The sequence below is a fragment of the Ixodes scapularis genome, unplaced genomic scaffold (assembly GCF_016920785.2).
Source record: "Ixodes scapularis isolate PalLabHiFi unplaced genomic scaffold, ASM1692078v2 PGA_scaffold2__306_contigs__length_199485367, whole genome shotgun sequence".
In the NCBI taxonomy this organism is placed as follows: Eukaryota; Metazoa; Arthropoda; class Arachnida; order Ixodida; family Ixodidae; genus Ixodes; species Ixodes scapularis.
The window spans coordinates 137,890,430-138,178,787 of record NW_024609857.1 but is presented as its reverse complement, the minus strand read 5'-3'; the positions used below and the strand labels follow the sequence as shown (position 1 = coordinate 138,178,787).

The window sequence follows — 288,358 nt, the reverse complement described above, 5'->3', positions numbered from 1 at the left end:
TTCACAACCATATCCGGCAAACGCAAGGTAAAGCGATCTACGATGAAAAACAGTGCATGCAACGCGGGAGCATTGTCTTTCATTTTGACTTTGCTGAAAACTGGACCATCGTGCTTCCTGACGAAGTGCAAGCATATCACTGGAAAAAAAAAACAAGTTTCGATATGTACATGTGTAGTGACGACAAGAAAATCTACAAACAGCTTTGCCATCATCAGTGAGGACCTGTGTCACGACGCCGCTCACGCTTGCTTGGCTCTAGAAAAAAGTGAAGGAGTGGGTTGAAGACAACGTTGCGGTATACTCGTACGTGACGTACGTAAGTGACGGCGCCGCCAGTCATTTCAAGAATCGCTACCAGCTTCACCAATTTGCAAAGGACGATTGCCCACAAGCCCAGTGGTTATTTTCTGCATCTGGACATGGGAAAAATGCATGTGACGGAGTTGGCGGACTCGTAAAGCACCAGGCCACGCTGAACAACCTGAGAGAACGTTCAGTAAGCGCAATTCAGACGGCCAGGACAATGGTGAGCGTTCTATCAAAGAAACTGAAATGCGTGCATCTTGTATATCTGGACGAAAATGAGGTTGTTCGGTATCGCGAACAAAAAAAAGAAGAGTGGCTGACGGTGCGCGCCTTCCCTGGCATTCAGTCTTGGCACGCGTGGCGGCTCAGCAAGTCATCAACAGAAGGGACCTGTGACGTATATGTAGCACGGACAGTCGGATCTGCTTGGAAGCAACTTTATTAAATGGGTACAGCGAGGAAAACCTTAGCGTAAAGTGCCGAATTTGATTTCCCAAGGACTGCTCATTTTGAATGCAGGGACATCTTATTTATCACATTTTTCTTCACGGGGTATTTAACCTACTGTTTTTGTTGGTGGTTACTAATAATTTTTATCTGATCACTATAAAAAAATCCCAAAATGTTATCCTCGAGCAGGATAAAATATATCGGCTTGCCACGATTCATTCATACACCAAGAGCATCGAAGCTGCTCCAGTTAGGCACTATGGCATCCGTCACCTGAAATTGTTTGTAATCGTAAATACACAGCCAACCTAAATATCTTACTATTATATCTTTGTTTTTGTGTGTGGAAGTAAAGTTATTTATATTACTCTAGATGTAAAATATACCGGAAGGTACAACTTCACACTGCATCATCTTTTCTGAAATCATTAGTCTCTAATATGATACCACTTTGTACGCTTATGTAAAATGCTGTATATAGTTTCTCCTCCCTTTTACTGTGTGACCGATCGCTCTTTTTATCAATGACCTCATCTGAATAAATGTATATAAAAGATTTGTGCAAGTTTCATGAAACTGGAACTCAGAGTCACTTCTTGTATAGGACACTGCTAAGTGTAGGCTTTGAAAAAGGACCCTACTTTGGGGAGTTGTTTCTTCTTTCACAGTGCAATGATGCAACATGTTTTTAATAGAAATGAATGCCGAAATAGAGTATAACAGGGTACCCAAATTTTAAAAAAAATCGAAGGTGGTGTTTTTTTTATTCGCATTGGAATGTTTCTTTGTTTGATTTTTTTCCCATGTTTGCCTAAATATATTGTAACTATTGTGTCACTCAGATACCTTATTTATTTTTTCAATAATAGCCATATATTAGTAAAATAATGTCTGCAAGTTATGTAATAATGATTAAATTATTTCATGAGATACAGATTTCCAAAGTTTGCCATTTGTCGTTCGAGCAGGCATGTTTGGCAATTTTTAGAAAACTAAATAAATTTTTAATAAATATTATTACTTTATATTACAAGCAAGTTGTACCCATAGTTTGTTTGTAAAAAGTTTTAAAATTCTCCTAATTTTATTGTTTTAATTATTCACTTTCAAACTTGCCCCCTCCATCAGTGCGCGTTATTGCAACTGTCCACCTCTCCCTGCCGTACGATTTTTCTTGTCTCCAAATTTTTTTTCTGGTCAAAACTAAGTGTGGATTCGTTTGTACCAGACACTAGACAATGTCATATAAAAACATCAGTTGATTTAAAAATGTCGACCAGCCACCCTTTGGTCGATCTTATCTGAAATCACCCATTTACGTCTTTGTTTTTTTTTCAGTATGTTTATGAGTGTGTGTTTGCTGAGCAATGTACCAGGCTTGTGTGGCCTTGTCAGGTAAATTCTTGTGCTAATCTTTCATCACCCATTCATGTCTCAGGGGTTGAAAATAAATATGGTATTAGTATTAGTATTTATACTGGCTTGAGAAAGCTGTGACCCGATTTTTTCCATGACATGCACAACTGAAAGTTCCAAACAAAACAATTATCTATCATGGTCAAAGAAAGTGGCTATGTTGCTAATAAGATCAATGTCTCTTGGAGTCATTGAACGCATATGCACAGACCACCCGCCGGTAAACTTACATTAAAAAAGATCAATATATAAATCTGCCCAGAGTGTCAACGATAAATAAAAGGAAATAGTGATCAAAAGACTTCTTCAGGAACGAAGAACAACCCGCAGAGACACATACTGAATGACTGAAAAATTCGTTAGCATGAATAAAAGGATCCAGAGCACCTGCGGTGTTCTTATCGGTGAATAGCTTGCTTCCCGGACGACTACAAAATGGAATCGCTCACGGAACAAAAGCTTTTTCACTTGCACTTGCTTCACCCTCGACCGTAAATCCCGAACATCAAATGTTAAGAAACTCGAAGGGCTCATGGTGGTTCAGATTGTCGCTGGGCACCTTCAGCAACCCACTGTGCTTAACGTACGGCACCAGACGGACTCCGGAAGGTTTCCTTTTGCCACCTCCAACGCCTGCCGCGCGAGTCTTGGCTGCAGATGCAGTAGCGGACACGTACGGCAAGTCGGAACTTGGCGATGCCGGGAGCTCGGTGAGGGTTCTGCTCGACGAAAAAGTGGTGATGGGTTGTGGTTCAGATGGTGCTGTAGTGGGTGTAGGCTAAGCATCTGTCTTCAAGATGTAAGAGGAGGAAAGCTTCGGCCGTGACTCAAACTGAGGTGAAACTAGGACCTCCGGAATCGACTGCTCTTAGAAAGTTGCATGAGCCGAGCCCTTTACGGACACTGGGTGGTCGGCTTCGTCAGGTGGACGTAAAGCGGTGTTTAGAAATGGCTGCTGAGAAGGATCAGGAGAGCACAATTCATCCGTAGCGTCGGCTATCTCGCTGACGTGAATGAAAGGGTCTGCGGCTGCTCCGTCGCCGTTTGTTTCTGTTCTCTGGAGCTATTTGTCAGCGTATGTGACAATGCAGTCTACCGCAGGGTGTCCGAAACGTTAGCAATCACCACACTGAGGCGCGCGGCACTGCCGATGGACGTGCCCACTCTATTGAAGCACAGACACAGTAGAGGGCGTACCGGCATTAAAACCGGGCTCTGGCTCCCAAACACATTTAGCGAGTGGGGCGTGGTACAAAGAGCGGGTTGGTGAAACTACTAAATAAAAAATAACAAAGGAAAGAAAGGGGGACTTTTTCCTTAGTGTTTTGATTCTTGCTTTGATTTTTGCAAGGCGTCACTTGGATCACCGAAATGCGGTCATGGATTCTCAAGACAACCTACCGATTGAGTGTGTCTATCTGTTCCAGACCCGGGCACCTCCACCTCTTCCGGGCCACGGACTTCACGGTTCCGAAGGCTGAGACCCTAAACTAATCGGCGATTTTCAAATTGTTGCTGTATAGCCGCCGCAGATTAATTTCGATGTCCTTCGTGTCGGGATTGTTAACGCTGCACTTTTGCTTTTCGACCAGCAGCTTGCATTTTAACACGAGCTCTTTTTTTGGCGAGAGCGGTGGCAAAATATGTCATCCATTCTTGGTTCATTCGGTATTGGCGTAAGCCTAGTAGGTCCTTCAAATCGATTACTTCCTATTTAGTGTCTCGGAAGTCGGCATCACGATAGGGATGAGTGCCCAGGTCGTCGTGTAAGAAAACGGAGTTCAGAACAATGTTACCTTAGAAAAGACGAGGCATGCTCATGCGGTAATCGTGTGAACCGTCGGTAGACTCTGACATAGGTGCTCGGCCAGTGGCCGATACGCCGTTTTCACCGGGAAACATGTTCGACGTGGCAATTTCGAAGGGCGTGGTTTTTCGAATTCCTCAACTATCGACAGTACTTTCATTTCTCCCTACCTTCAATAACGCTCCTGCGCGTCGTCAGCCTCCAGGTGGACTAAAGGCAACGAGCTGGTGCTCAAGGTGGGCGTTCAAAAGAAATGTTTTGACGTCCTCACCTTGTCAGTGGCTATACAAGTGAAAACTGAGTGAGAGGAGGTGATGAAAGCGCGCGGGAAAGCAAAGCCTTTGTCACTACTACTGTTCAAAAGCAAACTTTGAAGGCCGGACGCCAGCTTTCAGCGTCTAAACGATCAGAAGGAACAAGGGTAGATAGCTTTTCGTTTATCAACTAACCATTTCACCAAAAACTGGGTGTTCCTAAATACTTCACTAGGGGAATACAGGCCACTCCCGCGAACACAATGGGTTCTGCTCGAGCGGGATCTGACGCTTTGATAGCTAAGTAACACAACGTTGTGTTCTTTTGTTGATGTTTCTTTTTCTTATCTTTTCATTAGGCTGGTAACTAGCGCCATCTCTCGGTTTGGCTGCTTCGCTACCGGCAGCGTATTTGGTGTACGTGCAGTTTGGGCGCGTCGTTCTGATCTTTTCTAATCGTAAAGTATGTTAGCGGGCTTTCAAATTGAAGTCACGCCGATTTGAAGCTCCCCGACTCGTTGAGTATTTCGATGGTGCTTGTCAGTGTAATTAGTCGCAAATCACTTATTACAGCCGTGCAGATTTAATGGGGAAGGAAGCTGGAGACGCCAGAGGCGCGTTTAGCAGGCAAGTAAACAGTACATCAGTTGGTCATGTTTCAGTAGCGAGAGGACATAAATATGGCAGATGCAAGCGTCTTTATTTTTGTGGGCTTAATATTTAGTTAGCGTGGCAGATACGTTTCGCTGAAAAGAAGGTTTTTAGTTTTACGATCGGAAGAGGAATGTATTGTGGTCGATATCGTAGGATGAAGGTTTAGCTTCGCAATTTTCTTCCGTTTTATTTTCGCGTAGTAAAAATTGTCGATTACATTGTCGGCTGTACTTATTAAGAAACACGTAAGACAACAGGAAGCTCATTAATAACAGCGAAGCCTAATATTTTGTGAATAGTCAACAAGCTGGTAAATATGCGATGTTGATTCTTAAACTAGTTTAGTTGAAGTTGTTTTTTTTTTTTTTTCAAATTTCCACGATGACTAAGTTTGAGGGATCTTTCATAAATGCAGTTAGGTACATATTTCTCAAAAATAAATACATTGTTTTATGAAGTAAAGGTGGAGACTAGCTCACTATTCGCAAAACACCAACCATTGTTTCCTGGACGTGGTTGCCGTTCGCGTCCGTGTTCCCCGATTTAGCCAGTTCCGGGTCGCCGATTGCCCAGGCAAGGACGGGTCAACGTTTCTCGGAGAGGCAATGAGAAATATGATAGGAACGAAGGAGCGGTAAGACGTCGGTTGCCAAGGTAGCTAGCTCACGAAGAGAGGTTTCGGCGCTGCCATCGCGCTGTCTAAAGCAAATGGACCGAATGTCCTGCATTTTACCTCTACCGCGTGTCACTAGCTGTGTGCAGTGCAAGCTAAGGCAACGCCAGGCGAAGAAAGAAAGGACGAGCACTAGGAACGCAGAACGGGAGAGGAGGGTAATGAAAGGGGAGGAGAGAAAGGGAGAGCACTAGGACCGTTAGAGAGGAGAGGAGGTTTCTTTCTTGCTTTCCATCCTGCCTTGCTCTTTACTTTCTCCCTTCACCTGGCGTTGGCTTCACCTGTACTGCACGCAACTAGTGACTCGGAGTATAGTATGGTATTTGGTGTTCTGGTCCCCGCGCGCTCTCGTCTCTCCCACCCCCCCCCCCCCCCTCCTCTCAGTTTCTACCCGTATATGAGTTGTTGGCTGCAGTCGGCTGCCCGCTTTAGCCGGCCCATGTGTGCAAAACCCTCAGACCTGACGAACTTGCGCGCCTCATGATTAGGCTTGGGAACGTCCGCAGAGAGTCCGAAGAACGCGAATTTCAGTGCCCGCTGAGGTAACAATTCCTAGAAGACGAACCGTTTCGTCTTTACCACTTAACCGTCATTAGTAGTGGATCCATGCAGCGCCGCATATAGGTGTCGTCCGCATCGCCGCCAGCGCCTGCTTTGCGGCGTCTCAGAGCAAGCACGACGCTATACTTCGTGTCACTAGCTGTGTGGAGTGCAAGCTAAGGCAACGCCAGGTGAAGAGAGAAAGTACGAGCACAGGAACGCGGGACGGGAGAGGAGAGCAATGAAAGGCGAGGGGAGAAAGGGAAAGCACTAGGAACGTTAGAGAGGAGAGGTTTCTTTTTTGCTCTTCATACTTCCTTGCTCTTTACTTTCTCCCCTGGCCTGGCGTTGTCTTCACCAGTACTGCACGCAACTATACTTGTTTTTACCTCAAGAACCGTAGTAAAAAAAGACCGGCTCCTCGCGCAGCATTACTAATTTTCCCCTTTATATGGAGAATTAAGATATGCGTATGTGCATTTTAGATTAGATATATGTTATCTCATCAAGACGGACACGTTTGAAACGCCAAAAGTATCGCTTCTTTTACTGACAACCTAATATTGTAAGAACTACTTCGCGCGGAGTATGAAGAATGCGCGAAACTTCCTTTTTTCTTGAGGTGAAAAAAACAGTGAGTGCGCAGGCGAGCTGATGGAGGTCGATCATGATGTAGAATTTCCGAGACTGTGGTAAAAGCTGGGAAACTTGGTCGACCAAGTTTCCCAGCTTTTACCGCAGTCTCGGGCATTCTACATCATGAGTACAGTGACACGGAGTACAGTACACGGCAACGCCAAGGCGCTGCCGGTCTTGCTGCGGCCCTCGTCGAAGTTCAGCGTGTTTGTCACTTCTGGTGGGTCGGGAATCACTAACGACGGTGTCATGCGCTGGCCTTGTCTTCAACGTGGCACTGGCTGAGAGGGTTCGTCGGAGACGAAGTACGGACGAGGCACGGGTGCGGAATGGAAAGGAAGCGGAAAACACCATGAAAACCTTGAGGATGGAGCTCATGAGGCTGCTCAGTAACGACCGCGACGCAACGATAATAGCGAATTACGCAATGCCCGAGCTGCTGTGGCTGTAGCACACGTTACAAAAGTTGGTTTAGGAGGAAGCAAGCTAAAAAAACAGTTCTTAATTTTTATTGGTTGATCCAGATAATATTTTTAAACTTTCGCATCCTATCCCCACCCTTCGTGGCACAGGTGTTCCTGCTTTCTACAATGCGTATTTTATTTACGAGGGCCAAGAACCGGAGTTTCATTTGTTCGATCGAACCCGGGACATTGGTTTCTGCCTTGTTTGCTTGGCTGGTGTACAATTTATTCAGACAAAAAGAGACGAACTTGCTTTTTTTCCGCCCCATTGTATTTTAGAAATGCCCCGAGTAACATATATATTTTCGCCAAAATAAAAACAACACCGACCCTTTCAGACGGCATGAGTCGAAATATAATCAGATATGTTATAAAGGCAACCTGATATGTATTAAGGATTGTTCACACCGCTACGGTTTCTTCCGTTAAGTTACGTTACGTATAAGTCACCGAAACAGTCATGTCTCGAATGTCGCGTTTCACGCTTTCTCCTTGAACTGGGAGCCTCGTTTAATATGAAGCACAGAGGCCCCGGTGACTTCAAACTTAATATTTTGTAACGTAACTGAACGTAAGAAAATGGTACAGTGGGAACGGGCCTTTAGTGTGCTGATACGCTAATTTATTGAAGTAATACTCCGCAATTTAGGGCAACATCTGATAAATAAAAATTCTCCTCATCTTAAGAAAAAATGCTTTTAATCTATGTATCACACATATGTTTTTCCTAAAGATCGGATATCGCCAACACGATATATTTCGAATACGCAGTTCATTTTGCGACGACATAAAGACAATGAAATACGTATAAGGTTTTCAAATTGACTTTGACGGGCTTTGAAAAAAAAATCTGAAATGTTGTTCTGAAAGTTCATTCTCTTGAAAATGTCACTCAATCACCTGCCATTGTGTTACGAGTTTCGAGAACTGAAATGCATCATAACACGTTTGAAAAGGCCAAGGCCTCTCATAGCTCCATCTCGGAATACGTTTTTATCAGGCACGTAGCCAGGATTTTGGTTCGAGGGGGGCCCGCCCATGACAAAATGCTGTATGAGGGGGAAGGGGGAGAGGAGGTCCCAGCAAAATGAAAGATTTCGAGGAGGGGGGGGGGGGGGGGGCGGGCCCCATGGGCCTGTCCCTGGCTACGTGCCTGGTTTTTATCCAGATATATAATGGAATGATTGTCAAGAAGGTCCTCTATATAAACCACAATTCATCCTTGATCTCACAGTTTCGTTTTTGAAATAACAGGAAACCACTGTACTGAAGTAGGCTCGCATCACATCACGTCACGAATTTGGTGCGTAATAGTTTGTAGCGCACCGGCAAATGGTGCATACGTTTCATGGGGTCATGTGCGAAAGTCGCCTTCCCGAATAACTTTTTTCCCCATATTTTGAAATCACGATTAACCTCTTCACGCCAGGTTAGAGTTGTAACATATAGGTGGCTAGGTGTTATGACTATAAGGCTCAAAGTTGTTAATTAAATACTATCGAAGATGCGATTCCCGTAATGAAGAAGGAGGCCGTTTGCACACAAAAGAAAAGGCTCTCAACTAACACAATTACGAAAGAAACGGCCATTCGAAAAGGTACAGAAACTAGGCGTTGGAACATTTTTAATGAATAATAATAATTATAATATTACATATTTCATTAATAAAATAATTAAAAACAATTTATTGACTCATAAGAGCCGCGGCTTTGCAGGAAGGCGAAATTCTGTACCATGGGGTCCAGCGGTGCCTCGTCTAGTGATTGTAAATTTCTGATAACATATATTACAAGACAAGTACTACCTGTTCTGATTGTCGCGGAAACCGCTAACAGAGTTTCGGAAGTTCGTTGACGGGTTAGGCGAGTCAGTCAGCGAATTGAGGTGCCCTCGCAGAGAGAGCTAGATGTAGCTCTACACAATTACGGAGGTAATGCTAAAATAAACTTGAGAGCTCGCTTAGACACATATCACTTCGTTGATTTGGTGGGCGCTCTGGGTGCTGGCGACGGCAGAATAGTCTTAAGGTATGGCTGCGTGGCCTACCGTGGTGGCGTGTTCGGGAACACGGTGCCACCGTGTCTTGAGAGGTGCACCGGCAAAATGCACACCAGCCTTCAGCGGAGGTGCGAGACTTTGATGGAGCCGGCGGCAAATGCCAGGTGGAAGTCTCGAAGAGCTTGGGTCTGTCACCTGGCGTTTGTTCGTTTCCATACTACTGCCTCCGGCTTGGTCCCGTGTTGCCAACTGCTTGAAAAATATCGGCCACGTCTCTAGGAATTCGATCCTGGGTCCACTGCGTTTGAAGCGGGAGCGTTAGCACAGAGCTACGCCATTTTTCTACAGCGATATCTGTATAAGCTCTTCCCAACACTTGAAATGACGTCCGCTGTTGATGTTTCCACGTCAGATCGTAGAACGACTGTCGGGGTCGTATCTTTGATATTTCTGTAAGAAATGTACGCAAAAGCCATGATCTTGGGAGGAAAATTCAGCCATCTGTGAACGCCGTAGTATGTTTTCCGAGAGACATAAAAATGAGAAGCTCGAGGCGTAGTCGTTGCCGAGATTTCACTATGGTAATTTGCAGAGCCACCAATGTCACACTAAAACAGGCATGTAGGTATTTTTTCAGTGTTTTTATGGACAATTTACAACGCGCACACCAAATTAAAAACAAAAAACAAAAAAAAACACCTTAATATATTTCTATGCGAAACAAATTACGGAACACCTAAAACAAATATGTCTTAGAGACACATTTCTAAATGATTTATCAACAAACAGCTCTATGCAAAACGTCCCAAAATATATCAAGATGTACACCTTGAAGCGTAGCTTACGAAAATATATAAAATTTAATCTTAGCCATCATTGTAGATATTTTATTAATGCCGAAACGTTATTTCTCTTAAAGTATCAAAGTTAAACGTCAATAATAAAAAAGACAATCTTTATTCTCTATAAACTCTCTTTTTAACACTTTGCCGTAACGTTAAATAACTTGTGATGGTAAAATATTATGTAGCATGCAGGGTGTCGAACCGGAACCGAACCGAACCGAAAACCGGAACCGAACCGGTATTTTTTCCGGAACTGAACCCGAACCCGAACCGTTATATTGTTATCGCGATGAACCCGAACCGGAACTGAACCGGGAAAAAAATAACGGTTACCGGCTCATGTCAAAACGGTTCGGCCACGCGCTGTTGACAATGAATGTGCTATCAATGCCATTTTTTTTTAAGTGCCGTCAACTGACACACACCTCGCTTACATATTTTTCTTCTCCACTCAGTCTTAGGAATATAAACGCTGCATCCATGAATCTTGACAAACGCTGCATCCATGAATCTTGACATAGGAACCAGTATTGCGCCGGTCGCGGCTTGCACGGAAGAAAGAGAATTGGAAGGCTGTGCAAAAAAAAACAACAAAAAATCGCGTCACGGGATTTCATTTTCCTACAATCTCGTAAATCCTAAATGCTGCTATGTACTCATTTCATAACACGTTTCTAGACTGCGCGAGTTCTTGAAGCTTGCTTCCATCGGAATGAGAAAAGAAAAGGCTGTGGAGTTTGATAATAATGCATCCGGTTTCGTATAGGCACTTAGAAGCTAACATATTTGTGAGACAGCGAACTCTTCTATTTTAATATTTATCCTATTACGTCCTTCTGGCGTTGCGTTCGGTGAAGTGTTTTTCATATTCCGTATCTTGTTTAATGAAAACTTATTTAAGCGTCTAATTTGAGTTACCGAAGGCTAGTTCAAATAAAGAAAGCTGTATTTTCTCCCCACTGTTCCTTCAATTGCTTACACGCCGAGGTGGCGGGATAGTTAGCGAGTTCTACTTGTAAGTGGGTTTGTAAGGAGGTCGCGGATTTTACAGCTACTGCGCCGGACCCAATTAGGTGAAGTCCGAATGCGTAAACGTCGGTGAGGTAACCTTTGAGTGCACATAAAGAAACCATTCCTGGTAGAAATCCCTGAGCCTTACACTACGATATATCCCGTTCCGTATGTGCTGATTTCAGATGTTTTATTTGTAATTTAATTTGATGTTGCATTTTGTCATTTATAACTTCCGAACCGGTTCGCGAACCGGTTCAGCGCCCCGAACCGGTTCGCGAACCGGTTCGCGGATCGAATTAATCGAACCGGAACTGAACCGGAACAAAATAAATTTACCTGAACCCGAACCGTAACCGAACCCGTATTTTTTTCGGTTCGACACACTGGTAGCATGTGACCTCCAGGTGACAAATGTGACAACAAACCTTCACTCAAATTGAGCTAGCTTGTCTTTGCTACAGGGGCTTTGCCGCACGGCGTCTGCTTCAAAGAGATATTTCCTAGAACCGGAAAGGCCTGTACAATCCGTTAATCCCGAAGGACTATGAGGAATAAAAAAAAAAAAGAAAAAAACGGACAGCACAATACAAAATATGAAGAACAGCCGAATATATTTGACCGCATCAAAAAAAAAAAAAAAAGGAGAAACAAAAAAAAAAGAAAAAAAAAACGACCAAGCGACCAAGCGACCAAGCCATGACGGCGCGAAGATTTGGCCAGAGGTGGCTTGACAGGCTAAATGCACAAAACACTAGACACTCTTCGGACGATGAGCATCCGCCGCGAAGCACCCGCAAAGATAATCTCCATGAAGACTACGAGAACCAGCCAACTTATTTCAGGGTGTGCGATTATGATGTTTCCTAACCAGATCGTTTGCGTGCGTTCATTTTCACAAAGTCATACTGACCCAATCTTTGTTTTATCTTTGTGTCCTTGCGTTGCCTTCTAAAGTCCCAGCCACTCCTCTTATTTCCAAATCAGTGCCGGCGGGCGTCATTGATGCCGGTAGTTGCAAACGGTATGAATGCCATATTGCCTTGAAACTAACGCGCTCACACAAGGAAGGTCAGTCACCGCGTAAACAAAGTGACGGAAGTCTTCTTTTTGATGTTCTCTCCAAATGTTAATTTGAGAGTTTCTGAATGGTTATTTTTAGGCTCCAAATGTTTGGTTAGCGTGGTTGAACCAAAACATCTAAAAACGTTCTTGTGGTTACCAGCATCTCACTGTACTCCTTTTGCGTTACGCTACACGCCGATACTTTGAAGTGGTAAGCCGATGTATTTTTTTTTTGCGCCTCAAAATGTTGAAGACCAAGATAGGAACCCCCCCCCCCCCCCCCCCCTCATACTACGACCTTCGTTTTGTTACGTGGTGACTGACCTTCCTTTTGTGCGCGCTTGAGTTTCAAGGCAATATGTCGTTCACACTGTTCTCAACTGCCGGCAGCGGTGACGTCTAGCGCCACTCCTTAGGAAATAAGAGGAGGAGGTGGTCCTTTAGAAGGCAACACAAAGAAACAGAAAGATAAAACAATGCTTGGGACAGTATGACTCTGACAAAAGTGAACGCAGGGAAACGAGCTGGTCAGGAAACATCACAATCTAACACCCTGAGATTAGAAAGTTGGTCCGTTTCTTGTAGTCTTGGCGGGGATTGTCTTCGCGGGTGCTTTGCGGCGGATGCTTGTTTTCGGAAGGGTGTCTAGGGTTGTTGTGATTTAGCTTGTCGAGCCACATCTCGTCCAATCTTCGCGACGTCATGTTCTGCATTCTTGATTTGTTTTTGCTTGGTTTTGGTGTGGTCGAATAAACTCAGCTGTTCTTTAGATTTTGTGTTGTGTTGTCCGTTTTTCTTTTTTAATTCCTTCTAGTCCTATGGTTTTAAAGTGTGACGACTTTCTACGCTCTGCAATAGTGCGGCACCGTCGTAGAGTGCGCCGATTCTAGGGAATATCTCTGTGGAGCCGACGTCATGCGGCAAAGCACCTACAACGAAGAAAAGCTAGCACAATTTGAGTGAAACTTTGTCGTCGCTTTTCTCATGTGGTAGTCAATATAGGTCGTATGTTACTCAATATTATGACAAGTTAGTTCAAGTAACTGCAAGGAGTTAAGGCGAGCGCAAAGGAAATGATATAGGATTTGTTTTAATATAAACATGCGACTTTGCTACTTTTAGAGAAATGACTTTTGCTTCTGCGTTAATTACAAACCTGAAATGATGGTTAAGCAAATATTTGCTCTATATTCGTAAGGTAAGTTTCAGGACGCACGTCAAGATATGTTTTGTGACATTCTGCATTATTATATTAGTAGGGAAATAATTTGTAAAAATGTCAATAAAATGTATTTTTTCATGTGTTTTGAATTTTTTTATAGAAACATACCATTATAACTTTTAATATTTGACGTGCTTGTTCTCAATTGTCTCAAATATAAATAATAAATAAAAACCCCACGTGCTTGCCTTGGTGGGACAGCGCAAATTAACATGGTAAAATCTAGGCGATCTCCATGCCTCGAGCTTCTCAATTTTATATCTCTAGAAACATTATACCTACGGCGTTAACATATAGCTGAATGTTCCTACTAAGAACATGGCTTTGCCATATATCTCTCTCTCTTGCATAAATATCAAAAATATGACCCGGACAGGTCATTGTAGAATCTGACGGGGAAGCACCCAGTTCTCGTTGTCAATGTTATACTAGAAAAAAAAGAGAGAGGAAGAGAGATTCAGAGAGATAGAGAAACAAATATACTTTATTCGCATAATTTGGATCGGAATGGTGTCTGTATTTAGTTGACGGTGTGTTTGGGGAAGAGTATGGAAGCCTCCTGCATTGGTCCCGTCGACGGTTGTATCCGTTCAAAATGGAAGATGCCGTGAATGTGCTCGGCCAGGCGTGGCAGCAACCTGGCTTGGAATTCCGGATGTGAACCAGTCCAGCTCCGCCAGGCGTGGGAAATGAGAAAGGGAAGGAGGGTGGGGAGGCAAATATAAAGTGATTCGATGGCTCAAGACCACGTCCAAGTATCTTCATAATCGGGGCACCCTTTGCGAAATGGAAGGGAATATTTGGGCGTTTATGTACGTCGTGTTGAAACATGTCACACGGTAAGTAGTGCGTTTGAGCTTGGCAGAAGCAAGCGGCGTCACGTTCTGAGAGTATGTAGGATAATCAAAGAAGCTGGCCGCGGTCTATGTTTACAGCTGGCAGTCTTGCCCTTTGCATCCTACTTGGAGTTATAGATCTTGGTCCATGTTGGAGGGTTACCGGCGGGGGTGTATCGCTAGCGAGAGCATGCTCTCGTACATTGCTGTCCATACGCTGACGGCCCGGTATCCACCCCAGGAGGACGCGAAGATGGAGGTGATTTTGCACATGTGAGTTGAGGGGTCTTTGAAGGTAGTCGGGAATCGGTTTTCGCGAAGGCGTGTAGGGCGCTTTATGTTTCTATGACGGAGCACGACGTGACTTCGTGATCCGAGTGATGCAACTGTGATATGATTCGTGTGCCTGGTGTCAGTGTAGTACGTGTCGTGCGATGGCTCCCGTAAGTGGTTGACCCGAGCCGGACGCCTTTCTTCGTTGATTGTTTGGTTTATCTATTTGGGGATCGGTTGTACTGCGATGCGGGCTGTGGTGTCCCAGGTAAAAGGACTCAAGGGGATAAAGGTAAGGTTCTCTTTGGAATAACCGAGACTTGCTATATTGATACTGTCTTGGTGTGGAATGATGAGGCCATGGTTTTGGGCATCGTGATGGTCTGCCCTTTTCACCTTTGTGTATTATGGAGAGCAACTTCCTCGATCCCAGTGTTTCGTAAGTAGTTGGGCATCCAGTCTTTGGTTCGTAGACTTTTGCTTAGTGCTGTTTCAATTTTTATAATTTGTGTTTTGGAGAGATTAGGTATGGATATGCAGATATGATGCGGGTGCATACAGTTTCTTCGAAGTGTTTCCGCAACTCATGTTCCTTCATGCCTTGTTTCTGGCGAGCGACTGAAGGGCATGTTTTGAATTTATTAATCTGTTTGGCTAGATGAGTAGAGTACTGAGCACTGCGGCCGTCCTGTTACCGAATAAATCCCAATATACGGATGTGTGGCTTGCGGGGGATGGGAATACCCCGTTGACCTGGACAGAGATGAGACCTTAGTAATCGTTGGTGGTCTTGTGAAAGTGGTTGAAGACGACTGTGAACTCCGATTTTCCCGGGGTGCTCTGTGGGCCGGTAGACCTCGCGTTTTCTTGTATGATGTCCAGCCCTCTCAGAAGAATTCTTCCTACACGCCTTGGCTGCTTGTGCTCAATAGCGTGATGTCTTCCGCGTAAATTGCAAGGCAGGGTTGTGGAACTTGTGCTAGCTTATGGTGGAGACTGTTCATTACGAAGTTGAAGAGTGTGGATGAAAGAATAGAGCCCTGTGGCAAAGGGGTGAGGCTTAAACGGTTGGCCGTCGTGATCGATGAAGCGAATTGCTCCACGTTAGAGATAGTTGTGGATATAGCGGAACATGTGGAAGCCATGTTGTATTTCATGAGGCTTTGTAGGAATTGCCTCGTTAGTGACATTGCCAAATGCTTATTTTATATCTACTACCACTATCGTTCGGAGTTGTGCAGTGCTGGGGGTATCGTAGGCCTACTGTCTAATACGTCTTCCGACGGCCTGTGTCCTCACGTTCTTGGGGAAGCCGACAAGGGTGGGGACGAAATGAGGGATATTTGTTGAGGTGGCATTCCAGGGGTTGAGGACCAACTTGTTCAGCAGTTGGCCGTCGCACGATGTCAAAAATAGGTCTGAGGTTGGCGTGTGTTTTGGGATCTTTCCCAAGTCTAAGAGGGAGCACCAGATTAGCTTCTTTTCATGTCGATGTCATTTCTTCTGTAGCCCTTACCTGGCTAATATATTCGAACAATTCGTCTTGTTTGTTTTTAGGCAACTTGCGAAGCATGCAGTTTGATATTTTGTTCGGTTCCGGTTCTGTGTTCCGCTTAAGGTGCATAATGCCCTCTGCAGTCGCGGTGGTTTCCGTTGGCACAAGAAGCGGATCGCTGTTCTGAAATTATAGGTCTTGCGTGAAGTAAAATAAGTGCCGACTATGGAATCGAACGAATTGTATAGCGTTGTTCTAAACTAAAGTTGACCGCTACACAGGAAGTCTCCGCGAGTCTGGTTGTGTTTAATGCGATATGCTTCTGCTAGGAAGCCCCATCGTGGCGCAAAAGTTTTGTCGCGCGCTTGTAATGCCCCATAGACACTGAACGAGAGGAAGAAATGAGAGCGTTCCTGGGCACCAGAACGCCGAGTTGTGGTGCAATAAACAGTTGGTATATGGAATGCCAGCTACATTCGTCCCCACTAACTGTTCGAACGCGCTCGAATGCCGAACGCTTTTGTCCGACGCTTTCGTTTCGCTTTCGAACGGTTAGTAGAGACAAAGGCAGCTAGCTTTGCATCTACCCAATAGTCGTTCCAAATAAACTTGGTATTTTGACGTCGCCACATACTCTCATCTCCTCCTCTTCCTTCGTTTCTAAATATAGAAAAATTAATCAATACGGAGGCTCGCTCGAAAAGTGGTCGGAAATGTCCGCGCCTCAATGCTGCATCTCCAATAGCAGTGGATTTCACCTTGGAAAATTCCCAGGCGCAGTGTCGTTGTTCACTCATCCCAGATGTGTTTTTTGTGGCAACTGGAGCTAAGTCAACGGGCTCGTGCCGCACGACGATGCCGGGTGCGCAAGAAGAGAATGCCCGTGACTCGGAATTATCTAGAGACAAATTTGCAGCCCCCCTCGCCGCCATCTCCGAGGCACATATGCGGAATTGCGTGCGAAGTAATCCGACGCAGGAAACCTGGGCGCGCTACTGGGGCCATTTCAATCATACAATACGAAGCTTTGTTGGGAATAAGTACACAATGGGTAAAGCAGTGGATGAAAGGACCCAACGGCGCCTCCGTGGCTGATACGATAGCATGTTCGCCGCATCATTGGTGCAAACACAAAGAAAGAAACCAGTTTTTATAATAAAACAAAATCATTATGGAGCCGACGGCAGCTCTGTGGCTGAAGCGATAGCTTGTTTGACGTGTCATTGCTTTACGCTTGCAAAAAAAAAAAAAAAAAAATGGAACGAAAGAAAATAAGAACAAGAGAAAAACCGAGCCCACGGCACTTCCGTGACTGATACGACAGCTGCTCGCCGCGTCATTGGTGTACGCCTCAAGAGACGTCACTTCCGTGACCATGTTTTCATCATATTGGATCTCTACTATCCAGCCCTTTGGAGCACAAAGAAAGACATATGCTGCAACCGTTGATAACGAAGGCGGCTATAATGAAATAGCGGCTAACGCGAAGCAATTACTATTTCTCATTCCCGTTTAGACTTATGCATGCATTTGTGTCTGCTTTTAGCAAATGAAATTGAGCGACTCCCGCGGATATAGCGAAGAGAAAGTTTGTGATAATTCAAAGAATAATAAAACTCGGAAAATGTTTCAAGACGCAGACCGCCGTTCTTTTCTGCCGCGGCCGAGCAGCCACCCAGAACGGTGCGCTGACGTGCGGCGAAAGCATTCGTCGGCAGCCTCTGCGTGGTTGTCTGCTCCCCGCTCCTCGTCTGGGAAGAGGCGTTTATTACACGGGATCGTGATAACGCAATAACATGTCAACAAGTCCTGACTCATGCCGGTTCTATCGCCTTCATATGAATTTCATCGTAATTGCTGACACTGTTGTACTGCAGGCCGTGAAGCAGCTGAAATTATCCTGTAGTTCATAAAATAAGCACAATAATTTAGAAGTACTAATAAACTTTATAGACAACTCCTCTACTATCCCGTGCTACATAGTCTCGAAGTTACACGGGTTCCTCAAAATTTTGTGTGATTGGAATATCCTAATATAAATCCACAAGACTGGTGAGCTCCATCTAATCAGTAATTACCACCCTATTTCTCTCACTTGTGCTCCGTCTAAACCTTTATATGGTGTACTATAATCACGAAAAATGAACTTCTTAGGCTCAGAGAACCTTCTAATTGAATATTGAAACGGATTTTCTCAGTTATACCAGTTTGAAACACTGTCAGCCTTATGCATTTCGGAGGCTTATTGAAGTCTAGATTGCAATGCTTAAACTTACCATATTTTCAATGACACGCCTAAGTTATTCGACCAGGTTCCTTGTCAATTAGTTTGAACAAACCGTAGCAAAATACCATATGATTCAGCACCTTCTTGACAGCTGGATCTCTGAATTCTCCGTTAATCGCACCACATTTCTATCATAATCTGAAGTATCAGACATGCACTGTAAGGTCTGGCGTCCCGCGGGGAAGGATCAATGATCCCATTTTATTGATTATCTGCGTAAATTACCCGTCAACATTCTCCCTCACTGCTCGTGTTTTTTGACGATCGTGGAATTTTAAGACCTATCATTTATACAATGACGAACAATCCTTGTAGGTCGATCACACATTAATAACACAGTGGCGCTAAAATGGCAAGAAGTGGAGCAATTTTGTTTGTTTTACATAAAATATGTCTTAACAGCGAAAAGGTGCAGTCTAAGCAGATAGACTTCTGAGATGTTGGTGTACATTTGTAGTACAAGAAAATAGAACGCGCATTTTACTAATAAAAGGCATAGTAATATTTTAATCTACTAAAAAATATTGAGCGTATTACTAGTAGCAAAGATGCCCTGAAAGTTTCCAGATGTGTTGGCATTTTCTGTCCAGATTTGGTAGCGGTGCAATTAATATTATTGTCCCGGAATTCGTAACTATAGTAATAATAAAAAGGGGATTACATATAATTTGAAGTAAACATTTTTTTAATCAGTCGGTTAACATATTAGTGGTACTTATATGCCTTAAAAAGTTGGAGCTGTGTCTAGCAGATTACTTATTAAAAACACCCCTACAGCATATCAAGACTAGAGTCAAATACAAATACACACATGGATACACGTCCACACGCACGCACACTGGATGCACATGCACACAACAACGTTCAGAACAAATGCGTCTTCAGGTGTTTTCACACGAGCATCATAATTCAGAACTCGAACTAGTGTCTTACGGCAACCCTGTTTGTCAACAAAAAAAATGTAACAGCAAAGAAATTGATCCGAGAAAAATTAATTTTCTGACTAATCGACATTCCCTCGAAGAAAACGTATGTCAGGCACGGCAAATATTCGAGGCAGTTGACTTTTGAACCATTATTAAATCATTAGATCTTTCGATCTATATCTTATATCATAATTCGCAGGATCTCTTGATTCGCTGGACAACTTTTCTCGGCTGTCACGTGACTGCTCGCTCTTTTAACTGGTGGCTCTTCTTATCGGCAATATCTGTGCTGGGTTAGCAGCATTTGTGGTGTTGATGATACTGTGGCTTTAACTCACTTTCTCTCTCTCCCTCTTTCTCTTTTTCTTGCTTGTATTTATCGCAGCCTTTTTTATTTTTTGATAGCTTAATCTGTGAACGAACAAAAAAATGTTATGCCATCTCGTCTAAGCAATAAAATGTGCGAGGATATTCGCTTCAGTCTCTTATTTATTACAATCATGCCCCTCCATGTGGCTATGTTTTGGTTTCAACAGGGACGAATTGTAACGAGAAGCACTATCTCATTTTACTTGAATATTATCGTAATCGTAATGCTACACGAAATCAAATTTAGATTTAGTATAGCAGTACATGAAACGGCCAATGTAAAAATAATATTAGATCGGGTTCGTATTATTTTCTGCTGCAATACTAACGCATGACTTAAAAGGAAGCTGCATCACTTTTCAAGAAATCTGTGTTAGGAGCGGACGTCTAGGTGTTTTTGTCCCGCGTATTCAGTTATCGCACCTACCTTGGGCAGAAGTAAACGTAAACCAGATTTATTTTGGAAAAAATATGTACTGCATTTGTCGCCGGGTAGGCGGATATTCTCTCGGACGCCTGTTATTTGACCAGAACGTCGTGACGTCATCGTCGGCATCCCCAAGCCAGCTTAGTGACGAGCAAGGGCTATCTGATCCCGCTGATGACGTCGCTTTTGTTATTTCGTCTCTCCGCTCTCGCGCTTCGCGACCATAGGTCTGCCCAATACCAACTAGAGTAAAGAAAGCCTCCGAACGCTCCACTCTTCCTTCATGAAACGTGATCAGAGTCGGGTCGCGCTAACTTGTATATTGGGCCCGAGCCCGATCTTGCAACGCGCTGATTGGGCACGAGCGCTAGACGAACACGGACACAGCACTCGGGCCCAATCTCAGGCTTCGATCGATCTGATTTTGATGACGGTGCGATCAAGGTGCTGAGGCTTCTGTCGAGGTAGTGTTCGTCTACATCGAAGTTTTACATGAGTGCTATGTTGCTCTTATTAATATGATCGAAAGAAAACTTAAGAGAGTTAATAGTTAAAGTGCCTACGATACAATTTTACTGTTTGTTCAAACTCAAGGACCTCTTGAGCTCCCCCTTAACTTCCTGGTTGTAGAATTCTGTTAGACTAGATAGCTTTATGTGACCTCAACGAAATAGTAATTTGAAGAATTAACCTGTAATTTGAAATATTACCATATAATATAAAGCAATGACAAAGACAACCAGGTTATAGAGCAAGGCATATCATTTTCCTACAATTTATTAAACTATTTCGTGAACTTTCATTTCTAAGTGTTAGGTCAAGATTCTAAAACGCAACCAGAGACATTACGGTAAATTTAGGCCAATATGATAGTCTTCTTCTTTTTTTTTCAAATTTTGGGAATGTTTTGCCTTGAACGTTCTTTTTAAACATAACTTATTGTTTTCTCCTAAACAGGAAAAAACCATGTTGCATCCTTGGGCTCAAATTATTTACACCTTGTTGATATCACATGATGGCTTTGGCGATGAAGCTTCACAGGAGAAGTCCGAAGTTCATAAACGCCACCTTGTGTTTGGAATTTTCTGACATGGCGATCGGGCGCCCCTCATGACTTATCATAATGACACGAATTGAAACAGCGACATCTGGAAGCTTTGATTTGGGAAACTTACGCAACGGGGTATACAAACTATGCTATAACTCGGGAAATATCTCAAAGGCCGATACAGTGAGCGCCTGAAGGATGACCCAAAGGCGACATACGTTCGAAGTATCCCCAAAACCACGGTAAGCCGGTTTGTATTAGTATTTCACACAGCGTTTTAATCACTCTAAACGACAATATCTAAGCCGTTATTTAATACATATAAGTATTTCATATAATAAATAATAATGAACTGTATCGAAGAAAATGTTGACATCTAAGAATTCCAAAAACCGCAAAAGGAGTCACTGAAAACCTTGAAATAATATACACCGGGCAAGAATAGCTTTTTCATACACTACATATAATTTACATATAATATATACAATTGCCATGTATTTTCACAAATACATACAATATAAAAATGTACTCTTTGACGGAAAATTTTTTTTAGCGCATAACCATGCCCACTGCATCATCTTGCATTCACCCAGAAAGTTGCGCACCTGTCAGTGTTACATACCACTTCATTTTAATTTTCGTGCATTCTTTACTGGGCCCATGTAATCTGACAGATATGGCAAACGCGTCCATAAATTGAAGTACAAATTGGTTTAAAGAAGGCTCCAATTTCTGCCACCATGACATATCAACAGCGTCGCGAGCGCGACTCTCACTGACAGCTATTTTGATAAGGATATGCCAGGATGACGACCTTTTGACTAGAATTGACCGCGTAGTCAAAGCTTTTTTAGGATTGAAGAATGGACGTTATAAACAATTTAGAACTACAGGAAAGAAAGGTAACATTACATGCAAGGTACTAGAAACCGCGCCACCCGCAAAACGGCAATTGCTCCCGCTAGGCAATTGCTTCCGCGCGATGACGGCGCAGCAGAGGTTGGTTGCGCACTATCTCTCCACGGGGCGCTGTGCCGCCGGGGCCGAGATGCCCTCCGATAGTAAACCGAAACTTAAAAGCCCGGCGAATTTGTGCGGTTTTTCAGAAAGCCGTTAAATGGTGCGCGTGCCTTCTATCGTCCTGCAATTTGTTGATTTAGTGTTTTTTGATGATGGTGAGCAATTTTCTAGTTGAAACCATGCCCTTAAACACACCATTCAAAAAGTTAATTACGAAAAAATAATTAGCATATTAATTATCCCAGTCTTTGATAATTTTCCTAAATGGGCCCCTGGCCCAGGACCAAAACGACACAAGCCTTCTTTTTATGCGATGAGTAGTTTTCGCAGGAGCGGTTTGGTCTGAGTTCTCTGAAACACCCTCTATATAAAGTAGGTGATTATTGAATTTATTGTATTAAGGTTAGGGAAATGGAAAAGAAAAGAGAGCTGGCAAAAAATTGGGCCAGGAGCGGGGATTCAACCCGCAACTTTCGCCTGTCCGGGGCGAAAGCCATACTTTTGATTTTCCGGTCCATGCTTTTGATTTTGGGATTATGACTGTTTTTAGTGCAGCCAGCGTCCCTAAATTGCAAGGTGTAATTGTTTCTTTTTATTGTGCGTAGTTTTAAGGATATCGACACCTCAAAGTTTCGTTTGGGGAGCAGCCACCAAACCGAAACTAGCTTCTCGAGGCCCCGGCAACGCTGGAAATCAGCCGCTATGTGAACTTGACGTCAGAATCGTTCTCGTTCAACGAGTAGGCAGGCCGAGCGGCACCTACCTTTGTTGCGCTAGCCGTGTAAGGATAGAAGGTAAGTTGATTTTGTTTTAAATCTGTATACGTGGTTGTTATCCAGCATATGTAGCAAGAGTTAGTTCATATACCCAAAAGCTAGCGACTGGAAAGCGAGTGAACTCGTTCGGTGCCGTACTCGGCGGATATCGCTTGTTGTGCGGTCTTCCGTACTCGTCGCCAGGCCTAAATTGTCATCGGGGCTCCGTGGATGGAGCGGCGTTGCTCTACGCCGCGCTGCCAGTGACGCACAGTACTGAGGGCCCTCTCGCTTTCGCGCTGCGGGTCAGTCCCAGACACGAAGCTTCGAGGCTCTCGGGAGCGTGCCGCGGTGATCGAACACACGTGTGATGGGCTTTACACGTCTGTTTTTTTGTTCATTTTTCCTCGGGTGCGTAAAAGCCGAAATCCAAAGTTCACTCGTCGAAACGCGTCCACCCACACCTTCTCCTATTTTCGGTCCGTTGGAAACTTGTGAAAAAGCAGCTCCATGTGGCGCAGTGGGTTGTTTGAGCAGCCCACAGCGCTACAAGTTGCACTCGGCATTTTTCGAGGAACAGCTGGAAAGTCTTGGGCGCACCGAGTTGCTCGCTCGCAAAAACGAGTCTTGGAGTCCTCACATGCAAATAAACAGAAGGCTATATCGAAGCTACACGGGCTACAGATAAAAGCAACGGCTAAACACTTCAATCCCAAGCCGAAGTAGCAGGGGTAGCGGCTCAAAGAAGCGCACTCCGCGCAACACCCGGACCGGAGGAAAAAAAGAGAACGATATTGACCTCACGGCCCAGTGCTGCATTAGCGGTCGGCAACCCGCTGGCGCCCGCTAAGAAGCAGCGGCTCGCGGCGGGTCGCATTTTTATTATCGGCATTAGTTGAGAATGCGACGTCCCAAGGACGTAATATTTTGGCTGGGGTCATATTTTGTGTCACTACAGCGATACCAGTAATTTATTTTATTTTGGGTTTTGACCGGAGTTGCCATTTAACCGATTAGACCATCCCGGCCACTGGTTTCGGCGGGCTAAATTTTTGACCAGCTCGAGTACTACATATAACATACTGTATTTATGAATATATTGATAACGAAGCCAACGTTTTCATATGGTAAATCATCATACTTCTCTGTAAAGGCTACTAGGTTAAATTGCATATTTTTGTGATTGTGGCTTGTATTGCGGGTATGAATTATCAAAATTTGTGTCAGTGATGATAAAATTAAGAAATCTTAATAGCTAGTTTTTTAATCACTAGTTCACTCCTCGCATATGCTTTAATTTAAAACCCGAGAATAGCTAAGGTAATCCAAATATAGCAAACTACCATGGCAGGTACAAAGTATAGCATTTTTAATTACCAAGTTTAATGTAAAAATAGTCTAAAATGAATGGAATCTGTCTAGCTAGGATAACAAATTCATTTAAAATGACACTAAGTGTGGGAAAGCATATGGTGCTATCAAACTCATGGCATTTGACAATCGACAAGACGTCCAAGCTAACCGCTGATCCTTTTGGACCAAGTGCACCGAAGAAGAGAGGGAGGATTTCGTTGCTTTTTTTTATTATTTATTTACAAAACAATTCATGGTATATTTTCTTGGGACGTTTGCACATGTCGTTAGGTCAATTTCAGCCGTTCCAGTTCGAAGGAATGCCCACCCGCTTACTGTGTTCGCTACAGCTAGTTTCGTTGGCTTAGGAAAACCGTTGAAACACCAAGGCTCAAACTCATACAAGCTGCAGCGCTACGTTGAGAAAATAAAAGTGGTCTTTGCATTAAGATATGGCTGTACACCAGCCATGACCACAAGCAGTACCGCCGTTAGACTTGCGCGAGAGAATCAGTGGACTCCCGCTAGCAGGCTCCCGTTTCCGCCGCGGAAGGGCGAGCAACGTTCTGAAGACGCGAATTGGTGAGCCGCAAGCGACGATAGGCTGTTCTTTTGACGCTTGACTGTGGTCGACTGCGATTTTACGATACTATGTGCCCAAGCTTGGAGTAAACGCTTTTCGCAACCGTCTACATCCTCCTGCCCCAAATCAGCATCTTGAGCTCACGCCGAAATGTGTGCATCGACTTTAAAACTCAGTTTTGTTATTTTGTGTTTGTTTCTTCACTGATAATTGTAAAAAAAAATGTAAACATCGTAAAATGAAAAAAAAAAAAAAAATTACGCTTTCACTGCGGATCGAACCCGGTACCACCGCGCGTGAAGCGGGCGGCTTACCACTGAGCTACTGGGGGAACTCTGTCTTCAGTAATAATGCTGCCGGTAAACTGTAAGTTGAAAAGTTTGCTGCCGATTTTCCTCCAGCAAAAGCACTACCGGGTCCAAGTCGGGAAGCACCACGCATTGGCGACATTCGCACCTAGTAAAGAAATCATACGCGTGCACATTCAACTCGAAGTACACACTTCGTGCTTGACATTTGCGCGAGCGATATCTTCAGCCACGAGAAGGGAGCGACGGCTCGGCGACGTCTTCGTGCAAATCGGCTTGGTGGTCGGGCGTGTTGTACGGAATGAATACCAATTTTTTGGGCCAGTCCCAAATTTCTCTTTTAAAGGCAGACAGAATTCGCCGGTACCGCGAGCGACAGTTCTCAAGCAGAGGTCCCACGCCCATCGTCCGCTGCCATCGCCGTCCCCGTGAGTCCCAGGATACAACGACGCACGCACATAATGCTTCCGGTTCTCCGTGGAACTTTTTTTTTCAATCAACATATTTGCAGTTTCTTAGAAGGCACAAAAAATGCGTTTCATGTTTTTTTTTCTACTTTCAATATTGAGTGTGTGCCTTCAGTGACAAAGACTTTAATCAAAATTGGTGGTCGCGTCGAAACCTTAGAAAACGGTCCGTGACCACGAAAAAGAGAGTGAGCGAGACTCGAACCGGCTAGTTCTTGATCGGCGGTTTTCGAACGGAAAGAAACCGAATTTCGAGCCGCAAATTGTCTTCTGGGTAGTTGGGCTCTCATATGTCATGTACAACTAAAAACCTCGGCGAGCATACAATACCCTGTCAGTGCGCCTTTCAAGACGGGAAGATTATTTTGCAATGCCGCCGAGCACCGGTGCCGCATGTCGTGGCAGTTCGAAGATGCGCGCTTGTCTCGTCGATGTGTGGATAACAAACTCTCATCATTCACGAAACGTCTCTATCAAACTACCCCTCACCAGCGAATTTAGGTCGGCTCACCAAGAATGAAAAGGTGAAAGAGAAACTACTCATTCCATGAACCAGAATGGCGACCATACGGGGAGCTTGGCGCTACTTTCCCAGGATCCAGTGACATTACCCTGGCGGGCGCTGGCATCAACACCGCGGCAGCAACCTCTCCACTTCAATGCGTTCATAATACTGTTATTTCGATAGTTAAGGCACAAACATTGGATGAATTACGAAGCATCGTTTAAGCAACAAGCGTATTGGAAGTCCTAAATTCAGCATTACGCGGCGTACCCGGAAAACAACTTAAAAATCAAGCATATTTTTCCCTTACAGAAGCACGGGAAACCAAGCACGCGACAGGCTACTCCTAGCCGCATATCGCAAAGTCATCTACTGACGCCGCTTGCAGCCAAAGCTCGGAGAGGACTTTATATGGCTTGTTCAATCGCGCGGCGCTCACACCTATATATCTCTTACACTGTGGCCCGGACTCATGAACATGGAGGCAATGAAGCGCATGCCCTCATAATAAAGGTGGCTCAGTCAAAAACGGTCAAACGCCATCCAAGGTGATGCTCACGCTTTCGTCAGCCTTGTATCGTGTGACTTATGCTGGTCGTGATGTGTGCATGTATGTACTGTAGAACTGCCTCCACCAAACAGGGATCATAAACCCCTATACTTTCGAGGCATTTATTGCCAACCGAAGTAGTCAACCCTTCTCAGAAATAAAACTAAGAGTCCTTTCTTGGATCAAAATATACTCATACTATTCGTAGTTCGAGCAAGGGGGTTAAATTTACCTATACAGACAATAAGTAGCGCCACCGCTTTACGTCATTTCGTAAATAAGACGGCGCTGCCATGTACCCGTCCACCTTCTGAAGCGACTGACTTTCGTCAAAATACCTGCCCGTTCTTCTCAGGTAGTTGATGTATCCGACATCACGCTTCGCGGCGAAGTCTCCCCAGCGCACACCGTCGTCCCTCTGAGCGGATATCAGTTTGACCTGGATTCCGGCCGCATCGAAGCACCATGAGCAATGCCATCCCGCGTACGCCCGAGTTGTCCCCGAGATTGTCCAGGGGATCCAGATTGTCCCCGTGTCACCGGTATAGTCGCGTTTATATTTCGAAACCTCTTATCTCTTACAAGGAGGGAGTCGTTGTGGAGCACTTCTCGAAGGTATCCCACGGTGCAGATACCGCCCACATTCACCGGTTGCTGCTTCTCCCAGAAGAATCCGTAGAGGAACCATCGAAGGTCAAAAGAGATGGGCTCTCCGAATCCATCGTGGTACTTGAGGAACAGCATCACCTCTCTGCTCGGAATCTCGTCCGCGTCTAAGATCATGAACAGGTCGTCGTCGCTCAGCTTTGGAAACTTGTGGCGACCTTTCTTCCAAATGAAGCTGCGGAGGTAGTTCTCTTGGGCGAAAGGATCTTCGTTGGCGACGAAACTGGTGCTCACCTCCTCCAGCCTGATGATCTTGTGCCGGTGGCGAGACAGAAAGCCGGTGGAGAGGTTCGACTTGAGGTGAAGTGGCTTGGGATCGCCGAAGTATGTGTAGTTGGCCTTGCACACCAAGAAGTACTCCACGGCATCGTGAAGTACGTTCACTCGAATTTCTAGCAGGTCCACTTCGTGGTTGAAGACGAGGGAGTTGATGATCGTTCGAGGTCTGGAACGACGTTTGATGTATCCTTTACGGTACCAGGTTTGGAAACCATAACTGTCCCATACGGCCTGTGGCACGGAACAACTTTCCCCGGTCCACCCTTTCAAGCAAACGCAAGATTCCTTGCTCGCCAAAAGGTCTGTTCCATACGGAAAGCACGCACTGACGAGTTTGTCTTTTCTCGATATAGATGGTGATGACTTACTCGGAATCGAACTTTTGTTGCACCTTCTTCCAGGTGTGACATGTACTCTATGCTGAGGACTTCTTCCAAGTTTTATACTTAAGAACACATGGTAACATAAAAAAGGCACCACTATAACAAGAATGGCAGTACACACGCGATATGCTTTAGAACCGATACGTGGAAACATCGCTTCCATACAACTGTCTGAACAGCCGCCGCAGAGAAACACCTGTGTCTTGAAAGTGAAGGCATATTGCAAAATTCGGTCTCTTGTCCCTAACTAACAATGACTCTTCGGCCTCTGATTGTAAATCCCACTTTAGAATTTCCGCCTTCGCAAGTCTCTTCTTTCTCTCTCTATCTTTATAAGAAAGTGTCTAAAGGTCCTAACATGTTCTCTCCAATCTGACAGGTTTTTTCCTTTTTTTCATATAAACTATTTTATTTTGTGGCTCTGACTAAAGGGGTTAAAAAGGGTTTCTACATTATTGTGTGCCCGGTGCTCATTGTAAGTAATTTGTAACGGCAATCCATTACATTTGAGGCTCGGTAATTCGTAATTGTAATCGATTGAATTTTATAAGTAACGGGCACTGGTCTGGCCTGCTTTCAGGAACGCGACGGTAATTGTTTTTATTTCTTCAGAACGCGCGCATTGAGAAAAACACTACCGCGACAGCGTGTGGTCTCTTTCTGTGCATGCGCTTACTCTATATTGTCACGGATGACAAGTGACGAGGCGGCGAATGACTGAGTAATCTGAACGTTTAATAGGGTGAACTTGTGCCCAAAAATAAAAGGAAAAGGAAAGATAACAACCGAGCGTCGCGGGCGTGGAAGGCGGCGAAGCAGCAAGATCGAGCGCTGAGGCGAAACTCACTTCGACAAGGTCGCGGGCGGCCTCTTATCTACTGTGCGTCACTATCTCGAAGATTCGGCGAAAGCGGCTCGAGCGGGTCGGTGTCGAGCTCTGAGGATGACGCTGTCTCGTATTGCGACGAAGGGGAGTCTTCAGAGATTGCGGCGACTGCGGTTGTGTCTTGGAGCTCCTCGATGTGTCCCACGGTGGCACCTTTTGTAAGGTGCTGAGGCTCTAGTCGGAAGTTCGTTACAAGGACAGCAGTGCGTCCACCTTGGAGCTGCGTCACACCTCTGGCGACACCGATCCCTCTGCCTAGGAGCAGTTGAACATCACCCTCCAGCAGGGCGTCTCCGCAGATTGCCGTTTCGGTTACGACGGGCACCAGCACCACGGCCGTGCCAGCACACTCGAGCGCGGTGGCAAGTTGACGTGCTCGGACAGTACACGCACAGCGGCTGAGGCGGCCGACGTTGTTTCCTGGTCCCCGGACGTCATCACAGGTTTCCGCAGCGTCAGCTGGTTGGTTTCCAGGTCGCAACCAACCAGCTGACGCTTGTTGGTTGCGACCTGGAACCAACCAGTTCTGCAAGGCTGTTCGTCCCTCGAACAGTCTTGCAGAACGACGAACTTCACAGGGCAGGTTTCACCGTGGATCTCAACGCGAGCGGTGCACCTGCCAACAGGTGTGATGAGATGTCCGCCGGCGGTTCGTATCTGCGGCCCGTCCCACGACGTCATAACTTTCCGAAGGCGACGAGAGAGTCTCCCACTCAAACCGGAGTAGTCTGCTCCGGTGACGACGAGCGCCGTCGCGTCGTGGCCGTCGATGATAACGTTGAGGTTATTCGACATTGTTGCAGATACGTCGTTTCCGGGCGTGGTGGCGTTAGAGTGGGAGAGCTCCGACGATCTTAAACGGTCTTGGCATCGTTCGTCTTCGGCAACACCACCTCCCGGCATTGCCGTGCCTAGTTTCCCCGGCGAGGAGCAGGGGGCGACAGGCTTTCACGTCGGGGTCGGTGCATCGGCGAAGCTGGACGTCGTGGTGATGGCGAACGGTATCCTCGAGATGGAGCGGCCGCTGGAGACGGTGCACGTTGCAGGTATTCTTCGATGTCTCGATGTCGTTCTCCGCTCCTTGGGCGTGGTGCGTCCGGTGCGAACCTGCGAAGCCCGATTTGCCGGTAGGGGCATCGCCGGTACACATGGTCAGCTTCACCACAGTGGTAACACAGCGGTCGCCTGTCGGCCGTGCGCCACACGTCGGTCTTCCTTGCTACAGTTGGTTCTGGGCATACGTGCGTCCAATCTTCATGGTGTTGGGGATACTGCGGCGCTGAACGTTCACGTCGGGGGTGCGCCGTGTACGGACGCGGGGCTGGCGGTGCTCGTCGGACCATTTCGGCGTAGCTCACGGCTGGCTCCTACTGTGCTGCTGCGGTGACGGCAACCTTGGGATGGAAGGCTCGGTGAACTTCCTTTCGGACGACGTCGGCGAGTGAGAGTGAGGCTGGGCGATCTGCAGCAGGTAGGATCTTCCGGAGCTCTTCCCGGACGATATCCCGGACGATCTCCCGAAGGCTGTTGACACCGGTGGTGCTCAGGTCCAGACGGGTAGCTGCGACGGTTGGAGGAGTAGGCACGCCGGCGAGTCAGTGGTAGTGGCTTGCACGGGCCGTCAGTGCGCGCTCGATGTTCGTGGCTTCACTGACAAAGGCATCGACGGTCGTCGGGGAATGACGAACCGTGCCTCCGAAAATTTCTGCCTTGACGCCTCGCATGAGGATCCGAAGTTTCTTTTCCTCAGCCGCCTCCGGGTCGGCTCGGGCACTTAGACGCAGGACGTACTCAACAAAGCTGGTCAAGCATTTGTTGGGGCCCTGCACTCTTGTTTGAGGCAGGTCCTCTGCTCGCTGGCGACGATGGTGGTTAATGAATATTCGCTTAAGTTCAGCGACGCAGGACTCCCATGTGGGGAGGGAGGCTTCGTGGTTTTCAAACCAGTCCCTCGCAGTGCCTTCAAGCGAGAAGTAAAGGTTGTGGAGGCACTGCTCAGTCGTCCATCCGTTGTGGCGGGCTACACGTTCTTAGTGTCGCAGCCAGTCTTCGATGTCCTCGTGGAAATCCCCGTGGAAAGGCGTCGGAGTCCGGGGTGCGACGGGCAGGACGACGACGCGCGGGGTAGTCATGGTCGGGATCTTCTTCTTCCGGTTCTCGTGCAAGAGACCCAATTCGGGAGACTAACCTTTTGTACGACGGCTTCTTCGGGCTTCGGCTTCTTCGGCGAAGGGTAGCCTTCCGGGGCTGAGCACGTCGCTTGGCCGGGATGTCTTCGGAGGGGTACGTTTAACGGGCATAGAATGCAACACCCCGCACCTCCACCAGAATGGCACGGATGACAAGTGACGAGGTGGCGAATGACTGAGTAAACTGAACGTTTAATGGGGTGAACTTGTGCCCAAAAATAAAAGGAAAAGGAAAGATAATAACAGAGCGTTGCGGGCATCGAAGGTGGCGAAGCAGCAAGATCGAACGCTGAGGCGAAACTGACTCGACAAGGTCGCGGGCGGCCTCTTATCTAGAGTGCGTCACTATCTCGAAGATTCCGCGAAAGCGGCTCGAGCATTGCGCGCGCTGGGCGAAAATGAACAAGCACTTTCTAGAAAACAAAAGCAGGAATAAATGATAGAAGTTACGTCTGGAACAAGAATAAACGAGAACTTTCTAGAGGTCCGTGTCCGAGCGTTGCTTTCTCAGCCCTGCGCGCGGCAATATGTGATGCGCGGAGCCGCTTTTAGTTGGCAGCACCGATTGCTCGATACTGGCATATATACCGTCACATTGAAGACGGCAGTGCTTCAATACTCAGTTTAAATTGATTTAAATTTAAGTTTACAATATGCAAGATATGGATATTTTAATGTTTATTTGCCACAATTCCTCATTTAAAAAATATGCATTTCTACGTATATATAAATAGGAAACTTTTTGAGTAAATCAGACAACGTCGAGAAAACCTGTCAATTGGAATGCCAAGAGAAGTGCCTTGTTTTTTAAATATACTTTCATATAGTCTGAGAGTGGCAATAATCATTCTAACCAAAGCACGACGGCCGTTTCCACGTAATTAAAAGTGCCATGTGCCACTTCTACCTTTAGCGCGAAATTCATTTTCTGATCATTCAAGTCAGCATTTTTCTTGCACTCCTCCAGAAGTCGTCATGAATTTATAACTTTCGTGTTGCATAACTCATAAATGTTTCTTCCGCTCGGTATACTGTAAATTCCAGTTCGTTACATAAAACTGCGATATTCTTCCTATTCTTCAGGGACATTGCTACACCCCTTGAGGAACGATATCAGCCTGCAGGAAACCAAACCAATTGAACGCTACTGCCATCACAGGGTTTAAAAATGCAACTCGTGAAACCAAGTTCCTCTTTTTTTCTTGTCACGACTTGAATATCATGGCAACTCTGATGGTTCTCAAAGAAATGTTTACAGAAAAGCCTTTTTATGGCTTGATGGTGCTTTTCGAGGTGACAAAACAAATTCAGAGCCACCAGATTAGAGTCTGTACAGAAATAGGACTGCAGAGCCAGTTGTGTTTCCATTAAACGGCTGCGCATTGCCATGCAGGGTTACAGAATTTATCAGAGTGATTCGAGCAAAATACCCTACACCATTTACGGCAGAAGATTGCAGACTACCAAAGAACTATACTGTTTTGTAGTCGCGCGTTTGGATCAGCAAATGGAACTGGAAATATGGGATTTGTGAGAAATGATAGAAGTACACATCGCGCTTGTGGTTCTTCCATGTCTTTTTGTTGGAGTTGCCTTTTGTTTAGTATGGTTAAAACATATCTGCCAAGAAGAGTACAAAAATGACAAGAAAATTGTATGTTCAAAAATGAATCCAGCACAATATTTTAGAAAACAAACACGTGGCGTTTTATTCTACAACAAGCACAAATAAGCCTCAACAAAAATACCTGTAACGTACATGCAGTACCGCATTTTGAAAATAGCATGAAACGATATTTTAATTTTCAGATTTGATTCGATTTTCGGTTGGCTTTCAGGACATGTGCTCAAGCCCCAATCGGAATAAATTGTTGAATAGCAAAATAGCGATACGCCGTTAAGATGCGTATAAGTCCCGTTAAGACGCGTTGTTGTTCATTTGAAGGACGTTACTAATAAGGTCAAAAAGGCGTGACCTCCGTCGCGGCTGCGGCACCTATGTCCTTGGTGCGACTAGGTGGATCTGCTGCTTTCGCAGCTGAGATAGAATGCCCAGGAAGCGCAAGCTTCAGCCTGGGCGTAGAGGACTGCAGTGGCTTCCCGTGGTCTGAAAAAGACACCTGGGTCGCCACCGATACCTTAGACGGTGCCGGTCCTCTGCTGGACACCGCCTCGTCAAAAGAGAGGCGGCGCTTTGCATCCTGGTAGGAAATGTTTTCTTTCACCTTGAGAGCAAGTATTTCTTCTTCCTTTTTAAAGTGGTTACCAGATCGAGAGTAGGCAGGATGGTCGGCGTTGCAGTTTGCACATTTATAGTCGAGGTTGCAGTCGTCAGCAGTATGGTTAGTGCCGCTGCACCTGGCACAGGTTTCACGACCACGGCAAGCTCGTGAACAGTGACCGTACCGCTGGCAGCGAAAGCAGCGAAGCTGGGTCGGGACATATGGCCGCACTTTGCAGTTAATAGACAGCTTTAGTGGACCGTACGCTATAGTTTTGCGTACGCGAGGAGATTGCGAGTCGTGAGTGCGCATGCGCAGAACGCAATAGAAGGGCTAGCGTATTGCGTACACACGCAACGCTGGGAATTTTGCGTTGCTGACTAGCGGGCCTTGCGGGACGCTCTCGAGAGATCTCGGACCCCTACGAGAGCGGCAGTTTCAAGATGGCGCTTGCCTCGACTGGCGCAGCAAAGGCGACGTGGTGTTTTCGAAGTTCTGTGTTACGTGAAATTGCGTGGTTTTCAGCTCGGCGATTCTTTCTGGGACCTACCGCGGTCGAATCAGATCGCCCTGCAGCTGAAGGAGTGCACAGTGGAAATGTTCGCCGCTCGCAGTGTGCGTCGACGCTGCGATCTGCTCAACGCTAAGCCTATTCCCACAGTTCGTCGCCGACGGACGAACGACTCTAAAATAAATCGCCGAAGTTCTCGCTATGCACTGGACATCAGGGTAATGAATTTCATTCCGGGATAGCATTGATAAAAGCTGCCGTTTCCACGGGACGACTGACGGAGGCTCCGTGATCGAATTTGGCTACGCACTCGTAGCCTCTGTACCCCGCAGCAAAGCGCGCTTGACGAGGCAGCTGTGGCTTGGTTTAATCTGAAATAAAATGATTGGACACTTTTTCGTTTTCAATATTTCTTTCCAGAAGCACGATTGCGCTATAAGCACGCGGAATTCTACGGCTCTAGCAAATTTAACCATGATCATGCGCGGTGTTCACTCGAAAACGTAACGCACATCTACATTCGGTCCGAGCAGGTCATTTTTAGCGTACGCTATACTATAGCGTATTGCGTACGTAAGATCCAGCAACGCTATACTAAAACTGTCTAATAACATTTCTTGTGGGAAAAATACTTAGCGTAAACGCTTCGAAAGCAACGCAGTATTTCAAAACACAAGTAATTTTGACCTCTTCCCGCTTGTAAAACCAGTCTTCTTATAAATATAATTATAAATGCGCTATTCTAGACAAAACAAAATGCAGAAAAAAATGGGGCTGAGTGGATGACTGATTTCTAAAGATTAATTTCAATTCGGTCATCTGTTTCGCTGGTTATGACCTTCACGATATTTAGAAAAACCACTGTGGTGATAATGAGCTAAATTATCTGACACAATATTATCTTGAAATGACTGTTTGTAACTACTGTAGGTTATTAGGAACTAGCATGTGGTTAGTTGGGTGTTAATTATATTTTCTTGAAATATCTATTAACTGCTTCATTTAGTACGTGAAGGCGAGTAATATTTGATATTTTTATCCTATGCTCTTCTAGGGGTTTCTACCTCTATGGTGGTTTGGGCAAACCAAGCGACTAAAGTAAAGTTGCAAATGTTTTAGCGCATCGCATTTTATTCGCAAAAAACGCAGAAACACCTTTATCTACCGTGGCATCCCGTGATGTCAAATTGGTGAGTTCTAGAGATGGGTGGTCACATCTCAAAGATGACCTATATGGTAGGTTAGAGCCGTCAAAATGTATTTTAAAAGTAAAATAAAATATTCCATACCACCAACCGCTATTCATTTTTTTTTAAAGTAGCATTGTTTATAATCGCCCCGTCAAAAAGAAATATAAAATTTCAAAAGTGCGTAGTCCAGTCGCAAAGAACGAGCGGCTCATTGCAGAGGGTACGAGAAGATAACGAAAGACGATAAACGATGGATAGCGCTAGAATATGGGATCGTTTCGTTTTTCTGCTAGGCCACGCATAGGCTCACCCGCTTAAACACAACGACACCCTGCTTCCTACTTAACTAACTCCGGTAGCCAACCGCGGAGAAAGTCAAGCAATCATGCTTGCCAGCGAGCCGACAACGGCCGTGCGGCTTCCGAGAGGACGTCATGAACCCAACCCGCAGCCGATTGGAAAGTCGCGTCACCCCTACCACTGGCAGCTAAGGCGTCATGGAGATAACACCTGTAACTTGTTTTTGTAATTTCATTTTGCGTATAACTCCCAAACTACTGTGAACTTTATTGAATGAAAAAATCATTGTTACTACTTACTTGAACCTAGTAGCACAAAGTGAATTTCTGGGCTCCTTTGAAGGAGAAATGCGTTAAAAAATATTTGAAAAATATATGTTATTCTAGTTGTGATCTCGACTGTTTTTATGAAAACAGAAGGTGAGCAGTTTAAGGGAGGACTATTTCAGAGTTGCATGGGTAAAATTAGCCACACTCCCGAACAGTAATTTTATAAATTTTGACAGTATCACTAGTACCTAGAAAAATTGATTTCACTTGATTTGGTTACGTACAAAAATTACAACTAAAATTTAAAAAATAAAAATTTTTCTTAAAGAAATTTTTATAGAATTACTTCAGTTAGGAGCTTGCCAAATTAACACACGCTGAAGACACATTCCTGTAGTAACTCATTGTTGCAGTAGAATCTTAAAAGCTGTGTGTAACAATGGGCACAAGGCATGTGGTGATTATTATTTATCCCAATTGAAGAAACGGTTACTACACATTACCCGCACTAGTGTTGCCTTCAGAGCATTAGATGCTGAGGCAGATTGCAGAGAGCGCTTTTAGACGATGGAAAAAATCAACACAAAATACTTCATCCCTCCGCCGATTGGGTGCTGCATGAGCCACCATATTCGCATAAGAACCGAGTCACCGTGTTTGCAATTCGAAAGAAGTGAAGTACGCTCATGTACCGCTTTGATCAGAGCTCTAGGTACTTGTGCACCCGTTCGCATATAGCTTTGAGCATGGCCAGAAATTTGTGACAGGAACTTCTAGTTCACATCTCTGGCCCTACCATGCGTATTTATTGTTAACTTTTATGCCGTGTGCAAGTTGCCACCAAAGCGGAATGTGTGCGGAATAAAAAAAAGAAAGAAACAGAAGGGTGATATAATGAGTTTCTGGTGATTACAACATAGGGATAACATTAGTATTCTCCCTTACCATTTTATGGCGATACTGCGATCAAAAAAAAAAAAAAAAAAAACATTGGAACTTCTAAAGTATTTCTCAGAAATCATCGCACGCATTTCTACAGTACGATATTCTACAGTACGATATTCTAAGGTACCTTCAGATATAACAGTGTTGCCAGTGAGTATGATCATAAAATATATGCTATTATTAGTGGGTGGTTCTGTTCAAGACGTATCCAAGGATGGATTGTCAGCTCATGTATTCCAATCACATACTTGTTTACAAATTGATTTATATAAACTTTCCGCCTGGTGCAATGTTGTCGCTAATAAAAAGAGCAGATTAATTCAGAGCGAAAAATAAACGATTAATAAGATGAACTTGCACCTACAAACTGGAAGATGCCATGAGTCTTGCGTTGACGACGGAATGTGACTGACCCGTGGCGACGCGTTACCGCTACTTTCATACACATGACACGTTCAGGAATGTTCCAAACAGGAAAACTAAATGACAGCCGTAAATGGGGAGAGATTTCTTAGAACAAGATTAAAAAATAGCGCACAAAAAGATGAGAACAGGGACAGGAACTGAACACAGAAGACAAACAAGGGCTATTCTTTTTACCATATTGTAACGGACAAGGAAAAGGAAGAAAAGGAGGAGAGGGAGACGAGGTCGTGTGGAGGACAGGGGACTGAATCCTGGGTTGCCCGTTTAGCCCATGAACTGAGACTCCCGCAACATTTGGTGGCAGCGGTGGGATTACGAAATGGCAACCCAATCGGAGGCAAGTGGCGTCATCTCAACTTCCGCGGCGATGCAAATCACGGAGCGGTTAGCTAATCTGCTCGCCGAAAGGAGTGCTACGGACATTGTGAACCCGCTTGGAACCCTCGACGATTGCTTCGCAACCCGTCTGTCTCTGCTGGAATCTGCGGTCGAACGTCAGGTTGCCGATGTAGGGCAACGCCTCAATGATGGCCTTTCGTCCGTGGAATCTCAAATTCGACTGCCTGTGCAGCACGGACCGCCACTCAAGCTGCCGACATTCGATGGGCAGTCGTCATGGCAAGCCTTCATCATCTAATTCGAAACGGTTGCAGACTTTTACGGGTTCGACTCAACGTCCAGAGGTCGTGCAATGGTGGCCCAGTTAAGGGGGAACGCTGCTGAATGTTTGGAGAGCATGTCCGCCACAAGTCGTTCCTCATATCAACTACTCATAGAAGCTCTAAAGTCCCGCTTTGGTGATGAACATCTCCAGCAATTTCACCTGACTGCTTTAAAGCACCACCGCCAAGGCACGGACACACTCCAGGAGCTAGCTGACGTAATCCAGAGGATGGCAAGAAGAGCGCTCGTCGGATGTACGGAAGTCGACGTGGAGCAGATAGCAACCACTGCTTTCATCGACGCAATCGAAGACACCGACATCCAGCTTCTTGTGCGACTCGCCCACCCAAACACGACTCGTGCAGCACTGGCTCGCGCACTCGAAGTTCAAGCAGCCAACAAAGCAATGGACATGGTGTCAACATCTGGAATCCAGCTTTCGCGGGTAGCTCACCGACCTTCTCTGGTACGTTCAAGTAAACGTCGTTGCTTCACGTGCGGTGACATTGGGCACTTAGCTCGATCCTGCCCAAATCACTTGGCCCCGTGCAAAATGCAACCTATACCAACGCCAAACGTTTCAAGTGACAGTGAGCCTGGCAAGGTTGAGTCTCATGTAGTGCATCATGTTCCTCTGGTGACAACGCCACTGCGCACCTCAACAACGCCATGTCTTTCAGTTCATGTTCATGAGTCGGGACAACATGTGACTGCTATCGTGGACACCGGAGCTGCAGTAAGTCTAATCGATTATGCATTACTGCAATCAGCAAAGTGTACCACGCCCAAAACATTTCCTGGTACCGTCTGTCTTATATCAGCCGACGGTTCTACAATCGAACAAGAAGGACAGATCCCGTTGACTCTAGAAACCTTAGGAACAACAGTCAACCTCCCCTTTGTAATTGTGCGCAAGTTACAATGGTCAATGATACTCGGCCGTGACTGGTGTTCAAACGTCCAACTCTCCCTATCGTTTCGAGGAGGTGAACATTGTTTGTCAGCCGTACCAACTTTCAGCACTGGCGATCAGTCCAGTCGTTCTGCGACAGAGTTGCCCCAAGGAGATAGCGGGGGAAGCAAAGAAGCAATTTCCTGGAATTTTAAGAGCTTATTCGATGGATTTATCCTAGCGTGATCCAGCTTGAAAAACCTGACGAAGACCGCTGCAGCCCAAGTGTGTTCTACCGTCCCAACTGCTGCGAAATTTGTGTCTACACTAATGGCACCGATGGTCAATCGAAAACCACAGAAGGTCTTCCGTATGGTCACAGCATGGGACATTGTTGTACCTAAATTATCTGCAGTTTGGGCTACAGAAATAATTCCAGGTTTAATGACGCCAAGAGATATCCTAGTTGAATCACTGCTACAATCTCGTCCTGGGATGGAGTTTGCTATACCTCGCTGCCTTGTTTCCTGCGAGAAGGGGAGTTTGATGCTTCCAGTTTTAAACCTGACGAATGGTGACCTGCTCCTGAAATCCGGTGAAGACTTCGGACCTGTGACATTTCCCCTGTCACATGCCACTGTCGCAACAATTAGTGCGGCACCAACAATGTCTGTCCCGCAAGATTGCCTTGAAAAAGCTAGTGACCTTCCGTGGTTGGAATTTAATTTCGGCCACAACGTAACAGAACAACAAAAGGCACAGATACAAGAACTGCTCTTGGACTTTCGGGAGTGCATTGCTATGACACCAGAAGAGCTAGGGCGCACACCACTTGTGCGCCACACCATCAATACTGGTGATCACGCTCCAGTACATCACAATCCAAGACGTGTTTCGATGAGAGAACGGGAGGAGATAAACCACCAGGTAGACGACATGCTTCAAAGGGACATTATAACTAGCTCCAACAGTCCTTGGTCGTCACCAGTTGTCCTGGTTAGAAAAAAGACGGTTCTACAAGATTCTGCGTGGACTACCGGGAACTTAACAGCATAACAAAACCAGACGTGTATCCTTTGCCACGACTTGATGATGCCCTTGATCGCCTTCATGGTGCCAGCTACTTTACTACTCTGGATCTCATGTCCGGATATTGGCAAGTGGAGCTGGAGCCGAAAGATTCCGAAAAAACTGCCTTTGTGACTCCTGACGGATTGTTCCAGTTTAACCGTCTTCCATTCGGACTCTGCAATGCACCTGCGACCTTCCAACGCCTCATGGATAGGGTGCTTGGACACCTGAAGTGGACGATGGCGTTAGTTTATCTTGATGATGCCATCGTATACGCTGACACTTTTGAAGAACACCCGCACCGTCTGCGTCTAGTGCTGAATGCCCTCACCAATGCGCATCTCCGTCTGAAACCATCGAAATGCTTCTTCGGATGCAACACAGTCATTTACTTAGGGCATGTTGTCAACAAAGAGGGTATTCGCCCGGATGCAACCTTGCTGGCAGCGCTAGCCAATAGTTCTGAGCCCACTACCACAAAGCAGTTGAAAAGCGTTTTAGGCTTTGCGTCCTATTTTCGTCGATTTGTAAGAAACTTCTCTCTAAGAGCTGCTCCACTGACTGAGCTTCTAAAAAAAGACACCAAGTGGCGTTGGTCCGCAAAAGAACAAGCTTCTTTTGCTGATATCAAAAGAGCACTTCTTGAACCACCAACCCATACTCATTTTTCAGAAGAAGCACCGACGTTCATTCACACTGATGCCAGTGGCGAAGGGCTTGGCGCTGTTCTTCTCCAGAGAGACAATGCAGGAGTAGAACATCCCGTGATATACGTAAGCCGCAAACTCAGCGAACCAGAGAGTCGATGTCATTCTTCAGAACTCGAGTGCCTCGCTGTTGTTTGGGCAGGGGAAAAGTTCCGTCCATACATCTACGGAAAGCATTTTACAGTCGTGACAGATAACTCTGCTCTCCGTTGGCTTCAGTCAAAAAACGATCTAACTCCGAAATTGACTCGGTGGGCAATGAAGCTGCAAGAGTTAAACTTCTCGATCGTTCATAGAAGTGGGAAACAGCACCAAGACGCCGACTTCCTCTCATGGCACCCCATCGAAGACGCCAGAGTTGCTCCTGTACTCGCACTCCTAGATTTGCAGTCAGCGCAAGCAGAAGAATGTGACACATTCAACATAATCCAGTTGCTTTCTGACGAAGTGAACGGGAGACCGCGACTTTCAGAACGTCCCTTACGGCGTCTACGAGCGTACTACCAGCTTCGGGACGGTCGGCTGTGTCATCGAGCACATCCCTCAGGAGCGTGGCTCCCCGTAGTTCCCCCCAAAATGCGTCGGAACGTTCTTGAGATGTGCCACGATGCTCCAACTGCGAGCCACCTCGGGCAACACCGGACGCTCGACAAAGTCGCCAAGAGATTTTGGTGGCCGCACCTCAGGACGGATGTCCGACAGTACGTCGCGTCTTGCGCAACATGTCAACTGCGGAAAACACCACCGCACCCGGCGAAGACCGAACTACAGCAAATACCACCTCCAGGCAGCCCGTTTGAGGTAGTTGGAATCGATCACCTGGGGCCGTTTCCAAAATCTGATGATGGAAACAAGTACGTCATTGTCGCAACAGACTACCTGACGAAGTGGGTCGAAGTGGAGGCGGTCCCCGATACTTCAGCTGTGCATCTCGTCGCCTTCGTCAACAAACACCTTGTATTCAGGCATGGCACACCCCGCCGGATAATATCTGACAGGGGAACGTCATTTATGTCCCGTACTTTCAGTTGTGCTTTGCGAGATTACGGAATTGAACATGCGGCCGCTTCACCCTACCATCCTCAAACGAATGGCCTAGTAGAGCGCACCAACCGCAGCATTGGAGATATATTAGCTGCGTTCGTCAATAAATCTCACAAGAACTGGGACACATTCATTGGTACAGCGGCGTTCGCTTTGAACACTTCACAACAGGAAGTGACCGCCAAATCTCCATTTGAGCTTGTTTACGGAAGACTCCCGACGCTTCCGCAGGAATCATCGATGGGCGCTGCATGAACCCGTCGGGCGCGAGAGTATGAAGAGAACTTCGCTGAACGACTAAGTAAAGCCAGAAAACTGGCTCGGCTGGCTAGTCTAAATAAGCAATCAAAGTTGGCCGAACGTCACAACAGAGAAACCTCATTGCCGTCGTTTTCACCAGGTGATGTGGTGCTTCTTCGAAGGAACCTAAGATGTCCACAGCACTCGGAAAAGCTTTTGCCCAGGTACTGTGGACCTTTCAAGATTAGCAGGCAACTTGGACCCGTAACATACCGTCTCGAACACCTTGACAGCCTGCCTCAGCGTGGGCGACGCCGCACTTTGACAACCCATTCAAGCCATCTGAAACTTTATGTCACACGTGGTGACTATCTTAGCATCGTCCGGGACGGACTTCCGAACGGGGAGGGGCGAATGTAACGGACAAGGAAAAGGAAGAAAAGGAGGAGAGGAAGACGAGGTCGTGTGGAGGACAGGGGACTGAATTATGGGTTGCCCGTTTAGCCCATGAACTGAGACTCCCGCAACAATATTCAAATAGTAACAACTCGCCCAGCCTATCGCCTCACTACGGTTAGTTTCCTAGACGAGTACAGAAATAATAAAACAAGGATCTGCAACGAGCGGGATTTGAACTGGCCCTTTGCTTTGCACTACAGCCACATACGTTGCCAACTCTGCCACGCACGCGGCTTTTTTTCGGATTTGGACGATAACACGAGTAAGTGACACACAATAGCGAGGGAACACTAAAAGACACCAGCCATCTTGGCTAATGCCAAACATCCTACAAATCTTTGAGGGTAGACAACAACTCAAAAAGTGGCAGCCACCCAGTTCTAGGCTGCTGCTCTTTATAGAATTCCTGCATATATGTGCTCAACAATATACGTACGCACGGGCACACATCTATATCCGCGTGGCGCACAGCCATGCAGCACACCATCTGCTGTGCAGGATCATGTCGTCAAGAACGTTATTTTTTCCTTGTACCGCCGAAAAACGTGCGCCATAGGGCGTTAATGGGAAGTATTTTTTGAGCGTCACTTGCAGGACGTTTCATAAGAAGACCGCCTCCGAACATTCTAGGAAAGCCTAGTCAAACTTTTCCTGCCTTCTGCAGAGCATGCAGTTGTCAGACCATGCTACTGGGATACCTTTTTCAACTAACCAGGCTCCAACTAAAACTGTGTAAACATGCAACTTAAACAAAACAAAAAAATATTTGCTTGACTCGCTTTAAGATATTTCGCCCTGGGCCTGCACTGTACAGTGAATTACACGGAGGAATTGGAAAAAAACCAAGTAAATGAAATCCTTCTTTTTTCTGCTTGCTCGACACACAAGGCAAGTATTTCTGTGAGAAACGCGTGACTAAAATCCACTAAGGAGAAACAACATCTTTTATATATTCACGTACACAGGCACCTACGTCCTCGCTCGCCGAAACAATAAAAACCAAACATGCACCTCGCAATCTCATTTAAATCATTGTTTTGTAAAACTTTGCCTGAGACACTTGAGACTGCTTACATGTGGGAATGCGAAAGCATTATACTCCCTTTCGTGAAATGTTTTTGATTGATATTTTTACATGCATTAAAGTTCTTCCTGCTGATTCGGTTTGTGTGTTTGCGATTACGTTGGCCACAGACCGGAAACATTCGCACTGTGTTGCTGCAGAACGATTAATTTTATTTCAAGCTATGCGATTATCTATGCCTAATGGTAGGTATGTCGTTGTTATGTCATTTTCTGTTGCGACAGTATTTTCGTCATCAGAGGAATATACGTCTGGCCTGTAATCTTCGCGTCGTAACGGCTGCGGTAGTGTTGGCGGTAGTGGGATAAAGCCCATGGAGAGGACGATTGCCTTGTGGTCGGTGAAGTACGTTGAAAACATTCAAGTCTTTCACACCGTTTTTTGTAGTAATGTAGACAGTTGGGCGAGTTGGTATAGAGTGAGCATTTTTTCACATACTACAGCGCACAATTGCAAACAACACTCACTCACTACACACGAAAAATAAAGTAAAATTTAAACAAACCGCGCTGACATTTTTTTGCAATTGTGCGCTGTAGTGTGTGTAAAATTGAGCAACCAACTGGCCCAAGCTGCTACGTAAACCATAGTGAACATAGTTACAGTTGCCTACAGGGAGAGAGAAGCGGAACCCGCTGACGACGCGCACTCAAAACTTATGTATTGACGATAGAAGAAAAGAATGAAGAATAGAACGCAAAATCAGCTCGATCGTTGACATAGGTACGAGGGACCACAGGCTCAAGGGCCCGCAAGTTTGAGGGGGACTAGTAAAGTTACCCACACGAAAAATAATTTAAAAAGCCATTTCCTCTTTTGGTAATGAGAGGCGGAAAGCATCGGTCGTCCATGCTTAGGATAATGAAAGCTTCAAAAATCTCTCTGGTGTGTCTTCCCCAGTACTTGCGTATCATCTTGGTTTTTGCTAAGGATGGCATACAAATACAGGGTTTTCAATGTTGGAATAGATGGCCCCCCACTGTTGTATTTAGGAAGAGATTGTGCTCTCGTAGGCCGGTCGTTTACACACCGTCCGGTCTGCCGAAGATAGCTTCTACCACAAGAAAAGGGGATACTATGTAATACACTCAGGAAGAGGGACACATAAGGGTGGGTGTGATTACTGTAGGAAAGATTTTTTTTATATTGTTTAACTTAGCATGGACCTTTTGACAAATTTGATTCATATTATGGGGGTCTGCCGTCACTAAAGGAACGCCGCACCGTCTAGCGACCTTTTTAAAATGGTGAGAAGTTCTCTGCATATACGGGACGACAACATTTCTTTTCCAACAGTGGGCTCAGGTTTCTGAGCTCCTTTCACTCTCTTGACCATTGTTCCCACCACCTCAGTCAGCACCTGCATTGGAAAACCCGAGGATGCCAGTCTCTCAACTCGAGCTTCGAAAGTACAGTTGAGGGTATGAAAAGAAGGCTTATTTAAGGAACATTTATGAAATGTCAAAATTTAACTAGAGCCATAAAAGCTCTCTCAGTTATTATTCACAACTTTGGCTTCCTTCTTACTTCCAAACTAGATAAATTCTATGTCTTATTTTTTTTAATAAATTGTTATACACCTGTGGTTCACTTTGTAGCTTTTTGTTAAGAGAAACATATTAATAAAAAAATCATTCAACCAAAAAAATTTACGAGGTTCGGTAAATAAAGTAGCCGTGTAATATCTGCCCAAAATATTTCTCTGACAGTTCCACTATTTCTCAAGAAATAGTACTTTGCATGCACAAAGACAATGATTTTGAAAAAAAAACGCAATTGGAAGTTTGGCTACTCATCCACAGTTCTAAAACGCGCTTGGTGCATAGTCGGCAGCGTCATTCCCTTTGCACTGCCTTGTGAAGCCTCTCCTGGGACTCGCCTACGATTTCCTTCCTTTCTTGCTCTCCGCAAAGGCCAGAAGGTTTGCTTTTGTGATTCGGATGTTTTTCATCCAATTCAGGGACGCTTGACGAAACACGGCTTGTCTTACACCAAGGGCATCGAGCACTTTTTTTTTCCTTGCTTCTTTGCCATTGTCGCAGAACGCAACTGCGTCGTAGACCGCTCCAACAAATGTGTTTTTTGCACACCTACACCAGATCAAGTTGTTTAGCGACTCAGCATTTTGGGTGCGTCCATGATATATCCATGAAACGCCAAAATAGATAAAATACTTTGTTTTGTCAATGTTACACACACGGAAAAAGAAGTTGTGTTGCTTTTTTACGTTTTGAGAGCGAAAAGAGCGATTCAAACTATGTCTGCGTAAAGTCACGAGATTTTGAAGGGCAGATAGGTGTATTAGGCAACATTTTTAAATGACCTCTAGCACTCATTTTACAATGCTCTTTGGAAGACAGGTTCTACAAGAACCCTGATATATTTCTAGATAAAATTTAACAAAAAAAAGTTTTAATCAATTATGCCCTGTCTACACGCAACCGACGCTGCGAGCTAATGGACCCATCCAGCAGCTTTAAAAGTGCAAATCACTGGATCTTTTTTTTTACGATTTCCTTGGCGATGGTAGAACACGTAAAGAAACATGACGAGCGACAGGATGGTGTTCCTTGGCGTTGCCTGATTGGTTCCACCAGCTCGAGGGGTCAGCTTCGTCTCGACGTAAAGGTGAAACGAAATAAAGGCGATAGTGCTGCGTTCGTGGTTTGGAGATGCGTGTATGCGACACTACTAAGGCGGAGGAATGTTTAATAATATTTGAGCACAATAAAAAGTATGTTCAAACTGACCGACTTCTTAGTTTTGTGATTTTTACTGTTTTTGTGCAGGGCATGACGGACCAAATGGCGCGCAATATAAAGACGCTAGCAGCAAGTTTTTTTAATAATATGGTCGAACGCGGTGTGTTAGAAGATGTACTTTGCGCGTCAAGTGGACAAAGTGTACAGTGCACGCATTTTCAAGGTACAAGCCACGCGGTCCTGGATAGAGCGTACGTTTCTCTGAACCTTGTAAGAGGGTTCAAGCAGTATGAAATTAATCACGTGCCCTTTAGGTGATCATACTCTTGTATCATTTACGCTTTATTTTTTTAAAGGAACGCCGAAGATCTTTCTTTGGGATTGAGGGAAGTTTAAAGCATAGCTTCTAAATGAATAACATTTTGAAAACAGAGATCGCCGACATCCTGAATATTTGGCAACGGCTAATAGGGAAGAGTGCGGAATTAAATGGATATTGTTTAAACAGGAAACTAGGACGATAGCTCTTCAACGCTGCAGTTTTTTAAGGTACAAAAAAAAAAGAAGAAGAGAACGGGTTAAACGTACTACTTCGAAAGCTGATGAATTAGGAAAGCACTTCTCCCGGTTAGTTTTCTGACGAAAGATTCAGTGTAAACAAACGCCTTGAGGTTCTTGATACTGGAAGTAGTTGTCGCTCAAAAGACACCCACGATGAGGGTGATTGGGGCACAGAAGAATACGCGTAACTAAGAAAGAAGTCAGCGAGATCGTGTATCAGGGCGGACTATCGCGCGATAAAGGAATTATAGAACACTCTTTTGTACAATAGAATAAAAAAAACATTTCAGTTACGAAGCGCCCAAAAAAGGTAGCTTCCACACATTTATTTGCCTTTATTGCCGAGATTTGTAGAGGATTTAAAAGAAAAGTTAAAAGAGCCCATCACGTTATTTAAATTTGAAAAGGCGATTCTCAATATCAAGCCTGTCAAAAATATAGGAATAGTTGGTTTCGGCGTTCAGTTTTACAAAGCGTTTAAGGATTAGTTTGCTCCTTTCTTTACGCTGCGTATTTATTGATAATGAAGACTAAAAGGTTTACCCCCGTTCTTTTTGTACTCGATTTTATATCCAAAAAACAAAAACTTCTCAAAACTTTTTTGTTGGTGTCGTACCGTCCGATCACAACAACTTAACGTAGACTTAAGATATTGATGAAGGTTTTAACAGAAAGATTGCAGAGTGTTATACACGTTATCGTCGGCCCACATCAGACGTGTGAAATGAAAAGGAGGAGCATAGTACCCCATGTGCATGTCGTCCGGAGCATTCTGGTGTATTGTGACTCTTGTGCGAAGAGTTGCCATGTTACAGGCCGACGTAGAAAAGAACGATCAACCGCGAGTCACACGAAATTCTTCTTATTTTATAATATAACAGGTTAACCGGGAGTCTGTCTTGTTTGATGTTGCAAGCATGAAGTACCAAAACTGCGCCACTAGTCTTGTTGTAAACGAATGTGTAAACGAGCGTATTCGCCTTTTCTCTTCAGTGCTGTTTTTGTACACCAACAGGACTTTGCCGACGTATCTACAGTTTTGCAACATTTGTAGAATCAAACACTTAGAGAAGTGTTTAGGTACGTCGACGACATTTTCCTGGTGTACAAAATAAAACAGTCATTGATGACTTTGTCTGTAAGACAACGGACATTTTCCAGAAGTATTGTTTAGGACGTATCTTTACCTATGAAACGCCGATGGAAGGAATTTTGCTATTTCTAGACCTTTCGCTTTCCCTGCTACCAAATCACCTGTGCTGGATTTTTTCACCTCGTTCCAAAAAAGGCATCCTAAACTACACGTCCTCTCACTCCAAAGTCGATAAAAAGGGGTATAGCTATGTCATGCCCCACATGCCCCTTAATCAAAATTAAAAAAAAAATCATAAATATTTTTTACTAATTGTCATAATATTTAATATTTTTGAATGAAACTTTGTAAGCAGCAAGGGGAAACACCACAGATAAAAACTTAAAAGCCTGAAGCCACTCGCATAAAATGAAGCTGAGATGGTGTAAAAACAATTTGAGTCATATCTCAACCTACCATCCGCCCTAAAGCTCAACGAAGCATAAAAAGCTATTGTTTATGCGGCATTTCCATCGCACCCGAATGTATTGGAATATCAAATAAAATTTATTACATTTATATCATGTTCTTAGGGTGTTATTTTAGGATTTCGCATCGTTTTGTATATTCTGTTAGGGCTTAAAAATTGGAGTATAATTACGTAAGTTATACGACAAGGGGGACACTATATACCGGACTAATCGTCACAATGTAAAAGGTTTTTGAAAATTTTTAATCAGTATAAATGAGCAGAATGTTCAAATTCCCGTCAACGAGAACCACTACATCAGTAAGTTTTAGAAAGAGTCCCAGCAGATTAGACAAGTACTGGAAACTGAATCCATTTTGACAAAACGGGTCTCAAAGCTGGGATAGTTCGGCAGTTTTTGCGCATTCGTTAATCTTTTGAAATTTGGGCATCTGCGCCTCGCCAGGAAGTTTTTTGAGGAGAACCCAGTTCCCAGCTAAAGGCATAATATAACCTTTAGAGCCCTCGGCTCTATACTGGTTCTATGGGCAATACTCCAAAGGAAATTCTGTTTGAGAAAACCGGTCTCAAGGTTTATCTGATTTTAGGTGTTCGTTCATAAGTTGAAATTCGGGCACCCGGCCTCGCCGGGGAACTTTTTAAGGGCAGTCCAGTTCCCAGCTATAGACAGAATAAAGAAAAAAGGGAGAGAAGTTGAGTCCCTCCTGGTGTTATCGCAAATACTCGAAAACAAATCCTTTTTGAGTAAACCGGTCTCATATTGGGGGCGGTTTAGTAGGTTTTACGCCTTTGTTCATCTTTTGAAATTTGGGCACCCGCCTTGCCAGGAAAAGTTGGAGGACCACCTAGTTTTACACTTAAAGCGGAATATAACTTGTTGAAACATCGAGCCCTTCCTGGGACTGCTGCCAATACTTCAAAATAAGTCCTTCTTTGAAAAAACTTGCCTCAAAGTGGGGCTGGTTCGGGCGTTTCTACGCATTCCTTCATCTTTTGAATTTTGGGTATTTGCGCTTGGCCAGAGACCTTCTTGAGCACAACCAAAATCCCAGCTAAAGTCAGAATTTAAAATTTAAAGCACTCAAGCCCATTTCGGTACTATGGCAAGTACTCCAAAAGATATTTTTTATATAACGGTTTCCAAAGTGAGATGACTCGGCTAATTTTAATTTTAGGCATTCGTTAATCATTTGAAATTCGGGCACCGGCGCCTAGCCAGGGAACGTTTTGATAACTACCCAGTTCACAACTAAAGATAGTATATAAAATTTAGAGCTCTCGAGCACATCGTGGTATTATAACGAGTACTCTAAAAGGATTGGTTTTTGAGAAAGCCGGTTTCGAATTGTGGATGTTTCGGTTGTTTATAGGTATTCGTTCCTTATTTAAAGTTCTGGCATCCGCCCTCGCCAGGGAACTTTTTGTGGACAACCATATCCCAGCTAAAGGCAAAAGAAAAATTTGGGAGTCCTCGAATTCATCCTGCTATTATGGCCAGTATTCGAAAACGAGTCCTCTTTGAGAAATCCGGTCTTAACGTGTTGATGTTTAGGCAGTTTTTACGCCTTCGTTCGTCTTTTAAAACTTGGGTCCCTGCGCTCAGCCAGGGAACTTCGTGTATACTCGGTCGATAAATCTTATAATGTATCCGTTGTTTTGAAGATCGGCCTTGATCTTTCACACCTCCTTTCGGAGAGATTCCTCCGTAAAGCCTACAGACATGGTTCGTGCCAAAACCGAAGATCTTTCTACGCTACGTTGGCGACTGGTTCTACGTCGTTAAGACGACTGAAATCGACCGTCTTTACCAAAGCCTAAATTCGGTCGAACCCGCAATCCAGTTCATGGTTGAGCGAGACAAAGATGGCGCTCTCCCGTTTTTGGATGTCAGTGTGTAGACAAATTTAAACAAGCGTACTTTCTCAATGTACACGAAGCCTACGCGCACCGGCAGGTACCTCAACCTCAAATCTTACCATCGTACAACACACAAGGCATCAGTGGTCAAGAAAAGTAAACGTCAACAGATGATCGGGCACTCTCCCAAGCGTATATGTCTCAGGACTTCGTCGCTTCACGGAAAAGCACGGGCGCAACCTTCCGAACCGGGTTCCAGATTTGGATGTTCTTGATGGAGATGAAGACGAAGATCATTAGGATGATATAGATGAAGACGACAAAGAAGATTCGCCCAACTCATAGTCACCCGTGATTAAGGAATAGGGCAGGTCCCGAAACGTAGGATATTTGGTTTTTTGTTCAAGCTCGATTAAATATTCAATTTTTCAGTCAGCCTATTTATTTCCTAACCAGACATATCTCTGTCGAACATATTTACATTCAAGCACTAGGAACGTGAGAGAAGACAAGTTTCTCTTCTTGCCGCCAACCCTCCTAGTGCTTGCCCTTCCTCCTTTCGCATGGCGTTGCTGTCACTTTTACCGCACGATACTAGTGTTGATGCTCTGGTCCCCGCGCGCCCTCGTATCTTTCTCGACCCTTAGTTGCTACGCGTATATGAGTTGTTGGCTGTAGTCGGCACCCCGTTTTTGCCGGCGCACGGGCACACGACCATCCGATCTGACGAACTTGCACGCCGTATGGTTAGACTCGGGAAAGTGCGCAGTGAGTCCGAAGAGCGCCAATTTCAGTGCGGGCTGAGGTAATACCTTCTATAAGAGAAGCCCTTTCGTCTTTATCCCCCAACCGTCATCACTAGTGGATCCATGCAGCGCCGCCTACAGCTGTCGTCAGCATCACCGCCAGCGCCAACTTCGCGGTGTCTCGGAGCGAGCACGACGCCAGCACACGGCAACGCCAAGCCGCTGCCGGACTTGCGGCGACACTCGTAGAGTTTTAGCGGTCTTGCCGCTTCGGGTAGGTCGGGGATTCACTAATGATGGCGTCATACGCAGGCCTTGCCTCCAGGGCGGTATTGGCTGGGAGGTTCGTCGGAGGCTAAATGTGGGCAAGACACGGGTGCGAAATCGATAGAAAGCGAAAAACACCATGAAAACCTTAAGGATCGAGCTCATGAGGCTGCTTAGTAACGACAACGACGCGGCAATAATAGCGAATTACGCAATCTGCAAGCTGCTGTGGCTATGACAGACGTTACAAAAGTAGGTTCAGGAGAAAGTCGGCTCAAAAAAACAGAATTCGTTTTTCTTTTATGTCTTGATCCAGATAATGTTTTTGAACTTTCGCATCCTATCGGCATCCCCAGTTGCACAGGTGTTTCAGCTTTCTCCGATTCGTAGTTTATTTACGCGGGACAAAACCTGAGTTTCATTTGTTTGATCGAAAACGGTACATCAGTTTCCGCCTCGGCCTCTTTGCTGGTACACAATTTAAGAACAACAAAATGCAACGGAACTTGTTTTTCGCGCAACCATTGCATGTCAGTACGCAAATGTATCGAAGCAATAGTCCGCAGTTTAGGGCAGCATCTGATAAACAAAAATATTCGTTATCTTAAAACGAAAGCTTTTAATTTTTTTATTACTCGTATGTTTTTGCCGAAGAGAGGATATCGCCAACGCAACAAATTTCGAATACGCAGCTTATTTTGCGACGACATGAAGACAACGAAAGTGCGTATAAGAGTTTCAAGTTGACTTTGACGGGCTCTGAAGAAAAAAATTCTGAATTGTTGTTTTCAAAGTTCACTCCCCAGTGAGTGTCACTGAAACACCAGCGGTTTCCTTGTCTCGAATGACGAGGTGGCGAAACAAAGAATAAGAGAGGAAACTGAAAGGTTTAACGGGGCAAACTTGTGCCCACAAAAAAAAAAAAGGAAACAGAAAAAAAAAAACAGAGCGTCGCGGGCGTCGAAGTCGGCGTAAAAACAGGATCGAACACTGGGGCAGCACTGAGTGTGGCTTCCCTTGGTAAAAATTCCTTCAAAATCAGTATACTAGAAGTGCACTGAAGTATACTTCCTGTAAAAATAATGCTGGACTGAAAATATACTCGTCTGTACAAAACTAGTCTATGTAGTAGAATTGTAGTGCCCGCGGTGAAAAGTAGTTCAAAAACAGTATTCAGGGTGTGCACTCAAGTATACTAAAGATCTACATTCAGTACTTGCAGTCGGCGTACTCAAATGGTAGTAACGGGTATATATATATATATATATATATATATAGTGCGATATTTGACATCAACACACTAATAACGCGATAGGTAGGCCGATGCCACTTCACAGAATATTTGAGGGCCTCGGCGGACATTGGATGAGTAGATAAACGTCACATTACGTTGTCTGATAAGCTTTTTTAACTAGGGATACATTTTGCATTTATCGCAAACACTTTATTATCTTATTTGAATCTCGGTAGAATTTTAACGTCAGCGTTGTTGGACACTTGTATGTATGAAATGCAGTCGTCAGCATACAACCTTATACTCGATGAAAGTCCATGCGTGATATCATTAATAAATACTAACAAAAAGTAGAGGGCCTAGAACATAGCCGTATGGAACACTTGAAGTTACTTCTACATACGATGAAGGAGCTCCATTTATGATGACACGCTGTTTCCTAGCGTCGAGATAAGTGGCTATTCACTGCAAAATATTTGCATCGATTTTTAGACTACGTAGTGTATGCAGTGAAGGAGAGTGATTAACTACATAAAAAGCTTTCCTGAAATCCAGAAAAAACACAATCAGTTTGGCAACGTTTATCAAATGCACACGCAAGGCCATAATAAAATTCAAGCAGTTGCGTGTTACATAATAGCCCTGCGCGGATGCCGTGCTGAGCTAAGGATCAAAAGTGATTGCTATTTAAATGACTTATAAGGTTAGAATAAACTATGTATTTCTTTTTTTTTTTTCATCATTGACTCGTTAAGGAAATAGGCCTGTAGTTGTCGACACTATTGTTGCCGTTCTTATGTTTTGGAATTACATTTCTCAATTTCAAATCATCAGGCACACGCCCACTTTCTAGCGAAATCGTAAATATCAATACGTAGGCCGCTATAATATCAGTACAAGATTTCTTTACAATATTTACAATTCCCTCCTGTCCAGGTGCTTTTTAAAATTTTGTATTGTCTAGCATTTTTTTTTTATGCCGTTACGATCCAAGTTAAGAAGATTCATTTTACTGACAACTTTATTAAAAGTCGGAGGTAGGGATGTAGGCGCAAATTTTTAAAACAGACATAAAGTATCTATTAACGTTATCGTCTGTTACGAGATTATCATCAACCAGACGGGCAAGGACGCCAGCCAGATGTTTACGTTGTGATTTTACATACTTCCAGAGCTCCTTGGGACAGTACTAAGGTTTATTATCAAGTTAAAAAAAAGTATTCAAATTCTGCATTTTTTATTTTTGTTCTACATATGTTTGACAGTATGTAAGCTGGTTTAGGATCAGTGAATTGTGATTGTTATTATATCGTGCCAAAACACGTTTATTCTTATTTATTGACCGCCTAATTTCCGAATTTATCCAAGGCTTATCTTGCTTACGCTTCGGTCTGAATATATTCGTTAGAACATAAATATCTACCGGTTCCTGTATTTTTTTTAAAAATGATATTCAACAAGGTATTCACATCAATAGACACACTATGCACTTCGAAATCAGACAAAAGTCAATTATATCAAAACTCATGCTAGCGTAATCCTCTTTCTTGAACATGTATGTCGTTTTCGGTGGGCTTCCGTATCTGGGCACTTCCGAACATTTCAGGGACGCTACAACGGCCTTATGGTCGCTTATTCCTCCAACAATTCAGAGATACGTTATCGATGGGATTTTATTACAAAGAAAGATATCCAAAACATTCGAAGGACAGTCGCCAACTCTTGTGGGTTCAAGGGGCCCTGCAATGACTTTTTTTACTGGGTTTTAATTTGCACCGAACCTGAGCGCACTAAACGTAGTAGCTTAGTGAAGCTTTGTTTTCTCGAATTTCGCTTTATTTTGAAAGTTATAGGAAAATTAAAATAACAAAAACAAGCAAAAAATAACCTCCTTCATGACGTCCGTGGTTGCTTGAATGGTCGAGAACTAGAGGAGGGGTAGTGAGCTCAGCGAGTGCTCACGGCTGCCGCACTCCGTGCCGACGGCACGAGAGGGCGCCACTAAAGCATGTTCTGGATAGGCTGTATGAAGCGGGCAGCCAGGGCAGCTCGCATTGCATTTGCGGCGCAGTGAAACACTAATACGGCATGACACTTCATTGGCCACAAACAACAGCAAACACGGGGGAAAGATCAGTTCAGAACGGAAGCCACTTGGCGCTGCCATGCCGCGAAACGGCTAAACAGCAAGCCGAACCTGCGCTGAAAACCTTCGGAACGCTCGGAACCGGTTGGATCCCCGAGTTCGTAAACGACCGCAGCGCCGCCGCGTACATAAGGGACCTTTCACACGCTTGCCGCTTGTCGGTGCCTGATCCCACTATTCCTTTCTAGTATGCGCTGCCTTTTTTACCGCTTGGTTTGGGTATGTCGACGGGTCATTTCTGTTTTCCGGACTTTATAAACTGCATTTGTTCCTTTCTTATCCCGAAAAACTGAACACAAACTGCTTTCATGAGTAGTTCAAATGGTTCGCGCCACTTATATTTTGTATCTCGATTAAAAGGAGGTTTTAGGGGCTCTGATCAGTAGTAAGCTTAGGACCAAACACCTCACATTTTGCGCGCTTTTGGTATCATGGGTCGCCCCCGTATGTGGAAGAGGTTTCCGCGTCGTCCGGTTAAAATATGACGCACTGCTATTCAGGTACTCTCTCCATGCCCACCGGCTTGCCCGAACCCCAAGAGACGTGGAAACCGCAGAAAGGTAGACCCTTAAATATGATTGCAGGGCCCCTTTAAGTAACAAACAATCAAAAACACTTGAACGAGTAACGCCAACTCTTGTGGGTTCAGTAACAAACTGATACAAAAATAAGTCATTGATATTCTTCAAAACTGCGGCATAGAGCGACGACAGTTTATTAATCACGGGACGGTGATCTCTCCAAGAAACATCTTGTAGATTAAAATCGCCACCCAGAAAAACATAACACGCCGCAAACAACAGAAAGTGCATTAAGCACTGAGATAAGGGGTTGAGCAGTGCACGAGGGGGCCTGTAAAATGAACCAACAGTTAAGTATTCACAACAGGAAAGGAAAATTTTATATTACACCATTTCACAAGACACGCTGGTAATATCTACAGGAATGCTCTGCAGGCTCTGATAAACAAGCGAAAATACACCACCCCCGTGATAATGTCTATCGTTAGGGTAGACATTCAAGTTCAGAGGGAGACGGTTGTAAGAACATATGGGTCAAGCCCCAAATCAGTTGCAATAACAACGTCCGGATTGGTGACTGAGGTAAGACTAGTTAGGTCATCAGATTTCTATCGAACGCTAAGGGAGTTTATAACAAAATAAAATGTAATGTTATTGACTGACCCTAACAATGTCACAGAAACAGTTTGCAATTGCTATTGATTACATTCGACGACGGTTTGGGAATCCATATCATAGATGCATGAGTTTCGCCCAATCGAAAGTTTATTAAATCTGAGCTTGAACAGCAGGTTTTTGTTTAGAAAAAATCAAATAGCTTCCTAAGCTCGATGCGGACATCAGGCGAGGGGTTTTCACTACGACTATACAATGTGTTTTTAAACTTCGGACTCCGAAGCAAAAGCTCTTGCTTCGTCTTGAAAGACAAACATTCCACAATTATTGGTCTGTTACGTTGATCACTGAAAGCGACCAGCCTATGAACACGCTCAATAGCGGAAGGTTTGAGAGCACAATCGAGGCTATCACGGTACAGTTTTATAACTTTGTTCAGAAGCAGACCATGATTCATTTTCGAAATCTAGGATATTATAAAACATTAGGTTTGACCGTGGAGACCGATTTTCGATGCTATCTTGCAGTAAGGCAAGGTGCACTTGCTGCGATAATTTTTCTTTTTGGCGACGTTAACAGCACGTAGGTCCTCCCTTAGCGTTTTGATTACTGTTAAGTCGGTTTCCACAGCCCGTAATTTAAACGATAAGAATTCTATTTTCTGACCCATTGTCTGCTGGTTGGCTTTTACAATCTTAACTCCTGTAAGAATAGTAACTGTCCATGCTGAATTTTTGGCGGAACCGATACCGGTGCCATTTTTTGCAATTTTCTTTTGAAGCTTGGAACTGCCTAGGTTACTTTCGACATCTCCCGAAGCAAGGAACAGCAGTTTGATAATAGACAGCGTTAAAACACCACTCATTGCTCCATCGAATATGCAAGTACACAAGCGCTTTACACAGTTGGGGCATGGCACCGACAATGGACACAATGAACACTCACGGCGATTCGACTCCCGCTGGAACGTCCAGTGCAGTAGTAGCGACCACAGCCCCGATTAAGAACTCTTGTTCCCAATCGCCGAGTCGATATTTCGCAAACATTGGATAACATTGTCTCTTAAATAGTTAGACTAAGCAGTCCCAACCCTTTCAAGTCGACCGGGGCCATTATCCGCGACATCTTACACACCTTACCGTTGGGTCAGCAGTACGAAACTTTCCGTACCGAACTCATAAGGTGAAGAAACGAGTTTAAACCCCGACGTCTCCAGCAGCTGTTGACAGCTGTTGAACTGGGTGACAGGAAACCCACCAGGGTTGGGCAGAAATGCAATATAAAGTATATGAAAATACAAATACTGGGGGGTGTTTGGAACAAACAGGTAAAATATTTATATTGAAATCGATTTATAAAAATGTATCGCTATACGTATAAAATACATTTGAGAAATAAATAAAAAAGGTATTTCGAAATACAAATACAGGAATACATTTTGGCGGGGGTGAAATACAGAAACTTAAATACATTATCATATAAAATTTATTTTGGATGTTTTGGTGCACCTCTTAGAGCATACCAAGAGCAAAACGAAGCATGCTCTAGTATAAAAGATTGTGTTTTTAAACGAGCAAGCGAGTTCTCATTGCATGTTTCAGCATCAATTAATCTGAAATCATATTTACCGCAGAATTAACATCTTGTATTTGGGGAAGTAGTAAGGGAATCAAGCGATTTTTTCTTCGTGGCTCGAGCATGGTTTCATTTCGGAATCTTTTATCTTTCTGAGACAAAATTCCAGGTACATATAAATTAGTTTTGTGTCCTCCCAAATAACCTCAAGAAGTTACTATGATTATGCCCACACTGGACTCCTCTTTCAGCAGTGAAATTATAACGTCAACGTGGAATGAAGTTCAAGAAAGCCGTATCTTTTTATTTGTTGGTTCGGCGCGCCGACAGAGCCTTCAGCTTTAGAAATTGAATAAAATCGATCGCCAAAATTGTGGCGAAACATCTGCTAATGTTTGCACAATAAAGAAGGGCGTCATGTGTGAACAGACACAAGATGTCCTGACGAAACTTGGTCTTGACCCTTTTTGTGGAGGTCAGCATTTATTCTAAAATTGTAACAAAGTGCATCGGCCGTAATTGTATAGCGATACCAGGGATATATCAGAAAATGTGTTTGGATACAGAAATACAAAATACAGTAAAAAAATTGGATTACGATACAGAAATTTAAATACATAATGTATTTCCAAAATGGTTCGCGTCACAGACCAGATGATGAACGTACGTGCACTCGCCTGGTGTTTCATCTCTCCACCACGAAATGGCGAGCCCGGCATTCCATGTTTTAATCCCTAACTAGGACACACAGCTTCAGAGCATAGATTTTATGGGACCCTAAACATGCATGGAAAAAGAACTCGACGACCTCAGTCACGAATTTCGGAACATCCGGCAACACCCCACTAGATCTAAAGACAAACAACACTCTCTAAACTAAAATCAAGCGTCTGGTCAGTGTCGACCAGCAGTACGACTACCCAAACAGCACTTCCAGCAACGGACAGGAGTGCGGGTACCATCTCTGATATTTTAAACAGCGCTCGAGCCCGCCGACCACCATGTTTCTATTCGGGAAACGACGTGGGCACTAATGGAAGGCGGCAAACGTTGGGAGACCCCACATTATTCAGCAGCATTTTTTACTTTACCAACCACTCAACAAACATTTGTGACCTTGTTGACACTGAAGCAGAGGTTAGCATAGTTTCACCTACGCCACAAGATCGTCGGTATCGCCAAGAGGCTCCAACCCCGGAAGTGGCCAGTGAATCTGCAATGAAGGCGTACGCACTAAAGTCGATAACTTTAGACATCGGACTCTAGCGAAAGGTTTACTGAATCTCTAATTTTGCTGAAGTTCGGCGTGCCAACATTAGATTTAAACTCACTCTTAATTTGCGTCGATACCGGCGCAGTAATGCCGAGACGGAACTTTAGGTCCAAGTGCTGATATCAATGACACCATCAGTGAATTGTTTTTCCCCACGTGCGCAGATCGACTCTCAGTGAAAACGCATCACAGACAACTTTTTCTTCATGTTTAGGCCGAACAACGTTCAAGAGCCAATTCAGCACACAATTGCCCACCACATTAAAACCACAGGCGCTCTAATTTTTCTATGACCGCGATGCCTTCCACTCCAACGACTTCGAATCGCCAAACTCAAGTTTGAGCATATGTTAGAGCCTGGGTACGCTCGCCCATCTTCAAGATCATGGTCCTCAGCACTTCACATGAAGCTGAAGAAAGCGGGAGTCTGGCGAGCATGTTGACATTATCGAGCTCTCAACCACGCTACGACGACTGGTCGCTACCCCGTACCTGATATCAAGACTTTGGTGGACTACCACTAGGTGCGACGATGTTGAGCAAAGTCGACATATTTAAAAGATTGCATCAGAATCCGGTCGAACCGGAAGACGTGCCTAAAACGGCAGTCACAATCCCGGTCGGACTGTATGAATTCCTGCGGATGCCCTTCAGTGTCCGTAATGCATCCCAAACTTTTCAAAACTTGGTAGACCAAGTCCTTCGTATGCAGTCTTTCCGATTTGCATGCCCCGACGACATCCTGGTCTTCAGCTCCATACCCGAAGAACATCCTACTCACATTGGGAAGCTGTTCACGCGACTGACGGTTGATGGCCTCGTGGCAAATGCAACAAAGTGCGAGTTCGGGGTCCAGGAACTAGATTTCCTTAAGCATGACGTTTATTCTCAAGGAATATAAACACTACCCGGCAAAGTGGCCGTTATTTGTACTTTTCCGCGCCCACCAACTGCTACAAAACTTTGAAACTGCTTGGGCTGGTAAACTTTTATCATAGTTTCATTCCCCGCTGCGCCCATATTTCTCAACCGTTGTACGACTTACTCCAACACCCACAATCAAAGAAAACACCACACAAAAATGGACGCCGCAAACCGGTGACACGTTTACAGCTGTCTAGGAAGCCATTACAAGTGTCACCATGCTGATGCATCCTAGTAAAGACGCTTCCACCTCTCTTATTGTAGGCGCCTCAGACACAGCTGTTAGGGTCGTCCAACAACGACTTGTCGACAACACTTGAATTCCTATCGCCTTCATTTTGAAGCACCTAAGCACCAAGAAAGGGCGGATCATCAATTTTGATGGAACACTTCTCCCTGTTTATTTCGCTATACGACACTCTAGACACTTCATTTAAGCCTGAGAGTCTCGTGTGCTTACCGACCGTACACCGCTTACATATTCCCGCATGTTAAACAGTACAGCATATACGCCTCGATAAGTCCAGAAACGGCTCCACATATCCGAATTAATTTCTATCATTCGCTTTGTCAAAGGCTATGAAAACGCTGCTGCAGATGCGCTCTCCTGCTTAGGTGTCGACTCCTGTGTCTTCGACTGTTCGGCGTTATCCTGTGGGGAGCTAGTAGCAGCTGTGCGATATTATACTGAACAACACCTGCGAGCATTATATAAACCTTTACTTTTAGAAATATACAAATAGTCGACTCTCCTGCTACTGTGGTCTGTAATCTCTTTACACCTTACAAAAAAAAAAAAAAAACATTTGGCGGCTGCATGAAAGTAAACGGGTTCATATCGGCAACAGTTTAGCCGTACTTGTCACCCGTTTGTCAAAGGGGTCGCCCGTGTGGCTCAAGGGGTCACCCATATAAGCCATAACTGACCCATTTGTGCAAACAGGTCACTCGTTTGGGCAAATTGGTCGCTCGTTGGGGTAAACGGGTTACTCCTATGGGCAAACTTGTCGCATGTTTGTTCTAAAGGGTGACCGTGTTGCACGAACGGCTGACCGGTGACCGGCAGACTGCACAGGTTTAATCAAACGGTTCTCCGGAGCCCGCTCGATACTAAACGTAAAGGGCAGCGGCAAGCCGAGAGAACAAGATAATCAGTATTCTACCTGCAGTTCTCACATCATTTTATACATCTAATGGAAGGCGACTGCCGGTAGGATTGCGGGGAAATTATTCTCACGGCTGCCGGGAGAATAGACGCTGCCCAATTCCACAGATATTCCGGAAAAGTACCCGTAAAAGAACTGTCAACCGTTGTCAACAGGTAGGCTGCACTACACTTACCATAATAATAGTGGACTTGAAAGATGTAATCCGAGATATGTGTAGACACGGGCACTACAGGACAACTACACAAACACAAAAACGAGAAGGAAGGGCTCCGTCAAGATTAAACACGATGGGGCGCACAAGCTGTCATTTGCAGAACCGAACGAAACCACAAGAAATTATTTGACTTCTTTGAAAAGTCACTTGTTGCCGATAGGCGCGTAGGACCTTTCGAACACTGAAAGCTTTTTTACACTTCGAATACGTTGTCAAGAGACATTGTAATAATACCGCAGGATAAGGCGGCAGATCGGAGGACGAACGAAGTTTGAACAGCAACGGACACAAGCAGAGAAAGAAACAAGCGACTGCCAGCATGGACGCTTTCGGATGTTAGAGTCCATGCTTATCAGCGTGTAGCGTTAGCAGGCGCTACAGTCGCGCGAGGCGAGTGCCCTCTTCCCCCTCGGGTCACGTTACAGAAGTGACCAGAGTGCAGGGAGTTGACGCGGCCAAGGCGTGGGACACCGGGCAACCAGGCGCATCCTCTCCTCGGGCATTCTAGTCCCAAACACATGACACTCGTGTTTGGAGTCGCCGTGGCTCAGAGGCGCAGATAGGACTGAGCTCTCCTGTACATCTTAAACATAGAACCTTGTGTGTTAATGCTGTTGTGTTTGCAACTCAGTGCATCTTAATTTTAAACTTTCAAGCACTCCCAACCTTTTTTTTTGTGCATTTATTTTGTCTATAGAGTGTCTTAATATTCTGATAAATATTTCTTTCACGCAACAAATGAGGTCACTTAAATTCCGTGAAGTATAAAATATGTGCGCAAATTAAATGACATTATTCTTGAAACAATTCGTCAACGATGAGCCCACAAATGCAAGAGATGACATGCGGATAATATGCGAACTAGTTCCGTTTGGTATATAACAGCTGCTTCGTTGAACGGGTGAGAAGAAAATGATGAAGTTCACAAAAATGAGGTTACATCATTCCAGTGTTTTTAAATTCACAGCCCAGTACGAGGTGCTCGCAGCCTCCGAAAGCAGGCGAATCGCGCGCATTTACGCAAGCACGGATGATGGAAATCAGGGTGTCGAACCGAAATGTTTATTGGTTCGGTTCCGGTTCGGGTTCACGGCTTTCGGTTCGGTTCCGGTTCAGTTCCGGGGAGCCAGAAATAACGAACCGGTTTGAACCGCTAAATTGAGAACATATTTTCCGCGTTCTTTTGGCTATATACACTCTTTCCGTTGTGAAACGATTAACTATATAGTTTCTTCGATCGTCCGTGCAATTTACTTTTGTTCTTAGGTACCAAAAATATTAAATTCAGTTATTTAATTTTGACGCAAGAGTAGAAGAAAATCTACATTAACATACATAAAGTCGTGTTCATACGACTCAATATCTATTTGTTTACGAGTAAAATATATTTTGCCTGAATCAAAATGCTTAAGTACAAGAGTAAAGAGTTGAGCTTGTTGGTACATACCTGTAAATAGATCAGCTTCTAATTTAGAACTATACTGTATTTTCTTGTCCTTTCTTCGTGTTAAAGTAAAATTCTAAAGTTCAAGCTGATCTATTTACACGGTATAAAATGTTGTCGCGAAGTGGGGTAGGTCATCTAAAATACCCGTGATTGGTACGACTTTGTGTGTCAGTATTAAAAGTGAAATCGTGTCATTGAACTAAGGTATTAATTACATCACATAAAAATATGAAATGAACATGCACCTCGTGGCCATATATCATGAAATAAGGTTTACGAAATACACTTCACAATATATATATATATATGATGACGACCGAACTGAGCTAACAGCAATGAAATTTTCGAAATGTAACAAAGTTTTAGGATAACTCCTTTCAGTCTATCTTTTATAGAAACACCGAGCGGCAATCCAAATGCCTGTTCTTCTAACCAAACATTGTTTACTCTCAGAACCGCACGCATGCGACTAATCATGGAGCAAGCAGTAATTGCAATTCTTCACTCTATTATATACGCACCTTCGCACTCAGATCGAATCTGGCCCAAAATAGCGCTTGCCCAAGTGAACATTTTCTTACACAGAATAAGCTGGCATAGCCTGGCTGTTTAGGTTTGTTGTTGACAAGATGCCGGACAATTTAATTGGCAAATGAGCATCACCCTTGCTAATTGATGATTTTAACACGATAGCGTTAACGAGCTCATGTCGCAGATAACCGATGTCGGTGGCGTGACTGGAAAATCCTGATGGGTCGATAGGTTCATGACGTCAGAGCTACATACCCTAGCGCAAGAATTTGAAACAACCCACAATGCTTACGTGAAACGTGATATCACGCGTGGAATGAGGGTGATTAAAACATGATATGTAATGCAAAATAAAGGTCACCGTATGTTTCAAATGATTTCACTTTTGAAAGTAATTCTTTTGCCTTAAAGAAAAAATTAAATATTTTAGGCAGGATGCGAACCCACAACCCTTTAGTTGCAAGTCAGACGCTTTTCACTAGACCACGCGAGGCACGCTTGCGCGGCAAATGAGAATGCGATGCAAACGAGGCCCGTTGACGCGATCGCGTTCCACTTTTAAAGGCGAAGCTTAAGCGTCCTTCAAAATTCTTTTTTGTTTAGCAAAACGAAGTAGTATTTCACGTTCTACTCGACAAGGCAGCAACTTAATTGGACACTTTCTGACGGTTTGCGTGCGTAATCATCATAGTTCCACCGCACGCCCCTGTTTACTTTCTTTTCGTCCAGCCGCACAGACACATAAAACTAATGTTCACCAGATAAAAAAGGCAATAACAGACTTCTATATGTTTGAGAAGTTATATGTGTGAGGAACACATAGATATTTAAATTAGCTTCAAAATCAGATATATATGTAAGGCCGCCCCATATCACTTACAACGTGCCTGTCGAGGATAAAAACGCCGGAAAAGATTGGCAGAACCGCTTTCAATAAATTGGCGGGCATTGTAATTAAATATATTTTATATTGATAAAAAAGTTTACTTTATAAAGTTCACATTACCGCTTGAGACCGACGCGGAAGGACGATACTCGAAACTACGCGAGCTGTGGAGTCTACGTGAAAGTATTTTTCTGTTTGCTGATTGGCAGTGTGAAACATCGGGTTGCAGGGTACGCTAAAAAGGACTCTATGCTCACATGATGAATTGGAAGTCAGATACACGAAATGTTCAAAAAGAGAGAAATAATTAATGTTATGTTTTCCAAATAATCCCTTCCAGAACGCCTTACTGCAAAAAGAGATGCGTAAAGATGCACGCAATGATATTCATGATTTTACATAAATAGCGCGAAGGACAGACAAAGATTCTTGAAATCTTAGTATATTACATTTCATCAGCTTGCATGAGCTCGAAACTTCCGAAATACTGCCTCGGGAGGCAAATGTTATATTCTGTTTTACCTGCACTTTTTTGGGCCATCACTTTACAGCACTATGCTAGAATAGTCAAGCGTTCTAACATTTCTCTAGGCTGCCATATCTCATCACGAGACTGCTATAAATACTTCACAAATTTACAATTAGGACATCTATGGCTAGTGTTGCGAACATCATATTTCACCAGAAAGCTGAACTATTTAGCATGGTATGCACGTGATGTTATCACGCTATAGGCTGGTGGTCATTCTGATTCCTTCTTGCTGAGAAAGTCGAATTCGACGGTGCAAAAGGCACGCTGCAGGAGGTGCGAGCTCAGTGAAAGCAAAGTATTTGAAAGGCTAGTATTATTATTCTTAGTGCATCGTCGTGAGGAACGGCGCCAGCGTCTGGCACGACAAAAACGTGCTTTTTGGCAAGAGCGCTTTTCCAATCAAAGTAGTTTCCAGGGTCACGCTTTTTGGTCTGCGCCAAAGATGCAGGGAAGAGGAACCTTTACAACACAGTATGTTTCTAAAACTCCCCCCTCCCCCCCCCCCCCTGGCCCCACACACAGACGCACTTCTTTATACAGTGGTGCTGTTAAGGGCTAGTCATGCGTTACCGCCATCTATAAATGGCGATGGCAACCAGACAGCCGGCTTGCCAGTTGTTTGGTTGCCACCGTCGCTCATAAATGGCGGCAACTCCTCCAGCCTTTTCAGTCTGGCTTGCCGACTTGCGGCCGGCGATTACTTCATTCCGACCATAGTACAACATTTCTGGCCTTCCTTCTTCACCAGAGTGGAAAGGCTGAAAGTATTCCTGAGGAAGTGCCTCCTTCGTTTGTGTCTGTCAATTCGACAATTTTATTTGACACTTGTTAACCGCAACCTTTCTTTGCTTTTATTTTGCACCCCGTGAAGTTTAAAGGGGTCATGAAACGATATCGGGTTGGACTGTGCATGACGTTTCGGAGGAATACTGGTCCCCTGGTCCAAGTGTACTCGCACAGGGCGCCACTGATTCAGAAGCTTCTTTTTCGCGGTGAAATTGCGAGGATTGAACGAGACTATTTCTTTTAGTCTTGCCTTCTCAAAGATTGATGTCGTAATTGTGGGATCAAAACAACCCGCCTGTCGACAGTCGAGCGCGACTCATGGATTGGGCAGGAGAACTGTGTGAGCACCGTACATCGGCTCGTAACAATCAATGCCTCGGCGGACACTTGGGTAGTGGCTCGTGTCCAACCACTGTGGTGATGAGAATAGTCGAACTCTAACAATGCCTGGAGCTCCAGCACGCGTTTTCTTCCTTTAAAACTCCAGCGCGGGGGTATGATTAACGTTGGCGGCATAAGATAGGCACCATGCAGGCCACGTGGCCGCTTCTGGCTCCGAGTTGAGGGGATGAACGATGCTCATATCTCTCTAATTTTTTCGGCGACTACCATTGCCTAGAAAAATGAGCAAAGCCAAGTTCAATCAATTATTAACGTTAGGGACTGATCCTGAGTAGTATTTAGTAATGTATAGAAATATGTTATAGCTCATTTAAACAAAATACAGAGGGGTCGAAGCTTGGGCAATAACTTGAGAACGACGCTCGTGTGAGACTCACAGCGACTGCAACGTTCGGCTGTTCCTCTCACGTCACTAAAATATCTTCTTTTTTTAGGTATTCCTTCCGTACACACGTGTAGTAGTTCTACAGGGTGTCACAAAAGAAAAGTTACACGGTCTTTTTTACCGCAAAAATAAACTATGCATCGCCGAACGCTCATTCTCCGCCCAAAGGTAGCGCTAGAGGTCACAACCAGATACCAAAGTTTCAGCCCGACCCGATAACTTAATCAAAAGTTATAAGTGATTTTCTGAAAATTTCAATGAGAAAATGGAGCCCGTTTTTGCCTGGTTTCGGTTTCTGGTGCCATAAAGCCCTATGTATTCGAAAGCTCCGTCGGCCACCATTTTCCCATTGAAATTTTCAGAAAATCACCTATAACTTTTGATTAAGTTATCGGATCGGGCTGAAACTTTGGTATCTGGCTGTGACCTCTAGCACAACCTTTGGGCGGAGAATGAGCGTTCGGCGATGCCTAGTTTATTTTTGCGGTAAAAAAGACCGTGTAAATTTTCTTTTGTGACACCCTGTATGTAACGTCATATTAATAGGTCGCATTTAGTCATTTCAAAACTTCGATTCTCAGGGACATCTTTTGGATATACTTCAGCAACAACGAAAAAATGTTTCAATGCCTCAATAATGTAAAATTGGTCTTGCAACATTTTTTTTTGTACTTTCAATAAATAGTGTTAAGAAATAACCCGTGACGTTGATAGGTTGCCGAAACATCCATTAGCTTTCCCCTAATATCAGATGCAGAACAAATAAAGGACAGAGACAGCTGTCGATATCTCCTCAACTCGCAATTTGAACAAGCGGCCACGTGATCTGACCCTAATTAGATACCGCCAGTGTTCATCACAGTCACGCCCTAGGCTGCAAGGGTTTGCAAAGCAAAAGCTTGGGCTGAGCTTCAGATATTGTTAGTGTTGGGCTATTGATTATCATATCTAATTGACATGAGCCGCTACCTGATTGTTTGGCCATGCTGATTGTCATGAACCCGAGCACTCGACTAGGGGTTTATGAAAATCGCTTACGTCACGGTGTCACGTGACTCTCGGTGCGAAATCGTGATGTCATGTTACGTCATGCTGTCAACAAGGTTAATACATCTATTGACTTCTTCAAAATAAATCGATTTAACGCAGTGAGTTACGTGACGTCACGAGGCCACGTGACATTACTTGACAACATGTATTGACACCATGACGTCACGAGGCCACGTGACATTACTTGACAACATGTATTGACACCATGACGTCACGTGACAACTTGACACATGGTTAATCATAGTGCCAACAAAGGTGCCATGAAAACCCACAATTTATCATACGTTGCAATTATGTATATGACGATTCGATCAACAGATAGAAACACAGCCGCCAATTGTTTATTCCCATATGTTCATTTTGTGATACTAGCAAAGAAGAAAAAAAATATTACCTTGAACCGTTTTGAACCGGTTACCGTTATATTTTTTTTCGGTTCAGTTCCGGTTCAGTTCCAAGATGGCGGCGAAGATTTCGGTTCGGTTCAGTCCCGGTTCGGCTAAAAATAACGATTCTGTTCCGGTTTTCGGTTCGGTTCGGTTCCGGTTCGACACCCTGATGGAAATAGCTCCGGCCGGAAGCTTGGCTTGTGCCCGTGCGAGGAAAGCACGCGGCGCGAGCCCGTTGTTTGACTCATAGAGTTATTATAATGTACGCTAGAGGTTCAACTGGCGCTAGTGTCTATGCGACTTCCGGGAGGAAAATTGAAGCAGACAGCAACCAGTATGCTTTTGTGGTGCTCCTGTGCATTCCTATGGGAAAACGCGTATGCATTTTGTATCTTCGACGGAAAATAACACGAATAACTTTTGTTATTTCGGTTGTACCCGATAGTACGTACTTTTATTGATATTGTGAAAGATTAATTGATTTAGTTACAGCATTTTTCGTTATTTCTGAACGATCTTAAACTTCGCTATATTTCAGGCTCAAACCTCTGTTCCACAGCCGGTGTATAAAAACGAGCGACGATTCTAAGCAAAATAGCAGTCGAATGGAATTTAGAGTGCGTTTAAGGTTCGCTAGCATTTCGGTGGCGCTTCTATATTGCTAATATGTCCGTTCTGTCACTATATGAAGACTCCGTCGTGCATCTTTACAATCTGTTAAAACAAATTAAGTATGTGGGCTACGAGAGGTGTGTCTTTTCATTATTTCCTATGTCGGGCAGTTTTAATCGGGCACCTGTTCTCTGGCTTCTCCCCATTTGCAAAAATTTGGAGCCTGCGGGTGATGATTTGAACCGAGAACAAGCATCTTCGCTCATATTCATGAGCAGAAAAAAGAAATCAGTACTTATTTATTGCAAATCTGACTATATCACGTGACTTTTAATTTATTTTGATCGTCTGCGTGCACAAAAAGTTACTCATCCAGTTTTACTGCGTAGTCCTTGCCGTCTCTCTTGGTTTTCCACATGTCTTTCGTTCGTTTGGCAAGTATGTCCCTCACGCTCAAAAGCGCCGACGCAGTGTTCGCGCTAACAGTGTCCGACAGTGCACATAAATACACGTACAAAGCGGTTTTAGGACCGTTTTTCATGCCACGAATTTCAAATGAAAACGCTGTAACTGTCCAACTATTTCGTCTGCGTGACTCCGAAAAGTTCCAAGCTACCTAGTACGTACGAAATATTTGTGATATTTGCTCTTATAGTCAGGCGCAGCGAGAAAATGCACTCATTTTTTCCCATAAAAAATGCATTACCGGAAGTCAATTGCGGACTGGTTGCTGTCTGCTTCAATTCGCAGCAGCCCACTAGCGCCAGTTGAACCTCTAGCGTGCTTAATAACTCTATGGTTTAAATGCTGCAACGCCGCACGTGCTCTCGCAATGCTCGATGTTCTTTCAGCCACGTGTTCGCGCGCTGCCATTGCTGCGTCTTGACTTTAGGTGAAACGGAGTCTAGAAGTATAATCTTTCACGTGGTCGCGTCTTCTGCGATAGAGGTTTCAGCTAAACAAGTAAATTGAGGCAACAGAAGACGCCAAACCTTTAAAAGTTCTGTCAAAAATATCGGCTCGCGAAGGCCATGCAGCGAGCGTTTACGTAACAAAAATATTTCGCTCATTGCAGTTGCAGTATGAGCGTACATCGGCGCAAGTGAAGTATAAATATAATTGCATCCACTGCGCGGCCGATTTGATACTGATGATCCGGCGCTCCCGGCCGTTCGGAAGCATAGGCTGCCACGGCTGAAACCGAATATAAAAACACTGGAATGATGTGAGTTCGTTTTTGTGAACTTCATCATTTTCTTCTCACCCGTTCAACGAGGCAGCTGTTATATACCAAACGGAACTAGTTCGCCTATTATCCACATGTCATATCTTGCATTTGTGGGCTCATCGTTGACGAATTGTTTCAAGAATAATGTCAATTAATTTGCGCACATATTTTATACTTCACGGAATTTAAGTGACCTCATTTGTTGCGTGAAAGAATTATTTATCAGAATATTAAGACACTCTATAGACAAAATAAATGCACAAAAAAAAGGTTGGGAGTGCTTGAAAGTTTAAAATTAAGATGCACTGAGTTGCAAACACAGCAGCATTAACACACAAGGTTCTATGTTTATTATTTACAGGAAAGCTCAGTCCTATCTGCGCCTCTGAGCCACGGCGACTCCAAACACGAGCGTCATGTGTTTGGGACTAGAATGCCCGAGGAGAGGATGCGCCTGGTTTCCCGGGGTCCCACGCCTTGGCTGCGTCAACTCCCTGCACTCTATTCACTTCTGTAACGTGACCCGAGGGGGAAGAGGGCACCTGACTCGCGCGTGTAGCGCCTGCTAACGCTACACGCTGATAAGCATGGACTCTGACATCCGAAAGCGCGCGTGCTGGCAGTCGCTTGTTTCTTTCTCTGCTTGTGTCCGTTGCTGTTCAAACTTCGTTCGTCCTCCGATCTGCCGCCTTATCCTGCGGTATTATTACAATGTCTCTTGACAACGTATTCGAAGTGTAAAAAAGCTTTCAGTGTTCGAAAGGTCCTACGCGCCTGTCGGCAACAAGTGACTTTTCAAAGAAGTCAAATAATCTCTTGTGGTTTCGTTCGGTTCGGCAAATGACAGCTTGTGCGCCCCATCGTGTTTAATCTTGACGGAGCCCTTCCTTCTCGTTTTTGTGTTTGTGTAGTTGTCCTGTAGTGTCCGTGTCTGCACATATCTCGCATTACATCTTTCAAGCCCACTATTATTATGATAAGTGCAGTGCATCCAACCTGTTGGCAACGGTTGACCGTTCTTTTACGGTTACTCTTCCGGAATATCTGTAGAATTAGGCACTGTCTATTCTCCCAGCAGCCGTGAGAATAATGTCCCCGCAATCCTACCGGCAGTCACCTTACATTAAATGTGTAAAATGATGTGAGAACTGCAGGTAGAATACTGATTATCTTGTTTTCTCGGCATTTCATAGAAACACGTTTCAAGAACAGTTTTTCGTGGATACGCGTTTGGTTCAGATGTTTCATCGATATTAACATATCACCGACACTAGTTAAACGAATTAGAGGCTTTAGGGACATTTTGTCGCGCTTGCATCACTGGCCGGCGGACCCGTTCACTCAGTTTCACGGCGACAGTCTGCGACGGCTCATTTTTAAAACATGTTATCCTACCTGACCCACCCGCATATGCCATTTGCGACGAGAGTCTGGGGTGACTTATTACAAAAAAAGTAAATCACAGCTGTCTATAAAATAAGGTTTCAATGAAACAGCGTGTCAATGAAACGATCTGTCGAAGTAACATCGTTCGGTGAACTGATTGCCACCGCCAATCAGAGGCGCCCTCCGGTAGAATTTCGGGGAAGTTATTTTCCTAGCTGCCGGGAGCATAAACACTAGAGCCTATATTTACTTTCTTTGGAATCTTCTCAGTTATATAAAAGCTTAGTAGTGACTCTTCACATTTCACAGATCACTTGCACGTCTGTACTTGTCTACAGAATAGGTTGTATGTAATAAGCTTCTAGGGGAACTGAAAACAATCTTTTGTGTTCGTTTTCCTGCCCATTTGCAAGCACATGTGCGAGTACATATTAGAGCGCAGCTCATAGGCGCCCGTTCCCGGCATGAGCGGCGTCGCCGTCGCCGTCGGCGTCGGCGCATCTGCGCGGTGCATTATGGGTACATTTTCCCGCTAAACTTCGGGGAAAATATTCCCGGCTAAATTTAGCGGAACAAATTTCCCCGCTAAATTTAGCGAAAAAAATGTCCCGTTAAATTCAGCAAAAAAACATTACCCGCTAAATTTAGTGGAATAATCGCCCGCTAAATTTATCGAAAAAATTCCCCGCTAAATTTAGCGGAAAAATTTCTCAAACGGGTGGAGAAGTTTTTCACCCGTTTGATCCAAACTGTTTGCCCAGTTTGCCTCCCGTTCGAATTTCGAATGTTTTTTTTTTTTTTTTTTTTTTTTTCAGTAGGGCAGGCCGTTTTCGCCCCTTCGTTCCTCTATCTTTCTGTCGAAAGTCTACTGAAAGCGTTCATTCAATGGCTCATCCGGAATTTCGAGCAACCCAACGGCTTTTTGGATTCCGGTTCTTCTGGCCAGAAATAAACATTGATGTGGAGGAGTGTAAACGAAGATACATCTGCTTTCAGAGGAACAAAATTCACAGTCGCACCTTTAGCTCCTCCGATCCACTGGATCCTCACATTCACTTCGACATTGTCGGCCCGCTACCTCAACCTTATGAGTTCCGATACCTGCTCACTTCTCTAGACAGGTTTGCATGGTGGCCCGAGGTAAACCCCATTAGGGACATAACGGCACAAACGGCGGCTCACACGCTGCTCGGGATGTGGATAAGTCGCTTTGGATTGCCTCACACTTTCATCACAGACAGCGGGCGACAATTCGAATACCTATTATTTCGTCATCTGTTTTAATTTCTTGGCGCTTACCGCATGCATACTACCACGTAGCTCTCGATGTCCCATGGAATGGTAGCACGATTTCACCGGTAGATGAAATGTCCATCAAAACGTAGGACCAAACAGCCCCATGGATGGTGAAGTTGCCTTTGGTAATGGTCGGCAATCAAACAACCTACAAGAACGACTCGAAATGCAGCACAGCTGAACTGATATATGGAACATCCCTTCGCATACCAGAATATTTTTAATAAGCCAACACAACCTTCCAGTCGCCAACGTTGAAGACTACGTCCACCGATCTGGACTTCCGGTGCAAGAACTACATCCCGTTGCCTCAAAAGTGCCTTCCACGCGAAGTACGTTTGTCAGTCCAAATTTGAGTACGCGCACACACGTTTTCTGCGACAACGATGGTGCCGAAACACCGCTACAACCGATGGATTATTTTCCATTGTACGTCGGGACACCAAGACGCTTACTTTGCTTGTCAATAACAGCGAACGAATCGTAACCATCGATCTCGTCAAGCCCGCTCACTTGAAACCAGACACAGTACTACCTCTTTCTCTTTCACCGGATCGTCTTCAATGCCTAAGATCCTACTCGGGCTAAGCACGCTTTTTTTTCCTTGCCTTCTTTCTGCCTAGAAGAAAAAGGCTTACTCACTGCTTTCCCTCTTTAGGGGTGTGGGGTATTGTAGCAATCAATTGCGGCGGCTGAAAAGAGATAAAGAAGGCAACGTGCAGGGACTTAGAGGTTCGGCACGGGTCTGAAGACTGCCCACTGCCGCAACCGCTCACTGCAAACAGCTTGGAGGCCGTGGAGCGAAAGGTTGCGCTGCAGAACCCAAGGATCCTGGGTTCCATCGTCACCCCTGCCCGTTTCGATCTGGATGAGCATCGCATCGGTGTGCGGTCGTGTATCACTACTGCGTGGTGCACATTAAAGGCACCCTGCTTGGGGTAGTTCTGCACTGGCTAAAATTCCTCATCTATACAGCTCAGAGACAGGTCGCCCGTTGAGGCAGACTAACTTCAGGCTGTATAAACATACTCACACAAATTTACTTTACTTACCGACTGTAAATAGTCAAAAATGCTTTTGTAGCCTTACTCTACAATATTCAGAATTTGATTAAAACTTGTTGTTGGCCTAGTTGGTTCATGATGCAGTATAGAGGTTTTTTTTTTGCGCGACACAGGGGACAATTACAAGCGAGTAGACACGGACAGTCCGTGTCTACTCGCTTGTAATTGTCCCCTGTGTCGCGAAAAAAAAACCTCTATACTGCATTAAGAATTTGGTTTATTATATAAAGCAACTATGTTGTCAGAAATCCTTGAAACATGTGCTGGCCTGCACTTCGACTTTGATACACTTCACGTCGTCGTTGTTGTATGTGATTCGGCTTCACAGTTTTTCCAACTTCTCAAATATTGCGGAACCGAGCTCCACGAGAATGGGTTCGCGCGCTCGGACACTTGAGTTTAGATCAAATCTATGCACGGTCACTCTTCGCTCACGAAATCCAACAGAAAGTTGACCCTGAAGATAAAAGTTTTCGTCGATCGCCACCAACTTAACGAATGGACCCGCGAGGCTATTGTCTCGACTGCGAGTAAGGCAAAACCGGTTGTGAAACATTATTACGGGCTTCTGTCATCGCGTTATGGCACTGAGACGACAGAAAAGTCTTTGTGATAAGATGTTGAGAAGACACAATGCTTAGAAGAAATCATTTACTTTTTTATCAGGCAATTTCTAACCTCACGTGAAGCCCATATGCATTTGTTTATAACACCGCCCTAGCAACGATTTGTTTTGAGCAGAGCGCAATGTTGTGATGTCATCACTTACATGTTAAATGGCCGAGAAGCGTTGGCGAGGACTTTTGAAAAAGGGCTATTATGAATATGGTCATGTGCATGTGTGTGAAAGATGTGAGGTACATAATAGGTTCAATCATACAGTTTCAGGACTAGACCTGTGGCATAAGAAAAGTGGACAGCAAAGTGGTGCGCGCACAACTGCCGAAGGTAGTAACCTTCATAATCATTACACTACATGGCGTAGTTTTGTGACCGTATGAATTTGTGCTCAACAATGCTTTGTGACTACGTCAACAGGCACATCGGCGATTTTAACACAGCCTGCAATGAGGGAGAATTACGAGCGTCAATAGACACTTTTGGCAAATCGTTACCGTGTTGTGCGTAACGCACTACTGGATCTTTCAAAGCATGTTTTTGAGCGCGCGCCCTGCGGTCACAGTGACCGCGGGAAGCGCGCTTAAAAGCATGCTTCTAAGTCTCCAGTAGTGCGGTACGCGGAACACGGTAACGATATGCTAGAAAATCCCAATTTTGGGTCAAGCCCGGTAAATATAGACCAGAAACTTTTGAAATGATTCGCCAGGTGGTCGAAAAGCTGTGAGTCCTGCTTGCTTTTAGAGCGCAGCTCTTAGGCGCCCGTTCCCGGCTTGAGCGGCGTCGCCGTCGCCGTCGGCGTCGGCGTCGGCGTAACCGCGCGGTGCATTATGGGTAAATTTAGCGGAAAAATTTCCCCGCTAAATCTAGCGGAAAAACTTCCCCGCTAGATCTAGCGGAAAATTTTCCCCGCTAAATCTAGCGGAAGAAATTTCCCCGCTAAATCTAGCGGAAAATTTCCCCGCCAAATCTAGCCTAAAAATTTCCCCGCTAAATCTAGCGGAAAAATTTCCCCGCTAAATCTAGCGGAAACATTTCTCCGCTAAATCTAGCGGAAAATTTTCCCCGCTAAATCTAGCGGAAAAAATTTCCCGCTAAATATAGCGAAAAAACTTCCCCGCTACTAGCGGAACATTTTCCCCGCTAAATAGCGGAAAAAATTTCCCCGCTAAATCTAGCGGAAAACTTTCCCCGCTAAATCTAGCGGAAAAATTTCCCCGCTAAATCTAGCGAAAAAATTTCCCCGCTAAATCTCGCGGAAACATTTCTCCGCTAAATCTAGCGGAAAATTTTCCCCGCTAAATCTAGCGGAAAAAATTTCCCCGCTAAATATAGCGGAAAAACTTCCCCGCTAGATCTAGCGGAAAATTTTCCCCGCTAAATCTAGCGGGGAAATATTGGTCACGTGACCTGGGGGGTCACGTGACCCCTCCCCCGAGATCACGTGACCCCCTTCCGAGGTCACGTGACCTCGGGGGAGGGGGGGGCACGTGACTCCCCCTCCACGTGGACCCCCTCCCCTCAGGTCACGTGACTCCAACAAGGTCACGTGCCCTCGGGGGGGTCATGTGTGACCCTTTCCCCTATGTCACGTGACCCCCGAGAAACCGTGGCCCTCAGTACCCTTCCCTCCTTCTCCTCAAGAGCTGCGCTCCAATTCGGCGTTACAGGGAGTGGTAAACGGCTTTCACTTTTTTAAGTGGCTGTCGCATTTTGAGAATGGCAGAATAACAGTTTGTCCAAGAAATATCAAGGAAGTTCGCGCTACCTCCCTTCGTCTTTCATTGATGTTCTGCCATATTCTTTGAATCGTTCTTCTCGGCGCGGTGGTGGAATAGCTATGTACATAAAAAAAGATATTCAATAAAATCTCACAACAGATTATTCTATTATGATTGATGATTATGAAGCTCTCTGTGGGAAGCACGTTAACATTGTATGCATTAATGTATAAACTTCCAAGCTGTATCATGCAAGTCACGCCCACGTTGCATGTCAACCACACTGTTATCTTTCCCAACCTATCACATGAGTAACGTACGTGCCTAGTATCTCTACTGGCCGTAGAGATACTAGGCACGTACAAAGCGCTCCCTGAATAAACTTTGTGTCGACTTGCTACGGCCCAACTGACACATTTAGTCGGAAGAGGGATTTCGTCCATGTTGGTAGTAGCTTGAAGCAAGAGCGGAACGCAGTAGTTTTTAAAAGGATGGAGCCACTCAAGCCACCGGATCCGCTCCTTCTATCTGGAAACCTCGCCAAGAACTTGGAGTTGTTTTGACAAAAGTTCCTAGTTATTCCTGAGGGCAACAGCGTCAGCAAAAGTACCAAGGTCGGAAGCAGCCAAGACTGCACTGCTGCTGAGTGTCCCTGGTGGCGAAGCCTTAGAAATCTTCAACAACTTCTTTTCACCGAGGGGGAAGTCCAGGACGACTATGCAACGGTTGGAAAAAAAAAAGTTCAAGGAATACTGTCCCGAACAGCAGAAAAAGGTCTATGAAAGGTACATCTTTCGGACACGAAGGCAAGTGGAGGCTGAGCTTTTCGAACATTTTCTGCGTGACGTGCGGAATTAAGCACGCTGCTGCACCTTTGCACAGTTAACCGATTCGGTGATCCGAGATCAGATTGTGTTCGGAACAAAAAAAAATGAAAGCCGCTTACAACTCCCTGTAACGCCGAATTGGAGCGCAGCTCTTGAGGAGGAGGAGGGAAGGTCACTGGGGGGGGTTAAACTAACCAGGGGGGGGGGGGGTCACGTGACCTTGGGGGTCACGTGATCCCCAATGCCGATCATGTCATCACTGACGTCACTGATGACGTCATCAGTGACGATGACGATGCGGGTACCGATGACGTCATTAGTGACGTCACTGATGACTTTACCAGTGATGATGACGATGACGATGCGATTGTCGGTGACGTCATCAGTGATATCGCTGATGACGTCATCAGTGATGATGGCGATGACGATGCGGATGCCGGTGACGACATCAGTGACGTCACTGATGACGTCATCAGTGATGATGACGATGACGATGACGATGCGGATGTCGGTAGCGTCATCAGTGATGATGACGATGACGATGCGGATGCCGGTGACGTCATCAGTGATGATGACGATGACGATGTGGATGCCGGTGACATCAGTGATGATGACGATGACGATGTGGATGCCGGTGACGTCATCAGTGATGATGACGATGACGATGTGGATGCCGGTGACGTCATCAGTGATGATGACGATGACGATGTGGATGCCGGTGACGTCATCAGTGATGATGACGATGACAATATGGATGCCGGTGACGTCATCAGTGATGATGACGATGATGATGTGGATGCCGGTGACGTCATCAGTGATGATGACGATGACGATGTGGATGCCGGTGACGTCATCAGTGATGATGACGGTGGATGCCGGTGACGTCATCAGTGATGATGACGATGACGATGTGGATGCTTGTGACGTCATCAGTGATGACGATGACGATGTGGATGCCGATGACGTCATCAGTGATGATGACGATGACGATGTGGATGCCGGTGACGTCATCAGTGACGATGACGTCATCGGGGGTCACGCGACATCGGCGGGGGTCACGTGACCTCGGGGGGTCACGTGACCTCGAGGAGGGGGTCACGTGACCTCAGGGGAGTCACGTGACTTCGGGGGGTCACGTGACCCCCACGAGGTCACGTGACCCCGGTGGGGGGCTCGCGCGGTGCATTATGGGACATTTCCCATGATGCACCGCGCGGTTACGCCGACGGCGACGCCGACGGCGACGGCGACGGCGACGGCGACGCCGCTCAAGCCGGAAACGGGCCCCTAAGAGCTGCGCTCTAATAATTTGAATCTGCGTGAGAAGATGCTCAAGAAAAAAAAACCTAACGCTGCCCGAGGCCGAACAGATCTGAAAAAAAAGAGGAAGCATCGGCTCTGCAGAGCCAGGTCTGAGCACAAGGGGAAAAGTAAGTTGCGCTGGTGAAGAGATGCTGTAGTACAAGTGTGGCAACTGCAATCGCCAATATGAGCGTGGCAGGTGTCCGGAATTTCGAAAGTCGTGTTCCAAGTGTAGAAACATAACTTTTGCGCGGTCTCATTAAAAAAGACAGTCTTCGATTGGACAGACAACAACGCCAAGGAATGGAAGGAAAGGTGCGTAGTGCTTACTAGCGCACCTTTGCTGGCTATCTTTGATTCAGCCCGAGAAACAAAAATTTCTTCTGACGCATCAAAAATAAAATTGGGAGCCGCACTACTACAGCCTCGGGGCGATAGCTGGCGGTCTGTGGCATACTCATCACGGGTCATGATGGGCTCAGAACAAAGATATTCACAGATTGAAAAGGAAGCGATTGGTATCCCCCTTGTCTGCGAGAAATTCTACCACTTTGCGTATGACCGTAAGATATTATTCGAAACAGACCACCGTCCACTGATTGCGATTTCTTCAAAAGAAATTGGCGGTATGCCGCCACAACTTCAGCGTTTTTTCCTGCGTATACTTATGTAGAATTATGCACTTCAATTCGTACCAACAAAACTGCTCCTCGTCGTCGACATTTTGTCAACGTAATCTTCAGTCTAGACTGAGGACACCTCCGGCTCTACCCAAGATGTTGAAGTCTACGCTCTGAGCGTGGTCTCAGCCATGGTAAGCGGAAACACCTTCAACCGACAGGCTAAAGCGACCGCGAAGAACCCGGACTTACAGTCAGTTACGCTAGATGAGCGGCAGTGGTGATGTGGAAAGCCAACTGAAACCACCAGTTTCCGGGTTATCAATTGTTCAAGGAATTGTATTGAGGGGGAACAGAGTGTTGATACCAAAATCTTGGAGGCCGAAAATACTGTAACGAATCCATGAAGGGCATTTGGGCCTTAACAAGTGTAAAGCAAAAGCCCGTTGCTTGGTGTTCTGGCCTGGGCATAACTCGGACATTGAAACTGTGCTGCAACGCTGCGCCATGTGCCTAAAATACGCATACAAACAACCGAGCGAGCAACTCCAGATCATCCATGGTAGATAGTGGGCGTCGACCTCTTTTAACATGGGGGAAGTTCGTGCCTGTGTGTTTTATGCACTTTTTAACTTTCCGGAAGTGGAAAATATTAAGGGGCACCACGGCACGTTCCGTCACTTATAAGTTGAGCGCTATCTTCTAAAGGTACGGAATACCGATGGAAGTTTACAGTGACAACGGTTCACCATTTTCATCTCATGACTTCGCTGTTTTTGCCTCCAGGTTTGACTTCAAACATGAGACGTCGAGCCCAGAATTTCCCCGATTGAATAAACTCGCCAAAAAAAGGGTACAGATTGTCAAGCGCAACATAAGAAAGACTGAAGACGCCCACGAGGACTTCTGGCTTAGGCTGCTAAGTTACCGATCCACCCCACTAGAAGATGGTCGATCGCCTGAGAGCTGCTAGCAGAAGATTACGCAGCCGACTTCCTGACTTCATCCAACAACCACGCAGTTTTGTTTCCAAGCAAGAGCAACGTGCTTCTCGAGGGAGGTATCTGCCCGAACTCGGAAAAGAAGAGGTCGTGAGGGTGAGAGACAAAGTGTGGACTCAGAGAGCTCGTGTTTCGTGTTCAGTGGCACCAAGATCATATCGGGCCCCCGCATTGGGCACCTGTGAAAGCAGGTGTTTGGAGACTCCACGAACCCCGAGCCCCGCAGGGGGCGCCTGCACCTTAGGTGCCAGGTGCTTGGTAAGTAGCGTCACCATGAACCCCAGCCACGTAGGCCACCATACCCGCACGCAGGGGGCACCTACTTTATTAGGTGCCAAGTGAGTGTCGACACTACGAACCCTGAGCCATGTGGGTTCGCCCACCCACGTCTGGCTGTGCATGGCTTCACCCGTGTCCGGGGAAAAAGGGACCCTGTTGATTCAGCTGAGCCCTGTTTGGACCCTTGCCCCGCGGGCGAGGCAATACACCGCTTCGGCCCCTGCTTCTCGTAGACGGGTGTCCTGGCTTGGACCGACCAGGATGATTCAGTCAGTCGTCTGTTCTACCCTCTTCTTCCTTTTTTCGCTTTTCCTGCCACCTCTTTCTCTCGTATTCTACACTCCCTTCTTTCCTTTTTCACCTTCTTAGGCGGCAAGTTCCAACCTTGAGTTGAAACAGGTCCTTTCCCTGCAACCACATTAGGGTACAGTGCCTGGGCAGCACTGGTAGAGTAATTGTGTCAGCCAAGCCCATTTCGCTATGGCCCATTACCTACCCCATTGTTGGGCTCCGTGGTGGGCGCTGCACCCGGGCACTGAACTTCCCTTCCCATCTATATGGGTTCTAAGCAAAAAAACACTGGCCCCGAAAAGGGTCCGCACCGAAGTACCGTTCGAGTCTGAAAAGTCTTCTGTTTCTGGAAAATTTGCAAGATTTCTAGCTTTTCATTTTGAAAATGAAAAGCCACTGGGCAAAGTGTCCCCATTCCCTGTAGCTAAGGCTCTAGAAGGAGTTGGCGAAAATTCAAAGCAAAGAAAATGACGTAAGGAGACCTTCTTGTGTAAATCAGTACAAAGGAGCAAAGTGTTGCCCTCTTGAGTCTTAACTCTGTGTCAGAGTATAAAATCAGTGTTACCCCTCACCGGAAACTGAACACCGTCTAATTTCCGAGGACGACCTGCTAGAAACATCTAACGCTGAGCTGGTGGAGGGCCTCTCTAGCCAAGGTGTGGTCGCTGCACGACGAATCACAATTCGTCTTGATGGCACAAAACACAAGACAACGCACATAGTCCTAACGTTTGAGTCCTCCACACTTCCAGAGGCCGTGATAGCTGGCTATGTCAACTGCAGAGTGAGGCTTTATGTGCCTAATCCTCGAAGGTGTTTCAAATTCCACAGGTTTGGCCATGGTGCCCAGCATTGCCGTTGAAAAGCGACTTGTGCAAAGTGTGCCAAGATTGACAACCCCACAGAATCTTGCACACCAACGACGCACACTGAGTGAACTGGGGTGAATCCTACCTTGCATATTCGCGATCCTGCAGAACTTGGAAGGAGGAGAATGAGGTACTTACATCTAAAGTCAAGAAAAACCTCTCCTACCCAGAGGCACGCCGTCGCTTCGGATACTTGCGTAAAAGCAGTTATGCGCAGGTGGTGTAGCGGGGACCTGCACCACTGATGGTAGCAGCGGCCACCCAGACGTCCTTTCTGGACTATGGGAGGCCACTGCAGTCCCCCACGCCCCAGCTGAAGATTCAACTTCCGAGGCGTGCAATCTCGGCTGGGCGGTCTACCGACCCTCCCAGCCAGAGTGCGAACCATCCTGCTCCAGTGGGACAACAGCGTTTATCCTCTCAGGCTGTTTCCCAAACACAGGATGGGCCGGTGGCCAGCGCAACCGTCCCTCCTTTGCAAACTCCTTCCAGGAAGAAGGGGCGACATTCTCTGCCCACACTCCCTGGAGAGAGCATCATCGAAGAAACGGCATGACTCTCGAGCCGCACGTGCAGCACCTGGGGGGCAGGAACGGGTGGACTTGGGCGACCCCCACCCAGCACCTCCTCCGCCCCTTCGGCTGGGTATGGTCGTTGACGGGGCATGGCGCCCGGTTCCCCGAACCTGCCCAAACCTGCAGAAAAGGCCTCGCCTCAGGTAATTGAGGCCTTGGATGAGTGTACAGAAGTCTCTATTCATGCGTCTGACCAAGACGACATGGAGCGACAGAGTGCTAAGAGTAAACACAAGAACAAAAAACCAGTTATCCCCCCAACGTGACATTGCAAACTAATGTTTGCCACATACGGCAGCTTTAGAACTTTTCAGTCGCCCAGTGTTTTTTTTATTCGAATTTTAACTCTTTTAAAACAATGAACAAACTCCATTTTATGCAGTGGAACTGCCGTGGCCTAACCAGAAATATTGATGATGTAAATTATTTTATGGACGAGTTGGGGACCAATTTCACTCGCTCTGCAAAAAAACACATTTAAACAACAGTGATACAGAAATTTTACGTCGGCACAGAGTTTTTAGAAGAGATAGACTCTCTACTTATATGTCGGGAGGAATGGCGCTAGTGGTGCAGAGTGGTGTTGCTTGCTCGGATGTCCCCTTTATACGCCCTTAGAGGCTGTAGCTGTGCTCCTCCTAATTGACCAATTTGATTACGGTAGTTTTTCTTTATCTTCCACGTAACTCTCCACTGCATATCAGTGAACTTGAGTCACTTGTAAAATAATTGCCCAAACTTTTTTAATTTTAGGCGATTTTAATGCCCACCATCCTTTGTGGGGTAGTACGCGCCAGGATTCACGTGCAGGCGTCATAGAGCGCTTTTTGTTATCATCGGCTTTGTGTCTTTTTAATGGGAAAGAACCACCATTTTTTAGCGCAGTACATCAATCATTCACATTTACCGACATTTCTATTGCATCACCAGTTTTACTTCCATGCTTTTTGTGGAAGGTTTTAAAAACCCCTTTGGAAGTCATCATTTCCCTATTGTTCGTCATAGCACGATGACAATTCCTTTTATTTCGACATGGCTTCCAAGGTGGAAATTTGAAAATGCTGATTCGCCTATTTTTTGTTTAGAGGCTTTTATTGATTCGTCTGTTCTCGCAAACATGAGCCCTTTAGATGCAACGCTGTACGTTACTGATGCGATTTTAGCAGGCGCATCACGCAGCATTCTCCAGACCTCTGAAGGACTCCCCAAGAAGTGCAAGCCGTGGGGGAAAAATTACTGCACCACAACGTGCAAGTCACAAAACGAGGCATGATGCATTTTTAAGCGATATCCCACTCCCCGAAATCTGCTTGAATTTAAGAAAAGAAGAGCCAAAGCTCGCTGGATGCGAAGGCAAGCTAAAGGCAGTTCTTGGAAAAAAAAACATGTCCCATCTTTGAGTAGTTTTGTTTCATCAAAGGAAGTGCGAGATCATCTTAGGACGATCAAGGGAGACTATCGGTCTTTCAGAATACCCATTTTTTCATCAGCAACATCCTTTAAGGAACAAGAAAATGTTCTTGGTGAACACTTCTAGGAAGTCTCTAACTCAGCCAACTATAGTGAATTCTTTAAGAGCTTTAGAGCAGCAGCAGAAAAACAAGCTATTTCTTTTTCTGGTGCTCAGGGTGTCCCTTATAACAAGCCATTTACATAGTGAGAGCTTGAATTGACTCTTGTCGTCAAAAAAAAAAAAAATCTGCGGCTGGGCCGTATAGGATTTAATACGAGATGCCGAGGAGACTGTCGCCTGAATCTTTAAACAATTTACTCACCTTTTTCAATTTACTGTGGGATGCTGCTTGTTCTCCTGACTGTTCGAAAAAGGCACACATAATCCCTCTACTGAAACCTAGCAAAGACCCCTCCTTACCGATGAGCTACCACCAATTGCATTGACCAGCTGCCTGAGCAAAACATATGAGAGACTCGTTAATCGCCGTCTTGTTCATTTTTTTTTAGAGGCAGAGGGTGTGTTTGATAGAAATCAGTGTGGTCTTCCGAGCGGGCCGCTCCGCGGTAGATCACCTTGTCCGCTTGGAAACTTCTATTCGGGGAGCATTTGTCGATCGCCAGTACTTTGTTTCAGTCGTCTTTGACCTTCAAAAGGCTTATGATACGACTTGGAGATATGGAATCCTTCGAGACTAGTACTCATATGGTGTCCGAGGTCGCATGCTTCGCTGCATTCAAAGTTCCTTGACGGGTTGGACCTTCCAAGTCCGTTTGGGCTCCGTCCTGTCAAATGTTTTTCTCCAGGAGAATGGCCTCCCCTAGGGTAGAGTATTAAGCGTTACACTTTTTGATGTGACGATTAATAGTCTGGCTAAGGTTATACCACTATCTGTATCCTATTCTATGTATCTGTATAATGTGCAGATATTGGTTTCCTCTCGTAACTTGTCCAGCTCTGAACAGCTATCGCAGCTCACAATCAATAACATATACAGGTGGGCTGATCAAAATGGCTTCAGGTTCTCTCCCGAAATGGTAGTCTGTGTTCCCTATTGACTCCGCCGTGGCCCATCTCCAGATTCAGTATTGCACTTAAATGATTTGCTCTATCTGTAAAGGAGGCACACAAGAGTCTAATGATAGTATTTGATAAAAAGCTACTTATCTGCTTTTTTAATTTTAGAGCGCAGCTCTTAGGGGCCCGTTCCCGGCTTGAGCGGCGTCGGCGTCGGCGTCGGCGTAACCAAGGTCACCCCAAGGTCACGCGGCCCCCCAAGGTCATCCCAAGGTCACCCGAAGGTCACGTGACCCCCAGAGGTCACGTGACCCCCCCGCCGAGGTCACGTGACCTCCCCGATGACGTCATCGTCACTAATGACGTCACCGGCATCCGCATCGTCTTCGAAATCATCACTGATGACGTCATCAGTGACGTCACTGATGACGTCACCGGCATCCGCATCGTCATCGTCATAACGGATGACGTCATCGGTGAGGTCATTGATGACGTCACTGACATCCGCATCGTCATCGTCATCATCGCTGATGACGTCATCGGAGACCGCATCGTCGTCACTAATGACGTCATCAGTGACGTCACTGATGACATCATCGGCATCGTCACGTGACCCCCCAAGGTCACGTGAGCCCCCCAGGTCACTTCACCCCCCAGTCCCCTTCCCTCCTCCTCCTCAAGAGCTGCGCTCTAATTCGGTGTTACAGGGAGTTTGTAAACGGCTTTTACTTTTTATTGAAAATTTCGATTTGTTCGTGAGGACAATCATAAAATAATTTAGGTGGTGATTTCAATATTAATATAAATTTTGTTTCTGCTCGCCACGTTAAATTTTCTACTTTAATTCAGTCTTTTGGTTTATTTGATATAATCACTTGTACTGCCTGTGTTACTTCATTCAGTGAAAGGTTCCTGGACTTACTTATCACAAACATACCTGAGACTCGACTCTCTACTGGTGTAGTGTAATCTGATATCAGTGATCATCTTCAATTTTATTTTTTACTGATTTAGATTATTTAGGGAAAGCTCCTGAAGTCGTTAACGTTCAAACACTAGATCTTTTCGGGTACTGCGTGGCATCTAAAATTTATAATTTTGTGCTCTCAAGGAACTCAACTGATGAAGCGAACTATTGCTTTATCAATCAGTTCAATTCTATATATAAATATTGTTTTAATCCCAGAAACGTAATATATATATAAAGTCTACGAAACCAGGGTTAACCAAAATATACTAAGAATGATAACGAAAAGAAACAAGCTCTCTGCGCGTCTTTTGAACACTATATCGATACCTATTTGCGTTTCAAATGTTTAAAAAGTGTCAACTAAAGATAATAAGCATGCTAAGGAATGCAAAATCTTCATATTATTACAGAATGTTTTACAATAAAAATAAAGTGACGTAATTTGAAAAAAAACATTCATATTTCATTTGACCGAAACAATCACGATAACGTTGTACGAGAGCTTATAATAAAAGGAAGTAAGTTGAGTAGAGTTCAACAAGCAAATACATTGAATGATCATTTCACAAATTTACTCTCTCCTGGAACTCAAGGAATTTCGGAAAACTGTTTTCTGTTTCCTACTGACGAGAGCCAGATACACTTGGTGTTTTTACACCTCAAAAACCATAAGTGTACGAATTTTATTGAAATGCAGGTGCAACCAATAAAATGCGTTCTTGAAATTATTTCACCTTGTCTCACACACATCTTCAATTTGTTGTTCTCGACTGGTGTTTTTCCTAAAGTTATGCAGATCGCAAAGGTGTCTGTTTTATTCGAGCCCGGGGACAAAGATATGTCCAACTACAGACAGATTTCAAAATTGCCTGTTATTTTCAAGAGCTTAGAGCAAGTTATTTATGTCAGGTTTAATAATTTTTGTGAAAAAACATGCTACTTACGGATTCTCACAATGGTTTTCGGAAAGACCGTTCTATTGAACTGGCACTTTTACAGCAAAAAGAAATTATCTTAAATAATGTTGTAAACAAGTGTCTAACTTTTAGTAATATTTATTGACTTTTCTAAAGCCTTTGACCCGCACAATCATAATGTTTTGTTCGGAAAACTACAATTTTATGGAACAGGAGGAAAAGGTAGTTGAACTTCCGGCAGTAGTGTTGAAAAAAACGGATATTCTTCAATGCTGAAAGTAGTTTGAACAGAAGTACCTCAATGTAGTGTATTGTGGACATTGCCGTTTAACCGATTTATAAATTATGTAGTTACTATCCCAAGTAATGCATCATTTTTCATTTATGCAGATGATATCAGTATATATTTTCAGGAAAGAATATCGATAATTTAATTACCGATGCAAATATATTCCTAGAAAAGTTAGTTGCTGGTGTGTTTCCAATTCTCTAAAAATAAATGAAAGTAAAAAAAAGCAATTATCTTCAAACCGAAACGAATACATAGTGTAATTCCACCACACAATTGATAATGAATCCCTCTGAGGTTAAACTCGCCACTACTGTTAAAACATTATGCGTGAATTTTCACTAACATATGTTATGGGCTTCGCATGTTCAAAATTTTACTCTGCAACTATCGAGTATCATAGGTGTTCCATATAAGCATCGCTATGTATGACCATCTCGTGTAAAACTTTAAATAAACAATGCATTATTTAGCTTTCATATATCATACTGTCATCTAGTTTGGGCCACTACGACAAATACTAACCTTAATAAATTATTTTGCTGCAGAAAAAAAGTGAAAGCCGTTTACAACTCCCTGTAACGCCGAATTGGAGCGCAGCTCTTGAGGAGGAGGAGTGAAGGGTACTGAGGGGAGGGTAGACCCCTCCTCCTTCTCCTCCTCCTCCCCTCATTCTTTAATATGCTCCGGGGGGGCGTCACGTGACCTGGGGGGGTATCACGTGACTTCGGGGAGGGGGTCACGTGACCTCGGGGAGGCGTGACCTGGGGTCACGTGACCTTGGGTGTCACATGGGGTCCCCTCAAGGTCACGTGACCCCCACGTGACCTCAGTGGGTCACGTGACCTTGGGGGTCACGTGACCTCAGAGGGGTCACGTGACCTCGGGGGGTCACGTGACCTTGAGATGACCTTGGGAGAGGTCACGTGACCTTGGGGAGAGGTCACGTGACCTTGGGGAGGAGACCACGTGACCACGTGACCTCAGAGGGGTCACGTGACGGGGGTCACGTGACCTTCAAAGGGTCACGTGACCTTGAGATGACCTTGGGAGGGGTCACGTGACCTGGAGGGGTCACGTGACCTTGGGGGTCACGTGACCTTGGGATGACCTTGGTTACGCCGACGGCGACGGCGACGGCGACGCCGCTCAAGCCGGGAACGGGCCCCTAAGAGCTGCGCTCTAAAAAAGAATTCACATCGTAACTCATGAGTTGTAATGCGCACATACCGAACCTCTGTTTTCCAAACATAAAGTAATAAAATCAAAGAATATTTTAACTATTGTCTAGCGACAATGTACGTGGCATTACTTAAATTTCCTAAACATTCATTACGCTAAATTTTAAAATTAACTAACAAAATTATTGCATATGAAATGCGCAGCGCCGAATGTATGAGAATATCACGTCTAAGAACTCATTAAGGCTTCAGATGACTCAGCATACACTTCCAACAGTATTTAATTTTTTTCAAAAAACAAGGTGTCTGATTGAACATGATTGTAAACCTGAGACTGAGGCAGAAAGAGAACACAACAGAAAGTAGTAAAAGTGGAGGCAACGTCTGCATCAAAAATTTTAAAAATAATACATGGCGTGAAAAATTATCCTCCTAAAAACATAATACTCGGGGTGGTGCATAAATGTTTTTTCTTCCGTTTTACACAATGTAATTATATCCGGCTGACCGATCTGCCTGTAGGGGGAGGGGCTTCGTCTAGCTGCACCTCTGCAAGTTTTTCTCCTAGTAAATCGTCAATTTTCTAATATGGGAGTAAATGAAATGAATTGAATAGTAGAAGTAATTTTTTTTTTTTGAAATTCCACCATGATCATTCAGAACTCCGTTTAAGGTTTGTTTGAGAAATGCAGTTACAAGCATTTTGCTCAAAAATAAATAAATTATTTTTTGATGAAGTAAACGTGGAGAATTGCGCACCATCTGCATGACACCAACCATTGCTACACGGAAGGGGTTGCTGTTCTCCTCCGCGTTTCCCGATTTAGCCGATTCCCGGTCGTGGATTGCCCACGCAAAGACTGGACCACGTTCCCCGGAAAGACATTGAGGAAGGAGGTAAGAGTGAAAGAGCAGAGAGAAGTCGGCCGCCAGGGTAGCTAACTCACAAAGAAAGGTTTCGGAGCTGCCATCGCTCTGTCTAACGCAAATGAGCCGAATGTCCTGCATTCCACCTATACTCCGTGTCACTAGTTGTGTGGAGTGCAGGCGAAGACAACGCCAGGCGAAGCTAGAATGGTTGTGAAGGAAGGCGGGACGGGAGAGGAGGGCAACGAAGAGCAAGAGGAAAAAGGTGGAGCACTAGGAACTAGGCTGACTGAAAAAATTTAATCCTTAACCAAGTTTGAATAAAAAACAAAATATTCTACATTCCGGGACCAGCTCGGTCCTTTGATCACGGATGACTATGGGCTGGGCGATTCTGCTTTGTCGTCTTCATCTATACCATCTTAATAATCTTCATCTTCAACTCCGCTAAAAATATCCAGCGCTGGAACCCTGTTCGGAAGGTTGCGCCCGTCTATTTCTGTGAGGCGACGAAGTCCTGAGACATATACGCTTGGGAGAGTGCCTGATCATCTATTGACGTTTTCTTTCGTTGTTTAGATATACCAGAGTGGCCAAACCGTGGCTCACGAGCCGCATGCGTCTCTTTGCTGGTCCAAGAGCGGCTCGCGGATCCCTCGTAAAGAACCCCCCCCCCCCTTCCCCCCGGCCCGACGCCCGTCACTTCCCTTCTTTCTTTCCTGGGGAAAGAAGCAAAATCTTTCCTCCTTTCCCCAAGAAAGAAGTAAAATATTTTAGAACAAAAAACAGCTTGCACTTCGATCGGCAGCTTTTTGCCACCAGAGGTACAGTTGAACCGCATTTCTCTCGTATGCTTCCTGTTCCTTTTATTGTTCGAGAGAGTTTGCTGGACCCTAGGGGGAAATGCATCAGGGACAGGGATTGTCAAACCAAATACTGTACAAGGGTCAAACTATGGATGCACTTTGGCTTGGGGTCGAGAAAATGTTCTGTCTCCCGGCCTTTGTCACTTGCGGGTGATACTTGCCCCCTTTAGATAATGGATCTTTCCCCATATCGTTTCTTGTTGAAGGTCGCGGAAACCCGGGAAAACCGAGAACATTTAATTGTTATTTTTACCGGCTGACAGTTGTTACCCGCAGGCTGCTTTTTTATACTTTCGGGGAGGGGGGGGGGGGGGGGGGAAGGGGGTGGCTAGCCAGCGGTTAGCGAAGGCGTGTCTCGAACGCTTGCATGGAAGGGCAAAATGTTTCTTGTACCAAGGTCGTGCTTCGATTGGAAAAGCAGACATGTGTTCACGGAAGATAAAACGTTCTAAATGACTGTCAGCGTTCCATGCGAGCGGGTCATCATTTCTTCAGCTGCCCCTACGGTGTTCTACCTGCTCTGTCGAGACAAGAAGTTAATTGTTGCCTCGTCCAACCACCCTTGGCGAACTTTTGACGAGGCTTTGCGGTCGTCGTCGCAATGACGTCCAACAAGAAACTCAAGTACAAAGATGAACATCGGACATTCCTTCCTGAGTGGGAGGAAGATTTCGCTTTCACAGATAAAAACGGTAAACCCCTCTCCCTCACTTGTAATGCAGCAATTTCGCACCACAAAGCAAGCAATGTTCGACGGCATTATGAGAGCAATCACAAAACCTGTTCTCGGGACTGTCCAGCTTCATCTGAGCTGAGAAAAGTCAAACTGGCCCAGCTCAAATCGCGACTTCAGAATCAGCAGTCCTTGATGAAGACCTTCAGCAAGGAATCTGACGTAGCAGCCACAGCAAGCTTTTCAATCGCGTGGAACATTGCTCGTACCAAGCAAGCTTACTTGGAAGGAGAATTTGTGAAGACCAACATCTCCGACGTCGTGGCATTGTTCGATCCAAACAACAAGGATCTTCAAAGGTTGGTCAACCAAGTCACAGTTTTACGACATTAAATCGAAAGGCGCATTTCACAGCTAAGCGCCGACGTCGTCGACAAGCTTCAAGAGGGCCTGAACAGTTGTAAAACATTCAGCTTAGCCCTTGATGAATCTACGGATATACAAGACAAACCACAGCTTGCAATCTTCGTTCGTTATGTTTCATCCGACGAAAGCGTGAGAAAAGAGCGTCTGTACATGGTTGCCCTCAAGGAAACCACTCGTGGTGTTGATATTAAGAATGCATTGTTAACAACGTTAGAGTTGTTCGGTGTTCCTCTGCAGAAACTTGTCGCTATTGCCACTGAAGGTGCGCCTGCTATGGTTGGTAAGAATGTGGGCTTGGTAGGTCTGCAGAGCGACCCCAGCATTCCAGATGTTCTCCTAATTCATTGCATTATCTGTCGCGAGCACCTGCTGGCGAAGCACTTCAGCCACAAAGACGTTATAAACACCGTCCTTCGAGCCGTCAACTACATACGATAAAATGCAAAAACCCACCGGCGATTTCGGAACTTCCTCGAAGAACTGAAACCTCATGAAGCGCCCAAAGACGTTTCGTTTTTTTTTTTTTGTGCGGTACGCTGGCTGTCAATGACCAACGTACTATCAAGGTTTGTGGATCTGCTGAAGCCAATTCAAGCTTTTCTGGAGGCGAAAGAGAAGCCATGTCCTGAGCTTCATGACGCAGGTTGGTGTGTTGATCTCAGTTACCTCACTGACGTAGTTCACCACCTTAAAACTCTAAACATGCCGCTACAAGGGAAAGGAAAAATGGTATCGGAATTCGCCCAAACAGTCTTTGGCTTCCAAAACAAGCTAAAACGTTTTCAAAACGACCTGAAAACGAAGTGCCTGATCCCCTTTTTGCGGCTGAATAGCATGCTGGACGCAGAACCTGAGTTTGAACTGACCGACACTAAGCTCGGGAAATATTTCGTAAAGCTTGAGGATCTCGAGAGGGACTTTCATTCCCGGTTCAAAGATATGCACCAACTCAAGCCTTGTTTTGCCCTTCTGATGAAGCCTTTTATGGTTGATGTGTTCAGTGTCGACTGTCCAACCGTGAAAAACTTGGCAGGGAATGTAGGAGCCTTCGAACTGGAACTGCTTGAACTACAAGAAGACGAAGGGCTGAAGACGTTCCTGCAGTCTCAGCAAATTGCAGTACTCTGGGGGCAGGTGCCAGAAGCAAGGTATCCCCACGTCAAGCTCGCGGGCCAGAAACTCCTCTCCATATTTGGATCAACATACTGCCGCGAGGCTGTGTTCTCAACAATGGAAGCGGTGAAGTCAAAACAGCGCGCAACCCTTACGGACGACCACCTGACTGAGCTGCTCCGGAGCGCAACGACGTCGTTCGAGCCGAACTTCAAGGGGCATGATTTACGAATGGGGAAGCCCAACACAGACACAGAATGCGCAACCGCAGCATTAGTATAATTCACTGTGCCCGCAGCCGAGATGAATGAAATAAACAAAGCTGGCACGCTCTTCACTAAACTGTTTCTTTTTTATGGCTCATTGCATATGTTGCATATGTTTGTCCAAAGGCCCTAAACAAAAGTCTGCTACCCCCCCCCCCCCCCCCCCCCTCGCCGCGGCTCTTAGAAGTTTGGTGGTTTTGTTTGCGGCTCCCAGCCCGGGTCAGCCTGGCCACTCCTGAGATATACCAAGATTCCAGGTGCAGATGTCTACGCCAGTGTTTTTCCGTGGCCAGAATCTCGCTCTTGTCGAAAGACACGCTGTGACCAAGTTTTGCGGCGTGATCAGCGAGGGCAGTGGTTTGGACGTCGTTGTTCCTCACGCCGTATTTGTGGCGGCGGATGCGTTTCGAGAAGTTCTTTGTTTCTCCCACGTAGGCAGCAGGGCAGTCCGCGCATGCAATGCGGTAGACGAGACTTTGAAATTTCTTCTTTCCCGGTCTGTCTTTGGGAGGGGGGACTCGGTGACGAATCGTTGTCATTGGTCTGTGAGTGACCGCAATTCCATACATGCGAAGGGTGCGTCCGATGGTCTCGCTTACGTTCCTTACGTATGGCAGGCAAATACGGCTCGAAGGGGCCGGGTCTGTGGAGAGACCAGGACGGTGCAGCTTCTTGTATACTCGGTTGATAAATCTTTGAGTGTATCCGTTTTTTTGAAGATCGGCCTTGATCTAGCATACCTTCTTTCGGAGGTTCCTCCGTCAAGCATACAGGCATGGCTCGAGCCAAAACCGAAGATCTTTCTACGCTACGTTGACGACTGGTTTTGCGTCGTTAAGACGACTGAAATCGACCTTCTTCACCAACACCTAAATTCAGTCGAACCCGCAATCTAGTTCATCGTTCAGCGTGATAAACATGGCGCTCTCCAGTTTTTGGATGTCAGTGTGCAGAATAATTTAAACAAGCGTATTTTCTCGATGTAGAAGCCTACGAACACCGGCAGGTACCTGTACTTCAAATCTTACCATCCCGTAACACGCAAGGTATCAGTGGTCAAGAAAAGAAAACGTCAGCATATTATTGGGCACTCTCCCAAGCGTATACATGTCTCAGTACCTCGTCGCACCACAGAAAAAAACGGGCGCAACCTTCCGAATCGGGTTCCAGAGCTGGATATCCTTGATGGGGATCAAGATGAGGATCATTAGGATGATATAGATGGCGACGACAAAAAAAAAAAGATTCGCCCAACCCATAGTCACCCGTGACCAAGGAACCGAGCTGGACCCGGAACGTAGGATATTTTGTTTTTTATGCAAACTTGGCTAAAGATTCAATTTTTTCATACAGCCTATTTATTTCCTAACCAGACAGATCTCTGTCGAACATGTTTACATTCAAGCACTAGGAACGTTAGAGGAGACAGGTTTCTCTCCTTGTCAACAGCCCTCCTACTGCTTGCCCTTTCTCCCCTCGTCCGGCGCTTCTGTCACTCGTACCGCACATACTACTGTTGATGTTCTGGTCCCCGCGCTCTCTCGTCTTTTTCTCTGCCCCTCAGTGGCTACCCATATATGAGTTGTTGGCTGTAGTCGGCAACCCGTTTTTGCTGGCGCACGTGCACACGACCATCCGATCTGACGAACTTGCACGCCGTATGGTTAGACTGGGGAAAGTGCGCAATGAGTCCGAGGAGCGCGAATTTCATTGCAGGCTGAGGCAATACCTCCTAGAAGACAAGCCGCTTCGTTTTTATCCCCGAACCGTCATCACTAGTGAATCCATGCAGTCCCACCTACAGGTGTCGTTGGCATCGCCGCCAGCGCCTACTTCGCGGCGTCTCAGAGCGAGCACGATGCCAGCACACGGCAACGCCAACCCGCTGCCGGTCTTGCGGCAACACTCGTCGAAGTTTAGCGGGCTTACCGCTTCGGGTGGGTCGGAGATTCACTAACGATGGCGTCGTACGCAGGCCTTGCTTCCTAGGTGGTATTGGCTGGGAAGGTTCGTAGGAGACGAAATGCGGAAGGGGCACGGGTGCGGAACCGATAGAAAGCGGAAAACACCATGAAAACCTTGAGAATGAAGCAAGCTAACGAGGCTGCGCAGTAACGACAACGACACAACAATATTAACAAATTACGCAATCTGCAAGCTGCTGTGGCTCTAACACACGCTACAAAAGTAGGTTTAGGAGAAAATCGGCTCAAAAAACAGAATTCGTTTTTCTTTTATGTCTTCATCCAAAAAATGCTTTTGAACTTTCGCATCCTATCCCCATGCCCCATGGCACAGGTGTTTCAGCTTTCTCCGATTCGTAGTTTATTTACGTTGGCCAGAGCCCGGGTTTCATTTGTTTGATCGAACACGGTACATCACTTTTCGCCTCGGCCTCTTTGCTGGTACACAATTTACGAATAAAAAAATGCAACGGAACTTGTTTTTCCCGCAACCGTTGCATTTCAGTACACAAATGTGTCGAAGAAATAGTCCGCAATTTAAGGCTGCAAATATTCGTTTTCTTAAAAGGAAAGCTTTTAATTTTTGTATTACTCGTATGTTTTTGTCGAAGAGAGGATATCGCCAACGCAACATATTTCGAATACGCAGCTTATTTTGCGACGACATGAAGACAACGAAAATACGTATAAGGGTTTCAAGTTGACTTTGACGGGCTTATTGAAAAAAATTCTGGATTGTTGTCTTCAAAGCTTACTCCCTAGTGACTGTCACTCAAACGCCTGCGGTTTCCTTGTCACGAATGACAAGGTGGCAAAACAAAGAATAACAGAGGAAACTCAAAGGTTACTGGAGCGAACTTGTGCCCAAAACAAAAAAAAAAGGAAACAGAAGATAACAACAGAGCGTCGCGGGCGTCGAAGTCGGTGTAACAACAGGGTCGAACGCTGGGGCGAGAGTGACTGTGGCTTACCACGCGGAGCCCCTTTTGTACACGCGTGAGCTTCTGGAAGAATCGACCGTAGAAGGTTCCCGCATAGAACTTTCTAACCTCGAATCAGCCAACACGGTGCTCCAATATACCAGAACATCACAAAACAGAGTCAACAAAAATTTGTATGCGCGACCAGACATCAAACCTTGGCTTTTTGCGTCGAATGCAAGCGAGATAACCGTTAGGCCACGATCGCGCTGCCTGCTTCGTCAGCAACAAGAGCGCGGCATTATTCCCCCTCTTTAAAAAAGTGCATCGTCACGATGCAGCAGAAAACACAAGTCCACAATAAAAGGATAGCAGAGTCGCGAGCCACAGTTCAAAGTTCACAGTTCACTCTTAAACGAGAGTCCAAAGTTCTATCGTTCGTGATACAGCTTGAGCCGGACGACGTGCACCACTCTGGGGTCGTGGCTGTTGTATTGCAGATGGGTGCGTTCTGTCGGGAAGAACTTCGTAGTTCAGATCGCCGAGGTGTTGGATGATCTTGTAGAGTCCGATATAGTGTATCAAAAGCTTTTCCCTGGAACCGCGGCGCCGTATCGGTGTTCAAACCTATACCCCGTTTCCGGGTTGAAAGGGGACGTCCCGGCGACGAAGGTTATACCAGCGTGCGTCGACTCGCTGTTGTTGTTGAATCTTGATCCTTGCCTGTTGACGAGCTTCCTCCGCGCGGTGAAAGATCAGTTGAGCGTCGTCGTTGCCATCCTCGTTTGGCACGTAAGGCAGCATGGCGTCGAGAATCGTGGTATCAGCTCGGCCGTGTACCAGTTGAAACTGCGTCACTCTTGTGTTATGTCGGCGATCGTCTTGTAGAGCCGCTCCGTTACTCTGTTGGTTTGGGATTTAAAAGCGGTGGTTAATTGATGGTTGGTTTGACTGAGCCGAAGAGCCTCTTGAGTCAGCTGTGCCATGAAATATGATCCTCTATCCGTGATCAGCACTTCAGGCGCGCCGTGTCGAAGAAGGATGGATTCGACAAAAATCTTGGCGACTTCAAATGCTGTTTGAAGTCGCAGGGCGTTCGTTTTGGCGTATCGTGTAAGATGATCGGTCGCGACGATAATCCACTGGTTTTCTTGCGTCGATTTTGGAAGGGAACCAAGTAAATCCATTCCAACTGGCTGGAAGGGCTTAGTCGGGGCAGATATAGGCTGCAGGAGTCCTGCTGGCTTCGTCGGAGGCCTTTTACGTTGTTGGCACTCATGGCAGGACTGTGTGTACAGATGGACTATTTTCGGGAGTCTCAACCAGTAGTACTTGTCACGAATCCAGGCGAGCGTCCTGCTGTAGCCAAGGTGTCCAGCCGTCGGGTCGTCGTGGCATGCTTGAAAGATTTCTTCTCGCAGGCTGGCAGGAACAACCAGCAGCCAGGCAGGGTTGCTCGTTACAAAGTTCTTGAAGAGCCCGCCTCGCCGCAGGACGAATCTTGACAAGTCTCGGGCCTATACTCGCGGAACTGAACTTCCTTGACCCTCGAGGTGGTCGATCACGGCGCAAAGTTCCGGGTCGTCTCGTTGGAGTGCTCCCAAGTCGGTATCTGTAACTGCGCCAAGAAAACGCGCGTCATCGTCGTCGTCAATGCTTTCGGGAGGAGATTCGACTGGGGCCCTAGACAAACAGTCGGCGTCGTTACGCTTGCGGCCGGACTTATGCACAATAGTTACGTCGAATTCTTGAAGTCGAAGACTCCAGCGAGGGAGGCGTCCTGACGGGTCCTTGAGGTTGGCGAGCCACAAGAGAGCGTAACGTGGTGATCCATGACAGCGCGGAACGGGATCCCGTACAGATACGGGCGAAACTTGGTTAACGCCCAGATGACAGCGAGACATTCCTTGTCGGTCGTTGAGTAATTTCTTTCCGCCGTGGACAGTGCCCGGCTTGCGTAGGCAATCACCCTCTCTGTTCCGTCTTGTCCTTGGACGAGCACCTCGCCGAGTCTGGCGTTGCTGGCGCCCGTATGAACTTCCGTTTCCTTTGATAGATCGAAGTGTTGGAGGATGGGGGGCGACTGGAGTCTTTCCTTCAGTTCGTCGAACGCTTGTTCTTGCTCCTCCCCCTCTGGAAGTTGACGTCGTCCTTCGTCAGATGCGTGAGCCATGCAGAAATCTTGGCACATCGCGAATGAAACCTCTGTAGTAAGCGCACAGCCCAAGGAATCTTCTTACGGTTTTCTTGTGTCATTGCTTCGTGAACCCCTGAGCACTCACGACATGACCCAGGAATTTGAGCTTGCCGTAAGCGAATCAACATTTTGACGGCTTTAGTGTCAGACCAGCGTTCTGGATAGCCTGTAACACGGCTCGCAAACTTCTCAGGTGCTCGTCGAAGTCGCTTGCGAATACCACGACGTCGTCGAGATGAACGAGACAGCTTTGCCATGTCAAGCCGGAAAGAATGGTGTCCATTACGCGCTAGAACGTCGCCGGTGCTGTGCACAGTCCGAATGGCATCACTTCAAATTAGTACAGTCCGTCCGGCGAGACGAAGGCAGGCTTTTCACGATCCGGTTCGTCGACCTCAATCTGCCAGTGCCCACTCTTCAGGTCCATCGACGAAAAGTATCGGGCATGGCAGAGTTGGTCCAGATTGCGTCGATGCGTGGCAGCGGGTAGACGCCCTTTGTTGTTACGGCGTTCAGTCGACGATAGTCCACGCAGAACCGAAGAGTCCCGTCTTTTTTTTTTTTTTCTAACCAGGACTACTGGTGAAGCCCGGGAACTGTTTGAGGGCTGGATGATGTCGTCGTCGAGCATTTCTTAGACCTGCCTCTGGATGACTACTCTCTCTTTCACAGAAGCACGATACGGCGACCGATGAACAGGAAGCGCGTCGTCATCAGTAATAATGAGATGTTTCGCAACCGTCGTTTGGCGCACCTTTGATGACGTGGAGAAGCACTCACTGAACTCAACGAGAAGGTCACTGAGTTGTCGCTGGGGGTAGACAGGGTTGAATCGATGTCGAACTGCGAAGGCGACGTTGTCTTGTGTGGCCACGAAGAGAGCTAGGTCTTGTGCTATTCCGGCGATTGCTGCGGAGTCCGGGAGTTCCTCGGCGTGACCCACGGCGGTGTCTTTTGTAAAGTGCTGGGCCTCCTGTCGGAAGTTTGTTACGAGTGTAACAATGCGTCCGTCTTAAAGCTGCGCGATGCCCCTTCCGACGCCGATCCCTCTTCCTAGAAGAAACTGGACGCTACCCTCGAGGAAAACGTCGCCGCTGAAAGCCTCATCTATCCCGACGGTTACAAAGACACTCGACCACTGCGGTAAGTTCACGTGATTTTTAAGGACCCGGACTGCGGATGATGTTGTTTTTGGGGGAGTGTGGTGGAGCAGGTTTTCGTAACGTCAGCCGGTTTGCTCCGAGGTCCATGACGGCGCCATACTCGTAAATAAAGTCCATTCCGAGGATAACATCCGTCAAACAGTCTTGCAGATTGACCAACTCGACAGGGCACGTCTCAGCGCGGATCTCGACGCGAGCAGTACAAATCCCGACCGGTATGATTAGGTGCCCGCCGGCAGTTCGTATTTGAGGGCCTTCCCACGGCGTTGTCACTTTTTTTAGGTGGCGAAGCAGCCTCCCACTCAAGTCCTAGTGGTCTGCTCCGGTGTCAACGAGTGCTGATGCGTCGTGGCCGTCGATAACGACGTTTAGGTTATTCTTTACCGTTCAAGGAACGTCGTTTCGGTCTCTGGTGGTGCTCGAGATGGGGCCCTCCGACGTTCGTGGTGGATCTTGTCGTCGGTCGTCTTCGGCAACTCCACCTCCAGGGATGGCCGCACCTAGTTTCCCGGCGAGGAGCGAGGGGCAACAGGCTTTCTCGTCGGGGCCGGTGCATCGGCGAAGTTATATGTCGCGGCGACGGCGACCGGAACTCTCGGCGGGACGCAGGCTCAGGGGACTGAGGTCGTCGCCGATACTCGTCGATCTCCCGAGGGCGTTCATCATAACGGGGCGCGGGTCGTTCAAGTAGAACCTGTGCAGCCCGAGTCGTCGGTATGAGTATCGGCGGTAGGTGCGGTCGGCTTCCCCACAATGGAAGCACAGAGGGCATCGGTCGGGCGTTCGCCACACGTCCGTCTTCTGGGGTGCGCGGAGCTCCTCGCAGGCGTACTGGACCTCGTCGTCGTGGCGTCGGTCCTTCTGCGGCGCAGGAAATGGACGTAGGGGCGGCGCGACCTAGGCGCGAGACGGAGGCGGTGGCCGTCGGGCCACTGGGGCGTAGGTCAACGTGGGTTCCTCGGGGACTGCCACGACGACGCTTCTGGTTGAGTGGCTCTCTGGAAGTCTTCCCGCACGACTTCGGCGATGGAGAGCGAGGCCGAACGTGCGGCAGTGGGCAGCAGCTTCTTTAGCTCCTTCTGGACTACTTCACGGATGGTGTCACGGATGCCGGGGAGGGTGGTACCAAGGCCGGAGCCGGATGTCGCCAGAGTAGTTACGCCACGGTGTCGCTCGTAGTGTCTGGCGCGTGCTAGGAGGACCCGTTCCATATTTGTCGTCTTCGTGACGAACTCATCGACTGTTGTCGGTGGATTCCGGATAAGACCGGCGAATATTTCGCCCTTCACACCCCGCATCAGGTGCCGCAACTTATTTTCCTCTGTAGCCTGAGGATCGGCGCTGGCGCTCCGGCGAAGAACCTCCTCAACGAAGCTAGTGATGCTTTCATTAGGGCCTTGGGTCCTTGTTCGAAGGATGATTCGGCCCCCTCGCGTCGACGTTGGCTGATGAACGCCTTCTTCAGTTCTTGGTTGCACACCTCCTACGAAGCTAAAAAGCCTCGTCGTTCTCCAGTCAGTATCTCGCAGTCCCTTAGCAGCAAGAAATAGAGGTTCTGCAAGCACTGCTCAGCTGTCCCCCTATTACGGCGTGCCACGCGTTTATAGTGTTGCAGCCAGTCCTCGATATCCTCATGGGCGTCCCCGTGGAAAGGCGTCGGAGTCCGGTGTGTGATGGGCAGGTAGGCGACGGCAGAAGCGGCTGGGGGTTGGGACTCTTTGGCCATCGTCGTCTTTTTTGGTTTCGGCTTGTCCAGCAGCAAACCTAATTGAAGATCCTGTCCCTGGATGCGACGGCTGGTTCAAAGTTTATGTTCCTCGCAGAGTGGTCTTCTCACCGGGCTTGGAATCAGACTTGCACCTCGGGCCCTTTGAGGTGTACGCTGCACGGTCATGCGGTACCCGCACCTCCACCAAAATGTCACGAATTCCGTGGTGGGGAAAAAAAGAATAACAGAAGAAACTGAAACGTTTAATTTGTCGAACGTGTTCCCACAAAAAAAAGGAAACAATAGATAACAAAGCGTCGCGGGCGTTGAAGTCTGCGTAACAGCAGTATCAAACGCTGGGGCGAGACTGACTGTAGCTTGCCACGTGGAGCCCCTTTTGTACACGCGTGGGCTTCTAGAAGAATCGAGCATAGAAGGTTTCCGCATAGAACGTTCTAACCCCCAATCAGCCAACACGGTTCTAGAATTTACCAGAACATCACAATACGGAATCAAAAAAGAAATCTGTATCCGCAGCCAGGAATCGAACCTTGGCTTTTTGCGTTGAAGGTAAGCGCGATAACCGTTAGGCCTCGAGCGCGCTGCCTGCTTGGTCACTACACTCGTGCCAATATATAATAGTGTACAGATACGTAAATGTATCGAAGCAATAGTCCGCAATTTAGAACAGCATCTGATAAACAAAAATATTATTATCTTAACTGGAAAGCTTTTAATATTTGTATTATTCGTATGTTTTTCCAGAAGATAGGATATCGCCAACGCAACATATTTCGAATACGCAGCTCATTGTTCGACCACATGAAGACAACGAAAATGCGCATAAGGTTTTCAAGTTGACTTTGACGAGCGTTGAAAAAAAAATTTGAAATGTTGTTTTTAAAGTTTACTCTCTACTAAAGGTCACTCAAACACCTGCCGTCGTGGTACAAGTTTCAAAAATTGAAATGTGTTATAGCACGTTTTAAAAGGCCACGGTCTACAGCGCATTCTCGGAATACTGTCTTACAGAGCCATCTTATAGAATGATTGTCAAGAAGGTCCTCTTTATAAACCACGCTTTATCCTTTATCTCACCACTTCGTTTTTGAAGGAGCACGATACCACTCTACTGAAGGAGGCTCGCATCACATCAAGTCATGAATTTGGTGCGTAATAGCTTGTAGCACACAGGAAAAGGGTGTATACGTTTGATGGGGTCATATGTGAAAGTCGCTTTCCGGATTAATGTTTTCCTCCCGTATCTTGTAATCACAATTAACCTCTTCACTCCAGGTGCAATTTGTAACAGAAGTGGCTAGGTGTTATCACTGTAAGGCTCAAAGTTGTTAATTAAATACTATCGAAGATGCGATTCTCGTAATGAAGGAGGAGGCCGTTTGCACACACACAAAAAAAAACCCTCTGAATTAACAGAATTTAAAAAATTTGGTCATTAGAAAAGGTACATAAATTAGGCGTTGGAACATTTTTATTAAAAATTAAAATTAATACTAAAACTTTTATTATTAAAATCATTAAGAAAATTCATATTGACTCATAAGAGCCGCGGCTCTGCAGGAAGGCAAACCTTTGTACCGTGAGGTCCCGTGGTGCCTCGTATAGTGATTGTAAATTTGCGATATTATATGATACAAGAGGAGGACTACTTCTTCTGATTGTCGCAAAAACCGCTAACCGAGTTTCCGAAGTTCGGGGACGGTTGAGGCAAGTTCGTCAGCGATATGAGGCGATCTGAGGTTACCTTGCGTGGTGAGCTAGAGGTAGCTCTACACATTCGCGGAGGTAATACTAAAATAAACTTGAAAGCTCGCTTAGACACATATCGCTTCGTTGACTTGGTGGGCGCCCTGGGTGCTGGCGACGACAAAATAGTTTTGAGGTATGGCTGCGTGGGCGCCCCGGAGTGGGGTGTTCGGGAAGACGGCGCCACCGTGTCTTGAGAGGTGCACCGGCAACATGCACACCAGCCTTCAGCGAAGGTCTGGGGCTTTGATGGAGACGGCGGAAATAGCCAGGTGGTAGCCTCGAAGAGCTTGGGTTCGTCACCCGGCGGCTTTTCGTTTCCACGCTCTAGTGCCTCTGGCTTGGTCCCGTGTTGCCAACTGCTTGAAAAAGATCGGCGGCCGATTTAGGAATTCGATGCTGGGTCCGCTGCGTTTGAAGTAGTCATGTTACCACAGAGCTGCGCCATTTTTCTACTGTGATATATGATTAAGCTCTTCCCACCCCTTGAAATGACGTGCCTTATTGATGTTTCCACGGCGACAGATTGTAGAATAACTGTCCGGGTCATACCTTTGATATTTCTCTAAGAAGTATACGTAAAAGCCATGTTCTTAATTAGGAGGAACATTCAGCCATATGTGAACGCCGTTGCAAATGTTTTCCCAGAAATATAAAATTGAGAAGCTCAAAGCGTGGACGTTGCCGAGATTTCACTATGGTAATTTGCACACCGCCAATGTCACAATAAAGAAGGCATGTAGTTATTGTTTCAGTTATTTTATAGTCACTTTACAGCATGCACACCGAATTGTAAAAACAAACACAATAATATATTTCTATGCAAAACAAATTACGAAACGCGTAAAACAAACACGTTTTAGGTACACATTCCTAAATTTTTATCAAGAAACAGCTTGATGCAGAGCGTCTCGAAATATGTCAAAATGTACGTCTTAAAATCTAGCTTACAAATATATATAAAATCCTTGCTTAGCCATCATTGTAGATTTGTTATTAATGTCGAAACGTCATTTCTCTAAAATTAGAAATATTGCCCAACAATATAAAAATAATCCATCCTTTATTTCTTCTAGACTCTTCTTACCTCCCTCCGGTAACTTTAATTAATTGTGATGGTAAATATTGAGTAGCATATGACCTTGAAGTGTGAAATCTGAAACAAAACTTCAATCCAATTAAGCTAGCTTCTCTTCGTTATAGGTACTTTGCCGCACGACATCGACTTTAAAGAGATATTTCCTAGAAGCGGCAAACTCTGTACAACTGTGCTGCTCTATTGCAGAAAGTAGAAAATCGTCATGTTATATGAACTTCGGGACCTTACAACCATAGGACTAGGACGAATAAAAAAAAGGACAGCACAACACGAATTTCTAACACAGCCGAGTTTACTCAAAAGCAGCAACAAGAAAAAAAAAAAAGAAAAACCGGCCAAGAAAGCCGACCATGACGCCGCGAAGAGTTTGACCAGACGTGCCTCGACAGCCTAAATCACATCAACCCTAGACACCTTTCGGAAAACGAGCATCCGCCGCCAAGCACCCGCAAAGATCATCTCTCTCAACACTACGAGATCCGACCAACTTACTAATTTCGGGGCGTTAGATTAGCATGTTCCCTAACCAGCTCGTTTGCGTGCGTCCATTTCTCAGAGAGGCATACTGTCCCAAGCTTTGTGTTACCTTTTTGTTTCCATGCGTTGCCTTCTAAAGACCCAGCCCCTCCTCTAACCTGCAGTGACGTCCGCCGGAACTTCAAAGGAGTTCCGGCGGACGTCACAGCTGCCGGCAGTTCCGAACAGTATGAATGGCATATTCCCTTGAAACAAAAGCGCACACAAAATGAAGGTCAGTCACGGAGCAAACAAAGCGGTGGGAGTCTTCTTTGTCATGTTCTCTCCAAATGTGAATGTCAGAGATTCTTAATGCTTCTCTCCTGTCTCCAAATGTTTGGCTAGCGTGGTCAAACCAAAGCAGCAAGAAAACACCCTAGTGGTCACCAACTTATATCTGCACCCTTTGTGCGTTACGTTACACGTCGATACTTTGAAATCGTAAGCCGGTGTTGCTTCTTGTCCACGTCACAATGTTAAACACCAAGATAACGACCCCCCACCCCCCGCGATACCACTCCCTTCGTTTTGTTTGCTCGGTTACTGGACTTCCTTGTTTTCGCGCTTGAGTATCAATGCAGTATGCTATTCATACTGCTCGCAACTGCTGGCAGCAGTGACTTCTGCCGGCACTTAGAAAATAAGATGAGGGGTGGTCCTTTAGAAGGCAACACAAAGAAACAGAAAGATAAAACAAAGCTTGGGACAGTATTACTTTCTGAGAAGTGAACTCATGCCAACGAGCTGGTTAGGAAACGCTGGTTAGAAATCTTACACAGAGGAGATGGTTTCTCGTAGTTTTGACGCAGATTATCTTTGCGGCTGCTTGGTGGCGGATGATCGTTGTCGGAAGGGTGCCTAAGGCTGTAGTGACTCAGCCTGTCAAGCCACGTGTGGTCTAATCTTCGCGGTGCTATGTTCTGTTTTCTTTACCTTTTTTTTATTGGTGTGGTCGAATAGACTAGCTATCATTCATATATTATGTTCTGTTGTCCGTTTTTTCATTGTTTTTAGTCTCACAAATTTGAAGTATGACGACTTTCAACACTCTGCAATAGAGCATCACCATTTGGAATTTGCCGGTTCTGGAGAATATCTCTTTGGAGCTGATGTCGTGCGGCAAAGCCCGTATAACGAAGACAAGCTAGATCAATTTGAGTGAAGGTTTGTTGTCGCTTTTCTCAGTTGGAGGTCGTATGCTACTCAATATTTCGCCATCACGAGTTAGTTCACATAACTGCAAGGAGGTAAGGTGAGCTTAAAATTAATTGAAGATAGAGTTTTTTTTTAAATATTGACTACTTTTAGAGTAATGACTTACACTTTTGCGTTAATAACAAAACTGTAATGATAGCTAAGCAAATAGTTTTTTTATATATTCGTAAGGTCTGTTTTAACACGCAAGTTTTGATATATTTTGTGACGTCTTGCATTAATATAGTGGTAGGCAAATAATTCGGGAATATGTCACTAAAACTTGTTTTAGTGTACACCTCTTAGGCGCCCGTTTACAGGTTGAGCGGCGCTGCCGTCGCCGTCGGCGTAACCGCGCGTTGCGTGATGGGACGTCTCCTATATTGACGTCACACGTGACGTCATGTGTGATGTCACGAAGATCATGAGTGACATCACGAGAGTCACGATTGACGTCACGAGGGTTACGAGGCTCACGAGTGACGTCACAAGGGTCGCGAGGGTCACGAGGGTGACGTCCCGTGTGACATCAACCTTCTGACGTCGCACGGGCATACCCTCCCCTCTGTAAACTCCCCTCCAACTCCTTAACAGCTGCGCTCTAATTCGGCATTACGGAGAATTGTAAATGTCTTTAATCTTTCTACGTGTTACGAATTTTTTTTTGTTGCATAGAAAGATAATTGTGGTTTTTAATATATCGTGTGCATGTTGTAAATTGTGCATATTATAAATAGAAAAAAATCCTACGTGCCTGCTTTGGTGTGGCATTGGCGGCAATGCCAATTAACACAGTAAAATCTCGGCAATGTCCACGTTTCGAGCTTCTCCATTTTATATCTCCAGATAAAATATAGCTACGGCGTTCACATGTAGCTGAATGTTTCTACTAAGAACATCGCTTTGGCATATTTTTCTTACAGGAAAGTAGAAAATATGACCCAGACAGGTCATTGTACAATCTGGCGGGGAGACACCCAGTTTCAGATGTAAATGCAGTAGTCTACTACGTTATACTGGAAAGGGAGAAAGAGATAGAGAGAGAAATCCAGAAAGAGAGAGAGAGAGAGAAAAAGGAAATACTTTATTCATATAATTGCGATCCGAGTGGTGCCTGTTTCTAGTTGGCTGCGTTTTCGGGGAACGATGTGGAAGCCTCCTGGTTTGATCCCGTCGACTTTTGTATCTGTTCAAAATGGAGAGTGCCGTGAATCTGTTCGGCCAGGCTTGGCCACAACCTGGCTTCAAGTCCCGGAGGTGGACTGATCCAGCCCCGCCAGGCATGGGTTATGTGGACGGGAAGAAGGATAGGGAGAAAAATATAAAGGGATTCGGTGGCTCAAGGCCATGTCCAAGTACCTTCATTTTCTGGGTACCCTCCGCGGACTTCGAAGGGTAGATATCCTGGGCGTGTATCTATGTCGTGTTGGAACATGTCGCACGGTAGGAGTGCCTTTGAGCTTGGCGGAAACAAGCGGCGTCACGTTCTGAGAGAATGTAGGATAACGAAAGAAGCTGGCGGCGGTTCACGCTGATAGCTTGCAGTATTGCCCTTCGCATCTTGCGGTGGTTGGTGCGCTCCTACCTGGAGTTATAGATCTCGGGCCATGTCGGAGGGTTTTCGACGGTAGTGTCTCGGCGAATGGCGTATGTGCTCGTTTAATGCTCTCCATACTCTGATGGCTTGGTGTCCGCTCCAGGATAACGCGGAGATAGTGGTGGTTGTGCATATGTGGGTTGAGGGGTCCCTGAAGGTAGTCGGGTAGGTTTTTGGCGAAGGCGTGTAGGGCGTGTAGGGTTTGGCAGTCTGTGCGTATTCTGACTGTGTGTGTGGAGTGTTTGTGCAGGAAGATGGCTTGCGCTATTCCTTGCGCCTTGACAGTGGTAGAAGAGGGAACGTTTCTGGTTACGAGCATGACGTAACCTCATGATCTGACTGATGCAATTCTGATATCGTTTGTCTGCCTTGTACCAATGTAGTACGTGTCGTGCAATAGCTCCCGTAGGTGGTTGACCCAACCCAGACGCTTGTCTTTGTTGATTGTTTGGTTCATATATTGGGGGATCGGTTGCATTGTGATGCGGGGTGTGATGCCCCAGGGAAGAGGACTCTTAGGGACGGAGGGAGGGTGCTCTGTGGAATAACTGAGACTTTTTATATTGACACTGTCTTGGTGTGGAACGGTGTGGTGTTGGTGTTAGACCTCGTGGTGGGCTGCCGTTTTGTCATTTAGTGTATTGTGGAGAGCAACATCCGTAAGCGCAGTGTTTGGCATGTAGTTGGGGACCTCGTGTTTGGTTCGTAGACAATTTCTTAGAGCTGTTTAAATTTTTATGATTTGTGTTTTGGTGAGTTTAGATTAGGATGTGCACATATGGTGCGGGCATATACAATTGCTTTGAAGTGTTTCCGCAGCTGATCTTCCGCCATGCCTTGTTTGTGACGAGGGACTGGAGTGTTGTGAACTTGAATAATCTGTTTGGCTATAGCAGAGTACTCCGTACTGCGGCCGGTTTGTGACAAGATTAATCCCAGAATACGGATGTGCGGCTTGTGGAGGATAGGTATACCCCATTGACATGAAGGAAGATAAGAGTTCTGTATTCGTCGGTGGTCTTGTTTCAAGTGGTTAAGGATGACTCTGAACTCCGATATCTCTAGGGTGCACTGAAGTTCGATATAACTCGCGTTTTCTTCCATGATGTCCAACTCCTTCTGGAGCACCCTTCGTGCACGCCTTGCTGCTTGTTGTGCTCCATAGCGTGATGTTGTCTGCGTAAATTCTATGACTGGGATGTCGAACTTGTGCTAGCTTATGATGGAGAATTTTCATTACCAAGTTGAAGAGTGTGGGTGAAAAATGAAGCCCTGTGGTGAAGGGGTGAGGTTTGCACGGTTGGCCGTCGTGATCGATAAAGCGAATTGCTCTATGTGAGAGAAAGGTTTGGATATAGGGGACCATGCGTAAGCCATGTATCTTATGGGGCTTGGTACGGGTTGCCTCGTAAGTGACACTGCCAAATGCTTCTTTTATATATACTGGCAGTATCGCTCGGAGTTGTGCAGTGCTGGGGATGTCGTACTCCCCCTCTCGAATACGTTTCATTACGGCCTGTATTCTGAAGTTCTTGCGGAAGCCGACCGGGGTGGGGGCGAGCTGTTGGGTGTTTTTTTCATGTGCCATCCCAGGCGTTGAGGACCAACTTTTGTATCAGTTGGCCCTCGCATGATGTCATTTATATATGTATGAGGTTGGCGTGTGTTTTAGCATGTTTTCAATATTTGGGAGGAAGCACCAGGTGACCTTTTTTACATGCCGATGTCATTTCTTCCGAAGTGCTTATCTGGTTGATATATGCGAACAATTCGTGTTGTTTGTTACCAGGGACGTCGCGAACCATGCCGTATGCTATTTTGTCCGGTTCCAGTTTTCTGTTCCGCTTAAAGTACATGAGGGCCATCTCCAGTCGCGGCTCTTTTCGCTGCCGCAAGGAAAGCATCTCTACTCCGAAATGGTAGGTCTTGTGTGAAGTTAATCGAGCACCGAATATGGCGTCGAACGTATTGTAAGACAGCGTGCTCACATAGGCTGACACTACTTTTAAACCAAGCTTGGTTACCACACAAGAACTCTTCGCCAGTCTGGTCATGTCCAATGCGAAATGTTTCCGTAATGAGCCGCATCGTGGCGCCACTGTTTTGTCGCATGTTTGTAATGCTGATAGAAACTGAGCGAGAGGAAGGAATGAGAGAGTGACGGGACATCAGAACGCCGAGCTCTGGTTGTGATAAACAATGGGTAGATGTAAAGTTAGCTGCCTTCGTCTCTACTAAATGTTTGAACACGTTCGAACACCACACCAAAAACGCCGGCGTCCGGTGCTTCCTATTCGCTTCCGAACAGTGAGGGGAGAAAAAAGCAGCCAACTTTCAATTTCCTCACTAATTGTTCCAAAAAAAAAACAAAAAAACTGAGTGTTCTGACGTCCCCGCATGCTCTCATCTCCTCCTCTCTATCTGTTTCCACTCATATATAAGAATTAATCAGTACCGGGGTTTGCTCTAAGACTGGCCGGAAATATCCGTGCCTTAATGTTGCAGCTCAACTAGTGGTGGATTTTACCTTGGAAAATACCCAGGCGCTGTGTGTTTGTTCACTCATCCCAGATGTGTTGTTTGTGGAAACTGGAGCTAAGTCAACGGGCTCGTGCCGCACGACGATGCCGGGTGCGCGAGAAGCGGATGTCCGTGACTCGGGGTCATGTAGAGACAATTTTGCAGTCTTCCGCGTAACCATATTTGAGGCGCATATGCGGAATTGCGTGCGAAGTAAGCCCACGAAGGAAACCTGGGCGCGCTACTGTGCCATTTCAAACACACAATACGAAGTTTTTTTTAGGCAAGACGCACACACGGATGAAAGCAGTGAAGGAAAGGAGCCAACGGCGCCTCCATGGCCGACGCGATCGCATGTTCTCCGCTTCATTGGTGCGAACGCAAAGAAAGAAACCAGTTGACATAATGAAACAAACTAATTAAGGAGCCTACGGGAGCTCCGTAGTTGAAGGGAAAGATTATTCGACGCGTCATTGCTTTACGCTTAGAAAAATAAACAAAAAAAATAGAAAGAAAGAAAATGAGAAAGAGAAGAGAAAAATGGAGCCCACGGCACTTCCATGACTGACACGACAGCATGTTCGCCGAGTCATGGGTGTACGTCTCGAGAGACGTCACTTCTATGATTATGTTCTCGTCATATTTACTCTGAACGTTCCAGCCCCTTCCAATCGCCAAGAAAGACATATGTTGCAACCGTTTATAACGAAGTCAGTTATAACGAAATAGTGGCTATAGCGAAGCCATCACGATTTCTCATTTGCGTTTGCACTTATAAATGTATTTGAATCTGTTTTTAGCAAACGAAATTGAGCGTCTCCCGCGGAATAAGTGAAGAAAAAGTTTGTGATAATTTAAAGAATAATAAACCTAGGAACATTTTTAAAGTCGCAGGCCGCCGTACTTTGCTGCCGCGGCCGAGCAACCACTCATAACGGTCCGCTGACGTGATGCGAAAGCATTCGGCGACGGCCTCTGCGTCGTCGTCTGCTCCGCGCTCCTTATCTGGGAAGCGGCGTTTAGTACACGGGATCATGAAAACGCAATAACATGTCAACCGGTCTTGACCCATGCCAGTTCCATCGCCTTCTAATGAATTTTATTATAATTGATGACGTTGTTGTACTGCAGGCCATCAAACAGCTGAAGATATCTTGTAGGTCATCATAAAAACAAATTAGTTTGAAAGTTTTAACAAACTTTAAGCACAACTCCTCTAGTTTCCCCTGCGACGTATTCTCGAAGTTACACGGGTTCCTCAAAATTTCGTGTGATTGGAATATTGTAACGGATGTCCACAAGACTTGTGAGCTCTAGCTGATCAGTAATTACCACCCTATTTCTCTCACTTGTGCTCCGTCTAAACCTTTATATGGTGTACTATAATCACGAAAAATGAACTTCTTAGACTCAGAGAACCTTCTAATTGAATATTGAAACGGATTTCCTCAGTCATACCAGTTTGAAACTCAGTCAGCATAATGTATTTCGGAGACTTATTGAAGTTTCGATTGCAATGCTTAAACTTACCAGATTTTCATTCACACCTCTAAGTTATTCGACCAGGTCCCTCGTCAATTAGTTTTAAAAAAACCGTAGCAAAATACCATATGCATAATCACCTTGTTTTCAGCTGGATCTCTGAATTCTCCATTAAACCCACCACATTTCTATCATAATCTGAAATATCAGACCTGCAGGGTAACTTCTGGCGTCTGCAGGGAAGGGTCAATGATCCCCTTTTATTAATTATTTGTGTAAATTACCCGTCAACATTTCTCCTCACTGCGGTTGTTCGTTGACGACCGTACAATCTTCATACCTATCATTTATACAATGACTAGCAATCTTCGTAGGACGATCACACATTAATAACAAAGTGGTGTTAAAATGGCAAGTGGAGCAATCGTGTTTTTTTTACTTAAAGTATGTCTTAACAGCGAAAATGCACAGTGTAAACAAATCGACTTCTGAGATGTTGGTGTTCATTTTATTACAATAAAATAAAACGTGTGTTTTACCGATAAAAGGCATAGTAATATTTTAACCTACAACAGCATTTTGAGCTTATTACTAAAAGCACAGATTGTTCCTTAAAGTGTCCAGATTTATTGGCATTTTCTCTCCAGATTTTGTATCGGTGTATTTAATATTGTTTTATCGGTATTCGCAACTATAGTAATAACAAAAGGGGATTATATATACTTTGAAGTAAACATTTTTCTAATCAGTTGGTTACCATATTAGTGGTACTTATACCCTTTAGAAAGTTCGAGCTGTGTCGGCCTGATTTCCTATTAAACATTCCTCCACAGTATCTCAAGACTAGAGTCAAATACAAACACACACCCGCCCACACGCACGCACACTGCATGCGCATGCGCAAAACTTTCAGAACAAATGTGTGTCTTCGGGTGTTTTCACACGAGCATCGTAATTTAGAACTTGAAAGAGTGTCTTACTACAACCTTGTTTGTCAACGAATAAATGTAGTGGAAAATAAATTGATCCGAGCAAAAATAACTCTCTGACTAATCGCCATTCACTCGTAGAAAACGTATGTCAGGCTCGGCAAAAGCTCGAGGCAGTTGAGGTTGAATCATTATTGAATCATTGGATATTTCGATCCATAACTTATATCATGATTCGCAGGATCGCTTGATTCGCTAGACATCTTTTCTCGGCTGTCACGTGACTGCTGTGTCTTTTGACTAGTAGCTCTTTTTATCGGCAATATCTGCGCTGTGTTAGCAGCATCTGTGGTGATGATAATACTGTGGCTTTAGCTCACTTTCTCTCCCTCTCTCTCTTTTTCTTGCTCGGATTTGTTGCAGCCCTTTTTTTATTTTCGATAGCTTACTTTGTAAAAGAACCAATAATGTTATACCGTGTCAAAATCGTCTAAGTAATAAAAAGTGCGAGGATAATCACTTGAGTCTCTTATTTATTACAATCATGCCCCTCCATATGGCTATATTTTGCTTTTAAGCGGGGGGAATCGTAACGAGGAGCACTATCTCACTTCACTTCAATCTTATCGTAATCTGGGGTCTAAATGTTGTTTTGTATTACAATAGATAAAACGGCCAGTGTAAAAATAAGATAAGATCGGGTTCGTATTATTTTCTTTTACAATATTAAAGTGTTATTTAAAGGAAAGCTCAATCATTTTTCGAGAAATCTGAGGAGCGGACTTCTAGGTGTTTTCGTCCCGCTAATTCAGTTCTCGCACTAACCTTGGGCAGATGTAAACGTAGACCACATGTATTTTGAAAAACATATGTGCAGCATTTGCCGCCGGGTAGGCGGATATTCTCTCGGATGCCTGTTATTTGACCAGGATGTCGTGACGTCATCGCCAACATCCCCAAGCCAGCTTAGTGGCAAGCAATGGTTGTCTGACCCCGCTGTTCACGTCGCTTTTGCTAGTTTTTCTCTCCACTCTCGCGCTTTGCGACTCTCGGTGCGCCGCAACGGGCAGGTCTAACTCGAAATTTTACATGGCTATTACGTTTCTCTTACTAATATGGTCGAAAGAAAGCTTGAAGCGGGACCAGCAGAAATATTCTTCCGCCTGGCGAAAATTCCGGCTCGCCCTTTTTTTCCCCTTTTCCTCTTGTCCGACTGCATGGCGAGGCGGGGAAAAGGTCGCCTTTTGTATCGGCTTCTTCTGAGAGGATAAGCCTAGGATAAGAAGGATTTTCGGCCCCTCGCAAAGCCTAGCCCTCCTGGTGGACGTTTTACGAAGCTGGAAGGCTGCGCCCTGGCAGTCACCCATTTGAGTAGTCAAAATTGTTTGGCTGTAGCCTTTGGCAAAGTAAACGCTTACTGGAAAGCTGAGATGCATCCCCACACCAATGGAACATTCTTTTCATGCTTATTCTCGGTTTCTCCAATAAGGAATGCAGAACGCATGCGCGAGATGTGGTGGCTTCAATATGTGAGCACGATTTACATGTTCACAAAACATTCAGCATCCTCAAAAAGCCAGCCCGTGACGCTCAAATCTGCCTGAAATGGGGGACGATGGAAAGATATATGTGTTTCAGGCGCTGGCATCTTAGCGGATATTTTTTTCGTACAGTGCGGATGAATTATTGTATACCTAACTCGCAGGATATGATGACCAACAAAATGTAGATGAAATTTATATTTACACTTTCTAACAACCTCATGAGTTGAAAGGGCAGCAAGGGGATTAAATTTATATTTATAGATCCTAACAACCATAGGAGTTGAAAGAGCAGCAAGGGTGAGTGTAATATTAAGGAAGTTTTAGGGGATCGCTTTTAGCTCTCCGATAACGGTACGTCGCAACGATGTATAGGCTAGGTTTGCTTTGAGCCTTTTTGATTCAGCATTGCTATCAGAGCGGGAAACGCAATAATGAATCCCTATTTGGGAGCTTAGCGTGTTCTGTTATCATTCAACGTTGCTTGTATCGGTGCTATAGACGGGCTGCCACTTGTGTTTTCCGCTCCGATATCTGTGCTCCATAATGAATGCTCACGGCAAATCTAGCTGATATAACGTTGTGGGGCACGGTTATAGCCGATTCACACAACGGACCGAATCCCGATCTTCGGCCGCGGACCGTGTACCACGGGACTCGCACGTCGCCGATTTTGCGATCCGCGCCTCGTCCGCAGACGCGCGGACTGAGTTGGGCACCTTTTCACTCGCAGATTTTTGGCGGGAGATTGACTCAAAAGCGTGTAGTCCGGCAACAGTAAAATGATTATTTTTTTTTTTTTGGTGTGGGGGGGGGGGGGGGGGGGAGGGGGGGGGGAAGGCGATTAAAACGAAAATGGCGCATCGTTGTGTTTTGTGCGTTTGCTGGTTCATTTTGTCGCGCAATTCTTGGTTCACTGCCTGAAGGAAACTCTTTCTTTATTTGTTTTCCTTCGGGCAGAGCCCGAAAGAAGGGCCAGTGCAAAAGCCTAAAAAAGCCTGACGTGGCACTGGTTTCTTACAGTCCACACACAAAAAAATAACATGAAAATGCATTTCATCTAACAAAATAATACAGCAGGATAAAAAACTTTTAGAGAACTGAGGCACACATACATAACACAAATGCAACAATAAAATCCATGTATATAAGGATAGAAATCCGTACTGAATGCAAAAAACAATAATACAGACTATAATCCACATGAAAGAAGAACAAGTCATCTAAGAAACAGACAAATAACGAACATCATTATCGCTCACTTTAAAGAAACTGAACAGTGTACATCCAACAAGGCGAGTCATGCACATAAAATAAAACAAGGATGACTTTTGAAGGTATAAAGTATAATACAACACTTTATTGTGATTAGGAACCTTAGATAAATTTTATAAATTTTATATAAATTTTATATCGCTGGCTACCAGCAGTGCTTTATATTATTTTTTAAATAAAGGGAACGACTTTGTCCGGCTGACGCGACGCAGGTTCCGGTACTCCTCCGGGACCATGTAAAAAAGTTGCCGTCAAAACTCGTCTAGCACGCCGCGATAATTCTTGCACGTCTAATCGGCCTTTCACCGAGCAAGACCTCTTTTGTGGCTGTGGTGTACTTGAGTGTTGTGCACGAGCGCGGAGTGCGTGAAGGCATCTCCAAACGCACCTCCGCGAGCCCAGACCTTTGTCGCTTCTACGCCGAAATCCTCTCGAGCAGGGCCATGACCGTGTCACAGTCATGCCTTCGGTTAGTAAAGCTAGTGGCGCTTTGCGCGAAGCCTATCATGATGTTTTGTCTCGATCTGTACGTAAAAGCGACGTACGATTCTTTATCGCTGTAGCAAATATGGATTTCTCTCTTCGACAACGGTTCCACTGTGCGATGTTGGAGTTTCGCGGCACTGGGGGGTGGCAGACAGCTTCGGTCCGTCCTCGCTGGCGTTGCTCGTCGGCTCCCTCGTGTGGATGCGCTTGGGAGACGTACACTGTTAGCAAAAATAACACGCCCAGACGTGTAAACCGTTGTCCCATAGCGGACACGTCGAAACGTGTTCGTTTTACACGGAGTCATCTGCGTTCGTTTTCACATGAGGGGCCGTGTAAACTTCACACGCTACACCGTGTCTGCCATCCGCAAAACACGTTTCGAGCGTGTTCCTTGTGAAACATGGCGGCCAGCGGCCGAGAACAGGCGAGAGACGAGCCCAGCGAGCCGCGCGCCTTTCAGCCGAATCGAAAGCACACAGGACGCGTTAGTTCTCGTTCGATGTCTTTTATACACAGTAAAGTCTCCAAGCGGCGGACGTAGCTACCTGCAAAGGTACGTACGTGCGTCGTCGGCTGTCGGCGGCGTCGGTAGCTTCAACAAAACCGCTAGACAAAAAAAAAACAAAAAAAAAAAACGAATGCCGAACTTACATGGATAACTAACTTGAGCGAACTATTTAAAACCGGGCGGTAACTTGCGCCACCTATCGAGATTTATAGCAGCCTATATTAAAAAAAAAAGACGAGTCTGTTCACACAGTGCGAGCGACCACGACTAGACAGCAACCCACATACAACGCACGCAACACCAGTACCACGTACTACACAGCACCGACATGAACACAAACACAACAACCGACACTACGCCCGACACTTCCTACTCGATATTCATTCCTCCCCACGGCGCATATAAGCTTGATATGTGCGGGTAAGCTCTTTGGTCGCTGACCATTACAGATTTATAGAAGAAGACACAAAACACGACGCAATGGACAGCCGCGTGTTAGAACTGTTTGCATTTAAAAAGTATGGAGGCTAAATCTATAATGTTAGTCCGTTGCGACAAATAACGATATATTAACAATAACTCTTAAATCGGCCATGAATAAGTTCAAATTTTTTGTTATTTCTTTGCTTGACCAGTGTTATGAGCAGTCCGACTAGCTTGAATCAGATAGGAAAATGAATTGTTGGGATTTGTCATTACGTATGCAATAATAAATGAAAATGATCCTTGCACAAATCATTTTTTATATATTTTTGTGAAGGACATCCGCCCAAAACTTCACTTCCGCTAGTTGCAGTACGGGAGCAGACACCTTCACTTTTGGGACGTTTTGATGCAGTTTGTTGTCGTATGTCGTGTCCGTGTCGAGTGGAGCGGTGGGGCTTGAAAGCTTTTGACCTATGTTATTCGTGAACACTGGTGTGGGGCACTGATGCGTCTTTTTTTTTTTCTTTTTTTTTTATACTGCCACCACCCCGAACTTTGAAGATACATGGGCCCGTAGCACTGCATTATGCTGAGACGCGAGCTCCTTCTCTGTTGATGTCGCTTTCCTGGTACCACTCGTGGATACTGCAAACGTTTAAACAGTGTGCACCGTCTCGCCTACATCACCGGTGACGTACTCGACCTGTTGAAACTTATTGCTTCCGTCATTGTGGAGTACGCAAGGCAGTTATCTCGTTGGTCTGGTTTCGGTTATAAAAGCAAGGCGAAACGCTCGTAGTTCTCGCCCTCAGTACACGTTGGACATCTTCCACACTTTGACACTAGATAACTGAATGAGCGAGGATTTACATTCACTTCAGAGTTACTCTCGCTGCTTCCTCACCGTTGAGCAGCAGGATCAGCTGGCGACAAGCCGCGGATGAAACGCTTGAGCATCAACAGCCCAAGAGCACTCGTTGCCGATGCTGGCGACGCGGGTTTCTGTCAACCGGGAGGCCAGCACAAACCGTGACCGTTCAAGCTCTTCGTCATAACACTGTGTTGCAAAATACAACTAAAGGGATCACGGAAGCAAACGAACTGCTATCGCAAATCTTGGCTTGTGATTGCGCCTTTGTAGATCACCTTATTCGTTTTGCTGGAGAGACGCAAACGACATGCATAACAAAATCGCTTGCATATTCCGCATACCTCACAAAAGCATTTACACCGTCACCTTGCGAAAAGCGCGAAACGCGGAGTCCGCACTGTTCTAAGATTCCCGTTTTTTACCTGCTTTAGAGCAGTTTGTTCCTGCTAGTAGATATACCTACTGAAACTGAAACAAGGCAGTGCCAGAGAGAAAGACACAAAGTTGGGAAAGCTCGCTCGCTCTCCAATTTCTCAACTCTCAAGTGATTGTACCGTAATAAATGCACCAACGCCTCTTCCCAAAATAAAGAAAAAGCACAACGTTCACTACGTAAAAAATGGTCTCAGTACATGCATCTGTGGGCAGGTAGGAAACCTTGCCCTAATTTATTCACGCCGCATGATGGGCACAACAAACTCGTTGCAGGACCGAATCATCTACTCGAGCGCTGTGCGTCGCTGTGCAAACGCAGTACAACACCAAGCATAAAAACGGCAGATTTAGGACAACAATTTGGATTCCATTATTCAATTAAAACGAAGTAATTTTGTTGAAAACGCCCGCTGCTTCTTACTCAAGGCATGTGTCGGGATACTTCCACAGTTTGAAACGGAACGAGGGAAGATTTACTGATTTCCGCGGATCAGTCCGTCGCGTGAGTCGGCCATTATCGGAGAGCTACAAACGATCCATTAAAACTTCCTAATATCAACACCCACCTTTACTGCCCTTTCAACTGATATGGTTGTTGGGATTTGTAGATATAAATTTCATGCAAATTTCGTTGGCCATCATATCCTGCGAGTAAAGCCCGTTTCACATACAGCGACTGTGCGAAAAAAATCAGTGCGACAGCCGACGCTGCGAATGCGATCGCAATGTTTGTTTTCACATGCTCCAACAACCGCGCGACTCCTGTTGGCGCGGACGGCTCTTCGGACACGGACGCGTCGCGTTTGACTTTGCCTAAAATACAACAAAAAAGTCTTAATAAACACACATGTTTTACGAATACAATGCGTAACTAGAGATATATAATAATTAAGCATCAAACCAAAAGCTTTTATGTGTCTAAATTTATTTCAAATACGCAGCAATCGCATACGAAAGCTGGCTAATTAACGGCTGGTTGATGAGCAAGCGATAGCACCGACTCTGCGACAAAATACCAACTTTGTTAAAACCAGTCGCAGAGCCGCTGCGACAGTGTGACTGCGATTTTAATAACACATTTACTGGAAATCATACTGATTTATGACGAGAATCACAGCATGTGAATAAGCGGTAAAGCAAACAACAATTTGTGCGCGCTTTGCGAAAGCATAGATCCGCTAAGATGCCCGCTCCTGGTAGACATTTATCTTTTCCATCGTTCACCATTTGAGGAAGGTTTGAGCGTGATAGGCTGGAGTTTTGGGGATGCTGAATGTTTCGGAAATATATAAATCATTCTTACATATTGAAACCACCACATCTTGCGCCTGCGTTCTGCACTACTTATTTGAGAAACCGAGAATAAGTATGAAAAGTATGTTCCATTAGTGTGGCGATGAATCGCAGCTTTCCAGTAAGCGTTTACTTTGCCGCAGGCTACAGCAAAACAATTTTGACAGCTCAAGTGGGGGACTGCCAGGGCGCAGCCTTTCAGCTTCGTAAAGCATCCACCCGAAGGGCTAGGCTTTGCAAGGGTCCAAAAATTTTGCTTATCCTAGGCTTATCCTTTAGAAGAAGCCGGTATGAAAGGGGACCTTCGTCCCCGCTTCGCCATGCAGCTGGACAAAAGGAAAAGGGCGAAAAAGATGGCGAGGAGGACTTTCCGCCAGGCTGAAGAATGTTTCGCTGGTCCCCTTTTAAGGCAGCTAATATTTGAAGTGTCTACATTACAATTCTACTGTTTGTTTGAAATAAAGGACATTTTGAGCTTACCCTTAACTTTCTGTTTGTAGAATGTTCTTAGACTTGGTAACTTTAAGTAACTTTAACGAAATAGTAATTTGAAGTATTAACATGTAATTTCAATAATTAACATGCAATATAAAGCAATGACGAAGTCTATCACGTTATAAAGCAAGGCCTAACACTTTGCTACATATTAATTGAACTATTTTGTGACCTTTAATCTCTAAGTGTTAGGTAATATTCTAAAACGGATCCAAAGATATTACGGTAAATTTACGCTAACATGATAATCATCTTCTCTCTTTTTAATATTGTGGGGTGTTTTGTCCCGAACGTTCTTGTTAAAAATAAGTTTTTGTTTTCTCCTAAACAGGGCGAAAACGTGCTTCATCCTTGGCTTCAAGTCATTTACATCTTGTTGATATCACAGGATGGCTTTGGCGTTGAAGCTTCACAGGAAAAGTCCGAAGTTCACAAACTCGACCTTGTGTTTGGTATTTTCCGACATGGCGATCGGGCGCCCCTCATGACATATCCTAAGGACACGAATCGAAACAGCATAGAATGGGTGCTTGGATTTGGGGAACTTACATATCGGGGTATCAAAACAATGCTACAACTCGGGAAATATCTAAAGAATCGATACAGTGAGCTCCTGAATGAGGACCCCAAGGCAACATACGTTCGAAGCAGTCCCAAGCCACGGTAAGCCGGTTTATAATAGTATTTCACACGGCGTTTTTTTCACTCTAAAGGGAAATCTCTGAGCCATTATTTACTACAGATATATGTATTCCATATAATTTATAATAAAAAATGTATTGGAGAAATTGTTGACATCTCTAAATTTAAAAGTCTGCAAAACGAAACCCTGAAAACCTCGAAATAATATAGACCGGGCAAGAATAGCTTTTTCATATAATATACTCTCAAGATTAAAGTAGATTAATTGTATTAAACCAAATATTAGTTTAAAAAATACACTCCTTAACTCTGAATAATTCTTTGCACATAACTATGTCCACTGCATAATTTTACATTTAAAACGAGTGTTGCACACCTGTCGACGTTCTATAGCCCTACTTTTTTTAATTTCAGTGCATTCTTTACTGGGCCCATGTAATCTGGCATATTTGGCAAAAGCGCTAATAAATTAAAGTACAAATCAATTTAAAGCAGGCTCCCATTTCTGCCACAGTGTCATATCTATAGCGTCGCGAGCCTGACTCCCACTGACGGCTATTTCGATAAGAATAAGCCAGGATGACGACCGTTTGACTCTAATTTACCGCATAATCTAAGCTTTCAAAGATTGATGAATTGACGTTATAGAGCAATTTATAACTACTAGAAAAAAGGTAACATTACATGCGAGCCACGAGAAATAGCGCCACCAGCAAAACGGCAATTGTTTTAGCTAGGCAACGCTGAAAACCCCCAAATATAGCGGGAAAAAGGCTAAATTGGCAATACCGATCTCCCCCGAATGATAGGAAGCAAATATAATTTAGGTTACGTTACCCGCATTTTTAGTGGTATATTCTTCAAGGCACTCCGCGAAACTTTCCCTAGATAATCTTTTTAATCTACAGCTTCTACCGAAAAGTTTATTTTCATAAAACAAAGTTAAACACTCTAATTATGAACAAAACCTTTCTATATCTGATATTTAATGAATGAAAACACATTTCTAACATATTGCCGGAGTTGATAAATGCAGTGATTGTTCGCACATGACAGCGCGCCTCGGTCATTTCGGTTCTGCACGGGGCTCGTGCCTGGCGTTCACTCGTGCCCCGCGCACTTTCGAAGAACTGCGAGCAGATCAACCGGACCGGCCTGCCACCTTTTTCTGATCCTGCTTTGGGGTCCGCTTTATTAAACACTTCTTGGGTTATATCACCGCCGACGTCGCTTTGACCTACGTGACACCTGAGGGAGGTGCAGATAACGTATGCCCCGGACTCCTCTTAGCAGCAGAGATAACATTCCTCGCAAGCTCCATTATCGCGTGACTCCCGCACATTGTAGAAGCCGCCGCTTCCAAGGTCTGTCCCCGGGGTGCGGATATCTTTCTGTTAAGAGAACAAGAAAAACAGCAATGGTCAAAAACCGGGAAGACGATGCCGACGACTGGCGGGAAGAGTTGAAGCGGGTGGCTGCCTTTAACAGGTGGAGTGCTGAATAAAAACTCAACTATTTTTTTCGCGCCGTCATCAGCGGACAGTTTGCAGTAGCACTAAAAAAATGACGACCCACTGGGACGGCACTCTGATTCGTACAGCGGGAGGTCATCTTGGAACCTCCACCGGACGATGTACAGCGAGGGTTACAATCCGCCATTCAAATTAGTCTACGACTTTCCTCGTCTTGCTGGTGCAAGACGAGGAAAGTCTTGCACCGCGCAAGCACTGGTGCAAGACGAGGAAAGTCTACGACTTTCCTCGTCTTGCACCAGTGCTTGCGCGGCTTTATTCTGGGTATGGATTGTCTTCTGGAGCACAGCGCTGTTATCGATCTAAAATCAAAGTCGGTCACATTTCCTACAGAACACGCCGTAATGTCATACCTCTAGCCGACCTCGCTTATGCTACTCGGCGAGCATGTTACGTACCACCCCGCTCAAGTATTCTTGTCTTTGTCACAGCTGCCGTAAACACAGATTACCAAGGAGTCGTTGAAAGCAACACATTTCTGCTGCTTCGACGAAAAATCTGGCTTTCGAGGGGAGTCGTTTGCCTTGAATAAGGTCAAGTGAATATCTTGCTAACAAACTTTCTTTCGGTATACCAACACCTCAGCCGGAGCTGAGGTGTTGGTATACCGAGGTATACCTCATTTGCTTCCCTAGAGTACACCGCCGAGGTCAGTAACTCCCTTACCCTCTTCGATACACGCTCGACAATTTCCGTGACGGAAGAGGCTGCTCCCGCATTCGACATAAACCCTTGGCTGTGCCGGAAAAAACAAGACCGACTGCAGCACCTGCTTCAACCCTACCAGGACTTCTACTCGTTGTCTTCGAAAATCGGCAAATCCCGATTGCGAAACATTAAATCACAACACATGAGGATGAACGTTCCCTCCGGCTATCTCCTTATCGTGTTTTATTCAAGGAGCGCGATGCAATTCAACGTCAAGTCAAAGAGATGCTCTCCGACGACATTATTCAACCCCCGAAAAGCCCTTAAAGGGATGCTGAACCGAAATTTGAATTTCCCAAAACACGCGGCAAAAGCGTGCTACGGGATTCTACAAACACCAAAACATCACTCATACAGCGATATTGCGAACGGGTGACCGTATTTTTCAAAAAACGAGACGCATTTGGCAGGAATGTTGACGTCATGTTTCTCCGGGAAGGAGAGGGAACGGCCTCGCGCTTTCACCGCCTCGTGGCCTTGGGGGAGTGAAGCGAAGAGAGGAGGAAACACGGTATATTGACGTCACGCGCCTCGTCGGCCTGGTTCAATCTCGACCTCTTTTTCCAGAAATACGGCCGACCATTCGAGATATCGCCTTGCAAGTAGATTTGTAGGGATTGTAGCTTTCCGCCTACATCTCCTGCATTGTTTTTTTGAAATCCAAATTTCGGTTCACCATCCCTTTAAGCATCGCCTGTCGTTCTTGTGAACAAAAAAAATATATGGCATTCTCAGGTTTTGCGTTGATTATCGCCGGCTAAACGAAATCACAAAGAAAGACGTGTATCCTCGGCCCCGAATCGACGACACGCTAGACCGACTTTGCCACCCCAAGTACTTCTCTTCGATGAACCTCAAGACGGGATATTGGCAGTTCGAGGTCGACGAGAGGGATCAGGAGAACACAGCTTTCATAACCCCTGACGGACAGTATGAGTAGAAGGTCATGGCCTTCGGCCTCTGCTCAGCACCAGCAACGTTTCAAAGAGTTATGGAGACTGTGTTGGCAGAGCTCAAATGGCAGACCTGCGTCGAATATCTCGACGATGTGTCGTCTTCTCCAGGCACTTCGATTCGCACTTACGGAGTCTGTGAACAGTACTCGAAGCAATTGACTCTTCAGGACTAACGTTTAAAACGGAAAAGTGGCGCTTCGTTTACGAAAAATTAAAATTTCACGGACACATAAATTAGTGGGAGCGAAGTTCATCCTGATGCCCAGAAAACTGCAGATATTGCGCACTTCCCACAGCCAGCCGCCAAGAAAGTCGTTCGTAGGTTACTAGGCATTTACGCTTATTACAGATGCTTTGTGAAGGGCTTTTTTTCAACTTGCCGAACCCCTCATGCGCTTGACGCACGATGACGTCGCGTTAACCTGGGAGTCAAAGGAGGCAGATGCACACCGGCAGCTAGAGCAGTGCCTACAGTCGCACTCGTTACTGGCCCACTACGACAAGAGCACCGAAACAGCGGTTCATTCCGATGCGAGCTCTTAGGCCTCGGAGCCGTTCTTGTTTAACACCAGAATGGACTTCAGCAAGTTATCGCCTACGCCAGCCGTTCTTGGCCCAAGGCAGAGAAAAACTGCTCCACGACCGAAAGGGAATGCCTCGCCATTGTATGGTTTATTTTCAAATTTCGCCCCTACCTATATGGCAAGCCTTTCAAGGTAATCACTGACCACTGGTTTGTTTGTTGGCTCGCCAGTCTAAAGGACCCCTCCGGACGCCGCGCACGCTGGAGCGTGAGGCTGCAGGAGTTTGACGAAGGTACTAGCACTCCGACGCCGAATGGCTTTCGCGTGCACCCGTCGACCCGTCGTCAGAAAACAGACGAGGAAAACACGTTTGTACGATCAGTGCTAGTACCTTCGCTCAGCAAAAACGAGCTGATCTAGATCTAAACAACCTTATCGACCACCTCGAAGGCAAAACCACCGCAGTTCCAAGATTCTTCAAGCTCGGCGTATCCGCATTTTGTCGCGAAACGACATGCTCGCAAAGAAACATTTCGCCCCATACCAAGGCACAGTACCTACTCATGATTCCCTCAGCCCTCCGCGACGAAATCCTCCAGGTGGCGCACGAACAGCCAACGTCGGGACGTCTGGGATTTACGCGTAGCCTCGGAAGAATCCATGAGCGCTACTACTGGTCACATCTCACTGCGAACGTCGCTTCCTACGTACGCACTTACCGAGAATGCCAATGCCGGAAAGCGCCGCCAGTTTGACCTTCAGGACCGTTGAAGCCTAAAGAGCCGCCCATGCGGCCCTTCCAACAAGTAGGAATGGATTTGCTCGATCTTTTCCCTACGTTTGCTTCCGGTAACAAACGGATTACCGTGGCTACCGACTGCCTCACCCGTTTCGCCGAAACTCAGGCCCTTCCCAGAGGCACCTCTATGGAGGTGGCACAATTCTTCGTACATGCGATCCTCCTTCGACATGGTGCTTCAGAGGTCGTCATCACAGATCGAGGAACAGCCTTCACGGCCAAGCTTATGCAAGCCATTCTGTAATTCGGTCAAAACGCCAACCGCAGGACAACTGCCTACCACCCCCGAACAAATGGCTTGACCGAGCGCCTTAGCAGGACTCTTTCAGACATGTGTCAACAGACGTGGACGTCGAACATGCAACATGGAACGACATTTTACCTTATGTAACGCTCGCGTACACATGGCAACGCAAGAGACAGGAATGCCGCCATTCAGTGTCTTATACGAAAGAGCGGTCACAAGTACACTATATTGCCGAGCTTAGCTGGCCGAGTAGGCAGCGCGGCTGTGGACTTACGGTTATCGTGGTTGCTTTCCACGCGAGCTGCCAGGGTTCTATTCCTGGGAGTTACTCGTCTTTTATTTATTCTTTCAGTTTAATGTTCTAGTGAATTCGAGAACATTGTTGTTTGTTCTATGTCCAGACGTTCTACGGGTCGAACCTTCTACGCCGATTATTCCAGAAGCCTACGCGTGTACATAAGGGGCTTCGCGTGGCGAGCCAAAGTCACTTTCGCCTTAGCGTTCGATCCTGCTGCTCCGCCGCCTTCGGCGCCCGCGACACTCTGTTGTTATCTTTCTTTTTCCGTTTATTTTTGGGCACAAGTTCGCTCCATTAAACGTTCCGTTTACTCAGTTATTCGCCGCCTCATCACTTGTCGTTCGTGACAATATGTCATGTTACAATACGTTGAAGACGACGACCCACGACGACGACGACGACGACGTGACCCACGACCTGGATGCTTTCCTCCAACGCGCAGAAGAGGCCCGCCAGTTAGCGAGGATCCGAATCCAGGGCCAGCAGCAAGGTGGCGCCCGACGCTGCAACCAAATATTGTTGAGACTAATACACGAAACTCCGGGGTAAAATGGGAGACGGAAGTAGAAAGCGATCGTGGCGGTAAGGAGTGGACAACTCGCCACTTTCCCCAGAAATGAATCAAGTGGGTCTGACTCAAAATAAATTTCTATAGCCTATGAAATATTTTCTTTTTTCTTGATGGAGCATAGGGAGAGAGCTCGCGATATTGGACTTTTCGGTATTTTGATGTAAAAATGCAGTGTGCTGTATAGACTAGCTTATTTAATGACTATAGTATAGATCAGTCAAGATTTGTATCGCGATTTTGTACGATCTGCGTAGTCAATAACCTTTTCTGAGCTCGTTGATTTATTTGTTTGATTCCTACCGAAATATGTGTTATTAGATGTCATTGGCTCCAAGTGACCATAATATGCAATACGTATCAATATTTTATGAGATGTACTTGAAATTGCTCTAAATGACTAGAAATGATTAATATTAATAATTATGTAATTTTTTATTTGTTTACAGGTATGAGCAGCTTCAGGTAGCTTTTGTTGGCTATCAGAATCTTTTTTGACCATGCTGATCTTAAATGGCTGCCAATGGCAATTAGTGAGATAATCGACAATTATCTATTTCGGTGTTGGTCAAAGCATATGGCTTCAACTGGCTAATATTGATCAGACTCCACTTTTATATATATTTGCTAGATATGGGGGCTATAAATATTAATAATGAGTAATGAAAACTTCGAGCTATGTCTGTTTATAAACTGGAATGACTTAAGGTGGCTATTGTTGGCTATTAAAATATATTTCTGAGCAGATTGGCTCAATGGCTACTGATGGCTATAAGTCCGTATAGTAGCAATTACTTGCTCTTTGAGTGTTTGTGAATGAGAATGGCTTCAAATGCCTACATTGGCTATAAGCACTTGTTTTTGATTAGATCGATTTCAAATGACTACAAATGGCTATTAATAGCAAACTATTGACTGAGCTATTTTTATGTTTACGAAATGGAATGGCCTTAAGTGGATGATGTTGGCTCTTAGTATTTATTTTTGACCAGACTAATGGATATTGATGAGATCATTAAAAATTATGTGCTATTTCGGTGTTCAAAATGAATATGGCTTCAAGTGGCTATTATTGGCCTACGCATCGAATTTTAGATAAATTTGATTGAAATGGCTACAAATGGCTATTAGTGAGTAGTGTTGATTGTTATGGACGATTTTTATGTTTACTAACTGGAATGGCATTAAGTGGCTGTTGTTGGCTTTTAGCATCTATTTCTGACCAGATTGGCTTCAAATGGCTAGCAACGGCTATTTGTGTGTGTAAACAATTCTGAGCAATATCAGGGTTTATGGATAAAACAGGCTACAATTGTGGCTATTATTGGCTTTAAGAATTCATTCTTTATTAGATTGGATTGAAATGGCTAGTAATAGCCATTAGTGACTAGTGTTGATAGTTATGGGCGATTTTTATGTTTACTAACTGGAATGACTTTTAGTGGCTATTGTTGGCTATTAGCATCTATTTCTGACCAGATTGGCTTCAAATGGCTAGCAATGGCTATTAGTGAGTATAATTGACAGTTCTCTTCTATTTAAGTGTTTACGAATTAAAATAGCCACCAGTGGCTGTTATTGGCTATATGCATTTTTTCTTTAATATCTGATTTGAAATGGCTACAAAGGGCATTAGTGACTGGTGTTGATAGTTATGAGCGATTTTTTTTGTTTATTAGTGGCAATTGTTGGCTATTGGCATCTATTTCTGACCAGATTGGCTTCAAATGGTTAGAATGGTTATTTGTGTGTGTAAACAATTCTGACCAATTTCAGGCTTTATGGATAGAACAGGCTACAATTAAGTGGGTATGGCTATAAGCATTTATTCTTTATTATATGTGCTTGAAATAGCTAGAAATGGCCTTAGTGAATAGAGTTCATAGTTTTGAGCGATTTTTGTATTTACTAACTGGAATAGCTTTTAGTGGCTATTGTTGGCTATTAGCATCTACTTCTTACCAGATTGGCTTCAAACGGCTAGCGATGGCTATTAGTGAGTATAATTGACCTTTCTGTTGGAGTGTACTAGAAGGTACGAGTGGGACGAGCTATAGGCGCCGCTCACGCTTTCAGGTGTACCTCAAAATGTGGAAAGCGATCAGGTTGAACCAAGCCACTTTGATCGCAGCGCCACCTTCGCTGCGATCAAGCAACGACACAGGTCAAGTTCATATAGGCAATATAGCCCCTTAGGGGCTATACTGTATTGTTTATGATTTTGACGTCAGAGGGAACGTCAAAGCACCACGACACGACGACGCCACGACGTCATCGTCGACGACGTTACGCGACGCCAAGATGCTGCGTAAGGCCGTCATGACATCGCGTCGCGTCGAGGACGACGCCACTTGGTGACCTCAAGTCGCCGTTGTAACGCGGTCGTGACGTCTCGTTGAGGACGACGCCGTTACGCGACATCAAGTCGCCGTTGTGACGCGGTCGTGACATCGCATCGCGTTGAGGACGACGCCGTTTCGTGACATCGACTCCGCTGTAACGCGATCATGACGTCGCTCGCCACATCGAGGACGACGTGGACGTGAAAGTCGATGCCGACGCTGACAGTGACGCCCCACGCAACGTCAAACATCGCTATGACGTCACGTTAACTTCGTCCTGACGTCATCATGAACATCAACGTCCCGACGAAGCCTTGACGGCCTGTAACGTTGTCGCCTTTGCCAGCATCAGCGTCGACGCGCAGTCACGACGAAGTCATGACGTCATGTAACGTCGTCGACGATGACGTTGACGTCGTGAAGCTAGCCACTAGCTTCATGACGCTTAAGCTTTGCACTCGTTGTACGCAGGCGCTGATTTTTGCACCTGAATTTACCGCGAGTTTCACGATTTCTGGCACTTTATGTATTAAGTAAATGTGCTCATTCCCTTTCCTTGCCTTGCATGATAGCTGCTTCAACAGTGCTGCCTTTGTGCTTTATGAGCTTTACCCGGCCAAAAAGTTTCGGATGTTCTACAACGAAAAATGGTTTCCATTTCCAATAACCAGAGTCGTCGAGGGTCACGATAAGTACACGTAAGCAATGAAGTTTCATTTTTGTTTGCCGATGGCACTAACTGTTATCTAAACCTTGGCAACGTACTTCAAGCGTTAGAAATACTTAATGAAAAATATCACGTTGATTTTATAAAAACAAGTGGAAAGAAACAAAAAGAATAAAGACAGGACAAGGCATCATCGCAAGGCATCATCGCAACCGGCATGGCAGAATAATTACAGTGTTTATTCTTGCTCTATCTTTGTTCCTTTTGTTGCTTTCAGTTTTTTACTGAAATGAACAGCACGACGTCGGATATTCTATAATTGAGTTTCATACAGAATCGTGAAAACACATAAAGGAATGCGCAAATCGATTTCGCCAAATTATGCCTCTGTCAGCCGAATTATTTACCTCTCACTGCCATGACAGTAACTGCGATCAACGTAATAGAACGCCGTATAATCGAGTATAGCTGTAATTTGACGCCATATGTTTGATTATTTTGCAAAATTGAGTTAAAGAGGTTAATCCTAAAATTACGAAATTGATTACATTGATATTTGAAACGTTATTACAGGCAAGTTCAGTTTATCACGCCATTACTTTTCATCCGTTCAAGTTTTTTTTTTTTTTTTTTTTTTACAAAATTTGATATTTGGCAAACGAAAACTGACGCGGCATGGCCGCAAAGAGGCGAACAAAACAAAAATTTATTTAGCCAGAGGAAACATGATAACATCAGAACCAGGTCGCCGCCGGAATGGGTCCGCGCCTTCGTGCCAACCTTTGCGACTACTTCAATCGGGAGGAACGCTTCCTATGGCTGTGCAGTACCGCCCCTAATTTCCTCGGAGACACTGTTTGAATTATTAAGAAGATTAGACCTGAGACAATCTGGAGTGTACATTTAGGTATCTTGTCATGTTGTTTTTAAGTCATTTGGTATGCGGACGTTTCGGTAAGCTTTTATTTTGGGACCTGGTTTTGCGGGCGCGTATATTAATCTTTGAAATTCAATAATAACGCAAATACTTCTTCTAGGCTAGAACTGTTCTCGATGGGACTAGGACGATTTGTCGAAAGCCCATTAGTTGACAGACAACTGGTAGATGGACAATTCGTTGAATCGGGCAATTCACCCCAGGCGAATGCCTCGAACGGGAAACATGTCGAAGCGGCCGGCCTTTTCGCAAAAACTATTCGTCGAACGAACTACAACAAAGTTGGAGTGATATGCTTTTTAGCTTAAAAGGAAATCTCACCACGATTCGCCGACTTGCAAATGCAAATAGGATTATCGACATTTAGAAGAGCGACGATTTACAAACATAAACTGCTTACTCGGTGTAGCCTTGTTGTAAATTCGGGACTAAATCACGTCGCTAAGAAATTATGTAGGTCAAAAAGAATAATTTCAAGTGAGCGTTTTTTAGTTCTGTACAAGTTTTGTCATTATGAAGTTGTAAAAAAAATATTTGCGAAAACAGGTTTTATTGACTTCTTGCAATGACCGTGCCTTGGAGGTTGTTCGCCAACGTAGCCTTGCAGACTTTTCTTTGCTGACAAATCTAGTACGCTGTGGTGGCTGTACCAACAGCAAGGTGGTGTTGGATATGCGCCTGTACGCGTGTTACACGTGTATATATGACCACCCAGGATCAGAAGATTAGCCCCCCGTTCGGTATTTCCAAATTTCACGATGATAGAGTCGAGTGAACGTCTTCACGCAGAGCCCGGCTTTTATAATTTTGAACGACCCGAATTTTCACGATTCATTACCGTACCCTTGTATATTCTGAGAACTGAATTCGTCATCCTTTATTTTTGGCAAAAAGGGTCACATTGTAAGGCCTCAACGTCCCAGGGAAACTCTAGACATTCTGTGCAAGTCTTTTCGACCATTCGACCTTGTGGGGTTATCCCCGTCCAGCTCCCCCCACCCCGAGTGACACAACACCACTCTTGATATAAACATTTAATCACTCACATTGATGAGTTCTCCGTCGGTCGCACCTCTCTCGGTATTCCCACGTCCGTTCCCTCTGCCGTCCGTCACACCACTCCCCTTGCACCACCCACGCGTCCCCCCACCGACCCTCCGAGCACCGCCGGTCTTTCCCTCGCACCCCTCTTTTCCCGGCGCCAGGCCGACGGGTGCCTTCATCCCGACGTGGGTATCCTCCCGGCTCCCCATCCACGCCGTCCAGGCCCTTGGGGGTTGGGCTCCTTTGAAGGGGGGCCGAGGACGTCCGCCGCCACCACCAGCCGGCCACGATAAGCTTCGATCGGCTACCGAGGGTGCCGACGGCTCGCCCTTGAGCCGCCCTCGGCCGCCGGAGTCTTGTAACAATCAGGCGGCGGCAGAGCGGGCCCCCCCCCCCCCCCTCCCCTCAATCCTCAGACCCCGACGCCGCCAAGAAAGAGTCCAGGTCAACGTCCATCAAGGACGGCGACGGCGGGGTACGAGTGATAGGCCCTCCGGGCCCGGTGGCAGATGAGTCCGTCGGGGAGGGGCCGATGAACTCGGCAGGCCGGACTGGCTCGGACTGCCTCAGCGACGGAAGCTTCAGGGCCCGCGGGATCGGCGCGGCAGGGGGTACCAAATCTGGGGCCGGAGTCAGGAGCCCCGGCCGCTCCCTCCGTAGCAGCTTGAGGGCCGCCTCGATGTCCTCCTCGGTGGCAGCGGCCGCAGCCGCTGCGTCTTTCTGCCGCTGGTCCCTCTCCGTGTGGAGCTTGCCCCTGGTGTGGGCCTCCTGGCACACCACCAAAACGTGGCAGACCGGACAGAGGGCCGCCTCCTCCTCTGCCGTGTAGACGGCCGGCGGCTCGTCGTCCCGGTCCGCCAGGGTCAAGCCCCGGAAAGGTGGCCTCACCTCGGACGGGTTGACCCCGCGGGAGGGGCGGTACTGGTCCCTCCACCTTGCGTGGGACGCGTAACCGACTGCCCCCCTCCCGGAGACCACCGTCCATGTGGCAGCCGACCGCATCTTCTTTCCTCCTCCAGGGGTTTAGGCCCAGCCGGAGGCGGTTGCGCGGAGTGGGAGCTCGAGCGCCCTCCGCGGCCCGACCGGACGCGCCTCAAGTCCTCGGGCGTCCCATTGTCGCCCCTCCGGTTCCGGGACCCGCGACCAGCCCTAGACCCCGAGCGGGGGTAGTAAACCCGCTCCGTCGTCCAGGGCTGAGTTCGGCGTTCGCAGCGGTGGGGTCGGCCCCGTGCACCGCCGGTGGCAGACATTCTGTGTGGCAAAAAGAGGTGGGTAATGTATGCGATACACTAGCGCCTTTTGGCCCTGAGATTGTATCTCCGGGGATTTTCCCCAGCGTTGCTTGTCCCGCCTGCCTCCCCGTGAGTATCGTCAGGATCGCGGAGGCAGTAGGTCTTCAAGTCGCCCACGTGCACCGAGCAGGACACTTCGCCCGTGTCTAGGCGAGCAAGTCGGTAGGTCAAACGTGACAGTCGTGCCGCGACCCGGTACGGCCCTTCCCACCTGTGTGCCAAACACGTCGCAAAACCTTGCCCCGCGTTGCTGAGAGGGTGTGTTCGCCTAAGGACCAGATCCCCAACGGCGTAAACCAGGTGGCGGTGCGTTTTGTCGTACTGGGCGGCCTGCTCCAGTAGGGCAGCGTCTAGGTTCTCCCTGGCCATGCGGAGGGCGTCCCCCAGTCGGCCACGGAGTTCCAATGCTTAGCGAGAGATGGGGCGGGGGTCAGCCTGCCCACACTCTCGGAATCCATTTTCCAAGGGATACGTCAGCTCCTTTCCAAAGTTCAGGTACGCGGGTGTCAGTCCAGTTGATCGATTTACCGTCGTTCGGGTTGCAAAACCGAGGTCAGATATGTTCGCGTCCCAATCCTTATGCTTACCGGTGAGTGTCACCAGCATCGCCTTCAGGTTCCGGTTCATCCGCTCGGTGATGTTCGCATGTGGGTGGTAAGGCGTTGTTCGCTTAGCTGGATATTGAGTGACCGTCACGAGTCCACAAAGACCTTACTTGTGAACACCGAAGCGTTATTTGTGTTCAGAGAAGCAGGGAAACCGTAGCGACAAAATGTCTCCAACAGTCTTTCCCAGATTCTTGCAGACACTAGCTTTCTGAGTGGGAAAAGCTCGACCCACTTCGAGAAATGGTCCGTGACGACGAGTAGATACTGGTTTCCGCGTGGACTTCGGGGCAGTGGTCCGATAATGTCACACGCGACCGTCTCCCAAGGGTGCTGGCTGATGACAGGTTGCATCAGGCCGGGGGGCTTCCCTCCCCGGGGCTTCGCCACTTGGCACGCTGGACAGCTGCGGGCATACCGAAGTACCTCCCTCCTCATTCCTGGCCAGGTCACGAGACGACACAACTTTTCGTAAGTTTTCTTGCCGCTCCCGTGGCCTGCCAGGGCCGAGTCATGAAAATACCTCATAAGTTTCCGCTGCAACTTCCGCGGAACGATGATTTTGAAGGGGGATGGGTCTCCCTCCTGTTCGTCCATTTCGGGGATGTACCTGAGCAACAAGTTGTTTTCACCCAACAGATGGGAATCGATCTCTCTATCGACCCTCGCACCTGCGTTCCCGGTGTCCGCTGCATCGCCCGCCAGCGTTTCTGACACCCGCTGTCCCGTTCCAGCGTTTCCAGCGTCTGCTGCATTACCCGCTAGCTTTTCCGACACTCGCTGACAGAAACCATCTGTTCTCTGGGCTTGCAACAACTCTTCCTTGCTCACAACAGTACCCCAAGCGTTCATCTGTTCATTTGTGGCATCACACACAGCCGCACAAGGCGGGGTATCACCTTTTCCGCCACCGCTCGCATTGCCGCGAGTCTTTTTCCCCCCGTGGATGGCTCCCCTGGAACCAGTTTCCGGCGCGTGACCGGGCGCTCTCTCCTTCTCGCCCGTTTCCTTTGCATTCTCGCAAGCTTGCTTTCGTGGGTGGAGGGTTGCCCGGGGCAGTTCCCCCGGGTCAGCTTCCACGGGTGCGCGCGACAATGCGTCCGCGACCTGGTTCGCAGTGCCTCTGCGATACTCTATCTTGTAGGCGTAGCGCAGCAGAGTGAGCACCCAGCGGGCCAGTCTGCCGGCTGGTTGCTTCAGCCTCTGAATCCAGGCGAGAGCGTTGTGATCAGTTTGGATGGTAAAGACAGCGCCATCCAGGTAGAGATCAAACTTATGCAGGGCATACATAATTGCCACTCCCTCTCGCTCGGTGGTGCTGTAGTTGCGTTCCGCCGGCGTGAGTGTGCGGCTCGCAAAGGCGACGGGCCTTAATTGGCCGTCGTGCTCTTGCAACAAGACCGCTCCCACGCCGTAATCGCTGGCGTCCGCTTGCACCACGAACGGCAGGTTTAAATCTGGCAGTCGCAAACTGGCAGTCGCCGCGATCGCGCGAGTGAGAGAGATGAATGACACCTCCTGTTCTCGTTGCCAAACGTACTTCGAGCCTTTGCGCAACAGCTGGTTAAGCGGGCGGGCTAGCTCGGCACAGTTGGGAATAAAATGGCGATGAAACCCAATCATTCCTAGAAATCTTTGGAGGCTTTTCACATCCTGCGGCCGAGGGAAATCAAGGATGGCCCTTAACATCTCGTCGTTCGGTTTCAAGGTTCCCTCGTCGACAACAAACCGCAGGAGATCGATTTTCGGAGAAGCGAGCTGTACCTTCTTCGGGTTAATCATCAACCCCGCATCCCTCATTCGTCCGAGGATGATCCTCAGGTGAACGAGATGTTCGCTGAATGACTTGGAGAAGACCACAACATCATCCATGTAGGCCATTGCGAAACTAAACCTGGTGTCTCCCAAAACGATGTCCATAAGTCGCTGGAAACTTGCCGGCGAGTTGGACAGTCCGAAGGGAAGGCGAGTAAACTCAGATAACCCGCGATGGCAAGTGAAAGCTGTCTTTTCGACATCGGCAGGAGCGATTTGAATCTGCAAAAAACCCCTGCTGCAGTTTAGTGTTGTAAACACTTGGGCGTTTCCCAAGGAATACATGATGGATTCGATCAACGGAAAAGGATACGCATCCCTCGTTGTCAGAGAATTGAGCTGGCGGTAGTCAACGCAAAGCCTGGCTGTCCCGTCCTTCTTTGGAGCTAGAACTACCGGAAAAGCCCAAGGACTTTTCGATCTTCTGACAGCGCCCGTGTCAATCATCTCGTCGAGGGCGGCGTCTAGGAGGTTTCTTTTGTGAACGCTAAGCGGCCGGGGATTGCAACCCCAGGGCTTAGCTTCGCCGGTGTCGATCCGGTGCTGAAGGACGTTAGTCATGCCCGGCCGTTCGGTGAATGTCGCCAAAAGGGGCGCAAAACGTCCGCGAGTGCATGCCTCTGCTCGGTCGGGCCGTCGAAAGATGCGAGCACGGCCTCCAATTCCGCCGTTCCAACCTGCGTGACGAGCGCCTCTGGCTGGAGCTTGGGGCAACCAGCGAGAGCCGTCGTACGTGGAGCGCAAGGAACACGGGGCGGCGGATCGGCGAAAGGTATCAGCGGAGTAGACGGGTCGTAACGGTACCCACTGTTCCGCAGGTCAACGATGATGTCTTCTCGAGAAAGGAAATCTCGCCCCAGTATGACCGGAGATGTGAGACCCCGAAGGTACACAAAACGTTGCCTCTTACGTCGACCGTCAAACTCGACTTGAAGGCGCAGAGCCCCCTCAGCCCTCGTCATGCCCGTTGCCAAACGCATGCAGAAGTCGACCGGTCTTAAACTCCTCCTCCTCTCGCGGCATGCTTCGTACACGTCGTCACCGATCAGACAAAGGGTAGCTCCGGTATCTATCAATGCTGAGAACTCCCTCCCAGCAACGTTAATCGTCATGCAGGGTCCACAGGCAGAGAGTCCCGTCTGGGCTCTACATGCCAGTGGGGCAAACGCGTCCGCGACATCAGTGGGACATGTCGGTAACAAATCTTCGTGGGGCTTCCCCCCCCTTCCCCCCCCCCCCGTACCACGTCGCCCCTCCCTTTCGCCACTGGCCAGCGGCGGGAACTTGGATGATCCGGTTAACGCCCCTGGCCCCGGGCGCTTCCCTGGCGCTGACCGTCGCGCTCGAGCTGCGGACAGTTACGTATGATGTAGCCAGGCTGGTCAAACCGGAAACAACGCAGGGGTCGGCGGCCCGGACTCTGGCGACGCCCATCTCCTTCATCTCCACCGAAACGGGACGCGTTATCTCCCCGCCTCGCGACACCACGCGCTCCGGCCCCGACCGAATTCGAAGGCCGATTCTCGCGGCCGGCGCGGCGTCTCTGGTCGTACGAGAAGGGGTCTAGCGCGCGAGCTGAAACGACTTCTCGCGCCTCGGGCCTAACAACCGCGGACACCGACGCTGCCTCGACACGGGGGGTCGGGCTTTGGGCCCCCGCCCACGCGCAACTGGGCTCAAGCGATTCCTCTGGCCCAGGCGGCGGCGCGTAGCGGAGCTCAGCAAGCAAGTCCGCCTGAACGACGCGCACCTCTCGAGCCAGAGCCTCCAGGGTGTCGAAGCTGCGCCCACGAAGGTACGGCTTGAAGGACGGGTGGCACTGGCGGATTACTCGCGAAACTTGGTCCGCGTGACTCGCCGCGGGGTCTGCTCTCGAATAAAGTTCCTGAAGTGCGCGCACGTACTCCAAAAGGCTCTCGTCAGGATGCTGCGTGCTCGTGTTTAACTCCTCGCGGACGCGCCTCTCATAGTCCGGCGGCAGAAACTCGCTTCGGAAGCGCTCATGGAACGCTGCCATCGATGAGGGAGGCTCCTGAAGCCTCCACCAACGGGCGGCATCCCCGACGAGGGCGATTGGCAGGATCTGCCGGATGACGGTGTCATCTGACGCGCCAACGGCCGTTTGGTAGGTGCCCAGGCGCAACAGAAAGTCATGAACAGACCTCTCGTCTGCGTAACCCGAATACGTGGGCAACTCCATCGTAAGCCGCGGACGCGGAAGTGTCACTGTCGCGGGAGCAGTCGGGCTCTGGGCCGCAGCTAACTGCCGCGTGAGTGTAGCGAACAGAGCTGTCATTTGCTCCATGAGCTCAGCCGCATCCGAAGGCACCTGCGGTTGCGCGATAGTCGGACTCTCAACCAGCGACGCAGTCGCCCCTGCGGGGTTAGCCTCAGGGGGAACGGCGGCTGGTTCCCGTCTGCTCGGCGCGTTCGCGCCGTTTGAACCTCCGTTTCCCTCGCGCCTGGACTTCGGCTTCTTGACTTAAAGGCCGACGTACACTTCGTGCTTTCCACTTTTGCCCTTCCCCCCTTTCCTATATCCTCTCCACTTTTAAGCTTGCCCCAACTTGGACCCCTCGCAGATTAGGAGAGGGGAGCGCTAACAGGATTATCTTCCCTGCAGAAAACCGAGGTTGTACGTCGGCCTTTAAGTCAAAGCTCTCTGCCTAATCAAAACCCTTGCCAAACTGGCCCCCGCTCCAAAAGTAAACACAAGTAGATTGGTGACACCCGGGAAGAGGAACTGGACAAAGACAATTAATTGGGCCCCACGTTGGGCTGCCAGTGTGTGGGGTTATCCCCTTCCAGCTCCCCCCACCCCGAGTGACACAACACCACTCTTGATATAAACATTTAATCACTCACATTGATGAGTTCTCCGTCGGTTGCACCTCACGGTATTCCCACGTCCGTTCCCTCTGCCGTCCGTCACACCACTTCCCTTACACCACCCACGCGTTCCCCCACCGACCCTCCGAGCACCGCCGGTCTTTCCCTCGCACCCCTCTTTTCCCGGCGCCAGGCCGACGGGTGCCTTCATCCCGACGTGGGTGTCCTCCCGGATCCCCATCCACGCCGTCCAGGCCCTTGGGGGTCGGGCTCCTTTGAAGGGGGGCCGAGGACGTCCGCCGCCGCCACCAGCCGGCCACGATAAGCTTCGATCGGCTACCGAGGGTGCCGACGGCTCGCCCTTGAGCCGCCCTCGGCCGCCGGAGTCTTGTAACAATCAGGCGGCGGCAGAGCGGGCCCCCACAACCTATAGTTCGACGAAAAGGAACTTTCGACCAATTCTCCGTTCTCCGAATTGGCCTTGAGCGAATCGTCCTTCTTTGAGTTGTCCGTTTACCAATGGGCTTTTGACGAATTGACCGGATTCAGTTTTCGATACAGTCTAAATTTCTGCCCCTAAATTTCAGATATGGCGTTCTTTGGTAGACGCCGGATCAGGCATACCAATAGAGATTCTGGTCATGTTTCGTAGACTTTTTTTTTTTTTTGGGGGGGGGGGGGGGGGGGCAAACACTTTGTACACTTTGATTTAGGTGTACAGCCAAGCTCTGACTTAAATTTTAAGTTCTGTGTTGGAGAGCTTAATTTTTAAAATACTTTTTTACTTTGTGTAAGCTCTGCCAGGCGAACCACGTGCATCACCATGTCTCTTTTCACCAAGAACCTTTCCATTGCCGCACTATACTTTTGCATAAACGTTTGCGCTTCTAAACTTCTTTTTCATGTATAAATACGCGGAAGTGCTGCACAATGCCAGACGTTACTGTGGCAGGGCGTACTCTGCTCGTGTAACTACTTCATATAACCGACATCTGTGAACCCTGGCGCGAAGTGCAGTAGCAAATTTAAACACCCAGAAATTCATCTCACAAGACAAGGCGGTGCTACTGCCGCACCTCGGACCCCTAGACATTTGTGCAGGCTTGTGGAATAGCTGTAAAACCCGATAAAGTGAGTTGATTTAATTTACGACGCGTATACATTACTGAATCACCAACCAAAAACGGCACAGGCAAGAACATTTTTGATCAGATTTTGAGAGAACGCATGGCAAATGTATAGCACGCCTTATTTTGAGGATATTTAAGCAGACGGGTGTTTGAAGGGCTTCAAAGAAAGTTTGAAGGTTTTCAGAAGCCTCGAGCTAGCTTACCCTACTACGAGTTTGGCATTGTAACGATTACACCAGATTAAAAACGAGAGCTTCAACATCTGCTTGATTGTCCTTCTTATGATAAAAAAAAAGCTACTCGGACTTGACTATGCAATATTAACAATTTAGTTAGTCGTTATCATCAGTGAATGTTTAGAGACACGAATGAGAAGAGTGCAGACAGCGGAAGGCTATTTAAGGACATCAGCGTACACATCAGGAAGGGGGCCTCGGTTTGCATCGCAGGCGGATACGTTACTACGAATGCACCACGACTCTAAAAACATTCGTGGATCTGACCTTTGTTCTCGCGCCATGGTCACTGGACTCCGAAAATCAAAGCTGTGACCCGTTTTCTAGCCGTGACCCTCTATTCGCGACTCCAGCGACCTATAGGGGGCGCCACCACCAAAAAAACATGGCGGCTGAGTCCCGGTCGCGGCGGCTCGGCCGGGCCGCCTGAACAGGTGGCCTGTTCAATTTAACAGATTTTATTTTGTTTAATGCCCAATATTATAGGTATTTGAACTGAGACGGTGAAGTGTAGCCGGTGCAGATAAACTTGCAAAGCATAGTTTTGTTTTGCCGGTGTTTTTTTTTTTTTTTTGTCCTTTTCGTGTCAAACTTTCGTTTCGGAGATTTCGTTCAAAACCGAAACTATGGGCTCCGGAGAAACGGTAATATACTAATCAGTGTTGATCATCTAAGGAAAGCGGCGATGACTATAGAATTGTTCCACAGAGAGTAACTTTTCAGCTAACTCGCATGCCTCGACCATGCAACTTATCTGTCCGCGGAATCGAGCTTTTGTGCGTATCCGCGTTTACGAAACAGTTCCAGTCGTCTGCTCGGCCATCAACACAGGCTGCAGGAAAATTGCGAAAATTAAGCAACCGCTTCTTGAGCCAAGGACCATGTTAACCCGCCGGCGCCCCACAAAGCAGCTGATACTCGTATTTCAATTCAGGTTTTAGTAGCAATCGAGAAGTCATTTTGACGAGCGGCTTATGTATTATATTACGTACTATGGTCCCACTAAAGCGATATTAGTATATCCTTCGGGTTGAAATATGAACTCAGTTGACTAGCTATGAGGTGAGCTGCTGAATAAAAGTATATTTGACAGACGAAGACATACTGCTTAAATTTAGCCAAATGGTTCTATAGCCGGCAGCACGGAGACAAACTGAAGCGAGTCTTCATTGAAGATCCAAGCAGAACCTCTCTGCATTGAACTTTGCTTCGAATCCTGAACGGAGAAAATTAGTATTTTTTTGTGGCCGGTCAACCTGATCAATGTAGACGTATATTGCTGCTGGCTTCGACGTCCTGGTAATATAAATATTGGAGGCGCGATAGGTCAAAATGCCGTGACAGCATCTAACGTTGCGAGACTTGTCTCATACCTTTTGAAAACAGATAATTTCCCTCATTCATCATTTGCAGCGAGCAAGTTTTCCTGAATAAAGTAATTGCGAAATCAGCCCAACTCCTTCAGTGTGGTCTAGAGGCTCTTTCGGCGAAAAGCAGCCAAGATGAATAGCCAACACACCGACCGGCGTGGGTTTCTCAAACTTGAAGCTTACCGAACACAACCAAACTCAAGAAAAGCAGCTATCAAACCTTCCCATTCACTTGACTGCAACATTGATGTTCCTCCAGTATCAGTTACCAAGCAGTCGTCACTTTGAATGTGATTCGAGACAGACAGGAAATCAAAACCTTTTTCCGTGATTCCTCCCCATCCAAGAAATCGAAAGCACGCGACCGTGTGCTGTGGAGTAAACGGGCTTTCAAACACGTAATAGAAGAAAACAATTTACTGAGGCTTCACCACACTAATGATCACTCAGGCAAACTTAAGAAATATTCGGACCTTCGTCAAATTACATTGTTCGCCACCACGCCGACAACACGTCCCCGCGAAAGCCACCAGAGACGCGGAGGGGCGCGGAGCGACCTGGACCGGCTGGTTCCCGGTTTTCCCGCTTGGCGGCGTCCGTTTTGCTGGAGTCGCGAATACTCGTTTTTCCCTTGAGAAAAGGGAAGTTTTGCGCATTTGTCATATTCCGCGCGAAGTAGTTCTTTCAACAAAAGGTTAGGGCGCAAACGACCTGGTGGTGGTTAAAAATTTGACAAAAAACCCCGCTACTGAGATCTCCCTTCTCGTCCCAGTCTCGTTGCTTTAGGTCAAAACGTCTTACAAGACGTGGTAGTCGGAGGAAAAATCGAAGGTTTTGGGGTTTGAAACCTGCATGTCAAGATAAAATAACATATATCTACTCTGAAATACACCTACTTATATAGTTTAACTCTACAAATAAAGGGGAAGATCGGTAATGCTCCGCGAGGAGCCGAACCTTTTTTTTTCTACGGTTCTTGAGGTGAAAACGAAAATAGTTCAGTTCTTGACCTCGTTGCATATGCGACTTTTTATAGGTCCCTCTTGTCTTCTATGTGGCAGGTGTTTTGTTTCCTGCCCGTCTCACCGACGAAGGATGAGTCACAATCCTATCTCTGTTTCCTTCCTGTGTTGTCTTTGCGCTACATTGTATTTAAAGGTGAACGGCCTGCATTTTAAGGTCATGCTAGTAATGCAAATAATGTATAGGTGCAGCCAGGCGGAAAATAATAACGATAATAATCCCCGGCGACGGGAAAGAAGAAAACAAAGGACAACAAAACATTCCGAACTAAACTCGGTGATTGGTGCACGATTAAAACATCCGCCTGGTATTGGTATAGATCAAATACCACGAGGTGTTTTTTTTTTCTAACTTTTGGTCTGCTCACTTAGTAGAGCGCTCTACTGAAAATATAGAAGTCCTTGTATTCATACCTGAACAGGGCGGATTTCTTCAATCACACAACAGTCACCTGGTTGGGTTTGGAGATTTGTGTTCGACCGTTGTTTTTCTTGTGCCCCTTCTTTAGAGATTAGTATCGTTCTTATTGTCCTGCTTGCTTGCACCTTTGCATTCATTGCATTATCACCATAACCTTAAAATGCAGGCCGTTCACCCTTGGCGTTAGACTGGTGGCGGCTGTTAAAACTCGTTTGCTCTACTGCCGGCTTATTCATGGTTAGCTTAGTTGGTGGAGCACTCCACTGGAAATAGAATTGTCCCTGGTTCGATATCAGGACCAGGCGAATTTTGTCATTCGTGCACCAGTCACCTATCTGTCCTTGGAAATTTCTGTTTCTCCACTGTCCCTCTTGTTCCCGTTCTGCAGGAATTAGTATCGTTTTTCTTGTCCAGCTGGCTTGCACGTTTGAATTAATGGCCTTATTATCATGACTTTGAAATGCAGGCCGTTCGCCTTTGTTGGTGTAAAACGTGTGACGGCTTTCACGAGGCGTCGTTTGCTCTACTGAAGTCTAACTCCTCGTTAGAGTAGCTGATAGAGCACTCCATTGGAGATGAAGAGGTCGCTGGTTTGACAGCAATACCAGGAGGATTGTTTTCAGTCTCGCATCAGCCACCTAGATTTCTTTAGAGATTTGTGTTTGTCCCTTGTGCCCCTTGTTTTCCTTTTCCAGGGATTGTTATCAGCGGGGTATTCTCATTTCCAAGAAAATTATCCTGGCTTATATAAAGTTCTAAATAACTATTACTGATCAGTTGTCTTAAATAATGACGCAGTGAACTCAGCTACAGAACAACTTTATCGCGATAGTAAAAGGGACCATGAAACGATGTTAGACAGAATGTTACTGAGTGCACATCTTTTATGAGATCAAAAGTAAGCCAGCATGCGAGATTAGGAATTCTAAATCCTAATTTTTTTCTATAACGTTTTGGATAATAAAACGGACTATATTACACTCTCTCCTTCGGGTTCTCACAACGAAGCTCAGTGTATGAATGAATCGATTAATATACCAGTTGTGGCGACACTTTCTGTAATGGGTGGAAGCCTCCGCCTGTTAGCAAAGTAACCGCAACATCCACACTGTCGGGGTCTTTTTTCCCTTTTTTTTTCGAGCACGTCAGTTGAATTTAGCTTCCGTATTGAACACGAGTAGTGAGTCACGCGAACTGTGCTCGCAAACTATTCAATTGTCAATGAATACCCTGGATGGAAATGACCGAGTTCAATATCCGGTTGCATAAGCGGCAGCGTGAACGAGAGCACGTCACGGTCCAGAAACAAAACAGGAAATGATGCATTCTCTGTAACACAACCGTTGTTTTGAAGCACGACGGCTGCGGAGCACTCCCGGCAACAAACACCCTCCTGGACGGTGGCCATAACTGTGCAGCGTTTACAGGTGCACCTACGAAGGCATGATTTATTAGGAATTTATATTACTTCGTTTCTATCGTTTTGTTTTCGCAGCCGAAATGCGAACCTATCTTTCTGTTAGGGTGACCACCCGTCCCGCGGCTCGTGGGACAGTCCCGCATTGAGGGCTCGTGTCCCGCGTCGCTCAAGAAATATACAAATCTTCAAAATGTCCCGCATTTCACGTAAAATTCACTCATGGCGCTGCCGAACAACGGGGCACGGGGAAGCGCGGAGGTCACTGGTAAACGTGTGAATCGCGATGGTACACCAATTTCTATCAAAGCATTGCAAGGAGCGACCGTCGTTCTCGCAGGAGAACTGACGCGCATGCGCCCTTGTGCCTCTCTTCGCTTGGTGGCAAAATATTGCGAGAGAAAATTGCTCGCCAAAAAGTTGAAAAATAAATTATTGTAATTGTTTTCAAATTATGCTGTGTCAATGCAAAAGGGTTGCTGTGGAAAGTTTTATTTTTTAGTCTTATAGTGAAAACCACACAAGGCAAAACGACTGCAACTCACAACGGTCAAAAACAACAACATAAGGTTCAAAGTTTGTGTAGGAGCATATTGGTAAAAATAACAATCCACAAGAAACAAGCAGCCGTAAAAGATTTACTGCTTCTGCTATCCTTTTGATGCACTGAGTTCTGCTGCAGTCGATTTTATGTTTTCAACTTACGCACATTTATTAACGTATGTGGCATTAAAACATAAAATATATGACTGAGAGTGAAAATTACTTGAGCCTAATTGACGCAATAGAATTTGCAGCTGTATAATATGTGAAAAGACAGTGAGTGTGCAGGCGTGCTGGTGATAGCTGATCATGTCATATGACGTTTGAGACTGTGGTGGAAGATAGATAGATAGATAGATAGATCGATAGATAGATAGATAGATAGATAGATAGATAGATAGATAGATAGATAGATAGATAGATAGAAACTTTATTAAAAAAATGATGGTGAGGATGACTCAGCCGCCTCAGTCCAGGCAGCCGCTGAGGGCCGGCCCTGTTGATGTGGGCCGCCAGATCCCGTTGTTGTTCGAGGCTGACCGCAAGAGCCAGCCACTCCCGGGTGTAAGTGTGTGGTTGTGCCGGGTTATGGGGGCAGCCCACAGTAAGTGGTCCTGGTCGGAAGGGGTGAGACAGCGGGAACAAAGAGGGAGAGGGTCACGCAAGGAGCGGCGAAATAGGTGGAGTCGAGCGGGTGAGTGAAGTGTGTATGTTTGTGCCTGACGAATGAGTGTTTGCTCACGACGAGTGAGCTGGGTGTGGGGTGGAGAAAAGGTACAACGAGAGGCGAGAAGGTCGGCTAGGGTGGGGAGGGGAGGAGGAGGAACAGGGGCTGTATCACAAGCGTCAGCAGGGGCCCGGAGGAGCGTTTCGCGTGCAAGCTGATGAGCGCGTTCATTCCCGGCAACGCCAGCGTGACCAGGTATCCACTGGATATGAAGAGGTCTTCTAACATTGTTGAGGAGAGGAAGTGCAGAAGGGAATGCGAGGCCCTGAGCGAGGTGGGAGCAGGCCGACTTTGAGTCCGTGTAGATGTGGGTGGCATGGCCAGGGGTAGAGTTGTTGGCAGCAGCAAGTGCAATGGCGAGAAGTTCTGCTTCGACCGGGGAAGCGCAGCGCTGCGTTCTTGAGTGGGCAGTGCCGCGTGAAGTGATGTACGCGAATGCACCAAGGGTGTCTTTTAAGGCTGCATCGGTGAATACGTGATGAGATTCGGGATCTCGGGAGATTTTCCTCGTGTAGTATGCCGCACGGAGAAGACGGCGAGTAGGATTTCGATCCCTGTCCATGTGGCGGGGAATCGGGGCCACGGTAATATGTTGCAGAATCGTGTTGTCTAGGGGAGTGGGTTGAGGTCTGGTTGGAAGAGGCGTATAGCCGAGTTCGTGCAGGATGAGGCGACCGGTTGGAGCTAGCGAGAGTCGCTGACGCTGATGTATGCGATGAATGTCAATAATGTCGGAGACCGTAGGTAGTACACCCAGTTGAACCAGTCGAGCGGTGCTAGTGGTTAGGGGAAGCCCGAGGGCGATCTTCGTCGCCTTAAGAAGAAGAGCGTCGGGCTTACGTTCTGAAGTACGTGTGAGGGATACGTAGGGAGCTTGATACTGAATGCGGAAAATTATGAGGGCATCGCGAAGTCTAAGGAGGTCTTGTTCTTTGAGACCCCTGGTGCGTGTGGCAACACGGCGCATCATGTTGAGGATGGGTGCAGCCTGGCTTAAAATGTTCTGCACGGCAGTAGTGCCTCCCCCATCGGATTGTATATGAAGGCCCAAGACTTTGAGGGACTTTTGTGGGCGAATGATGTGAGTGTCATGCTGGAGGGTCACTTGAGGGGGGTGCCAGTGGCGAGAGTGGATGAGGAGCAGGGAAGTTTTCTCGACCGAGCAAGCGAGACCAATAGTGCGGGCTGCGTGATGAACAGCTTCGAGGGCGGCCTGAAGAGAATCCTGGATGTGACATGGACTGCCCCGAATGATCCAGATAGTGACGTCGTCAGCGTATAGAGAGTACCGAATATCAGGGAGGGGTTGGAGGGCACGGTGAGTACGGCGCATAGCGAGATTGAATAATGTTGGAGACAGGACCGCTCCCTGAGGGATGCCTCTCTGTGGGTGAGGGATCGCGTCGAGCTTGTGTTCGCCGATTTGAATTGAGAGCGTACGCGATCAAAGAAAGTCCCGGACATAATTATACATATGCGAACCACAATGTGTGTCGGCGATTTCTGAGAGCATAGCGTCATGGTCCACGTAGTCGGAAGCCTTCGTGAGGTCTATAGCGAGGATCGCTCTTAGCTGGGCTGTGCTAGGTGACTGCAAGATTTCTTCGTGGATGCGTAGCAGTGTATGTTGGGTGGAAAGATGTGAGCGACAGCCAATCATACAGTGAGGAAGTGCTCGGGTATCTTCAAGATGTTGTTGAAGGCGATGGAGGGCCATGCGCTCCATAACTTTGCCTACGTTGGAGGTGAGCGTGATGGGCCGAAGACTCAGGAGTTCCACCGGCTTACCAGGCTTGGGAATGAAGATCATGTGGCCCTTTTTCCACAGATCACAGAGCGGCAGTTTGCCTGTCCACACAAGGTTGATGGAATGCAAGAGATGGTCTTGATCAGCGTCTGAAAGATTCCGGAGAAGGGCGGTGGTGACCAAGTCGGGCCCTGTAGCTTTGGATCCTTTACACTGACGGAGCGCTGCGCGTAGCTCTGCGTGGGTAAATTCTTCATCGAGCCCAGTATGAGGAGAGCCTTCATAGTTAGGATACTGTGGTTGGCAAGCAGGAGCGACATAAAGGCCCCTTAAGGCAGCCAGAAGTGTATCCGGATCCGTTTGCTGGTTAGTGAGGCGGTTTATCTTGTGTGTGGTCATGGTCATGGTAGAGTCCGGATTTATGAGGGCTTTCAGAATGTGCCATGTCTTGGTAGTATTCAGGGTGTTCTGAAGTTCGTCGCAAGAGGCATTCCAATGTTCGCTGCTGAGCTGATCCGAATATTGCTGGATGTGCTCATTTAGGCGATCGACGCGGGCACGGAACTTGCGGTTCGTTTTGCAGCGCTTCCACCACTCCAGAAGAGAAGCACGTGCTTCCCAAGTGTGCTCGAGGTGGGTGTCGATGTGAGGGTAAATTTCATTGGTGGCAAGGATCTTGGTGCGTTCATCAAGCGTGTGTGTAAGTCGCTGTGTCCAGGTAGGTATATCTGTGAAAGGGGGTCGCTGCGGTTCTGCCGATAGTTATGCCAATCGATTATGCGGATGGGTTTCCATCTGATGCGTTTCGGAGTTTCCGATACCGTAAGGTGGAGGATGGCGTGGTCACTGCCCATATACTCTTGCATATGTTCCCACTTTAGATGAAGAGATTTTGTAGAAGAGGTGAGATCTGGGTTGGTATTGCGCTCTACAGAGTTACCCATTCGGGTATGTTCATGTATGTCGTTGTGCAGTGTGTAGCCGGCTTCTTGTAGTGCACAGTGCACCCTACGGCCTTTCTTGTCTACACGAGTGTAGCCCCAGGCGGGATGTGGGGCATTAAAGTCACCTGCTAGAATATTGTGAAAGCGGCGTTTAGCCCGGCAGGGATGTAAAAGCTCGTTAAGTTCCGGGAGGGTATTTCGGGGGGACTGTAAACATTACTGATGTACAGAGAGCCGCGCTTAAGGGGAATCGATACAGTGAGACTATTGGCGGTATCGTGTTCGTGAGTAGCCGTGAGGGTTGAGCGAACGAGCGTGGCAAGGCAGGGAGTTTGTTGAAACGTGACATAGCCAGAGAGAGTAGGATTTAGTCCTGTCTCTTGAAGGAGAAGGATGTCAGGTAGCTGAGGTTGCGATTGGAGCCACAGGAAGAAGGAATTACGCTTGTTCTTGAAACCGCGACAGTTCCACTGAAAAATGTTTATGTACTCTTCCGTGATTATACAGGGGGGGGATTCAGGGGGAAGAGGGTGAGTCGAAGGGATTTGCGATATAATTGTCGCAAAGAGGGATTTAAAGTGCTCAATCTGTTCTTGAAAGCGGCGATCAAGCTCAGGAGAGAAATGTGCAAGAAGGTCAGTGTTTTCTTGATGTTTCTGCTGGACAATGGCTTGCTGCTCGTGGAGGAGGGAGAGCTGATGCGTAATTTGCTGCTGGAGGTACAATATGGCGGCATCAAATTTCTGCGCGTATTCTTCGAGGCGATTGGAAAAACCAACATATTGGTCCGTATTCGAAACGGTGTGAGCGGGGGAAGGGAAGGTATCCTGGTCGGAGAGACGACTACGTTTGACGCCTGGAGAAGGAGAAGGGTGGGGAAGGCTTGTGTTAGCTGGGCTGGGGAGGGGTCAGCGAGGGGGTGGGGTGTGAAGCGGGACTGAAGGTTGGTTGGAAAGGATGCCCCGATAAGGGGGTGAGTGAAGGTGATCTACGTGCGTGTTCAGGCGTGTGTGGGAGTGGCTGGCTCACCTGGTGGGATGGTAGGCGAGAAGGGGTCTGATGGGCGGTAGGGCTGTGACCCCGGATACCAGCAGGACTGCGCCCACTGGAGGTGTGTGTCCGGCGTGGAGAAGAGCTGGTGCGGCGGCGAGAAGCTTTGAGGGCGGCCTTGCGCTGAGCGATGCGCTTGTTGTAAGCCAGCTGGCGAACGGCTGCGTCGGCAGCCTGCTTATCTTTACATGCTGCGTCGTCAGCACGATGCGGGCCACCGCAGCGGAGACAGGCCGGGTCCGCCGAGCAGGTGTGGCTGTCGTCGTCAGGTTTCAGCTGACCACATGTCGGACAGCGGGCATTGTAGGTGCAGACGTCGATCCGATGACCAATCTGCTGACAGCGGTGGCAATATTGGGTCTTGGGGCGATGGGGGCGGCAGCGGAAGATGCCACCGGCATAGCAGATTTCATGCGGGATGTGTGTGCCGTGAAAGGATATGAGAGCCGTGGTCGTCCGGCCCATCTTGCGTGCGGCGAGAATTTTAAATTCGGGGCGAAGCGTCGGCATATGGCGCATGAGATATTCAGGGCTTGTCCCAGCGGGAATATTGTTAATAACTCCTTTGCAGGTATTGGACGGAGTGGCAGGGTACACTGTTAGCAAAAATAACACGCCCAGACGTGTAAACCGTTGTCCCATAACGGACACGTCGAAACGTTTTCGTTTTACACGAGGCCATCTGTGTTTTTCGTCTACACATGAGTTGCTGTGTAAACTTAACACGCTACACCGTGTCTGCCTTCCGCAAAACCGTTTCGAGCGTGTTCCTTATGAAACATGGCGGCCAGCGGCCGAGAACAGGCGAGAGACGAGCCCAGCGAGCCGCGCGCCTTTCAGTCGAATTGAAAGCACACAGGGCGCGTTAGTTCTCGTTCGATGTCTTTTATACACAGTAAAGTCTCCAAGCGGCGGACGTAGCTACTTGCAAAGGTACGTACGTGTGTTGTCGGCGGTCGGCGGCGTCAATAGCTTCAACGAGCCGCTAGACAAAAAAAAAAAGAAAAAAAACGAATGCCGAACTCACATAGATAAATAACTCAAGCAAACTATTTAGAATTGGGCGGTAACTTGCGCCACCTATCGAGATTTCTAGCAGCCTGTTTTTAAAAAAAAGACAAGTCTGTTAACACTGTGAACGACCACGGCCACACAGCAACCCTACATACAACGCAGGCAACACAGCACACAGCTACACGGCACCGACATATACACAAACACAACAACCGACACAACGCCCGACACTTCCTACTCGATATCTATTTCTCCCCGCGGCGCATATAAGCTTGACATGTGCGGGTGAGCTCCTTGGTCACTGACCATTACAGATTTATAGAAGAATACGCAAAACACGGCGGAATGGACAGCCGTGTGTTAGAACTGTTTGCATTTAAAAAGTATGGAGGCAAAATCTATAATGTTAGTCCGTTGCAATAAATAATGATATGTTAACAATAAATCTTAAACCGGTCATGAAAAAGTTTAAATTTTTGTTATTTTCTTGCTTGACCAGTGTTATGAGCAGTCCGACTAGCATGAATCAGATAGAAAAACAAATTATTGGGATTTTGTCATTACGTATACAATAATAAATGAAAATGATCCTTGCGCAAAGCATTTTTTATATATTTTTGTGAAGGACATCCGGACATCCGCCCAACACTTCACTTCCGCTAGTTGCAGCAGTTGCAGGTTGCAGTACGGGAGCAGACGCCTTCACTTTTGGGGCGTTTTGATGCAGTTTGTTGTCGTATGTCGTGTCGGTGTCGAGAAGAGCGGTGGGGCTTGGGAGTTTGTGACCGGTGTTATTCGTGAACACTGGTGTGGGGCGCTGATGCCTCTTTATACTGCCACCACCCCGAACTTTGAAGATACACGGGCCCGTAGCAGTGTATTATGCTGAATCGCGAGCTCCTTCTCTGTTGACGTCGCTTTCCTGGTACCACTCGTGGATACTGCAAGCGTTTAAACAGTGTGCACCGTCTCGACTACATCCCCGGTGACGTACTCGACCTGTTGAAACTTATTGCTTCCGTCATTTTAGAGTACGCAAGGCAGTTATCTCGTTGGTCTGGTTTCGGTTATAAAAGCAAGGCAAAACGCTCGTAGTTCCCGCCCTCAGTACACGTTGGACATCTTCCACACTTTGACACCGGATAACTGAATGAACGAGGATTTACATTCACTTCCGAGGTTACTCTCGCCGCTTCCTCACCGTTGAGCAGCAGGATGAGCTGGCGACAAGCCGCGGATGAAAGGCTGGAGCATCAACAGCCCAAGCGCACTCGGTGCCGATGCGGGCGACGCGGGTTTCTGTCAACCGGGAGGCCAGCACAAACCGTGACCATTCCAGCTCTTCGTCATGACACGGTGTTGCAGAGAGCAGGATAAAATACAGCTACACGGATTACCGAAGCAAACGACTGCTATCTTAAATCTTGGCTTGTGATTGCGCCTTTGTAGTAGATCATCTTATTCGTTTTGCTGGAGAGACGCAAACGACGGGCATAACAAAATCGCTTGCATATTCCGCATATCTCACAAAAGCATTTACCCTGTCGCCTTGCGAAAAGCGCGAAACACGGAGTCCGCGCCGTCCTAAGCTTCCCGTTTTTTACCTGCTTTAGAGCAGTTTGTACCTGCTAGAAGATATGCCTACTGAAACTGAAACAGGGCAGTGCCAGAGAGAAAGAGACAAAGTTGAGAAAGCTTGCTCGCTCTCTAATTTCTCAACTCTCAAGTGATTGTAGCATAATAAATGCACGAACGCGTCTTCCAAAATAAAGAAAGAGCACTACGTTCACAACTTAAAAAATGGTCTCAGTACATGCATCTGTGGGCAGGTAGGAAACCTTGCCCTTATTTATTCACGCCGCCTGATTGCCGCAACAAACTCGTTGCAGGACCGAATCATACTCGAGCGGTGTGCGTCGCTATGCAAACGCAGTCCAACACGAAGCATAAAAAACGGCAGATTTAAGACAACAATCCGGAGACCATTATTCAATTAAAACAACGTAATTTTGTTGAAAACGCCCGCTGCTTCTTACTCACGGTATGTGTCGGGATACTTCCACAGTTTGAAACGGAACGAGGGAAGATTTACTTTTAAAAACGCTCGCTGCGTCCTCCCGGACCAGCTGGACCGGATCAGCTGACGACGACGGGACTGTACCCGTTGAACCTCCACCACGCAGCAAACAATTTGCGCTCCGTGTTAAAAGCGTGGTTCAAACAGACCCGGAATACAAAGCACCGCACCACACACGACGAATGTTTCAGCTCTTTTTCGCATCGCCGGGTTGCACCAAACAGAACGAGATCGCCGAAGTCAACGCCGCGCTGTCGTGAACCTTGGCTTGTGGTTTCGAACTCGTGGACCCTGTGACTCCCTTCGCTTTCAAAGCACACACGACGACAACGAATGCTACTTTCCGTCTTCCAGGAACATCACAGGGGCACTTCTCCGGTCACGTCTTCACTATGTGCTCGCAAACTCCGAAGCTCTATGCGAAGCTTCTCGCGTCCCGTCAAACCAAAACAGTAGCGGCGCCATGCGTACTTGCCAGATTTTCTCCGGTCAAACAAAAACAACGAAAGCCAACCGGCGCTTGTTTCCAGCGTACATCGGCGTTGCGCTTGCGCCGTGGCGAGATCGCCAGATCGTTTGCAGTTGAAGGTTGAAGCAAAAACGAAACCAACTGCAATGTCACGTGTTCACATCGAGGACACGCTTTTTATATCCATTTTAACTGTTTGGAACGAATAATTAGACCCATAACTTTATTTGTGGTGTCTAACAAACTGTTATCAGGACCCCTAAACTAAATACAAACATGGGCGACATGAAGCAAGCCGCATTGCCATCGACCAGAAGATGGCGGCGAGCCCGGTAAGCGTGTGTTTCGCCAACGTCCTGCGGCATGGCGCAATTGCTTTTGGTGCATATCTGTCTCCGAGACATGTTTCTTTCCGCGGCATTTGTCTCGACGGTCCTTTCTAAGTGTGTCCCCAAGCATTCCGGTGCTTCGATAGCCGGCAATGCCGCGGTCGTCGCCGGGGGCGATGCGTGTTCTCGAGGTCGGCTACACGGTTATGCGTGTATGACCGAACCAAAACACGTTTTTTACAACCTCGCATGATTTCTGAACGAATTATCCGTTACTCATCGTGTAAATTTATGGTAATTTGTGTAAATGGCGTGTTTTTCACCCCAAATATTCGCCAAATACACAAGACTTGCTAACAGTGTAGATGGTGATGCCCCAGCGACGGTCGTCGAGATCGACGCTGGTTATTTCCTGTAGGGGCTGGGTTACGTAGGAGTCAAGGCAGAGCAGAAAAGCGAGGTTCTTGGATTTGTCCACGCGCACCATGATCTTGCTGGCATCGGCGGGAGCAAGGGAGGCCTGGGTGCGGAACGCGGTGTGGATCTGGGAGGGATCATGTTTGGTGAGGTTAAGGTGGTCGCTGGGGCGTAAAACAAGCGTGGCTTGTACCTGGGAGACAGCATGGTACCAGCAGTCTTGACCTTGAACGAATTTGGGAGCTATGTCGAAGAAAGCGACGGGCCGGAAGGCCCCGCGGCCGGTCGGAGGGCGCGCCGGTGGAGGCGTATCCGCGCGATGCCTAAGTAGGCTTAGCGAGGTGCGCCTCGGTTGGATTCGGAAGCAGGCTGGGAAAAGTTCAAAAAACGGCCGGCAGCTCACCGAAATTTTTCAGGGCATACCGGAGATTTTGTCGGAGCACGACACAAAATTGGGAAGGATCGGAAAATTGCTGACTGGCTTAAACTCGCTGAAAAGGCCGGAGCCAATGCGGTGCCCGTCCAATCACTTCGGCGATGCGAGCGCCTCCCCTGTGGTGGAAGAAATTGGAAGCTTTTTAGTAGAGCGACCAGACACAAAAAGAGACGTCCTTTTCTGAGTCTGCTCCTCCTACTAAAACGTTTCCAATTTCTTCCACCACAGTCTCAGGTGTTACATGACATGTATAATATGTTTTCGGACAAGACAGGATATTAAATGTGTTAGCAGAGCCTTATTTCATGGCGTGTGTTGTTAAATTTCCTCGAATGGTTTCTTTTATGGTGGTTTTTTTTTTAACCTGAGACTAGGGCAGGAGGAAAAAAAAATGTTTCCTCCTTCCGCCCCAGTCTTGCTTTAAAAAGCATCATGGTAAACGTCCACCAACTCGACTGCACACTAAGCTTTTTTATTTTGCAGTTGTTACAGTCGAAATATAATACCGTCCTTTCCTTACATCCGCCCCCCCCCCCCCCCCCCCCCCCCCCCCCATCCCGGTCAGCGTGTCCCGCATTTCGCTAACAGGAAGGTGGTCACCCTACTTTCTGTACTGTTTAATCGCCACTCCTCCGCGGCCGGTTCGAGTGCCGAACTGCTAGAGCCTTCGTCAAGCGAGTTCTCGTTTTTCCGCGTGGGCGTCCCGGCCTTCGGAGCAAGGCTTATACTTTCACCGTACCGAAACATTTTAAGCTGCACTTCACTCAGCTGCGATGTGTTCATTGCCTTGGCGTTGATCACACAAGCGTCGCGGACTAACGAGTCCTATGAAGCAATTGCCGTTAATAAAAACCTCAGTACACCTTAAGAAAAAAAAAAAAAACGCCCAGACGTGTGAACCGTTGTCCCATAGTGGACACGTCAAAACGTGTTCGTTTTACACGCAGGCATGTGTGTTATTGGTCTTCACATGAGGTGCCGTGGAAACTTAACACGATACATCGTGTCTGCCTTCCGCGAAACACGGTTGAGCGTGTTCTTTATTAAACATGGCGGCCAGCAGCCGAGAGAAGGCGAGAAACGAGCCCAGCGAGCCGCGCGCCTTTCAGCCGAATTGAGAGCACAGAGGACGCGTCTGTTCTCGCTCGAAGTCTTTTATACACAGTAAACAGTCTCCACGCGGCGGACATAGCAACGTGCAAAGGTACGTACAGTCAGGGACAAAAGTCCCCAGGACGCGCGAGCTGCGACTGAAACGCATTGCTCTGCCATCTGCCTGAAAGCAGCCTGGTTTCGAGATCACACAAAAGCGCATGCGCGTCCTACCGTGCCTGCAAACATGTGTGTTTTCCCGCTCTTCTGCGGCACGGCGCCGAACTCGGAATCGACCGCGCTTACTGACATGGCACCTATAAAGCAAGAAATCACGGCAGTTCAACTGAGCGATAAGTTCGACTGGTCATAAACCAAGGTGCCCTGACACGTCGCAATGCGGCGCAATGCTGCAGGCGGTATCTCCAGTTTCGGAATGTGTGGCAGACTCTGGTCAGCTGCAAGCGCTATCTCGGAGGCGGTACCACGCGCCCGATTCCAAGTTAGGCGCCGCGCCACAGAAGAGCGGGAAAACAGACATGTTTGCGGGTACAGTACGACGCGCATGCGCTTTTGTGTTATCTCGAAACCAGGCGACCCGCCGGCAGATGGCAGACCAATCCCTTTCAGTCGCAGCTCGCGCGTTCCGGAGACTTCTGTCCACGACTGTACGTGCGTCGGCGGCGGTCGGGGGCGTTGGCTGTCAGTACCTACGACGGAGCCGCTAGACACAAAAATGAATGCCGAACTTATATGGATAAATAACTCGAGCAAACTATTTGAAATCGGGGGCTTACTTACGCTCCTTAGCGACATTTCTAGCAACCTATCAAAATAGTTTGTTATTACGCTGCGAACGATCACGAGTAGATAGCAACCGTACATACATCGCAGACAATACGTAGATCACCGATATATACACAAACACAACAAAGACACAGCACCCGACACTTCCTACTCAACGTGCTCTTCTCCCCGCGGCGTATATAAGCTTAACATGTGCATGTGAGCTCTTTGGTCGCTAATCGTCACAGGTTTAAAGAAGACACAAAACACGCCGCAATGGACAGCCGTATGTAAGAACTGTTTGCATTTAAAATGTATAGAGGCAAATTCTAAAATGTTAGTTCGTTGCGAAAAAATAGCGATCTATCAATAATAAATCTTAAACCGATCATGAAAAAGTTCGAACTTTTGTTATTTTCATGCTCGATCAGTGTTATGAGCAGTCCGACTAGCTTGAATCAGATAGAAAAACAAATTATTGGGATTTTATCATTATCTATTCAATAATGAATGGAAATAATCCTCACGCAAAGCATTTTTTAAAATATATTATTGTGAAGGACATCCGCCCAACACTTTACTTCCGCTAGCGGCAGTACGGGAGCAGAGGCTTTCACTTTTGGGGCATTTTGATGCAGTTTGTTTTCGTATAGCGCGAAACACATGCACGACGAAACCTTCCGATCCGACGTGCGGACTGCCGGAATGACCTTGGGGGGAGAGGGTGTTCGTAGCATCCGAGAGCGTTGAAAACCCTCGCCTCCCACCGTCGTATTGCGCGGTCGGACGTCGGATCGGACGGTTTCGTCGTACATGTGTTTCGCGCTTATGTCGTGTCGGTGTCGGTGTCGGCGGGGTTTGGGAGTTCGTGACCGGTGTTATTCGTGATCACTGGTGTGGCGCTGACGCGTCTTTTTTTAACACCGCCACCACCCTTAACTTTGAAGGTTCACGGACCCTTAGCACTGCATTATGCTGAACCGCGAGCTCCTTTTCTGTTGACGTCGTTTTCCTGGTACCACTCGTGGATACTGCAAGCGTTTAAGCAGTGTGCACCGTCTCGCCTACATCCCCGGTGACGTACTCGACCTGTTGAAACTTATTGGTTCCGTCATTTTGGGGTACGCACGGTAGTTATCTCGTAGCTCTGGTTTCGGTTATAAAAGCAAGGCAAAACGCTCGTGGTTCCCGCCCTCAGTACACGGTGGACATCTTCCACACTTTGACACCGGACAACTGAATGAACAAAGATTTACATTTCCTTCAGAGGTCACCCTCGCCGCTTCCTCACCGTTGAGCAGCAGCATCAACTGGTGACAAGCCGCGAATGAAAAGCTTGAACATGAACAGCCTAAGTACACTCGGTGCTGATGCGGGCGATGCGGGTTTCTGTGAACCGGTAGGCCAGCACGAACCGTGACCGCTCCAACTCTTCGTCATGACACGGTGTTGCAGAGAGCAGGAAAAAATACAACACGGACCACCGAAGCAAACGCACTGTTATCGTAAATCATGGTTTGTGATTGTGCCTTTGTAGATCGCCTTATTTGTTTTGCTAGAGAGACGCAAAGGAAGGGCATAACAAAATCCCTTGCATATTCCGCATACCTCGCAAAAGCATTTACCCAGTCACCTTGCGAAAAGCGTGAAACACGGAGTCCGCACCGTCCTGACTTACGAGTTTTTTTACCTGCTTTACAGCAGTTTGTGCCTGCTATTAGGTATGACTACTGAAACTGAAACTTGAGGGCAGTGCCAGAGAGAAAAGAGAGAAAGTTGGGAAAGCTTGCTCGCTCTCCCCAGTTTATCAACTCTCAAATAATTGTACCATAATAAATGCAAAACGCCTCTACCCAAAATAAAAAAGCACTATTTTCACTATGTAAAAAATGGTCTCAGTTCATGCATCGGTGGGCAAGTAGGAAATTTTGCCCTAATCTATTCACACCGCATGGTGAGCGCAAGAAACTCACACGAGATTTAGAGGAAAATATTGGTAGTGACTTAAGTTTCCCTGAAATTTTTTTATAACCAGTCGTTTATAGGACCGAATCATCTACTCGAGCGGCTGCGTCGCTTTGCAAACACGTCGCTGTGAAAACGCAGTCCAGCAACACGAAGCATAAAAACGGCCGATTCAGGACAACAATCCGGAGTTCATTGTTCAATTAACAAGACGCAATTTGGTTGAAAACGCCCGCAGCTTTTTGCTCTCGGTAGGCGTCGAGAATCTTCCACGTGTTGAAACGGAACGAAGGAAGATTTATTTTTAAAAACACTCGCTGCGTCCTCCTGGACCAGCTGGATTGGATCAGCTGACGACGACGGGACTGAACCAGTTGAACCTTGTGGGTCGCTCTACTAAACGGCCGCCCAATCGGTCCCTGCCTGGTCCGCCCTCCCAAGAAGTAACACGTGCAAGGATATGTTTAAAACGTTTTACTGTTCTCTGGGGTGCCTTGGCTGTGGGCCTTGCTGTCGCCAGTCGTCATCCGGGTGTCAGCGCTGTCCTTGACCGTTCCTTGCCCGCGCCTTGCTGGAACTCTCATGGCGCTGTCACGAGCGCCGGGCCGCCGGCCACCGCTCCTGCCCCTTCGCGTGCCGTCGTCCTCCTCGGCTTCCCACAACCTTAACCCAACAACAACCAAATTGAGCTCCGTGTTAGTGTGGGTTTCTACCTACAAGCACCGCACCACACACCACGGACGTTTTAGCTCTTTGTCGCACCGCCGTGTTGCACCAAACAGAACGAGATCACCGAAGTCAACACATCGCTGTCGTGAACCTTGTCTTGTGGTTGCGCACTCGTGGACCTTGTGACTTCTTCGCTTTCAAAGCACACACGACGATTACAAATGATACTTTCCGTCTTTCGGGAACGTCACAGGGGCACTTCTCCGGTCACGTCTTCGTGACATGTGCTCGCAAACCGACGAGCGTCTCGCGTCCCGTCAAACTAAAACAATACCGGCGCCATGGTAAACGTGCGTTGCCCTGCCAGATTTTCTCCGACCAAACAAAAACAATGAAAGCAAACCGGCTCTAGCTCCCAGCGTACATCGGCGTTGCGCCGTGGCCAGATTTTCTCTGTCAGCTCTAACTTAAAATTGACCTACAGATGCAGCAACACTGGTATAAAGTTTTAATATGGCGGCCACCACGGAGCGCCGTAAATTCTGAGGAGGGTGCATGGGAAGCGGCGGCACCTTCGCTTGCAGTTGAAGGGTTGAAGCCAAAACGAAACCCACTGCAATGTCACGTGTTCAGATCGAGGCCACGCTTTTTATATCCCTTTTAACTGTCTAGAACGAGTAATTAGACCCATAACTTTATTCGTGGTGTGTCAGAAACTATTGTCAAGAACCCTAAAACAAATACAAACATGGGCGACAAGAGGGAAGCCTCATTGCCATCGACAGAATTAATGGCAGCGCACTGATCTCAATGACAATTGCTGGATCGCGCTTGCCGCTCCCGCAAGTGAAGCCACCGGACTTCACTCGCTTGGGATACGATTTGCCGTTTTTGCTAGCCTTTGCTGCGGTTTTCCAGCGTGCTGTGGACACGTTTTCTACTCGTTCGTCGTCATTCGCCGAAGAAGTTTTTTGAAGACTCTGTGTATTGTTGAGACTTGCCGTTGTGAACACGTGGAAAATTTTACGAAAGTGCAGTGTCGCAGGAAAAAGGCACAACGCGTCGAAAGGAAGGGCTGGCGGCGTGTTCAAAGCTTCCTTGGCACGCCGAAGTGCCGTGTCTCTGTGCCTTCGCACGCTTGGATACCGACCAAGAATCGACGCGTGTGGATGTGTTTTGCGAGTGCAATGTGCGTGAAGCCGTATCAAAAGGTACAACTCGTCGAAAACAAGTGTCGCCGGTGTCGCGGCGTGATCAAAGCTTCCTTGGCACGCCGAGTGATGGATCTTTGTGCCTTCGCACGCTTGGATACCGGTCAAGAATTGACGCCGCGCCAAAGTTCTGACCGTGTCTCGCGCGTAGAAGCCTTTAGATCATTTATATATATCGGCCACGGAGTTCTGGATCGTCCAGCTGTTCCGGTGAGTTGCTATCAATAAAAGGGAGAGGTCTGTACGTGTTCTTATGTACTATATTAACCATGGCTATGTCCCAAATCTACTCTAATAGATTCCGTGGGAGCACGAATAGGGCAACGTTGTGGAGCCAGGAGGGGTTTCGAAAGCTAAAGTACAAGACGGCGAGAATGAAAATCTTTGAAGCGCGGCCGATATGGTCGTGTGCAATCTGCTGACCAATTACAATTAGGCGAGCCGCGCTCAAACGTCAAGTGCAATTAAGTAGGTTGATAATAAGCCAGCACTGATCAGTGATGAGGAGCTGTTGTGCACGGTATTGTGTAAATCGTCTAAGGACGAAAAAAAGACGTACCTTCCCCCCATCTTCCGTCGCTAGTGGACGCTGGATTAAGCTCGTTCCTAAACCGCGAGGGGAAAAGACGCTGATCCAGAGGCACGAACAGCTTCACGCACATTGCACTCGCTAAACACCTACACATGGCGTCGGTTCTTGGTCGGTATCCAAGCGTGCGAAGGCACAGAGACACGGCACTTCGGCGTGCCAAGGAAGCTTTGAACACGCCGCCAGCCCTTCCTTTCGACGCGTTGTGCCTTTTTTCTGCGACACTGCACTTTCGTAAAATTTTCCACGTGTTCACAACGGCAAGTCTCAACAATACACAAGTCTTCAAAAGACTTCTTCGGCGAATGACGACGAACGAGTAGAAAACGTGTCCACAGCACGCTGGAAAACCGCAGCAAAGGCTAGCAAAAACGGCAAATCGTATCCCAAGCGAGTGAAGTCCGGTGGCTTCACTTGCGCTGCAGCGAACAAGCGGGGAAGCGCGATCCAGCAATTGTCATAGAGATCAGTGTGGCAGCGAGTCTTTGCAGATAGAGAAGCGGGTGATGGAATCTAACCGTGTGATAAGGGGGTTGAGGCGACGATTTGAGTACGGAGTAATGGAAGTAAACAGAGTGGTGTACGAGGCTCGCTCCGACACTTTTACATCGGACATCCACTACAGTGGAGCCACTTGGAGCACGGTAGGCGATAGGATTGGACGTCACATGGCACATTTTTTTGGGGGGTCCCGGAGCCCTGAGGGCGCCGGTGTAAATGAGGACCAAAATGTAGATACAGTGGGGAGGGTTTGGAAGGGTGAGAGGAAGCGTCGCAGAACTAGGAAAAAGAAACAACTTAACAAAGGGTTCATAAACATGCAGGGGGGGGGGGGGGGGACAGAATAAAGTGGGAGGAGATGGAGGTGCAATTACAAAACGAAAACTTTGCAGTGCATGGATTAGCAGAAACGCATCTGAGGGATATGGAAGAAGCACCACACAGACTAGGATATCATTGGATGCGATGCAACCGGGCCAATAGGGAACGCAAGGGGGGGGGGGGGGGGGGGATTAGGGGTTGTTAGTGAAGGGTCAGGAATGGGAAAGCGAACGAGAGGGCTGCAGGGAACACATGGGGGTCAAAGGCAATATTGGGGGTTTAGACACAATCCTGGGTTTTGTGTATCTAAAGACAGGGAGTGATACAGGCGAGGAAAATGCAGAACACTTGACATGTATATCAGGAGACGTTAGAGAAATCGGCACTAAAAAGTAAATTATTATCTTGGGGGACATGAATACGCATTTGGAAGACTTTGATGGACATACGGATACAACAGGTAGCATGTTAAAACAGTTTTGCGAAGCTCTTGATCTGGTATTGGTTAACGCTCAGGTGAAATATGATGAAAAAATAACATGGGAAAGAAAGAACTCGCACTTGATTATTGACTACTGTTTAATGTCGCGTAAGATATACAACAGATTAGGAGGTATGGAAATAGATCAGGAAGCCACAAAAGGTCTGGGGAGCGACCATCAGAAAATCAAGAGATTTGGCTCAGTAAAACCAGAAATGCAAGACCAAAAACAAGAGGGTAAGAATAACTTAAATGATAAACAACTACAGGAGGTGTTGCAGATTGGAAAGAATTTGAAGCTCACGACAAACGAGAAGAAAGAAGATGGCTCGAGGCACGAGCGGAGCGAAGCGAACGACAGAAGCCGATCGAGACACTTCGATGTATTGATGTATATTCAATTGATTTATTAGTGTAAATACAGTTTGTGTTTTGTTTTTACGCTTATTGCCTGATTTAAATATGACGCCCACACGACCTCTTCAATTCTGAGACATTATGGTGCCGAAACCCGGAAACGAGAACGATTGAGGTGAGCGGATTTTCTGGCTTTGTGGAAAACCTGCCTGGAACGCTGTTTCCGAGAGCTGTGTGGGGGATCGTCAAACATGGAACGTCTCAAGGCAAAACATGGAGTGAAGCGGTCGCAAAACACGAAAATTATCCTCGAGGCGACAGCGGGGATGGAGACAGCGGACCTGGCATCGCTGACTGCCTGGCTAGAAAGGCTGAAGGCCAATAACAGGGCTCTTCAAGAGTTGAACGTGGAGATAGAAGATCATTTATCGGAACAAGAACTTGTCGCTGAATGCACTACGGTCACGGAGTACGACGACGAGGCCATCCGAATGATGGCGCTGTTGGATTGCAAGGCAGACTCACTGAGACGTAAAGAACAACAGGCACAGGCCACTCAGATGACCACATCCGCGACAACATCTGCGACTGCCACTACAGACCTGGGAAGAAATCGCAGCAACGTGACTAGCGGCGTAAAGCTTCCCAAGTTACGACTTCAAACTTTCAACGGCGAGGTCAGCGCGTAGCAGAGCTTCTGGGAGCAGTTCGGTCATGCTATCCACGAAAACGATAGCATTCCACGATCGGACAAGTTTCAGTACCTGCGCAACCATGTCACCGGACCAGCGGCGGCGGCCATCGCTGGGCTCCAGGCAACTGAGGCCTGCTACGACGATGCCATTGAAATCCTGACACTGCGCTTCGGTGATAAACGAAGGATCGAGCAAAATCATTTGGCGAAGCTCCGAGCACTGCCTCCTGTTGCCTCCGCGAAAGACACGAAAGGCCTCCGAAATATGTACGATCGCGTCCAGACGAACATCCGAGGTCTGAAAGGGCTCGGCGTGGGATCGGCAACGTACTGCACGATGATGTCCGATATCCTCCTCAAGGCCTTGCCGAGTGAAGTCTTCGTAAATTATCACCGGCAGCAGGCAAGCAGCACAGCCTACAGGTCGACGGGAGAAACGCAAAACAGTCTGACTTCACTGACTTCGCCAGCGGTGCAGGACACCGGACACTCTGTCGACGGACCACTTTCCACCCGGAGCGCTTCAAGGCCGCCCTCTTTCGCCGATGCCGAAGATGAGCTCGCCGATATTCTAAGCTTCCTTCGGATCGAAGTTGAGAGTAGGGAGAGAGCCGGAGTAGTGGAAGAACGGCAAGAGACGCAGAAGAAAAGGACTGAAAGACCCAGAATGCCAGCAGCCTCTGTGCTACATGCAAATATTACAAGCCCCTGCTTCTTTTGCCGGTCCACAAAGCTCGCAACAGAAGTAGGTACTGGCGACCCGACGTTAGAGGTGAAGAAAAGGAGGCTGGCGGAAGAAAACCGCTGCTTCAGATGCACAATCGGAGGGCACCGGGCGAGGGAGTGTCGGCGGAAGGTGACATGCGCGTCGTGCTCCGGTCGACATGCCACATCCATGTGCGACCCGAACTGGAAACTTAACGTGAAGAAATCGGATAGAGGTGCCCCCGCGACAAGCGTCCAGAACGCAATCTCCGACAGTGCTGACGTCCCATTGGATTCCGAAGTGCTTCTTCAAACGTTCCGAGCCTGGGCTGAGGAAGGAAACCAAAGACTTTACGTGCGAGCCATCATCGATGGAGGTAGCCAACGGACTTTCATTCGTGAGGATCTTTCTCGCAAACTCGGCCTCAAGGTTCTGGGATATGTTAGCCTCCGGCTAAATACGTTCGGCCACTCCACGTCACGACCGCAACATCGGCGACTAGTACAAGTACGGTTGCACAGCCAATACGGCCAAGAAGAGTGCGTCATCGAGGCCGTAGAGGTACCCTTCATCTGTAAGGACGTTGTGCAGGTACCCGTCGACCACGAATTTGTTCGTGGTCGACGGGTGATCGGGAGGTAGATCGTTTTTAAATAAATAATTTAATAAAAAATAAATAAATAAAGGGTAAACGGAGAACTGAATAGTTATCCGTTAATAATAAAATAATTTTGTTTTATTATATTAACTTTATAATGATAAAACGTATAAAACGGGGATATAAAATATCCCCGTTCGGTCTCTTTCCCGGGTTTCGGCACCACACTGTTTCAGAATTAAAGAGCAAGTGGGTGTCGTCGTTATAATAATGGCCGATAACTTTAGCAGAAAACAAAACTGTATTTACAATGATAAAATAAACGTATAAATATGTACAGTTGAAGATTCTCTGTCATTTCGTGGCGTTCGTCTCGTTCGATCTGTCCTGCTCGATCTGATTGCTTGCCTTTCGCTGGCGTTCTGCTCGTTCCGTTCACTGTCTGACGTTCAGCTGGCGTTCCGTTCGTTCCGTTCACTGTTTGGCGTTCAGCTGGCGTTCCGTTCGCTGATCACTCTGGCGTTCCGCCCGTTCCGTTCGCGATCACTCATGGTGTTTCGCCCGTTCAGCATTACTGTCTGTCCTCGGTCTTCTTCTTTTTCGCTTGCTTTTCGCGTCACCGACATTTCTTTTTTGTCGTCTTCTACATTTTCTACCTATTCGAACACAGTCACGCGCTATCAACCAAAAGCTGAACAGGTTTCACTCGTGAAGGCCGCAATCGCGGGTGTCATGGGTGAAGCGTAAATGAATGTTGTTTTAGTTACTCTGCCCGCCGTATATAGTTCACTTAATTTGTAACACACTCCCGCCCCACAGAAAGAGCAAAGCTTGGCACTTTTCTGTCGGCAAGTTCCAGATGGTACAACAGTTGGACAGGACGTCTCAGGGTTGCTCCGTTGGGCATTCGCGCCAAGCTCGAACGCACTTGGTTGCCTCTGTCGGTCAGAACCCTTTCAATCCTTTCCATCCTCCACATGAGCAGTGTTGTCTTGCTCCGGTCTCGATCTTTGTTTCGGTCACGGTCTCTGCTTCGACCCCGCCATCTGTAATCTCTTTAGGGTCAGAATCAGCTGCGCAGTGCACTTGTCCATCAAAGCAGAGCTTTCGTAACATGGGATACCTGCCCAGTTTGATTCCTTGTGCTCCCGAAGGAGGAGGTTCCGCAGCTGCGACGTCATCAAATACCCATTCTCCTTCGACTGCCTGTCCACGGGTTTCGAAGCCTCCGAAGTTCCGGCGTTTCATTGTCACAGACGACCCGCCTGGTGTGAGTTGGTGCGTCGCACTTCCACCTTTAGGATAGGAGATGCCGTGTTATTGTGCTCCTGCAGCTTGATCGGCGGCTTCTCTGCGATGTTCGCGAGTTTGTTCTTGGGCGAATCCGTTTTTCCAACGGTATCCCGTCGGTCATGTTTCTCGGCTGAAGGGTTTTCCGTTTCGATGCTCATTCCCGCCACTTCTTTTGCCTTCTTGGATTTTGACTTCCCAGCATCTTCCTTTATTTCGAGTGCCTCGCCATTGTCCACGCCTTCGTTTCCCCTCGCCTTCTTTTGCCTCTTTGCCTTTTCGTCAACACCTTTTCGAATCCCTCTGTCGTTGATTTCCTCTTGCAAGTCAGCTGCATCGTTCCACGTCTCACCGATGTAACTTCCCAAAATCTCCCCTTCCTTTCTACGCCGAGACTTGCTCCGTTTGGTAGTGTTCGTAGCTTCTAGAGCTGCCTCTTCTCCATCTAACCTTTCGTCGCGGCATTCGTCGACTTGAGTGTCCTTTTCTTGTTTCCGTCGTTTCCACACTTCAACTTCCGTCTCCACTAGACCTTCCTCGTAAGGGGTTTCTTTCGTGGCCTCCACTTCCAATGTGTGTTCTGCCTGTAGATTTCTAGACTTGCTCTCTGGCCTTGTCTTTCATGCGGTGTCCTCGTCCTCACTTCCAGCTGCTGGATTGTTAGACCGCATCGATCTTTTTCTTTGGCCATCGTTGAAGTCCTCCATGCGGCGAGCGAAGTACTCCTGGTAGCTCATGCTGCTGGTGTGCGGGTTGGTATACTCTTGCGTCGCTACTGGTTTGTCGGTTTGGCATGTTTCACTTGCTTTTGAGCTTCGTGATTTTTGTATGTCTGCGTACACGTTTCATGACTTCAGTAGTCTTCTTTCTGTTTTTCTTCGCTCTGATGGGGGCAGTTAAAACTTCCAAGTTTGCCCTCACCTCCAAATACGTCGTTTTGGTGTAATCATATGACTCAAGGAGGCGAGCGTATCCCGTCCGTCTCGCTGCGCGCGCTTTCTTTCGCGATCTCCTTGTACGACGGTTTCCACAGCGTAAGGATGAGCTGTTACTGAACTGGGTGGTGGCCCTTCGTCTTTATACACAGCTGACCTGGTGTCTTTGTTGATTCTTCTTAGCGTTGACCGGACGTCCCCGACCCTTGGGGTTTTTCGTCCATCTTTGGCTTTTTCGGTGTAGCCCGCTGTTTTCATGGCTCATCCCCCTGGCCAGCTTTCTCATAACTCTTTGAGCTTCATCTCTTGGCAAAACCTTTCTCACTTTCCTGCGTCGTAGATTGTTTCTAGGACTCCACCATACTGCTTTTGTCCGATTTGAAATCCCGGACTGCGCTTCCACTAGCTGGGCTTCGTTCACTTCTGTGCTTCTCGATCTTGACGTTCGGTCTCCAGCCCGTTCTGATCAGCGCTGGTTGCGGTCGGGTCTCTGGCAAATGCAACAGCTTTGGTGAATTGTGAAAATCATAACCTGTTGATTGTCACCTTTTACTTCAAGGTTGTTCTTTGGGGCTCTGACTGTGGTCAAGACGTTCAACTCTTCAGTTTCTTTCATTATCATTCCCACAAGCACCGATCGAATGGCGGATTCAATTTGTTCAGTGTTTTTCTGCTGCCTTGGACAGTCTTTCGCGCTTCCAATTTTAAATTTGAGTCTTTTTAGGTAACCGACCAATTCGATCTTCATATTCGCACACGTCCAGGTACTCCTCTTCCTAATCTTCGTCTGGTATCAGCGGCTCGATTTCAGAATCAGTACTTCTGAGCTGGTACTGAATGCTTGTCAGGATGTCTTCACTTTCATGGAGTTCTTCCTTCGGTACCGTCTGTTGGAAGGCTACGTCTCAATAATTGAAAAAGTGCGTCAACTGTCTTCGAAGTACGGTTCGTTTTTCCTTGAGTGTTTCCATGTCGACTTCGTTTCTTTTTTTTAATTTAGTAGTCGGTAGTTGCAGGATCTTCTTACTTGTTATGGCGTTGTTTCCGAGCCCGTTGAGGAAAATGACGCTTGGGTCGTCCGTTGCGTTTGTTCTTGTCGCCTTCCGTTTTATGCAGTCATGTTTTCAACATTTCAGAACACCCACAGGCTTTCTCACAGCGTTCCAGGCAAGCGGTCAGCAAAGTTCGAAACTCCGCTTACCCCGTTCAGTCTCTTTCCCGGGTTTCGGCACCATAATTGCATACCTTTTAGAGTTTCCGCAGATATTCCCCGGTTCATCAAATCTGCCAGATTTTCTTGTCCGGGGCAGTGCTTCCATATAGAAGGTGACCTTCCAGATTCGAGCTCTGCCACTGGATTTGCCACAAAGGGCTTCCACTGAGTTGCTGACCCGCGGATCCAGTGAAGTGTGATAGCGCTATCTGTCCAGTAGAATGTCTCTTGAATGTTCATGATATCTCCGAGATACTGGCCCATCCGTCTTCCAGTCACTGCAGCCATTAGTTCTAGTCGAGGTAGTGTTATTCGCTTTATGGGCGCCACACGTGATTTCGAGAATATCAAGTTCACCTCTACATTCCCATCTTGTCCTTCAGCCCTCAGGTAGGCACAACTGCCATAGGCCACCGGACTTGCGTCGCAGAAGACGTGTAGTTGGAGAGAACATATGACTTCTCTTGGCGTCTTCACGATGCAGCGAGGAATCACTATCTCTTCTAATTGTGGAAGTTCTGCGCACCATCGCCGCCATTGCACCAGTAGGTCGTCCGTTAGATCGTCGTCCCAACCGATTCCTCGTTCCCAGATCCGTCGAAACAAAACCTTAATTCGTATGACGAACGGAGCAAGGAGTCCCAACGGGTCGAAAACCCTAGTTGATGCACGGAGAACATAGCGCTTCGTCGTCCCACTGCACGTGGCGAAGTTCAGGATTCTCTCCACTGGAATGGCCAGCGTGTCAGCGCCACGTCGCCAAAGAAGTCCAAGTACAGCTCTCGGCTCAGGGAGTGCAGACGTTGATTCAGCTTTATCGAACGATCTTTGCAGTTCTATCGCGTTGGTAGACCACTTTCGAAGTATCATTTCTGCATCTTATAGAATCTGGTTGGCTTGTCCCTGTATTCGCGCCGCTTCTTCAATAGTGGAGGCTCCGATAAGGAGGTCGTCGACGTAGAATCCCCATTGAAGCACTTCTGCAGTCGATCGCAATTCTCCATTGACGCTGCTCAGATGATGAGTAAGAGTGGCGGTTAGTAGAAAGGGGCTGGCCAATGTCCCAAAGGGCACTCTCGTCATCCTCCACTCTTCAACGGTTGGTTCAGAGCTTGCTGACGACGAATCTCTTTGAAACCACAGGAAGCGTAGGACGTCTCGATCTTCAGGTCGAACACTGACCTGCAGAAACGCCTTTTCTATGTCCATAGTTAAGGCGATTGGGTGTAGACGGAAGTGCACCAAGATTCCGACCAGATCGGCCTTCAAATTCGGCCCCTTTTCCAGTTGTTCGTTGAGTGAAGCAACTCCTGGCAGATGAGACAAAGCGTCGAAGACGACTCTCAGCCTGGTGGTCTCAGATTCATTCCGAATTACGGGCTGATGGGGTATATAATAATTCCGTGGGTTTGTCGACTCGACGCAAAATGGGCTCGTTGAAACTTTTTCTGCGTGTCCTGAGGTGATGTAGCTGCGTATGACATTGTCGTAATCTTTTGCGAAGGACTCGTCGCGTGACAATCTCTTCTTCAAACTCTCAAGACGTTTCAATGCTAGCGTGCGGTTATCCTTCAGTTCTCCTACTTTTTTGTATATATTATATTATATATATAATATTCATATATAATATATAATAGACAGTAATGCTGAACGGGCGGAACAGCACGACTGATCGCTAGTCATGTTGGTGCGATTTCTTCCCTGGTCTGTAGTGGCTGTCGCAGATGTTGTCACGGAGTACGACGACGAGGCCATCCGAATGATGGCGCTGTTGGACTGCAAGGCAGACTCAATGAGTCGTAAAGAACAACAGGCACGGGCCACCCGGATGATCACATCCGTGACAACATCTGCGACTGCCACTACAGACCTGGAAAGAAATCGCACCAAAATGACTAGCGGCGTGAAGCTTCCCAAGTTACGACTTCAAACTTTCAACGGCGAGGTCAGCGCGTGGCAGAGCTTCTGGGAGCAGTTAGGTTGTGCTATCCACGAAAACGTTAGCATTCCACGATCGGACAAGTTTCAGTACCTGCGCAACCATGTCACCGGACCAGCGGCGGCGGCCATCGCTGGGCTCCAGGCAACTGAGGCCTGCTACGACGATGCCATTGAAATCCTGACACTGCGCTTCGGTGATAAACGAAGGATCGAGCAAAATCATTTGGCGAAGCTCCGAGCACTGCCTCCTGTTGCCTCCGCGAAAGACACGAAAGGCCTCCGAAAGATGTACGATCACGTCCAGACGAACATCCGAGGTCTGAAAGGGCTCGGCGTGGGATCGGCAACGTACTGCACGATGATGTCCGATATCCTCCTCAAGGCCTTGCCGAGCGAAGTCGTCGTAAATTATCACCGGCAGCAGGCAAGCAGCACAGCCTACAGGTCGACGGGAGAAACGCAAAACAGTCCGACTTCACTAACTTCGCCAGCTGTGCAGGACACCGGACACTCTGTCGACGGACCACTTTCCACCCGGAGCGCTTCAAGGCCGCCCTCTTTCGCCGATGCCGAAGATGAGCTCGCCGATATTCTAAGCTTCCTTCGGATCGAAGTTGAGAGTAGGGAGAGAGCCGGAGTAGTAGAAGAACGGCAAGAGACGCAGAAGAAAAGGACTGAAAGACCCAGAATGCCAGCAGCCTCTGTGCTACATGAAAATATCACAAGCCCCTGCTTCTTTTGCCGGTCCACAAAGCTCGCAACAGAAGTATGTACTGGCGACCCCATGTTAGAGGTGAAGAAAAGAAGGCTGGCGGAAGAACACCGCTGCTTCAGATGCACAATCGGAGGGCACCGGGCGAGGGAGTGTCGGCGGAACGTGACATGCGCGTCGTGCTCCGGTCGACATGCCACATCCATGTGCGACCCGAACTGGAAACCTAACGTGAAGAAATCGGATAGAGGTGCCCCTGCGAAAGGCGTCCAGAACGCAATCTCCGACAGTGCTGACATCCCATTGGATTCCGAAGTGCTTCTTCAAACGTTCCGAGCCTGGGCTGAGGAAGGAAACCAAAGACTACGTGCGAGCCATTATCGATGGAGGTAGCCAACGGACGTTCATTCGTGAGGATCTTTCTCGCAAACTCGGCCTCAAGGTTCTGGGATATGTTAGCCTCCGGCTAAATACGTTATATTGTATTATATTATATATAAAAATTATATATAATTTGTTAAATCGTATAAAAAATAAAATAAGTAATAAATACCTACTTTTGCTACCAGAGGTAGCAAAAACCTCTGGCCACTGCTGAAGAGGGCATTTCCCTTCTGGTCGGTTCAGACCAGTTGTGGCGAGTGAACGGTGACCAAGTGCTGCATTGCAAGGAAAATCAAAAGCTGGTAGCTATAAGCCCCATTTTTGGCTGGACCTTTCAAGGCCCAGTGTCAAACCACAGCTCTCCCAAAAGCAGCGCCAGCAGCATGGTATGCGTGCTAAGAACGGAATGCTTCACGAACGAGGACGTCGGAGGCATCCTGCGGCGTTTTTGGGAGCTAGAGAGCATCGGCATTTCTGACCAGCCCTCCACCAAGATGGAAGAACAGAACGAACTGCTGAACGAGTTCAACCGAACAATATGGAAAGTGAATGGACGGTACGAAGTCGGTCTACCGTTCAGGGTCGGCGCGGGAGAACTGAAGGATAACCGCACGCTGGCATTGAAACGTCTTGAGAGTTTGAAGAAGAGATGGTCACGCGACGAGTCCTTCGCAAAAGATTACGACAACGTCATACGCAGCTACATCACCTCAGGACACGCAGAAAAAGTTTCAACGAGCCAATTTCGCGCCGTGTCGACAAACCCACGGATTTATTATATGCCCCATCAGCCCGTAATTCGGAATGAACCCGAGACCACCAGGCTGAGAGTCGTCTTCGACGCTTCGTCTCATCTCCCAGGAGTAGCTTCACTCAACGAACAACTGGAAAAGGGGCCGAATTTGAACGCCGATCTGGTCGGAATCTTGGTGCGCTTCCGTCTACACCCAATCGCCTTAACAGCTGACATAGAAAAGGCGTTTCTGCAGGTCAGCGTTTGACCTGTAGATTGAGACATTCTAAGCTTCCTGTGGTTTCAAAGAGATTCGTCGTCAGCAAACTCTGAACCAACCGTTGAAGAGTGGAGGATGACGAGAGTGCCCTTTGGGACATCGGCCAGCCCCTTTCTACTAACCGCCACTCTTACTCATCATCTGAGCAACGTCAATGGAGAATTGCGATCGACTGCAGAAGTGCTTCAACGGGGATTCTACGTCGACGACCTCCTTATCGGAGCCTCCACTATTGAAGAAGCGGCGCGAATACAGGAACAAGCCAACCAGATTTTAGAAGATGCAGGAATGATACTCCGAAAGTGGTCTACCAACGCGATAGAACTGCAAAGATCGTTCGATAAAGCTGAATCAACGTCTGCACTCTCTGAGCCGAGAGCTGTACTTGGACTTCTTTGGCGACGTGACGCTGACACGCTGGCCATTCCAGTGTAGAGAATCCTGAACTTCGTCACGTGCAGTGGGACGACGAAGTGCTATGTACTCCGCGCATCAGCTAGGGTATTTGACCCGTTGGGACTCCTTGCTCCGTTCGTCATACGAATCAAGGTTTTGTTTCAACGAATCTGGGAACGAGGAATCGGTTGGGACGATGATCTAACGGACGACCTACTGGTGCAATGGCGGCGATGGTGCGCAGAACTTCCACAATTAGAAGAGATAGTGATTCCTCGCTGCATCGTGAAGACGCCAAGAGAAGTCATATGTTCTCTCCAACTACACGTCTTCTGCGACGCGAGTCCGGTGGCCTATGGCACTTGTGCCTACCTGGGGGCTAAAGGAGAAGATGGGAAGGTAGAGGTGAACTTGATATTTTCGAAATCACGTGTGGTGCCCATAAAGCGAATAACACCACCTCGACTAGAACTAATGGCTGCAGTGATTGGAAGACGGATGGGCCAGTATCTTGGAGAGATCATGAACATTCAAGAGACATTATACTGGAGAGATAGCGCTATCACACTTCACTGGATTCGCGGGTCAGCAACTCAGTGGAAGCCATTTGTGGCGAATTGAGTGGTAGAGCTCCAATCTGGAGAATCACCTTCTACATGGAAGCACTGCCCCGGACAAGAAAATCCGGCAGATTTGATGACACGGGGAACATCTGCGGAAACTCTAAAAAGTATGCAATTGTGGTGGAAGGGTCCAAAGTGGCTTGGTAAAACCGAAGACGTATGGCCGAACCTCGTCATGGGCGACGACGTTCCAGGAGCAATTATTGCAGAGGAGGGAAAGCTGGAACATCACGTATTGCAGACTGCAACAGAGGGGATTGCACCTCTATTGGAACTTGAATGGTACGGGGCGCTGGAACGGATCCTCAGGATTACTGCATGAATTATGCGGTTCGTAAAGAACTGCCGTACGCGGCGAAGCCGACGTGAGGGCCCGCTAGCGTCCGAAGAACTTGACCGAGCCCATACTTGGTGGATCGCACGAACGCAACGGGAAGCTTTTACACAAGAATTGAACGATCTAAAGGCAGATAAGAAACTGGAAAGGCGATCCTGCATAGTCTCGCTCGCCCCCTTCATTCACTCTAAAGAAAAAGGGAGGAGAAAGGGAGGAAAAGAATGACGTTCCTCCCTGTCGAAAACGGAAGGGAGGAAATTGCCCTTGTTCCTCCCTTTCACCGATCCACATGCAGCGCGACCTAGCGGCGCTTGAAAAAGGGACGAAAATTCCTCCTCTATATTCGTGGCGGCAGCGGCGGTCGAACCACCGCTGCCACCGCAAACATGTTTAATGGCGGTGACGGCAACTTGAGCGCTTGGTAGCTTGGTTGCCGTCACCTCCGCGAGAAACGTATACTCTTGAAATAAAGCGAAATAAAGCTGAAATAAACGCCTCACGGATTACCTTTCGCTGAATGGTACATACAGCGAAAGGTAATCCGTGAGGCGTTTATTTCAGTTCTGTCTAAAACAGAACAGCATATCCAGTCGATAGGAACGAGCACTGCGTTGCGGCGAGCGACTCCGTCCGACACACGCTGTAGTCCGTCCACATCGGAAAAACGACCGGCTTGCGGGAACACGCGTTTTTCAAAAACCATATCCCCGCACAAGAAACGACACTGCAATGACGATTCGGGGAAGGGACAAGGCAACGGATCCGGAAAGCAAGGTCAACTATGCATTCGGGAAGAGTCCACTTGGAAGAAAGGGTAGTACAGACATTCCATTCTCTTTGCGGAGCAAAATGCGGGCGGAGGGCAGATCCGCGGGCTTGAAGAAACGCATGATTCGACAGAGCCAACGGCTCACCGCTGCTTCTTTTTAGCTTGCGCTTCGCCCCCATCTCCTGCCACAGGTCAAAACTCGCACTAAAAAAAAAAACTCCGTTTTTTACGTTTTTTTTAAAATTCGGTTAGCTTAGTCTATTACCACGCGATCCCTTTTGTGTCGCGAAACGAGCGCAGCTAACCCGCCGTCAACAACCTGGATCTCAAACTCGTCGCAAACGTACTGGACGTACTTATAAAGGAAGCAAACATGAACACAAGCACTCGATAATAAATTTAAATACTATTTAGATAGAGACATGAATAGGAGATTACTAACAATTGCTTTACGAACCTCTATTTTAGCTTTAGTGTCCGAAAGAGTTCCGTTGCGTTAGCTCTCGGAACGCTATATTCTGCACCGGGCTGCAAACGTTCTACTAGAAACGAAAACGCGGCTCCGCTACGGTATATATTGCGGAAGCCATAACGGATCGCGTATAGAGTTGCGGGAGTGACGAAACGATTTATTAAAACTCTCAACACGGGCTTTTTAACTTTCTGACTCGGGCAATGTGATGTTTTCAAGCGGTTGCATTATATCACCAAAGACAGTCTTATTTTAGTTGTCTGCTGAGGATACCAAAGTCATGGTTCGTGGGCCTTTATCACTCCCGGCACTTACTTTTTTTTAGGAAAAACGCTCCAGATTAGTAAATTAAAACAATTCTAAATTTCTGTAACACCGGCGACAAAGCATGAACCAAGATATCTTCTCTGCTGTTTCAAGAAGTCTTGTTAAAATCAGTAATATTGTTTATTTGAAAATCCCTTGAACTTGTGCAACAATTAAATGATTAATTACCCCACCAAAACTGAAAATAATTACACTGGCACTGAACACCGCAATCAAGCAATAGCTTGATTGCAATGTTTAGCACAGCATTTCAGCACTGCATTGTCAAGATAATTCATCGAACTTATTCAAAAGAAAATTATTTAATTTTAGTTAATTAGCCTAATGATCTACATTTGCTTTTGCTCGGGGAGTTGAATTAAGAGATGGGGGCTATTCCACAAGACAATTCACATAATGTATTAAGTAAGAGTAATATTTACTCCACCTTTCCGTGTTTATGTGCCAAATGATAGCAGTCACCGAAAAAGTCGGATTCAAAAATAAGACTGCCATATATAGAGCTAGGGGGAACTTGGCGTACGTAGAGAGACGAGGGGGCCCGGTGTTGCTGCGCTGTTGCTGTTGTGTGCGTGGTTGATCTGCGTGTGTTCCGTGTATTCTGTATGTTCAGTGATGTATGTGCATCTCAACTATGTAGCGTTCGAAAGTCGGCGAAACCTAAAAAGAGAAAAAAAAAAACGCCTCTCCGACTTTTTTTTTTCCCCCGTTTTGAGCGCCATCTGTTGAAAGCTATATCACTTACACGAGGGGAGGAAGTTTCCTCCATTGAGAGAAAAAAAGGTGGCAATTTTCCTCCCTTCTTAGGGGAACAAATTTCCTCCCCGTTTTGTAGAAGGAAATTTCCTCCCTTTATAGAGCAATATAAGGGACATGCGAGTTGCTCCTTTAAGGGAGGAAGTACTACTCCCTTTTTTTTTAGAGTGTTGACCCCAACCGATTGTTGCGAGTGGGGGGACGACGGCAACAATTAAACGAAACAATCGAGATCAAGTACCCGCTTTTGCTACCTTCCGATCATCGCTTCACTGAGTTAATGGTAAGAGACTGCCATCGTCGAACACTGCACGGCGGACTTCAGGACACCTTAACCGAAGTCCGAGAGTGCTTCTGGATACCGCGAGCAAGACAGCTGGCCAAGAAGGTCATCAACAAATGTAATGGTTGTCGGTTCGCCCGACTCAAGCCGGCTAACGCTTCGACCGCACCTTCGCCGCAGGATCGGATTACCCAAGCGAATCCTTTTGAGATGGTCGGGATCGATTTTGCCGGTCCACTGATGGTAAAGACTGTAGCATCAGATAAAAAGCCGTACATTGCACTTTTCACATGTGCGGTAACAAGAGGCCTACACCTAGAGCTTGTCTCCAACCTATCGACAGAGGCGTTCATCATGGCCTTCCAGCGCTTTACTGCTCGACGGGGCTTACCCAGCGTTGTATACTCAGACAATTCCCTCACCTTTAAGAGGGCAGCAAAGGACTTATGCAGCGTATGGGACGTGCTCACAAACCGCCGCTTCCAGGACCACTGCTCACAGCATCGGATAAAGTGGAAGTTTATGGCTGAGAGAGCAGCCTGGTGGTGCGGGTTCTGTGAAAGGATGGTCCAGACAGTGAAGCGTAGTCTACGGAACATACTAGGAAGGAACAAGTTTAGTTTCGAAGAACTAACGACCATGCTCCGCGAGGTGGAAGCCGTCGTGAATTCTCGACCTTTGGCCCCTGTTCACGACGCTTCACCCGAACAGGATGCTTTAACGCCTGCGCACTTCTTGTTGGGCAGGCGTCTGACGGCTTTCCCATCAGTCAACCTAGAAACTATACCAGGTTCTGCGAGAGGGGACATTACCAGACGTTGGCTACACAGGCAGCAACTACTGTACCAATTCTGGCGGAGATGGCGGAAGGAATACCTCCTTCAGCTCCGCTCCGCACACCGATCGCCCGAGACGCGGACAAACGACCTACAGAACGGGGACCTCGTTCTTGTTCACGAAGACCCCACGGCTCATGTGGAAAACGGGGAGGATTGAAACAGTTCAGCTGGGCAGAGACAACCACGTGCGTTCCTGTCTAGTGCGCCCACCGAGCGGGGTAACGCTTCGGCGCCCCGTGCAGCTCCTTTACCCCCTGGAACTGGCAAGTGAATGAACCAAGGCAACTCTCACGCGGAAAAAGAAAGAAGGGGGGGGGGGGGGGGGGGGCAGGATGTTGCAGATTGGAAAGAATTTTAAGCTCACGAGAAACGAGAAGAAAGAAGAAGGCTCGAGGCACGAGCGGAACGAGGCGAACGACAGAAGCCGATCGAGACACTTCTCTGTGATGATGTATATTCGATTTATTTATTAGTGTAATTACAGTTTGTGTTTTGTTTTTATGCCTATTGCTTGATTTAAATACGACGCCCACACGACCTCTTCAATTCTGAGATAGGATGTATCTAAGCGAATCAAGGAGATAGTATCCAAGCAAAAGGAAAGAGAATGGACATATGAAGGCTTAATTAGTGTTTTCAAAATAGAGTTATAGAAATATCGAATCAAACAAGGACGAAGAAAACTAAAACACAAGCTCAAACGCTGGTGGGATAAAGAAGTTAAAGCAGCAATATCGAGAAGTCAAGAGGCTTCTAAAGAACACAGATGGGCAAAGAAAAAGGGGGCCACACTAGCCGAAGTAGCATCAAAATAGGAGGAATTTCAGGGAAAAAAACAGGAGGCATCAGTATTAATACAGGCCAAAATTGGGAGGGCGGGGGTCGAGAGGATGATAGAGATAAACCAGAACGGATAGGAATGCGGCAAAAAGGTTCTGGGAACACAGCAGTATACAGGGAAAAAGACCGAGGGGTACCAGCAGACACTAACCACACAGGAAGGGACAAAGGTAGAGGGGAAAGAGGCATGATAATACATTAGACATACAGTCGAAGCAGCATTTTTGGAGTTAGAATCAAATCAGGCCGTAGGGAATGGTAGCGTCTACAGAACATAAGCGGAGGATCATAGTGGTGAAGAGGAAATGACCACTGGGAAGTGGGAAAAAGCAGAAGGAAAGGTTTCGGCTGGAACTGCGACAGGTCCAGACGGCATACCAATGAGATTGATAAAAGTTCTAGGTAAAACAAGCGAATTGAAACTAAGGCAGGTGATTGACCAGATACTTATGGGAGGGAAGGTACCCAGTGACTGGAAATTGAGAAGGATGAGATTAATATATAAGAAAAAGAGTGGCAAAGACAGTATCAAATTATACCGACCAATCAGAGTAACTTCAGTAATATAGAAACTAGGTATGCAAATTGTAAATAGAATGGAAGAATGGGCAGAGAGAAAGCAGATTCTGGGGTAGCTTCAAAACGGTTTCAGGAAAAATAGACGACTAGATGATAATTTTTTCGTAATCACTCAGTGTGTAGAGATAGCAATGACAAGTCAAAGGCCATTATGGGTAGAAGTTTTAGACATCAAAGGGGCATATGACAATGTGAATCAGGAAAAAACTCTGGAACCAACTGAAGGGATATGGACTAGAGGGAACCATGCTTAAGTTTCTAGAACGGGCTATACGGAGAATAGGGTTGTTATAACACGGGAAACCAAAACTACATGACCAGCAGCAATAAAGAGAGGTCTTAGGTAGGATTGCCCATTGTCTCTCCTGTACTCTGATATACCTCAGTGAGATGGAAAAAAGGTTAGAACACTGCAACCTAGGTTTTGGCCTGGCTTACATAGGACATAAAGTAAATCAAGTATTGCCAGGGTTAATGTATGCAGACGACATCCTACTCGTGTCAGAAAGTCGTGAGAAAATACAGGAGTTGATTAGGATTTGCAGCAGGGAAGAGGGCAATTTAGGACTAAAATTTAGTGGGGACAAGTCGGGTATAATAGTTTTCAACGACGAGAAGGGGGAACCTCTGGAGATACAGGACACATTGATAAAACACGTAGAAAAGTACAAATATCTGGCAGAATGGTTAAGTGAAGGAAGACGGTATCTGAAAGACCATGAAGATATTGTAATAAAGAAGGGGAAATGAGATTCAGCTATCACGAAACACAGGGCACTGTGAACCTATAATAGACATGAAGTCGTTCGGGGTGTATGGAAGGGAGTCGTGGTGCCAGGACTGTCATTTGGGAATGCGGTATTGTGTATGAGGTCAGAACTCCAGACAGGTTTAGAGATACAGCAAAGTAGTGTGGGTAGGTTCGCATTGGGGGCACATGGGAATACACCAAATGAGGGAGTACAGGGGGATATGGGTTGGGCATCTTTCGAGAGTTGAGAAGCGATCAATAAAGTAAAATTTGAACAAAGACCAGCTGAAATTGAGGATACGCGGTGGACAGCGAAAGTGTATAAGTATCTATACATAAAGTCTAACCTCTAAGTGGACAAATCGAACCCTCAAGCTGAGATCTCAATACATTCAACGAGATGGGGCCGATCAGAGTATATCAATAGGAAAGGGAGTAAAGGAAACAAACAAAATATTGTGGGACGAGAGAACGCAGGGGAAATCACCTTTTACAATATACCGGCCACAAAAACAAGAAATAAAGAAGGAACAGTTGTATGATAATTCATTGGGGGAGCTCATTACTGTTTGGAGCTAGAACGGGGGTGCAAAGAACGAAAACATATAAGGCTAAATTCCAGGAAATTCACACTCTATGCAACATATGCAACCACGAAAGGGAAACGATAGAACACGTAATTTTAAGGTGCACGGGGCTTCGTCCCACCCTCTTGGGAAGGATGACTACGAATTTGGAGGGGGCACTGGAATTTACAGACTTGGATGGACGAATGGATGCGGGAAGAATTGCGGTAACTAAGAGTAGATTGGAAGATTGGTAGAAAAGATCTAAAGAGGGGTAAAAAAATATAAAGAAAAAAAATAAGCAATGGAATCACTTTAAAAGAAGGAGGGGGGAATGTTATAACAAAATTTTTACCAAAAAAAAAAGGCGATGCACGTTGCCTCATTCAGCGCTGAACACTGAATGAGGGCAGTCGCATGCTCTCGTGCTCCCTCGCCAGCAGTAGATGGGTGTGTGCGCTGAGTGCACCTTGCCTATCTCGTCCCGGCAAACTTCCATCGCGTGCAGCAGTGAGTGTGATTTCGTCTTCCACACAAAATGCCTGAACATTCGCCAAGAAGATTATGACGTCCTTTTTCGCGACGGTGTCAGCATCTACAAATGCACTGACTGCACTCGGCGTCCGCGCGGTGAGGAAAGCCTCGTCAATGCTGACGTGCTGTCGCCCGGCTCGACTACGCCCACTGCCGTGGGCAGTGACGAACATCCTGTAAATTCGGCTGCTACTCTGAAAAAGCTGCTTTTGAAAGTCGACCGGCTGGAAGCTACAGTGACGTCATTCAAGCTTGAAAACGCTGCTATGAGGCTGGAACTGAAAAACAATAACTCATTGGTCATGAAGCGCATGGACTTCGTGAATACAAACCTTGCGAAAGCCCTCGACGCTTTGTTAACCATTCAACCAACAGGGCCGGGCTATGCCAGTGTGGCGGGGAATGCCACGAGGCAAACTGGTGATGAAACGCCGCCTGTTCGTCCCAACGCTGTAAACAAGGTACCGGCGAACAACAAGACCCAACGACCTTCCAGACAGTCCACTTCTGCTTCCACCGCACCTTCAACGCACTCGGATAACGTCAGTCCGAGCTCAGGCAAACGCAACCAGCCAGAAGACGGCTGGAAGGAGGTTCGACGCCGGCGGAAGGCAGAAATACGAGGGGGTGCCAGCAAGTCCACGACTCTGAGGACCGTTCCCCGGGGTCCTGCCCGGAAAGCATTGTTCGTAACAAGGATGAACCCGGATACAACCACAGAAGACATCGAACAGTTTGTGGCTGATGTGGTGAAGGACGACACGCTCGTATGTACAAGGCTTAAAAGCAAGTTTTCTACATACTCGTCTTTTCACGTTGCAGTAAGTGCTGACACGTTTGATATTATTAACGACCCACTAGTGTGGCCTGAGGGGTGTCTTTTTCGTCAGTTTCGTGGTGTCCTAAGAACCGACGAACTTGCTAATGCAGACACGGGAGAAGCTTAAAACTTTATCAATCTACTACCAAAACGTAAGGGGCCTTCGCACTAAGGCCGATACGTTCTCTGAGGCGGTAGCGCTTTCAGACTACGACGTGCATTGTATGACAGAAACTTGGCTACTAAGTGACATCTCATCTTATGAATATTTTTGTGAGAGCTACTCCATATTTCGCCGCGACCGCAATTACGGAGTTACCGGACAGAAATACGGTGGTGGTGTACTCATAGCCATACGCAACAACATAACGGCAGTTCGTCGCTCGGACCTCGAAAGCTATGAAGAATGTGTTTGGGTTGAAGTGAAAACTGGCGGACCCAAAAATCTTTTAATAGGAAATTATTATATACCCCCGTCTCTCAATTCCAAGGAATTTGAGCAGGTTCTGATCAGTTTATCAGAAAAACTCGACCCCGCCAACTTTAACGTGATCATTGTCGGCGATTTTAATGTACCTGGTACGTGGTGGTCGAGCGAAGCTTCAGAGTCAAGCTGTCGCAAAGGAAATCAGCTCTTAAATTTTGTTCACTACAACGATCTTTACCGCGGCGAAGTTCCTTCAAACGTATGTGGAAACGCTCTGGACGTTCTTTTTACTAATCTTGAAACTTACAATAATGCAATAGTGAGCAATCCAATTGTTTCGCAGATATATGGCAAGTTCCATTTTCCGTTAAGGTAGACGTGCTAGTCTCGTCCGTGAAACACAAAAACATATATCGGTTTGATTACGCCAACGGCTCAAATCTTGACTTTTATCTTTTCCTTGCTGCGTACGCGTGGGATGACGTCTTTCGTTTACACTCGATTGACGAGGCGGTCACTGCTTTGACCAATATTTTGATGACCGGCATGCACAGATTTATACCTCGTAAACAAACTGATCGATCAAACAGATATCCCTCCTGGTTCTCTCGCGAATTATAACGCGTAATGCGCAAAAAGTTACATTTGCACCGTCTTTACCGCACTACTAACAGCAACGAAGTTTATGACAGGTTTAAAATATGCCGAGCCACGGTTAAAGAACTGTATAAGCGCGATAAAGAGGCTTATCGTAGACAAGTCGAAGGAAGTGTTTCCAAGCGTCCCCAGGATTTTTGGCGATTGGTTAAAAAGCATACTCGAGATAGGTCGAGTCCTGCTTCACTTATGATTGGTGGAGCATATTCTTCTGATCCAGATAAGATATGCAATCAATTCGCAAAGTTTTTATTGTCCACCTATTCATCAGTCAGGGTCAAAAACACAGAGATTTTACTAACTACTCATAACCATTTTCCTCCTCCGACAATTGACCTTGCTGACGTTGTTCGGGCAATTCATCAGCTCCAATCTAAAAAATCTTGTGGCCTTGATGGTATACCGAATTTTATAGTTAAGGGGTGTGTCGACATACTGGCTCCCATTCTACACCACATATTTTCTATGTCGCTGAAGCAGTCTATCTTTCCGACCGCCTGGAAAAAGGGCTTGGTAATGCGTCTTCCTAAATCAGGCACCTCAACGAATATCTCAAACTATAGACCGATATCATTGCTTTCCGCATTTTCGAAGGTATTCGAAAAAATCATTCATAAGCATCTAACACATTGTTTTAGGCGCTTAATACCCGAAGTTCAACATGGTTTTTTGAGCGGCAGGTCTGTTGAAACAAATCTTGCGTGTTTTTTAAATGATGTTGCCCCCAGAGTCTGTTCTCGAGAGCAAGTTGACGCAGTGTATTTTGATTGTAGCAAGGCATTTGATCGTGTAAACCACAAGTTACTGTTACCCAAACTTTCTGTTTCAGGTCTCAGCGACGAGTACTGTTCTTGGTTTGAAAGCTATCTTTCTGCGAGAGAAAACTGTGTCGGCTACGCAAATGTTAGGTCTTGTTTTTTTCCAGTGCCATCTCGTGTACCCCAGGGTTCCAATCTGGGACCTCTTCTTTTTAATATATTTGTTAAAGATGTCCAAGACATCATTCGCCATTCGAGCCTCTTGCAGTTCGCTGATGACCTCAAGATCTATAAAAATATTTCGTCATTAAATGATTGTGCTCTACTGCAGGAAGATATCGAAGCCATCTGTCTATGGTGTAAAGATAACGGGCTTGATCTTAACATTGGAAAAACAAATGTAATATCTTTTACGCGTAAGACTAATCCAACTCACTTTCTGTACTACTTAGAAAATTCGTCGATTACTCGAGTTACGACTGTGAAAGATCCGGGAGTGATGCTACACTCCAAACTCAACTTTAACTCGCACGCGACATACATTGTGAGCTCTTGTTTTCGTCTTCTCGGTGCAATTTCAAGATTTAGTAAGTGTTTTTCAACTGTTTACCTTTTCTACGTACTGTACCGAATCATAGTTCTTCCAAAACATGATTTCTGCACTGTGATTTGGAACAGCTTTAGTGCTACAGCTTCTAATAATGTGGAACGTGTACAGAAAAGATTTGCTAGAACTTATCATTTTAGATCCCCATCACACGGCTGGGGGAACTTCTGTTTCCGGTAGAGGGACAGACTTTACGTCAGGGCCACGTTATGTTACATGTTGGTGGCAGTGTCCGGTCGAGTCGAGGGTAAAAGTAGACGTGAGTTTTCGTCTTTTCTTTGTGTGTGTGTGTATGTAAGACTGGAGGAAACCAAACGGATTCCTAGTCCAGATTCTGTGAGCATTCAAGATTAATTGGCGTCTTTATTTAAAAACGCTGGAAAATAATATCATGGTCCGCTTAAGAAACATGTGGATGCTTTTGTTCCTAAACGGTTGACGCACAACTCCCGTTATCCTAGTAGGTTCTGAAGAGATTAATGAAATCATTACGCAAAAAACTCCACTATCATCGCTCCGCAAAAAAACTGGGCTATTTTTATGGTATGGAAATTTTATTATTCATCATCGTCGCGTTATAAGACTCCAAGAACAAGATACCCGCTGGCACTTACATGGCGTTGAGCAAAGTCTTAGAAACAATTCTAGAGAATTATGGCGCACTCGTATGGAAATAAGCAAAACTCACATGGAAATAAAGAAAATATTTGTCTTTGAGATAATAGTGGGTACCATTATTCGCCACCAAAAATAGCGAATCGTTTTGCTGACTTTTTATTTCGTGTTTTTCCCCTCCTATGAACAGTTCTTTTGGCGCCATTGATGTTGAGTGTACCATTTTTCTGCCTCGCTTACTGTTGGTGCAGAAGAAATCGTAGAAGCCATAAAGAACTGAAACCTAAATCACCAAGCGGGGTTGATGACATAGCTATGTTTAATATAAAAAGGTGCTGTTCTTTACTTTCGCGCGTGTTGATGCACATTTGTAAGCTGTCTCCTGCACAAGGAGGTTTTCGCGGGCCTTGGAAAGTCTTTGAGTTGTTTTTATTTTTAAAATGCGGTGAATCGCCATTGGTTAATATTTACCTTCCTGTGTTTTTGTCATAAAATTTTGCAAATTGTTTTGAAAATGTAATACATAAGCGCGTTTACTTTTACCTCAGCGCAATGACAGACGCACCTCAACACTGTTTGTTCGAAAATGTAGGTCAGTTGAGTCAAATTTATGATCGTTTTTAACTTACCCAGCACCAGTGGCGTTAAGTGGGGGTCCAGTAGCTGCAATGTATTTTGACTTGTCAAGAACGTCCGATCATGGACGTCATAATTCACCGCTACAAAAGCTTGCCTTTCATCGTTTCAGCCCTTATCCTGCCGCGTGGTTTTCTACTTATCTGCTTGGTCGTCAGAACTCTGTTCGCATTTCTGAAAGCTACTTCGAGGAGTTCATTTCAAGTTTTGATTTAGCCCAGGGACTCATCCTGGGACCAATTTTGTTTATTTTGTTTATAAATGATCTTGCTTTCTGTATTACGCACGCGAAATTATTTTGTCTGCTGAGGTTGTAAAGTATTCTATAAGTGTGAAGACTTTCTCTGGCTGCTCCGGCCCCATCTCTATGCTGACATAGGACGTATTTCTGAGGGGTGTGCCATAAACCGCTAGTCACTTAGCCACCCCCCCCCCCCCCCAAAAACGAAAAAAAAAAAAAAAAAAAAACGAATTGTGCTATCCGGAAATTGCGATGTATACTTTAATTATTTTATGTAATCTGGGAGGGGCTTCAATTCCTAAGGCTACTTTTAACAAGGATTTTTGTGTATTTATTGATAGCTCACTTTAAATAACCACGTTCTATAACCATTAATGCAGCACTGAAATTTCTGGGAATGATTTGACGATTGTCTTTCCAGTTGTTTACACCCAGCTCACAACACTTGTTTAAGACATTTTTGAGGCCAAGAACAAAATTTGGCTGAATCATTTGGAATTTTTAATTTTATCACAGGCTTTTGCAATCGAAAATATGCAAAAACGAATCATTCGAATAACATATGAAAGTTATATTGCAAGAAAATATTTTTACCACTATGGAACGTTACTTGTTCGATTTACGCGGTAGAAGCTTGCCGTGTGGGGGCAATTGGAATATTTTATATTCGCAAATTTTTACATGGGGAAGTGAATTCAATTCATTTGTTGAGTTTCTTAGACTTTTATATTCCGCCAAGGGTCAGCAGGAGAATGCAAACATTTTTACTAATCTTTTATGTCTTTTGTGTCTTCCTTATCGATAACTTAATTAGCAGTTAATCGGACCCATCATGACATTTCATTTGTTTTTACCAGTTTATGTTTCGTGTGAGAATGTGAATGTCTTGTTTAGCCTTTTCAGTATCTTTTATTTACTTTTTATATTTTTCTTGTGACATGTATTTGAATGTTCGATACCGCGCTGTGTTTTAGTGTGCTTTGTGCTCACGATAATGTAGACTGAAATTGTTTGTGGGCATGCAAAAATGAAGATTTATTTATAACCAAGCCCAACTCAAAGAACAGTATCCAAAGCCCATGTTAGGAGCTGTTGCGCCCAGCGTCAGTGGAGTAAGACAATTTCTGACACTCCACGCGTTCACTGGAGTTTGGCAAATTCAGTTCTTGTATTGGCCTTTGAGCATGTTGACGAGATCGGAAATATTTTAACGGGCAGTGAATCAAGTGCTGGATAAACTAGAAGACGCGTTTCTCTTATGAACGACATTCTAGTTTTAGAGAAAAAAAAAAGAAAAAGAAGTACAGTGAAAATTTGGGAAGAATACTGGAGTGTTGAACATAGCAGAACATGAAACTCTACAAACAAAGTACGACTTTTTTGTTAGAGCACGCCCAACACCTACATGTGCACAGTAACGAACGAATAAGAATGGGTCCCAAGTTACTAATTAAACTTGGGAGTACTTGAAGCTAAATAAAATATCTATCTGTAAGTCTTCTTTGGAATGGTTAATTTCAAGGCGTAATTTATCCCAAAAGTGTCAAAAATTACAACTCTGCTGCAAGTGCTTAAGCAAATGTCTAATTGTTTGTTAAATAAACGTGAAAATTTTTTTAACACTTAAAAAAAGGTGATTGCTCCAGAAGAACTCATTTTTCGCTTTCTTTGCAGCGCCAGTCAGTCAGGCATAGGTGCACTGATTTACAAAACAGAGAGCCTCTAGCGTATTTGTCCAGTTCGCCCACAGAAACCCAGCGGTTACTAGATGCGTATAGAATAAAAAGAGCTTACAATCGAAGGTAGCAGTAAGACATTTCGAGATTGCATATCTGAGAGCGAAAGATACGTGTTCAGTGGATTCATAGAACTCTAGGATTGATCTTCGAAAATACTTCGTATGTTTCCTCAACAAATTAGATTAAACCTGCAGAAATATGAGATTACGTCGATAAACAACAGAAAAACACTTTGTTTTAGTGCTAACGATATTGTCTCGGTTTCCGACCACAGCCCAACTTTAAAAGAGTCTTAATATTGACACGGGTGCGTTATTAATGATTTTTGTTTTCTACATAGGTGTAAAGAGAACATCGCGCGGGAAAAAGACAAGAATGCGATAATGGTGCACTTGCGGAGCTTATAAGCTAAAAGAGCGGAACGGCTGGAGCAGGGGTGATCCCTCGTGAGGCACTTCGTGCTTTGCCCCGTCCGCGAAGCAAAACAATTAGAATCAACCCACTGTGTAGCCGAAGGTCTCGATTCAGGAAAGTTATTGGTATTTCCGGGATTTTAAAACGTCAATATGACGGGTGGCGTATTGCAATCGCCATCTTCCAGGCGTCGGTGTGGAGTGTTTATTGTTAGTGAAAATAATTACGAAAAATTTAGTTCCACAAGCACTAGCAATTGAAGGGTTAAGACGAGTCTTCCACACGGATTCGAAACCTGACATTCGACGGCGCAGTTGATATCAACCGTGCTGCAGGAGTCGCGCTCTGAGTCCTCGAACGCCAAGAACACACCTCTCTCTAACCCATCGAAAACGAAAGTGCTGGGTTCGCAATGTGTGCCCGTGCTGCAATATTGTTACAGAAATAAGCGGCCGGCAGGAATAAAGGGACGCATGTTCACAGTATGAAACCGAACGATTTTATGGTGGCAATGTCGTGCGCATTTGCCCTGAACCTGGTGATCTCCCCCCCCCCCCCCCCCCCCCCCCCCCCCCCCCACAAACACACAACTTGAAATAGTAGGACCCGGCTGATGAATAAAAAAAAAACACGAGGTCAAGTGGTGAAACAGACACGCAGAACCACGAAACAAAAAGGGGAGGTCCCAGATGGACGGTCTGCTACCGGCCGCGAAATAAGCGGTTCCGTTGCTGTTTGATGGCTTGTATGTGCCCTTCGTAGAGTTACTTACCTCAGCACCAGCCACAGCTTCACCCCGGCACGCCACAGGCTGGAGAACTTAAGGGATATCGTCAGAGTATTGGGCGGGGACACTGCAGGGGATCCTTGATTCTCGCCAGCGTCGAGGCGTCACAATTGTGTCTTAACCTTAAACACAGACTCATTTTGTTGAAGACCTTTGTAATTGATCTGAATGGCAAGTCATCGTACTTTTCTTTTTACGACATTGATCAATTCCTTTTTTTTACCAGGTTGGTGTGCCTGACGGAAATGCAAAAGTTTGGCGACAAGGGTGCTGAGCAATACTGGCGAGTCTGCCGGTATGGCACAGTTCTTGATAGAAGCGGCACAGCAAATGGGTCTTGACCTGAGAAAGCACGCAGCTGCAATGCCAAATGCCCTTGACGCCGTCCTCGTCCAGAAAGAGAATGGTTTACAGGTGCCAGCGTGGTTTGAGAACAGGATCAGCACCCTTTCTTACATATCTCGAGGACTCTACGTGCTTATGGCTCAAGCTTTCATCAAAAACATGGGAGGACAATTCCTAAGGTTAGAACGCTTAATATTGTACACACTTTTTTGTTTTGTTTCCCTTATGCAACGTATGTAATGCACGCAAAGACCCAAAAAGCACCAAAAAGGCTTGCACACTATTAATATTGCTGAAAAAACTACAGTTACTTTCTTTATCCCGTCTAGAAAATAATTCGTACTCACTTTTCCGTGGAAGACGAAGGCCGGGAATTACTGCGAATTATTGATGTCTCCGAGCGAACGACGAGCCTTGAAATACCATTTGGCCTAAAAATGTGATGAGCGTAGTGGTATTGAGCTCGTGAGTGAGAGAGATGAAACTTTATTAGGCCCAAAGAATAAGTCATTCTTATTGTCTTTGTATGTTCGCCACACGCTTTCAAAAATCCTTTGTTTGCAGTGTTGGCTGCTTGGTGGGAAGTTAACACGACGTTGAAGTTTTCTAAATTTAGGGAGCACGATTATGTGGAAACTAGAAGTAACCCTGGACCTGAAATTGTGAACGCAATGTGTTTTGTTTTTACAGTTTATTTTCTCATATTCGTTCGGACACATAGAACTAGATTTACAAAATGCATGCTAGAGATTTCATTTACAATATGCGCGTGGCTAAGGTAGTGAACGTTCTTGTGAAAATATCGAACAAAACACTCCACACGTCAAAGTAAACAAAAAGACAAAAAGGCGTGTTTTTTTCCCGGTTTTCGTTTAACGTTTAATTGTTGTCTTATTGCGTTGACTCAAATGAGCAACAATAAACCCAAGAATCTGAATGAACTAGCTTTTACAGGAAGACTGGTTGGGGTTACGGCTATTACAATATTCAAATTATGTCAAAGTTTCGCTCTCGGCAGCTATAACATCACAACACAGCGAATCCGAATGTTTCTAAATTTGCTTTATTTAACGTGTCAAAGATTATCAAACTGATAAGCAAAAAAGTTAGTTTAGTGAAAACATAAAACGTGAAACATAAACGCAGAACTTGAAAATGAACATTTGACAGATATTTGTCTGGTTGGGGCAAGGCTAATTAAAAGGGGGGACGTCCAACCAAGCCCTTTTAGAGATCCAACGTTTTGAGGCACACGCGGATTCTTCTTCAGTGATGACTGGCGATGGCCGTTGAAGTGCAGTATTTCGAATTTTTATTCTTCGTTTATGATTGTGCATTCTTTATATCTTGTTGATAAAGCGAAGGCCGTCGAGTGGAATGGTGGCCGAGTGGGCTGGCGAACACCATATCGGAGCACATGGAGTGAAAGCTCGCGTTGCGTTTTAATCTCCACCCCTGACCGCTTTGATTTTGATGAGCATTGTACCAGCGTGCGGTCGTGTATCTCTGCTGCGTGATGCACGTTAAAGACCTCAGGATAGAAATCGTACTGCACTGGCTAAATTACTCATACTGTGGGTAATAATGTTGCCAGGCTGTGGCACACTAAACTCCCGCTGCATAAACGACTAAAAACTAATATGCTTTGTTTTCGAAGCCTGTTCACGTAGGGGGATGGTAAACTAACAGTAAAGTTCTGTTGTCTAGTTTGGATGTCCCATGATAAAAATCATACATGGCTTAAATACATGGCTTGCACGTGACGTCATCCAAAGGGCACTCCGATGTCCACCAGAGAAGTGGAGAAGAAGGAGGTCCCCTCTTGCCAAGACCCTCTTTTGTACCTCCCATATTTGCCCGGACGTGGCTATTTCCCCCCAGACGATTATAGAAGATTAACCTGTGATTTAAACTTCCCATAACAGCAGCTTCTGTGTCTCTCTCTCTTTTAGGGTGGCCAAAAGTACGCGTTGTGACGTCAGTGCAAGCCATGCGTTGGGAAAGAGATCCAACCATCGCTCCCCTAGTGGCTAATTATAGAACTACACCAATAGGGACAACCAGTGACACTATGGACAACAACAGCATTGATGACGTGTTTGTGTTTTGACGCAGCGCTCGGGCTACGTATCCGAAAGTTTCGTCAGTGTTCGGCTGGGGCTCAAGTTCAATCACTGAAGCCAAACGCGCACGCAAATCTCATGGATATTTTACTTCATATTTATCCACTGTGCAAGGGGGAAAATGGGCACGACCCATGCCCAATCTTTGCCCCGTGCGCGGTCAAGAAAGACGAAGTAAAGATTCCTGTGCACATGATTTGTGTTGGTAAATACACAACTTTGGAGAAAACAAGCTGGACATAGGGATCCCTATAGTTCGTTCTCGTCAATATCAATACACCATAATGAAATGTACCATCATAGAAGAAGACAGAAACGAAAACAAAAATACTGCTCCTCAACGGCCATTGTTCCAGCAACGTCACAAGAGGGGGTCAGTTTGGGAACTCCAGCGGCATTCATCGGAGGAGTGCGAGCCGCTGCGGTAGCTGACGAAACAATGGCGCTGCTGTCGTCGTGAGATTAAAGCACCTCAAACCTGGGAAAAGTGGCACCATTCATTGTTGTGGAAATGCTCAAGACACGTGTCGCGCGCTACTTCTCGGAACATATGGCGTTTGAAATCTAGCTCAATGCTGTGCTGTGCGGCCATGAGCTTCCCAAGGTCTGCACAATGCACGTGCCTCTTGCATCGAACCACCATTGCCCTATTTTAAAAAAAAAATGAAGGGGCTTTACGTGAGATGGGTTGTCTCTGCGCAGCGTAAAGCTCTCCGTCAGATTCGCTGCGAATTTTCGGCTAGCTTTGATGGCGACGTGCGATTGAAGAATAATGATGACGTGCGAGTAATGACGAATAACGTTGTCAAGCTGGAAATGCAAATCACACACAGATTTTTGATGTGAGCGCGAATATTTTTCCAGGACCGCGTTCTGCTATACTCTCAGGAGCATATCATCCTTCGGCGCGGTAAAAATCTGGCGCTTCTCGTCACTTTTTGACGCTTGCGAGGCGTACCCGCTGCGATTGCCGGGAGCGCAACAAGTGAGCATCATTTCTCATTGATTAGAGAGCGACCCGATTTCCCGGCACCAGAAAATAAGGCTTACGAGCCTACGACAAGTTACCGATGAGACGAGCGAAAACACGAGGAAGAACGACGACAAGGAGACACCGCCGAGAGTCGATCCGAGGACAACCACAGCGCCACCTCTCGCGCGCTCAACAAAATCGCGCCACGCCGGGAAGCGAGTTTCCAAACTGACCCCCTCTAGTAACGTTGGTTATAGTCACCTCTGAAGAAGAAGCCGAGTGGGCGTTGAAACGTCAGGGCCCTAGTTTGGGCTTGGTTGGACGTCCCTGTTTCCGTTTTAATTAAAGATAGAACTGAAATATTAATGAGAAAAAGGCGTGGTGGTGGCTGTTCGTTTCATGAGACTGACACAGAAAAGCGGGGGGGGGGGGGGGGGGGGGGCGGGAAGGGGGGGCATTAAATATTTCGGTATGTGATACTTTTGTTCAGTTACAGTTTTTAAACAGGGATATAATTACTGCAACTGCACAAGGAATTCGAAGTCACGCTTGCATATAATACTATTTTCATACACCAGGTTCTTTCCGGGGAAATAAATGCCGCACACTACGCGACGACTGGCTTGGGAACTAATAATTGTTGCTAGAAGGAGAGGTCCCAGAATCGGCGCGCGATTGAAAGACCAGCTGGATGCAGCATTGACGCTGCTGTTTACAGTGAGATGCGTCGTCCGCTTGCGTTTGCCGCGATTCAGACGCTTTCTGCTCCGCTTCTTTTGTTTTCGTGTGCATCATGTAAATCCTCATCACAGTCTTAAACCCTTCACAAGGAATCATGACATACATTTCCAATAGCAGGCTCTTAACAGCCTGATTGCTGGTGACATTTACAGTCGTCTTCACTGATCCCAGTTCATATACAGTCCAGTGGATGGTTGTGTTGTTGGTTTAAAACAAAAGTAACTTCTAAAAGCGGGGAGTCTTGCCATTTGGTGCACATACTGAAAACGCTATGACGTTCGGGACTTTTTGGATTGCGTGCTTTGCCCAGTACTTGCTTGTAAAATATCCCCTCATACCATCCAAATTTTTCGTGGTGGAGGCACTGCCTCACTGGCAGGGTTGAAAAGGCCTGCTCGTCTTCATCAATGTTGTCTTGAAGGTGGAATTGCATCGGCAGTCATGCAAGGGCGACTCCGGGGAATTTCCAATTTCACCGTTGGTTACGCGAGTGAAGCTGCGCTCGCGCAGCTGCACCCGCCGAAATGTTTCGCCGAAATGTTGTGCATAGACTACGAAGTTCTTTAAGAGCTCTTGTCAGCTTTTGGGATTGAGTGCTGCAAAACCTGACGGCGCTCGGTGTAGTCGGGAACGGCGAAAAGGCAGGTTTTCTTCTCTTTCTTTTTCGCAGAAACGTGTCCAATGGTGGATCCGGGAGCAAAGCGCAGTGTTTGCCGTTATGCCATCGCTATAGTCTGAACGCTGGAGGCAATCTTTCCGGAAAGAGCACCACAAACAAGCACTTCTAGGGACGCGAGCGAGGCTTTCCCGGAGCTGCGTCAGCAATTGGCATCTCAGAGTCAATGAGCGCTCAACCTTTTCTCGTCATGATACACTAGCGCGCCGTCGCACACGCAGCAAGCTGCGCGATGCTGACACCTCCCCCTTCTAGTCACCGGAACTATGCCGGAACAATAGACTACTTCTAAAAATCCCTGAATGCAACACTGCGCACAGGGATGTATGTGGTGCATCTCAGCACTGTATGAAAATAAAGTCGGCGCTCAGTTGCATTGCACCCATTCATCTTCGTTACAGCCCTAGTTGAAACACGGACCTCCATGGCAGTAACGACCCGACTAGACTTAGCGTGCAGTATGTGTAAGGCTTGCCGCATCTTATACATTTCTGGTGGCTTGGCTACCACTTCAGAGTGCAGCATGACCCTCCTGGGAGGGTTACGCATGATTTAATAGGCCTAGAACATTGAGACGGTAGAACAGAATGATCCGCCCAGCACACTTCTTCCTGCGTTTACCTGCGCACAAATTCTGGTACATCGGGAGCTCCCAAGAAACGTGCACCATCGCTCTATCCGTATTGGTAGGCAGCAGCCACTAATGAATTTAAGGAAAGTCCAATACTTCAAAATAATACACTGTATTTGGTCGTTACGAAATGCCGTGAATCGGTGGTCGGGTCTATTGCGGGAGAACTGGGAGGAAGTAAAACTTACTAATACATTTTTCTCAAGAAAATCAAAAGTGCAAGATGCAAGTCTGTTTTATTATTTCAGTACTCGAATGAAACTATTTTAGTGCACTGAAAGACGTTTACCCATAATTATCGCGGTTCTTTTTTTTTCCGGTCATGACAATAGACATCTGTTCTTAAAATTTGGTTTTGCGGACGCACGGCGGGATACAGAACAAAGAAACGGGAGCTGAAATAAAACCAAATAATAATCAGATTTTTTTAATTGGTGTTACACTCCTTATCTTAAAAAGGCAAAACAGTGCGAAAATACCGAAGACAAAAAATAAAGGAACTAAACAGGACACCGCGTCTGCGCTGATTCTTAATTGAACGTTTAATCAAACATATTCCAGTAACAATATCAACTCTGCATACTTAATCACCACGTACCCATGAGTCATAACTAAGTGCTGTTGCTGGTACGTTTTTTATAAGGTGGTAAGTTAAGAGCCAGCGCTATTCTTGGTTGGTGACTTTTTATCTGTCTTCGTTCTATGCGTGCTGTTTTTGTTTTAAGGTGCAGCTCCACCGTAAACGCCGTTTTGGTTCTTTTTTTACGGTTTATAACTTTCTTCCTATGAATTGAACAGTGATAAAGTTAATGTCAAATTAAAGAACTGCTTTGCTATTATACATTAATGTCTCAATATTACGATTATTTTTGAGTTGGTTTGTTGGTTTATTATTCAGCTTTTAGTAGACCACAGTCTGTAATTTTGGACAACGTTTTTGTAGAGTTCTCGCGTTTAGTATTCACGATAATTTACGTGAACCGTCGGTTGGGTATAATTAATTGAAAAAATGAGCTCGTATCTGTACAGATAATGTATATTTTAAAATAAAAATAATAGAAATTAAAATCGTACTATTTCATCGTACAATCAAAACGGAATCATGTCAACTATTGAAAAGTAGGAGACAGATATTTACAAAGCATCCTTCGATATTATATTATACAGAACTTCAACAATGATATGTTACACGTGAAGCTTCGTATTATATCTCCAACATTTCCCATTCAGTTACAGCAACTGGCAGTTTGTTATTATCAAATACGGATGGCGACGCGTGTTCAAGGATAGTTTGATGTACATTTGCCGTCATGTGCCAATTAGAACTCCACGTAAAAGACAAAAAAAGAAGCGCAAGATGTTTGAGTGGCGGATGCCTGGACTCCCGCAGTGAGGGTGGCGGGGATGTCAAAGTAACAAGCGCGAGGCTGCAGGTCCACCACAGCTGTTTTTGCACGCTTTCCACTGTCCGTTGGTATACACCTTTTCCACAAGCGCGCAGCCATCTTGAATGTCGTCACTTCTGGTATGCCTCAAAACATTGCTTTCGTCTCTCCGCGCCGCTGGAAGGTGTTTATGAAAAATGCGTGATTGTTGTGCATTCGTTTTATGCTTCACCTATATTCTCTGGCATACGGCAGGTGGAAATGTTTTATCACGTTTTCGTCCCGCATATCAGAAGCGGAACCCACGTGACTGAGAACGATCGCAAACAGAAAACGTCTACACGTGCCAGGCGCGATCCAAATGGAACAGACGCCATGAAATGGCTTCCGCCAGTTGTGATCCCTCTACATATGCCAAAACAATTGAATGTTTTTATCAATTGCAGAAATCATTTTTCCAATCAAATTATGGTTTGTCGTCCTGGTTCGACTATGTTTTGTTTCACAGCCACCGCAGTGGCTTTGAACTGGCAATGATATCAAAACAAGATACTACTCGCTAAAACGTCTCAGTGAATCTGAGAGAGCCCTCTGACATATGAATAACTATTTGGTAAATTCGAATACGCTCTAAAGAAAAGCCCGTCCGTTTACTTTACCACACAACACTCGGAGAGTCAATCAACGCAACTTACGGAGGCGACTCACGGAATGACGATGTCGAAACATTTGTTTAGACCAAAGAACGCAGTCTCAGTTGTGACATGAAGGAATGCAAGCGTGACGTTTTCCATTGCTTAATGTCACAACTGAAACTGCATTTTTTCGTCTAAACATGTTTCAGCATCGTCATTCGCTGAGCTGCCTTCATAAGTTGCGATGATTGGCTCTCCGAGTGTTGTACGGGAGAGTAGACGCACAGGCGTTTTTAGAGTATACTAGCCGTGGTGCTTGCAATTTGACGGAGGCCAATCCGAGATTTCGGCTGCTCATCAAAAGATCGCAAGTTGGTCGATATGAAGCCGCGTTTTTTTTCCGCTAGGGCGTGCCAGATTACCTTGGTTGGTTGGCTTCTAAACCCCAAGGTTCTGAGCACTTGCTTCGCTTTGCCTTAGCTAGGGTTCCTAGAACTGGAAGGTGTGCCAACCGCGTCGGTTTCTCCGAGTAGCTGGGTGACGTATTGCCCAATTCCGTCGCAGGGGCCTGGGGTGGCGCTGCCAGTGTTTAAGCGTGTTTAAGCGCCTATTAAAACGAGCTTCATGCTTTGAACTTCTCTACCGAGCATCTGCACTTGTTCAGGGCAGCATACTCGCTCTTGGAGATTCCGCTTCGCTCGCACGTATGGTTAGAGCCCTGCGCGAATAACAGTTCGATCATCCGCATCCGATCCGGATCCGCAGACTTCGTATCCGCATCCGAAACACATCTGTAAAACTCAGAACCGCATCCTACCCTCAATCCGTCATTCATTTTACATCATGAAAAATCAAACATGAATAAAAATGAAAAAAATTATCTAAATGATATGCTATACGCCGTTTGCCCACCTCTCTACCACAAACATTTAATGTCAGGATACGGTGAAAGTAATTTTATTGTATTCTGTTTTATCGTATTTATAAAATAAGCGAACATCCTTCCAGAGATATTTCGTATCGCTGAAGAGATTATCGCAGTTATGAGCTCCTCTTGGGCGTCCGTGACACTGACACTCTGTCCAGAAGATTCGCTCAAAAAGAAAGATTTTTTAATATTTATTTTCCTTTATGCTTTGTAAAACCAACTTAGAGCAGTCACCTATTGAATAAACAAAAACAAATAAAGAAATGACAGACTAATAACATCGTGCCATTGTATTTAGGTCAAACAATAAAAACGTGGGATAGTAAAGGTACTGACGCCTCGCAGAAATGTGCTGGGGAAAAATCTCACAATATTATATAACGGCAAAACCTCCTATCTGTTTCAGTTTTAGGCACGAACACTGAGCTGAATGCTGAGAACCATACTTAAAACAACTTGGTGCCAACTGTCTAGAAAAAGACAATGCACACACACGTAACGTTTCATTTGTCGAGGTTGCTTTTTAAAGAAACAATATATAGTCAACATTGACGGATTTAGGCTGGGCCGCCTCTCAGAAATAATCAATTCCCGCTTATGATAACTGTTTCTCTGTCTGCGTACTCGATACTGGGATGGCGTGCGCGAACTGCGCTACAAGAATGGGGAGCCGGAACTCGGGCCGACGCAAGTTGCACTATTCCAGAGGATCGAATTCAGTCTCCTATTCCTGCTTGTAGGTGAAGAAGCCACTTGCAGGCTTCTATTTTCTTGTGGCTTGTACATTTTGTGTTTTTTTTTTTTGCCCCGCGAAAGTTTTTTTGCAGCTTTCCTACCAAACAAAAACACGCTTTCCCTGGACAACCGGCGCTCCTGCATTCTTTACGTTTTCTAGGGACAGTAATTTTAGCGACATATGGAACGTTCTAGAGCGACCTTTCGCCTTTCCTCTCTTTGCCTTGTCTTTCCCCTTTTCTTCCTTGGCAAGCTAATCCTTAAGGTCGAAGACGAGTAAGTTCGAAATACAAATCAGCTGATAGTTCAGCGCTTTGTGAGTGTTTTTTTTCTGTGTGTTTGGATTTTGAGTAACTGTCTGCCTGTGCGCTGGTTCGTAATGATAATCAAACCTTACTTGACGTAAAGAACAATTTTCTCTCTGATCGGCATCTTTTATCTAAGAAAGTAGTTTGCTCCTTAATACATTCGATAATGCGCACCCCCCCGGCCCCCCTCTTCATGGTATTACTGATTTATTCACTCTACACTACGCCGTCACACACGTTTATGGGCCGCCTCGGCAAAAATGTAGATCCGGACCCACCGATATCTGCATCCAATCCAAATCCACGGCCCCTGGCATCTGTATCCAATCCATGATGTGCCAAATATGATTATTTTATCCGTAGCCGCCACTTTACTGCGGATATCCGTGGATGATCCGCGGATAATCCGCGGATATGCAGGGCTCTGGTAATGGCAAAACCAAATACCCTCTAAACATTTACAGGGCGTTTTTTTACGCCAAAATGAACTACATATCACGGAACGCTCGTCTCCACCCAAATATAGCGCTAGAGGCCAGAACAAGATTTGAAAGTTGCAGCATTAACCGTTATTTTATTCAAAAGTAAAAATAAATGTTCTGAACCTTTGAAAGGGAAAATAAGGCACATGTTCACCCTATTTCGGTAACTGGCGCTGCAGCGCTCTGTGTATTATAAGAGGTTCATCGGCCGCCGTTTTTCCATTGAAAATTGAAAAAAAAAAAAAAAAATTGCTTACAACTTTTAAATTCTATAACGGTTTGTTCTAAAATTTTCGCATCAGGCTCGGACCTCTAGCGCTACATTTGGGGAGAGAATGAGCATTCGGTGGTGCATCGTTTATTTTCGCGGTTAAAAAACCTGTAATTGTGTTGGGGGGACAATCTGTACTTAACTAGTAAGGTATTTGGTGAAACAAAGCTTACCTTCCGCACATGTGCAATGCTCTCACGTTTCACGTGACTGCACGCTGCTTTATCAACATTTTTTTTCTTTATAGTACCAGTGTGATTTACTTCGTGCTCTTTTGTGTGGGATACGGATTAGAGACCAAGGTAACTCAGGAAAAAACTATTTCGCGGAGAGCAAAAAAACAACAACAAAAAACCTATGTTACTGGTTACATGCGCCACCATCAACAGAAGATATTCACAACTTCATATATGGTCGCTCGCCTAGGTAAACGTTGTTGTTTGTCAAGTACAGGTGTGACTGCACCCTAGTTGCCGTATGAAATCACGTGGGAAAAGCTCGCTATCAGCACGCGCTTTGTCGCAGATCCTATTCAGCCTGTGAATACCGATTATCAGCGCCGAGATGATTGGTAGCTGTCAGAAGGTGGGAGTTTTAACGTGAAACGTTCTTTGGCTAGGTGCTCAGAATTTCATGAAGCCCAGATAAAAGTTGATGCTGGATATAAGCGTCGCCACGACACTCGACACTGATTATCTCCGTTATCGGGTGGGAGAGGAGGAGAGGAGGAGTGAGGTCCTCAACCCTGATTTGCTTAACCGCGAGGGGGGGGGGGGGGGGGGGGTGATGTGACCATATGGGTAGGCAGGGACGAGTGAGGAAGGAAATGAGCAGCTGTAGCACCTGTGCGCATTGAGGAAGAGGAGGTTGAGAGTGCGGAAAATTCTGGAAGACCCCCAGGTTTATCAGCCCGATCAGCGGTAGTATCGCTTATTTCTAGGAACTACTATCAAGTGTGCTCATGCCACGAGTTAAATTATCTGACGAACAGCGCCGTGAACGTGGGCGTCTGGCGTCTGGTGACTCTAGTATCGTTAAACGTTTGTGATCAGTGGCGTCACAAAGAGGGTGCGGGAAGGGGGGGGGGGGGGGGGGGGGGGAGGCGGGGCGGACCGCTCCGGGTGCAGAGCTCCCGGGGGTGCCGCGACGGGCCGGTTGAGGGGGGGGGGGGGGGGGGGTCGTGGTGGGCGTCGAGCGGAGGGCGGGGGGGGGCGGGGGTTCCAACGGGCGACGAGCGGGGGGGGGGGGGGGGGGATGTCGCCGCGGTTTACCGCCCCGGGTGCCGCTGACCCTAGTGACGCCACTGTTTGTGATGCACGAATGTTTCACGTATCCAGCACAATGCCTAGCCATTTTGTTTCTATCGGCTCACAGTTAGAGATTTTCTCTTGTTATAATGCAATAAATTAGTAGACAGCGTCCACTAAGCCTAACGGCAATACCGTGCTATGACTATCATTCAAGCTTTAGCCTTGGATGTACCCTTGCCATTCTATGCGCTCAGGGGTAGCGTTTTATAGAACGCCACTCTCCACTCTGTGAATGTTTCATTTTTCGCATATCAGTATTGTCGGTGACAGGTTAAGAGTAACATGAAAGCTCCTCCAACCTTTTTCCACTTTAGCAAAGCGAACGCTGGAGAGGAGGTGACACCCTTTCCAGCGTTCGCTCTACTAAAGTGGAAAGAGGTGGGAGGAACTTCGTAACTTGTCACCGAGTATAGTTTGCTCGCACAAATAAATAAATTAAGAGTGCGACACTGCTTAAACTCTGTGCAGTAGCTATCCGCAGTATTAGAATCTTTGACTACCCTGTCATTTTATTTCTCATTGAACCCGAACTAAAATTATTTTTAATCGTTTAATGCTGAAAGTGAATTTTTAACCTTGGCATTACTTTCATTACTTTTGCTATGTATCAAACGTAAGACTCCGGTAATTTGGTGTCCTAATTTTGGTGTATTAAGCTGAATATCTACACCTGGAAGTCATTTTGTGTGTTCTCCAGTCCCATGGTATGGTCAAAATAAACATCCCAGTGATCTAAATGAGACACCTGATTGAAAGGAAATAAATTGTTTTAATTTTTTAGGTATTGAATTTCTTAAGCAAGAATATTAAAAATTAATTTTTATAACGTCATCAAGTTTTTCTAAAAATATATCAAGAGCCGAACTCACGTACTACAAAACGGCGAACCCGTCATGCAAATCTGACCATTTTGAAGTACGCGAAAATAGCCTCCGAAATTCCCAGGGTACTAATTGCGCACTGGCATTATAATCACTTTTGACGCGTCGTTTCTTTTTTTTTTTTAAGATGGCGATTTTTCACGACCTCAGGACGATTTAGGGGTTTTTTTAATGACCAGATTCGCTGGAGACGTGAGCTCATAGCTGAGACAGCTGCTTCCTTTGCACGGTAACTGGTGCAGCTGAGGCGCGTTTCAGAAAAAGCTCGGTGAGAGAGAAACAGATGAACAATAAGGGATGTCAATGTAGGATATAGAACAATACCACACCGTACAGCTATGCCACCACACACTATTTATTGCGCTGATGTAGAGATCTGCAAGCCGATCTCGTCACTATCTGTTGGTTAAGAATCACACAAACCAAGGGTGAAGTGGCCGCTTAACGAAAAACTGACTCGCCCACATTGTAATCTTGGTCCATTTCCCTCCCGTGATGCAAACGATTAGCTCAGTCTCGCGACTCGCGAGTTTTGACTGCAGAGTTTTTATTCAATGAACCATTTCTTCAGAAGAATGGGCAGGGAAAAAGCGCGATCTTCCAGATAACAGTTTAATGTTCTCAATGGGGCTTCAGAATTATCTATCCTGCTGAAAGCGAACTAAGGAGTAAAGGATACTTTCAGTACCTGGTTTAGTAGGAATCCCTGGGTTACCTTAAAGCTCTTTTAGTTACGTTCAGAAGATGCCCCACTGAAACAATATAATGATTTGTCACGGGCTTACTTTTTTATCCAGTTGTCTAAAAATGCGTTTCTCTTGAAATTAGACTAAAACTTAGGCCGACTTTCACAACACGGCGGAGTTAAATCTCATCATTCCTTATTTTTTCCTCAGATCGGTACAACATTTGGGAACTGTTTTGAGCAGTTGACGCGACATAGTGAGCGACGTACCGATGTCATTAAGGCACTGCCTGCTGCCGGTTGTGGAAGACACAATAGGATTACAAAACGGCTTACCATTTCAAGGTTTTGAATAACAACGTTCACTTGGAGTAATAATAATAAGCATAGTCTAACGTTTGCAGTTCAGACATATAGTTGATTGTTGCGATATAGGAACATTGAATATGTATTAGACACTTCCAAAACTGTTCATCTTTTCTGGAATAAGGTGTCGATCTAATATTGTTTTGCAATATAATTATGTTGTGCGACCGGTATAGGAGCTTTGCCTTTGGTTGTTATAACAATGTCTTGCGTTTTCTATTTCTCTAGAGATATGGCCTCGTTTCTTGAGGAAAAGTACTACCATTCATCCAAAAACCTCAAGAAAGATCATCTCACTCCAGGCCAAGACAAGTCAAGGCAGAACGCCAAACTCCACTTATTTTCATACCACGACTTGAACATCATCGCGGTGCTGATGGCTCTCGACTCTGCGTTTTCTGAAAAGCCATATTACGGCTCATTAGTGACGTTTGAGGTGGGGAAAGTCGCAAACGAAGCTTATATCACAGTTTATTATAGAAATGGTACCCAGGAAATCAAGATGTTTAAAATGCCAGGTTGTTCTTATCCTTGCAAGGTGAAAGATTTTATTACCCTTGTGAGAAAAAGGTTTCCAACTGATTTTACACCGGAGGAGTGCGGATATCCAAAAGGATATGTGGTACTGTAGCACTGTTTTTGGCAGTGCATCGTAAATATACATTTGGAGGCGAGGCTTATAGATAATAAACTTTGTTCTCAACCTCAAATTTCTTCTGTGTGTTTCAGCAGTGCACATAATACGCAGACGTTTCTTGAGTTGAACTAAACAAAATAGTTTTACAAACGTACATTGTTTAAATCCGTGACCACGACTAGTTAGATTCTCACGGCATGGACACTATTAAAAGTGGAGGGGAAATCAGAAATGGTGCCTGTGTTGGTGGTGATTACCGCGCAAATAAAAGACCATAATGCCTGACCTTCTGCAAAGACTCATCAGTGTTCTAAAGATGCGCTAGCTGGCTGAGTGACTAAATATACAGTTTAGAGTTTTAAATCTTTGACATGAAGCCTTTCTATAAGTTTGCTAAGAAACTTACAGGGTCGATTCATACAGCGTGGTCTCTTTTATGGCCGACGAAACTAAATGATGATATTTAAGGCCTCTACCTAGAAGTGTTCCAATGAGTGTCTGGCTTTTTCTGCCGTTTCGATGTTTCATCTAAAGCCGAGAGGAGACTGAATTATATAGCCCGATATTTAGGAGCAAGCAAAAACTTAAGTAGATTAATGGCGCGTTCACACTGGAAGCGGATCCGCGTTCGCGAAGCGGATCCGCGCGTTCTCAACCGCAAAGCGGCTAGTATCGAGCGGTTGGAGCGCGTTTTTGCCAACCGCTTCGGGACCGATTTCTCCCAACCGCTTTCACGAACCGCAAAGCGGCAACCAATCACAACGCGACGCTGACGTGACGTCAGTGACTTTCGAAACAAGATGGCACCTGTCGCTGGTGAGGCGTCCAAGGCGCTGTAGTCCTAACGCTGTAGTCTTAGCTTTCGACAAATCAACGGAGAAACTTGTTGTTCACGTCCGTCACTTCAATCCGCTGCGAAAAGAATTGACTCGGTAATTTTAACGGGCTTCGCACCGGTGATTTGGTTCGGGTAAGAGTTTGTTGATTATTCCGGGTGCCACAGCCCAAGCTCGCTGCCTTGTTAATCTCTGCCTGTAGAACGTCGGAACCCGCCCCTGATCGACCGAAATGTCAGCTCTTCTACCCACTAGGATAGTCGCGTGATCTATTGAAAGCTTTCGACACCGTGCATGACCACCACGAAGGCCGATAGAGACGTCGTGAGCTTGATTGCGTAGCCAACGCACTACCGCGGAGGGGGCAGGGTACCTGCGCTAGCCCGACCTGTAACGTTTACTACTAATAACATAAATAAAGGAAACCTACTCAAGGAATAAAGTGTACGTACCAGACAATGCAGAGGTAATCCATACGGCGTTTATTTGAGCTTAATGTCAAACAAACAGTAGACTCGATCGACGAGCGAGTGACGAGAGGAGAGTCCGCCACCAACGAAGCCCCGACCGGCTAGCACCGAACACATTTCCCCGCACCACGGTCCACCCCACCGCTCACAACTTCGAAAATGATAAGAGAGAACAACAACGAGGGGGAAAACTGGCCCTCTATCCCGAAAACAAGGTCAGCTATTCATGGGGGAAGGGTCCACTTCGAAGAAAAGGTCGGGGGCATCCTGTTCTGAGTCAGCAAGGCGCGCCTAGCTGGGCTTTGCTTGTGGGCAAGTGGAGGGAATCACAGGCGGGTTTTGCGGGTCCATGCTTCCCTTTTCGCTGCCTGAACTCGTGATGCGCGCGAACATCCCGGAGAGAAATATTCTCAGTGCCAAAATAGCCAAACTTTGGCTTTGGATATTGAATTAAAGTGGATTCTGGATTGTAAAACAGGGTTGCCAAACGCAAGTCTCGAAAGATCACGCGTGATCGCCGAGAAACCGCCAACCGGCTCTCGGTGAGTCTGAACGGGGTCGCTCGCGAACCGCATCCGCGACCGCTTCGCGAACGCGGATCCGCTTCCAGTGTGAATGCGCCATAAGGCCGTCGATGCGCAACCGCACTCCTAAAAAAAAAGAGTCGCTATGACTGTCTTTGGGGGGTATTGGCGCGCTAAAGATTTGACTCCTCCACGACTCGTTTGTAGAGTCACTTGACTCTTGTTTACAAAAGAGTCCTGCGACTCTCGTCACACTGGAGTCATGGTAGTGTATGGGCGACTCCAGGTGATGTAGTCAACTGCGACTCTTTAACGACTCTTATCCAACGGAGAAAAAGAGTCACACGACTCTTTCCTGGTAATCCCCGTGACTCTCTAACAAGAGTTGTGAGGACCCTCCTTTTATGAAGAGTCCCACGACTCCTATCGCAAAAGAGTCATGGGAGTGTATGAGTGACTCTCCGAAAGATAGTCAGTGCTGACTCTCACTTTGTCTGGAGTATAGCAGCCCTAGTCAAGTATCAGTTTGTTCAACAAAGGGAGGCATTGTGATCGTTAGGAGACTTCTTGCCGCCTGCGAATGTTCAACTTGAATTTCCCTAAAGCAAGGGTAGTAACATCAACTGTGTGAAAGTAAAAAAGTTGAAATGGAAACTTCGATTCCACCTACAAGAAGCGGTAACATCAATTATCTGCAAGTGTAAACGTCGAAATTCAGAACTGATATCTTACAATTTCATGTAATGAAACATGGAAAAAATGAACGATGATGATCTTAACGATGGTGAACTGAATGCTGCTCTAATATTTACCATGAAACACAACAGAAGCTTTCAGGACAGCATTGTTTTGTTACATTGGAATTTGCACACAACAAAAAAAAGTAAAAGTTCTTTTTTAATCGCCAGCTTAACTTTCTATTAGTTTGATTATACTTATCATTTATAATAGGTTCTATATCTTTTTTACCACATGTCTAGACTATTGGCAAGAGCTGGTGTGTACGAGCATGTTCTGTTGCTTATGCCTGCTTTGAGTGGACAGGTGGGTGGCAATAAATTGCAGAAATCTTAAAAATTTAACAATAAAGATAGCTGTTTTGTCTCAGCTCATATCACTGCCATTTGTGCAAATGAAACTTCTTGAGTCCTACCATGCAGGTACTGCAAAACAAGCCACAAGTATTTAAAACAATTTCTTTATTACAAACTAATGTGATACATATTGGCTCAAAAGCCTGCTTCGGCTTATCACAGGGGTTTTATCACAAAAACTAAACAAATAACATCATAAGAAATAATACTAATACACAACACTGGTATAACTATTAGACAAGAACGAAAATAAATTACAATGACAAGTTTTGTGAAGGCTTGCTTTGCCTGCTTGGTGTAGAGAATTAAACCGAATCGACAACAAGTTGCCTAAAAGCTTTGTTTGCCTACTTGCTGTTTTTTTCAATGCTTTGTTTTTCTTTTTGCAGTTTCTTTTTTTATGATTTGGATCCTCAGATCAACAGATGCACAAAAAAAAAAGAAATATAAGAGAAGTTTGGATACACAATGGAACACACAAACCTTTGTATTATAGCTGGAATACTCACCAAATATATATGGAAAACATTAAAACAGTAACCGTTATTGGTTATTATATTTCCCTGTTCTAGGAATGTGCCCCGAGTGCTGTCACAACTTTCACAGCGCTTACCGAATTTTTTTGTATTTTTTTACCCCTGAGGGGTGCTCAAGCACAAAAAGTGTGGTTCGTCGATTCCCCCTTCATACTGACATTTCTATGCTCAGTACATGGCTAATACCCGAGAGATTCTTGCTGAAAAGTCCAGAACGTCGATTCATAGGTCCTCGCAGACAACGCACATGCTGCCAGATGTCCATGGTTGCCTTCCAGTGAAAAGTGACGCCGGGTTCCCGAAAGTCTTTACTGGGTCCTGGGAAAAAAAAAGCCAATAATAAGAAATAACTTCTGGAAGTCAGACGAAGTTGTAGGTGAGCAAAGTAAAATTGTCGAGGATATGTTAAGTGCCCACAGTGTCATAGATGGAAAGTCCATGCAGCAGAGCGAAGGCAAGTGAGGCAGACGCCCATTGCTGCCTTTCTATATTTCGCTTTCCCCAATGCACACTTGATTGTGAAGTGTTTCGTACAATGGAACCGGTGCATCAGGGTGTCTACCAAATTGCTGATTTCAAATTTCTCGTCTTCTCTAGAATTTTCCTTGACTATTTTGATAAAAACCTCCTCACCACTTCTGGGTCAAAGGATCATAATTCGGAAACGTTATTCAGCATAGTCGTGCCCATGCGCAACCGTCAAGCTTTGTTCCGTATCGCCGTTCCACTTTCAGTGGTCATTTTCCCTGATGAAGCCAACTTTTTGACAATTTCCCTGAGAATTTCAGGTTGGTAGACACCCTGATGATGTATCAGGTTACAGATGGACACCATAAAAATGCAGACCCTATTGAAAATATTTCTAAAAGGGCCCGTTAGTCTTGAAGGATTATGGGACCTCACAGGCCTTCAAAACCCTTCAAAAATACCCCACAGAAAAACCCTTCAAGGATACCCCATAGAAAAACCCTTTAGCCCCACAGCCCTTTAACCCGTCAGGCCCTTTAGCCCATCAACCCTTTAGACGCCCAAATGTCTGTGAACCATAGACAAAAATGCAGGTCAAAACACTGAAAATTTATTGCCGACATTTAGTTTTACATGCATATTATAACTCAAAAAGCAACGCTTGTTCAAACCCGGCGCAAGGAGCTGTAGACGAAAGGGATCACATCAAACAGGGACAACTGACATCCTTATCACAAAGAAAAATACCTTTCAAAGTACTCACAATGCCGCTGGGTATATTCCTGATGTACGGTAGTTCAGCTAATAAAACCGAGCAGGTGCACCTCACGGACACATACACAGTCTCAGTAAGCACGTTTAGCGAAAACCACGAACTCGTAAGCAGCACCCGCCGCCGTTGAGAAATCCCGAGCACAGTCACGGTTTCGTCCATGATGACGTCGCGCCGGCGTCTTCGGCGTATTCTTTGCTCGCTGGTCTGAAGTCGGACGGACGAAGAGGCGCAAGGAACAAGTCCGGACAGCGGCCGTCATCCACCGTCTCAACACCCACAGTGCCATAATCCCGGTGCGCAGGCACAACATGCGGTGGGACGCTGACCCCGACTGCCAGGCTTTGCAGCGAATAAGCCGACACCGGCCACCATCTCCTTGAATGCGCTGAACACAAAGGCGCTCGAGCGGTGCTGAAGGCGGCCTGCGCCGAACTATGGTTCACCTGCGGTACCAAGAAAGAAACTGCACGGATCAAAACAGACCAAGGGGCGAGCCCTCAAAACCATGCATGCTCACCTTCCTGGAGGAAATTGGTCCGCTCCAAACATCCAGGCTCGGGGGATAACCGGAACCGCACACGAGCAGAGAGAAAATGGCTATGGCCTCCCCCGCTTGCACACAGCACCCTCCTCCCCCCGACCGCTGGCCTGGCAGCCCTGCACCCTCTCCCCATCGCCGGGCGGAGAGAGGCGATTGCTTTTTGGGGACAGTCCCCCGTGGAAGACCGGTTCCCGGAACGAGTCGCTCCCGCGTGCGTCCCTGTTCCTGGAAAGCGCGCACTGCTCTCGGCTTGTTCTTTTTTTTTTTCTTTTCTTTTTTTTTTATACATGGTTGCACGTATTTCGCCTCGAGCGGACAGGATTGCGTTCGCCTCAAAACGCCGCTCGGCCAACACCACTCGGCCCGCGGCTCGTCAATTCTCCACATGGGCGGTCGCCCTCAGTTGCTCTTTCGCGACCGAACACCCGGGCAGTGACAGACGGGTCCAGGAGCCCACTCGTATTTGATAGAAGAGCAGTAATAAAAATCTGACCGTACTCACACACGATCGGCATTCTCCAAATACTTATTTTTTCCCCCGTAGCGTACAATAAGCAGCTATGCTCATTAATTCTGCGAAATGTGTTTTTTCCACCTGGGCCGTTGCCCACACAGACATATCAAGAGGCCTGAAGGTTTTCCCGACCCCATTAGAAAAGTTCTTGACAGGCCTTCAGACATTTCAAGGCATCGTAAAGGGGACTTTAGACATTTCAGGAGAGCCTCTGACGGGGCCAGTGAACCCACCAGGAAATATCGGTGCCCCCGTCAAACATCTCAGAAATTCCTGAAGTCCCTTTCACACCCTTTAAAAAAATCCTGAAGTCCCATCAGAGCGATTTTCAATAGGGGACTATTGCATTCAAAATTATTTGAGCCATTAGGAGGAACCTAAAATATTCCCATGGAGAGAGATAGAGAGTGGAGGGGCGGGGGAGGGTGCTGCTGCTATTGTCTACTTTTTTTTTTAAATAATATCAATTTAAGGCTCAAATGGAACGAGAGTAATAAATCAGTAAGTGCACTGAGAGCACTTGAAGCACAAGAGGCACGGTCCCTACTGAGGAAAGAGGGGAGGGTACAAGTCTATCTGAACCTCTCTGCAGCACCCTGCATAAGCTAGGTGCTAGGCAAGACTGGGGCTTATCTACTGAGAGTGTCTTGTACAGTCAAAGAAAGCATTATACAATTCGTTGCTGGGCAAGCTGCTTCGTGGCCGCAATTAAAAAAAGTAGTACATTAAAACAGGGACAAGGAAGGAAGGGAAGACTTTTTTTCTGGATTAACTACCCAGGCAGCCCTATTGGAAAACCTCAATATGAACAGCGTATTATGGATATTGGTAAACAATATATTTTTATTGTATTACATTACAATATGGACAGTGTATTGGAAAACATTACATTTATTGTATTGTATTACAATAAGGGTTTGTTATGGGATTCCAATATCCATAATACGCTGAAAACATTGGAATCCAATACCGTACAAACCCTTATTGGATCCCCATGTGTCTATGGGGATCCGATACGGGTTTATGATTCCAGTGCACTTAGCGTATTATGGATATTGGAATCCAATATATTATATCGGCTACCAATAAAACTATAAACGAGTTGGAATATCACGTTCAGCGCAACATTTCTCTGTAACGCAGTCTCTTCTTGTGTGTATTTCTGAGTGATAAAATAAAACAAATGTTGCTGTTGTCAAAGTATGAATAAAGAAGCAAAACACTGGGCTTATCCATACCAATTTAACATATTCCTGAACTGGAGGATCTGGCATTTACTGCAAAAGAAAGTTAATTGTTTAGAACCCTCATTCAAAAACTTGCTGTTTAAAAACAGAAGGTGAAATCCTTACCTTTTAATGAAAACAGCACCTGCTAGCTGTAGCCATATAGAAACTGCAAAATAAAAATTTGGAATTAGTTCGCAACAAGTAGCAATCCTTCACTAAACCAGATAGATTCAAAATTATGCCTGCGTTTGCTTGCGGAAATATAAGCTTCCATTCCACTGCCACGGGTCATTCTGAGCTCGGTGAATTAAATATACCTATCCCCTCGTCTGGCTTCACAGTTCCTGCTTTGCACCTAACTAAAGTACCTGGAATGCTCACCTTTGAGGAAAAACGAACTGGTGCTTGCTTGCTTGTAGGCCGTGGAAACTGGGACAAACTGGGAGAGAGATTTGTGATTAGTTGCGTTCAAGTAGCAATTACATTGAGTAGCCCCGTAAAGTACACTAAGTCGATAGGATGGAAGCTTGGGCGAGTTGGTGAATTATATTTTACGGTGACAGCGCAGGAAAAATCAATCTCACACCAGACATTCAGGAAGACAAGCACACGCGCTGAACTTACAAGTCTTGTGTATTCGACTGCTTCATTTTTCTCTTCAACGTCTGGGTTGACTTTTTCAGAACGTGATAAGTAGAAGTAGCACGAAATACAAAGGAAAATTCCAAAGAGAAGGCAAAAGAACGGTAAAAGAGAAGACAAATGAAGAAATGGAAAAAAATATCTAAACGAAACACTTTTACAAATCGTCCCTCTCCCTCATCGCTGTCATTTAGATAGAAATTGGATCTCTTTGCTTGACAGCGCTATAGAAAGACTACTTAAACACTAGTCCTTCAGCTGTGCTATCCTTTCCGCTTCCATTATTTTTCTAGCGAATGCGTCTCTACTCCTACCTATTAAAGAACAATTTTCAAAATGTGCTATACAGCCACAATCGCGACAATGGATTCCCAAGTGTCCAGCTACGACTCGGTGGGTGTTATAAAAAAGCTCTCTTAAAGGACACATGCAAAGGAAAAAAAACATTTTTTTAAACGGCTTAGATGGAAAAAGGACGCCATAAAATGATTTTACAACGAAGAAAAAAAAAATAAAAATTTTTAGAGCTATATTTACGGCGCAAAACGAATTTGTAGTTGGCGCCCGCGGGCACCGCGGAAAAGTGGTCCGTATTTATCACGTGACTGGTCTTTATTTATCACGTGGTGCTTGCGCTCTTTCGGAAGCTTCCTATGGCCTCTAAAAGTAACTTATTCATCTTCGTTTGAAGTATAACTAAAAACGAAGACGAATAAGTAACTTTTAGAGCCCAAAGGAAACTCCTGAAAAAGCGCAAGCAGACGTGATAGACCTGTGCGGCGGTCAGACGACGGCGGCGGCGCCCCGAAGCAGGCGAACTTGTGCAGCGGCGGCGACGGCGGCGTGGAGAAACGCGTTGAAGCGGCGTTCGCACAACGCTCAGCGTGCGGCGGCGACGCAGCGCGGCGGCGCGCGGGCCTACCACGTGACCAGCGGCGGCTCCCGCGAGCGCCAACTACAAATCCGTATAGCGCCGTAAATATAGCTCTAAAAATTTTGTTTCTTCGTTGTAAAATCGTTTTATGACATCCTTTTTCCATCTAAGCTGTCTAAAAAAAATGTTTTTTTCCTTTGCATGTGTCCTTTAAACGATCATTCAAACACCTTCCAGTCTGACCTACATACTCTCTACCACATGAGAGTGGGACAGAATATACGACTCCTTCAGTACAATTTACAAAGCTCTTTGGTGCTTTTTCGAACAACCAACTTCCCGGTGTGCCGATCCGTTTACCTTCCTGCACAGGCTTAGGAGCTTATTTGGTGCTGTAAAAGCAACATTAATGTTAATGCAGTTACCTATCTTTTTTAGACCGCGCGAAACTTTATGTATATATGGAACAACAGTCGTCCTTTTCTTTTCTGTATTGCGTTTAGGTCTTTCACCCCATCTTATTATCTTTAATAAATCCTCTGCCACGGCTGTAAGTAATGCACTAGGATATCCTGTTGACTTTAACCTGGCGATTTGAGCATCAAAGCTAACCTTAATTGAAGCATTTCTATAACACCCACCGAGTCGTAGCTGGACATCTGGGAATCCATTGTCGCGATTGTGGCTGTATAGCACATTTTGAAAATTGTTCTGTAATAGGTACGAGTAGAGACGCATTGACTAGAGAAATAACGGAAGCGGAAAGGATAGCAAAGCTGAAGGAAAAGTGTGTAAGTAGTCCTTCTATAGCGCTGTCGACCAAAGAGCTCCAATTTCTATCTAAATGATAGCGATGAGGGAGAGGGACGATTTGTAAAAGTGTTTCGTTTAGATATTTTTTCTGTTTCTTCATTTGTCTTCTCTTTTACTGTTCTTTTGCCTTTTATTTAGAATTTCCTTTGTATTTCGTGCTACTTCTACTTATCACGTTCTGAAAAGTCAACCCTGACGTTGAAGAGAAAAATGAAGCAGTCGAATACACAAGAGTTGTCAGTTCAGCGCATGTGCTTGTCTTCCTGAGTGTCTGGTGTGAGATTGATTTTTCCTGCGCTGTCACCGACAAGTACACTAAGTCGGAAAGATTAAAAAAATTACATGCGCGGGACATAGATAATCTCTTGCGACGTAACTGGGCACACATCAATATCGCACGCGTGTATTACAGAAAAATAAGCTTCAATGCAGGAGCCCCCAGTCGTTCTGAGCTTCGTCAATTAAAAATGCTGTACCGGTCGTCTGGCTTCAGTATTCCTGCTTCGGGAATCTGGAATTCTCACCTCTGAGGAAAATAAGACTGGGACCTGCTGGCTCTTAGGCCTTGGAAACTGCCAGAAAGATTTCAGATTAGTTGCGTCCAAGTACGAATTGCTTTGACCAGCCACCTACTGCACACTAAGCCGGATAAAATCAAAATTACATGTGCGTGTCATAATATGCCTCTTGTGACAAAACTGGGCACATGTTTTGTCGCCTACAGCAACACTGAAGCCAGACAGACAAGCGATACGGCATATTGAATTGACGGAGCTCAGAACGACTGGGGACGCTTTCCACTGAAGCTTGTTTTGCTGCAATACACGCGTGTATTGCAGCAAAACAAGCTTCAGTGAAAGCGTCCCCAGTCGTTCCGAGTTCTGTCAATTAAATATGCCGTACCGCTTGTCTGGCTTCAGTACTGCTGCTTCAGAGCAATCTAGAAAATCTAGAATCCTCACCTTTGAACAAGAGTGAACTGGCGCCTGCTGGCTTGTGGGCCGCGGAAACTGCAAGAGATTTGCGATTAGTTACGTCCAAGTAACAATTTTTTTTGAGTAGCCAACTACAGCACACTAAAAATTATATGCACGGGACATAGATCCCTCATGCGACGAACTTCCTTCATCCTTGTTTTCTGGTAACTCTGCTCACCTTCACCACCCACCTCCAATTTCTGCGCTACTTCTTTAATCTCGATTCCCTGGTTCCCAAAGGCCATGCCATGGCTTGTGCCAGTCACGGGTCTGTCAGCTCTGCAACCGGCGCCATTGTGGCAAAGACGCCAAAGCACCTTGCGCTTGATGTGCTCTTTTAATATTTTGAGCATGGCTCAAAACATGTAGATGGGTGTCTGGTATGCCCTTTGCTTATTTGCGGATCGTTTCGAATCAGAGGGTAGGCGCTTCTGCGATCTGAGCGCATGCTCGGTTTTTTACAATAGTTGAAATTGAACTCTGCAGGAATCTTCAATCATAACAAACAGAATATGCATGCCAAAAGGCATAGCAAATGAAACACTCACCATCTATCTATTTTCGTTTCTATTCCGCAAGAAGCTGTCGTATATGTAGCCTTCCTTGCTTAAGCCGTTCCTCCCTAGTGTCCCGGTTGGGTCTCGTCCTGATGAATCGTCGGTGGAGACCTGAGGTGCAGTCAACATCAGATTAGACCTTTCGAGACAGAACCATATACTTGCTGGTAGGAAGTACACCCAAACGAATTTTAGACATATCATTTATAGTGAGTTTTAAGATGAAAGGCCTGATGTAAAATGAGACGTCAATACTGACGCACCCCTTTAGCGACCTAAAATTTTGAAGGCCTTGTCCCCCTCGCTAGGGGGACAAGGCACATGAATCCCGGCATGTGGATGAAATTTTTACCTTAACATCCCCACTCAATGCCCGTCCCCGAATATTCGACCACCACACTTTTAGAAAAAAGATAACTTTTTAGAAAACACCGAGTCATCGACCACCCCTACAGAAGCCTGAACCAAGAATACTCATACCGTGGCTTGTTTGCTCCGTGCCGCCCGCGAGTTAATTCGGGCTGACAATGTTTTTTTTGTTTTTTTTTTTTCAAATGAAACCCACATTTTTAGTTTCGGTTTCACTTGTAGAGGCAGGTGGATACTTTTGTAAAGCTTCCTCCCAATGCGCTTCCGAGTCAACATTTTTGCAATGGCCAACCCCCGGGCTTTGATTTTTGCGCTACGTGACAAATGCTGAAACTGATATTGCAGTGATGTGATTGGCCTAAGCCGTTTTGGAGCACCTTTCGGAGCAGCCAAAACAGTGTTTTGGAGCAGAAAAAGTGGCCTTTGGAGCAGCCAAAACAGTGTTTTGGATCAGCAAAAGTAGCTTTTAAAGCAGATATTCTAATAAAAATAAAAATATCTGTTTTAAATGCTGGACACGCGGAGGGAATCTTGATCAAGTTTGGCCACCTCGGAGTCTTTCAAGATTTAACTGAAATGCCAATGACATGACACATTTCTTTTTGCGTTTCGAAACATTCTGCAAGGCTGGAGCAAGCTTTGATTTAGCTTAGGGAGTACTGAATGTCCAATTTCAATGTCTCCAAAGAGACATTGCGACATCCCACAAGTGTGCAGTGCTGTAGGCGTTGCCAAGCGATTCCGAAAAACCGCTTGCCACCGTTTTACTGATTGCCGACGCGCCAGATTTTCGTCAAAAGTAATTAAATGTAAAACAATGAACTGCAAGCGTCCCGGCTGGTGCCTCTGTCGTGCAATTATGTTCGCATCGTTGGTTCGCATGCACGTGAGGGCAACTCCGGCAGGCTTGCAGGTGCACGTGCTTCGTCGCGCGAGCGAAACGGCTGTTCGATCGAAACCGAAACCATGCCTCTCCGCTCCGTCGCCAACTGGTTGCCAAAAGTCTATGCAAAATGTAACTTCCCAGCATGCGACAAAAAAGAGTCCAGCGCCGCGTGCTTGCAAGGCCGGCAGGCGAGGTACGAGCTAAACACAGAAAAAAAGAACCTGAGCGCATTGATGCAAGACATCGCGAGCCAGGGTCGCTTTGTGAAACGACTGAACTCGAGACAGACAAGCGTGCTCTGCGGGTTCAGCATGCAGACATTCCCTTCTTTTCTTTAGCTTACTTCAACTTTTCTTCACGACACATTTTTCACGTGCCGGGGTCCCTCTCGAAAGAAAGCCCACCAAGAGAAACCTAGGTAATCAAAACTTCGACACGGCAGTCTTTGAGTCAGAGAGAAATTTTTGTAGCAGCCTATGTTTTAAACAAGAACATGAATGTTGATGAACATGCGGCGGTCCTTATGTTTCAGTTTAGGAAGCTCCATATCTGCAATGTCGTGTGGCCGTTGATTTCAGGAGCGAGAGCTTCAGTTCAAAAAGCAACACCCGCCGCGCCGAAACATAGTTTCGTTTCACAGCGTCACGTCATGGCTGGTACCCAGCACACTAGCGTCGCAGCACACACACACGCCAACATCTATCGTAAAACAAAAAGCGAGACGAGACTAACGCTTACGAGACGACGAGAGCGTGAAAGAAGAGACGGCATGGCGGAAAAACCATGCAAAAACCATGAACGATTGATGCAGGGTATTTGTGTCGGGCGGCCGTTTGCGCCGCCTAGCTTATGCATGCTCAGTTACGGTACTTAGTATAGTTTCAGTTTTGAAAGGCGACCAAAATTGACCCTTTGGCTCAGGCTTGCCGCAGATTACCCATATTTTGGCAAAAAGTAGCAGGATGTAGCAGGGTTCGCCCCTTAGCGCAGTTTGGCACAACTGGCGCAGCCATCACATCACTGATATAGGCAGGCAATAGCTGGCCTTGAAAATACTTGCTCTTGGTGGCCGAGAACAAACTCGTGTTCCTGATTGGCAGCCATTTGCTGCGAAGAATACCTGCACATATCCTAAAGAACCCAGTCGTAGTCTAATACAGATGCTTTGGCCGGACAGACACACAAAAGCCTCACACAAGACCACAATAAAGACAGGAAATAGAGTATTTCTGAGGAATAAAACACACAACTCAGGCATCAATCACTCACCTTGAAAACACTTGCGATGAGCGGCAAAGAGCGAACTCCTGGCCTTGATTGGCTGGTGCTTGCCACCAAGACCTGCATGTATATAAGAAAGAACCCGGTCTTAATTAAACTTGGGTGTTTTTGCAGAAGGTAGACAACAAAATACAAATGCAAGACCACTACACATAGGAAATGGCATCCAAGAGGAATGAAACACTAAACGCAGTGTGTTAGTGTTGACTCTGTTTTTTCCCCCGAGTCACCCGCTTTCTCGGGCGAGCCCTTGGGCTCGGTCCTTGGGCCACTTTTGTTTTTAATTTTTATTAACGATTTAAAGATACACCACCCCAATGTACAAAGCCGATTTTTTGCTGACGATTCTGTTTTTTTTGCTAAGGTAAACAACCCGTCTGATCAAGAAGAATTAAATTATTGTCTATCTTTGGTTCATGCATGGTGCATAAAATGGAATATGGTTCTGAACTGTAAAAAGTGTGTTCAAATGGCCGTGACGCGAAAGAACAACCCTTTGTTTTTTACATATTCTATCAAATGAGTACCACTCGATACTGTTAACCAATATCAATACCTCGGAGCTTTAGTTACCTCTGATTTGTCATGGAGTGCACATATTGAGGTTATAGCTCGTAAAGCAATGCGGAAGCTCTGGTTTTTAAAACTAAATATTAACCTGTGTTCACCTGAAACTAGACTGACTGCTTATAAAACCATCATAAGACCAATGCTAGAATATGCATGTATTGTATGGGACCCTCATACAAAGCTATCAATCGATATGTTAGAGACTGTGCAAAAAAAAACATTGCGGTTTGTGTACAACCGTTATGGTTTTATGTCATTCGTTTCAGATTTGTGCCCAAGATCGGGATTGAGTGATTTAGCAACCCGGAGAAAAACAGAACGGCTGAAGTTTCTTTATAATATTGTCACGGATAGTGACCAAAAACAATATATAAACAAGAAAAAATATACGTTTAATGTGGCGAACTTGTGCCAAAAATAGAAGGGTACAAGAGGTAATAACAGAGCGTCGAGGTCGGCGTGACAACAGAGTCGAACGCTGGGGCGAGACTGAATGTAGATCGCCACGCGGAGCCCCTTATGTACACGTGTGGGCTTCTGGAATAATCAGCGTAGAAGGTTCGGCGTGTAGAACATTCCGACCTCGAACAAGCAACATGGTTCTCGAATTTACCAGAACACTACTTTGCAGAGTCAACAAAAATGTGCCTCCGCGGCCAGGAATCGAACCCTGGCTTTCAGCGTGGAAAGCAAGCGCGATAACCGTTAGGCCACGCGCGCGCTGCCTACTTGGCCAGCTGCGCGCGTGGCATTACTCCCCCCTTCAAAAAAAGTGCATCGTCCCGATGCAACCCAAAAACAAAACAAAGCAAATAAAAAGGACGGTAAACTAAAGAGTCATTTGGAACAGATAAGGTCCACAGTCCTATCGAGTGTAGTACGGCTTCAGTCGCACGACGTGGACGACTTCCGGTCGTGGAGGGCGGCGTGAGGAAGCATGTGTTCCATCGGGCATCACCTCGTAGTTCAGATCCCCGAGTCGACGAAGCACTTTGTAGGGTCCAAAGTAGCGCTTCAGGAGTTTCTCGCTGAGACCACGGCGGCGGATCGGTGTCCACACCCACACCCTCTCTCCGGGCTGGAAGTGGACGTCCCGACGACGAAGGTTGTAGCGGCCAGTGTCGACACGTTGTTGAGCCTTAATCCGGAGTCTGGCGAGCTGACGGACTTCTTCTGCCCTTCGGGCAACCACCTGGGCGTCGTCGCTTGCGTCGACTGCCGGTTCGTGGGGTAACATAGCGTCCGAGTAAATCCATACCGATTTGCTGGAATGGGGCAGATGGCGGCGCAATAGGCTGAAGAAGTCCTGCCGGCCTCGTCGGTGGCTTCTTCCGTCGTTGACACTCGTGGCAAGATCGGGTGTAGTGGTGCACTGTCTTCTCAAGCTTGGGTCAGTAGTACTTTTCGCGTATCCTGGCAAGAGTCCTGCTGTAACCAAGGTGTCCCGCCGTCAGGTCATCGTGGCAGGCTTGAAAAATTTCTTTTTGAAGACTGGAAGGGACCACCAACAGCCACGCCGCGCTGTTGTCGCTGCAGTTCTCCTTGTAGAGCACACCTTGTCGGATGGAGAAGGTTGGCAGTGTTCGTACAAAACCGCACGGAACGGCGCTTCCTTGTCCTTCTAGGTGCTCGATGAGTGCTCGCAGCTCAGGGTCGTCTCGCTGGAGTGCTGCCATGTCGCTGACATCCAGAGCGCCGAGGAAACACTCGTCGTCGTCCTCTTTGGTGCAGGAGGGACCGGCCTCGACTGGGGCCCTCGACAGGCAGTCGGCATCATTGTGCTTCCGGCCGGACTTGTACACCACGGTCATGTCGAACTCCTGCAGTCGTAGGCTCCACCGAGCGAGGCGTCCGGAGGGGTCCTTCAGGTTCGCCAGCCAGCAGAGCGAGTGGTGGTCTGTGACCACGCGAAAAGGACTTCCATACAAATATGGGCGAAACTTTGTTATTGCCCAGACGGCAGCGAGGCACTCCTTTTCAGTCGTTGAATAGTTCGTCTCCGCGTTAGACAGCGTCCGACCTGCGTATGCGATAACTCGCTCTGCACCGTCCTGCACTTGGACTAGCACCGCACCCAGTCCGGTGTTACTGGCGTCGGTGTGGATCTAGGTTTCAGCAAACTGGTCGAAATGGCCAAGAATCGGGGGCGTCTGGAGTCTTCCTTTGAGCTCGTCGAATGACCTTTGGTGTTCTTCTGTCCACTCGAACTTTACGGCGTCCTTCGTGAGGTGTGTCAGTGGTGCGGATAGTTTGGCGAAGTCTCGAACAAAGCGCCTGTAGTAGGCACAGAGCCCGAGAAATCTTCTTACTGCCTTTTTGTCATACGGCGGCGCAAATGCAGCTACGGCGCGGGTCTTCTCGGGGTCAGGTAGAACACCTTTGTTGTTCACGACGTGGCCGAGGAACTTTAGTTCCCATAGGCGAACTGACACTTTGTTGGCTTGAGTGACAGGCCGGCGGTCTTGATGGCTTGAAGCACGGCTCGAAGTCGTCTGAGGTGTTCGTCGAAATATCGTGAGAATACCACGACATCGTCCAGGTAGACGAGGCAGCTCTGCCATTTCAGACCTGCCAGCACGGTGTCCATGACGCGCTGGAAGGTGGCTGGTGCTGTACAAAGTCCGAACGGCATCACTTTGAATTCGTACAGTCCGTCGGGAGTGACGAAGGCAGTTTTCTCGCGGTCATGTTCGTCGACTTCAATCTGCCAGTAACCACTCTTCAGGTCCATCGACGAAAAATATCGGGAGTGGCGCAGTCGGTCTAACGTATCGTCGATGCGGGGGAGCGGATAGACGTCCTTCTTCGTCACAGCGTTCAGTCGACGATAATCCACGCAGAACCGCAGGGTCCCAACCTTCTTCTTTACAAGGACGACTGGGGACGCCCATGGACTTCTTGAGGGTTGAATGATGTCGTCGTCGAGCATTTCCTGGAGTTGATCTTGAATCACTTTCCTTTCCTTTAAGGAGACTCGATACGGCGACTGGTGGACAGGGAATGCGTCGTCGTCAGTAATAACGCGATGTTTCGCCATTGCTGTTTGGCGAACTTTCGATGTCGTGGCAAAAGGAGTCACTGTATTCGGCGAGGAGGACAACCAGTTGCCGGCGCTTCGGAGCTGGGAGCTCGGGGTCGATGTCAAGCGGCGGCGGCGTCGTGCTCTTCTGCTGTGGCGGCGAGGCTTCCTCGGAGATTGCGGTGACCACGGCTGGCGCCTGAAGCTCCTCGATGTGACCCACGGTGGTACCCTTCGTTAGGTGCTGCGGCTCCTCGCGAAAGTTCGTCACAAGAACAGTTGTACGTCTTTCTTGGAGATCCGTCACGCCTCTTGCGACACCAATTCCTTTTTCGAGGAGCAGTTGGACGCTGCCTTCCAGAAGAGCTTCACCGTGCATGGCTGCGTCGGTTATAACGGTGACGAAAACACTCGACCGCGGCGGTAGGTTCACATGGTCGGCGATAAGTCGGATCGCGGTTGACGTCGTGTTGATCTCCACCGGCGGCACGACGGGCTTTCGAAGCGACAACTGGTTCGCAGCGAGGTCGATGACGGCGCCATACTCGCAGAGAAAGTCCATCCCGAGGATAACGTCCCTCGAACAGTCTTGCAGAACGACAAACTTCACAGGGCACGTCTCACCGTGGATCTCGCCGCGAGCAGTGCACCTCCCGACTGGTGTGATGAGGTGCCCTCCGGCGGTTGGTATTTGAGGTCCATCCCACGGCGTCGTGACTTTTCGAAGGCAGCGGGAGAGCCTCCCACTCAAGACTGAGTAGTCTGCTCCGGTGTCCACGAGTGCCGATGCGTCGTGGCCGTCGATGATGACGTTTAGGTTGTTGGACACCGTTTCAGGAGCGTCGTTTCGGTCTCCGGTAGCGTTCGTGGGGGGGCCCTCCGACGTTCGTCGAGGATCTTGACGTCGGTCGTCTTCGGCAACTCCACCTCCAGGAGTTGCCGCGCCTAGTTTCCCCGGCGTGGAGCGAGGGGCGACAGGCTTTCACGTCGGGGTCGGTGCATCGGCGAAGCTGGACGTCGTGGTGAAGGCGACCGGAACTCTCGGCGGGACGCAGGCTCGGGGGACTGAGGTCGTTGCAGATACTCGTCGATCTCCCGAGGGCGTTCACCATACCGGGGGCGTGGGTCGTTAGGGTGGAATCCACGCAGCCCGAGTCGACGGTATGGCATCGGCGGTACACATGGTCAGCTTCCCCGCAGTGGTAACACAGCGGGCGTCGGTCGGCCGTCCTCCAGACGTCTGTCTTCCTCGGCGCAGGTCGGTCTGGGTGAACGTGCGCCTGATCTTCCTGTCGTCGGGGATACTGCGGCGTTGGGGCGTCTCTTCGGGGTGGCGCCGTGGCTTGGCGGGGAGCTTGCGGCGGTCGTCGGGCTATGGCAGCATAGCTCAACGTCTGTTCCTCCGGTGAAACCGTGGTGACGGGAACCTCTGGTTGGAGCGCCCGTTGTACTTCCTCGCGCACAGCCTCGGCAATGGAGAGTGTCGCTGGACGACTTGCGGCTGGCAGCAACTGGCGGAGTTCCTCCCGGACGACCTCCCGGATAATTTCGCGGATGTCCATACCAGGAGCGTTCTCGCCGCCAAGCAGCGCGGTTGCAGCGACACTTGGATGTCGCTGGTAGTGGGAAGCGCGCGCTTGGAGGGCGCGCTCGATGTTTGTCGCCTTGGTGAGAAAGGCTTCGACGGTGCCCGGCGGGTTTCGCACGAGGCTTCCAAAGATGTCGTCTCTCACCCCGCGCATGAGGACCCGTAGCTTCATTTCGTCTTTGGCTCGTGGGTCGGCACGGGCGCTCAGGCGGAGGACATCTTCTACGAAGCTTGTGACGCTTTCGTCGGGGCCCTGCGTTTGAATTCGGAGGAAATCTTCTGCCTTCTCCCGTCGGTGTAGGGTGGCGAACGTCCGCTGCAACTCGGCCACACAGATGTCCCACGACGTGAGCGAAGCCTCGTGATTCTCGAACCAATGCCTCGCAGTACCCTCCAGCGAAAAGTAGATGTTGTGGAGGCACTGCTCCGCAGTCCATCCGTTGTGGCGTGCCACGCGCTCGTAGTGCTTGATCCAGTCTTCGACATCCTCGTGGATCTCGCCGTGGAAGGGAGTCGGCGTACGGGGAGCGGCGGGCAGGTAGACGACAGCAGGAGCGGCGGGGGTTGGCGACTGGTTGGCCATTGTCGGCTTCGTTGGCTGCTTGGTCCTGGGCGGCAGAAGTGCGAATTCCGGGTGTAGGCCTTGGGTGCGACGACTGAACCGGATCTCGGTAGTGACTTCGTTGGTTCTTCGTGTGCTTGGCGTCGGACTTGCACTGCGGGCCCTCGGAGGGGTACGCGGCAGGGGCATGTGTTACCCAGCACCTCCACCAAAATGTCACGGGTAGTGACCAAAAACAATAAATAAACAAGAAGAAATAAACGCTTAATGTGGCGAACTTGTGCCAAAAATAGAAGGGTACAAAAGGTAATAACAGAGCGTCGTGGGCGTCGAAGTCGGCGTGACAACAGAGTCGAACGCTGGGGTGAGACTGAATGTAGATCGCCACGCGGAGCCTCTTATGTACACGTGTGGGCTTCTGGAATAATCGGCGTAGAAGGTTCGGCGTGTAGAACATTCCGACCTCGAACAAGCAACATGGTTCTCGAATTTACCAGAACATTACTTTATAGAGTCAACAAAAATGTGCCTCTGCGGCCAGGAATCGAACCCTGGCTTTCAGCGTGGAAAGCAAGCGCGATAACCGTTAGGCCACGCGCGCGCTGCCTACTTCGCCAGCTGCGCGCGCGGCAATATGATACAGGGTAATTTGCGACTGTGTCTCTGTGATTACACTTCATTTAACGAAACAAGGCCACTAGAGGCCAACACCAATTAACACTTGTCGAACCATTGTGTTGAACCACTTTGTTCAAAGCATCCTTGTTTCCTAGAACCACGTGTGAGTGGAATAAGCTTCTTGAAAGTGTTGTAAATTTGAGATCATTAGATACTTTTAGTGAAGCACTACTCTCGCACTTTGTTGAGTAGTGGCTCTTTCTGTTTGTACTTGTTTCGCTTGTTTTTGAATATTGTTTTTGTACACCTCCTGCCTGGGCGTTCCACAGAATGCTGGCAGTATCACCAAATAAATAAATAAATAAAAAATAAATAAAATATAGGCGGGCAATAGCTCACCTTGAAAATATTTGCTCTTGGTGGCCGAGAACAAACTCGTGTTCCTGATTGGCAGCCATTTGCTACGAAGAATACCTGCACATATCCTAAAGAACCCAGTCTTAGTCTAACACAGATGCTTTGGCCGGACAGAGACACAAAAGCCTGACACAAGACCACTATAAAGACAGGAAATAGAGTGTTTGTGAGGAACGAAACACACAACTCAGATAGGCATCAATCACTCACCTTGAAAACATTTGCCATCAGTGGCAAAGAGCAGACTTTTGACCTTGATTGGCTGGTGCTTGACACCAAGACCTGCATGTATAAGAAAGAACCCTGTCTTAGTCAAACTTGGGTCTTTTTGCAGAAGAGACACAACAAAATACTAATGCAAGACCACAACACATAGGAAATGGCACCTAAGAGGAATGAAACACAAAACTCATATAGGCGGGTAATAGCTCACATTAAAAATACTTGCTCTTGGTAGCCGAGAACAAACTCGTTTTCCTGATTGGCAGCCATTTGCTGCGAAGAATACCTGCACATATCCTGAAGAAACCAGTCTGAGTCTAACACAGATGCTTTCTGCGGACAGAGACACAAAAGTCTGATACAAACCACAAAAAGCAGGAAATAGTGTCTGCGAGAGATGAAAACAGACCCAGGTAGAGAGGCTTGTTCTTTTTCACCTTAGTCAAATAGTGTAGCTCCTTTTGCTAAAACAATGCATATTTGCTAAAAAATGTATAATATATATTTTGTCCCATTTAGCAGAGTTTACTGCCAAGGGTACCTGCACACCAGAATAAGTCAGACTTAGTCAGTTTTTTTTTTTTCTTTTTATGGGCGAGAACAGAATCCTAAACGGGTGATGAAAAAAATATAAGCCTACCAAGCCAGGCTAGTGTGCCTTGATGCAAGTGCAGTGCCTCGGCCGACAAATGAGGTTCTATTCTTGGTCACTTGTCATATTTGGTGGGAATAGTAAAGTAAATGAAAATAAGGCTATCTCTCTTGCAGCCGACAGCTGCAAACAAAATTTATATATTTCGATCAACGACCTAAAAATAAAATTGGGTGGTGGCCAAGCGGTTTATGGTGTCAAATTTCAAATTTAGACTGTGTAGTACTGGTTTAAGTCCTCCTGGTGTATATTTTTATCCTTATTAATTATAATTAAACTTTTTTTTATTTTTGAGGCATCAGCACATCATTTATACGCTAATTCACCTTTAGAAGCGTTTTAAGAATACTCCACGACTTCCTAGTGCTCGTAATAAAATCTCATTAAGAGCAGCTTTCAATTTTTTTCTTGCTCTCGCTGCTGCTTGCTTCCTCACCCTTAAGATGGGGCGCACCTCAGAGCCCCATAGAGAATACATGAGGTTTTTCACCAAATTAAAAAAATTCTCACATAATAACGGCTGCGCGGATCTTCTTGAAAATTTCGGCTTTAAAGACATTGAGTCATTATCGAGTCACTAAACGCAACAGATGTTTCGTCATAAATTTAATTATATTCTTTAAAAAATCATGAAAATGGTCAAAATCGGCTAATTCGGCACTCTTGCGTTCGGAGTGAATTTACAAAATTATCTAAATTCAAACATAAGAAGAATTGCGTTTAATGTCTTCTAAATTTATTACGGAATCGAATAATATTCAAATTATTCATGTAAGTCGATTTGTTCCGTAACTACAGCAAATATAAAGAACCAAGGTGTCGGTGCTTGTTTTCGTCGTTTTTAAGGTACCTCTCTCTCCCGTGCGGTGGCGCTCGCTGTCCACGATATGCGAAATCGTCCGTTCGGAGATCGGCCGGATCGGCACTGTGCGAGGTGTTCTTCCACGGCCGTATTCCGCGCCCGTATCCTGTTTCATTCTGCACGCCGAGGCGTCAGTGTGCGTGTCTTGCTTTCCTGGTTCTCGCTGGGTAGGTCTCCGTGTTTTCGCAAGTGGCAAATTCACCTTGGAGCTATGGGTCGAAGACAACCGTCCTGTGGCAAGCGGACCGCGAGGTGTTCCACAACCTCGCGGTCCGTCAACGCGTCGTGCTTGTTTCTACTTTTTTTTTTTTTCTTTTAAAAACGGGTTTTTTTTTTTTGACGCAAAGTTTTATTTTATCGTTATCCTTCACACAAACGTCCTTCGGCCTTGGGGTCGTGGAAATTGGGGATGAAGCGTGCACAGAGTAGATCGTTGTTTGCCTCCTTTTTATTTTTCACGGACGTCCTGTGACCTCCGTACGGTTCGTGGTCACCACAATCTAACGCGGGGAAAAACGGGTCGCCTGCTCTGTAGTCAGGGTATTCCTAGGGGAGGGTGATAACTCGCTGTTCTTCTGGAAATTCACATATCACCCAAAAAGGTGACATGGGTAATGATTACGGTATGTTTTTTTTCCGGTGTTTATTTTGAGCGAAAATTGGTGCATGTTTTTCGGTGCTTATTTTTTAATCACCAGTGTATTATGGGTTGAACGTCTTGTGATGACGCTAAAAAGCGTTGATAACCAAAGAAAAATGCGATTGGACAAGAACATTTCAAATTTCCAATTCTATTCACATATCCATTACGCTCTTCTCGTGGGAGCATCTATCCTGACGAAAAATGCCAAAGTCATTGAGCTGTGAACGCATACTCAGTGTACAATCTTTCGGCCTAGAGAGGTATTGCGCACGCTCGAACGCGCTTCACAGCCCAGTAGACGAAGTTGGTGGCACCCAGAAGGCGAGTTCGTGAATGGTCTGTAGTAGGCAAAAGAAACAAATAACAATCAACGCATATCAGCTCTTCAAGCGAAGAAGCGCGTTTCTAAGGTCAATGGTTCCGGACGGCACTAATGTTGTTGGCGTTGTCGTAAGATGACGTCAGTTCATACGAACTGACGTCATCTTACGTGATGACGTGACACAAACACGTCATCTTACATGATCTCGTTACACGAAATGACGTCATCTTACGTGATCACGCTGCACGAAATGACGCCATCTTACGTGACCACGTAACACGTCATCTTGTAAGTCAACCTCTCCCCACAGCAGCGCGCTCCGCGCTTTCCGGGCCCGTGCAGTGCTGTAGTCGAAAGCAAGCTCCCTATGGCAAGCGAAAGCTTCTGAAGTCTCACATTGAGAATACTCGCTAGCGACCGTCTGTGGAAGCTTCGCACTTTGAGGTTTTTGTCGAGATCGAGCCATCGTGTTCCATTAACTATAGTTGAAGTTATCGTTCAATAAAGCCCTAAAAAATATGAATGTAGTTGGTGTAGACATCAAGATCTAATCAAAAATGCGGTTTGACGTCAATTAACGTGCATACACAAGTGTAGAAAAAAATGAGTTATTTGTGCATAGATGTTTAAAAAAGTGTTTATTATTCGACATAGGACTTTGGGAGAAGGATGTGTTCAGATTTTTCTTCATGAGCGCAAATATACCTGACGCAATAAATAGTGACGATTTCATCGTCCCAGTGGTGAGCAGGTGATTTCTTGCTCGAAACAATGATGCCATTTCATAAACCAAGTTCTGTGACATATGTTTTTCCAATGTCTGGTCACTATTTTGTAAACCTTTCAGTCCAAACGAGTATACTTCTGTTTGTTTTTGTTAGCTTAGGAGGGGGTCACAGAGCCTATCTCTTTGTCTTCCTCTAGGACAGACGTACAGAGTTATACCGCAACACGCATCTGTGGAACACACAGAGCTAGCGCTCTCCTGTTGGCGGTACAGTAGCAGACGACACAACGCAGCTCCGTAGTCTATCGAGGGCACGGCTAGCCGCGGCCCGTAGCGCGACCGTTCAGACTTGGGAAATGGTTTTGAAGAACCGAGAAATGGTATCTTGTGTACAATAATCACATGTCGTTAGTATACTAGTATTCTACTTGCTAAGCCAAATAAATATTTGCAGCTTGTGAGAATATGTTTGCGTGACGATTTACCGTTCACACTCCTGACGGATGTTAGCGAGTCCTTCATGTTCGTGGCTCGCAGTTATCGGTACCCCCTCGGAGTGACTTCACCATATATATTTTTTTCTTGCTTGCAGGACATCATAAAAATCACAAACACGCGAGAAAAAAAAAATCTTATGAGTACGCGTGATTTTGAGCTTCGCAGCTCTAAAGATGCCCGGTAAATGTCGTCCAGTCTGTTTTGTCTATACTCCGTTTCACCGTAATTTGGCAACCCTCAGTCGCGGAGCAAAGCACGTGACAGCTACTTTTACGAGCAGTACTATGGCACCTGCAGCGCGTCTCCGATTGGTGTGGTTAGCGTCTTATGCTGGCCATACATCAAAAGTTGTCCCGAAGTGCAACAAATGACGTCACAAAAGACGGAGTGTCACGCTGTTGCATCTCGCGATCCTGGCAATTCATCGTAGAAATGCTGGCGAAAACCACGAGGGAACACGAGTGTCGCTGTCGTCATGGCGTCCCAACGAAAGGCAATTATACAATTTCGACGTTTTTGTAATTCGGTAATTTAAATTACTGTATATAATTTTTAAGAAAGTAAAGACATCATAACCAAATAGGAACTTCCGTGCCAAAACATGCAGTGCGAAGTGAAGACAACTACTATCTTTTTTTTTTCTTGATGTCCACAAAAAAAAAAAGGCTATGCAGCATCGATCCTACCGTTTTTTTGTTTTTTTTTTCGCACATTATGTGATGTCCTCCAACACGAAAGTACCGACGTAAAAGCGCTGTAGAGACGATATAAAAACAAAAATTTAAGGGAATCGAGCTTTGTAGTACACGGAAAAAAATAAATAATTAACGACTTTTTACGGTAAACACTTCACCTCTAAGTAGAACTTCAAAAAAGTGACGGTTACGCGCTTTCATGCCCATTTCAACAAAGTTGGGAGAACGATGTATTGCATCTTGTGAATAGACATGTGGAGCAGCATGTTTATGTTAGAGGCATTGTGTGTAATCGCTGCGCAGTACCTGCCAAAAGAAGATATTATTTGGGCAGTCTCAACCGTTTCCGTCTGTGTGTGCTACGAATACAGCAACTCTTTTCGTAGAAGAAGTGATGAGGAAATGGCGTGCCCTTGATGATACATTGTGATTATGAAATAAAATTTTTAATCAGCCAATAATTGCGACCTGTCCGGTCGCCTGGAACCCCGACAACAACTATCGTTCTCTGGAAAGTTCATTCTAATATTTACACGTTTTGTGGAGTTCATCGAGCGAATAAGAATGTTCCAACGATGAGCTAAACCTACACGAGTTCCCCAATCCAACTCGGCGCTTTTGAATTTTAGCGCCGTAGATAGTTCTGCGAACAGAGTATACTTCTGTGCAAATATTCGTCTAACAGTTTTGCAACGAGAAAAGAGTCAAAGTACAGGCTAGCTGGTGGAAGTCAACCATTTCGTCCTTTACCCTGAGACTGGGGGGTTTTTTTGAAGAGCAGAAGAAACAGACAGGTTGAGACCTGTCTGTTTTTTCTGTTTCTTCTGCTCTTCAAAAAACCCCCCCAGTCTCAGGGTAAAGGACGAAATGGTTGAGTTTTGCAACGTTGGAAAGCATCGGAATGATTCAGAATCACTGCGGAGTTGATACTCGGGAAGATAAGACGGGCACTTGGGAGAAACGGACCGTGGCATTTGAGACAGGGGCACAACCGGGGGACAAACGTGCTACAATCGCATACCCTTCCAAGGTCATCGCTTGGGCGACCGCGCGCGCGCCCAAGAAACCTTTCTTTTCTTCTTTTTAGGGGTGGTGGGGGGGGGGGGGGGGGGAGTGGTGTAGGCGCTGATTGTCTTCCTCCTTTGTGGCTTTTGACAGACGCACAACGAGACTGGCAGAACAAGCGCATGATTCATTTCTTTCGATGGAGGCGTTCTGTCTGTGTATGCGAACATGATTTTTTTCCCCTTTTAGTAGTTAGTTGTTCTTGCCTTGACTCGGGTCCCAGTGGGTGCGTTGTCGTTGTATGCCCACTATTTTTTTTTTAGTTTATGGTAGTTTTTGCGCTGATGGGGTATCAAGGTAGACAAAAAGTAAAAAAAATAAAATAGCGCCTCGACAAAAAAAAAAAAAAAAAAAAAAAGTTTTTGCGATCAGGAACGTTTTTAAAGCCATTTTAGGAGCCTGCGGTGTTACCACAGGTGCAGGATTGAGAGCGTAACCCACGCACTTGAAGAGAAGGGGAAGCTCTCGTCTTATTGGAACTCTCTTTTATGGGTTTCGACGTCGCGATTGTCCTTCAAAATCAACTGTCATTTATTTCTCGCTCGTGGCTTTCAAGTACTGGAAGCCACGACTCGAGCCACAATAGTTTTGCGAAATCAAGGTTTCGCTGAAATGGATAACTCTCACGTACAGTTCGACGCGCAATACCTTTGCCGTATTGACTCGCGAGAGATGCCCCCAACACGGCTGAGTATGGCGGTGCTCCAGACCTAACATCTAAATTTTGTTGCCTTACCTGTTACTATTTCGCGCCCATTTTGAGCCATATCAAAATGAAAGCGCATGATGAAATAAAAGTCACACTCGTTTTCCGCTCGATGGAAATTTCACGCCAGCTCGCTGTCTTTGCTGGTACCTTGAGCGTTTCCCAGCAATACGGAGAGTTAAAAAAAACAAAAAAGAAAAAAAAAACACGTACGATGGCATCCTTTGCGGGATGAGGACGATTCGTCACATGCGCATTCGTCACAGGACGATTGGTCACAGGATGATTCGTCACATAGGAACATTTGTCACAGGATGACTCGTCATGCGGGCAACTGGTCTCATTGATCGAGCAGGGGACGATAGTAAATTGTAAATTTCAACATCTGCCCACATACCCTGATGAGGAGTTTCACAATTTTCCACTGTCACGTAAACCAATGGTTATATAAACTAATATTACAATACTCATCCGCTTTTCCTTTCATTATATTACGGGTCTTCAGCAGGTTGATCTCAGTTGCAGGCTTGAACGAGCAATAATCCGACTGGCAGCCAAATTAGTTTTTAGTTTTGCCTTGCATACACCTATTCGACAAAACCAACAAGTATCGGAATTCCTTCTGCCGAATGTGTACGAGTACCCCTCGTGCAGCATCATGGCTCTCTCTGTTGCGATCACCTCCATCCTTTTGAATGTAGTTCAAAAATAGTCGCTCTTCTATGGCCTCCGCATTCACCGTTCAGGACGGACCCAGATAGCTAGAACGTCTGTTACAAATTCTTTGACCTCGAGAAGCGAAAGACATGCTAAGATAAGAGGTGACCGACTTTCTGAGGCCCAACCAACATTCAATGTTCGAGACCGAATCAGAAGCTAAAACGTTCCTTACAAATTCTTCGCCTTTGTCCGCCCGAACCAAATTGAACAATACATTTTTGGGGGGACGAACTATTGTGAGACCGGTTGGCCGCGTGACGAGTCATCCTATGACGAATGTTCCTGTGTGACGAATCGTCCTGTGACCAATCGTCCTGTGACGAGTGTGCATGTGACGAATGGACCGTATCCCATCCTTTGCACACTCATTACTTCTATAACACTGAGCCACCTCGTATCCTTTTGTTTTTCTTTCATGGTACTAATTTCTTTCTGCGCATTACGGCTGTTACGATGCTAAGTCTGTCTGCCCTTCGAATTTAAACTTAGGCTCAGATCAGGGACGAACCAGTTTAAATCAGGAAAATATAATTAACACTGTAGCAAAGTAAATCTATCATATCGAACGGAAATACGATTTGGCACATTCCATCTGAACACATATTGTGCACAGTGAATGCAATAGCGAGTCAGCGTGCAAAACGCCGCCACACTGAGCTACCATAACATCTCGGCGATTTTTGCATAGCACCGAGCACGGAAAAGAGAAAACAGTTATTCATTCACATAAACGAAGCAAATTTATTTAAAGCCCGGACACTCCGTACGTCCAATCTAGCTAAGGTTATCAATAGACTCGACCATGTCATTTGTCGAAACAGATTAAAGACGTTGGCAAAAATTATTAGACTGAATAAGTGAATCTAACGCACGTATTTTACCAACCGACGGTCGCGCGCCTTCAATACCCTTTCCAATTGTCATTGCGCACCTTGGACACACTTTGGGAAGCAATGCATATTTACATCGCCGCCCGAGGTCTCCATTAAACGCGTAGTGCTGACCCAAATAAAATGCTAACCTGACTCTCAATCGCTCACCGCAAAGGACGATTTCGAACAGGCGGTACTGTAGGTCACTTGAGATAAAAAAAAGAAAAGAAAAACAAGCTATAGAAACGAGCGTCGTAAAAAAGGGGACCGGCATTTTTATTCCTACCTCCGAACAGAAACGAGCGCCACCCACTGCATCACACAGCGCAGAGGCCGGACTCGGTCACCGCGCGTACATACCAAGCGCGCGCGAGGGGTGCAGAAACTTCCTCCGCCGGGAGAACACGGCAGAGTTCAGGATCTATTTCACGCAGCGGATAACGCGGGCCTTTTCACACCTCGATACTGGCGCCATCTAGAAGTTGCGCGTTCAACCACGTTTCGAGCCGCGCGCCATCTGGTGGCTGAAACGGACGAATAAATAGAGGTACCGCGCCCTCTTAAAATGCTGACAACTCGCCACAAAAGTAATAATAAAATGTGCTTCAAATGTGATGAAGACGAGCATTTCCAAGTTATACCCTTGCTTTATGCCCTGACCATGCCACCATACCATAGCTGAGTGCAGCGACAAATGGTCCCAGGTGCTGTGACCCGACCGTATATAGCCTTATGGTGTGGCGCGACTCATGCAGCCCCTATGCTTGATGATGGAGCCAGTGTGCAAGGTGCGACCTGCTTGAGCTGTGCAAGCCACAGCTTTACAGCCTGCAAACGGTGGGAAGATGCCCCTCCCTTTGCAGAGCTTGCAATAGCTCAGCAAGAAGCTATTGCAAGCACTAGGGAGCCACAGTGTGTGCATAAAAGCACTTCTGAATGTGAATTAGTGTGTAAATTATGCGTCTATACGTTAAAACTTAAAAAAAGTATTATTTATAAATATAAATATATATATATATACTGAAAACGACTCAATTTTCGCGAGGACCTAATTTTTGTGGATTTCGCGATTTGCCTACAAACGCGGAAACTACGTCCCGCGAACAACTCGGGCAATATGCGAACACTACGGAAGCTACGCTCGATTCGCGAAAATCAGAACCCGCGAATAATTTCAAATTTTAAGCTTCGGCCCGATTCGCAAAAATTTGAGCCCGCGAAAATTAAGTCGTTAACAGTATACTAAAAAGAAGGCAAAAAGAAAAGAAACGTCTCCAGGTGGGTTTGAACCCAGAGCTCCACTGCCCTTGATTTCAGTTCCCTAAGGCCCGCTTCAGACGGTGCAACCTTTCTAGCAATTTTGAGGTTGCTGGCAGGTTGTTCCCTAGGTTTTCCCAGATCAGCACGAATTTCTGAGATCAGGTTCGGCTCAAAACAGACAAGCAACTCGAACAAACTGGAGAAGTTTGAAGCAGCAGCAGCCAATCAGGGACGCAATATTTTCACGTGACACCCCTGTGGTGGTGAGGATGACAGCTGAGGACTTGGTCCTGGTTTGAAATGGATCGTTTTTGGAAATAAACTTTTTCAGAAACATGAGTATTCTCAACGGCACTCAAAGATATAAAAACATGTTTTTAGCACGTAGTTGTGCGTCTATATAGTGCAAGAAAAATCAAATTTCATGATGATGATGGCAAGTCGTAGGAATTCGGTTGCAGCGTGTGAACGCAGGCGGCCCGTGTTGCTGGTGTTGCGACGTTAAGTTGCTGGGGTAAATTGCCCCGTCTGAAGTGGGCCTTAGGCTCGCTTCCACCGTTCATGCTCAGCGAGCAAGCCCGCTTTAATCGTTCACACTTCAAGGCAAGCTGGACAGCTACAAGCCACCTAAATGTCTACCACCGCATCCCCGGCCAGGTCGTGACGCGACATAACTTATTAAAAGTCTTGCTGTCACTGCCACGACCGGCCAGAGTGAAGTCGAGAAAGAATCACATAAATCATTTCGTAGCTTTCTTGGAACGACCCCCCTCAAGGGAGAGTCGTCCCTCCGCCCTTCGATTGGTGGACTGACGCGAAGCCACTAGCCGTCTTGGCCCAGCAGTTACAAATCATAGTGCTCATTAACTCGCCTGCCAGCGTTCCCGGTGCCAACCGCAATTTCCTCCAGTTTACCCGACACCCGCTGATAATCTCGTCTGCCAGTGTTCCCGGTGTCAACTGCCATTTCCTCAATTTTCCAAACACCCACTGACAAAAACCCATCTGCACTCCAGGCCTCGACAAGCGCTTACTTGCCTACCGCATCACCCCAAGCCTAAATCCTAAATCTGCAATGAGTCCTGGCTGTTTCCCTTCCTGCCACTCGTTATCCTGCCTTCCAGCAAACATGCCGTTACTCTCCTCTGCCTCTGAAGACGACTTTCTTACATCTTAAACGCGCTCCCCGTCTCCTGCCAACCACTATGTTGGGGTACCCGAGAAAGCGGGTCTGCAACCTCGTTCTTCGAGCCCTTTAGGCACTCGATTCGAGGAGACACCTGCTGAACTCTGCCGTGAGACAAGTCGCCAAAATTCCAACATATATGTATCAACGGGCATCGCTGGCGTTAGTGAACAACCCGCTCAACGAATCCGTGAGACTCCCTGGGGACGACTAGAAGCAGAGGCATACCGAACGAGCCCCACGTTGGATGTGCCATTTTAAGGTTGGTTTCTTTATGGAGTTCGCTTAGCTACTAAGAATCACCGCCCAATCGGTATCCGCTCCGCCCGAACAAGAAGACAGCGAATAAGTTGACTGTACCTCACGGTTGCCCGTCGTTCAGAGCCAGCAGTCCAGGCACGCCGACACTTGTTGTCGCCCGTCGAACAGAGCTCACAGTCGGAGTCAGTGTCCAAACTTGCGGATCGTCCTTGCTACGCCAGCGCTGCGTAGGCTGGTTGTCCCGGGCTATCACTGCCCGAGTCTCGCTGTGGAACCACCCTGGAATCGTCGTGGCCTAGGCTAGATGGCCAGGACTCGCCGTTTCTACCGGTCCGGACTTCGAACCTCGCTGGTGGACCGCTCCGGGGTTCGGCATAGGCCAGGCCGGGCAGCCCGGCTCCGATGTTCCTGCCCAGCTCCAGCCTCGCTCAGCACGCACTGTCTCGCGCCAGCTCGTGACTTCTCCGCCGACCAACTGTCACATGCCCTCTGCCTCGTCTTTCACCCTTGGCTCCCACAAAGATAAGGAAAGGGAATATACCATTATGTTCAGTGACGTTCGCTGAGAAGACCCGGGACTCGAGCAGGAATGCCGTCATCCTTGGTGTGACCCTATGAGACTCTCTTGCTACCTTTGCTGGGGCTTATCTAACTGAAGTACTTGTCTGAAAAGTAGAAGAAACATATGTGCATAACACTCATTATTCACAAGAAAATTTGTCAACATCCAAAATGACCCGTGGAGAAAATTATGCGAGGAATTTGTCGGCCACGTTCGCCGAGTCACCTCTAGTGGCCAATGTTTCATTGCAACTTTAATTGTAGTAAACAGTCATAGGGTATATTACAAAGTGCAATTTGGTTTTGTACGAACCTACAACACACAAAACAGCACTCTAATACAGTATGTAGAGGTACCTCTAAACAAATTCCAGGGTTTCATGGAGCCTCCTCCAGATAACTGATGTTGAACATAAAATATGTGCACCAAGGAGTGAGCAAACAGTGACTTCCAATTAGTATCAAGCACCAGCGACATGTCGACAAGGAGTGCAATGTGTAGAGTGTCGTCTAGAAGTGTGCAGCCAAAATGAAAAGGCGAGATATAACGATGTCAGAATAAGATCACACCAAAAAGGTTCCGTTACAATCTAGGCAGAGTAATGAGTCAACCGACGTACAGCCGCGATTCACTTTGCGTTGAGGTGAAACATGGCCAACAAAATATAAAAAAGCGCTTTTTTTTTCTGTACATTAATTGCTTTGCACCGTTGATAGGACAGTTGGGCGGCGTCACAAAGTCACTCGCTCGCGTTTTTCAAATTCGTTCATCGGCACTCATGGTCTACCCGGGAGGAGAAAAGTACGAGCTCAGAGCCGAGCCGCCGAGCGTCGATTGCGACTTTTCCTAAAAAGAAGCTCCGGTAACACTTCGGCGACTCGTCAGCTTCAAACAACGCCTCTTCGAACTAAGGCCTTACTTCGAACGAGCCTAACGCGCCCGCGAATTCAATGCGGCGAACGGTCGCGGCAGAATGCACGCCGGGAGGAAGGGGGCTGGAGGCTGAGTATCCGAAAGAGATACGGCGCTGGTTTCTACGTCTATTTCGCACATGAGATAACAAACTGGCAAAGCTAGCCGAGTGTGAACAGTGACTGACGTTACGTTAGAGCACACGCAGTCGAGATGGCGCCTGCAACAGAGCACAGCTAGAGGCTTTCAACAGCTAGGGATACATGCGTTTAAAAAGGCCGCGATTTAAAAAACTTCACGTCTCCTTTCTATCCTTCGGTGTTTACTGTGATCCGCGTACACCAAAGCACTCAATGCTGCAAGTAATAGAGTCGTGTATACGTACCTTTCGAAGCAATTGAAAGTGTGCAGGTTTCGCTCGATGCCCACGAACACAGAGTGCAACGAACGCCAATTGAGGAGTTTCAGCGACGGTGCCACCGCCCTGGCGGCCGGTCGCCGAAAGAGAACGAGGGGGATAGGTTCGCTGGGCGTCGGCTTAGTGTAAATGCGTTGGCCGCGAACGTAGGCTTATAAACTTCGGCAGCAAGAATATTACGCAGCTCTAGTGTTTCGGTACGAGCAACAGAGGTGACACGACCTGCTACGACTATCTACGACCACCCGCCGCAGCGATGCAGGCGTCGAAGGAGCGCAACCTGTGTACTGTACTACGCAGTCAGTCGCCGTCGCCCGACGCAGGTCGTTTTGGCATCGAGGGCTTTCCTCCCCGGGCTCTTCGCATCTACTTGGAACCGAGTTTTATTTCCTGTGCTTGTGTATGTGCTCAGTGGGTGGGTATGGACCTCATAGAGCAGTTCTGCAGACTCAACAGCGACTCAAAGTTGACGGCGGAGGGGCTTGCAGCAACGCTTTCGGTTGGTGCACGGGTGCGACGACTACACGGATAAATTTTAAGATTGCTGCTAGCAAGGTGGGCCATAGTCGCTTTATGTTGACACGATTTTGAGTGTAAGTACTCCGTGCAAAGGCGAATCTATCGCCTTTCTAATCCACCTTTGCTTTCGTTGTTTTTCACAGGCACGACCGACTGCTAAGCAAATGCTCCTGTACCGATCACGGAGTGAATGTCTTCGGCCTTACATTGCGCAACGCCCAATAAAAAGTCATTCGTTCAGCGAGAAAACTTTCCTTCGAGTGACCTTCTTTGATTGATAATTTATCCCAATCAACACAATCGATTAAGTTTGCTTCCCTAGTTAGGACATTTTTGTGCCACATGCGGCACTAATGTTTGGCACGATGTATGCCACTGGTGGTATTGTGAATTGGTTTACTTCCAAAGCTGACAGTGTGACAGGTGGGACCATTCAATTTGCTAAAAATGTGATGATATGGGAATTTCATTGCATAACTAGCGTTTTACGTTTAAGATTGATAAGAAACATGCTCATGAGATGATGCATGCCTACAGCATAAGCTTTGCAGATCCAGAATGGATGTGCTATAGGCTACAGCCTCAAGATGTTTAATGGACCAAATTGGTGATTACACGGCAATAAATATTGTGGTGGAAAAGTGCCCATTGCCTCGGTGAGTTTTGATCGTGACCATTGGTGTGCTGTTGGCAAATTGGGTAATGGCAGACCTTTTCCCTGACCATCTGGCTTCAAGGGACATTGCATCTAGATGTGCTTAAATATCTTTATTTCAAGGTTCAATGGACCCCTCTGCATCATTACAGGAAGGCAGTCTCAAGCCACAACAAACCAGTGAATATACAATGCATAATAACAGGCACCAGTGTCCAGGCGTATAGTCCGCAGAAGCCAATTGGAGCCTAAAAGTGTTTGTTTTGTTTAGATAGTTTGCATTTGGTGTATAATCCGCAGGGCCCGATTTCTGCGCCCAGTGCATAGTCCGCCAAGCTGGTGCGTTGCGTCTTCGTGCTTTTTTTCTGGGTGATATTTTCTTCAGAAGTTCTTTGGCGAACGCTATTGAGCCTGAATAACTGCTCTTGAGGCCCATATCCAGCCACTGAGCTCACACAAGCACAGAAAATAACACTCGGTGCCAAGTACAAACGGAGCACCTGGGCGGAAAGCCGTGAATGCCAAACGAGCAGCGTCGAGTGACGGCGACTGACTGCGTTGCGCCCCCTCGACGACTGCATCGCTGCGGTGGGTGGTCGTAGCTAGTCGTAGCGAGATGATCTTCACTTCAAGCAAGAAATCTTGCCATACCATAGTCAAGATATGTGTGCAAGTGTTCGATGACGTGGGCGCTCTCACTTTGGTGCAGTTGTCATCAAGAAAGGTACATATCAGCAATGTTGCGTGTTTGAGGCTGAATTCACTATGACGCATACTTATCTAAACCTAAATTTATCGGTCTGCGGCTACAAACATTTTCGTTGACGTTGCTTAGATAACGTAACCGTTCAGGCCTCGCAATAAATGAAGTTGCGAACTCTTCGGTTGTGTATGAAAACCTATTTTTGCCCTAATAAAAGACATTTTCAAAAGGACACGTGTCTTGTGCTGATACATATCTTCCAATTTACAATGCTGAGGCAAACAGAAAATCAACTGCGTACATCTACCTCCTAGCCTAAGCACCTTTTGCCATTCATTTTTGAGCACACTCAAATATCGGCTTAGGTTGCTATTGTTTTAGAAGCTTTGCCCTGTTCTGAAAAAAGAAAACAGTTAAAAAGCTTTACCTTCGTTCTCCTTCTCGCATTTAATACAGACTTGTTTGTCAGCAGATCACACACACAGCAGATATCACCGTGGCACATACAACTCGAATCACAGATGAGACTATTGCTATTACAATAAAGCTTTCCACAAGAGCCAAAACGAGACTTGTAAGGGTGCACAAGCACATCGAAATGAGATTGGCGCTTCCGGGGCTTGTTTACATAATGCGTAAAAAACAGGACGATCGGCGACCAGCTGATCGCAATATAACACCAAGGATACCGATGTTTCGATACATAGAACGCAGGATCAAGACCTCAATCGTCCCTTGTATGCTGTAGTCGTCATACTTCCCATCCAACCGCTTTTTAGCACAAGTAACTAGAACAACCGAAGATTTCGCAACACCTTTTAATGCGAGGCCTGAATGGTTACATCATCTAAGCAACGTCAACGAAAATGTTTGTCGCCGCAGACCGATAAGTTTAGTCTTAGATAAAGTACGCGTAATAGTTTCAACGCGCGAACATTGTTGATATGTACCTTTCTTTGGACCCGCGTACATTCGGTTCAACTTGATGACAGCTGCACCAGCGTGAGAGCTCACGTCGAACACTTGCACACATATCTTGACTATGGCAAAATTTCTTGCCTTCGACTGGCTTGAACACTCCATCTGTAGCATCACGGTACGTCTTGGTTGAAACGATGATCGTCTCGCACACGGCAACAAACGGAGAACGACACGCATTGTTTTATTTATACTGTTTATACGCTACCGGTCTACGGGCGTCGCAAAACTATCCAACTCTTGTCCGCCATGTTGAATCGATCGGAGCGCCCCCTATATTCGCTGAAACTCCTCAATCACGCCGGCAGCGCAACGGCACCGGCTGGCCGGGTCGCCCGGTCGCGCAACCGACGCCCGCCCGCTGCGCACTGCGCATGCGCGGCTTGGCGGCTCTCTCAGCTCTCTCGGCCGCTCTGCTGGCTCAGCAGCACGCCGGCTCGCGGGCTCGCCGGGCTCGCTTCCTTTGAAGTTCGAACAGTTCGAAGTTCAAACTGCTTCCGGAGCGCGAGCTTGCGCGCGCAGGCGCGGGTTGGCGATGGAAACTATCTTCTCGAAAAACGAGGCTGTAACGTATCGTTTGATGGCGCAAATGCACGTATTTTTCGCGTCGTTTTTTGTACAGTGTGTGAATCTCGCGAAACAGGCGACGAAAAGTGGTGGGTGAAATGTGCTCGCATGTCGTCGTGGATTTTGTGTAGCACGTAGGATTACCCAGAAAGGTGGGTCAATATTGATAAATGTGCGCATAAGAAGCAACTACATGCACGTGACCTGCCAAACCTATTCACCCTCATTATTTTATCGTGCGAACGGACATTGTCACGTATCGCGTTCGATTTCGGTCCCAACACCGGTAACTTCGAATAGTATATCGTGTTTGATGTTGTATTTCTCACCGTCGGTAAGTTCGTATTGATATCGTATTCGATGTGGTGGTTGTGTCCCAGCACCGATAGTTTCTTGTGTTGCAACATCGAATTGTATCCCGGTACGCTGGGTTTATCGTTTGGCGATCAACTTTTGTGGCATTACAACTGCAATAAACATTTGTTGGAAAGCGATCACTCCAATGAGCACGTTGTTATTAGGCTTTCTCATTAAACGGTAGGTCGCGGCGGGTGTTCAGGCTAGTTATTCAGAATGGTTTGGTGGTTGTCTAGTTTCAAGCGCGCGAGGCTGTGTGTACTGTGTGCCGTACTAACAGCTGTACATACTTGCACTGTCGATCAATGTTAATGTGTTCGCAACGCAGAACGCTTATGTTATGTGTGTATCCACACCCAATATATTTCTCGCGTATTGCCACGTGGATATGCCAACGTACGTAATTCATATTGGTAACTTGGTATCCGCGTTCTGAGATAAATGCACGCGATATATTCTCCTTTGGTCCAATGATCGACGACCGATATTTGTATATCGTGTAGCCGTACAGTATGTCCATGTCGGTCACCAATATGCAAGCGATGTCGTATTCTATTCCAATAACCGTAAGTTCTATCGGGATATTGTGCTCCGATATCGTGTTGTATATCAATAACCGCAAGTTATATCGGGATATTGTGCTCCAATATCCTGTTGTATACCAATCACCGCATACTATATCGGGATATTGTGCTCCGATATGAATTCCCATCGTGCGTATTGGGTTAATCGGATAACAATAAGTTTTTATTGGTTTCCATCATCTTCATTGGAATACAATATTTCCAACATGCCGAGTTCATATTGGCCTTATTCAATAGGGACCACACAATATTTGAGCGATATTCGCCTCAGGTCGGCAAAGTCTGCGAGTATTGCCGATTTTTCCGTTGCATAGGGAAAATTGTGCCGGTACCATTTTTATTCTGCCGATGTCGACAGAATATTTGTTATATTGCGGCGGCGCAAACATGGTATGTATGGTACACGAACCGTGTTTTTACCTGAATACCGTTTTTGAATCGGCAATAACTGCGCAGTATTAGGTATTTTTGGCCGATTCGAAAATGATATTGGAAGAAAGCCGGTGCCATTTTGACACGGCCGATGTCAACAGAATATCTGTTATATTGCACCGACGCAAGCCCGGTAACGACGATGGGACGAATATTAGGGAGTTTTCGTAGATCGTTTTCGCCGTCCCGCAAGGGCCCTCCGCAACCCGCTACGATAGCGGGAACACCACAGTCAAGGCTATCGGCGCGCAGGCGCAGTAGCAACTTCTTCGTTGCGAAACGGTTAGCGGAGGGGGCAACGCGGTCTACGAAAACTCCCTATTGTTTGTTTTTCCCTTCCAAAAGATAACTTGGAAGGGGAGAGAGGAGAGAGGGGATACACGAGTGAGAGATGAGGCATAATAAGAGGGAGAGTGATCTTAATCTTTTTAGGTCAACCTCACGTGATCAGACTCGCTGGCGCCTTGGAAAGCAAACTTGAAAAGGGAAAGGGGGAGAGACAGTTGTGACGTGCCCGGCTTTGGTTAATCCTTCGAACAGGGCGCTCGGGCCCAACGCAAGATCCGGTTAGGTGCGCACGCGCGGGAGTGTGGTTGTGCGTGCGTGTTTCAAGAAGCGAGAGGCAACGGGCGGTGACTCAAGGCAATCGCGGCATGCTTCGGAGAAGGCGCCCCCCCCCCCCCCCCCCCCGCAATTTCGGGCGTGACAGTCTGCTGGCCTTCTCCCCCTCACCACGAGCAAGAAAAGGACCACGTTGCCGAAGCAAACGGAAATAGAAACAGGCGAGGGACATTCCAGCACAGCCTCCGACTGGAAAGATCTCAAGTTCTCTCCACCTTTTCTGCGGCGAAAATGTAAGACCCCGGAGGGGAACAAAAATGAAGAAAAAACGGGGCCAGGGGCTGGGCGTACGAGACGGTGTGGAGACCAGGAGGCAGATTTTTCCTTGGACGGGACGGCCTGGAGGCAGCGAGACATCGACGGACAGAGGGGATATTGAGGAAAGGATGATTTCCAATGCCGTGGGAACTCGACGCGACTTCTCCGAGACGACCAGACCTGCGAGTGCTTGCCGGGTAGATTTTTTTTTTGTTCGCTTGATGCTAAGATATTCACGTGGATTCGGGGAAGAAGTCCTGCTACGGATTGAGTGACATGTGTAGCAACTTTGCAACTAGTCAACGATGACGCTGGTCATTAGCGATAGACCCCTCTCTCGACAAAGCGACTTCTTGGAGTTTGTGTTCAAATGTTTTCGTGGCGGATAGAGCGGGACGTATGGATACGATAGACAGGTGAGAAACAACTTATTTACGGGTTTTCATGGTCATGTAGGACGTAAGCGAAGTGCTGGAGTCGATTTTTTTAAAATCTTGTGATAGAATGGAATCTTATTATCCGCGTGCTGTTGCGTGGGCATTTGAAAATACGCGTGGTAATATTCTAGTTTTCATTGGAAGGTGAATAACAAGTTTTTGATTATTGCAAGTGCGTTCTTAGTGCTTATGTGTATATTTATACTAATGTTACTTTATTGCATTTACCGCGTTTGTACTTAGAATCTTAACTGTATTAAGGTAACGGTATTACTGTATACAAAATAAGTTATATTTTGTTCTAGGACAGCTTAAGCTCATAGGGAGAAGTAAATTAGTTGACTAAAGAGTAAGTTTAGTACCCCTGCCACACGGAAAAGTTAATGTACTTTCATTAAGTCATGTGAAATTTAATCAGTTCCCGGCCTTTAGTAATTATACGAGCATCACCAGCTTATTTGTCGACCCCATAATGCCACTCGATCTAAAATATATTAATTTGCGATGTGGCCGGGGTATAATGCAAGAATTCAGTGACTGCACGCGATAACATCGCTTACATGATCGTAATTGACACAAGTCTAGCCGTGCCCGCGTTGACTACGTCTACCTGATTTTTAACAGTGATCTGTTTTGCTGTGTCCAATCACTGCCTGTCTCGCCATTTTGCCGGAGTATTTCTGTATAAAACATGCGTTCCTACAGAAATAATTGCGACTCAATGTTTTCGACTTAAAACAATCACATTTTTCCATAGACGTCTTATACGCATACCTCGTGCCATTTCGTACCTAATGTTTAGCGGTGTAATGCTTTTCCCGTGTAATAACACGTTATCTAGACCAGTTGCTATGTGAAGCACTCATTTTAGCTAATAAGACGCACGTTACGACGGTCGATCCACGAGCGTCGCCTTCGCTTCGTCGCACGCCCCCGATGGCCTTCCGTTGCGGCGTCACGAGAAGAGCGTTACAGTCTTATTTCTGGGAGCTGGAGGTTAGTGTGCTGTTGGGCTGATGTTTTTATGTGCCATGTATGTTAAGTATGGTTGTGGTATGCGTAATGTATCTACACATGTATAATAAAGATGCCAAAAAAAGCCCGAAGCGTAATGGTGGCGTGAGCAAATAACAATACTTTTGTAGTACATAAATTGGGCGGTATCTGTAGTCTGTTGCAACTCGAGAAGGTAGGGCGAGAGTAACACGGGCCGGGGAGAAGGAAGCAGACGGAACGCTAAAGAGGGAAGGAGGTTTTCCCTCTCTTCTCTGAAACGTTCCGTATGCTTCCTCCTTTCCTGTCCGTCTTGTCCTCGCCCTACCATCCAAGTACTCTGAAGATATAAGTTTGATATCTGGCGGGTGCTCGGACGACACTGCCAGTACAAAATTGACATTCTCGACCCCCGGCGGATACTCAACCGACGCTCTAAGTACTTCATATATATACGCCTGTTATCCAGCAGGTGCTCAGACGACACGCCAGCTTGATTGACATCCGCGATGCCCGGTGGGTACTCAGCCGACGCTCCAAGTACTCTACTGATATACGGGCGATATCCGGCGGGTACTCCGACAACTCGATTGACCTTGGATTAACACGCGACGTCCGACGTGCACTTAGCCGACGCTGCTAGTACTCTATAGATATACTCGGCGTCCGGTGGGTACTCAGCCTGACGGTGGCGGTACTCCAGTGATATTGTGCTGGTACTGCCCCGCTTTTGAAACGATATTGTCTAGACATCGTGTGGATGGGAAGAACCATATATTTGAGTATTTGCCAAGAATATTCTGTAGACACTAGACACTCGCCTAATATTCTTGTGCCGCTTGGGTAGTTGGTAGTGAGCGCTTGTTTCTTCCTTTCTTGTTCCCGTCTTATTGTGCTCCCTTTTTAGTTGTAACGAAAGCAAGCCACGATGGAATTTAGAGAGGGCTTAAAGCTTGCTTTAACATCTGTGTGCATGTGAGGAAACGCTTCATGTACAAGGCCTACTACAAGGTAGTAATCATCACAATTTTTTCATCTAAGTAACAAAATAATGCATCTCTGCATTTCAAAGTATCCTATAACTTGTCGTGTGCTGTACCGATATAGGCATCTTTTGCATGCAGAAATGGCGGGACACTAAAACTAATAGTAATTTGTTTATCATCTTTGCTTAGATAAATGTTTCTGAAGGTTTGGCAGGAAAGAACCGCCTTCTAACATGAGCCCGAATCTGGTCTTTGGTTTGTTTTAAGTCATGGCCAAGTGCTCTTAATAAAATATTGAAATAACCAGTTGAGAAGACACCAGATGATACTTATCTCACTTGGTCTCCAGCTTTAAAAAGAAAATGTTTACAGATTGGCATAGCAGAGACACCCTTTTAAACAACCATATTTACATGTCATTTACCTTTAGCATGAGCAGTTACATCGACCACGCAAACGGCACGGCTTTCCTCCGTTCTTGTGCCTTCCCCTATCTTGTTTTCTTTTGCGAAGATTGGCATTGATAAGAATGGCGAAGGCCCTGACGACAGCAAACAGAGCTTGTTTGTGGTTGTCCGCACCAATTTGATCATAACACTCTAACCCTCTTTTTTAAGCATGCAAACAAAAAGATGCTCTCCCCCTGAAAAACAAAAGAGTAAAGTGGATTAGAGTATGATCATAGCACCTCTATACTCACAAAGCTTGCCAGTTCGATGACGGAGTCATTGAGTGCCTGGTCACCGATTTGGAGCGTGAGGATTTGATAGCACAGAGAATTAAAGAGCCATTTCTCGGGGAACCTTGCCGTCAGCACACAGCTTTTGCAGTGGCGAGGGCCCAAAACATACTTTTTTCGTGTTTTGCGTCCGCTGCGGTGAGTCTCTTCTCCGTTGTATGCCACTCCACCTTTTCCATTTCGGCGACCGCTTCTCGTGGCAATCTGCCAGGTTTTGTCAGTATAAAGGAGGCTATGGTACGACATATACTGGTGCTCTGTAGCGGGGCGCCATCCTGCTGTGTAATCTTTGGGCAGCCCCTTAGTCCACAGAACTCTGAGAATGTGGAGGTTATCTATCCTACCTGTGACCATTATCTGCAACTCACAAATTTCAGTGCTTCCTAGGATTGTTTACAGCAAGGCATGCAAGTGAGTCATGTTTTTTCATCCGCAAAACTTTCAAATGGCCCAACTGTTTACCTCGGCAAAAACTGCACGGTTCGGGGCACAGCCACGCAGGCGGCAAGGCGTTGACACCAAGAGGTCCCGTTCTCTTTCCCTCACTGGCTCTTGCGGTACCCTTATCTCCGTCGACTGAAAGGAAAGTCCCTTCAGTGTCGTGCATCCTTGAGCCTCCACTGAAGCAAAAATGGTTCCATATGAACTTACTTGCCATTAAAGACCAAAGTTCTCTTCTTCACTCTTATTTTCTACCCACCTAATACAATGGTTTGTTATCAGGAACACCACCGTTAACTAGAAAACTCATTCGTAATGAAAGTCCTCCGTAGTAAGGAATCATGTTCAAGGTCTAATTAAAGAACAAGCATGGGCACTAAGGACACCCTCCTACATGGGTGGGTATCAGTGGACCCGATTTGGCTGACATTTGCGAGGCCTAGCTTGACAACTTAATAAATGACATTGTTTCTTGTCACATTATTTTTTTTAGTGGTCTTGGTCATTAGTTCTGACCTTGGAATGGTTTTGAGCGCACCAATATAATGTTTGCAACTTCGCCATGGGAACCACGAAGTTCTTTCAAAACTGAATAGCAAGCTTTAAAATAAAATGACAAAAAAATTTTACAGATGCACGAATATGATTACCATCGTCTATGCCCGTACCTGCTGGCACCTGTTTCCAGAAAAATCAACAAATACCAAAGTAATGCACATATACATAGTGAAGAGGCCTGGCCGACAACCTGATGAAATGTCAAGAACGCATGAACTGTTAAGTTTTCCGTTCACTGCATGGTTCTCTAAAGGCACGTTCACACTCTTGCGACCTTTTAAAACTGGGTTCCTTTAAACCTCTTACAACGGATGGATGGATGGATGAATCCGGTTGAGCTCTTTGGATCGGGCCGTAGCTTATGCCACCTAGCCATTTTGTTTCACCATTGAAGCTTAGAATATTCAAATGTGAAATCTATATTCACTCCACACTGCAAAGAAAGTGGGGCTATAAAACCTTCTTGCCATCAGTTAATAAGAGAATACCTAGTTTTCTCTCGCTTTCTGCCACCATTCACTTAATCTTTGCTTGGTAATCTCTACAGACTTGAAATCCACTCTCCCTTCGCTGTCTTTAAAACACAATGATTTTATTAAATCTATGTTGTCTTCGGTAGGCATAAGGTGAAGCCCTTTACAGTAGAGTATCAAGTGCTCAGCCGTCTCGTCCTCCTTTCCACAAGCAGTGCACACTGTATCCATTTCCTGGTACTTCGCTCTGTATGTTCTGGTTCGCAGAACACCCGTCCTCGCCTCAAACAACAATGAGCTTCCCCTAGAATTGTCACAAATGCTTTCTTTCGCAACAACTCTTTTGATTAATCTATAGCTTTCCAGAGCCGTCTTATTTTGCATTCCCTCCAGACACCGATCTCTTTCTGTGGCCTCAACTTTCTTCTTAACTGAGACCTGCTCTTCCGTATCTCCACTATAGCCTAAGAACTTTCCTCTTTATTTCCTAGTGCGCTGTCTCTACTTTGTGTCTATGCTCCTCGTGTATAAATAGCTGAAAACCTTTCGTGCCCATTCGTCCTTATCCATTTGCTCTCAACCGATCCTCAAATTCTATCTTGCTCACTGCTTCCCTGCTCTCAAAAGACGCCCATCCCATGTCCCCTTGTACTTCCTTGTTTGGCGTTTTGCAATGTGCCCCCATAGCTAGCCTACTTACTCCGCGCTGTTTTATTTCTAGTCTTGCATGCACTTCGGATTTCATGCATAGCACTGCGTTTCCAAAAGTCAAGCCAGGCACCATGACCCCTTTCCGAACCTCTTTCACCACCTCATACCTGTTGAAATTCCAAAGTGCTCTATTTTTTAATACAGCTGCATTTCTGTTGCCCTTTTCTATTATATACTTTTCATGCTCACTGGGATATTCTGCGCCATCACATATCCATACTCCTAGATACTTGTATTTACTAGCTCTCTCAACTGTAATATTCTGTATTTTCAGCCTCTCAACTTCATCATTGTTAAAAATCATGACTGCAGATTTTTCCCTACTGAATTCTAGGCCTAATTCCTCTCCTTCCTTACCACGGATGCTCATTAAATCCTGCAACTCTGTCCTGTTGTTAGCCATTAGTACAATATCATCCGGATACATCCATCCCAGTAAGGAATGCTGAATTTTTTGGCCTAGCATACTGTATGAAAGGTCGAATCCAAGCCCACTCTTCTCTAGTCTATCCTCCAATCCTCTCAGATATAACATAAACAGCAAAGGTGATAACGGGCACCCCTGCCTAAGGCCTCGTTTTATCTCTATTTTCCCCGTCGCCTTTCCTTCCCATGTTATAATCACATTATTATTTTGTAAATGTTCCTTAATAGGGCTGTTAGTCCTTCATCTAGGTTTAAGCTCTCCACTATGTCCCACAGCTTCCTTTGGTTCACATTGCCATAGACACCCTTGATATTCAGAAATGCCAGCCAGAGCTGTCTGTTTTGTTTTTGCGCTATTTCTATACATTGTGTTCGAGAAAATATATTTTCCTCCAACCTTCTTTATTTTCGAAACCCCTTCTGTAACTCGCCCAGTTTGCTCTCGCAATCTACCCATTCCTCCAGTCTGTACTTTATAATCTGCATTACCAACCTGTAAATACCTGGTGTTACGGTTTTGGGAAGATAATTCCTAATATCAGACTTATCTCCCTTTCCCTTATATATCATAATAATCCTACTAAGCCTCCATTCATCTGGTATATTTCCTTTTGTTATCGTAGTGCTCACAACATCCCTTAGTTTTGCCTTAGATTTAGGACCCAAATTCTTCAACAGCTTGATTGGGATCCCATCTGTGCCTGGCGACATGCCACTAGGGACTCTTCCTTCCGCCTTTTTCCATTCTCTTTGTCCAAAATCCGCGATGTCACAAGCTGGACTGCTACTTCCTTCGGTTCTCTTATCTCCCACATGTACCCGTTCCCGAAATTTCTGCTCCATCACTGCTCCTAGATATCGTATCGCATCATCTCCCTCTAATTGATCTCCCTGATGCGAGAGTATGAACCTCTGTCTAGCTTGCGTCGTTTCACTGAGTGAGTTCAATTGCTCCCGAAACTTCTTCGATGCGTTTCTATCTTTCTTGCTTACATTTGTCATCCATTCCTCACCCTTTCTCTGAATTTTCGCATTGATCAAACTGGATGCCTCTCGGCGACATGTTATAAAAGTGTCCCATTTTCTCTTTACGTCCGTTTCTGAATCCCCACTGCGCTTAGAATATTTGTGTTCTCTAGATGCTTTTTGACGTTTTTGTATCGCTTGCCTCACTTCTTTGTCGCACCAGCTTTTTGGTTTATGTCCTTGCTACCCCTTTCGTTTACTCTGAACTTTGTCTAGTTCCAGAGCAAAAAGCCTGGTTAGGCTCTCATAGGTCCAATCTGTATACTGTTGCGCTGAAACTGCTTCCTCTATTCTTTCAGCAACTATTTCCAACTCTTTGTCGCTGCAGAAAGTTTGCTTTGAAGTATGTTGTCTAGTTTCAGCATTTACTTCTCTGGCAAAATTCAGCTTAATACGTTTGTGATCACTACCAAGACTTTTGGAACCTTCTTCATCTATTTTCATTACTTGTAACTTACCATATATTTTGTGTGACATGAGTACGTAATCTATAGTTGAATGTAGATTGCCAGTTTCCCATGTTATGTGCCCGTCACACTTCTGACTGGTATTACATAAAACTAAGTCATGTTTTTCCACCAGTTCTAATAATATTTTTCTAGTTGAGTCTGTATACCTATCCAGACCCACGATATGGGCATTCATGTCTCTCATTATAATTATTTCAGAACCTTCCCGTAGCTCATTAATGTCTCTTGATATGCAATCTATCATTTTTCTGTTTTCCTCTTCAGCACCTGTCCATAAGTAAACAACTCCAAGGGCTGTTGATTCCCCAGCGAATTTTCCTTTCAGCCACAAATGTTCAGCGCACTTTTTTCTGATCCTTTTGAAGGTTCATATTCTTCTTAATAAATGCTCAAATTCCACCTCCCTTCCTCGTTCCCCCCATTCTGTTGCATTGTTCCCACATATAGTCAGGGTCGCAAGTTGGCTGCTCCATGTCCCTGAGATGTGTTTCCACAAACCCATACACCATTAAATTCTTCTTTCTCAGTTGCTCCTCTACCTCTTCCCATTTTAACCTATTTCTACCACCCTGCATGTTAATATATCTAATGTCTGATTGTGCTGTTTGTTTATACCTGTTCTTACGTTTTCTCCTCTTTTTAACGCCTCTCCTGACTTTGTTGGGTTTTCAGTTACTTCAGTGCCCCCAGGGCCCTCGGTCCCCCCAAAAAAGCAGTCACCGTGCGGCCCATCCTATCTCCCACCCTGTAACTCGTGGCCTCACTGTAGTGAATGCCATCTGCAAAAGGGCGGGAGCCAGCCTCGTACCACTTCCCTGTTTACTTCCACTACGTCGTACCGAAGCTGTCGACTCAAACCATTAAAGAACACATGCAAAGGAAAAAAAACATTTTTTTAAACAGCTTAGATGGAAAAGGATGCCATAAAACGATTTTACAACGAAGAAAAAAAATTTTTAGAGCTACATTTACGGCGCCATACGAAGTTGTAGTTGGGGCCTGCGAGAGCCGCCGCTGGTCACGTGGTAGGCCCGCGCGCCGCCGCGCTGCGTCGCCGCCGCCGCAAAGTCACACGCTGCCGCACGCTGAGGGTTATGCGAACGCCGCGTCAACTCGTTTCTCTACGCCACCGTCGTTGCCGCCGCACAAGTTCGTCTGCTTCGGGGCGCCGCCGCCGTCGTCTGACCGGCGCACAGGTCTATCACGTCTGCTTGCGCTTTTTCAGGAGTTTCCTCTGGGCTCTAAAAGTTAATTATCAATCTTTTGGTTTTTTGTTATACTTCAAACAAAGATGAATAAGTTACGTTTAGACGCCATACGAAGCTCCCGAAAGAGCGCAAGCACCACGTGATAAATAAGGGCCAGTCACGTGATAAATAAGGGCCACTTTTCCGCGGCGCCGACGGGCGCCAACTACAAATTCGTATAGCACCGTAAATATAGCTCTATTTTTTTTTCATCGTTGTCATATTGTTTTATGACATCCGTTTTCTATCTCAGCTGTTTTTTTTTATTTTTTTCCTTTGCATGTGTCCTTAAATTCCTTTGTTGGCTTCGAAAACCCTCCTCTCCGTTGCCCCGGACTGCCCCCGAACTTCTGGAATGGTGCACACAACCACGTGCACATTCTCAGAAACGGCAGCTTACACATTCCCACAATTAGCTGCTTTCCAAGGTTCTGGCTCCTACCCTTAAGCACATCATTCCGCCCCGCATGAACTCTTACTAGGTTCCTTCCCTCCCGGTTATCCCACACCCCCTCACGTGCTGTGGTCATAGCATCCACCATACACTTCCCTGGCTGGACCTCTACGGTTACCCTCTGGTCTCCCTTCACCCTGTTATGTACACCCCTCTTAACCCATGCTACGTTAGAGCTCCCCACTACCAGTACCCTAGATCCGCCTCGTACCTGCGCGCCTTTGTCCTGCGACTTATCTCCTGTCACTAGACTGCCCGACGCCTGCTGCTCGAAGGCGCCATTGAGCTGAGTGTCACTCAACTCTCCAGCGTCGTCGAGCCCGCCAGGCAACAGGCTGGACTCCCGACCACCAGTGACCCCAACCTGCAGACTGGCGGTTCGTCCCGCTAGAACTGACACTTCCTTCTTTCTTCCCTCCCTACTTTCACTCGCTCGAATTACCCCTTCCAGGCACTCTACCCTACTGTCACAATCCCTCTTACGCTCCTCTAAACCCGCCTTCCCTACTTCCCCCAGCTCTTCCACCTGCTTCTCGAGGCCGACAAGCTGCTCCCTCTCCTCATGATTAAGCTGCCTAGTCAGCTCCTCAACCTGGGCCTCGAGACCCACCCGCTTCTCTCCTCCTGCCTTAAGCTGGGCCTCAATCTCCCGAACTCTACCCTCCCATTTCCCAGTTACCTGCTGAAGCTTCACACAAAGCCGACACTCGAAACTCATCCGCGCCGCCTCCTCCAGACTCCCGAAACCCGTCTCCTCTAGGTAACACCACCTCTCACAGCCCTCGCACTGCACCAACCCGTCCACACTCTTGTCATGCCGACCCAAATCTAGACCCATGTCCACACCGGAAACAAACCGTCCCTTCCCGCCAAAAATTCAAACAGAGCCTACTTTGCGAAACTAACTTAAACTGCTGCTGTTCAAACCGGTTCAAAACTAATACTGCTACCGCATAGTCACGTCCAATCAACTCTCAAAAAAAAAAGAGAGAAAAGAACGAAAACTGGCACTTAGCTTCGGATGCTCGAGGAGAACCAAGAAACACGTCCACTCACCGCAAGTGCCACTCACCGCTAGCGAGAGGACACACTGGCGCCATCTATTGGGTAGCATTATAAACTTGGCGGTCCGGCATATTAACTATTTCTCTTGCGCATTGTCTTTTCTTTCTTGGCTCGAAAAACTTTTGTCAACGTTATAAAAATGCCTTTCTTACAGGTATTACACACGTTTGACCTCGGAAATCCGGCGAAACGCTTCGCGTTTGTAAAATGCAGTTCCAGGGTCACCGCATAGATGGCGCCAGATTGCCAGTGTGTACCCTCGTCCTAAGAACTTTTAAGAAGTTTTAACAGATCTCGTCTCTCTCGGTCGTACTCCGTTGCAAGAGTGCGAACGGGCCTTAAAACTCAAGTTTTTGCCAACTGCGTTCAATTTCTTTACTCTTGGAAAGTGGTTCCAAGATAGCAGTGCCCATGTATCCTCCCGAAGTTGCCGGTACATGCTTGGGACACCCTCGGAAGCTTCAGCCGTTGATTTTGGAAACCTGTGGACGCACACATACTGCGGTTCTATCCTCCAGCCAAGGCTACTCACTTGAGCTTGCACAGCTTTCGCAGTTTGTTCATGCTGATGCGAGACGAAGTATAGTGGCATTTGCACATTCAAGATAGCAAAACCCACCATTTGTCGGCTCCGAGCCGCATGATGATGATACCCAAGAGCTATTTCGCGTATGGTCTATAAGACCTATATAATGCACGATGCTGAACCTGCCAATTGCTACATAGTTTAGAGCCGGGAAGGCGGACATGCAGCAAGGCACGCACCTGCAATTGCATCCACTTTGGCAGGTGTAATGGGCTTCCTTCCCACGGCGCCATACTTTGTCACGCCTGGAAGGTTGGCCTGTCACACTCCTATTGACCAGGTCCTCGCCCTTGTAGAGGCACCGGGAAAACAGGAGCAGCAGCGCGAGTTGAACTTGGCCTTGCCTATGGCCCAGTCAAATTTTTCTTCTGGTAGGGAAACTCCGCCTCGGAGGTAACGCTGCAAGTGTAAAGAAAATCATAAATAAACAGGTGCTCAAGCAAGTTTTAGTACAGGTATAGTGCCTGGACGTATTCCCCACTGGTGCAATTGGCATCCCGTTCCTCCTATGTATTAAGAGTTGTGCACAGGAAGCAACAATAATGTTACAAAACCGAAAGTGTCATGCTGTCGAAAGTCTGTAGTTGGTCTTCAAACCTTTAGTGAATACGACAAGCAGGCTTAAGTGCCGCTGATCATGGCGTCCCAAATTGTTACTGTGAAGTGACTGTGGACTTTCGAGGCACTGAAAAGAATGGTGCGGCAAACACACCTGATGGCTAACCCCGCTTGAAACCCCTTGACGAGTTTGTGCTAGTTTCGTAAGTGGCATCAAAGCGCATGAGCAGGAGGGACGTGCAGGACTTCGAAGCAAATGGCAGTGTAGCCCTTGAATGAGAGGCACTTGGAAGCGAGTGGCAGCACAGCACTCACTCGTGGCACGTGTCTCTCGCTTTCACACAACTAAGGCTGGACCGCATGTAAGCGATTTAGTGAGCAACGAGACGAGCATCGGCAACAGCGACGGAGATTTCTCACTGTCGCTTGTAACGCCTGCTCGGTTCTTGAATTACTAGAAAACGTCGCTCATCGCATTGGTCGCTTGCTCCTGTCGCTTTCATGCAGTGTGCCTGGTCGTGCAACTGAGCGATAGCAAAAAGGGTCACCATCGCTTGCCTCGTCGCTCCCTTCATGGTTGTCAGCGCTTGCAAAAATGTGAAGTGTGAAATTTATGTAGAGATTTGTCCATGCCGGCTCCTAGTCTGCTGGCAGAACTTTGCGTTTCAGTGAAATACGACCACATGATTTCTCACTTTGCTTATGTACTGAGGAGGATAGCCGACGAGGAACTAGTTGAAAAATCAGTTCATGATCCCTTCAAAAATGTTGTTCGAAACACCTCGTTTTCTGTTGTTTTTTTGGCTGTCTACAGTGCCGTCCGACGGCACTCCACCCGCGCCTACAAGTGCCGTCCGAAAGAAAGTCGAACAGCACACGTATCCCTGGGGAGCTCGTTAACCAACCCCCCGCATGCATTCATGCCGCCTCGCGGCAACAGTATGCGGCTGCTAATTACAAAACTATTAACCTACTTGGCCCCGTTGCACATGACGCTTCGCAGCGTCCAACCCCTCTGTCCCATACCAAGCCCCGCGGTCCCTCATGTAATTCCGGAAAGGGACGCCCATACCATTTTGTTAAAAGGGCCCTGCAATCATATTTCAGCGCCTACCTTCTTTGCGGTTTCCACGTCTCTTGGGGTTCGGGCAAGCCAGCGGGCACGGAGAGAGTAACTAAATATCAGTGAGTCATATTTTAACCGGACGACGCGAAAACTTCCTCCACCTACGAGGACGACCCGCGTTGCCGAAAGCGCGCAATATGTGACGTCTTTGGTCCTGGGCTTACCACTGGTCAGAGCCGCTAAAAGCTTTTTTTTTTGTCTAAATACAAAATATAAGTGTCGCGATCGTTTCAATTATGTATGAAAGTAGTTTTTCTTCGGTAATTTAGATCAGAAAAGAAACAAATGCAGTCTATGAAGTACGGAACCAAGAAAAGACCCGTCGACATGCCCGCCACCAATAGGCGGAAAAAACGGCGCATACTAGAAAAGGCTAGTGGGATGAGGCTCCGACGAACAGCGAGCGTAGAAAGGTCCCGGATGTACGCGGCGGCGCTGCGGTCGTACACCGGCTCGAGGATCCTACCGGTTCCGAGCGTTCCGAAGGCTTTCGGTGCGGGCATGGCTGGCGATTTGGCCATTTGGCGGTATGGCAGCGCGAAATGGCTCCCGTTCTGAACTGATCTTTACACCGTGTTTGCTGTAGTTTGTGGCCAATGAAGTGTTATGCCAAATTGGTCCTTAATCGCGCAGCAAAGCAATGCAAGCCGCCCTGTCTGCCCGCCTCATACAGCCTATCCAACACGTGCTTTAGTGGCGCCCTCTCGAGCCGTCGACACGGAGTGCGGCAGCCATGAGCGCTCGATGAGCTCGCTACTCCTCTAGTTCACGGCCACTCAAGCCAGGACCTACGACGTCATGAAGGAGGTTATTTTTTGTTTGTTTTTGTAATTCTAAATTGCCTATAACTTTTAAAATAAAGCGAAATCTGAGATAATAAATGTTTCTTTAAGTTACTACGTTGAGTGCGCTCAAGTTCGGTGCAAATTAAAAACCAGTCAAAAAGTTGTTGCAGGGCCCCTTTGAACAAAGTTTCGTCGACAACATCCTTTTTTTTCCCAGTATTAATGGTAAAAAAGAAATGACGCAAATACCACCAAATGCCTCGACGAAACAAAATGTTCGAGAAAAAGATTAAAAAAGTAAGCCCACACTGTGGATCGAACCCGGGTCCGCTGCCTATGAGGCGAGCTACGCTACAATTTTCAATAAGCTACGCTACAACTTCGAAACACTCGTCTTGACAATTCGCTTTACACAAGCCATTCGGACGGCACTTGAAGAGGCGAGTGGAGTGCCATTGCACGGCACGTGAACGTTCTGCAAGAGTGCCGTCAGACAGTACTCGACACTACATCATATATGTATATATATATATATATATATATTTGTAACTACTCAATGCGCGTTTTTTGCCACAACCTTCACAATAAACTACAGCCAGAGGGCTAGCAAATAAGTGCAACATATACAGCATTTTGTACAAAAAGTTTGTGCCCTAGTCAAAAAAGAACTCTTCGCAAACAACATCATCCATGCAGAGAATCGAACCTCAATTCGAACACCCGCAGTGAAAGCAAACGGGGTGCAAATATTGTCACGCATGACAAGTGATAAGGCGGAAAATAAGCGAGTAAATTAAACGTTTAATCGGGCGAACTTGTGCCCAAAATAAAGAAGGAAACAAAAGATAACAGTAGAGCGTCGCGGGCGTCGAAGTCGGCGAAAGAGCAGAGTCGAACCCTGGGGCGAAACTGACCCCGGCTCGCCACGCGGAGCCCCTTATGTACACGCGTGGAGTTCCGGAAGATTCGGCGTGGAAGGTTCTGCGTGTAGAACATTCTGACCACGAACCACACGGTTCTCGAATTTACCAGAACTTTACGTCTGAGTCAACAAAAATGCGTCCCTTGGAATCGAACCCTAGCTTTCCGCGTGGAAGGCACGCGCGATAACCGTTAGGCCACGGGCGCGCTACCTGCTTGGTCAGCTGCGCTCGCGACATTACTCCCCCCTTCAAAAAGTGCATCGCCCCGACGCAATACAAAACAAAGCAAATAAAAAGGGCGATAAACTGAAGAGTCATTTGGAACACATAAGGTCCACAATCCTATCGAGCGTAGTATGGCTTCAGGCGCACGACGTGGACGACTTCAGGTCGTGGTGGGCGGCGTGATGAAGTTCTTGTTCCGTCGGGCATCACCTCGTAGTTTAGATCCCCAAATCCGCGAAGCACTTTGTCAGGTCCAAAGTAGCCCTTCAGGAGTTTCTCGCTGAGACCACGGCGGCGGATCGGTGTCCACGCCCACACCCTGTCTCCGGGCTGGAAGTGGGCGTCCCGACGGCGAAGGTTGTAGCGGCCAGTGTGGACACGTTGTTGGGCTTCAATACGAAGTCTGGCGAGCTGACGGACTTCTTCTGCCAGTTGAGAAACCACCTGGGCGTCGTCGTTTCCGTCGACAGCCGGTTCGTAGGGTAACATCGCGTCCAGCATCGTCGTTACTTTGCGACCATGAACCAGTTGAAATGGTGTCACTCCGGTGGTCTCTTGCACGGCCGTGTTGTAGGCAAATGTGACGTACGGCAATACCTCGTCCCATGTCTTGTGCTCCACGTCGACGTACATGGAGATCCAGTCGGCGATGGTCTTATTGAGTCTCTCCGTCAGCCCGTTGGTCTGCGGGTGGTACGCCGTGGTGCGACGATGGCTGGTGTGGCTGAGACGAAGGACTTCTTGCGTCAGTTGAGCCATGAATGATGATCCACGGTCTGAGATCAGGTCTTCGGGAGCGCCGTGCCGGAGGACGATGGACTCAATCAAAAACTTCGCGACTTCCACAGCAGTCCCTGAAGGAAGGGCTTTCGTTTCGGCGTACCGTGTGAGATAATCTGTAGCGACGATAATCCATCGGTTTCCTTGCGTCGATGGTGGGAAAGGACCAAGTAGATCCATTTCGATCTGCTGAAACGGGGCGGTCGCGGGAGCAACCGGCTGCAGGAGACCTGCCGGCTTCGTCGGCGGTTTCTTGCGTCGCTGGCACTCGTGGCACGATCGTGTGTAGAGGTGAACGGTCTTGGGCAGCTTGGGCAAGTAATACCTTTCACGAATTCGGGCCAGCGTACGGCTGTAACCAAGGTGTCCAGACGTCGGGTCGTCGTGGCAGGCTTGGAAGATCTCCGCTCTAAGGTCGGTAGGGATTACCAGCGGCCGTGGCGAGCTGTTGTCTCGGAAGTTCTCCTTGTAAAGCACACCTTGTCGGAGGATGAAGGTCGGCAGGGCTCTCGAGAAGACACGGGGGACAGTCCCCCCTCGTCCTTCAAGGTGCTCGATTAGAGCGCGCAACTCAGGATCGTCTTTTTGACGTCGTGCCATGTCGTCGGTATTCACTGCGGCTAGGAAGCACTCGTCGCATCGTCGTCGCTGCTGCCGGAAGGCGTTTCGACGGGGGCTCTGGACAGGCAGTCGGCGTCGCTGTGCTTGCGGCCTGACTTGTAGACCACAGTCATGTCGAACTCCTGTAGTCGGAAACTCCATCAGGCGTCTTGACGGGTCCTTGAGGTTCGCAAGCCAGCAGAGCGAGTGATGGTCGGTGACTGCACGGAACGGGCTCCCGGACAAGTACAAACGAAACTTCGTGATTGCCCAGACGACCGCAAGGCATTCTTTCCCAGTCGTGGAGTAATTTTTCACCGACTGGACAGTGTCCGACTCGCGTAAGCGATAACTTTCTCGGTGCCTCCTTGCACTTGAACCAGTACCGCGCCAAGTCCAGCGTTACTTGCGTCCGTGTGAATTTCGGTTTCCGCATCCTGATCGAAATGTCCAAGAACAGGAGGAGTCTGCAGCCTCGCTTCAGCTCGTCGAATGCCTGCTGCTGCTCTTCGGCCCATTCGAACTTCTCGGCGTCCTTTGTGAGGTTTGTTAGCGGTGCGGAAATCCTTGCGAAATCTCGAACGAAGCGCCGATAATAGGCACACAGTCCAAGGAACCTTCGCACGGCCTTCTTGTCTGTCGGCGCTGGAAATGACGCGACGGCGCGAGTCTTCTCTGGGTTGGGGCGAACGCCTTCGTTACTAACCACGTGACCTAGAAACTTCAGTTCTTCATAGGCGAACCGACACTTTGACGGCTTCAGGGTGAGTCCGGCGGTCCGTATGGCTTGGAGAACAGCTCGGAGTCGTCGCAAGTGCTCGTCGAAGTCGCCGGAAAACACTACGACGTCGTCGAGGTAGACGAGACCGCTCTGCCACTTCAGTCCTGCCAGTACGGTGTCCATTACACGCTGGAAAGTTGCTGGCGCCGTGCACAGTCCGAAGGGCATCACCTTGAACTCGTACAGTCCATCCGGTGTGATGAAGGCTGTCTTTTCTCGGTCCCGTTCGTCGACCTCGATCTGCCAGTAGCCGCTCTTTAGGTCCACCGATGAAAAGTATCGGGAGTGGCGCAGCCGGTCTAAAGTGTCGTCGATGCGGGGGAGTGGATAGAGGTCTTTCTTCGTCACCGCGGTAATCCACGCCGAACCGAAGCGTTCCGTCCTTCTTCTTAACCAGTACGACTGGAGAGGCCCACGGATTGCTTGATGGCTGGATTATGTCGTCGTTCAGCATCTCTTGAACTTGCTCCTGGATTACCTCCCTTTCTTTAACGGAGACTCTGTACGGTGATCGATGTACAGGGCGCGCGTCGTCCACGGTAACGATGCGGTGCTTCGCAACGGCTGTTTGGCGCACCTTCGACGACGTCGCAAAGCAGTCACGGTATTTGGCGAGGAGGTTAATCAGCTGCCGTCGTTTCGGGTCCGGAAGCTTAGGGTCGATGTCGAGCTGCACTGGCGACGTACCGTCTTGCTGAGGTGGCGAGGATTCGTCAGTAATGGCGGCGATTTCGGCGGAGTTTTGGAGTTCCTCGACGTGGCCAACGGCTGCACCTTTTGTGAGGTGTGGCGTTTCATTCCGGAAGTTCGTCACAAGGACCACAGTGCGGCCCTCCTGAAATTCAGCTACTCCTCGTGCAACGCCTATTCCTCTTCCTAGAAGCAACTGGAGGTTGCCTTCCAGAACAACTTCGCCGCGGGTAGCTGGATCGGTCACGACGGGTACGACGATGATGATGTTTGAGGGTTTTATGGCGCAACAGCTACGGAGGCCATACTGCGCCAAACAAAATTTAAGAAACCAGCTGTTGTTGTTAACGAGCTACAGAATAATAATTACCGATGTAGGGCTAGATCTTATTAATAAAACCTGCGCTTGTGATAAAAGACAACACACGGTCGAATGGAATGAGGGGATATTCTCCCAGCAAAAGAGCAGGATGGAATGGGATTTGGAAGTGAAACAATTCAGGAAAGGGAATACGGCGTTCCTTGTCCAAAGCTGAACACAGCCACAAGATATGCTCGATGGTAAGCGTATCCCCACAATGTTCACACACCGGTGGGTCCTCTCCACTAAGAAGATATTTGTGCGTTACGTAAGAATGACCGATTAGAAGACGACAATAGTACTTCATGGAATCGGTTCCTCTGAGAAGAGCTCTCCCAGAGCCCAAGAACCGGCTTTGTAATATGAAGTTTATTATTGCACTCCATGTTCCATTCAGACTGCCAATAACGAAGAAGGGATGACTTTGTTATAGGTTTAATGTCTTGGCGTGGCAAACAGGCGTGAGACGGGGGAAGATCACCTGAGGATGTAGCGAGTCTGTCTGCTTTTTCATTACCTTTTATTCCCATATGACTCGGCACCCAACAAAATGTTATATCAAGGCCTCCATGTACTGCTTTATTAAGCTTATTTTGAAGTTGCTGCACCAGCGCATTCTTAGTAACTCTAAGGAGCATATTGCGGTAACCGCACTCCGAGAGTCTACAAATAGGACAGCTTGTTTTATTTTAGCCCGGAGAATATAATCTATGATCTATATCGCATAAACTTCAGCTGTAAAAATGCTAGAGAAAGCATTTAGGCGTTTCACTTTAATAAAACAATCAGAATGCACGGCGCTGCCAACAAATGACGACGTCTTGGCGCCATCGGTGTAAAAATGAGTGTAACCTTCATACTTCTTCTCAAGCTCAGAAAATTCCTGTTGCATGATAAGGGCAGAGACGCTATGTTTATTAAACCTTGCGAGAGCCCAGTCACAAGCAACTGGCACTATGTCCCAGAGGGCAACACAGCCTACATTCTGCAAAAGACTAACTTCGTTCAAACATAGATCAAGTGAGGAACATAACTGCTCTACTCGGAAACTTAAGGGCCTCACAATGCTTGGCCTATTCTCAAAAAGGCGGCAAAATCTAGATTCTTGTAGGGAGTGGTAGGTTAGATGATTACGGTTAGCAAGCACCTTGTAGTAATAAGTTAAGCTTAGATGATGGCGTCTTTTCTCGAGTGACATCTCATTTGATTCAGCATACAGGCTGAGTAAGGGCGACGTCCGAAAAGCACCCGTTGCGAGTCGCAGTCCAAGGTGATGGACCGGATCCAACATCTTGAGCGCGGACGGTCGTGCAGAACCGTAAACTGGAGCCCTATAGTCGAGACGGGATCAAAAAAGAGCGTTGTACAGCCGCAGAAGGCATTTTCTGTCAGATCCCCAAGTTTTATGGGATAAGACTTTCAGAATATTCAGAGTTTTGAGACATTTTTCTTTGAGTGACTTGAGGTGAGCAATATAATTAAGCTTTTTGTCAAAGGTAACACATAAGAACTTGTGCTCTTTCCTGACAGCGATGCAGGTTCTTTGCAGTTTTAGGGATGGATCCAGTGATAGACCACGGCGTAAAGAAAATGGGACACAGACACTTTTCTCGGGAGAAAACTTAAAACCATTTTCGTCCGCCCACTTAGCAAGCTTATTTATGGCAAGCTGTTGCTGGCGCTCGCAGCTCGAGAGATTGCACGACGATGCTGAGATTTGGATATCGTCAACATAAAGTGAGTATGTAATGGAGGGTGGTAAAACCTGAGCGAGAGAATTCATTTTGATTACAAAAAGTGTAACATTAAGGATACCTCCCTGGGGAACCCCATTTTCTTGAACGAATGGATCTGACAAAACAGTTCCTAATCTGACCTGAAACGTCCTGTCAGTCAAAAATCTTTTATGCACTGCAGCATACGCTCACGAATTCCGTAGCCATAAAGGTCTTGGAGGATGCCATATCGCCATGCTGTATCATAGGCCTTTTCTAAGTCAAAAAAGACTGATACACAGTTCTGCCTATTCACGAATGCTTCACGTATGGCCGTTTCTAGGCGCACCAAATGATCCAAGGTGGATCGCCCTCGGCGGAACCCGCACTGATTGCTATCCAAAATGCTTTCCTTTTCTAGAACGTACACCAGCCGCCTGTTAATCAATCTTTCATATGTTTTCCCAAGGCAGCTGGGTAAAGCGATCGGACGGTAACTAGAGAGCAGAGATGGATCCTTACCCGGCTTCAGGAGAGGGATAATGTGTGCCCGTTTCCAAGCTTCTGGAAAGCTAGCCCTTTTCCACAATGAATTGAAGAAATTAAGAACGGATTCGGAGAGATTCTGGAGAGCGATTACGCAACATTTTGTAATGCAGTCTATCGGGTCCAGGAGCAGAGATTTTTTTTATATCAGGGCACTCTTTAGCTCGTACTGTGTGAAGGGCTGATTATAAGATGCAGCGTTTGATCCCGTTGTAACTATATTATGTTGCTCTGCACGTCGTATAAACAACTTGAAGGAATCTGAATAACTAGAGGAGCTGGACACAGAATAAAAGTACTCCCGAAGGACGTTAGCCGTATCTTTCAGTGAAGCAGATGGAGGATTGAAAACAGGAATCGTAAACCCTCTGTAGTCCCCTTGGATTCTCTTGAATCTATCCCAGACCTCCTTAGCAGTTACAAAACTGCTCAGAGACGACACATATTTAATCCAGGTTTTCCGTTTCGATCGCTTAAGGGTCCACCGCGCTTTAGCTTTTCGTTTTCTAAACTCACCCAGGTTTCTTGAGGTGGGATACCGCCTGAACTTGCCCCATGCCTTATTTTGCTCCGTGCGCGTCATGGCACACTCCTTATTCTACCAAGGTTTGCACTTACGAGGCAGATTACCGGTAGTCTGGGGGATTGACTGCTGAGCGGCGTTAATTATCTGCTCTGTCACATACAACGTGGCTTCATCCTTAGTCATGGAGGAAAACAAGGATGCATCCAGCGTGGAGCTTAACTTAAAAAGAGACCAATCGGCTTTGTCTAACTTCCACCGAGGCATTCGTTTTAACTGAGTGGGAAAACAAATGTCGCTCTCTAAAGTAATAGGAAAGTGGTCACTCCCAAAAGGGTTATTAAGAACCTGCCAAGAAAAACAAGGCAGTAATGAAGGTGATTCAATAAATAAATCAATAGATGTAAATTAATTGTGAGCTGAACTAAAGAATGTAGGCTCCCTCCTATTAAAAAGACATATTTGAGATCATAGTAAAAACCGCTCAATTACTCTGCCTCGAGAGTCGAGACGAGTACTGAGGAAGTTGTCACACGAGTCCCTGGAGCTCAGAGAGATGCCGGGGAACATTCGGAGGCAAATAAATAGAGACAACCGTTATAAGGTAGTCTAAAAGAAGACGTACCGCTACGGCGTCCAGTGGGGTGCAGAGTGGTACCTCGGAACAGGCAACCCCACTCTGTACAATCACTGCTAGCCCCCAGAAGTGGAGTTAAAACGATCTTTACCAAAAACTTGATGACGCCTTAAAATCTGTGTATGACGAGCTTGGAGACGAGTTTCTTGTAACGCGAGGGCAATAGGCCGAAGATCATCCATAAAATAGTTAACGTCATCAATATTGGGTAAAAGACCACGACGGTTCCACCACATAAAATGCAAATTCTTCATTTATCTAAAAAGGTGAAGTGTAAAAGTAAAAAGAGAGAGGCAATGAAAAAATTGAGAGTATGAAATTAATGGTTATTCGGGAGGGACCACTGGCTTTTTCCCTTTAGACTTCAAAGTCTGCCACTCCATGTCACCCTCGTCGGATGCAAGAGTGGGTGACTCAGCGGTATCATCCATCGCCTCTATTTCTGGAGGCGAGCCTTTACCTGAAGGTTTTGGCTGGCTCGTTGCACGGTGTGGCTTGCCCCGGCCATGACCAGCCGAAGAGGCACCGGAGGTGATGGGCAGAGTGTCTATCAACTCTGCCTCCTCCGGCCCCTTGGGTACTGGGGGAGCGGCACGAGGGTTGTGCCGCTCTTTCGAAGAGGAGGTCCTCTCTGAGGAGGTCGGGCGGGAGTTTCGCCCCTCTCCCCGGGAGAGGACCGCGATGTGCGGACAGGTGCGGCATTGGCCGGCCTGTCTAGAACCAACGAAGCAGCATGTGCACTCCCTCCATGAAGAGGGGGGCACTGCTGCCCTAGCTGGGGGGTTGGGGCCCTGAGGGCTTCCTCCAGAACCTCAGGTGAGACCTGGGTAGCCCTCGACTCCGAGCGTGGCACAAGACCCCTTCGTGCCACGTCGGCGTATGATCCCTTCGACATGAAGTAATACCTTCTCTTTGCTTCGCTATAGCTGATCTTTTCTTTGGCTTTAATGGCAATGATTTCCTTCTCTTACTTCCATACGGGACAGCCACGATAGTAGGTAGGGTGTGGTCCATCGCAATTAACACAGTGGGCAACATTCTTAAAAATGTCAGAGGCGTGATCTCGACTGCCACACTTTGCACAAGTCTCCTTCCCTCGACAGCTGCGTGCTCCGTGACCAAAACGCTGGCAACGGAAGCACCGCTGGGGGTTGGGGACATAAGGGCTGATGTGCCAGTTGAGGTATCCAGCCTTGATTGTTTGTGGTAGTGTATGCCTTTCAAACGTGAGGATGACGTGTTTTGAAGGGATTTCTTCACCATCTTTTCTGAACATAATCCGTTTTACGGCGACAACGCCGGCACCTTGGAGTCCCTCGAGGAGTTCTTCCTCACTAGTGTGCAGGAAGTCATCCTCAGAGAGGACTCCACGGATGGTGTTAAGTGTGCGATGAGGGCTCACCGACATTTTCACGTCAAGTATGGTGTTCAGCTTGAGCAGCGCTTCACTTTCCTTTTTGTTATTTATCTCAACTAGGAGGTCTCCTGAGTGGAGATTTTTAGCCTTGTAGGAAAACCCTACAAGGTGTTCAAGTACTTTGGCTACGACAAATGGGGATAGCTTTGACACAGGTTTATGTTCACCGAGGGAATGAACAACGAAAAACTTCGTGAAGTTTTCTATCTCAGGTTCTTTTTCAATAGTCTTGTGCTCAGGACAGCCCCTTTAACGGCTTGCCCTGAACGGGGTTTGGAAAAGAGGGGCGCCATAGGGGGGCAAAGAGTGTTTGGAATCCGCGGTGCACCGCCCACCACCGAGCCCAACAAGGGGTTAGGTAACGCACCATACCAAGAAGGGCTTGGCTGGAGACGTTACGCTAACAGTACTGCCGGGAAACTATACCCAAGTGTGGGTCAAGACAGAGGTCCATCGCCACCCATGGTTAGCCCTTGCCGCCAAAGAGGGGTGAAAAGGGAGTAAGAGAAATGAGAGAGAAGTAAAAGAAACAGGAAAGGTAAAGGTAAAAGATTGGAGGGGATAGTAGAAGAATAGGCGACTAGAAGAATAGGCGACTAGACTGAATCATCCTGGCCGGGCCTTACCAGGACTCCCGTCTACGAGAAGCTGGGGCCGAAGTGGTGTATTGCCTCACCCGGGGGGCCCCGAAGGGTCCAAACCTACCCCGGGCTCGGCTCATCCACCAGGATGCCCTTTTCCCCGGACACGGGAAAGCCACGCACAGCCAGACGTGGGCGGGCGAACCCGCATGGCTCGGGGTCCGTGGAGACGCCACTCTCCAAACACCTGCTTTCACAGGTGCCTCCTGCGGGGACGGGTACGACAACGCTTGATCGCGGCGGCAAGTTCACGTGGTCGGCAGCGACTCGGACGGCGGCTGACGCTGTTTGGGGTTTCTCTGAAGGCAGAACAGGCTTGCGCAGCGTCACTCTGTTCTCACCAAGGTCGATGACGGTGCCCTATGCGCACAGGAAGCCCATGCCGAGAATGACGTCTCTGGAACAGTCTTGTGGAACGACGAACTCCACAGGGCACGTCTCACCGTGGATCTCGACGCGAGCAGTGCATCTCCCGACTGGTGTAATGAGGTGTCCTCCGGCGGTTCGTATTTGAGTTCCATCCCACGGTGTCATGACTCTTCGAAGGCGGCGGGAGAGCCTCCCACTCAAAACGGAGTAGTCTGCTCCGGTGTCGACGAGTGCCGTCACGTCGTGGCCGTCGATGATAACGTTGAGGTTATTCGACACTGTTACAGAAACGTCGTTTCGGGGCGTTGCGGCGTTTGAGTGGGAGAGCTCCAACGATCTTGGAGGATCTTGGCATCGTTCGTCATCGGCAACGCCACCTCCCGGCATTGCCGCGCCTAGATTTCCCGACGGGAAGCGATGGGTGACATGCTGTCTCGGCGAGACCGGCAGAACGGCGATGGCGAGCGTCGAGGAGATGGTGAACGGAACACCCGGCGGGGAGACGACTCAGGAAATGAAGAGCGGCGGAGGTAGTCCTCGATGTACCGAGGTCGCTCTCCAAGACGTGGTCGAGGGTCGTTGGGCGCAAACCCTCGTAGGCCCAGCTGGCGGTAGGGGCATCGTCGGTAGATGTGGTCCGCTTCACCACAGTGGTAGCACATCGGGCGTCGATCGGTCGTCTTCCAAACGTCGGTCTTCCTCGTACCACGCTGCTCTGGGCGTGGAGCATACTGCAGCGCCGGTGCCTCATGTCTGGGAGCTGGCTGGTAGTGTGCTGTGACGGGAGGTTCTCTTTTGGCGGCGGCGGCGTAGGTCAGGACCCGTCGTTCGGGAGCCACTGCGACGGGGACCTCTGGCAAGCGGGCCCGGTGTACCTCCTCGCGAACAGCCTCGGCGATTGAAACAACGGCGGGTCGTTCTGGTGAAGGGAGCAACCGCTTCAGTTCTTCTCGAATCACATCCCGAATGACCTCCCGAAGGTTCTCGATGCCAACTTCGCCGAGGTCAGGGAGGGAAGATGGAAGGGATGAGGTGGCAGCTACGCCGGCGACTCTCTGATAATGACTCACCCTCGCCGACAGCGCTCGTTCAATGTTAGTTGCCTCAGCAACAAATCCATCTACGGTCGTCGGTGGATTGCGAACGAGGCCGCCAAAAATCTCGCTTTGCCCGCCTCTCATGAGGACGCGCAGCTTCTTGTCCTCGGCGGCTCCAGGGTCGGCACGGGCGCACAGGCGCAGGACGCCTTCAGTGAAGCTTGTCACGCTCTCGTTCAGACCTTGGCATCTTCTTTGAAGGGTGTCCTCGGCTCGTTGACGTCGGTGTTGGTTTGTGAAAGTGCGCTTTAGCTCCTTCACGGATGTCTTCCACGTCGTGGGGGAAGCCTCGTGGTTCTCACACCATTTTCTTGCCGTTCCCTCCAGTGCGAAGTAAATGTTTTGGAGGCGCTGTTCTGCCGTCCACACGTTTTAGCTGGCCACACGTTCGTACTGCTGCAGCCAGTCTTCTACGTCCTCGTAGATTTCACCGTGGAATGCCGTCGGCACACGGGGAACCACAGGCAGGAAGACGTAGGGCGGTGCTGCTTGGGGGTTTTCCGTCGGCTGGGCCGTGGAGTTCATCGTCGGCTTCGGTAGCTTCTTTGTTTTGTCCGGTAGTGGTCCAAACTCGGGGCGTTGTCCTTGCAGACGCTGGCTTGCCCGAGGCCCTGCCTCTTCCACGAGTCGACGACTTGGAGTGGGACTTGCCGAACGGGTCCTAGGAGGGGTACGGTTGAGAAACATAGTGTCTACCCCGCGCCTCCACCAAAAATGTCACGAATGACAAGTTACGAGGCGGCAAATAACTGAGTAAACTAAACGTTTAATTGGGCGAACTTGTGCCCAATATAAAGAAGGCAACAAAAGATAACAGTAGAGCGTCGCGGGCGTCGAAGTCGATGAAAGAGCAGAGTCGAACGCTGGGGCGAAACTGATCCCGGCTTGCCACGCGGAGCCCCTTATGTACACGCGTGGGGTTCCGGAAGATTCGGCGTAGAAGGTTCTGCGTGTAGAACATTCTGACCTCGAACAAGCAACACGGTTCTCGAATTTACCAGAACTTTACGTCAGAGTCAACAAAAATGCGTCACCGCGGCCAGGAATCGAACCCCAGCTTTCCGCGTGGAAGGCACGCGCGATAACCGGTAGGCCACGGGCGCGCTACCTGCTTGGTCAGCTGCGCTTGCGGCAATATGAGCGCCAGCACGTAATGTGTACCTTTAGCAGTCAAGGGTTCCGTAAAACACACCGCCTAGTTAGGTGGTACCAAGGCGCCACCCGATTTGTAGAACTCGTCTTGTCCACCGATCCACGAGATAAAGCTCCCGATACACTTACGAAGTCCCGTCCCCCCCTCCGGCTTCGGTGAGACCTTCGCCTCTGTGTGCGTTCCCGCAATCTGACAGCTCGCTCAGGGACAGGTCGGTTGCGGGACTTCCTTGGGAAAAGCTCGAAGGTCATCCCATGCGCAAAACACGTGTGCGACAAGGAGCCCCATACGTTCGCCTTCATGCTTCCTGCCACACACACGCAAGGACACTTCACAAACGCTCCGAAAAGAAAGCACTGTAAACGTCAAGCGAATAGGCGAGTACTCACCAAGTAGACTCAAACCCACAGCTGGTTCCATGGGCACGCCGGCACCTGGGACATTTTTTTTGTTTTTCGGAGAACGTTCTTTCATGTTTTTTTGAAAGCCTAAAGGCCTGAAACCGCCCGATAGTTTGCAGCTTGCTTTGTTTTTTATTTCGATTACGGTGACGATGGCGATGCGCCATGCGGTGACGTTCGCTGGTTACGACGAAACTCATTTGACGCAAGGTGAATGTTTCTGTTTTAGTCGAAATACATTAGAACTTTTAAACGTAAAAAAAATATGAATTAACATTTATCTATTTCTTTGTAATGAAGTATGTTGGTTGTGTATTAAACTGAACCTTGGCCTGGGCTCAGCTTTGTTCTGTACTGAACTGTAGCTTGGCCTGCCTCAGCTTGGTTTTATTTCAGTATGGCGGCGACAATCGTTCTCTGTGTGCGCCGTGTCGTGCCCAACCTATTTTCTGTGCATTGGTCGTCCTGTTATCCACCTTCTGCAATCCACATCAGCCGCAAGCATGTTGTCGGAGTATTCTGTGCCCGCCGGAAAGAATATAGTCTTCTCGGAAGCAAGGCTGCTACTAGGGCTGCTCGGATCGTGGCTCGGACGTCGTCGGCTCCCACGAACCGCGTCCGCGAGCCTCACATCGTTTGCTTGGGTCCTTTACGTTCACGGCGATGAATACCCCAGCCTTGGCCTTGGCCTCATCCCTAGAGGACCTAGCTGGTGAAAAACAATCTACGACAACGCGGCGTCTTTGGAATGCGATTACTACGATCAGTGGCTCTTAAAACCTCAGTGGCCCCCCTTCAATTGTGAGCTCTGTGTGTGTGTGTAGGCGTTGTAAGGAGAGCTCTTCGGTGTGAACGCTCTTACATTCACAGTATGCAAACTCTTCGAATGGTTATTCAACAGGCGGCGCTGGGAGACGCGAGCCTCCGGCGTTGCTTCAGCTCGCAGTGTGGTGGTGTGGTTCTCAAAATGGGCACTTATACTCTTTTTCATACATAGCGTTCAAAGCAAAGCTGTCAAAGGTGCTGGTGTGGTGCGCATGAAATACAGAAAAAAAATGTGTTCCTGCGCGCGCTTCGTAGACGAGTGGTAGCGCTGCTCTGGCGATACCGACGTCTCGGCAGCAGTGGTTAGAACCCACAATAAAATAGTTTGTTGTTGGGCGAGTTGGTGAACGTTTGGATACATGGTTTTGCGCAAAAAAGACGGACACAAGAGAGAGAGACAAACACAAGCGCAGCGCAAAAAAGACGGACACTGGAGAGAGAGACAAACACGAGCGCAGCGCAAAAAAGACGGACACAAGAGAGATAGACAAACACGAGCGCAGCGCAAAAAAGACGGACACAAGAGAGAGAGACAAACACGAGCGCACGAGTGGGAACAAAACCCACTAGACGCGCAGTTTTTTTTTTTTTTTTGTTTTTTTAGACATACTTTTTGTGCAAGATTGTGCGCATTGCTGAACTGCATATCTCAATTCCTCCTTTCTTCTTGCTTTTTATTTATAAGTCGCCGAGAGGCCACATTTCTACCATCTGCTCTGACGCTTTGCAAGTGTTATTTGCCTCCAGCACCGAGATATATTTTTCTTTCGTGCAGCGTGGGGTGAGGAATCTCACTGATAATAGCCTTGCCCAAAAATTTATAATAGGACGTTAATCGACAATAGCTGTGGCCTGTACAGTTTATCTTGAAATAGCTGTCAAGGGTAGGAATCCCCCTCTCGGGGTACTTGCGATGCACCTTCAGGCGAATGGCGTTGTGTGTGAATTCGGCATGCTTGACAGTCCACGTGCTCGAAACTTCTACATGGCGAGGTCTTCGCTTCGGGGACTCCACCTTGCCAGATAGACACTGCGCCTTGTACTTCGCGGCAGTACGGGCGCACACTCCGGTGTTGTTACTGACCGTCTCCAGGACTTCACGACCGACTTCTCCGGGAAACGCGTTCTTCTACTCGCGTACACGTTGGCGATCACCTGCTTGCACTCTTTCAAGGTCTGCGCACAACGAATCTTCAAAAATATCCGAGCAGAAGAGGAACTTGAGCTTTTTGCGTAAGACGCCATCTTCTCAAAACCAGCCAGTGCCATACAACCCGAAAACCCGCAGCGGCTGCCGCACGGACGAAAACGAAAACAATTTAAAGTAGTTTACATTATCTTTTCCTTTTTATTGAAAAAAATGTGTGCTCCGTTGAAATCATAACGCCACTATCAGTTACTAGCTCGTAGGAGGCACATTTTTCGAGTTGTTTATAAGTGTTTTTGCAGGGGACGCACTATTTTATGGGGTGAACGTAGACATGGTCGGCGATGCAAACCGGTGCGCTAGCTTTGACTGCGTCGCATGCTATGTATGAAACGGAGTATAGTCTTGAATAAGCTGCAGCACCTTCACTCACTCCCAGAGACGCACCCCACGACAGTTCTAGAAATATGTAAAATGCAGACGCAGGATTCGGTTTCGAATAATATGCACGACGCGAAACTTGTTGAATCTCGTATAAAACGATTTCTCAAAACGAGTACTCGCAGGTGTAGCTATGTGGAAGGATGCCCGCTTCACACGGAGCGAACCCAGGTTCGATGCAAAAAATAACCATACATGTTTTTTTTTTTTTTTTTTTACAATTATTTTTGAGAAAAATGAATGTCGACGAAACTTCGTGCATATTCTTTTTTTCTTTTCCTTATAAATTTTTTTGCACAATTATTATTGAAACAAAAAATGTGGTCGACAAAGCTTTGAACTAAATCGTATCGGACTCCCTTTCTAGAGGTACATAGGGAAACGGCGGGGCTTGGATTGCCGGCTGGACGCAGCGAAGCAGCATTCATGCTGTTTTTTCGGTAGGGCAATTGCTGCTCACCTGTGACTACCGTTGAGAAGGGGAAGAGTCGAAACAGAGTCGCACGAATCATTGACTCTCTAAGAGATTTGTGAAGTGTCAAAGGAAGTCATGGACGCAGCGACTCCCTTTGGACTCCTTTTTTTTAAGAGTGTGGGTCACCATCGCGTAGACTGTAAAGTGCTTTGAAGCCACGCTCCAAAAAGGAAATATTCATTGCTGCTGTAGAAACACTATTTCAAACGTCATTAGAGGCGTCTTTATTAAATGCAAGGCAAGAGCAAATGATTTAAGTGATTGGCACGACACTGCTTGTTCTGGCAGCGAGTTCCAGTCACTAACTGTCGCGTGGAAAAAGGAGTATTTAAAACAGTTTTTGAAGCATCACGGTTGGTGAAGGGTGCGACTATGTTTGTTACGGGTAATTCTAGATAAGGCAGAAATTTCGTAGGCTGTCTTATCTATCTGCAGATAAACGCTGAGAACCATGTAAAAAAATGTCAGTCTTTTTTTTTTTTTTTAACGTCAACTCTTGAGCAGCGGAAGTTCAGTTTGAGTGTCCTAAGCCGTTAGGGAATCCAATCAACGATATTAAAAAAAGAAAAACGGAATGTGAGCCTTTGCACTCTTTTTTAGCTGAAGCACATCTCAAACAGTTTGTGATTTTGAGATTTCGCATGAATATTTCATCAGTGATCGGATAACTGTTTTTTATGCCAATAGTTTTGTGCTGACCAACCTTGACTTCAGCTAGTACCGTCTTAAGTACCATAACCTCGAATGTGTCTTTTTTACAACATTATTGGCGTGAATTCCACCGCTAGATTATGCAAAATTGTTACGGACAGATATTTGTAACTATTAATCCTTGCTACCGGGTTACTTTCGAGCTCGCACACAAATTCAGAGGGCTTAGTTTTGTGAGTAATAGTCACAAAGGCGGTTTTTCGAGATTTAACGACAACTGCCAAATATTGCACCATTGACCGATGCGCGCAATACACGTATTTAGGTTACGTTGATCCATGGGCGTTTTAACTGCGGCATACAAAACGCATTTGTCGGCGAATAGTCTAGCCTGAAAGGTGTAGGGTTAGGTCTGAAAGTGTCATTGATGAATAGGAGGAAAACGAGCGGCCCGAGGACGGTGCTTCGGGGTACGCCCAATTTTACATCGGTCATATCGGAATGTTTGCCTTTTATTTTCACGAATTATCTACATTCATATAGGAGCACCGCTATTGATATGACCATCCTGGAATTTTCTTTAATATAGATGTTAGTTTGATCTATGATTTCTTATGGTTACCGTTGTCAAACGCTTTTTGTTGTAATCAAAATATGACGTCGATTTGTCCTATATGGTTCAGAAACTCAAAAAAAATCATGCACGACTTCAACAAGCTGAGTGATGGTGGATAGACCGTTACAAAAGCCGTGCTGGAAGGTGTTGAGCAATTCATGCTTTCCCAAAAAAGAATGTACATGACTAGAAATTATATGTCCAAGAAAGTTCCCAGACGTTTATGTTAATGAGGTTGGCCTAGTTGTTAATGAAACCGGCTTTACCGGACTTCAATACAGGTACGATTTGATCAATCTTCCAACCATTAGGCAGTAAACCTGATGTCGGGTATTTCTCAAATACAATATTATTATAGTTAGACAGTGATTCAGCATATCGTCTCAGGAACGCATTCGGTGTCTTACCATATCCGATCGCTTTTGTACAATCTAGATCAAGAAGTAAATCGGCAATTCATTCGCAAAATAATTTTATGTCAGGGATGTGTGGCACATAATCTAGCTTCTTGAACAGTGGCGTAGCCCCATCGTCAGACGAAAATACACTTGAAAAAGTTGTTAAAACAATTCGCTGTTTTGTAATCATCTTGAATCGTACAGCATTCAATATTAGTTTTTTCTTCAGCCTCTTTTGCTGGTTTTTAGTGCCGCCAAAACTTGCGAGGAGATAAAACCAGGAATGCTGGCCTAATAAGGTTTATTTTTCACCGCTTTAATAAGAGTTTTGAGGTTTTGACTGAGCACCACGAGTCTATTACTTCTACTCGAGGGTACTCGACGAATCTTTGCTCTAGAGCGCGAGAGCTTCCTTTCAGCGTGAATAATATCTCGACTGATCCAGGGATCGTTTGTTGCCTTCTTAGTTCGACTGGGTACGTACTTGAATTAACACTTAGTAATAACGTGTTTCATGTACAGCCATAACTCATTAACCGTCACCTCCGGATTTTCAGTCATCTCTTGAAATCTTCCAAACGATCAGACTAGATCGTCTAGAATAGCCTCGATATCGGCCTGGTTAAAAGTATATGCTACAGGTCAGTGGTTCTCAACCACTGACGTTTCGCGGACCCCTTGTAGATAGACGGAGATGATGGAGAACCCCGTTCGGGGTGAGAGGAATAGAAAGGTAAAGATTTATCATGGCAATGATTTAATAAATAAATATAACTAATTCCTAGTGTAAAATATACTCATCTCATTGGCATACACACGAGAAAACTCACCAAAACGTTGTAAAGTTTCTTGTCGAAGCGAAAAACGACAACTTATATCGCCGAGCTTGACTGATGAGACCGGGATTCCTGGACCCCTAAGATGCTATCGCGGGACCAAAGGGGTTTGCAGACCCCAAATTGAGAACCAGTGCAATAGGTAAACCTATTAGAAGGAACCGATGCGATGAAAGAGACAAAAATACCATGCTGTGGTCTGAGATACTGGGCAGCACTCTTCACTCATAGGGGGTCAAGAGCAAATTGTTACTGACAAAAGATAGATCAATGAGTAAACTAGGTGGAGCCTGCATTCCCGTAGAGTCCGTAACAGCTTCAGTAAGATTGTGCGAAATAAAACATATCCAATAATATGGAGGACACCAGGGTCTCATGAGATGTTTGAACGAAATCACCCCAGTCAATGTTAGCAAGATTAAAATCACCAGCAATGATATCTTTCCGAGAGTGCACACGTTGTTAAATAAATAAATATTATAATTTATTTAAAAATGTAATTCTCTTCCAGATATACAGCTCCCAAAATGCAATTAATATTTTCAAAACTAACCTTACACCATTTGGTTTCTATGTCATGGGCGCTATTTAGCTCCGTACAATCTAAACAGTCTTTAACAACTATGAAAAGACCGCCCTCTTAGCTTTCACGGTTGTTTCGAAAAGGTTTGGAGCTCCGTGGTATGATATCGCAGTTTAGTATAGACGGACGCAGCCATGTTTCGGTGATAATGACAGCGTGTGAATTATGTTAAATTAAGATATGTTGAAGATCAACAACTTTACTAACTATACTTCTGGCGTTCACATTTATAACAATCAAATCTTGTGCGCCATTAGAATTGATAAGTCATTTCTCGGAGTCATCTGATGGCCCGTACAATGCCCGCGTTGAAAGTTTCAATCTTTCATTCTTATGATCGTTCCAGGCGTACATTACATCTCCAAACCTTGATTTGCCGTACACCGACGTAGCTCTTTCAGCACCGTCTTTGTAAGCTTTGACGCTCTTCCGCAGTTTTTTTTTTATCCCATGCGCATTTTTAAGCACATTGTTGTTTTTTTTATGCATTTTTCAAGCTTGACGATAACACGACGTATTTTGTTAGGTGGGCGTCTTCCAAGTTTATGAATTATTTCTATACATTTAACTTCAACTTCTATTCTCTCTCTGAGCAGTTCGTTAACCACACTGATTGTCAGTTCCTCTTCCATCTCGTTGTCTGGTTCCATTAGTACATAGACAATAAGGTTGTTACGTCTACATCTATTTTTCAAGTCGTCAACCTTTCTCACTAAATTTTGCACGCACAATTCGAGGCTCACGATGTTTTCTTGAGATCTTTAAAACTTTTCAGCCATTATTTAAAAACGGGTAGTGGATCACGGGAAAGAGTTGAGCACGTTGATAAAACCTCATCGTGTCTGGGTTTTCCGTGGACGTTCTACTCCATCCCGCATGCGCGTCTCCTACAAGTTCATGAGTCGAACATCGAAGACCAAGGCCTCACATCATTCCAGATTGTGGCAGGCATGCAAGTTGATACCTTTTTAGAACCTTTGCGCTATTACCTGTCACCACGGTGGTGGCCCACCAAGATCGCCACTACGTGCAGAGAAGCGGCATGTGCATAGGATCACAAGTGTCCTCACATCTGAGTGAAGTTTATCTCGGAGCGTGCGGGCGTGCCATTCAAGAAAACATTAAAGATTCGAGAATCGCGGCGATGTTTAAGTATGTAAACGATTTACTCATGTTATGCACTAGAGAAGTTGATTAAATCGACGGGTGCCTCAACAACATCCTGAAGACTTTTCAGCAGTCATGCATGGGGCTCATATTCACGCATGAGCTTCCAGCCAGGAAAACCATAAAGTTTCTTGATTTGGTTTTGGATTTCAGAGCAGGTCGTGTTTGCTGGAGATACCAAGCCCGTTCAGGCAAAGGGTTTTTCCCTTCTCGTCGCAGCATCCAAAAACTGGTAAGCAGGTCGTAGCTGTCGCATCTCTGTTTTCTAGCCAAACAAAGCATGTGAGCATCAGATCTCCAGAAGCTTCTAGTTAAAAATATCTAGACTCGAGGATGCGGGCTACCGACGACATGGAGTTGCCTCCATGTGCGAAAGAATTTGCCGCACCATCAACACGACGTGTGAAGGCAACGACCCTTCCACACAGCAAAAGAAGACAACAAGACCGTTTGTGGTTGTCACACATATTCATGGGATTACTTATAGGTTAAAAACAGAGTGCAAATTGGCACGAGGTACAAGTGCTGTGTTCGGCGATAAATAAGGCCTATGTGTTGTACCGCAAGGTTAACCAGGGGCAAACCAGCAACTATAAGGGGTGTGGCACCACTCAAGGGACCGTTTATGCCCAGTGTGACAAGGAGGTTATTTACCACATATACCCCTGACATGCGGCCGCTGTTACATCGGACAGACAGGGTGGTGTATCAACGACAGGACTCGGGACCATGCCAATAATTTAAAAAAAAACTTGACGGCAGCACGTCACTTAGCCCTACATTTCCGTGACTGCAAGTGCAAGACAAACTTACGCAAAGTTACTATCAGAGGGCACCATCGGGACCGGTTTACACGTGAGGTTTTGGAAGCTTTAACCATAGAGGAGAAAGGCAACATGTGTGTTAGTTTACCATTTGTGATCTAACTAGAGAATAGAGTACGTTCTTGCGAGGTGGAAGTACTCCCCGCAAGTAGACAAACGAGCAGGATGCCCTAGTTTTTAAAAATAAAGAAATAAAGGAAAACGTGAAGCAAGCTATGCTTTGAACAATCTTAGCCTGTCGATGGAAGTCAAATTTGGGAGTTTCACGTGCGAAAACAACGACGGGCATCTGGCAAGCCCCAGCGGAGGACTGAGGATTAATTTCGACCACCTAGCCTGTCAATGAAGATGAAGTGTATCATTAAACGCAGTTTCTAGTCCAGCGGCTGAATGGTTCTTTCACGTTATCCTCTCATTTGTTTGGTTGGTTTGTTCAGCTGGTTTCTTCTAAATAGGAAAGTAGATGCCTCGATCACTGCCAATGGCTTATCTGAGGAACCAACATGATTCCGCAGTTTAGTTATATCGACCAAAAACTGAATTAAAAAGTGAACTGCCGGAGTTGATAATCCACAGAAGGAGTACCACAGAAATTCGGCCAGATTGTTCCTGCAAAAAGTACGCAACGCTCAGATAAAAAGACGCGTGATGTATCGCTCTTTCAAAGCACCCATTAAAGTATGCGATGAATGTTTGGCATATAAAGGTTAATAATTAATTTGAGTAATTATTGTTTTTCATGGGTAAATATCATGGCGTGGTTTGAATTAAACACTTTCTTGCCATGACAAGAAGCCACAAAATGAGCCCAGCTTATAGAAGTACAAGGCACGCGTACCATTTTAAGTTGTTCCAAAAGCAATCAATTTGCACGTAGCATCGTTGAACGTTGGGCGAGTTGGTTATGCATAGTTACGTAGAGGGAAACAACGCCAAAAGTTTTTTCTGAAATAAACCAGTTGTTACTCAGCGCTCGGTCGGCGTAATATCAAAACAGATTTTTTTTGTCACAAATTCTACTTTCCATGGCAAAAGAGCGCAACTACTGCCTCACCTTCCTCAAGAGAATGTGACATGGCGCCTGCCGGAGGAATAAAAATGTATGACCAACTGCTAGGAAATTGTGTTGCATAGATTAAACGTTCTAACATCACATACGTTTAGCGATACTCTGAGTTTCAAGCATGCTGGGCTGATTAAGCTGGCGATCTACCAGAGACCCCCAAGCTCTCGAGCTCCTTTCCCTCAATGCGCCCAGGTAGTCGAGCTTATCCTCTGGTCACGTGGCCTCCCCCGTTAACCTATCAGCATCGATATTCCCTGCCACGTTTATCAGGCTTCACGAAATGCTGATCACCTAGCCAAATAATCTTTCACGTTAAAGGTGCCCTGAGAAGGTTTCTGAGATCGCCTAAATATGGCGAAAAAGCACTCTACGGGCTCCAAGGATCCTATACACTAAGTGAAAATGTACCCAGATAATAGTAAATCGCTTGCCTTCCAGCGCAATCTCATATGAGAATTTTGCATACTCCTCAGGACGAGAGATGAGAGTTAACTGCCGTGCAGGCCGGCAGCATTGGGGGGTTGCAAGGTAGTAAGTACAGAACTCGCTTCAGTACGGGAGTTTTCACATGAATAAATGGGATAACTCATTTACTTACATCATGGTGTTCCTAGGTGGACCTATGGGAGTATATTTTCACATTCATATTATAACTTTTACGTGGACCCACGGGAGTATTCCTTTACATCCACCTGGGAACTCTTACGTGGACCCAGGGAAGTAATCTTTCTTATTAATCTTGGAGCTTTTACGTGAACCTATGAGACTATTCCCTCACACCTATGTGGGAGTTACTACCTGGACCTAAACGAGTATACTTTCCCATTCATTTGGGAGTTAGTGCGTAGACCTACGGGAGTATTCTATGACATTCATCTGGGAGTTGTTACGTGTACCCATGGTAGAAATCGTTCATATCCACCTGGGAGTTATAACGTGTACCTACGGAAGTATTTATTCACTTTAACTTAGGAGTTTCAATAGAGATTTCTGAGAATATTTTCTTGGTACTTTTAAGGGGTTTCTTCAAATTCGGGAGGTGTGAATCAAAAGGCATAAGCAGGCAGCACCATGCACGAAAACATTTATTCCACATATTACGTACATTGCTTGCACACGTCTTGTGTGGGAAAGGCTCATGTTGCCCTGGGCGCCAATTGGCTTATACCTCGTCAGACGGTCATTTCAGCGGCCTTCAGAGCAAACTCCTCACAAATATCTGCCAACAAAGGCACGCGGAAGGGCGTATGCAAAGCCGATATCGTCAGTTTATTTGCCGATTCTTTGAAGGAGCTCACGCTGAAGGCCATTCAAACGCTCGTCTGACATATTTATTATGGTGTAGGGCACACCAGGTTAACTGTGCTACACAAGCCACGATCGCTCTGTAGAAATTTTTCAATTCCAGTGCTTGACTAAAGTTATGGTGAGCACGTTGGTGATGATTATATTATCAGAAAGGAGAAACAAAAAGACGGACGAGACGAGACATCTTTGACCCGCGGCTTCATGTAGCACACACTATATTTAACATGTTGCTCGAGCTGCCTTCAGTTTTTCTACTTCCGAGTTTTTGTTTAGAAGCAAAAATACAAAACAAATACCGAAAAGCTATATATTCCTGACAATTCATTCAGACCGGGAGCAGAATTAGTTGTTTGAGTTGTAAATCTGCCTTGATGCACCTGCAAGTGTAGCCACATTCCTTCCCATACTTATATTAGCTTGATTCAAGCGCTACCTGCCCTCTCAACGATGTCTGAAATGTTGGCTGAAGTTTTGCCTGGAGCTAAAAGCCATGCCTCAATAAAAACACAAAAAAAATTCACATTTCTTACGAAAAGCGCGCAAAAAATGCAATAAAAACAAGTGTACCGACGTCATCACAGTCTCCGCAACGGGAGGAGGGCGAATCGGGGAAACATTCTCTCCTCTGCGTGACATTACCCCGCTTCGCAATAAGGGGGCGCCACCAATACTTTTCCGGGCTAATAAGTGAAACCGTGTCCTAGGTTTCACTCCCCGCGTAGCTCAACCGACCCGTTTCCATGTCGGCCGATACTGGGATTACGTCGGCCAGTACCGGGAGCTGTACGGCGGATCCCGGCCAGGGACGCCGGTAAGAAACCGGCCCCGGCCGACATCGGGAACTCGTTGTCTAAACTGGCCGGTACCAGCCGGAAAGTTCCCGATACCGGCCGACATCGTTTTCTTGCTGTAGTCACCGGCCAGTCTAGCCATGAAGTTTCCGGGGACTGGCCGATATCGTATTCTGGCTGTAGTCACTGGCCAGTCTAGCCATGAAGCTTCCGGTGACTGGCCGACATCGTTTTCTTGCTGCAGTCACCGGCCAGTCTAGCCATGGAGTTTCCGCTGACAGGCCGACATCGTTTTCTTTATGTAATCACCGGCCAGTTCAGCCACGGAGTTCCCGGTGACTGGCCGACATCGTTTCTCGCTCCTTTCACAGGCCCTTCGAGCCATGCAAGTTTTGATATGTAACCGACATAGCTTTTTCGCTGATATAGAAACTATGTGATGGTTACAAATGACAGTTAGGTTGGACATGTCTTCACTTTGCTAAAAGGTGACACCTAATATTATACTTAGCCTAATATTAACGCCGCGTCATGCTTGAGGTAGTTAAAATCGCTTATTTCCGTTTTGTTGAATACGACGGGATCAAACATGGCTGTGGAATGAAAATTTAATTTGGTTTACATCTATTAATTTCTTAGAGCGCAGCTCTTAGGCGCCCGTTTCCGGCTTGAGCGGCATCGCCGTCGCAGTCGCCGTCGGCGTAACCGCGCGTTTTATTATGGCAAACGTCCCAGAATGCAACGCGCCGTCTTATTTGTGACCCGCGCGTTGCATTATGGAAAGCGTCTCATGATGCAACGCGCGGGTCGGCGACGTCGGCGTAACCACTCGTTGCGTTATGGGAAACGTCCTATAATGCAATGTGCCGTCTCATTCGTGACCCGCGCATTGCATTATGGGACGTTTCCTATAATGACGTCACAAGGGTCCCGCGCGTTCCATTATGGGAAAAGCGCCATGATGGAACGCGCAGGTTACTCGTGATCTGCGCGTTGCATCGTGGCGGCGAAACTTGCTTTCAATGAGTTCGGCATTTTTACTGCGGCACTGCGCCTCCGTTCAAATTTCCACGTGTTCTCAACGGCAAGTCTCACGGCTTACACAGGGTTTCAAAGAGCTTCTTCAACGAATGACTACGAACGAGTAGAAAACATGTCTTTAGCATGCTGCCCGCCAGCCTCCGCAACGCTCCAAAAACGCGATTTTTCAACATGCAAGATGGCCGACCGGTGGCTTCACTCTCGCGCTGCAGCTACAGCGACCGAACGGGAATGCGCGATCCAGCCCTTTCCCCAGGCAGATGCCGAGTGCTCCGCGCTAGCGGTCTTTGAACGGTCGACCTCAGTGAGTGATCCACCCCAGTGGCACGCGCTGCCACCGCTCTCATAGCGTCTGCCCTCGCTTTTTAACAGTTTCGGTTCCCATTGTTATCTTGCTGAAAGCATGAAGTTCAGATCGGAACTTAATGCTTTGACAAAACATTGATTGTTACTACTTGATTAACGGTGACCCCGACGTTGAGACACTATTTATTTTTCGTTGCAGCTATATAAACGCGATGAAGACAAGTGCTTTTGTACGAGCCGTAGGATGCAATAGACCCTTTGCAAATATCCCAAAAGCCCGCGCGCGCCGGGCGACAAATAATGGGAGCGCCATCTCTCCTCCTCACCCTTTACATTTCTCTCTTTCTCTCCTTTTGGCGCCGCGCGGGCCGCCTAGGGAGTACCAAGAAGGAGAACTAGCAGACGACGTCCGTGTCCTCTCCGCGTATTCAGAGAGCACAATCTTTCGCGTTGCGTATTTGAAAGTGCAAGTTTCTGATACATTCTCACATTGCATAGTGCCAAGCAAGTGTTAAACACCAAGAAAGAATGAGTTAAACGTGACGGCAGCGTGTTCAACCTTCGGATAAAGCTCACAGAACTGAGTACATAGAAAATAGAGCACAGCTTTATTGCAACGAGTAACAATGCAACGATATGTTTCTCACGAGTGTGGTAAGCACCGTCATTATCAGTGATTAAATACGTTAAAAAGCCTTCATAATATTCGGCCCCCCATAATCACGAGAATTTCTAGATCCTGCAGCCTTCCACGAGCTTCACGACTACAAGCGCGAATTGCGATTGCTGCCGCCGCGCTTAAAAGAGTTTGAAACGCTATAGCAATCATACCGTCGATAAACATGCATGAGCTATCGAGGACGCCGGACTATTGCGATTATTACTGTCGATTTGGTTTCGACCGGGGCCTTTCGAAATTCCGGTGACTGCATGTATAGCAGGGCTAGTTGGTCCCTTGTCGCTCTTCAAATTTGTTTCCTTTCTTGGGGGGTTGGGGGGGGGGGGGGGGAGGGGTGGAAGGGGCTACGGTTGACGTTGATGCAGTGCTACTGTATTCCGATCTGTAAAGCCCTTCTGTACTTACGAACCGGTGGTGCCGGCTGACCATATACTACTGCAATACCGTTGAAAACTAGTGTTCCTTCGGTTGTACCGTAACTTCAAGCACTTTTATAGGTTTAATGAATTTTACAGTTATTTGCCATAAATAAACATAAGCTGCACAAGCTATGTAAAAAAAATATCGGGACACATTATTTATATGATGTATTACATAGCATCACGGTTGGAAAGTTTTGTCTCCTTTATATTTACTAAAAGTAAAAATATCCAACTTTGGTTTTGGTCATTACCAGAATGAGGGAAAAAATTGCAGAGAAAAGGCAACTGACTCGAGATTAAAATATGTGGCATATATTTATTTTAAAATTACCACAGACTACCATAGCCAAGACAGCAGTGAATGGAAGCACTTATACATATGCTCAGACACAATTTTTACAACAAAGTCAATAGATGAACAATTATTAAAAGGAGTCACTACACAAACCTAACAGGCAAAACATAGAATTATAAAAAGGTCTCACACTAGCCAGTTTTAACAACAAAGGCAGTACACAAAAGTATTATTACAAAAAAGCCTCATCTGAAATTTATATATACAACGCTAATATATACATATACAACACTGAATGTTTACAGGAGGTTTAAGGGGAGACTGACAGTGTACTTATGCTGGCCAAGGTTTTTTTTTTTACCCAGAACACAATTGGTGACACGAAATTCATATTCTTTCCACCCGAAAACCGCATATCAAGAACTCGCCGGTGTGATTCACACTCACTCACTTCTCCATGGTCACGTGCCATGACCTGTTCGCGTGCTGCAGTTCACGGCACAGCAACCAGGCATATCGGCCGTTCGACAACGCAATCCGTGGCGAAGCGCAAAACGGACATCCAGCTACAAAAAGAAACGAAAAGCTACACGACCACCGACAACAGCAAAACTGGCACGAACGTCTAAGCCAGTCCGTATCTGTCCGACGCAACGCGAGTCCACCTTAGCTTGCGCCGCAGCTGGCGACGAGACACACGAGACACAGGAAAATCTGCTGGCTGGATCCTTCATGGCTGCCAAAGGGGCGAAGCGCTAGGAGAAGGTCACGTGCCACACACCGGCCTACCGCTGAGCTCGGCGGCATGATCAAAGGTTGTCGCTACTTTTCCAGTATAGAGGGACTTTAGGAGTCCTCGGTACGCCCCTCCTCCCGCTACCACTTGGCATACGCGAGCAGACACAGGTTACCACGGCAACAGAGCAGCCGAGTTGGGCGAGCGACGAGCCAACGGCTGCCCCTTTCTCATCCCTCTCCTTTGTACCGGCTCTGTCGTCTGCTGCGCCAGCGCTTTGTCGAACCTGGTCGAAACCTGACACGGTTGCGGTGCAAACTAAATGGATTCGGTTACACTTCAATACGTGAAGGTAACCCAGGCAGCACACAATATTTGAGCGATATTCGCCTCGGGTCAGGAAAGTCGTGCGAGTATTGCCGATTTTTCTGTTGTATCGGTAAAATTGTGCCGGCACCATTTTGATTCTGCCGATGTCGACAGAATACCTGTTATATTGCGGAGGCGCAACCATGCAATGTATAGTACACGAACCGTGTTTTTCCCTGAATATCGTTTTGGAATCGGCAATAACTGGGCAGTATTAGGCATTTTTGGCCGATTCGAAAATGATATTGGAAGAAAGCCGGTACCATTTTGGACACGGCCGATGTCCACAGAATATCTGTTATATTGCACCGACGCAAACCCGGTAACGACGATTGGACGAATATTGTTTTTTTTCCTCTTAAAAAGATAACTTGGAAGGGGAGAGGAGAGAGACGGGACGACACGAGTGAGAGAGGAGGCATAATAAGAGGGAGAGTGATCCGAACCTTTTTAGGTCCGCTTATGGCCTGAATGTCCAACGAGACTGAATGTCCAACGAGCCTGAATGTCCAATCGGTCACGTGACAGGCGAGACGGAATGTACAACGAGACGAAAGATCCAATCGAGACGGAATGTCCATCGAGTCTGAATGTCCAACGAGACGAAAGGTCCAATCGAGACGGAATGTCCAACGTGCCTGAATATCCAACGAGACGAAAGATCCAACCGAGACGGAATGTCCAACGAGCCTGAATGTCCAACGAGTCTGAATATCCAACGGATATAGAATGAACCTTGCAAAGAATTTAGAAGACATTTCTTTGTTGAATTGTAGGATTAAGCGCCGTTCACACTCTTGCAACCGAGTACGACCGAGAGACGAGACCGGTTTTTAATCCTCCTGCGACTTCTTAGGACCAGCTCCGCAGCAGCGCGAACGGTCCTAAGAAGTCGCAAGAGGATTAAAAACCGGTCTGGTCTCTATCGGTCGTACTCGGTCGCAAGAGTGGGAACGGGCCTTTACTGATAGTTACGGCGATGAAAAATGCGTTCGATGAAATGGGGAACCTGACATTTCGGTGCAAAGATATTCGTACGCGATCGTTTCGGTATGTGGTCGCTTCGGCACCGGGCTTTTCAGTACCGGGATTTTTGATGCACGGATATTTTTGTATGCCGCTGAGCTTGTCCCACTGACGTTGCCTCTGTGAAGTCCCCAACATGAAATTAAAATGACGCTTGTGTATTTTGTAGACTTCATAAAATCCCAAAAACAATTCATTTATTGTTTGTTTTATATATCTAAATATAAAGATGATACCTCTAATTAAAAAAAAAGACGTTTAAAAGGTCACACATGCTACAAGATCAAAGACCGAACTCGTTGACCATTGACAACCTGTCACGCGTTTGATTTTAGAAGGTCGTACCTCTGGACCGGAAACAAATGTGGTACCCACGAGCGTCCTCAGCCACCGTTTTTCCGTATTGTACGAGTTGCTATGTCTTTCTTATTCGTGTCCCTAGTCCCGCAAAGATGATGTTCCTCGCATGGGAGAAAAGCGCCTGATTGAATTTTTAGTATTATAATTATTATTAGGTGAAGTCGGTGTAGTAAGTGTAATTACTCTAAATTGCAGTTTTGTTTTCTTCTTTTTTACAGAACGAACGTGAAAGATTTAGACATTTCTGATTGGACTTCTCGATCCCCAGAAACAAAAATCTATCAGTGATAGAATACAACGTTCCTTCCATTTAAGCCTTTGTGCAGTTAATCTCCTCAATTAGTGAGCTTTTGTCCGGTGATTGTGCGTTGACGCTTCTTGCGACAATTTGTTTCGCATGCTTCGGCCACCAAAGCGATTGCTGTCGCAGTGAACCATGTATTAAGCAACAAGTAGGTAATATTAATAACTATTACAATACTTTTTTAGGGTTGGCTTCTGTCGTTTCTGCCTTTCCTGGTCACGTTGCATGCAGCAATCGCACCGGTACGCGCCCAGGTAGCGTACCAAGGCTGCGATCGGATTTCAACTGGTTCTAACTCTGTCACAGAGCCGCTTCGACAGTGCGACCGTTGTTTATTCATATGCGTACATTACAAGTGCACATATGACCACGGTATCAGGAGGTCAACCCCTCGCTCGGTCTTCCCAAATTCCATAATGCTAGAGTTGCGAGTGAACATACTCACGGAGAACCCGATTTTTATCATTTTGAATAACCCGGGTATGATTCACTATCGGACCCTGCATTGTCATCCTCTCTTTTTTGAAAAGAAGGTCTCACTGTTGACGCCCTCTGTGACCGGCAATCTACACACCCAGCCCTAATCAACTCTTTACGACAGTTCGACAAACGGGGACTTTCGCCCCATTCTTCATTCTGCAAATCGGGACGAATTGTCCTTCTTCCAGTTGTCCAGAGACCAATGGAATTTCGACGAAGTGACCCTACAAGAATAGGCTCCTTGCACATGACGTCATTTCCGATACCCTCCAGAGAAGAGGGGGAGAAGGAGCTCCCCTCTTATCAGGACCCTCCTTTGTGCCTTCCGGATTTGCACAGGCGTCGCTATTCTCCTCCCAGAAGATTATAGAAGATTAACCCGTCACTCAAAATTCTTACAAAAGCAGCTTCCCTCTCCTCCTTTTACTTGGTGTGCAAATGTGTGCGATGTGACGTCAATGCAAGGGAAAGGCACGTGGAACGATCTATTGTTATATTCACACATGATGCAGGCTATTAGTACATCCGGGTGTGAACCTTCTGCTGCACGCCGAGATGGATGCGTTCGCTTCCTTTATCAGCAGTCAAGCTCCCACCTACCAAGACGTCATGAACTACCTCGACAGAATGGCGAGCTTTGGAGTGCTTCCAGAAGCCAGTTAAATTACATGGGCTTCTGAAAACCACTATATGTGACATGCACTATATGCATGTCACATGCAAAAACAAAATGCGTACTGTGTGATACTAGTATTATCGCTCTACTCACTGACATACAAACCTATTGGTAGGAAATGAATGCGTATGTAAATTACTGACGACTGAAGTGTACAGTGAGTAGTTGTCTGATCCAAAGATAAACGAACAAAAATAAAAATTTCTCAAATTCACACAATTGTTTCGCATTTACTCAGGAATTGCCGGGTCACACCAGCCACCACCCCCATGCATTTACAGGCGCGTTAGATGTGGATTTTATTTAAAAAAAAAAAGATATCTATATTTTTTTTATTGTGGGAAATTACGCTTGTGGAAACTCTTTATGCCTCGCACCCACAGCTCCCAAAGCTCCTTTTAAAAACTTAAATATTGACTTTCCGCATAGTCAGTGGCGCTGGCGGCCGTCATGTGTTTGCAATGCGGATCTCCGTATGTAGCTCATCTATAGAACGAAACGGGCAGGGGATGAGGACTGAACTAGAAATTCCTGGGTTCTAAAGCGCAGCTTTTATAGACGTCCGCCAATTACGATCCACTAGAACACCCGTAGTTTGCATCCCTATTATATATTTCAAATTGGCTGACCTATGTCATCGGAATATTCCAAACATTTGAACTGTTAATATCAAAGGGGCGTTTGGCGTCGTACAATCGACACCTTTAACCGATTGGTACATAGCTGCGCATCGGCACTCAGCTAACTAACCATCAAGCCTTCCTATAGATGAAATTATAATATTTTTGTCTGCTCTGTTTCTTTGTCGGTCCGTCAACGTCGGCTTTTGTGGCACGACATCTTAGTACGATGTATTTACGGCAATTCCTGCAGGGGCGCGGACTAAATATACACACAAGTCTGTACATTTAAGAGGGCAAATTATTCTAGCACGTGACAGGCGAGACGGAATGTCCAACGTGCCTGAATGTCCAACGAGACGAAAGATCCAACCGAGACGGAATGTACAACGAGCCTGAATGTCCATCGAGACGAAAGATCCAACCGAGACGGAATGTCCAACGAGCCGGAATGTCCAACGAGACGGAAGATCCAACCGAGACGGAATGTCCAACGAGCCTGAATGTCCAACGTGCCTGAATATCCATTATTGGATCTTTCGTCTCGTTGGACATTCAGGCTCGTTGGACATTCCGTCTCGTAATCTTTAGGTCCACCTCACGTGACCAGACTGGCAGGCGCCTTGGAAAGCAAACTTGGGAAGGGAGAGGATGAGAGACAGTTGTAACGTCCCCGTCTTGGTTAATCCTTCGAAACAGTGCTCGGGCCCAACGCAAGATCCGGTCAGGTGCGCGCGCGCGGGTGTGCGGGTTTCAAGAAGCGGGAGGCAACGGGCGGTGACTCATGGCAATCGAGACATGCTTCAGAAAAGGCACCCCCCCCCCCCCCCCCCCCCCCCCCATTTCGGACGTGACAATCTGCTGGCCTTCTCACCCTCACCACGAGCAAGAAAAGGACCACGTTGCCCAAGCAAACGGAAACAGAAAGAGGCGAGGGACATTCCAGCAGAGCCTCCGACTGGAAAGATCTCAAGTTCTCCCCACCTCTTCTGCGGGGGAAATGGACGACCCCGGAGGGGAACAACAAGCAAGGAAGAACGGGGCCAGGGGCTTGGCGTACGGGACGGTGGACGGGACGGCCTGGAGGCAGCAAGACATCGACGGACAGAGGGGATATTGAGGAAAGGAGGATTTCCAACGCCGTGGGAACTAAACGCGGCTTCTCCGAGATGACCAGACCTGCAAGTGCTTGCCGGGTAGTTTTTCTTTTTTTTTCGCTTGATACTACGCCATTTACGTGGACTCGCGGAACAAGTCTTGCTACGGTTTGAGTGACATGTGTGGCAAATAGTCGACGATGACCCTGGTTTTTATCGATAGGCCCCTCTCTTGACAAAGATACTTTTTGGAGTTTGTGTTCAAATGTCTTAGTGGCGGATAGAGCGGGACGTATGGATACGATAGACAGGTGAGAAACAACTTATTTACGGGTTTTCATGGTCATGTAGGACGCAAGCGAAGTGCTGCAGTCGATTTTTTTTTAAATCTTGTGATAGAATGGAATCTTTTTCTTCGTCGTTGTCCGCCTGCTGTTGCGTCGACATTTTTAAATATGCGTAATAATATTCTAGTTTTTATTGGAAGGTGAATACCAAGTTTGTGATTATTGAAAGTGCGTTGTTAGTGCTTATGGTCATATTTATACTAATGTTACTTTATTGCCTTTACCGCGTTTAAACTACCCAAAGGAAAAATCCATCAATGTAACCCTGTTTGGCAGTCAATGTTTTCTAGTGGACCGCTGACTGTGCCTGACTGTACGTCAAGCATGTCTTATTGGCCAACAAGTTACTCTGACCGACAGTCAAACTCCAGTCAGACCCCGCTTGTCGGCTTTCTGATGGTTTCCTGGTGGCAGTCGGCCGCCGCGAAATGCCATCAGGATGTCCTGGTGGTGATTCTGACTGTACATCGATTGTCTCTGACTGTACGTCAAACAGCTTTGACGTGCAAACAGACGTACGGTCAAAGGACGTAAAGTTCGCTCGGATACCACTATTTCGTCAAATCTATGAATACGAAAAGTAATCTATGCACGTGAAAAATATTTCTGGACGTGAGCCCATAAAACCGCTGACGTTAGAGATATGACACGCAACCGACCGACAACCTTGATCAGAAGCCCGCCGAAGCGCTGAACACGACACTTCGCACTTCTCTTCGCCCATAGAGGCTTCGCCGAGCTTTCATGAACGATCGCTCTCGACTCGTTTTGTTTGCCCGCTCGCTCCAACCTGTCGATCCTGCCCGGGCTTTAGAATGTCTTATGTTTTAGTAGAATTTCTACTCGACAAGACCCAGCCTGTTGTGAGTTCCGACGATGTAAGGGACTTTAGCGGTGTAGTGGAAGACGACAGGGTGTACCAGGTCTACTGGGCCGGTGATGCGCGAACAAAAGGATCGTTCTACGACGCGAAAGTACTCTACATGGCAGGTGAGTAGAACTGAAGTACGGCGAGTGATGTACGAGTGCTTTGCATAACATGCTGACGGCTTAACTGCATTTGCAGCCAAAGCATTTCGTATAATACGAATAGTCAAATCGAGTTTCTCTAACGGTGGCGTAGCATAGTGGTTAAGGTCTCCGATTTGTACGCATGTGGTCGCGGGTTCGATGCGCGGTGGTGGTGCTTTTTTTTTTTTTTTTCCTCGAACATTTTGTATTATTGAAACATTTGGCGATATTTATGAGTGCGTATAGCTTTACTCTTATATAAATGCTGCCCTTGTTCATGAAATTCCCTTGGCAGTGGCAGTCAGACGTCATCTGATGGACCATCAGATGACGTCTGATGGTCCATCACGTTCCACCAACGCTGCTGACTGGCAGTCAGTGTCCCAAATTACGTAGCTTGATGGAATTTTCAATAGGGTAGAATCTTAACTGTATTAAGGTAACAGTATTACTGTATACAAGTTAAGTTATATTTTGTTCTAAGGCAGCTCAAGCCCATAGGAAGAAGTAAATTAGTTGACTAAATAGTAAGTTTAGTACCCCTGCCACACGAAAAAGTTTGTATTTTCATTAAATAATATAAAATTTAATCAGTTCGCGGTCTGGAGTGATTATACGAGCGTCGCAAGCTGATTTTTCGACCCCATAATGTCACTCGATCGAAAATACATTAATTTTACCATGTGGCCGGGGTATAATGCAAGAATTCAGTGACTGCACGCGATGACAGCCGCTTACAAGATCGTAAATGACACTTGTCTAGCCGTGCCCGTGTTGACTACGTCAACCTGATTTTTAACAGTCGTCTGTTTTGCTGTGTCCAATCACTTCGTGTCTGGCCATTTTGCCGAAGTATTTCTGTATAAAACATGCATTCCTACAGAAATAATTGCGACTCCTTGTTTTCGACCTAAAATAATCGTATTCTTCTATAGACGTCTTATACGCATACCTCGTGCCATTTCGTACCGAATGTTTAGTGGTGTAATGTTTTTCCCGTGTAATAAAATGTTTTCTAGACCAGTTGCTACGTGTAGCATTCATTTTAGCTAATAAGACGCGCGTTACGACGGTCGATCCACGCGCGTCGACTTCGCTTCGTCGCGCGCCCCGGATGGCCTTCCGTTGCGACGTCACGAGAAGAGCGCTACGGTCTTATTTCTAAGTGGTGATGGTTAGTGTGCTGTTGGGCTGATGTTTGTATGTGCCGTGTATGTGTATGCGCTTGATGTATATGTTCAGCTGATGCTTGTTGTATGCGTAATGTATCTACATGTGTGTATAATAAAGGGGCCTAAAAAAGTGGAAGCCGTTTACAAATCCCTGTAACGCCGAATTGGAGCGCAGCTCTTGAGGAGGAGGAGCGAAGGGTACTGAGGGGAAGGTAGACCCCTCCCCCTTCTCCTCCTCCTCCCCTCATTCTTTAATATGCTCCGGGGGGGGTGTCACGTGACTTCGGGGAGGGGGTCACGTGACCTCGGGGAGGCGTGACCTGGGGGTGACCTCAAGGCCACGTGACCCCAAAGGTGACCCCCACGTGACCTTGGGGGTCACGTGACCTGGAGGGGTCACGTGACCTCGGGGGTCACGTGACCTGGGGTCACGTGACCTTGCGATGACCTTGGAAGGGGTCACGTGACCTGGGGGGTCACGTGACCTCGGGGGTCACGTGACCTTGGGGAGGCGACCACGTGACCTCGGGGGTCACGTGACCTCAGAGGGGTCACGTGACTTGGGGGTCACGTGACCTTCAAAGGGTCACGTGGGGTCATGTTGGGGTCACGTGACCTTGAGATGACCTTGGAAGGGGTCACGTGACCTCGAGGGGTCACGTGACCTTCAGGGGGTCACGTGGGGTCACGTGACCTTGAGATGACCTTGGGAGGGGTCACGTGACCTTGGGGGGTCACGTGACCTTGGGATGACCTTGGTTACGCCGACGCCGACGGCGACGCCGACGCCGACGCCGACGGCGACGCCGCTCAAGCCGGGAACGGGCCCCTAAGAGCTGCGCTCTAAAAGCCCGAAGCGTAAAGGTGGCGTGAGCAAATAAAAATATTTTTGCAGCACATAAATTGGGCGATATCTTTTGTTCGTTGCAACTCGAGAAGGTAGGGCGAGGGTAAGACGGGCCGGGGAGAAGGAAGCAGACGGAACGCTAAAGAGGGAAGGAGGTTGCACCCTCTCTTCTCTGCAGCGTTCCGTCTGCTTCCTCCTTTCCTGCCCGTCTTGCCCTCGCCCTACCATCCAAGTACTCTGTAGATATACGTGCAATATCTGGCGGGTGCTCGGACGACCCTGCCAGTACAAAATTGAAATTCTCGACCCCCGGCGGATACTCAGCCGACGCTCTAAGTACTCTATAGATATACGCCCGATATCCAGCAGGTACTCAGACAACACGCCAGCTCAATTGACATACGCGATGCCCGGTGGGTACTCAGCCGACGCTCCAAGTACTTTATGGATATATGGGCGATATCCATCGGGTACTCCGACGACTCGATTGACCCTGGATTAACACGCGACGTCCTGCGGGCACTCAGCCGACGCTGCTAGTACTCTATAGATATACTCGGCGTCCGGTGGGTACTCAGCCAGACGGTGGCGGTATCCCAGTGATATTGTGCTGGTACTGCCCCGCTTTTGAAACGACATTGTCTAGACATCGTGTGGATGGGAAGAACCGTATATTCTGAGTATTTTCCAACAATATTGTGTAGATATTCGCCTAATATTCTTGTGCCGCTTGGGAAGTTACGACGAATAACGTATTGAAATAAGTTCACCTGTCGCGATGCCTTTGCGTTGCCACAGATACGGTACGCCGGCAACGACGTACGACTCGGCGGATGGCTGCTGGCGGTAGCTGCCGGGACGCGCGCGCAGTCGCGGAGGCGCGACGAGAAAGCGCGTGCGCGTGATCTGTACCGAGGGATCCCAAATTCCCTTCCGTCGTGGCGCTGTACGTTTTGCGAAGGGTCTTTTAAGCAATACCAAACACGTATGCCGTAAAGCGACTGTCATCTCCGAAGGCGAGTTCCATATGCGGAGTATTTGGCGTATTGTCTTCTAGCAAACGACATACCTGGCTCTTCATCCTAATAGGCGCGCACAACGTCTTCGACGTAACGCCATATCTTGGGCCTCTTCGCTGGCAAGGCGAATGAGTCGGCAAAGACTTTGCCGAGAACGGCTGCCTCGTCGTCACTCGAGCTGGAGCTAAGCTGGAATCTGCGTCGCTGTCGCTGATTTCGCTGCTACTGCGTTTTACTAGACCTCCCGAAATTAACTGCAACGATGTCATCGACGCAGTATGCTCGGGCCAGTCGGTCATGACAATAGGAACGAAAGCAAGCACAGCAAGAGAGCCCACCCAGCAATCGAAACAAAAAGCAGCGAAACTCCTTTATTCCCCCGCGGCAACGTTGATAACGAAACTGAAATGTTGCGAGTGACTACAGATTGTACTCCCCCAAAAAAGGCTGCGCGGGGAACTACTCCGGGTCCGAGCGGTCTGTCCAAGGAAGACACAGTCTGGGCGGCGCATTCGTTTCTTACATAATTCTGGATGATCATAATCGAAACATCACGTGCACCGTATTTTCAAACAGAAAAGATCACTACATTTAACTCTTACCCGCTTATTAAAACCAGGTCTGCTTCTCGCTACCACTGCTAGGGGATTCTATGGACTACTTCCATAAACTCCTGCATGCAACACGACGCGCGTTGCACTCTGGGAACTAGTTGGCCAGGTAGGAGAGCAGCATGGTTTCGGCTTTAAGCGACACGTCGACCACAGATTATACAGAGGAGAGCGTGTACTATTAACGGCCGGGATCTCACGTTTTCTGGTCCCGAGAGCATCATTTTTGGTTTTTAAACTAACCTAAATGGCCAGATCTCGAGGCTATAGCACAAGGCTGAGAAGTATACCTTGTCTTCACCCATGCTTGTTGTATTTTTGTACACGATCAAGCCTTTCTGTTAGCGTTTCGAGATATATGTGAACGAGCCAGTGCTGGGAATCTCGACGCTGCGTCCCATACAAAAATTTTTAATGAATTTCTTTTGTAAGTTTATGGAGTCTACTCATCGTATCGTTTCGAGTCTCAATAGAAATGCAAATGAGTTTTGTAACGAATCCGTAAGGAGTTTACGAAAACTATTGGCCACCGCGTTCCAATTGATGTTTCGACAAAGCTACCGCATAAAGTTTCTAATGTATTTCATATGAATATAACTTGAAAGCCTATTGACACCGTTTCGAGTCTGTGTTGAAAAACAATTGATTTTTTGTAACGAGTCCCTAAGGAGTTTACGAAAACTATTGGCCACCGCGTTTCAATTAAGGTTTTGCCGTGCCACCTCATAAGAATTTCTAATAGATTTCATTTGAAAGTCTAGATACACTGCTTTGAGTCTCTGTTGAAAATCAAATGTTTTTTTCTACCACGTTGTACTTGAGGTTTTGACGTGCCATCTCATTAGGTATATTCCGACGAGTCGGAATATACCTAAGGAGATGGCCCATCAAAACCTGAATTGCAACGCAGTAGAAAATAACATTAGATTTTCAACAGAGGCTCAAAGCAGTGCATCTAGACTTTCAAATGAAATGTATAAGAAATTATACTCCTAGCGTGGGTTTCTAGATAGACGGCTCTAAGAGGGAAGACGGCAATAGGTTGCATGACTTGTGGTCCGGATCTAACCGTTGTTTTGAGGGAAGGGGAAAGTGAGTGCAAGTGTCACTTATATGTATGCCTATATGCGCATGCAGGGCTCGGAAAATGCCTGCATAAAACCGTGGGAAGGAGTAATAATTGGTTTATTAAAAATGCAAAATTAAAGTATATTTTACACTGCCTTCGTGTCCATGGGGGACCTCGTACTGCCTTCGTGTCCATGGGAGATCTTGTACTGTCTTCATGTCCATGGGAGACCTTGTACTGGTAACCTATAACAAAAAAAGATGCACAGTTACACATTGATCTGCTTATCTAAACTTTGATGTCCGCGCAAGGTATCCTGTTCACAGCGCAGCACTACCTCAGCGCTTAATCAGTATTACAAACCGAGACATCAGTCCTTTAGGAAAGGAGGACCCTCAGAACACACGATACAAGCCATGGAAGTAGCAGTGACTCGTTGCCTTAACAGGACTGAGTTAGCGCTGCACTGTATGTGTGAACCAGCCTTAAATGCGGAAAGTCACATTCTAAATTCCTACATTTTTGCTCACCCAGGCACTTAATTTACACACTACCTTGATAGTTTAATGAGTGGCACTAATAACATTGTCAGGGGCGCCATAATGCAAAAGTATATTTTGCCCCCGAGTCTGCGAGAATCAATCATTCACTGTTTCTGCCGCCGCATTGCACTCTTTTATTTCGGCTTTTAAAAAGGTCGACCAGAGATAAGCGAGCTTTTGTCGCTTATGAAGTTTACCAAATTTGAACATAGAGAAGCTAAGACTTATAAGCATCTCGCAGAATTAATATGGCAATTCGGGCCAATCGATCCATGATCGCAGGCAAGCGCCGCAAAAAACACATGGACAATAAGTGGTGGTAAACACTGGCGCCAGTGTTTTATGTCCACTTGTTGTCCCTGTGTATTTTTATTCACTTTTTTTCTGTTTGTTTACTATCTTGAAGAAATATTTTTAATCACAACGGACAGGAAGGAAACGGTAATAGGGTTCTATGCGGGTCATAAAGCCATGCTCCGAATGGG

The 288,358-nt window shown here is 46.7% G+C and overlaps 1 protein-coding gene, 1 long non-coding RNA gene and 2 pseudogenes across 2 annotated transcripts; 2 read left to right on the top strand and 2 right to left on the bottom strand.

Annotated features, from left to right (window-relative positions):
* Window positions 1-26,778: 26,778 nt before the first annotated feature.
* LOC115318728 lies at window positions 26,779-27,949 on the bottom strand (annotated as a pseudogene).
* A 60,647-nt stretch (window positions 27,950-88,596) lies between these two features.
* LOC120849733 (general transcription factor II-I repeat domain-containing protein 2-like) lies at window positions 88,597-89,532 on the top strand. The gene is made up of 2 exons (XM_040221931.1): window positions 88,597-89,027; window positions 89,070-89,532. The coding sequence occupies exons 1-2, from the start codon at window positions 88,597-88,599 to the stop codon at window positions 89,530-89,532; spliced, it is 894 nt and encodes a 297-aa protein (XP_040077865.1).
* A 264-nt stretch (window positions 89,533-89,796) lies between these two features.
* Window positions 89,797-197,353, top strand: LOC120849732 (annotated as a pseudogene).
* Window positions 197,354-217,551: 20,198 nt separating this feature from the next.
* On the bottom strand, window positions 217,552-228,338 carry LOC120849726. Its single transcript, XR_005717987.1, has 3 exons — window positions 228,310-228,338; window positions 217,730-217,801; window positions 217,552-217,587 (listed from the first exon to the last, which is right to left on the bottom strand). It is a non-coding gene; the product is annotated as an uncharacterized LOC120849726 (long non-coding RNA).
* Between the last annotated feature and the right edge of the window lie 60,020 nt (window positions 228,339-288,358).

Coding starts and splice junctions, on each gene's coding strand:
- LOC120849733 (XM_040221931.1), top strand. CDS start 88,597: ATGACGTCCAACAAGAAACTCAAGTACAAAGATGAACATCGGACATTC. Junction 89,028..89,069: donor AACAACAAGGATCTTCAAAG/GTTGGTCAACCA, acceptor TTAAATCGAAAG/GCGCATTTCACAGCTAAGCG.